Here is a 282,291-nt window from a genome sequence, read left to right as displayed (position 1 = left end):
ACCAAACTGCGGGAGGCAGTGGAAGACAGGAGTGCCTGGCGTGCTATGGTCCATGGGGTCACGAAGAGTCGGACATGACTAAACGACTAAACAACAACAACAACAATGTAGGGTCATGTCAGTTTTGACACAGTTGACTCTAAGAGGCTCAAACCACCTCCTTTCTTTCCCTCCCAAAAGGCATGTTTTAAGGTGGCTACTTAGAAGGAAATCTGTTAAATTGCCTCTGTCCCTGATAGGCAAGCCTCTGTTCTGGACTCCATTATCTGCTTCTCTGAAATTTAGTATCATGTAAGCAGTGCTTTTTTTCCCTTTTAAAAAAAGTTTAGGGGTACTCTCATTTTCCTACTCACATTGAAATACTGCCCCTCAATGAGGCAAAACTTAGATTCACAAAATGTTTAGTGGAATGCATACCCCTGCGTCGTCCCCCCCCCCCGAAAAAAGCATTGCATGTAAGAATGGTGAGGCAGTGGGAGAGGGACAAATTCATCAGTCAAAACAGAAAGTCCAGTTAAGTAATTTACTATAGTACTGCTGTACCAGGCATAAAAGCAGGTAGCTTTTATGTAGTGCCCCATTTACCTTATTGTCCAGCCCCATCCATCTTACCTTTCCTCCCCACTACCCTGCTACTCACCCTGACCTAATAGTCTTTTCTTTTTTGCTACTGGAGCTGAGGGTTTTGCAAATCTGCCTATCCTCTTTCTTGTGAACCCCTTCTGGTCTGTGGGAATATGCTCATCACTGGTCCCATTTCTTACCACACTCGTCCATTCCTTCAGTTATCCCTTCAGTTCTTGGAGACCCATAAGTACTCAGGAAAGATTTTCTAAAAGAGGAAGCTTTTTTCTTTTTCCTAAAGCCAAAACATAATAGCTTCACTACAAGTTCCACGATGCTCATCTCCATGCATCATTTGTAGACAAAGAGAGGCCCTGAGTAGACAGAAGCTCCTTGCAAATGACTGTCGTCTTTCCTTTCACTCAGGCAATGCCCTTTTCTTGGGGAATGAGAATTGGAGGTCAGGGAATGGCAGAAGTGGAAGCTGCCCTCAATGCAGGGCCCAGTTTGAAGCCTACTCAAGGGAGGCCATGCCTAGATCTGGGATCTCTCTTGAATTGTTGAGCAGTCAACTCTTAAATATTTGTCCCATCTCTAGTTCAAGCATTGACATAATGCTGGGGATTTCACTTGATGAAGTAAACCAAAATTCTACAGAGGATGGCAATCACTGTACCAGCCGAGCTTATTGACCTTGAAAGCCTTAGCATTCACTCTTTGTGTCAAATATAGTGATCAGTACCCTTGTACTGGTGCTAGAAACTGACCAAGTCCTAGTGTGGGTTTAAAAAATAATTATTATTCAAAAAAATTGATGTATCTTTTCTCTTTTTGTTCTGCTTCTGGCTATTTCAGTGCTGTTGCAACCTTGCAATGATTGCGTTGCGTTACGAAGTCTCCGTGTGTTTTCATTTGCTAATCCATCTGAAGAATGCTAGGGGGGCTCTTCTAAATTAGAAATGACTTCTCTCTATATTTTTATTTTTAGAAAGTAAGCTTTTTTTGTTAGAGCTTGTGGTTATATTTAATTAAGAGCACGATCTTTTTAGGAAAAACAGCATTCTTGTTGAAATAGAATGTTATTGCCTATGTTGTGTGTATATGCTAGTAGCTCTCGAGGCAGTGATTCTGTACATGGAAGATTAATATTACCATATTTAATCAATGTCATTCCATCACTGCAGCCTAGGTCAATCAGTTTTCAGCTGTCTGAAAGGGACAGCAGAACTCAATGGGCACAATCCAGGATAAAACAAGTTCAAATCCATTAATTCAGTGGGCTGAAGTGCATCTGACTCTGTTTTGGATTATCGGCAGTGATAAAAAATATACACCCAAAGTTCAGCTCTAAATCTATAAAAAAATTAATTTACTAAATTAATATGTACTGATGATTATGATGATCTTCACTGATTTTATTTAGAGTGATTGTTTCTGATAAAATCTCTCTTTATGTGTTTGGAAATGTATTGGGATGAAGAGATATGAATTTCCGTATAAGTTTTTAAGGTTACAGTTGAAATGTTGAATGAAAAAAAAGCCATAGGAGATCAAACAAGACTATTGCCCTGGGCAGTAAATTTGAGGCAGCTGTATAGAGTATGTCTAGAGCTTATGTGCCGTGTTGGATGTTTTCCTGTTGAAAGAGGAGATTTGTGAAAATTGCCTCCCACTTCTGTACAAGGAAACCTCGACAGGAGCAAATAGCCTTCCATGAGGAGAAGGGCACAGTTGGATGCAATTCCTTAGACTGTTTTAGAAGCAATGCTGTAGGGCAAAAACATTTGTGTTATGGTCACTTCTCATGTTATATGATGACTAATGTGGCTTTGCTGTTCACCATGCACTTATCATTGCTTGTTTGACTGAAGTCACAGGCAATTCGTTCACTAACGTATATAAACAATGTTACAGGTAGGTAGCCGTGTTGGTCTGATGTAGTCAAAAGAAAATAAAAAATAAAAATAAAATCCCTTCCAGTAGCACCTTAGAGACCAACTAAGTTTGTCATAGGTATGAACTTTCGTGTGCATGCACAGTGTATCTGAAGAAGTGTGCATGCACACAAAAGCTCATACCTATGACAAACCTAGTTGGTCTCTAAGGTGCTACTGGAAGGAATTTTATTTTTATTTTTTATATAAACAATGTTATATGCAATCGCATGTTGTCACATTTACCCTTTATATTTCTGGATGTATGGGGCTTACAACAGCAAAAGCAATACAAAAGTTAACATTTTCAGTAAAGTGAAGATGAACCTGTGGCCTTCACTTGACATAGTCATTTAATTGCAGTACGTTCTCCCTGTTTGTTGTGGATGTAAGGTGAAGCCTGTTTTGTCTTTTAAGGAAGATACCATAACTGAGAACAAAATTGCATTTCTTGGCATTTGTTCCAGACTTAGATGACATACATTTTCCTTCTGCTGTAAAGTTTCCATTTGTAAGGTGTAATCAGAGATACTTTGAACTAGATGAAGGATGGTTGTCATGTTTGCCCTGTGGCCATAGCATGTGTGTCTCGATACTATGTTTTAGCATACCAGTCCCTCTGAGTTTAAATAGTAGACAAAGAATGACTCGGGAAACACACCAGGATTCCACTCCCCACCCTCTTACGCACTTGTAAGAACAAAGTCTCTTATTATTTGTTAAATTTAGCTGATTGGGAAATATACTCTCTGTGGCTAAGCCTTTAGATGGAGTTAGGGAATTCCATAAAAGCTATTTGGCTCAGTTCGTAATCCTGGAAACCAACAATAAGGATACACACCTCTGTTGCCTACAGACTGACAAGGTCATTGGAGGAGGCTGTTCTATGATTATTGCAGAGATGGGAAATGTGGGCCCCTCTGATTCCTTGCCAAAGCTCAGGAATGATTTGAGCTATAGCCTAGTAATATTTGCAGGGCCACTGGCTCACCATCCTTGTTCTACTAAAACAAGAGGGAGCACTTCCAAGATGGGAAAGCACTGAATATGCATCAAAGCCTTTGCACCTGAAGAAAAATCACAAGCAGGCTTATTATCAAATTGAAGTCCTATTTGTGTATAGGGCTGCAGTCCGGTTACTGGTAATTAAAAGTAAGCAACAGCTTCTAGATAGCATTTTGAGACCACTAGTGGAGTGTGTAATTTACTAAATATTGCTGAGGAAGTTTTTCCATGTAAGTCACCTTTAAGCCTAGTCTTGAAGGTCAGGATGGAGCGTATCAGCTCAAAGTCACGCAGCTCAGAATGTGGTTAAATGTTGTGAGGAGAGGCAGTGCATGTTTTCAGGTAGGACATTTGTCTTCCTGAAATGAAGGGGGTTAAAACTTATTTTAAGTCCAGGTACTGTAATACGATTGAAGTGATTTGTGGAAGGCTGCCATAGTGTGAAAAATGTAAAACTCTTTTATTCTGCTTTTAAATTTTGATACAGTCTTTCTATTTTGAGGATAATATGCTGCATTGGCAGCGGGCTATTAAAGTAACTGAACTATGACTTAATACCCATAATCACGGGCTTATGCAGCGCCTGCCATATGTAACCGATATCATGAAAATAATCAATTTTTAAGTTTTTCCTATATTACATAAACATGTAATGATTTTTTTATGAAAATGAAAACCAATATTGAGTCTACATGCTCTGCTGTGCCAAGTTACTTATACTTATTATGAGTAATGTAATTATTCAGAGTTGAAAATCTGTCTCTTGTCAGTATTTTGTACCGTATGATACCATAAATCCAGTGCTCTAAATGCCTTGTTCATTCTCTTAAGGTGAGGGGGAGCACTTAACAGGGTTTATTTTTCATTGTGGTAGTTTTCTTTTGTTTTATATCCTCATGGATCTCTTGACTTATACCAAGTATCTTCCTATAATGCTAAATCATGGTGAGCATTTCCAGCTTGGAAGCTGCATAAATAATGAAAACAAGGAGAGAGAAAATATGTATCCAGATTTTCTTCTTGCACTAACACAGAGGTTTTGTCAACCCAGCACCCCAGACCCTCCAAGTGTCCCTATTTTCCAGGGACAGCCCCAGATTTACAGTAGCCATCCCAGTTTCTAATTTGATCCCAGAATGTCCCATTTTTCCTTAGGAAACTTTTCCTTAGGTTGTACCTATTTTCATCGTAGAAATGTTGATGGGTATGGAGTTATCTGGCCCCTGAGCCATCTGAAGACAGCCCTGAAGTTTTTAAAATGATGATGGTGATGATTGAATAGGATGTCCCTATTTTCATCAGAGAAATGTTGGAGGGTATGGTAGCCATGAGCACCATCACACCCATGAAGGTTTCCCAGGCTCTGAGCTTTCATTTTTTTAAAAAAAACAAGTCCTAGCCCTTATAAAGTTATGGGGCAAAGAGTGCAGGTCCCTTCTAGGAGATTTATGTGAAATGAGAGTGAATTAATTTTGGTTGATGTAATTCTTTATACAGTGGTACCTTGGTTTACGAACTTAATCCATTCTGGAAATCCGTTCTTTCACCAAAACTGTTCTTAAACTGAGGTATGCCTTCCCCAATGAGTCCTCCTGCCGCCAGTGCCCTTCCACCGTTCGGATTCTGTTCTTAGACCGAGGTAAGGTTTTCAAACCAAGACACTATTTCCAGTTTTGCGGAGTTTGTAAACCAAATTGTTCTTAAACCGGACTGTTCTTAAACCGAGGTACCACTGTAATTGAAACATCTTCAGACGGAGCATTGATAACAATATAGGGTTTCTAATGAACAAGTCACATCAAGTACATTTATTATTTCTTGGTTAAATCTAGTGTTACATTTTGCGTTAGCCACATGACTTCCAATGGGAGTCTAGTGTGCTGCCTTGTTGACTTAGCATATTCCAGCTGATGTGTGAATATTTTCTCTCAGCACAAACATACCCCATACGTTACACTTGTTGAACTTTAAATGTTCTGCTTCCTATCAGTTCAATCCTATCTAGGGCAGGTCGTGATACCCTCCAAATGTTATTGGACCACATTTCCTGACAACTGGCCTTGTTGGATTTGCTTCAGAATTTCATCCAGTTATCATTTCTTGGCATGATTTGTATAACATGAATGTTTTATCTGAAGAGTGTGTGTGTGTGTGTGTGTGTGAGAGAGAGAGAGAGAGAGAGAGAGAGAGAGAGAGAGAGAGAGATCCAAACACTTCAGTCAGCCTTCAACTTTAAAACTTTTGAAACATTTCCTCTTTTTGAATAGATGTAACTGGGGTGGGGGTGGGGATATGCATTTGGATTTGGCATGAGTCAATCCATCCTGCCTCTGCTTCTGAATTTTTAGAAAAGGAATAACACTCCAGGGAAGATAGAGTTTAAATCTGTAAGATGTGCTAGAAGTTGTAGCAATAGTGCTACGTGAGAGAGTACAGAAACACATCCTGATTTTGCAGCTAGAAGGATTATTTTATGAACAGGTGATGGATTAATTATGCACTTAGGACACAGTATTTGTTTTCTTTTTTACATAGTTAATTTGATATTCATATCTATCCAGCCAAAAACATTTCCTGAATATATACAAAATGAAATGATTGAATATTAAATTTGATATGTGATCATGTGATACATGGACAAGGGACAAATATGAATAAATAAAAACATAGGGGGCGGGGCAGATGTTACAACTGAATATGAATTTTGTCTCTGGGTTGGGGTTAGCTATTGCTATGCTATAACTATTTCTTTTAGCTTAATAATTCTTTCTTTATGGATCTGAAGTTTTGGACCCTTTTAGGCCTGATTAAAGAATTACTATTGTTGTTGTTTTGTTTTTTCCTACCTGTCCCTGAGCAGGTTATTTCCGGTTAAATTACATTAGTAAAATGCTCTCAGGTGTCAAAGGCCTAGGATAAAGAGATGCATCTTTAACATCCGATGGCAACTACATAATGAAGGTACCGAATATGTCTCTGGAGATGCAATTCCACAACTTCATACTATACAAAATGACTACATCATATAGGATCGGAGGAAGGAATATTTCCTCACGGGGGACTCTTTTAGTTTCCTGTTGTTGTTGTTGTTGTTGTTGTTGTTGTTGTTGTTGTTGTTTTAAGCCTAGTCACCATTGTTAGCAATGGAGTTCTACATATGACCAACCAGCAAATTTTGAGCCTTTGGGATATTTATTTAATGGGTGGGAGAAACCCTAAAATGCTTCACAGTATGACTTGTTCACTATTGTTTATCTAGACCAAGTTCTTGCTTTGCTGGGTGACCAGATTGCTTTGGCATTTTGTGTGACAGAGAAAAAAGAAAGAGCCCTCTATGCAGCACTGATCTTAAAAAATAAACTTTTCATGTTTGCAAATATCAGACGACACAAAGGCACCCTGTGTTTCAGACTGACGTACACTGGGGTTGCTCAATTATGGAGCATCAAATTAAAAATGAACTATATACACTCGGTACGGGACCCCTGGGGCAAGTGGATGCCCTACTTGGCAGCATTCCTTAGGGCAGGGGTGTCAAACTCAAATTCATCGGGGGCCGCATCAGCAGTTTGGTCACCCTCAAAGGGCCGGTTGTATCTGTAGGACTATGTGTCCACTCTTTATTATCATAAATTATTGTCACTGCATTCAATTATTACTGTTTTTTGTAATAATGTAAGCAATAACTAGCTCTGAAAGCAGAAACATAGTCAGAATAATGGCAAGTAGATATTCAAATGTACAATTATTGTACAATTTATTGAAAAATGATTTTTGGTAACTGCACTGGGTGGTGGAGGCTCGCTAGGGTTTCATGCAGGACCTTTGCAGAGCTACTAGTACCTGGAGATGCTGGGGTCCTTCTGCATGCAGGACAAATGTTCTGCCAGTGAGCCACCACCCTTCACCAAAGGGACTGGCTGAGGTTGACTCACTGGAGCTGCTCTCCTGGTTCCAGGGTTTAAGGGCCAGAAGTATAAAGCAGCATCCTATGTTTCTGAGGAGAGGGAGAGGGAGAGGGAGAGGAGGGGAGGGAGGAAGGAAGGAAGGAAGGAAGGAAGGAAGGAAGGAAGGAAGAAGGGAGTGGGAGGGAGAGAGGAAGGAAGGAAGGAAGGAAGGAAAGAGGGGAGAGAAAGAAGAGTAGGAAATAAGGAAGAGAATAAAGAAGGAAAGAAAAAGAAAGAGGGAGAGAAGACAGAAAGGGAGAAAGAAGGAAGGAAGTAGAGGGAAAGAAAGAATAAGAATGAGGGAGAGGAAGAAAGTTGGGAAGGACGGAAGGAAGAAAGGAAGGAAGGAAGGAAGAAAGGGAGAAAGAAAGAAAAGAGGGAGCAGGAGGGAGAGAGGAAGAAAAGAGGTGAGAGAAAGAAGAGTAGGAAAGAAGGAATAAAGAAGGAAAGAAAAAGAAAGAGGGAGAGAAGACAGAGATAAAGAAGGAAGGAAGGAGAGGGAAAGAAAAAATAAGAATGAGAGAGAGGAAGAAAGAAAGGGAAGGGGGGGGTCGCCGCCTTGATTCAGCGCCAGAAAAGAGCGCGAAGGGACCCAGGGGCAAAAAGCATTTCTCCGGCCCCAGCTGTTTGTCGGCGCTTTGTTGGCGCGGCGCTTCAGCAGCAAGGTCCCACTGCTGGGTCCCGATGGCTGGGGCGCTCGGCGGGCCACATGACGAGGTCTGGCGGGCCGGATTTGGCCCCCGGGCCTTGTGTTTGACACCCGTGCCTTAGGGGCCTATTTAAATCAGGCTAGGTTACACTACATAAAACTAACTCTGAGTCCCCTAGGTGTGCACACAGGGGTTTGAAGCTGGAAACTTAGGGAACGTAGCTACACTAGTGTTAGACGGGTTATCCCATATCCCTTCAACTTAAATCGGCATTTGTTCCAATTGCTCAATTTCAGCTCTCTAATGAAACTGAAACTCACATTTTCCTGTTTCCTTTTAAAAGAAGGGGGCCATGACCTGAATTGAAAATTCCTGTCTGTCTTCCCTTCCCTGACCCCTGACCTTTTTTTAAAAAAAATGTTCTGCTCTTCAGCTGTGCTTGTCATACATAATTTCTGGCCACTTTTGTGTCAATATTCTGCAGCACAATCCTATGCACGATTATCTACACTGAGTTCAGTGGGGGGTATTCCCACTATAGGACTACTGTACAATCTCAAACTTGTTAAAAAAAAAAAATTCTTCAGATACCTGAAGAAGTGTGCATGCACATGAAAGCTCATACCAAAATAAAAACTTAGTTGGTCTTTAAGGTGCTACTGAAGGAATTTTTTTATTTTACTTCGACCCAGACCAACACGGCTACCTACCTGTAACTTGTTAAAAAATAGTCATTCAAGGCAGGGTTTTAGAGCAGTTGTGCACAGATATGGCCCTCACCATCATAGCTGGCAAGTTATCCCTTTTTTTAAGGGATTTTCCCTTATGCTGAATAGGCTTCCTCGTGAGAAAAGGGAAAACTTGGCAGCTATGCTCACCATGCATCATGGCTGGCTACCACATTTTGAACTTGGGGGTTGGGGGGGGGGAATCTGTGACAATGGAGATATTGTTGGACTACAACTCCCATTAGCCCAAGGCAACATGGCCAATGACCAGGAGTGATGTGAGTTGTCCTCCCCCACCATTTAGAAGTCTATAGCAGGCATCCCCAAACTGCGGCCCTCTAGATGTTTTGGCCTACAACTCCCATGATCCCTAGCTAACAGGACCAGTGGTCAGGGATGATGGGAATTGTAGTCCAAAACATCTGGAGGGCCGAAGTTTGGGGATGCCTGGTCTACAGGTTCCTCATCCCTGAAACAAATGTGGAAATATACATCATAATATAAAGACAACCCCCATCTAAAGTCAACTAAATGTACCACTGTTCTTTTAACTATTACATGCTGAAGAGAGTTCTTGGTAGAGCCACAGTTGCAGTTGGCCATGACTCAGAGGTATAACAACTAGAGAAGGTTTCTCAGGGAAATGCCCTATTGGTTCCATCCTGTAGCAGCAAAATTGAATGCCAGAATAAGCCAAGTAGTTTTGAGGTTTTCGTTCCCTAGGGGGAAAACCTATTTTGCCATCACTTAAGGATTTCCTGGATAAAGTCATCTCACAAACCACTCATGGCGGTGGAGTACAAATACGTGATAATACGCTTGGAAACTCCCCAAGAAAAATATCTTGGGTCTTTGCTTGGGAGTACCCCCAGAAATGCCTGCAGACTATGTTAGAGCAGAAGTAGAATTTATGCTTCTTGAAATAAGAATTGTTGTGGAATTTGTGAGGTACAATCTTAAGCTGAAACATTATGAATAAAATAAATTGCCTACAACATATTTTGCAGCAGGGGAGAACTCAACGCAAATAAATTTGTGACTGTTTGGCATATACACACACATTTTAAATCATTTCTAAATTTGAAAACCTAATAAAGAAAAGCTATACAAATATTGTATGCAGATGTATCTGTTGGTGAACCAGTTCTCAAATTCTCCTGGGTTGTATAACTTCATTTTAAAATTGTTCACATTTTGAGATGTTATTTACACAACTTAACTTCTCTTTCTCCCTTTCATTTCCTGGGCCCTAAGACTGAAATCATGTCATCACAGTGACACAATCCTCATGATTTTGAATATCCATGTGGTGTGCATGGTAGGAAAACTTTGCTTTACTGTATTTTCATTATACAGCGAATTGCAGAAATCCAGAGATTACCAGCATCAAGTTGTGGATTGTTTGATAATTTTAAACAAAAGCTTTTAGATGAATTTCATCTGAACTAGTGCATTTTCAAAATTCTCTGGTTTTCACATTCTGTGAATATTAAGAGGGCCCCAAAGAACCATATGCAGATGGAAGATATATTGTCATGTTTCGCATAGACTATCCAAGAGCATCCACGAACATTTTTGCAGTATTAGATGGCATCTACAACATTTGTCATGCTTCATCTTGAAGGGGGGGGGGGGTTAGAAAAAAATCTTTCACAAACTCTTGCTCAGGCAGAATAACTTTGGATCAAGTTTTTATTTTCTCACACAATGTTTCAACATAAGACGGCCTTTTAGGCAGCGGAGAATACTACCACATGTTGAAGGGAACTTTTGAATCTGAATTTACATGCTATCATAAGCTTTATAGCTGGCAGGTCTTTTTGTCTTTTAATGCCTTCTGACAGTCACATACAACTAGTTTGTGTTAATCAACCAAAACAAGACTGGCTTTGATGTGATTTTCTTTTTTCTTTTTTTTAAAGAAAGATCCCTTAAAACTTGTTAAAAGGGGAAAAAATAGTCTGGGTAAATGACCATGTTTTAGCTTCTCCAGTTAGTCTAATTTCCTAAAAAAAACTCATAGCTGACAGGATATGATGGAAGAAGTGGTTATCAGAATCTACGGTCAGAAGTGAGTCGGCAGTTTCCTGCTGAGTAAGCAATGTCTATGCGAGAGAACAAATGTGTTATGTCGTTCCTTATGAACTTCAATTGCAAAGAAAATGACAATGTATTCCCAAGTTGTGCAGCTAAAAATACGTGAATTATAGCATAAAGAATTACACGTTGCTCAGCAGTGTTGTCAAGCCATATTGGAAGTTTTCAACTGTCAACAGGGTAATTGGATGAAGATTATGGATCAGAATGCCCGATGCCCAGATGATTTGATCTTGTTGCCAAATCGGTTGGCATGTCGTCTAAGGACCATGGTATGTTCTACTGTGCAATTAAATTTCCCTGCTTTTTTCTCCTTCTGAAAATGATATAACCACAAGCATTGATTTGTACATACATCATTTCAAACAATGCCGCCAGTATTCTTCTGATGTCCACAAAGTGTATTAAAAAAGCTACGGGTGAGAAGACAGACACCAAGAGGCTAAGTGATTCTGGCACATTGTGCTTGAACACCTGTTCAATAACTAGGAATGAGACAGCTTCAGATTTCCATGCCTTTGTCACTTCAAATTAGACTCATGACCTCATTTTAATTAGTGCATGCTTACATTTATTAATATGATTGCTGGAGGTCTGGGAGCAGATATGAATAGTCTCATTAACATTCAGTAGCAGGGGTCTAGCAACAAAAGAAAACAAGAAAATAGTCCTCCTCATTGGATGGTCAGTGTTAAATTTAAGTTTTTCACAAGTGCACCACTAGTCAAGTCTAGTAGGTTTGCTAAAGGTAAAGGGACCCCTGACCATTAGGTCCAGTCGTGACCGACTCTGGGGTTGCGCGCTCATCTCGCATTATTGGCCGAGGGAGCCGGCGTATAGCTTCCAGGTCATGTGGCCAGCATGACAAAGCCGCTTCTGGCAAACCAGAGCAGCACATGGAAACACCGTTTACCTTCCCACTGTAGCGGTTCCTATTTATCTACTTGCATTTTGACATGCTTTTGAACTGCTAGGTTGGCAGGAGCTGGGACCAAGCAACAGGAGCTCACCCCGTCACAGGGATTCGAACCGCCGACCTTCTGATCAGCAAGCCCTAGGCTCAGTGGTTTAACCACAGCGCCACCTGGGTCCCTTAGTAGGTTTGCTAGAGGGTTACAATTTACCCATGAAATAAGACTATGTGCTACAAAAAGTTCCCTAGGTGATAAGTGAACGTATCTATTGAGCTGGGTTGGATCTACACTGACCTGTGTAACATTATTAGAACAGGGCAGACTTGTAAAATAAAGAGTTTCTTATCTCTGCCAAAATGCTATTTCCCTACTGCTAGTTGCTGGTTTCTCTGTAGCAGTCTCTGGTGTCACATGTTAATAATGCATTATGAACATTAAATATAGAACGTAATGTGGTTATCAAAACCATTTCTTAACCCCTCCTTAATGAGTGTAGATCTGCCCCTGGAGTCAATTAACACAGTGCACTAGTAGAATGTAAAACAAATATTTCCTTGCCTTGCCCCTCATGCCTCCTGTGCTGATTCCGAATTTGTTCTGGAGGGTCAGAAGAACCCCAGAACAGTGCACTGTACTTCCAAGATCTAACTTTTATTGCCCTTAGAAAAGCCCTTCATGATCTTTGTTTCTAAACAAAAATTTAAAAAATCCTTACAGTAGCACCTTAGAGACCAACTAAGTTTGCCATAGGTATGAGCTTTCGTGTGCATGCACACTTCTTCAGATCTGAATCTTCATGTATCTGAAGAAGTGTGCATGCACACGAAAGCTCATACCTATGACAAACTTAGTTGGTCTCTAAGGTGCTACTGGAAGGATTTTTTTTATTTTTGTTTTGACTACGTCAGACCAACACGGCTACCTATCTGTAACTTTGTTTCTAAACAATGCCTTCAGCCAATTTGGAGGAAAAGTATACAGGGATTCCTTTTGTCCAGCAGGCATGCGTTTGTAGTACTAAGGAGGTGGGATATACAGTGCTTTATATTTTGCACTGCCCCATATATAGAGATCTTACAGCTCATATTTGAGAGCAAGAGCTGGCTGGTTCCTGACTTATGTTGTCTGTGATGTGTTGGCAGACCACAATAGATTCATTACAAACAAAGTCACCCCCTTTGCAGTAGCAGCTTAAAAATTCACCACGGTTTTCTAAAGAAGTCTCCTGTGCACAGCAAGGAGAACAATCCACAATAGTATTTTGATGTTGTTAGCTTTGGTTTGTATTGATAATTAGTAGTGCTATGTCTTGTCCCTGCTTCTCTGGTGTTGGTCCTAGCAGGAGTTTAGATTTGCTACCGATTTGTGATTGTAGGTACTTGAATCATAGAATCATAGAGTTGGAAGGGACCCTGAGCCTTATCTAGTCCAATCAATGCAGGAATACGCAGCTGTCCCTTACGGGGATCAAACCTGCAACCTTGGCGTTATCAGCACCTTGCACTATTCCCGTTTTGTAACGATAATTGTTCCACAGGTATAAAAAATCCCTGGCTCACAGAAAGGTGGAGTATTCACATTATATAAATAATGACAAAGTATATAAAAATTGATGCTTTTGAATTATGGTGCTGGAGGAGACTCTTGAGAGTCCCATGGACTGCAAGAAGATCAAACCTATCCATTCTGAAGGAAATCAGCTCTGAGTGCTCACTGGAAGGACAGATCGTGAAGCTGAGGCTCCAATACTTTGGCCACCTAATGAGAAGAGAAGACTCCCTGGAAAAGACCCTGATGTTGGGAAAGATTGAGGGCACAAGGAGAAGGGGACGACAGAGGACGAGATGGTTGGACAGTGTTCTCGAAGCTACGAACATGAGTTTGACCAAACTGCAGGAGGCAGTGGAAGACAGGAGTGCCTGGTGTGCTCTGGTCCATGGGGTCACAAAGAGTCGGACACGACTAAACGACTAAACAACAACATATAAAAATCAAATATGGCCAGGCACAAATGCAGCTTATGAATACATTTCCTTTAAAAAGTTAAGCTATTTTAACATGGCCCCTTCATGGATCAATGCCTTGTCGTGGCGAAGGGGCTTGAATAACTCAGAGAAGCTATGAGCTATGCCATGCAGGGCCACCCAAGATGGACAGGTCATAGTGGAGAGTTTTGACTAAACGTGATCCACCTGGAGAAGGAACTGGCAAGCCACTCCAGTATCCCTGCCAAGAAAACTCCATGGACAAAGACAACAGGCATATAAAAGTTATGACGCTGGAAGATGAGCCCCTCAGGTCGGAAGGCGTCCAACATGCTACTGAGGAAGAGCGGAGGACAAGTACAAGTAGATTCAGAGCTGATGAAGCGGCTGGGCCAAAGCCGAAAGGACGCTCAGTTGCGGATATGCCTGGAAGCGAAAGGAAAGTCCGATGCTGTAAAGAAAAATATTGCATAGGAACCTGGAATGTAAGAACCATGAGTGGAGGTAAGCTGGATGTGGTCAAAAATGAGATGACAAGAATAAATATCGACATCCTGGGCATCAGTGAACTAAAATGGAAGGGAATGGGCGAATTCAGTTCGGGTGACTATCATATCTACTACTGTGGGCAAGAATCCTGTAGCAGAAATGGAGTGGCCCTCATAGTCAACAAAAGAGTGGCAAAAGCTGTAATGGGATGCAATCTCAAAAATGACAGAATGATCTCGATACGAATCCAAGGCAGACCTTTTAACATCACAGTAATCCAAGTTTATGCACCAACTACCGGTGCTGAAGAAAGTGAAATTGACCAATTCTATGAAGACCTACAACAACTTCTAGAAATGACACCAAAGAAGGATGTTCTTCTCATTACAGGGGATTGGAATGCTAAAGTAGGGAATCAAGAGATAAAAGGAACAACTGGCAAGTTTGGCCTTGGAGTTCAAAATGAAGCAGGGCAAAGGCTAATAGAGTTCTGTCAAGAGAACAAGCTGGTCATCACAAACACTCTCTTCCAACAACACAAGAGACGACTCTACACATGGATATCACCAAATGGGCAGCATCGAAATCAGATTGATTATATTCTCTGCAGCCAAAGATGGAGAAGCTCTATACAGTCAGCAAAAACAAGACCTGGAGCTGACTGTAACTCAGATCATCAGCTTCTTATAGCAAAATTCCAGCTTAAACTGAAGAAAGTAGGAAAAACCACTGGGCCAGTAAGATACAATCTGAATCAAATCCCTTATGAATACACAGTGGAAGTGAGGAACAGGTTTAAGGATTTAGATTTGGTGGACAGAGTGCCTGAAGAACTATGGATGGAGGCTCGTAACATTATACAGGAGGCAGCAACGAAAACCATCCCAAGGAAAAGGAAATGCAAGAAAGCAAAATGGCTATCCAACGAGGCCTTACAAATAGTGGAGGAGAGGAGGCAAGCAAAATGCAAGGGAGATAGGGAAAGATACAGGAAACTGAATGCAGATTTCCAAAAAACAGCAAGGAGAGACAAGAGGGTCTTCTTAAATGAGCAATGCAAAGAAATAGAGGAAAACAATAGAATGGGGAAAACCAGAGATCTGTTCAAGAAAATTGGAGATATGAAAGGAACATTTCGTACAAAGATTACCATAATCAAGGACAAAAGTGGTAAGGACCTAACAGAAGCAGAAGACATCAAGAAGAGGTGGCAAGAATACACAGAGGAATTATACCAGAAAGATATGGAGGTCTCATACACCCCAGGTAGTGTGGTTGCTGACCTTGAGCCAGACATCTTGGAGAGTGAAGTCAAATGGGCCTTAGAAAGCATTGCTAATAACAAGGCCAGTGGAAGTGATGATATTCCAGCTGAACTATTTAAAATTTTAAAAGATGATGCTGTTAAGGTGCTACACCCAATATGCCAGCAAGTTTGGAAAACTCAGCAATGGCCAGAGGATTGGAGAAGATCAGTCTCCATCCCAATTCCAAAGAAGGGCAGTGCCAAAGAATGCTCCAACTACCGCACAATTGCGCTCATTTCACACGCTAGCAAGGTTATGCTTAAAATTCTACAAGGCAGGCTTAGGCAGTATGTGGACCGAGAACTCCCAGAAGTGCAAGCTGGATTTCGAAAGGGCAGAGGAACCAGAGACCAAATAGCAAACATGCGCTGGATTATGGAGAAAGCTAGAGAGTTCCAGAAAAACGTCTACTTCTGCTTCATTGACTATGCAAAAGCCTTTGACTGTGTCGACCACAGCAAACTATGGCAAGTTCTTAAAGAAATGGGAGTGCCTGATCACCTCATCTGTCTCCTGAGAAATCTCTATGTGGGACAAGAAGCTACAGTTAGAACTGGATATGGAACAACTGATTGGTTCAAAATTGGGAAAGGAGTACGACAAGGTTGTATATTGTCTCCCTGCTTATTTAACTTATATGCAGAATTCATCATGCGAAAGGCTGGACTAGATGAATCCCAAGCCGGAATTAAGATTGCCGGAGGAAATATCAACAACCTCAGATATGCAGATGACACAACCTTGATGGCAGAAAGCGAGGAGGAATTAAAGAACCTTTTAATGAGGGTGAAAGAGGAGAGCGCAAAATATGGTCTGAAGCTCAACATCAAAAAAACCAAGATCATGGTCACTGGTCCCATCACCTCCTGGCTAATAGAAGGGGAAGAAATGGAGGCAGTGAGAGATTTTACTTTCTTGGGCTCCTTGATCACTGCAGATGGTGACAGCAGTCACGAAATTAAAAGACGCCTGCTTCTTGGGAGAAAAGCAATGACAAACCTAGACAGCATCTTAAAAAGCAGAGACATCACTTTGCCGACAAAGGTCCGTATAGTTAAAGCTATGGTTTTCCCAGTAGTGATGTATGGAAGTGAGAGCTGGACCATAAAGAAGGCTGATCGCCGAAGAATTGATGCTTTTGAATTATGGTGCTGGAGGAGACTCTTGAGAGTCCCATGGACTGCAAGAAGGTCAAACCTATCCATTCTTAAGGAAATCAGCCCTGAGTGCTCCCTGGAAGGACAGATCGTGAAGCTGAGGCTCCAATACTTTGGCCACCTCATGAGAAGAGAAGAATCCTTGGAAAAGACCCTGATGTTGGGAAAGATTGAGGGCACTAGGAGAAGGGGACGACAGAGGACAAGATGGTTGGACAGTGTTCTCGAAGCTACGAACATGAGTTTGACCAAACTGCGGGAGGCAGTGCAAGACAGGAGTGCCTGGCGTGCTATGGTCCATGGGGTCACGAAGAGTCGGACACGACTAAACGACTAAACAACAACAATTTTAACATGGGGAGGTGAAATCTTTTGAGGAGTTTTAACCGTGAATCCAAATTTTTGTGCATTTTCAAAAATAAAAATGCCTCTCTGCCAAAGCAAACAATTAAAAGATATCTGTACTCCAATGCCAACCACCGTCAAGACCACAGCAGGGACTCAGCCTACACACCAGAACAAAGAAAGGAACTGCACAGAGATTAGTCTGACCTACAAAAGCTACCCATGGCACCTAAGCTGCCCAAGGAGGTCATGTGAATGAAGTCTGATTACCCCTTGCTCTCTCCAAGAGTATCCAGGCCAGGCACCTGTTTCTTTGCTTCCAGAAACAAAGGGGCTCAGGGTTCTGCTCCTTGATGCAGACTCACTTCACCTAGCCTTTGCCAGAGCTTTTCTTCATCTCATCTGCACTCGCTTTGCCTTGCCATTTGACCCACGCTGATTGGATGGGAGCCCGATCTGATGGCCTCCTGACTTCAATCTTGTCAAGTCTGCTTTTCAAAAAATAAATAAAAATAAATTGCTTCGGTATAAAAGAAATAATTAGAAAGGTGGAATATGATTGAGTGACACCTATATATGTACACATCATGGTCTGGCTCTCTTACAGTGCGGCGGAAATGTGGTGATGTGTAATGGGATCTGGTTGCGGGGATTTCAAAGCCGCTGCTACTTTTCACTTGGAAATTAAGCCCTAAAAATCAATAATAGAGCTTCAATATTGGGTTGTATATAGTATTTTCATTGTGGTTTTACTAGACCTGTAAAATGCCCACTGTGGAACAGTATCACAAGGAACTAATTCATGGTGCTGGTTTAAAATCCAATGCGTGCTTAAGAATTTGCGTAGAGGGAGACTTCAGAGTAGTGACAGACCCATAGAGGTTTTCGTGTTTAAAAGAGCTCTCTTTCTTCAAATGAAAGACAAGGTAACTAGAAACTAAACTATAATAAGGTGGGTATTGTAGGATTTGAAGCTTCAAATTACCTTTTTGAGGCTGTGTGAACTGCGAAGGGAAACAGGGCTAAGGGTCCTAACTCCCCCACCCCACGCTTTCAGACAGCTGATGCAGCTGACTTGCTGGAAAGTAACAGACTTGTGGAAAAGCAGGATTTAGTAATAACAAAAGAGCTCAGCAGATGCATTAGGAGGATTAGATACGGTGGGCCAGCAAAGTATTGCTTTGGTTTGAGCTTTCTTGTAAACTGTAATGTGGAGTTCCCATGAACCCATGGAAAGAACATAAGACAGAACGTAAGATCAGAAGGGAGTACATAAGATGGGAAGGAAGGTCCATCTAATTCTTTGCTGGTTTCTGTCCCCTGTGGCCAGTCAGCAAACGCCTTTAGTTTCACACATATAGCATGCTAGGGACCATGTAGGGGGAGAGATGAGATTCAGGATTTCAAGGTGAAGCCACCTAATTTTCACTTTCTGAGAGAATGCATGAACTGAAACACAGCCCCTCTTCAGAATTCATGCCTCTGCGAATTTTGCAATGCAGTTCTCCAACCAAGAAATGGCTGCTATGTTTGGCTTCCACCTCTCATAAATATTGGTAGGTTTTCGTTTTCCATGGATGAAGGACATTTCAGCCAGGGAAAGGCTAGTGTTTTCCTCCTGCACATCTCCCTCATTCACACACACACACACACAACAACCACACTCAACTTTCCAATGGTCATTTTAATCCACCCTCATCCTCCATGGGAATGGAAAAGTAGGAATGAAATAAGAATAGTGAAAGAGGTGGTGAGAATCACCTCCCTGTTTTCTGTTGCTGGAGAGTTCTACTAGATCAAAAGCATTTCTCTGATCAGGACAATTTTAGAAGCAACCCCTTCTTTCTCTCCATTTTGTTCTGTAGACTATGCTGACTGAGGTGACAGTGCATTGATGACATGAATTCCTGCTTGACCCTTCCCTCCCACCAGCACACCCCCCTACTGTTATTCTTTCCTTGTACAGAAAAAAGTTGACTGAAGTATTATTTTTATTATTGTATGGCTGATTGTGCAAATATTTCTTTAATGTTGTGGCAATTTATGTTAGGGGGCAGCATACAAATGCCATAAATAAATAAACAACATAGCAGTTAGCTCAATCCTATAAGGCACATTTTATCCTGCGTCACCTTGGCTAAAAATGCCTCTTTTGCCTGGCAAGTAAATCAGATTTTGCCATTTCTTGCCTCTGCTGACAAAATTGTGTCACAGCAAGCATTTGCTGTCATCAAAATAGTATGCACGTCTACCTTTCCTTTCTTGTGTCCAATTCTCAAAAATAATTACATGTGCTGGACATATTGTCCACATTCTAATGTTTGAAACCAAAGTTTACTCGAGGAAAGTTTAATACAGCATCTTTTTTTTTCTGTGGTAGGTACAACTATTTTGAGCCTATAATCTAGAAAACTCTTATCTATAATTCGCATTTTACAATAGCACGTTCCCTGTTTGCTCAAATAGATGCTCTGTCTGTTTGCCCTGTGCCAGCTGCTCTTCAAACAAAAGGAGGTGGTTGCCAAATGACTTAGCATGCAGTTAAAATAGCCTCCAAAAGTGATTACTGTATATCTAGCATCTGGTCCAAAGACAGAAGGCATCTGCTGTCAAAGATTAGGGCTGATTTTGTAGTGGTTTCTATAATGAGCTAAATAACCTTGCCTCAGATTCTACTGATGTGAAAGCAAAAATCCATTGTAGATGGCTTGAAATAGGAAATCTTTGTAGTCACAATGCCTGTTAGTGCCATGGGGGGGTACAGATGCCTTTATTTGATGCCCTTGGTAAATATATCCTTTCGCAGGGTGAATGAAACACAGTGCACAGTGAGAATGAAAGTTTGGCCTTTTCCAGATATAGCTAAGAGAAAGCCATCAGCTGTATGAAGTCTGACAAAACTCTTCAGGAATGTTCCTAGTTTGCACATCTGTAGAAACTTCAATGATTAAAAACTATAATTGTACAGAAATGCCAAATTCAGATTTACATTCTCTCTCCTTTAGAGGTGTTGGCTCAATCCACTGCAGAGTACTGTGGGTATTTAACTAATTAACCGGAAGATCACAAAATTAGAAGATAGGATTTCACACACAAAAAAAAGTTCTAGTCTGCTAGGAGGCCTATAATTTCCTGCATAGCTGGAATATGGCAGTTGGAAGCAGTGTCTGGATGGAAATTGCTTTAATTTCTGGGAGAATCATGGCAACCCATGTTGGAAGTCTAGATTTTGCCGAATTTCCTTAAAAATAGCTCAAAGACATCTTTTTTTTGAGATTTTGCAAAAACAGCTCAACATTTGTGTCCAGATTTTCACCTTTTGAAATATGGCAACTTTATATTGATACACAGGGACCCAGGTGGTGCTGTGGTTAAACCACTGAGCCTAGGGCTTGCTGATCAGAAGGTCGGCGGTTCGAATCCCCGCGATGGGGTAAGCTCCCGTTGCTCGGTCCCAGCTCCTGCCCACCTAGCAGTTCGAAAGCATGTCAGAGTGCAAGTAGATAAATAGGTACTGCTACAGCGGGAAGGTAAACGGCGTTTCCATGTGCTGCTCTGGTTTGCCAGAAGCGGCTTTGTCATGCTGGCCACATGACCTGGAAGCTATACGCCAGCTCCCTCGGCCAATAATGCGAGATGAGCGCGCAACCCCAGAGTCGGTCACGACTGGACCTAATGGTCAGGGGTCCCTTTACCTTACTATATTGATACACAGAAAGACAAAATAAACTACTTGGCTCCTTGTATTCCTCTTCTCAGTAATAAACATACCCATCCTATGAGAACACAGCAAACTTCAAAATCTGCTTTAAATTAATTGCAACAAGCTCATGAGACAGTCCCATCATTTTGCAAGTACTGTTCTAAAAATGAGTAAGAAAATAAATATATTTTTCCAGTAACAAGCCAAATTCTATTCTATGAAATCTTGCTGTTTTGACGGTAGAAACGCAATGCTCTTAATCAGAGGTAAGGCCTAATAAATAACTTGTAATAAAGAAAACTGTTTGAAAACTGTAGTATCATCTTAAACCACTTAGAAGAAAAAATGCATTTTAGAGAAAACAATAGAAACGATGCTTTATCTTCTCAAAAAGAACACCTTATGCCTTCACAATGGTTGGCAGAAAAAAGAATTGGATGTTTCCACTGATTGAAAAACCTGTCACCCAGTATATTAGCACAATGTGCCGTCACCAACACCATGTTTATTTTGTAGCATTTGGAGGTGAGGCACATGTATGGATAAACTGGGATTGCTTTTCCAGATGCAATAATTGACCAGCATTTGCTTGTTTTGTTATATCCTGCCTTTCCTTCAACATAGAGCCCAAGTCTCTGTGTACATGAGGTTCCCAGGCAAACATGCATCCAGACACTGACCAGACGCAGACTTAGTAAGCTTTATCAAGGTGATGGTATCATGTGCCTTTGCAGGCATTCCTCCTTCAGACAAATGTTTCATGCTGTGGAAATGGGGGCTACTCAACATTACTGTGAAGTGCCCTACAGAGATCTATGTACATAGATATTTTCCTTCTAAAATTCCCCTCCTCTGAACTTCCCCAAATTTTGGATTTATAATTACTTCTTGTTTCTGAAACAACACATTAGGAAAATGATACATTAGGAATCTCTCATTGTTGCCCTTTAAAAAAATCTCTAAACTTTATCCAAAATGCGATCTATTTTCAGCAGCTTCCATTCCTTTGTCTCTTCCCCCCTCTGCATTCCCGATGTACAGAGCTGCAAGGATTAAACACCGCAAAACAGAAGCAATCACAATGTGATCTTATTGGGCATGTCACCGATTGCAGCACAATCCCTTTATGTATGACCCTTTACCAAAATACATATTTGCACATCAGTAAAAGATAGCAAAAGTTATCTAGAAGTATGAATGCATCGTGGTTGCCTTTCAGGAGCATTTTAGTAAGGTGAATAAGAACACCTGTAATGCAGGGAGAAGCACAAAGGAACCGATGGATCCGAAATATGTAGGAAATTGTACATGGTCTAAATGCACAATGGCTGCCTGAACTATACACACCTCGGCTTCTGCCCTCCCGTAGGATGGAAACTGATTTGCAGGAAAGCACATCAAACAATAGCATTCCTCAAGCAGTTACCTGTGGATTGTGGCGAACATCATGTATCCTCTACTTCAAACTCTAGTGGTGGGAACATGCTGGAGCAACACAGCCAGGGCCGGATTTAGGTTTGATGAGGCCCTAAGCTACTGAAGGTAATGGGGCCCTTTATATGTCCAGCTGCCCTTTGTCACTAACAAGTTGTCGCTGTTTTTTGTGTTGGAATATATGCTATATGGTAATTTATGGACTTATACAACACAAACTCTTGTGGCTGTATGTCAACACAAAACCCTGTGGCTGTATGTAGGGTTTATTTGTTTTTTATCTTATATTTTGGAAATGTACATTCAGTTGTTGTTTTTTCATTTAATTTTTTTTTGGGGGGGGGGGCCAAGAGAGTGGGGCTTGTTTAGCTTATACATAAATCTGGCACTGAACACAGTTGTGTACACAGCCTCAGTTTCTCTCTCACACACACTTTCCCTCAAGATAGCTAACTTTCTCACACTGTAGAAGCAAAAGATCCCCATGTTAAAACAAAACTGTCGGGGATTCTGATGAACAACAGCAATATCTTGCCTGGGCCACTTCTACTTTTGTTAAGAGAGGTCCGAGAAATTACTTTATGCTGCTGTTTGTTTTTAAAGGCTTTGATAGGCAGTATCAGACACCTGCAAAATTGAAACCACAGATGCTCGTTTTATGAGTGCAGAGAGAAAATGCAATATTAATAATCTTATATTAATCTAGCACCTTGGTTTGGAAATGATATTGAAACCAGATTTAAGGAATTACTCTAGGGAATGACCCAAAATTAGTTTCCTAACCAAATGGCCTTCTGATTCATATGGGATAGGGAATGCATGTCCGTTTGGGTGGTCCCTACCACTTCTGCTGTACTGAGTTGTGCAGGGTTCACCAGGGTTGTGTGCAGAGAAAGTGTATACCCGTGTCTCCCCACTTATGCAGGGGTTACATTCAAGGCCCCTGCACGCGCAAGTGAAAATTGCATTAAGTGGGAAGCACCCTCTAAAAAGTCTATTTTGTCTTACTCTCCAGCTCTTGCTCCCACCTTCTCTCCACACAACTGTCTCTTTAACTAAAGTTGAAGCATTGGGGCTGGTTGCAGGATGCGCAGGAAAGCGACTGCTGCTGCTGTGCTGCCCCATGCATCAGCTGCTGGGCAGGGAGGCTGAGCAGCCTAAACAAAACCCCCACTGCACTGCTGGTTTCTTTGGGGTTTCCTCCCCCTCACTGAAGTCCTTTTCAGGCTCCAGGGAGAGTTTTCTCACCATTTGCAGGTTTTAATCTATTTATTTATTTCCCAGGCCACACGTGTATGTGTTTGTGAAGCGTTAATACCTTCATCATATATATTTTTTCCATTTCTGAAGAAGTGTCTGTCTCCTGTTGCAATTTGTTTTATGCGAATCATCCTGTACAAGTCTTCTTCTATCAAGTTCAACAATGTATAATTGAATAATTTTTCATTTAGCCTTGGCAGAAAAATAATTGAAACACTTGATCATTATTTTCTACCAGAAACCATTTAAATTGTTGGTTTTGCATTTCTGCTTCTATGTTTGCACCCATCTATGAATTAGTTAGCAACAAGCCAAGCATAGTCTTTGACCATAAGAAATGAAATTTCAGTATGGAAGACTGAAGCTGTCCTAAAAAATAAATTGTGCTCTAATAACTTTAAACCACAAACCTGCTTGAGTGCTTATAGAAAATTACAGAATTCCAATACTTTTGAGCTGCTCTGTGTTTTACAGGTAACTGTAAAAAGTTAAAACAAAAGTCCAATTTGCACTTTGAAAAGCTGCTTGCATGACCATAAAGTTCTGTTTCAATCAAGGCTGAGGTAGTAATGCGTTCAAACCAGGCTGGATTGTGGTATTTATGAGTCTAACCTAAATACAGAAGACAAGTCAAGAAACTAAGCCAGAGGAGAAGCAGATGGAGGTAAAAAGTGAACACAAGTACTTTGGTATTTTGTAACTTGTTTAGACATGCAGATGCAGCGTTTGATTAATGCACATCAAGTGGTGATTTGCATTTGTGAAGTGAACCATCACAAATACAATGTGCACATTGCCTATGAGTTACAAGTTATTTTTATTAATAAATAAATAAATAAATAAATAAATGATTGATCATACAAAAGGCAAAACGCAGAGTAGACATACAGAGGCACAGTCAGTTACAAATTCATCTATTTCATCAGTGAAAGTTTTCTCTATACTTTAAACTACAAAATTGAGACTTTTCTTTTGCTTCCTTACTTTGATTTCCTTGGCTTATTCACATGCTCACAACATCATGAACTCAGCTCTGCCAGCCTCTTGCCTTACCTCCCCTACCAAATATCTGATTGCCATATCCCCTCTCTACACAGTTGTTTTATATTTTTTTGTGGAATTTTAATTACACCAGTCAGTTTCACGAGTTCCAACCAAGCCCAGCACCAGCTTTTGGGGGACTCTTGGGCATTGGGTATTAGTGGGCCACCTGCCCCCATCCTTCTTCCTCAAACCACACTCCTTGTCCACCCTTGGCCCCACCTTTTCCTCTCTGCTTCTTCACATTCTCAGATATTTCTACCCTTTCTTCTCCACCCCTCTTTCCACTTTCTTTCATTTTATGGTATTGCTTTTCCCCCTCCCTATCGCCTTCCCCGCCTTTTTTACTCACTTTCTTCTGTCTTGCATCATCTTCTGTGCTGCTTTCATTCACCTCGCTGTGATGCTTGCCCCCTCCCAATGTCACCTTGCATGAAATACTAGGCAACTAGCAACTAAAACAAGAAACGAGGACAACTAGGCTCACTGCAGATGAATGCCACATAGTTGGCACCATCAAAGCTGATGAAGTGGGTGCACATAACTCCATTCCATCCCCTCAAACCCATTTTGGGTAAGGAGACTCTACAAGCAGTTCTGATATTGCTGGTTATTGTCTTTCGCTGGATTGGAGCATTTTTTTTGGGGGGGGAAGTATTTTTCTCCCTTTATGCAACTATTTAATTGCCAACAGTGAAATAATTGGCATGATAATTCAATGTGATAAATGGGCATATTGTTCAGCCCTAAGATTGGACAAGATTAATGATCGGGGCTGCTATAATTAATGTATTGTTAACTATTAGTACTTGCACTTCAATAATTCCACTATTCAGTTCCTGATAAAAATTTGGTTTTTAACACATCCTATTGCTAAATATAATGCAAATGTTCTGCTGCAGAAAGGCACTGCAGTTGAGAAATATATTTGTGTTGTTTTTAATCAATGTTGTTCTTAATGAAGGAAAAAGCAGCATTAAAAAAGAAAAAGAAAAAGAAAATAGAAGTTACTTCTTTTGTTAAATCTATTTGTTTGTGCCCTGTACTAGTTGTAACAATGAAGCAGGACTTCAGAAATCAACAGATTCTTGAAAGAAAGAAGCATTTTAGTATATAATTCTGCTACACATTTTGTTGTTTTACAAGTTACTGTTAATTTCCACTTGCTTCCAAAAACTTGAACTGCTTGAGTAAAAGTAACAGGAAGACACAGGCAGCTGTATTATTCTGTTCATTGTGCTATGAAATGCCTGTCAAGACCTTTGCCAGACTGTGGCTTCCCTATGCGCCCTAACTTTTTCCCAAGCACGTTCAAGTCTTCATGGGAAAACAGCAGTTTAAGTTGTTCGTCGAGATCAGCGGTCTCCTGTCACTCAGGCATCAGCAGCTTGGAACTGATCTGTCTAAGGATGTTGGTCGAGTGAGCTGAAATATTTGGGCCAGTTTTATTGTATATCATGGTGGGTTGTTTTTACTACAAATTATAAATATTAACAAGAACCAGTTTGAGTATGGTTGGGACTAGCTATTTTCCCACCTATTAGGGCTAGTGGGATGTGGGAGAGATGGATCTATTTCCAGTCTGTTTATAAAGTTATGTATGGAATAGAGAAAGTGGATAGTTCTTCTCCCTCTCTCATAATACTAGAATTCATAGATTTCCCATGAAGCTGAATGTTGGAAGATTCAGGACAGATAAATAATATTCAGGACAGATGAATAAGTACTTCTTCATGCAGCCCATAATTTAACTATGGAACTTGCTCCCACAGGAGGCAGTGATAGCCATAATCACATGGATGGATTGCCATGATGGCTATGCTCTGATTCCACAGTTAAAGGCAACATTATTTCTGAATACCAGTTGCTGGAAGCCACAGGAGTGGAGAGCACTCTTGAGCTCAAATCCTGCTTGCTGGTCTCCCACGGGCATCAGTTTGGCCACTGTGAGAACAGGATGCTGGACTCAATGGGCCATTGGCCTGATCCAGCAGGCTCTTCTTATGTTCTTAAGCATAAGCACAGGTAGGCAAATAGTATTAAAATGTCGATCCTCTTAGCTTATTTTCTTGTATATTCTGGATTCATTGCCTCCTTATGCCCACTGAGAGCAGCGGATTAACTATGGGTCTGTTTGTAGTGGATTTTGAAAGTTGCAGAAGTGATTGATGATCTAGATGCCTTTGGAAAGCTAAGAGGTAGAGAAGAAAGGGATGCCAAAAGCAGCAAATGAAGCTTAAGGGTCTAAATATATGTAGTATTAATAACATGATTAGCATTGGGTGTTCTCCTCTCTTAAAAAAAAAGTTAATTGCTGGGGCGAGGGGGGGGGCATACCACAGAGATTGTGGCTGGGATTATGATAATAAATTGCTGCGCTTTTAATAACATCGGATCACTAGGCTTTGCATTTAATTTTTAAAAACACATGACGTGATTCCTAATAATGTAATTACCTTCCTGTGTAGTGACTTGGGCCCTTAGAGTTGCAGGTGATGGGGATCAAACAGAATTCAAGGGTACGGATTTTTTCATAAAGTTAACCAGACAATTTTCAAGGCTTCTGCAAGACCTACCTTCCAAAAGCTTATCCTTCATCTGAGAATCATAGGGCTGTTTACAATATAAACAAAAAGCGAAATACCATAATAACAAAAAACCAAAAAAAACCACAATACCCACCCACCCCAGTTTAAAAGGCCATAGATTGTTTAATTCGCCAAAGGAGAAGAGGAATGGTTTTGTCTGGCACCCAAAGATATGTAATGAAGGTGCCAGGTGAGCCTCCATGGGGAGAGCATTCCACAATTGGGGAGCCCCTCTAAAAAAGGCCAGTTCTCGTGTTCTCACCCCCCCGAACCTCTCATGGAGGGGTCTCAGGAAGGGCCTCAGATGATGATTGCAGGGTCCGTGTTGGTCCATATGGAGAGATACAGTCCTTGAGATACAGTATTGTGGTCCTGAGCTGTTTAAGGCTTTATAGGTTAAAAACAGCACTTTGAGTTGTGCCTGGAAACTAATTGGCAGCCAGTACAGTCAGGCCAGAATTTACATTATATGTTCAAACTGTCCTGCCCTGGTGAACAACCTAGCCCCTGAATTCTGCACCAGTGGAAGTTTCCAGATTGTCTTCAGAGGCAGCTCTATGTATAACATGTTGCAGTAATTTAACCTAGAGGCTATCCCTGTCCAGACAGTGGTGCAGCTGGGCCACCAGCCCAAGACGATGGAAGGCACTCTGTGCTACTAAGGTCACTTGAGCCTCAAACCAACAGCAATGTATCCAGACGTTACTCCAAGGTGTGTACCTACTCCTTCAGAGGGCGTGCAACCCAATAAAAAACAGGCAACTTCCCTCCACCTGGTCTAGGGAACCGCCCATTAGCAGTGCTTCAGTCTTAACTGGGTTGAGCTCCAGTTTATTGGCTCTCATCCAGTCCATTACCAAGGCAAGTCAATGGTCCAGCACATCCATTGCCACACCTGCAGGTGCAAAGGAGATCTAGAGGTGTGTGTCGCAAGCATATTACTGACAACATATTAAGAAATTCTAATGAGGCAGTCATATGAAGTCTAGAAAATGGAGCATCATTTGCTGCCTTTTTTTTGGATTAAAAACAACTTGGAGAATATGACATACCTCTAGACCGTGGGTACATGATAATTGCTGTTACAGGGATGTTGGGAATAATACAAATACTACTTTGTCAGTTGTCACTATAACTATGGAATTATCACTTTAAAAAAAGTTTCCTTCTGACCATACTCCTCTCCATCCCCCACAATGTTTGTACATGCATGTCTGCTAATTAAGGATAACACTTCATGCATGCTTTGATGGTGTTTCCTGCTTGGCAGGGGGTTGGACTGGATGGCCCTTGTGGTCTCTTCCAACTCTATGATTCTATGATTTAAGAAGTGGGCTTCAGCCCATTTTTGCTGCAAGAAACTACCCTGCTTGTATGATTCCACCCTCCCCCCACTGTATTAATTCTGAATGAACTAAGTCTTTCGTACACCTGTTGGGCATACAGTCTCTCCATCTGTTCTGCACCTTCCACTGGCTTCCTCATATCATCTGAGACATTGTGGAAGATGGTGTCCAGAGTATATAATAAGACCTTCTACCATATAACGTAACTTTCAGAGGCATTTTGCCAGTTGATAGTTATTTGTATGTATGTTTAATTACAAACTGCTTTAGCAAATCATATAATATCTGCAAGCATGTACTAGTTAAATGTTCCTCATGGGCAAGCTTTCCCTCATGCGCTGTTTCCCCTCATTTTCAGAACTGCAAGGCGCAATAAGCTGTGCTCTGCAAGAAATTTAATTTGTTCTTTATGCACGAGATTGATAGGTCAAATCTTTTCATGGATTAAAATAGCATTTATAATCTACTTTGGATCACAGTCCTGGCCCTTTCCTTTCCTTTTTGTATATTGGCAGCTTTTGACAATATAATAAATCATGCAGAAGGGACATTAATTTTGAAGAGACACTGCTGGGTTACTGTGAGCTCTGTTTTGGCACAACTGATGTATTCTGATGCTCACAACAATTTCATTCCACTTGATTTCTTTTTCTTTACATATAGCTTTTCCGGGCTCTTTATTCAGATTGTATTATACTCTGTGCTTTTGTTAAAACTAGGCTGGCCACATAAGATGGCAAGTCATCCTTGCCATGATGTTTCATCCCTAAGCATCATTTTGTTCTTGCAGGAGTCTCCTGGGAACTTGTATTGGGACACTGAGTAGGCACCAAACGATACTCTCATCCACGTCAATGGAATTTTAGTGAAGTGTAGCTGCTTCCAAGGTCACTGTGGAACAGACTGTTTTCTTCTGGTCTCTATGTAGGATGATTCTCCTGCTTTCTCTCCCTCCTGTCACTATATATAGCATTCTTTCCTTGGAGGCAGCTTTAAAGTGGTGGTGCCTCTTTAATGGTTTGTTTTCACCTCAGCAAAGGGCATCTCCCACGTGACACTGATAGGTCTCCCCAGCCATCAAAATGTCTCCTTGTGGCAGGCTCCCTCTAAGCCTTTCAAGCATTGTATGTCTTGCTTCTGTGGCTTCTTGGCTTGTCGTATGTGTCAGTCCGAAAAATCAAAATACAGTTCTACCCATACCAGAAATGTGGTTCAGGTCCTAAATAGCCTAAAAAGAGAAAGTACTCAAATTTAGGGAAGGCCCTCAGTGGTAGGATCAGGGCAGGCCCACTCATGAGACAGCAGATCCTGATATCAATATTTGTTCCCTTTCTTTCCTGGTGGAGGGTTGGGTGTGCCATTTTGGGGTCTTCCTCAGGTGCCATAATTTGTTGGGCTGGCCCTGGGTAGGATATCTGCTTTGCACGCAAAGGGCACCTGGCATCTCCAGGTAGGACTGGGAATACCTGCCTGTCTGAAACCCGAGAAACCAGCTTCCAGGCAGTGTAGCATCCTTACTCACTATGAGGCAGTTTCCTATGCTTATTTTATTCAGCTCCAGGATATTTCTTTCCTAAGCAGGTAGGAGGGCATAACCTCCCCCAATACCTTTCCTTACCACCTTCCAGTGTGCAAAGCAGTTTCGTCATTCCAACAACCAATGAAGTGACTTCTAGATTTTCTTGTTCACACATGGGACCATGATCCAGAGACGTATTTTAGGCTGCTCGAGAGTTGTTACTACAAGTGAATGCAGAAGTGGGTGGGGTCTGTCATTTTCCCTCACCTTTGCCTCTTTACTCCATTTCATTTCTTTGATCCAAAGGTTTGAACACCTACAACACCTCAGGAGACTGGTGCTTCAGGCCAAATTACTAGTTGTAGTTTGTAGTTTCAGCATATTCTTTACATAAGTGATCAAATGAAGAAAACAACCTGTGTGAACTAACCTGAGAAACGCCACTACTCTGTGCTGTGCATTGTCAGGAAGAATGATTTGGCACTCTTTGTTTCTGATGGCTCCAACATGGTGAAGAGAATACCTACACCTGTCAATCTTCTCTCTGCCACACAGCCATTACAAAAGCATAGAGAGAAATCATATTTTCCTTCATAACTGGGAAAACTATGTGCATTTTCTTTTGTAAGAAATCACAGGGCTAAGGATTGTTGCTGCATGGTTATCTCATGCCAATGCTGTGGCTGTGCTTAGAAAAGTCAGGAAATGCATTGCATGCATAAATCCATAAGGGCTTCTTGTCACATTAGAGTGCAGATTAGCTTTTCAATTTTGCAAGGCTGCAATAAACAATAATGGCAAAGACTTAAAACTTTGCTGACTTACCTGGAAGGCTGATACACACACACACACACAGAGAGAGAGAGAGAGAGAGAGAGAGAGAGAGAGAGAGAGAGAGAGAGAGAGAGAGAGAAGGGGGGCCTTCTAAATCTGCATAGCTCCTCCACTAAAGTCAGCAGCCTCATGCTGATGTACATTGTAAAGAATCTAGGTCAGGGTATTTGGGTTTTCTGTGGTGGTAATCAACAATGTGACATTCCTAATTAAACATATGCATTCATTCCTTAGGTGATTAATCTCAGATTCAAAACAAAGAAAGAAATCTGAGACTTTCCCTTTCCTTGAATTATAAAGCTGCCTTTCTTTTCTTACTGCTTTCCTTCCCACTTAATGCTTTTGTTTAAATCTCCATTCATTGTTCTGCGTTGAGGTAAGTATCTGGAATTTAATAGAGTTGCAGGAAGGAAAAGTGCTCTGTTTATTTTTAAGAGAGAAAAAAAGGAAGGAAATCAGAATATACATTTTCAATAATAGAAAATGTGCTATGTAGAAGTTAAATTCACACACGGCTCTGTATCCACTTGTTTAGATGTCGCAGAAAATGAAGCATGTATACCATTCCTTTCCACTAACAATCTTTCCTCCCCCCGCCCCCCGCCTTTTAGTCAGATTTTAGTAGGCTCATATGTGGTATGTTGTATAAGCTACAAATTTCTTGGCTTTGTCAGATTATATAAGCACTTAAAAATTGTGCATATATGAATTCATAATACAATGAGTGTGTATGTGTGTGTGAGAGAGGGGGAATTGGGGAAAGGGTGGGCAAATAATTCACCTAAATTCCATTTAAAAAAAATCACAATCAATTAAATATACATAGGCTTGAGCAAAGAGAAAAAGGAATAAATTCTACAGACCTATGTCACGAATGGAAGAATATTTTGTTATAAACCAGGGGTGTATTCACACGTGCCCAATGACATTGTGGATGTGTGTTTACTAAGATCGCAACCACCACTTCCTTCTTTACTCACCAGAGGTAGGTGTGGGAAGGAAAAGGCTAATCAAAGAGGAGTTTTCAAATGCTCATCCAGTAACCACACAAGGCGACTCAAGTCTAACTATACAGTTTCATGTCTCATTTTGGAAGAGAAAGCAAAATCATTTTTAGGTGTAAATTTTGAAGTCATGTGTTAAATAAATATGAGGTTCTAGAGATAGAGGACAGCAGTTAGGACTGGTAGGACAAACTTTTTCCCCCGTGGTCCATTGGGCCATGACAAATTAGGGCTATGGTTCAATAAGTTTGGAAGTAGGAGACAAGTGGAGAGAGAGAAAGTCACAGAGATAGTTTTAAAAGATGATGAACTAGGAAATAGGGGAGGGTATTTAATGTAGCTTTGAACTAAGTCTGTGGGGAGAAACGTATTGCATTCAGTCATTGCTATGCCGATGTATGCTGCACTGATACATTGACACAAAACAGCAAACCCTAAAATGGGCCAAGTGGAATTTAGAAGGCCCTCAAGCAGAAATGCTTGGGTGAAATACTGAGAAAGTTTTCAAGCCAAAAGCTGACATCTATTCCAGGGCAAATGGAAGACAACATCCACTCCACCCAGTAGTGGTTTCTAAAGCCAGCCAATGTATTCTTTTAGAAGAAGATGGACCATCTCTGTGTCTACGGAAGCATGTGGTGGGTGGAACTCTTGCCTTATAATTGTGGGATACAGAAACAGAAAACCAGGTTTCTTATGCTGAAGGATTTTTGAAGCATACTTGGTCTTCAGGGATCCTTGATCCAAGTAATTGCAACTTAGTCCTACTTTAGGCAATTACTCTAGAAACGTTCACATATGCAAGCATGCTGAGATTCAAACTTTTTAATGTTTAAATGATAGTATATTTCTGTACGTGCCAACTATTGTTACTAAAGCCTTATGAGGATTCAGATTCAGGTGACTAACATTGAGTCTGGATTGCATACAAAGACAGTGGAAGGCCTGGAATAAGTAGAAAGTAGTACAAAGTGGTGCTGTGGGTTAAACCACAGAGCCTAGGGCTTGCCGATCAGAAGGTCGGTGGTTCGAATCCCCACGACGGGGTGAGCTCCCGTTGCTTGGTCCCAGCTCCTGCCAACCTAGCAGTTCGAAAGCACGTCAAAGTGCAAGTAGATAAATAGGTACCGCTACATGCTGGCCACATGACCCGGAAGCTGTACACCGGCTCCCTCGGCCAATAACGCGAGATGAGCGCCACAAACCCAGAGTCAGTCATGACTGGACCTAATGGTTAGGGGTCCCTTTATTTTTACAGTACAAACTGCAAGTCATCTTGGGTGACGCTGATTGACTGAATTGGCCTTGGCTGCCCTGGTTAGTAACCTGTACCAGGAGAGGGATTGATGAGTGTGACCCTGCTATACACTTACAGCAGTTTTTGAAACTTGGCCATTGTATCCTCCAGAATTGACTGATCAGGATGGGTACTGGAGGCAATGAATTACAGTGGTTCCATTCATACCAGCAAACGATTGAGCTGCCACATTATGCAATGGCTGGAGCTTCCAGGGCAGCCTCAAAGGCAGCCTCACCTATAGCACAGTGCCCTAATCCAATCTGGAGGTGACCAAAACACTGGTTGAGCAGTGGTCAGTTTGGTGAAATATATTTGGATAGCTCAAGATGATATGTTTGCATCATTCCAACACAGCTAGTTTAGCTAGGTTGGAAATCCCTTTCAAACCTAAACGAAGACTCAGGGCCAATGCTTCAAACAAAATCCCATTTCATGCCCTTTCACAAACTAAAACTCCACCCCACTCAGAATGCCAGAATATTAACTTCGCAAATAATCAATTCCTATTCCTTATAGTCCATCTTCCCTTCTGATGGAAAATATGATTGCAGTGCTTGAAAAGTTGTAATTGCCTTTTCCTTTTCTGGAAATAATCAGAAGCCTCAAGTATGACATATATCTTGACTAGGATTCCTTAGGATTTGAGGTCTGTCCCATGGAAACCAAGAAAAAAAATTGCAGCTCAAATATCCTTTGGGAACAAACCATGAACCATTTGAACAACATATAATTACACATCATAGCTTGTTCTATCACCAGTCTTTTATTCTTCTTTTTTCATGGCAAAAGTTAAACAGGACACTCTGCTGAAAGTATAGGAAACACAGACTAAATTTCAGCTCTAGATTATGTTTCTGAAGGTCATTAATCTACCTAATTTCAAAGAAGGTTCCTTATGATTCAGTTGTTGTTGGGGATAGGAGCAGTATTTGGAACTCCAAATCAAGACCTGCAGTTGTGTCTCCTAAAGGAAGACACGTGTCTGGAGAGAATATTGCAATCAGGGCCAGCTCTACGGCCAGGCTGGGTGGGGGGGCGCCACGCAGCTGCGCCCGGCCGCCGGCCGCTCTGCCGCACAGCGGTGCCATCGGCAGCAGCACTGCGCGCTAAGCCCGCCCGCCACGCAGCAGCGCCCTCGGTGGCCGCGCTGCGTGCTGAGCCCGCCCGCCCGCCCATCGCGCTGTAAAACGGGGTGGCGGGGGTGGCGGAGGGATCCGTGGCACCACGACGCCAGGGCGCCAAAGGTGCTTAAGACGGCCCTGATTGCAATGACCATGGGACCTGCTAATAGTCCACTTTAAAGGATTAATCAGTGGTACTAACCTTCATTCTTCTTCAAATTCACTCCAAAATAACCTATTGCTGATTAAGGCTTTGGAATAGTTAACTATACATGTATACACTTGGATTTCTAAATTTCCTGAGGTATAATATTTTCCTTTACTGGTGAAGATCTGCTTTCTGCTTTCCTCTACTGTTCAAGCAAAATGTGTAGTGGAAGGAAGAGGTGGGTGTGTACGCTTAGCTTTATTAAGGCCAGTTATGCTATCAAACTAACACTTACTTGTTTCTGCTTCCAATTTTCTCAGGATAGCTTACCCAACTTTCCATGGGTATTGTCTGTTCTCAAAGCCTGAGGCATATGGTGCTGACAGTAAAATGTTTGCATACAAGCATAAACCTGTTCAGGTCACGAAGTCCAATCTACTCTGATTAAAAGGAAGTAATTTTATTTAATCCTTCACTTTTTGTGCATGAAATAAGGAGGTGTTAAAAAAATGGGATTAGAAATGAAACTTTTATGTAGGAATAGATATGACTGCCTGGAGTGTTCCCTGTTTCTTGAACTGAGTTCCCACCGGCAGTGCTTTCATTTTTATTGGCAAGCTCAAGTATAGTCCTTTATACTTAAGATTACCAGCAATTCAGGCATAGATCTCCACAAAAATAATTCTAGTGGGGGTTGTTGACTTGCCTATTTGCAGTCTTTCTAAAATTGAACCCCACACGCCATTACACGGTGCTGAAGAAAAGTCATGAGAAACAGTGGCGATTTACTGTATTTTATGGGATTGTACTTTTCAGAACTAACTTATTACAAATCAGGAGTGCCAACATTTCCCCGTGACCATGGGTGCCTGGCACCAAAATTTGTGAGTGCCCGGCCCCTTCATGGGGAATTTTGTGGGTGCTCGGACACCCAGGGCCCCAGGGTGTTGGCATATTGCTTTATTTGCCCATTTAATAATAACAGAGTAGGGCACCACTGAACAGAAATACTGTTTTATGGATTCTAGAGATCGGCTTTGCTTCTGATCACAAGACAAACAATAAAATTTGATGTGCATGATGCGCACAGCAACTGGTAGGAAAGTTTTCTTGTCTTGGTGTTGCTTTATCCTGCTAATTGCTTGACTCACAAGACAATACTGTCTTTCACATAGCATTGGTATGTTGGATATTAGATGTTGTCTTTGCATGCTGTCACATAATTTTTTTATGATGGTTTTAATTGTGCAACTGTATTATGCACATCACATGTGCCGTTCAGATCACTTACACTGAGATTAAGTCTACGGGATAAGCAGTGCCATAGATGAATAACCATTGTATCCTTGTCCAACTAACTCAGTGGTTCTCATAGGGTGTGGTGCGCCACACTGGTGTGGCAGGAGAGGATGGGAAATGTGGTGGGAAGATTCAAGAACAATATTATATTTTGGGAATGAGTCATGTTCTTATGTAGCTGCATGGTTCATGTTCTGTGTTCATTTGGACTTGTTTCGGCAAGGCCACATACTCAAAATGGATCTGGATACCCAAACTCCACCTTGTGGAATCATAGAATTGTAGAGTTGGAGGGGACCCTGGGGTCCAACCTCCTGCATCTTCCCCATACGGGGATTGAACCTGCAGCCTTGGCATTACCAGAAAGGTTTGTTCCTGCCTCCAGAAAGTAATGAGAAGTGGGGAAATGAGGAGGCTCCCATTACGCAAAGAAGGCTTTGTACACTGGTGTTCAATTGGATGTTGCACATGCCCATCATCTCCGGTAACTAATGCAGAGGGTGTGTGTAATGATGATGATGATGATGATGATGATGGCCTCCAAACTTGATGGGAAGGCACTAGACCATTTCACAGTTCAGATGACATCATCGGGGACACAACTGGGCCTAGATTGCATCTGATTCAGGTTGGATTGTCTTCAGAATAATTAAATCAGGGCATCTGCTGGATACCTGAAATCAATTAATTTTTCCAAGTACCCATTGTCGACAGGATGTGTCTGGTCTGCCTGTCACCATTAATGAGTGCAGAAACAATGCCGCCCACCCTTTTTGATCAAACAAGCAGACCATTTGTGTGTGTGTGTGTGTGTGTGTGTGTGTGTGTGTGTTATAATACAGCTAAAAATACTAGTTGTAGATGGCCTGAAATCAGACTCTTTTCTGCTCCAGTTCATAGAGAGAAAGACTGAGATTTTTTCTTCTTCTTCTATAAATAAATGAGTCTATGGGCTAATTTGTTAAGGTTTCCCACATTCTTGTTTGATGGTGGGATGTGGCAGAAATAAAATCTCTGAATGTGACATTATCTGAGATACATTCCAGCCCATTTGGGAGAACTTGTTTATTGTATGTGATAGATGTTATAAAGAAATTTATCTCAGTGGACCTTCTAACTAAGGACTTCTGACAGAGTGAAGTATGTGGTTTCAGGACCGGACCCATCATTTAATTAACAACAATGAGGAACAAACACTGAGAAGACTGTGGTGTGTGCATGCATGAAGTTAAACAACAAAGGTTTATCTGGTGTCTGCCTTCTTTTTTTTTCAAGGCACTATCTAATCTTTCTGTTAGCATTTCCGTTCTGTCTGTGGCTTCTTTTGGCATGGTATTCCATCACTGCCTCGTTGTTCTGATTAGGAAGCTTTTCTCTATCTAATCTAAACTGACTCTTCTTTAATGCAGAGTAATGTGTTTGTGCAGATAGTGCATTCCCTGGTCAAGCTTCAACTTCCTCTTCTATTGTTTCCTTCATCATACATATACATATATATATTGCTGGCATTGATTATTTATTTAGTTTTAGTTTTTTCTTCTTCCAGAAGCTTAGCCTTGGGGCTCCTTCTGCACCGTGAAAGCCAAATATTAATATCTTCGAGGAAGAGGAAATGATAGCTAAGTATAGCATCCATGAAAATGTACTAAAGATAGTGTTTGGGTGAAGTGCATCATAATGCGTTGATATTGAGATTTGATATCTTCCCACTTGAGAAAAGAACAGAGGCAGTAAGAGAGAAACTTTTGCACAGAGAGGCTTCGCTGGTCCTTTTAGGTCACCACATGTCAGAACATGTCTCTGTCACTGGTGCATCTCCTGAGTCATGGGCTAATGCTGCAGCAGAAAGAGAGGCTGACCTCTGAGCACTCTCAACTTTCCCCCCCAAGATGTTCCCATCATCATACCTCCTCCAGCTGTTCTCTCATTGCCAGCATTTCACCCACTATTTTGTTTCCTTTGAGTGTCCCATTGTTGTTCTCTCCTACAGAGCAGATGGACAACTGAAGCCTGCAGATAGTGACTTGCCTGGGGCAAGGCTTGAATCAATCTTTCACTAATCTAAATCACCAAAATATCCACACAGGGCAGGGGGGAGGGGTAGATGGAAGAAAAGAGGGGCCAGCAGGGGCCAGCAAACTTTTTCAGCAGGGGGCATAGCTGTCAAGTTCTCCCTTTTTAAAAGGGAAATTCCCTTATGCTGAATAAGATTCCTCATGAGAAAAGGAAAACTTGACAGCTATGGCAGGGGGCCGGTCCACTATCCCTCGGACCTTGTGGGGGGCCGGACTATATTTTGGAGGAGGGAAAAGAACAAATTCTTATGCCTCAGAGACGCATTTTAAATAAAAGGACACATTCTACTCATGTAAAAACACAAAAACACGCTGATCCCCAGACCGTCCACGGGCCGGATTTAGAAGGCGATTGGGCCGGATCCGGTCCCCGGGCCTTAGTTTGCCTACCCATGCACTACAGCAAACACATGGAAGGCACTTTAAATGGTTGAATGCTACATCTGGTGAAATATTAATCTGCTGACATATTCATGTACAGTAGCTTCCTACATGGATTGGGCAATTTCTCTACATACCATGGTGGACTTCAGTTTTTGCATAAATTCGCCCAAGCTTTGCAATGAGGTGCTTCAGGGTGTAGTACAATTTGCTGAAACCCGCACATTGTAGCTGCACTTCATACGTCAGACTTCTGGCTGGCTCTAAGTTTAAAAAGCAAGGTTTAAAAATGGGGGGGGAGACCAAAACAGCAGAGGAAGCATTGGCACGGGGGAAGGTGGTGCAGGATATGGTCTTAACACTTACAAGCATGTTTAATTACACATAATCCAATAGAAAATTAGTTTTGAAGTTGTTTTTATAAGAGCATTCTTTTTTTCTTTCTTTTTTTGTAGTGGATGCTTTATCTCATGATATGTCATCTCCCCTACTAACTGAAAACTATTTATTGAAAGAGGCACATTTGTTTAATGTCTGTAGGTAATCAATAGTAGTTTTACTCATCAAGGAGACCCATTGAAATCAATGCTTACTTGATTTCAGTGGGTCTACTCTAATGTTTAATGTAATGCAGTAATATCCATCACCCTAAGGCACACTTCCAAAGTTTTACCCATTTTGTAGTGGCTTCCAAGCAAATTGCATTTTATTAACTCATTTGGCATTTCTTGAGTTAACTGAAAATAGTTTTAAGTTACCTATTCTTCTCTGTCTTCTCCCTTCCAGGAATGCAATTTACAGTTATGTATATAAGGAAACCTGTTAGACTTAAATCAGCCCGGCTGGTGTTTAAGCTGTCTAGAGAGACAAGTAAGCAAGCAGCCCACACCCTGCAAAGTGGGAGTGATTGGTAGGCTGGACAGAGCACAGCTTCCTGAATCAAACTGACTACAAAACCGTTCAGCTGGTCCTAAGAGAAACAACACAGACCAGGAACACACACACAAGAACCCCTATCAAGTTTTTACAACAGAACTTCTGGAAAATAGAATCATCTGGCACAAAAGAATAATGGAGGAAGAGGTAAGATACTTGAGCTTAGTGTATAATCTTTGTTTTCAAAGTAGAGGAGGGAAATATCAGATTGTCTAGTTCTTTTCTTACAGCTGTGATTTTTTTTTAAAAAAAATACTAGAATGGCTTGTGTGTGTGTGTTATAAATATCTCCAGACAGTTTATAGTGGTTGTGCTCAGCACCAGCTGTGTGGGCAATCAGTTGTTCTGGCTTATCTGGCACCCCATGCGCTTCTAATTATGCTGCACTTTCTTTTCCAAAGAGACAACAAACTTTCTTATCTTAGATATGGCATCTGAAGGGGGGGGGGGAGGATAACATGTGAAATTGCCAGACAAAGACAATGATTTGGACATTGCATCTTTCGGTTTGGAATTCCAAGGGAATTTTCCTTGAATCTGGAGAAAAGTAAAAAATCCCAGTCTTGGAGAACAAGCATCGGTATCCTTTTTCTGCTGCACAGCATTTCCTACTACTTGCATGCAGAAAAAACAAGTAGCAACTATTTCTAAATATTTTGGGGCTATGTAGACTGACTGAAGTGTCGGGAGAGTTGTGAGCGAAAGGGATTCTTTAACTGTTTTCTTTCTAGAGCACCAAGTGGCATACAAAAAAAACTATTCCAAAACAGGTGCAGGGCTTTTAATAGTGTGATACGTTTTCTTTCTCTCTAAGATTTAATTATAAGCCTTGAAGAACCACATTAACTGTATTGTAGGCTTTGATTCCATGAAGTGCTGAGAAAAGAAAATACAGTGTTAATATTCCTGAAAAGTAGTATCTGTTAAGCAGTTGGTAGTATTAGCATTGTCACAACGTTCCCTTTCTTACCACTAAGGATTTTTCTGTCTATGAATGCCTATATAATAACTAGGCAACAGAACTGGAAGCTTCATGATACCTGTGGAGTTTAAAATAAAAATTCAGAATAAAGGACAAGAGCAATTTAAATGTAATTATTAATCTAAGTCATATTCATAAATATCTATCTATCTAGCATTAATAAACTCCTGCAATTCAGAATGAATGAATTAATGCTGTATTTTCTTTTAAGAGTTTCTGCAGAGGAGCGGTGTGACTTAGTTGTCTTTGGAAATGAAATGAAATTGTGACTGGCTATGCGTCCCCCCAATTGATGTGCATTCATAGGCATTGAACAAATAAAATAAATGGATCTTTTGTCTAGGGCAGTATATGAAAGTAATATTGGGATTACACGCAAAGCTGATGGATTGCTGACCACCAAATATAATAACTATGCGCAGTAATGTGTTTCTGATTTCAACCTCTTTGTTTGTACAATGCCATTTATTACAATGGAATTTGTCTGCAGTAAAAAATCTGGAACCTGAGAACTAGAAGTTTCCTAACTGTAAATGTACTTCATGCGTTTCTGCAGGGGTCCCCAGACTTACCGGCGTTTGGGCCGGTTCCCACCGCGCCGATCGCGCGGCGGGCCAGAGGACGGGGGAGCGCGCGCCTGTGCGCATGCGCACGGGCGCTTACTGGCGCAGCAGCACGCTTCCAGGGTGGAAAAAGCGCCAAAAATCCGTTGTGCACATGCGTATGGGCCTCCCCCGACCCGGAAGTGCACCAGAAATGACCTCTTCCGGGTCGGGAGAGGCCCATACGCATGCGCACAAAGGATTTTCGGCGCTTTTTTCCGACCCAGAAGAGCCTGCGCGCCATAAGAGCGGGCGGCGGGCGTCATCGCGGGCCGGATTGGCAGGCCAATTGGGCCGCATCCGGCCCCCGGGCCGTAGTCTGGGGACCCCTGCGTTTCTGGGTTGGTTTTTATTGTGCTCCAAAATGATTAATGTAAAATGTTTTATTTATGTAAGACATTTCTATACAATCCTTCATCAATGATTCCATGGCAGTGCACAACAGTGCAAGTAGGTTTCCAATGAAATTGACACAAAATACAATAAAATAATCCAAATCCATATTAAACAATCCAATTCCTATTAGTTGCTAAAGAGAAATGTTGATAAATCATGCTTTGTTACACTAACTGGAAGCCACCATTGACATATTCACCTGGAATCGAGGATCTTCAACATCTTGAGGATCTTGGCTTCACAGGAAACATTTTAAAAAATCCACGGAGAACAATTTTTTAATTACTGAAAATATGATTGAGTGGGAAATGATACCTTTGAGAGCATGACCTCACAGCATACCATAATCACTTGTGGTTGTATCCAATGATGTCTTTGCCTTAGTGGAAATCAGTTCTGTTTGTGGAAGGTGATACCCTCAAAACTTCTACTGAGGTTTGGGGAGCCTCTAGATTCTAGAACATGGCAGAGAAGGCTACAGTAGCTAGGGTGGAGTGGCAAAAATCGGGTGTGCTGCGCTGACAGTGTTAGGTATACCCCTTTGGCTCAGTACAACAATGGTAGAAAACCTGTGGCTCTCTAGATGTTATTGGACTACATCTCCAAGCATCCCTGTCCACAGTATTGTGTGTAGTTGCAATGGAGTCTGCTGGTGGCTTTGCAAGTATTGCATATATTTAACAGAATTTGTATACTGCTTAATTGTAAAAAACCAACAACCCCTCTAATCAAATGTTGATTGAGGGTTGTGATGATTCTGAATGAGGTCTCCAGCCTTTTTCTGCACACCTCCTGAAGAAATAAGGATGGAAATGGGGGTTTCTTAACTTCCGAGACCTGGATGCTCAGTTATGATGGCAGTGGCCACAAGCTGGGTTTTTTTATGAATCATCTTATACTCAGAATGTATCCTGTCCTGAAAGAAAACCCAGACTTAGTTTTAGTTTGATGCAATGGGCCTTGAGTGGAGCTGCTTCTGAAAATTGTCTGGAAGCTTCAGCTGAATTAGCACACAGCTGGGGTGGCAATGATGGAAGCTGCCTGTTCAGGCCATATAACACCAGTGCTTTCTCAGCTTCACCAATTACTAGTTTTCTTCTAGGCTCAGGTGAGTGTGCTTGCTCTCACATTTTTAAATCCTGAAACAGTTCGGGACCAGAATATCCTAGGAATGGCATTGCTCCATAGGTACCTGTGTGGAACTTCAGTTACCCTACAAGGACACTCCTTTGGGTACCACTAGCTCTTATGGAATGCAAGTAAGTAGCCAGGAAAGAGCCTCTTCTGTTGTGGCATCCAGGAACCTTGCATAGCTTCTGTAGAAATATGTCTTGGCTCTTCTTGCTGTCTGAATTTAGGCAAGCAGAAAAAAAATCATTTTATTTAGACAGACTTTTTCAGGACTCTCATTATGTATCTGTTGCTATTCATTTTAACAGCTTTTGTCAAAACCGGTTGTTTTATTGTTATAGTTCATTTTTAAGATGTGCTTTATTGTGTGCGGTATCCTTTAAAATTGATTTCTTGTACATATTTTAATGAAAGTGGGATATTAATGAAATTATAGTAGGAATAATGCTTTGCTATTTATGTACAGAGCCATATCTAGAAGTACGTTTGGTCAGTCGTGCAATGTCTGACAAATGTTTAGCCACTAGGTGTCTTAAGTGGGCTAGAAATTAAGATGATTGGGGGGAAAAAGTAATTATTTCAGTGGGTTGGTGTTTTTTTAATTCTTTTGAACTATAGTAATATTCTCCAGTTTCTACATCTATATAGGACAGAAACTTTGCACTCTTTTGTGAGTTGTTCAAAATGGCAAGATCCGATAAACACTCTCCTTTCTCATTTTTTGCAATAATGTGCGAAAGATGGAGTTTTTCCACCTCTGGAGTTTGGGCATCTCCCTTCATGGAATGTCTGCCTTGCTCTCCTGCATCTTACATTGCACTGGTGAAATAATGAAGTGTGAATTACTTGTTGCTTCCTCTTTTGCAAGTTCCTGCCGTGTCCCTTTAACTGTTAGCTGCAGTTCTCTGGGTTTAAGACTATAGAGTCTTAGTAAAACGCCTATACAGTATCTGACCAGGGGTATGAGAATGGCTGCTTAACTAGTCCAGAGGTGGGCAGAGGTTGTGGCCCAGTGAGGCAACCCCTCACATCCCCAGGGGGAGAAGATGACTTTGCCATGGCAGCTGGCCATTGGGGCACTTCCCTGACGGGTTGCCCTCCTGAAGTTTGAATATGCCCTATCAGGGGCAAGCTGATGGGCAGAGCCTGGGTGGCGAAGTCATAGATGATTTTAAAATAATTTGTATACTGCTTATAAGCCAAAATATGTGCATCTAAGGCATGCAATATCCATGCCATATTGATAAATGAAGGTGATAATTGTGATTTTGATCAGAAATAATGTGGGCCCATACAGAGAGCCATATTTTATGTTGTGCTTTAGGGAAACCTGATACTGTAATGTACCTTAATACCAGCATTTTCCTGACCACTTTGCCTAAACCAGTAGCTTTAGGAAAAAAATAATATAACAGCCTGATCTGTCTCAGAAGGAATTAAGGTCACGAGATTATTATTATATTCATTCTGAGGAAGGCAACTAGCCATAATACAGAGTATTATGGGAATGCAGTTTCTTAAACTGTGCTAACCCTATAGCTTTCCTCCATAAGCCTTGGGTAATATATATTTTAAAGTAAGATTCATCTAAGTACTAAAACATTAATATTTTTTAATAGTTCTGATAGAAAGGCAGCTTTCAACTTGCAATATAATCTGTGGAGCAGAATTGCAATCTAGTTTTATAAATTGATTTCTGATCACGAGGCATTGGGTTCTCTGATTTCTGACTCAATCTTTGTGAAATATGAAATGCAGCACTATTGTTGAAAGCTACCCTAGCAAAAAGAATATGAAGCATTCTGGTGCCATGTCCCAACAGACCTCCTGAGTTCATGTAGGCACTTGAGGCACCGTCTTTATAGTTGTCTAAACATGAGGCAAGGCTGAAGGGAGAGAAAATCTCTTTGATATGACAGACTGAGCTTTAACATATGACTGGTTGAGATTTTTGTTTATGTGCCAGGCCGTGAACCTCTATTCTTTGTAGCTATTGCTGTTTATGGGAAAGCTGCAGTACTGCAGTTAGTTAATTTTATACTCTGAATAGGATGAGTATTGCAGGGGGCACTTTTTAGATGGAAATACAGTTGTACCTCGGATCCCGAATGTCCTGGAGCTCGGACATTTTGCATTGCAAAATTTGGAGAAATGCAGGTTTCAAAGGATGAGTGTGTTTCACTTCTCAAATTGTTTTAGGAAGTGTGAATTAGGTTAATTCACCTTTAATGATGAACTGAACCAAATGTCCTCCCCATTCCTAATCTAGGGTTGTATTCAACCTAAAAGCTGGTATTTGTAGACAAACATATTGCTGCCCTATCCATCAAACCTATCCATTCTTAAGGAAATCAGCCCTGAGTGCTCCCTGGAAGGACAGATCGTGAAGCTGAGGCTCCAATACTTTGGCCACCTCATGAGAAGAGAAGAATCCTTGGAAAAGACCCTGATGTTGGGAAAGATTGAGGGCACTAGGAGAAGGGGACGTCAGAGGACAAGGTGGTTGGACAGTGTTCTCGAAGCTACGAACATGAGTTTGACCAAACTGCGGGAGGCAGTGCAAGACAGGAGTGCCTGGCGTGCTATGGTCCATGGGGTCACGAAGAGTCGGACACGACTAAACGACTAAACAACAACAAACATATTGCTGCCCTACTTAATAGCATTTTTCAAACACTGGGGCATGATTTATAATGTGGTTGCAAGATATAGAGATCAGTACTCGTTTCTTCCCTATCTACCACTTTATGCTTTTTTTTTTTAGGTAGCAGGTAGCAGCTTTAAAATTACTTCCTCGGTGTATAATGTCATAGTTCGATTTTCTGTTAGGACACAATTTATGCATCAGATAATTGTAATTTTTTCACTTGCTATTGAATAATGCCACATAGCAGTTTGAAATGCTCTGTCTCTTGCCAGAGTTATGCAGCTGCGCTTAAAACTCTGCTGGCCAACTCAGTACTGTATATAATATGTTTTGTTTCTGAAACGCTGCCATATTACCTCCATTAGCACAGTGGTTGGTTTGCAAACATCTGTTTGCTCTTATTTTGCCTATGCTTCTTCAGATCTGTTTCTACATGACGTAAATCAGTGGCATTTGACTGGGATGTGTGATTTGTTTGCTAAATAAAATGTTAAGAAATCGAGCGAAATAGCTACCCTGGAGCAATGACATGAATAGACACATACAGGGGGAAAGATGCTGATTGTGTGTGATGTCTTTCATGAGTTAAGATAGTCACGTGATTATCCATTTAGAAATAATTATTGGCCTCAGAAAACCCAGACCTAACCAGAGAAAGGATAAACAAAATCAAGGAAGTGGAATATATATACATATATGTGTATGCATGCTTAGATGCAAAAGATTTTTGTTCATGGAATATCTTTTCACTGTCAGAAGCTGCACTGCATAGTCATTGCCAGCTCTGCAGGATGGCTGGAAGTAAACCCAGTTGTGTTGGAGGTGATGTAGTGTTGCCAGACCAACTCCCAGAAGACAGCAGACAGAATTTCGGGAGGAGCTTGCTGCAAACATTGGCCAAGAGACAGAAGAAAGGATATTTTTGTGACCCAACGGACATCTGTTTAAGTAAAACACCTGGGATTCTATAGGGAGTTTTGATACCTTAGTTGCACATCTTTGCTGGGAGCAGTCTATTAAGATCTTGGTAAGAGATTCTAGCTGTCCAGGGGATGATGCCAAAACTGTGGATGTGTAGATGAGATACTATACAGGCCCAGTCAATGGACCTCAGTTTTGTTGATTTTTTTTAAAAAAAATTCCCCATGCATAAACTATGTACACTGCAAAGTTCTAAAGGCACGCAACTTGTGTTATATATCAACGTTCTTACTGTTCCAGTAACTAATGAAGGATGATAAACATAATTGTGTGCAGTTTCCTCTTACATAACTGTCCACTTTTGCTGTTATGGAGGTCATTTATGTATGTTCAATTCTGCATGGAGTTCAATTTTTTTCCTGGCACTTTGCATACATATATATATACATATATATATATTATACACACACACATACACACACACACACACACACACACACACACACACACACACAATATCTTAGCTGTTTGACCTTAATATAATATTAAATGTCTCCCTCATATCTATCTATCTAATTGCAAAGGCTAAAAGAAAGTGAGTTATATAAGCTTGTGGTCACTTTAATTGAAAAGGAAATCAAAAATTATGTGCTATGGGACATAACCATCATGAATGATAATGGGCATCAACATGTGTCCTGCATTTCGAATAAATAGAGTCATATCTGCTGATAATTTTCCTGAGATTGGCTAGGGTGATTTGCCATCTGGTCATTATTTCCAGAAACTTTTCTTTTAAGTCTGAATACAAGAGGACTATGTTATTACGTTTCAATATCTATTCCCATTATACAAATATCAAAGGTTTGCCAGTATTTTAACCATATAGTTTTGCTTACTCTGTCTTGCCTTCTGTGTCTTGGAGGCCATATAGACTTTTATCTTTACTTCAAAAACAAACAACTTTCCCCCAGATTCTGTCAATTCCCTTATTTAAAAGTAGACTTTTTCAATTAAGGGTCACATGCTTGGATCTTAAAATCAATTTCCTTACGTTTCCTGCCCTCTTTTCCCACTGTGTAAACCCTTGAAACTGCCCCCCAAGACTCTGCAGAACATAGGGGGCTGCTGCTGAACAAAGAGTAATGGGGCATGGTGGGGTGCTGCTGGCCTAAAGAGAGAATGTCCCCAGAATTTATGTGGCTTATTTAGCAGCTCTCCACATCCCATCCCACATGGTTCAACATAGCCCCTCCCAGACTTGGAGAGATCACAGGTAACTAACTGGTGGTAGAGAAACTTTCCTTCTGTAAACTTCCTTAGGTTATCTTAGTTTTCATTTTCAACCCAAAGTAGCATTTATCCTCCTGCATGCATGCTTAATCAAAACTGAGAAAATTGAGCTCTACTTAACAATATCTATGCGCTGTGGTTAAACCACTGAGCCTAGGGCTTGCTGATCAGAAGGTCGGCGGTTCGAATCCCTGTGACGGGGTGAGCTCCCGTTGCTTGGTCCCAGCTCTTGCCAACCTAGCAGTTCGAAAGCACGTCAAAATGCAAGTAGATAAATAGGAACCGCTACAGCGGGAAGGTAAACGGCGTTTCCATGTGCTGCTCTGGTTTGCCAGAAGCGGCTTTGTCATGCTGGCCACATGACCTGGAAGCTATACGCCGGCTCCCTCGGCCAATAATGCGAGATGAGCGCGCAACCCCAGAGTCGGTCACGACTGGACCTAATGGTCAGGGGTCCCTTTACCTTTAACAATATCTATATACTGATATTGATTAGCTTTCCATTTAAATTTTCCCAGTATTGCTCACTGTCTTTACTTTCCAGAAGCAACTGAAGAGAGAGTGTTGAAAGATCTGTTGCAGTGAATTTGGGGGATGGCAAGATGTGGGAGGGATCTTCATTGTATGAATTAAGAACAAGTGTTTGAATTGTCCTTTATTTCAGCCCATAAATTATGGCACGATTCACATACCGTAGTAGTCACTCTAGTTTGATGGCAACACAGATAAAGTGTGGTGTACTGGTTAAGAGCGGTAGACTCATAATCTGGGGAACCCGGTTCGTGTCTCCGCTCCTCCACATGCAGCTGCTGGGTGACCTTGGACTAGTCACACTTCTCTGAAGTCTCTCAGCCCCACCCACCTCACAGGGTGTCTGTTGTGGGGGAGGAGGGGAAAGGAGATTGTTGGTCGCTTTGAGACTCCTTCAGGTAGTGATAAAGCGGGGTATCAAATCCAAACTATTCCTCCTCCTCCTCCTCCTCCTCCTCCTCCTCCTCCTCCTCCTCCTCCTCCTCCTCCTCCTCCTCCTCCTCTTCTTCTTCTTCTTCTTCTTCTTCTTCTTCTTCTTCTTCTTCTTCTTCTTCTTCTTCTTCTTCTAGAATAAATTCCTGGATTTTTTCCAAAGTGGATTATGTAATCATCAATCTATATATATATTTACTTCTAGCTTTAAACTATAAAACAGGAGAGTATTAGTTCAGATTTACGGATGACTTGCTTCTTGCATCAAATAAAATAATGCATTTAGAGAGATAATAGAAATGTTCAATGGAAATGATATTAGCAATAATTGCACATCTATTGAAAAATAATAATGATAAACAGTACCGGTACTACCCATTACATGGCATGCTGATCCGAAATCCTGGCAAGGCTGAGATGGGAGTTTGTAAGTATTTCTGTGACTCATCTCAACAGGAGAATTAAAACATAATTTAGGAAGTCGGCTGCATAACTGTAGCCCAAGGTCAGTCTGGAGTAAGTAGTGGGTCAAGGTCAAAACTGAGGAGTAAGCCTGAAAAAAACTGGAAATGGGAAGCAGCAGGCAGACAAGGAAGTTGGAAGACTGAGAAGGAAGCAGGTGGCAAGAGGAGCCATGGGTGGGTGGGAAGGTTAACAAAAAAGAGACTTTTCAAGATCCAGGATATGCTTTAGTTCAGGCAAAAAGCCAGCTATAACCTGGAAGTGCTTATAACCAGGCTAGTCGTTAAGAACCTATCAGGTGGTTGGAGGTGGGGCAAGGAGCCATGTTTGTGGCCTAGAAAGAATTCCCCCTTTTCTCTCTTGACTTTATACTTCATTCACTCTTGATATAAAGTGTGCTTATAACAGAGACCAGGAAGCACCTGATTCAAACCCTCATGCTGATGAACTAGTCAAATATAATTTGTTTGAAAGGTATGAGTATGAAAATACATCCATGAAGAGTTTGTGCAATGCAAGACACAGCCGTGCAAAAACACATATCCACCATAAAATATAACTTTAAACAAGGATGGGGGTGGAGAAGAGAAGTATTGTCTTCTGGCTATGTCTGGAATGTTGCGAGATGATGGCTGCGTGACAAAAAAACAATGAATAAAATTTGTTTTGGGGCTTAGGATACAGCACTGACTTGATACCATCAACAAATCTATACTTGACATGTCCCCTGTGGTCCTGCCACAGCACTGTCATTAATTACTGTGGTTTGTGTGGATCAATGTCCATCCTTTGCAGGGTATCCATTATATGTACTTGCTTTAGGCACCCGTGTTGTGGTCCTGTATGATTCAGGATAAAAATGATGGGGGGGGGGGAATGAAAAAATAGCAGCACAGAACCATGAAAAAAGGAAATGAGATTGATTTGATTTTTTTATACTTTCCATTACCTCACATTTGTGAGTCAGTATTTCTGAGGTCAGTCAGTAACTTTAGAAGTTGAGTTAGAGCAAACTTTGTGAATAGGTTTTCTCTTTCTTTGTTAAGTTGCAAAGTTCTATTGTATGTGAACTTTCCTTTTGTCCTTCAGAAACAAACCCACACAAGATCAAAACTGAGAAGTTGATTTGTTACGTCAGGTGCTTTCAGACTTTTTTTTGCCTTCATGGGACTTATTCCACATTGATTTGTCTGCCAACGAGCTCCTGTCAGTTCATGTGGAAAGTTGGCCAGCCCAGCTTGTCCTGAAAATGTACTGTAGGATATACTTGACACTTCCCCAAAGTTGCTGAATGGCGGTGAAGTGCAAACTATTTGTCAGGGAAACTGCAGTTACTGATTTTCTTTTGGGGTTACTCTTATAAGTTTATCTGGACTTCTCAGAGCACAGCCATCCCCAGAAGACCTCCTGTGGCATTCTTCAGGATGGGCTTGACCTTCCAGAGAGGTTTTTCAGGTGGCTGAAGTGGGGAGAAGGGGTGGGAAACTTCCCTTCTGCAAACATCCCTAACATAACCTATCTTAGGATCCAAGCCTCTGTATTTAGTAGTGGGCATCCTTGCACACAGTGGCTGACACTGACACGACAATCCTGTAAAAGGTCTTGTATAGGCACATGTTTGGGCTGGCAGTTTCATGTATTTGTAATGTAAACAAGCTTTTTCAGTTGGCATGAAACGAGCATTGACATCAATCGTACATGTCCTAGTCAATTTTCTCTTCTGGCCGGGAAGAGAAATGCCAGAAGGAGTTCTTCCTATTGCACCCAGCCACGTCAGGTGCACTAAGCAGGTAAGCCGGTTGCTGAAGAGTAGGCATATGCCTAGGAATTCTAGGATTGTTAAAGTAACTATTGGGACAAGAAGGAGATGACCTGGGTGTGCTCAAATATTAAGCTGATAAGAGCAGATTAATTAACATAGATGTTTTCACCTTCAGACTATGAGCTCAGTTGGTTAGAGCATGGTGCTGATAACACCAAGGTTGCAGGTTCAATCCCCTTATGGGACAGCCGCATATTCCTGCATTGCAGGGGGTCGGACTAGATGATCCTCTGGATCCCTTCCAACTCTATAATTCTATGATTCTATCATTTTAGCCATCTAGATGTCTGAGGAAGATCCTGGTTGACTACAAGGGCGTATAACAGAACTCTCTGGCTCCGCTAGTACAAAAGTCAACATTCTATTGACAGGATTCTTTGCTAAAATATCTTGGTACTGCTCTGTTACTGCTTTTCATTCATAGTGCTATTGCTACAGAGTGATAACCAACGTGCGTCATGTTTTCCACATTTGAAGTTTGAATAATATGGTACGTCAGATGTTGCTATGTTGTAACTGCTGGCAAATACCCACTTTTTAATGCCAAGCAGCTCTTTAGATCTCTGTTGACTTGATGTAGCTTCTTTCATGACTTTCTACAATATCAAGCTCATTCCTATAAAAAATGAAAGTTTAATTAAAGCTCTGCATCTAAAATTATTTTGTAAAGATTAAATCAGACCACAATTCGTAAATGACAGTAATTACAGAGAGCTGCAGTTCCATATGTCTGTTCAAAGCCATATTTTAACAAGTTGCCTGGAGACTTTTTTTTTAGTACTTGGGCAAGCTAAAGACCCAAATAAGGTATGTTTGGAAGAAGACATTTTACCAAGTATGATTTAGTAATATTCCTATATCAGAACCATATCTATATTTAAGACAGATATAAAATAAAGCTGGTGAATTCAAAACAGCCCTACAAAAATCTTGTCCATCAACCATGGGTGGCAGATAAATCTATCTTTTATTTTATCACAATCCTGTTAGTTTTTGTAAATATCTTGGCTGGAGTATATGTTTCTGTGGAATAGCAAATTAAATGCTGTGTGTTTATACTGTTCTTAGATTTTTGTAAGCTTCCTTGAAACTCCCTTGGGTCTGAAAGTGCAAGGTGTTGGGTATTGTAACAAAGTAAAATGAATAATGTCAGCCCTTTCCCACACAACTGGAAATTATGTACAGAGAATAGATGCAATTGCAGTGAGAGTATATCCAGTGTCAGCCTACACACATGTATGACTTGATGCCCCCTGCTTTACTCTGCAAATATAGAGCCTATGAGCAACATGCACAGATTTTGTAGAAAACAGAACCAATGAATGCATCGGGGTTAGGGGGGCAGGGACAGTTGGTTCTGGTCCTGCTTCTTTGTACATAATTTTCAAACTCATAAGAAGAAAAGACACGAATTTATGAGCCTCCCTCTGCCTCGAGCAATCGGAGGGGAAGAGCGTGAATGAGAAAGCAGATAAAAGGTAAAGGAAAAGGGGCCCCTGACCATCAGGTAGAGTCGTGTCCGACTCTGGGGTTGCGGTGCTCATCTCGCTCTATAGGCCGAGGGAGCCGGCATTTGTCCGCAGACAGCTTCCGGGTCATGTGGCCAGCATGACAAAGCTGCTTCTGGTGAACCAGAGCAGCGCACGGAAACGCCGTTTATCTTCCCGCCGGAGAGGTCCCTATTTATCTACTTGCACTTTGATGTGCTTTCGAACTGCTAGGTGGGCATTGTATGAGCAGATACAATATGAATATGGGTTATACGGCGGAAATATATGAAGTTGTATTATTCATCAGGGTCCTGAACGCACATGCAACTTTGATGTAATGAAAGAGTGAACGAAAGTTCATCATTAAACAATCTGCTTTTGACTTTTGGCCAGGATTCAAAGAGTACCCCAGTGACGGCTTGTCTCTCTCTCTCTTTGTATGTGTGATGTCATTCTGTTTAAGGATGCCAAAAGTAGTGGGGAAAGGGCCTGGAATACTTTAGGGATGATATGTATGGGAGTTTTCCTCCCCTATATACAAACGTTCTGAATTTTCACTCTAAATGTTTTGATAGCATTAAAAGCTTGTGTCCCTCCTGTTACTCATCACAGTTTGCTAAGCAGCATGTTCATGCCAGGTTTGCAATGGAATATGGTAAAGTTATATCATTTTAGGCTGTACGTTTTTGGATGCTTTCCAGGAGATCAGTTTTCTTGCATGGGCTGAATACTTGGGGGGGGAATCAGAACTTGGGCTAGTTTCAAAGGTTGAGATAACTGGTAAATGATAACAAAATGTTAGCTTCATTAGGTGTTTCATGCAAGAGCTTTCCCCATCCATTTCATTTAGATGAAAATGTTTTGGGGTGAAACAAAACGACCTAGCATATGACATGTAACAGGTAATTGATGCAATTTGATACACTCTTACCTGGGAGTAAGCTACTTTTAAAAATGGACTTCCTTTTGAGTAGACATCTATGATTGCAATGAAAATGAGCGGAATCTTTCTACACACATCCCAAACACTTGTATTAAACTCTTTCAGATGTCCCAGAAAGTACCACAAAAGTGTGAGTGTGCTAGTACACAGATTTCATAAATTTCCATGGGACTCTTTGCATACATTTCTAGCATGCTGTGCTTTTTAGAGTTTTAATGAGGATGTCTCCGCCATAGGCCCTATTCAGAGGAAAGAAGGAAAGACCCACCCACTGACAACCACTAGGAATTTCTACTGTGCAAGTTTCACCGAAACAAATCCAAACAGAATGCAAGGGCCCAGAAGGGAGAGATATACCGTAGCATGGCCTTCACATTACCAGCCAGCCCTGCGGTTTGGATAGTCATTTATGCATTGTCCAAAAGGAGGAAATGCGTCACCAGAAAAAGTGGATGTAGAATTTACCTACACAAATCTAAATCTGTAGACGATGATGATGATTCAATTTATTACCTGCTCATCACCAGCAGGCCCTGAGGTGGGTGACAAAAATGTAAAACAACAACAACAACAATTAAAGCAGGATACAGTCCTGTATACAGTATTCCAGTATACAGGAATAGGGTGGGCCTTGAAAATAAACGCAAATTTATAATGAATTATTCTAATATAAGTAGAAATACGGTTCATCTTACCATAACAGGGAAGACTGGTGGTCAGCAGTGAGTGCTGCCCATTGCAACTGGTAGGGCAGAAGACAGGAAGACCAGCTGTAGTGGAAGGCAACGCCAATGATAGGCAGACCCGCTCCTTGACTGGGTGGGGACTGGCTGAGAACAGACTAAGGTTGGTTAGCCAGTATCTTGTTTATGAATACAAATGGGTCACCCCCACTGCTGGTGCTAACTGTTGATGGACCATTGCAAGGCACTTGCTCTTTCTTATTCTCCTTTTTAAAAATCTTTAATCTGGACTTGGCCCAGAGAGCCCTTCAAATAGAAGGTTCTCCTCTATAACATGATGCATTGGCCACCCTACCCGCAGTAATAAAATAGGGCCTTTATGTTATGTTACCAGTAGTTGCCCTCCTGGGTCAGTGGGATTCATGGGTCTTTCAGCCATTCTGGATTAAAGTGGAGCTATGTTCTTATGTCTAAATGTAGAAACACAGGCTGCAGTGAGCTGCATGTTTTGTGTGTGAGAGCAAGTGTGTGAAATGTTGATTAATCAGGAAATAGAAGTTGTCAGCTCTTAGTTCTCTAATGGCATGAATGTTTGTCCTAAGCCTCAGCTGAAAGTGTTCTCTCTTCGTGTTATTGTTTTCATTTGGTTCCCTAGAGAAATAGTAAGATCCTGTTCATAAACTGGCTGGATGTTTAGTGAAGGGTAGGAAATAATTTAACCCATTTTTACTGGTTTCTCATGGGTGCTTGGTGTACACATGAAGGTCACTGTGTTTGTGGGTAATGAAAGATTAATTGTGTTGTGAAATATTAAAGAACTTTGCAAGAGAGCTTATTTCCAGTTTCTTTCCTGGATCAGAGTCCATAAGTAGACTAGAAAACTTCATGGTAGATGGAACTAGGGATGGAGAAGAAACTCAATTCACAGTTTCTGAAACAATATGTAAACTGAAATACAGTCTAGTATTCCTAAGGTTGGCTGAATATGTCAATTATGGTTTTTCCTCAGTTTCTCCTTTTTCCCAATCTTAAATACAGCTCTCTGCATTTTCACATCAGTTTGTTATTTTACTAAGAAGTCCTCATGAAAATTAAACAATGCAAGAATCAAAACACAGCCATCCTTCAAAAATTTCACTTTTTCAAATGTTGCAATGCACTTCTCCAACCAAGTATTAGGTGCAAAACATGTGTAAACTAGGGTAAAAATGTGCCTAATTTGAATATATTAGCAAAAGTAACGTTAAAATGTGTTATATTGGAGAAAATTGCTTTGCAAAAGTGTGTATATCAGGATAAATTAGCTGTAAAATGATGATGAATTATCACTAGGACACCCCCCGCCGCCCACCATTTAGTCTGGTGTGGAAAAATAGTCCTATATCAGTAGATTAGGATCCGAGTGGTCTGTGTATACATAAATGTGCCACCAAGTGTGAGTAGGGTGGGGATGCAGGTGGATTTTTCGTATTGCTTCGGTTGTCAATTTGCTAAACTATTACGCTTTGCTGAAGTTCTCACTTCACTCTTTTCTAATATGGTTGCAATGAAAATGAACAGAATCTTTCTACACACATCCCAAACACTTGTATTAAACTCTTTCAGATGCCCCAGAAAGTACCACAAAAGTGTGTGTGTGCGCGCTAGTACACAGATCCTGATCTGGTCTGACTATTGTAACTTAACAAATATATATATTGTTGTTGTTATTAATTATTAAAAATGAGCTGGTGATTGCCCAGGCCGGTATGCATCTTGCCTCAGGGTTTCTGTCTGAGTGACAAGGTGATCACCAACACCATGCAGTTAAAGCAGTTTATGCAAGTGGATTTTTATTTTACGGGCTATGTAATGTGGAAACTTGAAATCTGAATGGAATGTAACTTAAAGCCATGAACTGCGTCAGAAGTTAACCAAAAATCGATAAAGCTTGAAAGATCTTCCACCGCTGCAACATACTTTTTATTGATAATTTTCCTCTCTCCCATCTCACCTCAGCCATTTATATTCAAGTTGCCTTGGGTTATGGCTGAGGAGAGATGGGAGGGAGAGAGGAAAATTATCAATAAAAAGTATGTTGCAGTGGTGGAAGATCTTTCAAGCTTTATCAATTCTTGGTTAACTTCTGATGCCCTATTCATACACAAAGATGCCCTAAAGACAGGTAAGCAAAAGACAATGGAGAGGCTTTCCCATTTTCTTCCTCCTTGGAGAGAAACATTTGAGGTCAATTTGGGAGAGTCCAAATGGTTTCATGATTGCTCCTGTTCTATTTCAGACATGTGGTTTATATACTTATGTGTATGTGTTTGCCTTGTAAATTTATGAACATTTTAATTTATATATTTGAGACCTTAAATTCTTATACCAATGGGAAGGTTTGGTGCTCAGTTTTCCTGTAGCAAGTTTCTTCACCATCCCTGGTGGTGACACCCATCTGTTTAACACATTGTGTTAAAATATTTTCTTCAGTATTCATTCACTTTTTCAGTTTAGTAGGTCATTTGTGCAATGCCTTTTGCAGAGCCGTTCAAAAAGAACATCCAAACAGAGGCATTGGTGGTATTCATTAATGGAGATCAATTCCTTCCATTATCATAATAGAGCAAACTTTTATCATGTAAACATAGAAGCTGGTGGTGCTGGAAAAGGCCTTGCGATTTTACTGAGTGCAAAGCTGAGAGTCAGTTGAGGTATTTCAGGGAAACATTTCTGAAGCAGATCTAATATGAATATAATTTTCTGAATGGCACCCATACAAAAAATGTATTTGCAGCTAGTACATGTGAAATTACAGCATGACTAAAAAAGGTTCAAAGGGGCTTATTACTAGGTAAGTGTCCATAGGGCGTGTTGTAAAGGTAAGGGGACCCCTGACCATTAGGTCCAGTTGTGACCGACTCTGGGGTTGCAGCGCTCATCTCGCGTTATTGGCCGAGGGAGCCGGCGTATAGCTTCTAGGTCATGTGGCCAGCATGACAAAGCCGCTTCTGGCGAACCAGAGCAGCACACGGAAACGCCGTTTACCTTCCCGTTGTAGCGGTACCTATTTATCTACTTGCACTTTGATGTGCTTTCGAACTGCTAGGTTGGCAGGAGCTGGGACCGAGCAACGGGAGCTCATCCCCAGGGACAGAGCAAGCAGGGGGCGGGGCAGGCCACGCCCTCACCCCACAATCAAAGCCTCCAAAGCCACTCTCCTCGCTCCAGCTACAAACTCCAGGTAAAAAGCCTGCTCAGCGTGGCGGGTGCACCGCGCTGAGCGGGCTTTTTACCTGGAGTTTTGTAGCTGGAGGCGTATGGCTTTGGAGGCGTGGGGGGCGATACGTAACATGAAACATGCGTCGTTACGTAACATGCATGCGTCGTTACATAGCGACGCATGCGTCATTACGTAGCAACGTGCCGCCCGCCCCGGAGCAAGGCAATTTGCTACCCCGGGTGTTGCGGCGCCTCACAATGCCCCTGCTCACCCCGTTGTGGGGATTCGAACCATCGACCTTCTGATCTGCAAGCCCTAGGCTTTGTGGTTTAACCCACAGCGCGACCCGCGTCCCTCCGCCACCCGCGTCCCTTGGGCGTGTTGTAGTGAGGTTATAATGGAGGGAGAAAGTATCAGGTAATTCCACCTTGAGCAGTTTGGAGGGTGACAGAATATAAATGTAGCAAATGATAAATATGCAATATCTGCCTTTTTGAAATGTGTAGAAATTTAGTGGTTCATCATCTATGTCTTGAAAGTGCATATGCGACAATTCTAGTTAGCCCAGTGTTTGAGGGAAAGGGCTTTGAAAGATGTTGAAGCATCAGTCCTTGTTTGGGCACTTGGCAGTCTCTTGCCAGCACCCCTGGACATAAGACAGGCATCTTTTCCATATCCTATCTAAAGATTCCAGGAACTGGCACTTTGTTCGAATATAATATTCCAATTTGGAGGGAAGTTGGGGAGAAATTATTACTAAAACGTGCAGGTGTGGGACATCACTTAAGATTTTAGTTAATGAGTGATTAACCAGCCTGCAATCAGACACCCTCAAAAATGTGTATGTGTGTGCAGTATATAAATTTTTCTCCACTCTCCCAAGACTCCATCAATTTTGGCAGGAGTAACAAATAGGAACAAATTCAAATAGCTATTGCACTGGTGCGTATGGAATGGTTTAGATCTCTTTGTCAAGCTCGGGAGCCTCTTAGGGCTGCAAAATAGCCTCTCCAATTATCAGATTGATTATTTGATGCTTCGGGAAGGAGCGATAAGCTTCTCAGCTGATTTGCGCAGATCACCTGAGGAGGAGGGATGTGTTTCCTGTACTTTTGGTCACACCCATCATTAGAATGAGGCTTCCAGAGGGTTGGTCAAAAGTGAATGCAGTCCTTGGGCCGTAAAAAAAATGGTAGCCACCCCGATCTGCAGTTTTATTGTCTGTAGTTATAGGTCATTTTGGCTGCTTTCTAAAGAGAACAAATTTTACAGCTTCAGCTGTGCCTGAAAATAACAGTGGCAGCTGAATATATTCCTTGGAAATCCTCCTTTTATGCAACTAAATTCTTATTTTTCTCCGTGGGATTTGTCTTATCAGCCTCAGCCTCTCACTTAATGCTTTCCCCTTGAACTTTGAAAAATGATAGCGGAATGCAATTTGTTCAGAGATGAACGTGGGGCTGTTTTCCCAACAACTTGCTATTTACACAGACTATCCTAATCAAATGCCAGCACCGGTTAACATGCTAGGAAATATTGGTGGCTTATTCTTAAAGCCAAGTTGGGAGAGACTGCCATCTGTTGTCAGCTATTAACAGATAATGTCACTTCAGTAAATCCCCGTCATAATGTAATTGGTTCCTGATGATGCAGAAGTGCTGAAACACGTATGGAAAAATAAATGTCAAAAGTGAAGCCTGTTCGTTTCTTGGAGCAGAAAATGCTGATCTTGTGATCATCTTCCAAAGGACATTTCCTTTTAAAGGCAACCCAAGCCTTTGAAGGTAGAAAAAATATATAGCTGTCTTTACAATGGTGAAGCAGGATTTTCAATGGCTTTATTGTGTGTGTGTGTGTTTGTGTGTGATTGTGAAATGCTCTGGAAACACTAATGTTCAAAGGGTATGTAAGCTCAATTAAAAAGAAAGTCCATAGAATATCTCTTCCACCAGGTATGTTAATTCTCAAATGATATTTATTCATACTTAGAGACAGCCTGGTATTTCTTCTTGAAATGAAACATGGTATATAAATCATTTTTATCATCTTCATTTATCCCATATCTGTCCCAAGCAAAATACACCTGAGATGCAGCCGTGTGGCTGATAATTTTGAAGACCAAATGCAGACCCTAGTACATTCTGAATTTTTATGTTCCTCTGGCAGAGGAATAACTCCTTCATTCTTTTCAGATTAATCTGTCGGCAGTACAGAAAAGGTGAACTGTAAGATATAAAAGCTTAGTAATGTTCACTCTTCTTATGCACACTGCAAGTTGAAAAAGAATGCCTACCTATTTTCCTTTGGCTTTAAAGGACGATTTCAGGGCGTTGAGCGCCATCTCCACCCCCCTGACAGGGAAACTATAAAAGGCTTAAGGAATGCAAAACACAAATTCTATCTATAACAAGAGAGAGAAATGAAGTGAGCTTCATAAAACCCATACACAGCTAATTAACTCTGCAATGCACACAAATGATTACAGATGTTCCAAAAATGTAACCTTTCCCCAGTCTGTATTTGGGAATCAGACTGTCGGGATTTTAGCTTTCCTCTCCGAGAATTGTCCAGAATGAAAAAGAATATGAAAAAGAAATTGCGGTCACAAATATATATGTTATATATAAGTTCACATTATTAATCAACCATCTGAGCCTAGCTGAAGCTGCAAGAATAAAATAATTATACCTCAGGGATGTTAAGAACCATGCAGGTTTTTTGTGTGTGTTAAATACTGTCATTTCTTCCATTTTTCCCATGAAGCCTGTCTAGCAATAATTTAATTCTAGAGCACTATAATTTAATATTGTGTTATCATTTGCCAAACAGACTTTAAATAAGGGTCTGAAAGAACTAAAGCCAACCTTTATTTCCCCAACTGCCAACTCCGGGTTTTGGGGGGGACTTTGAGCAAATGTCCCTAAGTGACAGGAGGTTCGTTTCAGTTGCCTTTTTCTGTTTTCTGCACCTTTGCACCTGGGAAACTACCCACTGAGTGGAATATTCTTTGTATGCAAGTTTTCAGACTTTTAAAACAACTCCTGGTTACAGCCAAGGTGGTTAAACTGCTGCAAGAGGGCCCATTTCCCTACCAATGTCGTTCCTGTTTATGTATCCATTGGGGCTTCCCGTACATGTTGGCCAGCAGTCCTTGTGAACACAAGGCAGGACTGCTGGTGTTCTAGATGTTTTCACTGCATGGTACAGAGGTGTGAGCTTGTCAAAACAGCTGTTCAGACTAACGGCAATCTGTTTCTTCTGCCCAATTTTAAAGGGCACACTGTGGGATTCAAGGCCTATAAGCTTATAAATGTTCTCCCTAAATTTGGGCTAGGGGATAGGTGCCCTTTATTTAAAAAGCATGCTTGAAAGCCACATCCCCTGCTTACTGTTTTACTCTTTAACAGCCTAGCACATTGCATCTGCCAAGAAAGATGAAGGATGTTTAATGTTGCATAGTAGTATTTAAAAGTGCAAGCACACGATGGCAAAAACGGGAGTTTAACATTGCTGATGTAAATTTCAGGGAGGCACAGTTATTTTATTATCCTGATTCACCCACCCACCTACCCCAAAAAAACCTGGAAGGGACCAGACCATGTTTGAGGTAGGTCTATCTGTGTTGCTGAATACAGGTATTCCTAAGAGTTAGACCTCCAGGCAGTTCCTCAGAGGACGAAGCCACATGCATGGATCCCTCCAACCCTGGCAAGCAATGCATTGGTGTAGTAATTTCTTCCTGGTGAGATGTTCTCTAAGGAACTACAGTAAAGCTTTCAAGAACCACTGTTGTTCCTGCGGCTGTGAGTACTGGTGTTTGTACAACCTAACAGTTCTTGTGTGGGGACATTAACTACTAAACATCAACATATAGGTATTGCTTGCTATGTTGTTGTTGTTGTTTAGTTGTTTAGTCGTGTCCGACTCTTCGTGACCCCATGGACCATAGCACGCCAAGCACTCCTGTCTTCCACTGCCTCCCGCGGTTTGGTCAGAGTCATGTTCATAGCACTGTCCAACCATCTCGTTCTCTGTTGTCCCCTTCTCCTTGTGCCCTCCATCTTTCCCCAACATCAGGGTCTTTTCCAGGGAGTCTTCTCTTCTCATGAGGTGGCCAAAGTATTGGAGCCTCAGCTTCCGGATCTGTCCTTCCAGTGAGCACTCAGGGCTGATTTCCTTTAGAATGGATAGGTTTAATCTTCTTGCAGTCCATGGGACTCTCAAGAGTCTCCTCCAGCACCATAATTCAAAAGCATCAATTCTTCGGCGATCAGCCTTCTTTATGTTCTAGCTTTCACTTCCATACATCACTTCTTGGATCAATGCCTTGTCATGGCGAAGGGGCTTGAATAACTCAGAGAAGCTATGAGCTATGCCGTGCAGGGCCACCCAAGATGGACAGGTCATAGTGGAGAGTTTTGACTAAACGTGATCCACCTGGAGAAGAAACTGGCAAGCCACTCCAGTATCCCTGCCAAGAAAACTCCATGGACAAAGACAACAGGCATTGCTTGCTATAGGTCCCGTAATAACAGTATAACATCTTGGATCTAACAGGATCCAAGCCACTCCAGAGTCTTCCATAATTCCTGGCATTGAATTGCAGGAAGTACCAGGAGTGAAGGTAACACAGTAGGAAATGGGTCTCAGAGACTTCAATGGCTTGCAAAGAAGCATCCTGCATTGTACTACGGGTTTTGGGATTTTTTATTTTTATTTTAACTGTGATTCATTCACTTAACGACCATATTAAAGTTCAACCTTTTAGGTCCTGAACAAATCTAACACTCTAATATGCATATGGCATAGTTCACTGAACCCTTCATTATACATTATACTGTTGCACATAAAGTGATATTAGCATTGGTTGATTTACTCTACATTTTTTTCCAAGTGTGAATCCGACTGCAGGATTTTGATTGGAATATCTTTAATGATGTTTCCATATGTGGATTCTTTTTCTTCCCTTTTTATATAAAAAATAGGCTTTCGTATTTTGATGGGTGAAGTTCAATTTAATAGTAGATTTGAGGTTTTCTTTCTATGATGAAAAACATTTTAAACAGATTTGGAGACCATTAAGCTATAATAGAATTGGTGCCTCAAGGTAGAAGAATTATAAGAATGCAGAATTAATTCGTTTTAAAACTGAAATTCTTTTTGGAACATGCTAATTGTGATCTAATCCCTGGCATAATGTCTATTAATTTTATTAGGAATTAGCACACATGCATGAAGGAGTAAATGTCACAATATTTTCTTTCTTCCAAAAGCTCATAGGGAGCATTTGGCATGAGAACATAGTCCACATTTATGATAGCTAGAATAATATGAGTGACCACAATTGCTGCAAAGGAGCATTATACTTTATTACTTCAATAATCCTACTGAAAAATGAAGTTGTTTATTGTACTCCATTGAACAATTAATATGGGTCAGTTGAAATTTCAAAAAACTTGGCATCAACATCTGAGCTCTGTGGAGTTAAACAGTATTTTACTATCACGGAGAATCTGAATCTGACCTCTACACTTTCTGTAGTTGGTTGGTTAGATTAGCCATATTTATTAGTTTTAACTTCATTGTGTGGATTGGCAGCACATCTGTTAATTTAATAATTTACTCCATATGATAATCTGGATTGCTATGATTATTCAGTTGCTCCAACATGCCATGTTTAAATTTAGGAAGGAGTAAGTTAAGAATTTGGCTTATATTCACAGTTGTAGCTTGTTTACTCATGTTCCTAGAGCATTTTAAATGAAATTAACTGGTGGCTGTTTTTCTTTATTTATTATGGTTATAGCTTGCTTTTTTCAGCCATGATTGGCTTCTAAAGCAGCTTCCAATGAAAACAACTGAAAAATAGGTACAATATATTACATGGAGGAATTTAGGGTTGGTTTTTTTTCCTGATCCCTGCAGTGGAGAACTTATAACAGGGTGCTGGTCAGGACTGGTACACCTCCAATCAATAAGTGATGCTCTTCAGTAGAACACTGAAGCTTACTGGAGTAGCTAAAGCCATGAGCCCATTACTGCTCGCTCTGTCTCCAGCACACAGCTGTTGCTGATGTATGAAGCTGAGGACACATGGCGTTAGCCACAATTCCATTGGTGTCCTGTAGCTTCTTGAGAAGTACTCCTGTTTGATGTGGTTTCCCTCAAACTACCTTCCACACAACTTGAAAATGGAAGCTGTGGTTAAGTGGAAGTGTGTACATTTCAGAATGCCTTTGCATATTGCACAGATGAAAGTCTCAGTGAATCGGGAGTTGGAGAAACAAATCAGGCATTGGGCATTGGGAGAAGACACCCCCACCAGGTCTGCCTGGGAATGTAAAAACATCGCTTGAAGCACAGCAGGGGGGAAGTTCTTCAAAAAGTTGGATCTTTGCTGGAAGCCTTGGCTGTATGTTAACTTGTTGATCCTTCTACTTTGTTCCTCCCCAAAAAATACTGCACTATTTTATCCTTTCCCCCCTACAAAAGTGAGTGTGGTATTGGAGCCGTGATTTGTACTTCTCTTGACTTTTTATCTTCAAGGAAGAGATAGCATTCTACCAGGTTTACATGTTTTCTTATACCATGGGGGGGGGGAGGGAACTGGCGTGGTGTTTGTTTGGGATCCCCACTAGTAAATATAGACAGTGACCATTGAGCTCAGTATCCTGTTCTCACAAAAGCCGAACAGGTGATCTGAAAGGAATCTTTTGTAAGTGAGACTTTGATATGTGTCCTGAACTGTGTCCTAAATACAGTGGTACATCGGGTTACAGATGCTTCAGGTTACAGACTCCGCTAACTCAGAAATAGTACCTCGGGTTAAGAACTTTGCTTCAGGATGAGAACAGAAATCGTGCGACGGCTGCGTGGTGGCTGCGGGAGGCCCCATTAGCTAAAGTGGTACCTCAGGTTAAGAACAGTTTCAGGTTAAGAACGGACCTCCAGAACGAATTAAGTTCTTAACCAGAGGTACCACTGTACTGTAAGTGTATCATTTCTTTTAGCTATTTTACTGATCAGGTGGATTGATGCACAAGAAACATGTTTATAAATAAGATGTGGAGCAGGCCATTAATACAGCAAAGTTTTAAGTAAATTTCATTTTGCTCAGGAATGAGGAGTGAGTGGGAAGTTGCTCCTAATCAGAAAGCTTAGGTCAGGGTGGGAGGAAGATGTAATTCCTTGCTGCTGTCTGAGTTATGAGCTTTCTGCAGTACTTTTTTGTGTGCCTTCCTGCAATCTGTTGTATATTCCATTATATCAGGTCTTTGACCATTTTCTGTGATTTATGCCCCAGGCGGCATAAAACTTCCTTTGCTTTGCCAAGCCTTCCAAAAACGTTTTTCATAAGGGTGTGTGTGTATCGAATTTTATCCAGCTTTTTTTTTTTTAAGTCAAGCATTCTGTTTGATGCCTCCAAGTTTGAGGCCTAGCTTTCAAATTAGCTGAGCACTTTTGACCTGTTGGAAAAACATCTCTCAAATGTATCCTTTTAATGACGATTACAGTATTTGCCAAACCTTTGCAAGACATTCTGCAGGTATCCTCCCTTTTGAGGTGCCTCTTGAAGACTCTTTTAATGCCAACAGACCTAGGCAGTTATTTAAATTTCTTGAGTATCCTGTCATTTTAATGATGATTGTTTTATGGAAGGCTGGGCTGTGTCTGTGTGAAATTTATGGCTATATTCATTATCACTGTTACTTAATGCAAGTGTATACCAAATGGTGTTTAAATGTTTCCTACTTATTACACATTTCTAGAATGGTTCAACCCTAGGAACGCCTTTATTTGCTGAATTCGCTTTTTTTATTCCTTGTACTATGTAATGGCCCGGCACCATGTAATGAATGTGCACAGAGAATAAGTGCAATGTGATATTTATTGCAAATGGGAAGTAGAACTTAGGCTTGGACCTGTGAGAGCAATCCTAAATTGACCTTAAAGACACATCTCCTCATGAAAGATGACTTGAGACCTGCCTGGTAACTTTTTGTCAGAGCAAGAGAACTGAAAAAAGTTGTTTTAAAGTAATGAGGTAGTGTTTGCTTGTTTGTTTTAAGTGCAAATGCATTCTTAAGGGAAATAATTTGCAAACCCAAAAGTGTGTGCCGTTCATTTGCATTCACAGCGCTTTAGCCCCACCCCTCACTTCCATGCTATGATACAGTATTTGTATACCAGGGACAAAATAGGTGTTAATTTTGAGGATATAGCTGTGCAGCAGAACAGTTTTTCAGAACTGTTTGATCTATTTGTCAAAATCGAAGCATGACGTAGATTCAAGAGTTCTCAGTTTTTATTTCTAAGGTACTTTGCTAAACATTTGGTTTTTCACCGCTCATTTTATAGATGCAAATTCATTCACTGTTGCAGAAGTGTATCCAATATTTTATTTTGAATCGCAAAATGGCATTTGTTATTCCAGGTTTCACCAACGTGCAACTTCTTCCTTGGGTATTATTATCTCCCAGCATGTTTTATCGGTAGGTTTCTTAGCAACTAGCTTTCTTCTGCCTTTTCTGTGGCTCAGGGGACATTTCTAATCTCTGGGAAAGTAAATCCCATTGCTGTCCTCCATTACATTTTCAAGGTGTAGAAAATTACAATGTAGTTTTATTTTGTAGCATCAGAGGCAACCTACTTGTATTTAAAAGTGTTGATTTTTCTCTCAAACATATTACATGACCTAATAAGTTTTGATATTTTAGGTTCAGAATTTCTGTATGCATAGTGTATGACATGATTTGTTTTACTGAAGCTTAACTATATTCAATTGTTGTTTATTCTTTCTGTAAGCTTTTCCAGGAAGGAATGACAAAATATAAATAAAACTATATATATATGTGGAGAGAGGGGGGGAGGGTGCAGATTTTAAAAGTGCAGATTTTTAAAAAAAAACCACACCAGCAACATATTGAATATAAGCTCATGCTGTAAAGAATCTACATTTATATTATTATGTTTTATGTGTTGTTCGAGATACTAATGTTCCAGACTGGGACTGCTGAACGCAGAGAGAGTCTTTAAAAAACCATTTCCCTATACCTACTGAAATTCATCCCTTATGTGCTATTTGAAAACTGGGGGTGGCTTTTAAGTGGGACAGGAAGAAAGGGTTAAATCCCCTCCTCTGTTCCATGGTGAAATGCATTTTGTACATTTAAGTACATATTAGTAATTCACCTTTATTGTTGTTTACAAATAAATGAGCCAAAACAATCAGAGTTTGGGTATACGTATATCTTTGGTAACAAGAATGCCTTAATAGCAACTATGCCAGTTAGCTGAAATAGTGTCGCTCTAATTGAGTCCAAGCTGCTTTGTAATATCTAGGTTGTATTTGTTAGAAGAAACAAGCATACACTAAATAGATTCATACAAGCAAACAAAATTGTCCCAAACCCCAGCCATGGCTACAATCTAGCAGCTCCATTGTCATTGATTTCAGTGAGAAGTCAGTGTGTATAACAATACACGGACCTCAGCTATTGTACACTCACAGAAAAGATATTTTCCATTTCTGTCTGCATCTACTTCGGTTAAGCTTTAGAGGCTGTTAGGTGACCTTCAATTTACCTTGCCTAGCACAGTCCCAAAGGACCACCTGCATTGATGTGCCCTTCAGGCTTATTATCTATATCACAAGTAACAGGCATCTTCCTCCCTGCCACCCCCTGCCATTGTTAACATCATTATTACAAGTTTCATGTGTAATAATATGAGCTCTCTAAGGCAACCAGTACTAGCTTTTGCATATGACTGGTATGTTTCCAGCATACATTGTACTTAATGTGCAGTTCAGTGTGGCTTACTCCCTGTTGCAAGGGGAATAAGCTGCAATTGTAATAATAATAATAATAATAATAATACTGGCGTTGAGTTTTTTCTGGCTCAGAGGGGAAAGAGGCAGCATATGGGGAGCCATCATCTCCCATGCAGTACATCACAGATGTGGCGTTACCTGACTACTCAGACTTGGAGGGCATCCTCACAACATAGGAGTCATTGACTGAATAAATCAGGCAACACTTTAATAAAGCAGACATGGAAGGGGGGGGCTGATATGTTCAGACAAGCCAGCCTTCAGAAGGCCTCAGCATGCCATTGAAACAACAACTGTCCATGGGTGGTTTCCAGCCAGCACCTGCCACAGTAGGTTTAACCCAAGAAATTTTGCAGCCTAAAGGTAAAGGTAAAGGGACCCCTGACTGTTAGGTCCAGTCGCGGACGACTCTGGGTTGCGGCGCTCATCTCGCTTTACTGGCCAAGGGAGCCAGCGTGCAGCTTCTAGGTCATGTGGCCAGCATGACTAAGCTGCTTCTGGCGAACCAAAGCAGCGCACGGAGACTCCGTTTACCTTCCCGCTGTAACGGTACCTATTTATCTACTTGCACTTTGACATGCTTTCGAACTGTTATATTGGCAGGAGCTGGGACCGAACAATGGGAGCTCACCCCATCACACAGATTCGAACCGCCGACCTTCTGATTGGCAAGCCCTAGGCTCTGTGGTTTAACCCACAGTGCCACCCGCTGCCTATTTGGAACCCAACTGCATTGGCAGTTGACTCTTGGCTCAATGTTGGCAATGGGACCTTAAGGCATAAGGCTAGCTCAGGTGGGGAATGGCATGCACTGTTGTCTTCCAACACCCCATTGCTGTTCTGTGTCTCCCTGACAGACCATGATTTGCCTTGCCTGTAATCCTGAATATCAGATGTGACTCTGCTGTGCTCAAGGGAAGTTCTGACCTGCTGAGTTCCACAAACATAAGACTGACACTGATGGATAGCCTGCTACCCACTGGACTGGTGCTAAGTAAGAAGGCCTGCAAGAGGAAGCTTGAGCCCTATTGGGGCAGCCTTCCCAGGATAGACCCAGCTTTGTCCTCCCACAGAGGTTAATGATGCTACAACTTCAAAGCATGTGCACCCAAAATTCCATTAGGAGGAAATAATTTTAAACTGAACAGCAAAGTCCCTTAAGGAGTGATAACTTATTTCGATCCATATTCATAGAGAATATTGTGCTAAATGTGCATTTCCCCATTACCTGTCCGTAAATGATTTGTTTGGGTTACAGAGTAAGTATCATTTTGTGCATTGTGAAATCTCCAGATCTGTCCAGCAAGCGCGGGGGGGGGGGTGTCCAGTTTCATATGGTGAGTAAATGACTAATCACGGGGAAATGGAAATTGATTGGGAGGCAGGTGGCTCAGTGAAATGCATATAATCAGCAACACAATAAGCTATGTGCCCACTGCCCAGTTGGCACCTTGCCCAAGGTTGACTTAATTTTACACATCGTAAAATTGGTCTCAGGAGCCCTTCTTTGTTGGGCTGGTTTTTGATGCATGAAAGTACACTTCATGGCAGCACGATCTCATTACCTTCACAATGGGAGAATGCGGAGACAGGCATAATTGCTTACTTTGAAGGGGTCTCAGACGTATTCCACAAGCAGGGCAGGAATAGAACGAGAAGAAATGTCTTTTGGAAACAACCAAAATATAATGCAATATTTTAATGTCCTTTGATTGGGATTTTCTCTTGCTTGACTTGCACACGTTCTTTCTTTTCCTGGACAACCACTTACTCCAGAATGTTGCACATTAATCAAACATAATAGCCACATATATTTTTCAGAATATCCCATTTATATTCTGTTGCATTGAACCATCTCACACTAAGCATTATTAAACTAATTTTCCACACTTAACTGGTTTTTGCCCTCTCCCCCTTCCGCCTCTAACAAAAGCCCCATCTCACCATGGTCATGATGTAAGCTGATTTGCTAAATGACTGCAGAACTTCAAAAGCAGTTTGATGTAGCATGGAGGGGATGAGGAGGGAGATAAAGCTTCGCTGGATGTATTCCAACCCTTTTGCACGTCATAAGCATTCGTTGAATCATTAGTTAGTATGTGATAGGACATGAGTCAACAGAAATCATGAATTGTGTTTAATTTTGCAATTTTATACAAACCTTGGAGTAAGGTCCTCTGGACAGAACAATGCTTCTAGGATGGCACTGCTTTCAAAATTGGAGCTATTAATCGTGTCTCCAAAGCGTTTTAAACAAATACGTTATATGTAGATCAGTTCTCCGGTGACATTTAGGGTTAATTTAAATTTTGAGTGGAGAAAGGAAGTTGTGGGAAAGTATAAGTAAATGATTTCTGAAATACAGGAGTCTGAAGAAATGCAGTAGCAAATTTACCTTTACACTAAACATAGGTTAAGGGTTTTATTAATATTTTGTAAGGAATGAGGCAAGGGGCATAATTGATGTTTCCAATCAGAATCTCTGTATACACCCTGAGATTGTACTTTACTGTTTTGCTGATGAAGTTTTGCTGATTTGTGTCACATTCAGACCTTTGTCTCCTGTGCAGGGGGTGAGTACATGTCACAGAGAGGGAACTGCTCTGGTAATGAAAAATGTTTTACAGTGGTACCTCCGGTTACGAACTTAATTCGTTCTGGAGGTCCGTGCTTAAGCCGAAACCACTCGTAACATGAGGTGCGCTTTCGCTAATGGTGCCTCCCGCGGCCGCGGCGCTACTTCCGCTTGCATCCTGGGTCAAAGTTCACAACCCGGAGCATCTACCTCGTAACCTGCAGCGTTCGCAAGGAGGACGGTACATAACACAAGGTTCCACTGTATTACAGAAACACTGGTAGATTGGCACAGTCAGGTTATGTAAATGAATCCTCCAAACTAGCAACACCAAGCTCTATGAATTCGATGCTGGTAGTAATGGGTGGTGTTAGTGTTTCACATAAGAGTCTGATTTGGCATTAGATTTAAAGTCACTCTTTTTCTTTTGCTAATGCCATGAAAGCTTTGTGTTAATGTTGTTATTTGTATCTTCTTCTTTGGCGATCACTCGTAGCTGAGTAAGATTGTTTTCCATAAACACGGTTTTAAAAGTGGTTCGGTAAGTGACTGTGGAGGCCAATTCTGGAGCTACACGTCCTTCCACAGTGGGGACATAGGTTTCTGGGCAGGAGTTGATCATGGTCAGGGTTTGCCAAGGGTGCCTTCCTCTTAGCACGTTTCTCCCTTTCATCCTGAGTTTGTGCTTCTTCAAAGCTCATGACACCTTTGGTAAAGGCTGTTCTCCAATTGGAGCGCTCGCAGGCCAGTGTTTCCCAGTTGTCGGTGTTGATACTACATTTTTAAAGATTTGCCTTGAGAGAGTCTTTAAACCTCTTTTGTTGACCACCAGCATTATGCTTTCCATTTTTAAGTTTGGAATAGATGATAATCAGGCATCCGAACACCATAACCAGTCCAATGAAATTGATGTTGAAGAATCATTGCTTTGACACTGGTGATCTTTGGTTCTTCCAGTACACTGGCATTAGTTCCCCTGTCTTCCCAAGTGATGTCATTTGTATATCCTAGGCAGGAATCACCTAACAAACCCCATCAGTGGTAGCCATGTGCAAAGTGTTAGGAGATCCCAGAGATCCCTTTAAACCACTCTGGAAACTAGCTCTGTGAGGGGAATGGGGCCTCTTGATAACTCTCAATGAACTACAGTTCATAGTATTCTTTGGGGTGGGGGAGCCATGACTGTTAAGATGGCATCATATTGCTCTAAATCTATAGTGCAGATGTGACCTTAGGTAGTATATTACAGAAACATAGACAATGGCCACAAATAGCACAACTTAGATTAAGTAGAGGTTTTAAAATCTGGGAATTCCTATTACAATATTTGGTTCACTCGAATTCGAGATTTACTCACCTTAAAGATATTGGGTGATATCCAAGTGAGTCATATGTTTATTACTTTCAGTGGATCTACTCTGTAATTAATGTTGGATATTACTCGTTGATTGATTTTTCAGCTGCTTTGAATGTATTTTAACCCAAATGTGCTTTTCACAAGTACTTTACTGAAAATAGAAAGGGGAAAAAGGAATGTCTTATTTCCAGTGAACGCTGAATGCGTTCTGAGGAAGAACATGGAGATTTCATCCCCAAAATAACTGAAGAAACATGTATACCCTACCTCATAGGAAAGTTGTGGGGTGGGTGGGTGGGGGGACTGAGGCTTGTCTATATTTCAGATATCCTTGAGGAAAGTACATGATAAATATATAATAAATATGTTATTTATGGGTGAAAAGAGAGGTAAAGGAAAAGTCCCTTGTGATAACGGTCTTAAAATATGTTTCTGCCTCAGTGTTGAGCCATCGACTATAAGTGAATCAGTAGTTGAAATAAATTAAGTGATTGGAATCTCAGGGTAAGTGATTATGCTAGGGGGGAAACATATTTAAATATTGCTGTAGTTGTCTCTGAGGAAACACTGGAAGAAGATAAGAATTATAGCTTGCTGAGCTTGATTTTTGAAACTCCTAGATCACTGTGGGGGTCCCCCTGGCCTAGCAAAATGTTCCAAAAGAAAATAAACAACAGTTCTCCATTGGTAGTAATGAATGAGGGGTGTTTGGCGCTGCACATATGTAAACAACAAAATTGACCACATTGTTAGCTATTGACCCATGAACTTGCATTGATTCCTGTGCAGGGGGTGAGTACTGGCAAATGAATCAAAGAGGAGTTGGCAACTGCTTTGTAAACGTCGTCTAGATTTTAGAGAAGTAGAAAGTCAAAGAATCTGAGAAATATGCAGAACTTTTAAAACTCAAATAAACATTTAACTGATTATAAAAATGTAAATCCACACGAGGCCACCTTAAAACAAATACATGTTGTAGCATATTTCCACCCAAATTGTTTCCCCTTTTCTAAAGGCAGAGTTTCATCTTGAGTGTAGAAAAAACAGTATAAGCAGCAGTCCTATACAGTGGTACCTCAGGTTACAAACACCTTGGATTACAAACACTTTGGGTTACAGACTCCGCTAACCCGGAAGTAGTACCTCAGGTTAAGAACTTTACCTCAGAATGAGAGCAGAAATCGTGCACTGGTTGGTGCGGCGGCAGCGGGAAGCCCCTTTAGCTAAAGTAGTACCTCAGGTTAAGAACGGCCCTCCGGAACGGATTACCGGTAAGTTTGTAACCAGAGGTACCACTGTAGTTGTATGTAGCATTGTTGCGGAACAGTTGTGGTGGAAAAATTATGTCTGCAGCTCAGATTGGGGCAGGATTTAATATGAACACATTTGGGCCAACAGGATCATTATGCAAAGGAGCTTGTTTTAGGAGAGTTCATTTTAACTAGAAAAAAGGGTTGTTTAAAAGCAAAATGCTAGTAATTTATCCAAATTCAATGCTTTTACTGAAATTAATTCAGTTGTTTCATCTGTGTCAAATCATAACAAAGATAATTACATTTTAAAAAAGTTAAGAATGGCTAGAGCCACTGAGCCCATCTTGGATGGCTTTTTTCTCTTAAAAATATTGCAAAAGTGAAGAAAAAAGTAAAACAATTGCTGATAGAACATTTCTAACATCTGTTATGCTTCTGTGAGGCACTGAACACAAACCTAAAATATAACCATTCATCCCCTATAATGAAGACTCACAGAAAATGCAACTCAGAGCCAAACATTCAAAACTGCATGGATTTAATTGTATAAGTTTAGCTGCTTTGCTGTTTGCTTTTGTTCCAAGTACAATGAGTGGCTCAACTGAAGCCACTTATTGGGTTCTTCTGTAAAGTTTTTTTTTATTTCACTGCTTAAATTATGACCTATACAACCTTTAAAACTTTTCACTGCCTTGACCCAATGTGGCTTAGCTATCATAGAATCATAGAGTTGGAAGAGACCACAAGGGCCATCCAGTCCAACCCCCTGCCAAGCAGGAAACACCATCAAAGCATTCCTGACAGATGGCTGTCAAGCTTCCGTTTAAAGACCTCCAAAGAAGGAGACTCCACCACACTCCTTGGCAGCACGTTCCACTGTCAAACAACTCTTACGGTCAGGAAGTTCTTCCTAATGTTTAGGTGGAATCTTCTTTCTTGTAGCTTGAATCCATTGCTCCGTGTCCGCTTCTCTGGAGCATCAGAAAACAAACTTTCACCCTCTTCTATATGACATCCTTTTATATATTTGAACATGGCTATCATATCACCCCTTAACCTTCTCTTCTCCAGGCTCCCTAAGCCGTTCCTCCTAAGGCATTGTTTCCAGGCCTTTGACCACTTTGGTTGCCCTTCTCTGGACACATTCCAGCTTGTCAGTATCCTTCTTGAACTGTGGTGCCCAGAACTGGACACAGTATTCCAGGTGAGGTCTGACCAGAGCGGAATACAGTGGTATTATACACTACTCTGTATATTGGGGTAGTTGATATGGTTCCCTCCAAAAGTTGTGGACTACACATCTCAGCATCACTAACCATTGGCCATATTGACAGGGGCTGATAGGAGTAGTAATCCAGAAGGCACCATTTTTGCCGTCTCAGCCCCATATGAACCCCAGTGTTCACCTTGGAATTTCTGCATTGAGAGAAGTGAAATCAACAGCGTCTACGAGTAGGGCTCTCAACAATTCAGCTCCCAGGCCAGGAACTGGCTAGGGAAAGATGCAAAGATAAAGAAAGCTCAGAAGAACATCTGGCATCATTCTGGTGTGTGTGTCTGTGAGGTACTGGTTTAACTACATACATTTTGTGGCTTGAAACCACACCAGGGGATAAAATGGAATTACAGTAGTACCTCTAGTTACGAACTTAATTCATTCTGGAGGTCCGTTCTTAACCTGAAACTGTTTTTAACTAGAGGTGTGCTTTCACTAATGGGGCCTCTTGCTGCCGCTGCGCTGCCAGCACACAATTTCCATTCTCATCCTGGGGCAAAGTTCTCAATTCAAGGTAACTCTTCCAGGTTATTGGAGTTTGTAACCTGAAGCATTTGTAACCTGAGGCGTTTGTAACTCGAGGTACCACTGTAATGTTTTGTGGGCTTCCATGAGGACCGCGGTGTGCAAGGAATGAAGGTTATCCCATCCATTCCCAGCTGTGATCCCAAAGGAAATCATCTCCAAACTATAATTATGTATAGCAAAAAGCCCCCTTGATACCTTATTTCCTCAGCTAGCCAATGCTTGAGAGAAATGATGATACCTTGGCAGTTCTTGGCAAATCACAAAGGGTTTGGGTACAGAAGCCAGGTGTTCGAGAGGAGAGGACAACAAACCTACATTGAGCAAAATAGTTTATTTGATCATCTGTGTGGGTTATCCAAATTTCTTCAACAAACCATGGTTAAAACCAACTATGGATTAGCATTACATACAAAACACTGCTGTTTATGTGTATGTATGTGGGAAAGCTAGAGAAAGATCTATTCCTTACCCTTGTGGTTCAGCATAAGATAGCATCACTTGAACAGCGCCCCCCTTCAATACAAACATAAAATTCCAATGCAAAATTTTTAAACCTGTCTGTCTTGAATGGTGTGTGAATGTCGATTACTTGTAGATAAATAAAACTTCATGTGTGTACATCCACACACACCTGCATACATGTCTGCCTCTCTGTCTTCCCAAATCGCTATTTTATTTTGAGTTGCAGTCCTTGAAACTAAATAGTTGTGGGACTGGCTGTAACACTGCATGTCAAGATCTTGCCATTGTGGAGCAATATCCAAGTTGTAGTCCCTGATGAGGTCTCTTGTTCTAAAAAATTATGTCAGCTGCAGAATGTTGTGCCAGGTGCTGGGAAAGCATGTCTGAAAAGTTTCAGGAAAAGGAAAGCCCCAAATTTGTATAACATTTCTTGGAAGAATTTCAGTGGAGTTAACTTTTAGAAAAATGTCAATATCAGATGGGGGGAAAGACTGGCATTTTCCACAACTTTATTTTTCATTATGTTCGCAATCTCACATTGCGGGGGAAATGATTATTCCAGGTAATTTGGAACATCTCCCTGATGACAATGGGAGAAGCTGTTAGGGATTTTCCACAATTAGATTTGAGGCCACTTTCACACATGGCCTTTCTCCATGGTTTTCTGTGGCTGCTTTGAGTATGGCAACAATCCCAGGATTTACACCGTATGGTTGTTGGTTTGCTATTCAGTCTTACCAAAACTGGTACTCATATTTGGTACTGTTTTAGGGTAAACTTTAGTGGAATATACAACAGCAAGCGAAAGCATCATCATGTGATTTGACATTCGGAATTCAATCGTTATGGGTTCTGATATGCATTCAGTCAGTGGCATAGCATGGGGGGGGCACAGGGGAGGTTACTCTGCATGCAAAATTGTTAGGGGCACATAATTTCAACACCCAGTGCTGCCTTAATATAGCTTCCCTTACTGGGCTCTGTTGAGAACAGCTTCTCCATGTGAACCTTAAAGTGTCCTCTCCAAACAATGGAAGACTCTTATTTTCTTATATCTGTGGCTGCGATCTCCTGAGTGACATGGCCCTGGCAACCCATGCTACACCACTGCATTCAGCTGACCTGTATGTACTTCCCATACCAAGGTGTAGATCAGAACTTGGCTATTCACTTACTTTCCTGCCTACGAAATGGGTTGTATCCAATTCCAAACACATGCGGAACACATGCGACTGAGACAGAATGGGAATAGACTAAGGCTGCAATTCTGCACTCACTTGTTTGGGAGTAAGCTCCGCTGAACATAATGGAACACACTTCTGAGGAGGCATGTGTTATAGGCAAGCTTCACTGGGATTCTTTTGTGGTACATTTTAATGTTTGCCTAACTGGTTGTTGTTGTTTTACTTTGTAACCCACTTGGAAGCCCACTTTGGCAAAGAGCTGTATATTAATCGATTCATTTAATAATTAATATAGGACTGCACTGTGATTCACCTACGGTATCTGTACAGGAAATAATTCAAGCTAGAAATTCTGGAGACCTTCTGTGCTCAAAGAATGTGCTTTAGCGTGGAGCCCTCCCCAATCGCTAGTGGTGAAATGGACTGGAACAGATCCAGTGCATCTGTTCTAGTCAGTGTTCCTTTTAAGCAGAGCATTGCTGAAGCAGAGCATTGCTGAATCAGTTCTCCCTCTCCCAGATGGATAAAGGATCATGTGGGTAAATGGGATATGCACTCATTCTTTTAATTTCTTGGAAAAAACCATGGAAATCCAGCTGTGGCCGGGGGGGGGGGGAGTACTTGGCTGAACAGCTCATCCTAGACTTCCATAGACACAAGATTCTGCAGGTTCCAGCTCCTATTTTCTTTTTCTTTTAACCCTATGCGCCCTTTTGTCAGAAGTGGGAGGCCAAACTACCTAGCACCTTTTGAAAGTGGTCAAACAAACTGAACTTATATGGAGCAGTTTAGGTTTGGGTGTTTCATAAAGCACTGACTTCCTGCAAAACTGGAGGCCTGCATCATACATAGGGCATATATCCAGTAAGTTGTTGGTGATGTGGTCAACTGCAGCAGCTCTGCTGAACAATTTTACTATATGGAATCAACGTGCTTTATAATGTAAGATTCCTACATATATATAATAGCGCAATCCTGTGTCTACTTAGAAGTAAGTCCTGTGGAATTAGTTGAGGCTTACTCCCAGGTAAGTGGGGTTAGGACTGCAGCCTAATTTATTATTTTAAGTACAGTAATTGCTGCATTACTTTGTACTTTGGCAATTGCATTAAGATCATTTGGTTGCAGATTGTTTTGAAACAGTTCCATTAGCCATTTGAAACTTTACAACAGGCTCCCTAACTCAAACTAAAAATAGAGTTGAAATGTAAAGAAATTGAAGGAAGTCTTCTCAATTGAAAAATCATTTGTCTGCTTTTCTACTGGAAAATATACTAGAAGGCCTCATTAGGCAGTTCTCTAGTGCCACACTCTGAGACCAAAAGCTACAGTACTTTAATGCCTATCTTCATTGGGCTTTATAATATTCTGGATTATAAGGGCTTCCACATGAGCACCCTCCCACATCTCTGTAGTCTACATCTAAGCAAGATGAAGAAAAAAATTTGGAGAAAAATTGCACTTCATTTTAAGTTTGTTTATTAGGAGTACTGTAGTCTTTACCTTAGTTTTCAAATGACATACTGTATACTTAAAACTGTTAATACGGGTGTGACACAACAAAAGGTTTTGTGTAGAACATGGGGTCCTAAAAGATTGCGTTTCTTTGTTTTTTAAACAACATGTTTCTAGTTCTCATGGTTATAGAGCATGTGCTAAAAATATAGGAGCAGAGTCTGAAAATGGTATAAAATCCTCTGGCCCTCTAGATGTTGTTGAACTCCGGTTCCCATCAACCCTGGCCTATTTGGTCAATAGTCAGGGATGATACATACAGTCATACCTCGGGTTACGTTTGCGTCGGGTTACATACTTTCGGGTTGCGTACTCTGCAAACTAGGAAGTGTTTTTTGCTGCACATGTTTGCGCATGCACAGAAGCACGCTTTCGCGCTTTTTCGGGATACATACTTTTCGGGTTACGAACCGCACCCCGGAACAAATCAGGTACGTAACACAAGGTACCACTGTACATACATACATACATACATACATACATACATTCCAACCATGCTCCAGGCGGCTTACAAGATGAAAAAAAATCACATAAATACAACATAACAAAAGTAGTCCTAAACAATAAATAAAACATTTAAAAACACACAACCAAGCTGAACAATTTCATTATAATTCACAACAATTTCTAAAATAAAGATTCAAAGAAACAACAACATCAACAATTCCCTCCTCCCACCATCAACACCCCAGCCCAAGAGTCTGTTCTTCAGTCTCAACTTTGTAGCTGGAGTCAGTTTCTGGCCAGATGGAAAAGTCCTGCAAGGCAGGGAGCAGGTCTTCCAGGACTCACATCCAAGATGGGAGTTGAAGTGCAACAACATCACAGATTTACCCTTGTAAGGAAATTTGTGGAAGATTTCTATTGGAACCTGAAAGAGAGGCATACTTAGGGGTGACGTAGCTCCCTGTCATTTGGAATATTATCTATTTCCCCATCCTTTCCTTTGATATACCATTTTCCCTTGGTATATCATTTCCCTTTGATTTTTCTCAAGAACCATTGTGATAAAGAAGGGACTTACTTGCAGACTGGAATAGGAAGGAGGGCAACTCCGCCGCTAGCTCAGGATTGGTCTTGAGCTGTCTCAACATCCTCATATAGCAAATGCACCAGCCGGAAAATGCTCATGACTCATAATAATCTCCATTGCTATCCATATGCTAGAAAGTGATTTTGCAGCACTATCAACGGTATGCAGAACTTTGAAAATGTCATGTTCTAAAATAATTTTTAAGAATGCACTTTTCTCATCCCAGCATCTTTCTCTTGTGTCTCCATGACTACTTTGCTAAGGGTGTACATCTTAGTCATCTGTCTAGCAAGTATGATAAAGTTACCAGGAAAGACAATATTCATGTGCTGTCAGGTATTCAGGGCCAACGTGACGGCATGAGAACAGACTTGGCAGCAATCTGCAAATGTGAAAGATAATGTTCAGGGTTTTGTTTTGTTTTTTAATTCTCCTTCCCTCCCCTTTCCCCCACTCTTGGGGCACAAATCTGACCTCATCACTCAAGGAGAGTGACCTCTGTCAATATGTTTGAAATGCTTAGAACAAAGTTCCAAGCGGAGTGGAAGTTTTAGCCCAGGTTTTAAACAAACAAGGCTTTAATAATGGCACCACTGTTTTTCCAATGAACACGTTCAATACTCTTTTTGTTTAAGTGGAGTGCATCTTGAAGAACCTTTTAAGGCGAGATTTGTGAGAGCCCAATTCCTGCATCTTTTCCAGGAATGTCAGCAAGAAGAATTGTATATGTTTTTGTCAGATACCTAAAGGAATTGATGAATTTTCACTGCTGCAAGAGAGAGTATCAGATTTTTGTTCCCATCCACACTTTTGTTTGTCCCGGGATTTCTAGCATTTTGTATTGATCTACCGCACCATGAGTCCGAAATGTGGCTTTTGTTTTTGTCCCACCACTTCCCTGGGAAAATCTGCTGTTTACTGCTGAATCAGAACAAACGTCAATCCATGGACAATCCAAAGAACAAATTGTCTCTCTTCTGAAGCGGTCCTAAAATACCTCCTGAGGGGTTTTTTGCATGCTTTCCTGGGAGCTGTGTTGGGGGCTGTCCACTCCTACCTTATTTCCTTCTTTACCCAGCAGGATATTTTTTCCAGTTGTCTCTCCTGCTTCGAGCAGTGCAGTTCCAGTTTTCTTGGCATGCTTAATTTATTTATTTTACTTTTGCCTGTTTAGCATTCATATAAAAATTGTGATAAGATAATATACTATACGTGCAATACATGTGCATTGGAAGGGTCTCAGCTCCTTTTGTATGTGTTAGATTATTGCCTGTTTCTCTTGTTTTCTTATTTTCTGGCTTTCTTATTCTCTGACTACAGCATGGGTGGGTGCAGCTGAAGGTGGACAGAACACAACATGTGGACTATTGGTTATAATGAACGGAAAAACATGGGGGTTCAGGGGTCTTTCCCCAAGTAAACTCTGAGGCAAAAATCACAAGAGGGAACACCCAGACCCAAAGCAAGTTGAAAATGGGGCAAAGAGGTACAGACTTAAGGGAAAGTTTGGCTGGGCCATTACTCAGAAGAATGAGTATTTATGTGTTGTGGCCAGGTGGGAAGACTTCAGATTATGTTTCCTAACCATCAAAGACTGATGTTACCTGGCTGAATGGATTTTTATCTCCTATTTATTAATTTATTAATATTCTATTTCTATTTATTAATATTTATATACCACCTTTTCTCCAAGGAGCTCAAGGTGATGTACATACCTTCCCACACTCTGCTCCTGTGAGGTAGGTTAGACTGAGAGCCAGTAACTGACTCGAAGGCACCGATTGGGTTTCATGGCTGAAATGCAACCAGGAGATTTGAGCCCTGGTCCAGCACTCTAACCAGGACTCTAGACTTGATCTCTTTATACTGTATCTGTGAGTGGGGTTGTCGTAATGTTTCTATCTCCATCATAGTGACATTGAGAGTGGTATTCTAGCTTGCTTGTTTCCTCCTGGCCACACCGTGGGTAGACAGTAAATGCTGAAGCGGATGAGCCTGCAGTTGCTTCCACTGTTAAGAGTCGATTTATTCATAACAGTAAATCTAAGTTCTTTCCATAGGAAGCTGCCTTATACCAAATTAGACCACCAGTGCACCTAGCTCAGTGTCACCTACACCGAACACTGGCTTCACGGTGTTTCAGACAGCGTCTCTCTACCTGGAGATGCAGGCATTGAACATGGGACCTTTTGCACGCAAAATGGATGTGAGCTGTGGCCGCCCACCCACAGAGCTCCCTGGAAGCTTTTAGAAGTCTGTGGATTTTACCTTTTCTGTAAGTCTACCCTGAATAGCTATTTGGAGGTTTTATGAGTGGAGCTTGTAACAATTACGCAAGTTTACTAGTCAATTATTTCACAAGTAAAGGATAGTCTGGAGTTGTGATAGCAGCCGTATAATGTTAAGGTTAAAAATTATGAGCAGCCCTTTTAATAAAAGGGGGCATTTTGCAAGTCTAGACTCGGTGTTACCCTAAACAGTGATAAAGAGACACTTTTAATATGCATTTCCAGCAAGGACAGGGCCCAACCTCTGCTGACTTCAGTGGGAAATAGCATGTGACTGGCATGTCAGCTAAAATACAGTTCTCTGTCAGGTATATTCTGTAACGAGCACACGCAACTTCTGTGGGACCAAAGGCTTCCTCGTTCACTTCTGAGTTCATGGCAAAAAGAGATGTGCAATCAGAACTGTTCTCCAAATTGTAAATACTGGTACATCTTTATTCACGCAAATTGCTTCTGTACACACAAGGAAGAACTTGGTGCTGAGGTTCAGATCATTTCCACTGAAACCACACCAATGTGGGTGAGGACAGCCAGCTTTACCCTAACTCTGTGGCTTTATCTCCCACAATCCCCCCTTTTACCTGTTGGCCCTGATTCACATACGCAAATTACAGCACTGGACCCAACCATTTCCCTCCCTCTCATTACTACAATGAAGAGGATAAAACTGACAGCTCTTAAGTTTAATGGAGCTGGATTGAGCCATGAGTATTTCTGAGGAGACAGAAATTAATTGCTGCTAGCAGTAAAATATGCAGAGTTGGTTCACGGTGTGGTTTCTTTTGTAGAGATAAACAAAACAGACAGACACATTGCTGTTCTGTTATATTTTTTTATTCCATGTTCAAAGCTTCTTGTCAGTAATACTGTGCCATTTCTGAAAAATATGGATATAAATCTGATATTCTTAAAAGGGCGGGGGGGAGCACTGGATTATTGCACACATGATGAAAGTTGCCATGTGTAGCCTATAATTTCAGTTGCCAGTACCAACAAGTTCCTGAGAGAATTGTACGACCAAGCCTTTGAAATACCCTGGTATCTTAATTTTCCAAGAAATCTGAGGCACCTAGTAGAATTTTTTTAAACTCTCTTGGTGACTGTATAAGCATTTAATAGAACCTACTAATGAAAAAATGTGTTCGTGCAGGTGTTGAGTGTACTGCTGTGAAATTACTGCACCCTGGGGGTTGTTTACTGTGCTCACAACATATTCTGTAATAGCTGGAGGCATTTATACTGATGTCAAACACACTGGAAACACCTATTCATTCCTGTTTTGACTACAATGTTTAACAAATGGCTCGACCTTTTAACTGTAAAAATGAAAACTTGATTAACATAAAGGATATTGTCTGTCCCGTGATTTTCCAAATATAAATTATATGTAGCCTAGCCAGGACAGGTATAAACTGATCCGGTCCAAGAGATTTGGTGAAAAAACTTGACTTGCTATAATATCTAATAGTAATATAAATGTATATCCATCAAGCAGTTTCAACTCAGGAGTGAATAATTGTATTATTATTATTATTAATTGCATTATTCAAAATCCGGTACAGTTTGGGAGGACTGGAATTGTTTTGACTTGAAGATGCAGGTGCTGTTTATGATAAAACTAGGGAACGAGCTCATTTCTAGAAGTCTTCATAGAATTGGTCAATTTCAGTTTCTTCAGTTGGTGCATAAACTTGGATTACTGTGATGTTAAAAGGTCTGCCTTGGATTCGTATCGAGATCATTCTATCATTTTTGAGATTGCATCCCAGTACAGCTTTTGCCACTCTTTTGTTGACTATGAGGACAAGGAGAAGGGGACGGCAGAGGACGAGATGGATGGACAGTGTTCTTGAAGCTACAAACATGAGTTTGACCAAACTGTTTGTAGGAGGCAGTGGAAGACAGGAGTGCCTGGCGTGCTATGGTCCATGGGGTCACGAAGAGTCGGACACGACTAAACGACTAAACAACAACAGGGAACGAGCTGGCACAATCCATAGAATTTTGAACACTTAAACAGTGTTGATTCATTTTATTAATTCCTTAAACGTTCATTCCAGCCTCCTTCCAATGAGTTAAAGGTAATATACACAATACACAATACTTTATTCTCACAACAACCTTTGAGGTAGGCTAGACTGATAGTGATTGGCCCAAGTTCACCCATCCATCAAGCTTCATGGCTTGAATGGAGTTTTGAACCAGAGTCTCTCTGCTCTAAATTCAACACTCTTAACTGGCTACACCAATAAGATTGCAATGAAACTTAGATCTGAAATATGCATAACTGTGCACAGGGGTCATGCTTTTGAAGGCAGGCTTACGGCCCAGAGTTTCATACTGGTCATTGACCGTCATAAAACGACTTGACTATAGCCCAGAGCATGATAAGCTTTCCTAAATTCCTTTTTGCATGCCCAGCACATTTTAAGTTGGCACAATGCTGTTAGCAGTACGTGGTCCTTATTCTCTCCTCCCCCATCCTCAACCATATGTTTCTTAAGAAGTCAACATTGCATTTCTTTAGGGGAGTCACTGTGAATGATTCAACATAATGGCTTGGCTCCAAAGAACTGCTTTAGGAGTGTCCAAAGCCTTAGTTGTACTCTGTGGAATTCACTTTTTTTCTGTTTGAGTGGCTGACAAACTGAGCAGAAACTGCTTAAGAAACTCCCATCAGTTTCAAAAGAGGTTGGTCCTGCAGCATGGAGAGTCGTCGTTGAGTTAGACAGGCAAAAAGAAGAAGAGCCACACCCTTATTCACAGAGAAGAGACTGCAGAGTACTGTATAGGGATTGTGTCATTGAAGGGCATTTCTTATAAAGAGCCGCTTACTTGGGAGATCTCTAGTGAGCACTATAAAATGAGTGGTAAGCAGCAATATTGAACATATGGATAAAAAGGTAAAGGTAAAGGTACCCCTGACCCTGACCATTAGGTCCAGTCGCGGACAACTCTGGGGTTGCGTCAGTCATCTCACTCTATAGGCCCAAGATGAATGGGGTATGGGGAGGAATGAAGCAGATTCAAGCACACCCTTAGGAAATTTTTTTTAAAAATGCATTTTTATGCCACTATCATATCATTTGTGAATCGTCAATGTTGTATACAATGCAATTAATGAATGATTGATTGGGCTACTGTGTAGGGAATCTCTGACTTTCATTAACTAATGTCAATGTTTCTACCCAGACAGTTGCTCAGTTATTGTATTATGGTAATTTTTATTACATGTAATAACCCCAAAACTCATTTCTTCATTACACACACACACACACACCACTTGGTTGTGGGTTTCATCACAGAAGATGACAAACTATAACAAGTTTATACAGGCAGCTAAGGTAAAAAAATGTATATGCTGTAGTTTTACGTCCCGGGGAGCTTTCTAAAGATATTCAGAAGGAACAAGCTAGAAGCAAGCAAAGGACAAGTTTGTAAGCTCCGAGCGTAGCAGATGTTCGCTTCGCTTTTCCTTGCCACAGAGTTCATGTGGACATTGAGATATCCTTGCAAGCAGGCTTGCCTGCTGATAATGCAGTGCGTTTGGCAGCTGTGCCTTCTATGCTTTCATAATATTTTGGCCCAGGGGCATCTTTAATGCTATTTTGCAATTGCTATGCAATATTTCAAAGGCCAAAATATTAGCCTTGGAGAAACAATTTCTTTTTTCCTTAAAATATTGGCAAAGTGTAATTGAAATATGTTTATGAAGGATTGCTGGCAGGCTGAGCATTTGCAGCTTGCCTTGAGGTTTTGATTTGATTACAGAATGTAATTAGCATCTCACCTTTGCCCCAAGCAAAACCAGGTTTTTATCTGCTACGGTGTATGGAAGGCAAAATTGGAGTTATACAAGATGCAGGTTTCTCCAAGAAGCTATAATTTATGGGTTTTTTCCTGACTGGAGTTTCATACGACAACTCCAGATGGGAGTTGATCAGCCATAGGATGGAGCTCTTCCTTTTGCATAACCTCTGCATGTTAAAGTTCTCAACCTTCTCTTTATTACTATTACCAGTTACTCTAGAAGCACTGAAATTATTTTATTTCATTGAACTCTTAGCTATCTCAGCATTTCACTCCTACAGACTTATTGGACTCCAGATGTAGTCAGGAGGAGGAAGCATGTGAAGATGTGGCATGTGGCATGTGGCATGTGAAGATGTAACACTTAAGCAGTAAAGGGCTGAACTCTTTTTGTTGTTGTTGGAAAAACAGCCTTGTTGCTGTAACCTTTGTGAGCATCAAACGATTTTGTTGAAGGGAGAGAATGTTTACCTTGACTTGCTGCTGTTTCCCAGTGACAGCTGGACCTTCCATGCATGAGATGTGACAAAGGATTGCAACAACCATCTCAAAGTTGCAGTGCTTTAAGGAAAATCACTTTTAAAACTGATTTATTCAAACCATATGGAAACTTTTTATGGACATGCTTGACATTTTTTCAGAAGTGACACATTGATTTCTTCTGAGAGGGAAATTTATCTGATGGAAACGGATACAGAAAATGTATGGAGGAGAGGGGAAATGATTGTGAAGTTAGCATTTCAACAAGGACTAAAAACTAGATGGGGAGAAAAAAAGGGGGAGATGAAGCATATTAATGAACATTTTAATTTTCTATTGGCCGCCATATGCCCCATTATGTTTTTTCCCCTCACTGTGATTTTGGGAAGGAGCCACATAGTGCATGCAATATGAGTCCTTTCACAGATTTATTAAAGCCTACCACATGGAAATTTATGCCATGGTTTATCACAACGTTGCCATTCAACTTGGTTTGTACATGTGTGTTGAACAGGTGAATTGCTCTTGTAAATTGGCTTAAGATGCATCAAAAGGCAGTATTTCATATGCTTTGACAGGCTAGGTATGGATTGTGTCTAAAGTCATATGTACATCACTTTTCAAAACAGCACTGGAAATGCACAGAATGCAGAGTTGAAGCAGTTGTGTCTCTAGCCATCCTGGAGAGGCATATGAATAGCGAGTCATTTTCTTGTCATATAAATTCAACCACCAATATCTGATGAAGACTCTTAAGGGATTGGTATAAACCTTCATACCATACTGACATTAATTCAGAACCTAGACCTAAAAATCTTTGTTTCCATAAAGAGTAATTATGATGCAATGAATTTAATGGAAAACAAGGCGGCCCAATAGTAATAAAAACTATATTCAATGGTACCTGCAGAATGCACCCCAAAATCCAGTGATTTTAATGTGTACTAATTCTCAACACTCGTGAAAGGGAAGAAATAAAACACGCACAACCACAAATGAGACCATAACCGGTATACTTCCCCAAACACAAATCACATACCATATAGACAGAAACCAGAGTGTGATCCAGTCTGTCCTGCATACTAAAATGTGTGTGCAGATCTCCACACAAAGGAGATCCAGTGAATGGGTGTGGGATCCAGCAGGATCCAGTGAATGGGAGTGCGTCAAGTAAAGAAGTGATAGGGATCTGAATCAAACCCCCCCCCCAGAGTACTCAAACATCATAATCCTAGATGAGGAGGGTGCCATCAATGTGCATGGTGTTTTACAGAATAATAGGAAGAGGGGCACACTTTCCTAGGAAGCTCACCATCTCAAATTTGAAAGTAGCACAAAAAGTGGGATGATGGAAGTGAGGGTAAAAAGGAAGAATATGTCCTATATTCAATCATACACATTTAAATTCTGTATGATTTAGTTGAGATTCCTGCATTGCAGGGGGTTGGACTAGATAACTCTTGGGATTACTTTCAACACTACAATTCTGTGATTTTCAGTGATAGGTGAAGACTAAGGAGTGAAATCAAAGACATCACAGAAAAGCTGACTTTTCAGGAAGGATTTGAAGGAAGTAGCGTCATGAATGTGTCCAGGGAGGCAATGGCAGTGGGTTAAGAGAAATGGAATTCCTAAATGGGGCATAATCTACAATGGGACAGGTAACCCTTGGCCCTTCTGATATTCTTAGACTACAGTTCCCATCGTTTCTGACCATTGGCCATGCTGGCTGGGAGTTGTAGTCCTCAAAGGACTACAAGACTCACAATTGATTTCCAGAACTTTGTTCTAATGCCAGAGCTCAGCCCTGTGGATGTTAAGTAGATGATGAAATGCACTTGCTTTCTTGGGTTGCATGCACACCATACATTTAAAGCACATCCGCCCCCACTCCCCAAATCCTGGGAACTGTAGTTTACCCTCAGAGAGTAACAATTCCCAGCACCCTTAGCAAAGCTAAGGGAAGAGGGGTGTTTTAATTGTATGGATTGTACCCAGACCTAGTCTTACCAGAGAAAGGAGAGCAGTTTCCCAGCTCCTCTTTGCATCTTTTCAAGAAAATGCTGATTTACAGGCATGTGATGGAATCCTAACCCACTATAGAATGCATGCTCTAACTAGGCTGATGTCACCAAGTTGGAGAAGAATTTGTTTCAGTGTTTGCTCTGAGTTGGACTAAGTAGGTTGTTACTTGATTTTAAAGCCATGCTGCGGTCTTGGAATCCAAATCTCCCCTCTTATGCATTTGCTGATTCTTATTTTTCTCTACACTTGCAGGCAACAATTAGAAAAGAAAGTGTTCTGCATCACACGCAGAATTGCCTTTCTTTTATGACTAAGTAACCCCTTGAATTTTTGGCACTGAAGGATTACAGTAGGGCTCGAGACCCTGTGCCTTTCCCTTTTATATATAAATAAAATACAGTTTATAAATTTCAGTGTATCTGTTTGCCAATTATTTGTATTACAAATTTTCAATACAATAAGCTCTCATTTGCCCTTGGGCTCTTATATTATCAAAGTACTTTGGATGATGATCTTTCAGTTGAGATTTATATTGCTTATGGAAAATTGGATTTATTATTGCTAATAAAGGTTTATTAGCATAACCTACTAAGAGCAGTATCATTTCCTATCTGAATAATGACTCCACTGTTATTTTATCATTTCCATAGCACTTTAATGTGCAATGTGCTTTGCATTCATCATTGTCCTTGGAAATGAACCAATAAAGCACATGCATACATACAAGCAGATTGCAAATGATGAGCTCAGTCTTGAAGACATATACTGTACAGTGGTACCTCGGTTTACAAACACAATTGGTTCCGGAAGTCTGTACTTAACATGAAGCGTACTTAACCTGAAGCGAACGTTCCCATTGAAAGTAATGGAAAGTGGATTAATCCATTCCAGACAGGTCCGCGGAGTACTTAAACTGAAAATACTCAAACCGAGGCGTACTTAAACCGAGGTATGACTGTAGTTGGAGGTAAACTCCACTGTTCAGTGGAACATGTTTCTATGTAAGCTTCCTGTTTATTATACATCCCCCCCACATTCTTATGTATATTTAGGGATGTGGGTGGTGCTGTGGTCTAAACCAATTGCCACCAGGTTACACCACTGCTGTAGGTGGCGCTGTGGCCTAAAACACTGAGCCTCTTGGGCTTGCCAGTCAGAAGGTCAGTGGTACGAATCCCCGTGAAGGGGTGAGCTCCCATTGCTCTGCCCCAGCTCCTGCCAACCTAGCAATTTGAAACTACTGTATGCCAATGCAAGTAGATAAATAGGTACTGCTGCAGCGGGAACGTAAATGGCGTCTCTGTGCACTCTGGTTTCTGTCACGGTGTTCCATTGCGCCAGAAGCCACATGCTGGCCACATGACCGGCCTGAAAGCGAGATGAGGGGCTGCACCCCATAGTCAAGTTTGACTGGACTTAACCGTCCAGGGGTCCTTTACATATATATATATATATATATATATATATATATATATATACACATACACATACATACATACAGTGGGACCTCGACTTACGAATTTAATCCTTTCCGAATGCACACTCATAGGTCGAAAACTTTGTAAGTCGAGTTTTTGTATTTTTTATTTATTTATAGTTTGCTGAGTTATTTGGAATTATTTGTGCTTTTCTGGACTCAAGTATGATTTTAAACCAGAAGGAGAAGAAGGAAATAGTATTCCTGGCACACTATCTGCAGCCCTGTTTGTTTTCCCAGTCTCATTCCCTTGCCTCCTCTCCCCCAACTGCCTGGGACTTCTCTCTTTCGAGCATCCATATACAGGGTATTGAATATGTGCAAATAAAATACATTATGTATTAGTTTACTCATTTAAATGTTCGCCTCAGTCTTTTCTCAGGCTCTGAACAGCTCGTGTTGTTGTTTAGAAAATAAATATAGAATAAGGTCAGCAACATAGAAATATAGAGATACGAATAATTCTGGTCCAAGATATGGAGAGGCGGCGGCGGGTGGGCAAACACTGAATGTGCTTTCCTGTGCATGTTTAATATTTATCTTTGCACAGAAAGGCTGTCCCTTCCTGGCCCATGAAGACTGGGAGGGGGAAAGGCAGCCATGAGAGTGTTCAGGGCATTATAATTCAAATGTGGCATCTTAAATAGTGTTGGGAGAGCTACAGGAAACCAGCGCTGACTCTAGAGCTTCATAGTAATGAGCTTTTCAGCATCCTCATTGTTGTATTTTATTTTTAAAGATACTGTACTGTGCAAATTAAAATCTCAAGTTGCTGGCTAGAGGCTTCCATAGTCTGAAAGCTTTTGGAAATCCTTATATAAATCAGCAGTGAATCAAGGAAATGGACAAAGTACTTTTCAGATTGGTATCTTTTAAAGACTGAAGAAGTGACGCCTTCTTTTGTGATGCATTGGGGAAAGGGAGCATTTCCTATGGGTGATGGATGTCATCTAGAATAAGATCAGTGCTTTTTTTTAAGGGAAAAAAGGTGCTGATACTTACCATGAAGTTGTTACAGTAAATGCCACACTTTTAACATTTGGAAAGAAAAGGTGCCAGTTCTGCATACCCTTGAGTATCCCCAGGAAAAAGCACTTTGTATTACCCATGTAGCAGAAGTTGCCCCCAGTTCCAGTCAACACACAGAGGCAGTTTAAGGTCCAAGATAGTTTATTGTTGCAGAATATTAGGTTCAATAATACAGCTCCAGAGGTTGATTTATACATACAGTTTGTAGGCTTTGCAGATACAGATACAGATACAGATACAGATATATGCAAGTACAAAATATTTGTGTTGCTCCAGCAATTCAAGATGTAACACAGACTCCAATTGACAGATTCACCAACTGATTAATGAACTGATATGCCTTAATTATTTATATGGATAGCACTGGGCCGTTGCCGTAGCACCTGGCTTGGCTAAGCTTGCACCTGGTGGCTTATCTCACGCGGGGTGATTTGCGATCATGAAGAAAATTTACCCCTTCCTCCATGTCCAGTTCCTCGAACATAAATTGCACTGGAATACTAGAAAACCATAGGAAAGTTGGCCAAGAGAAGGGCTTGGAGAGCCAAAAGAGGAGGTTCTTCCACGCAGAGATTTCAGGGATTGGATATTTGAGAGCAGGAATTGATGGATGTTGGCAATGTTAGGATCGTCCTACTCTCGTGTAGGACCCTGGCAGAGACACATTCCCGACTGGCATGTTCTCTCCCTCCTGGTTGATCGTTCGGGAGCTTCAAAAGCTTTCTTCTGCCTGAACTTCAAAAGCTTTCTTCTGCAACAGACATCAGCACACTCAGGGATCTGCAGAGTGTTCGTAGTTCGCGTAACAGACCTCAGCAACTCAGCATTTTGGCTAATCTACTTTATTTACATATAAACACACAGAACACTGCAACATGGCTCCCTCTCTCTCTCTAGCATTAGACAGCAAAGAGGGAGAACAAAGGACAATAATCCCATTTCACGGAACACAGTAACACAAACATCCTGTCTCCGTCACTTCCCACTCTGTGGAATGAAAACATACACCATCATGTGCTAGACAACAATCCCATGACTGCTGACACAGGGAATGAATCTCCAACAGGCAACAGCCACTCTGGAATCAGTTGTCATGATAAATCAGTGTGGTTTGGGACACAACTAGAACCTTGTTATACAAGTGAATCACTCAGTGATTTTGCTCAAGAAACTACATGGAAAGCTAAGAGTTTTTTCAGTGGTGTTGTTAGGTAATTTTAGATTCTGGACTTCATGGTTTTATTGAGGCAGCAAAGTGGTGGGGAGGGGGATATGATTTATTTATTTATTTGATTTATTAGTCCCTAGAAAACTTTCAAACAAAATTACAATACTGGCTTCCCTTTTCCCCGAAAAATATTTATTAAACATTCAACATTAACTTACACAACTATACACAATAATACAATATATACAAACTATATACACATACTTTACAGAAATAGAAAAGGGAAAGTAAAGAAAAAAAGTAAAGGATAAGATGAACTTCCGATTGTTCTCATTCTATTGTACTGTATTGTATTGTATTGAGAATACAATACTAGCTTTAGAAGACAGAAGTAATCAGTATACTAACAAAATAATGCTCTCAAATATTGTAAATATACAAATATTGCAAATGTACAGCAGAAGATCAGATTCTACCAAATGCCTGGGAGGACAGATGGCAATGTGTGTTACTTCACTTATTTCAAAATATGGAAAGTCAGCCCATTTTGCATTTGGGGGGAACCCTCCTGCTTATTCTGCTGAGTGGGGACCCAGACATCTCTCCCAAAGGTCTGCACTGATGGCGTCAGTGGAGCTCTTTGAGTTATTTTGGAATTCAGAGGTATATCAGAAAGCAATTCTGCCTCTCTAGCAGCAAATACCATTCCATTTAATTGAATTGCAGAGAGTTAGTTCTTTTCATTGCACGATTGCAATCTCACCTGTTAATCTGGAGGTTACAAATGGATGCTGTAGTTTCACTTACTCTGGTGACAATGTTGTTGCTTGACCCAGACCTCCGTGGGAGAGATTGCAGCAGGGCATTATTTAACCAGTTAGTGGGCTAAAGAATTGAACACAGAGTTAACCCCATCATGAGTCATGCCACCAAAAACCGGAGCATCTCACCAGCTGTTGCTGCTCCAGCTTCTGTCTCTGATAGCCATCTGGCTGGACACTTCAGACCAGACTAGCAACCTACCGTATCATATTGCTGGAGCCTCTTCAGAGTTGTAGGTTCAGGTGTTTGAGAGATTCACTTGTCCTGCAGAAGCACGGTAATACATAAGAGGATCCCTCTCTTTATTTTTTCATTGAGAGGGGGAAACACTAAGTAAGATTTTAAAATCAGCAAAGTTTTGTTTGAAGCAATTGAGTGTTTCTCCTATATAGCCTTTGGCAGATAATATTTGGTATTATTCTGTTTATTTTACGCATTTCCCCCTCCCTGGAATGCACACTATTTAACTTAAATAATCAGGAAGATTGATAGCTGTAAAATTGCTAGCATTATGTTGGTTGTTGCTTCCGCCTAGGCTCTGTAATTACCGAAAATTTATTTCAAGCAGCAGAACAACAAAACAAGCCACTGTTCTGGGCTAAACGAATCAGTTGCACTGGCAGCCCTCAAAGAGTTTGGTATTCTTTAATGTTGAGTTTTGTTGGAATCCTTTCCAGTGCAAATGACCTACTCTGCTCTACTTACCAAGGGAGGGCATTTGGCAAACACTTACAACTGCTATTAAAAATTTAGGGTTTATTACCAGGGTGTTTTAGCTTTGTTCTTTCTTGTGAATCCAAGAAACACAGAAAGGAGCCGGTGCTATGCAAATCAGGTGTTAAAGACATACAGGGTATGGATCAAAGGAGGCTTAATTGGGAACAAGCGAATAAGAAAAATATATATCCGTAGTCACCTTATGTTTTCCAGCTTCCCTGCCCCCCCCCAAACAAATCTGTCACTCTTCCCCCCCTGCCAGTTTACTGACATGAACCAGTACATATTACAGCATGCTTCATACTTCCAAAGCCTGACTCTTAGAGTTAACTGGCTGACTCTAGAAAGGAGAATTTAATTTCCCTTTGGAAAATACAGGACAAACATGTTGATAACCAACTAATTTTGATTGTTGACTTGCTGGGGTACTCTATTTCTTTGTTTATCCATGAACAAAGACTGATGCCATATGTATTTGCTACCATTAGTGCAACAAAACGTTGCCAAGATGATTTAAAATTTTACATGTTGGTACCCCAGTCCATAAGGCAAGCATAGCACATAGTGACTGGCTGCTCTTTGTTAAAGCCACTGTATGAATGAAGCAGGTTCATTCCTCTATGGGAAATGCCAGATTCAGTTCCTTTCTATCAGTTTCTGTCAGCTATTAAGTAGCTGGCTTGTCTACCATTTGCTCATGCCTGCTAGCACATCCCCCAAGTTTCCACCCTCTTTTGTTTTATTTAGATTCCAGTTTGTGTGCAGTTTATACAGATTTCAGTTTTGCTCCTGGCTTATATGACCCTGGAAAATAACAATTATTGTTGCTGATGCTGTTATTATTCAATTATAAAAGTTTTTACCTATGAGTGAAATTCAAGCCTCACCTTGAATTTAATTGCTTGAACCAGTGTGTTGTACCCAGAATGGAATCTAGGTGACACAGCCCCAGGAATATTTGCATGCATACAAAGTGCATGGCAGTGCATAATTTCTTCTAGCATTAAAGTGTACTCCATTTGCCCCTGGATCTTTTTGGCTCTTTGTGTCACTTATTCCCACTGGGCTAAAAACTGCAACACTCTCTCTGACCATTTGCAGTGGTGGCACTGCAGATATCAGGCTAGCAGTTATTTCTATGTGCTGCATGGGGGTATTAGGGGAGGAGTAATAGGGGGACACATGTTGTATTCTTTCTGGGGTAGTTTGTCCACCTTTGGTCCCCACCCTGCTGGCTAAACTAGGTGAGGGTAGCTGATGAGTCTCAAACCCTCAATGAGTTAGGACTTCCCCTGCATGCGAAGGCAAGTTCTGGCGGATTGAGTGGATGAGACCAACAGTGGCTTCAGTGGTCAATAAGGCAGTTTCTGCATGTGCTATAGAGGGAAATGAGGGGCAGACGGGGCTCATCAACCCTGGAAAGGTAGCCCATTTACGAGAAGGAAAACTCTGATCCCAAACCTCTGCTGCCTTGTGGGAAAAGGCTAAGAAGTAAACACTACATAAATCTGGAGTTGGAGACCCTTAAGTTGGTTGGGTGTTGCCTTGTATGCCTCCTTCCCATGGGTGTACCCAGCATGGGGCAAGGGGGTGCAGCTGCCTCCCCCCAGAAGACCAAACTGTGGGCCCGACTAGGGAAGCAAATACCCTGCGCAGGCGCCTCGCTTGTTGACACGGGAGGGGAGAGGGGGAGGAAATGCTGCTGGTGCACGCTACTGGTGCCCGCCCTGCCTACATTTGCACCAATTCCCGCCCACTAAAGCCTTCGCGCCTCCCAATGGAAAGCCCTGCCGGGCGGCAAGCTCTCCTGCCTAAGAGTTCTGCTGGGCTGGCAAGCGAAGGAGACGTGGCTCCCTGCATTGGTTGCAGCCGCTGCCGCGCTCTGCCTCCCGGTAGGCTGCACTGCGAGCGTCGGCGCCGCGGGCTGGGAATCGCCCCCTTCCCCCCTCTGCACCCCCTACCCCCCCTGAGTTAGGAGTTGCTACTGAGACTCCTCCTGGACCGGGAGAGGAAGTGCAACGACAGGAGCCAGTTCAGCCTCGGCGGGCAGAAGCCTGCAAAGGAGGAGTGGGGGGCGGCGGCCAAAGGCGGTGGTCGTGGCTGCTGCAAGGAAGCTGCGTGGGGGCGTTTGCGCCGGATTGCCGGCGGCAGGAGTAGCCCAGCAGCACTGACCCTTCCTCGCCGCCCCCCACCCCCGGCAATAGGAAAGGAGCTGCCTTGGGGGGCGGCACAGCTCCCCCTGCGTGCATTGTCCTCTCCGAGAGAGGGGCGTTGAGGGTGGGGGAGCCGCCGCCACCGTAGGGTCGCAGCTGGGGGGGCTCGCTCACTCGTCTGCACTGCGCCACCCCACCTTTCCCATCTTTTGCTCCCTTGCGATGGGGAGGCGGCGGTGGCAGCTTCTTCTACTTCTTTGAGGGTCTCAGCTTGGCGGGGGGGTCCCCAGTATCCTCCCAGGCCACGGGGGGATGGCCCCCCAGGACTAGCAGACTCTGAGCTCCTTCCCCATCCCAGATATATAGGGTGGGAACTGGCAAGGCTTCGGGGGGACCTGGAGGAGGGAAAGCGGGGCCCAAAGGGGTTTTTCAGGGGGGTGGCTAGCCGTAAATGGATGGGAGCGGTGTTTTCAGAGCAGGGCTGTCTTAAGCATACCTGGCGCCCTGGCACCATGGTGTGATGGATCCCTCTGGTGCCCCCACCCCGCCCCGTTTCCCGGCATGGCGGGCGCAGCTCACTGCGCGGCTGCCGCCTGGAGGGCTGGAGCCCTGCGCAACCCACCCTGGCCCTAGGGCCGGCCCTGGGCCAGGGGGTGCTGCCCGCCCCCTGTTGCAATGCCCCTGCACGTGGCGGAGGCGGCCCTAGGCCCGCACGCCTCCGGAAAGCAGCCTGAAGCCGATGAACAGCTGAGAGGCGCGCCTGGGGCGGCCTCCGCCGCACCTCTCAGCGGGCACAGCGGCGCCCCTGGTGGCCTGGCGCCCCGCGCCACCGGACCCAGGCCTAGAGACGGCCCTGCTTCAGAGCAGGGGAATTTCATGTGAGAGAGTTTAGGGGGTTCATTTAGCGGCTGCAGCCGCCGCCGCAGAGTCATCGGGCCCGCTGGCCCTGTAACCCCGCCCACATTCCCACTTTGTGGCCCCTCCCCTCCTGTGCCTTGGCCCCGCCCCTGAATGACCATGGCTTGCCCCCCCCCCTAGTTTTGATCCTGGGTACGCCCCTGCTCCTTCCAGCAACTCCTGCAGCCAAGCTGGTGCCAAACAAGTACTTTCTGTTTGAAAGCCCCCATGTGTTGCAGGGTGTACCCCAGTCCCAGAGCTCCAGGGTAAGTAGTTACCTATTACTGATATGCCACAGTGCCTGCAGAAGTGCCATCTGGACTGCTTATAAGATAAGTAGTTTGCAGCAAAGAGGGCAACCTAATCATAAATTCTACCTGAGAATTGTGTTCTCGCCTGTAGCATGGTTGGGGCTTTCACTCTGCTAGGTGGAAAGAGTGAAAATATAAAAGGTGTGTAAGGCAGTCTTATATAGGTCCATTTTCTGAGTACTCTATTTCTGTGTTCCCTACTGAACAGCATGCAAATGTGCTGTGGTGCATGGGATGTTTACTGGGCAGAAATGGAAAACTTAATGTGCCCTATCCTGAGAACTTTTCAGCCATCTTAAAGCTAGTTGTTATTTTCATATATGAATCACTTCCCATTGAGGCATACCAGTTGCAAATATAAACACTATTTGAAAAACAATTGCAAACATAAAAACAGTTTAAACTAACAACAGCACATAATTCAAAGCAATTCAATTTCTAGTCTGATAGCAATTTGGATATATATATTTTTAGAAGGCTTGCTGAAACCATATCAGTGAAACATACCAGAATCCAAAGAGCCACAAGTTCAATCAGGTTTTAGATTTTCCCCTTATGCCCTCACGCTACTTGGGAAACAGAACTTTCAGAAGCCATTGCAATATGTATTTATTTCACATTATAGACCTCTTGATCATAATAAAACCTAACATTCTAATATGATATAGGAGTCAGTTGTTCAAAAGAGGGGAAAGCCAAATATTTCACTAGACTAATTCTAGTTCCTTGTGTGAGACTAAGCAGTTCTTTGCATCTCAGCTGATGGGTCATAATAGGATCGCAACCGACATGCAGCTTTACAATACAGATTTCCCCCATTTGGCTTACATGGAATATAGTGCTGTATAGTATGGGTTATTTTTTTTTTTAGGGGGCTGTCATTTCGATAAGAAGCTCTAAGTATGCCACTCTACCTGAGTTCAAACCCCTTTCTCCTCATCACAGTTGATGCCTGTTCTCTTCTCTCTCCCTCTTGGTCCAATCTGCACTTCTTCTCAAAGGGACATGACAAGACATGCGGGAATCATTGTGCTGTTCCCCTTTTTTGTTGTCCTCTCTTACTCTTTACTTTCTCAGAGCAGAGCAGCCACATCAATGAGGAGGAGGAGGGAGAGGGAGGAGAACATAGTCCTCATCAAATACCTGTCAATGATGGTTCTTCTCTTGTAAGCTGTGTTAGTAAAAGCCCCTCTATGTGCCACCATAGATCTACCTATGACTGGGCTATGGTTCTGTGGAGTATTTAATGGCAGAAGCCCACTTTCTTTAATAAGAGCACATTGGTGTTAGTGGTTACTGGAGGAGGCAGCGGCAGCACAAGCAGCGGTGGCAGGGGCACCCGAAGGAGGTGGACAGTACCAACAATCACATTCTTCAGCAAGCTCCTCCCATGGGCTGGAGCATATAACTACGTTTGCCATGGCAGTGATGCTGCTGAAAACAGGAGCATGGAAATTCATAACACAGTGGTTACTGTCTGCTTTCCATTAAGAAATATATTTCATGCCTGCTTTAGTACAAAGTTGATGCTTGAAGCATTATAGTACAGGAGACCTATAGCTCGTTTGAGATTATTAAACAGCCTTGTAATGAACTTATTCATTTGTATGTGAGCATTTCCATGTTTACAGCTTTTTGTAAAATTAATGGCGAAACTTTTACAAATTCAGAAAAAGCCACGTGCTTCTTGCTGGTACCCATAAAACAAAATGTGCCTTGCAGAAGCCTCTTGTTTTTCTGAGCTGAACTAAGCTTTGTTTGGAGGTTGATGACATCACCTCATCTCCTAGTAACATCTCTTTAGCTATCGCCTCCCACACTGGTTTGAGAGAGAGAGAGAGAGAGAGAGAGAGAAAGGAAGGAAGGAAGGAAGGAAGGAAGAGTGCATTCCTATCACTCTGGCCCTCTAGCTTTTCAGCGTCCATCTGCTTGCTTCATTTTCATGCTTAAAACAGCTTTATGGATCGTTTTGTTTTCGTTTTGGCTTGGGACGAACAATAATGTTGGCACATAGTTATGAAGTCACAACCTATATTATGAAGGGAGGGAACCTCATCCATCAAACATCACCTTTTGGTACAGGGTCACAGGCGAACAAAGTGGCTTGTGTCAGGTTGAAACAGCACTCGTAAATGTTAGTGTGTTTGAAGCTGGTGGTTTCAAGTCTATTTATTTTGCTTGAAAAGCTCAAATGGCAGTGCAGGACCAAGAAGGGGGGGGGGTCCTTCATAAATTATTACTTGAAGGCTAACCACCATCCTTTATGAGGTGGAATGGTGCCATCTGCTTTTTCAGATCTTAGATTTATCTTTCTTCCCATTACGGAAAGGAAATGCTCCTGTGTAAATAAACTTGTGTACATTCTTGGATATATTTATCTTTTCCTCGTCAGCTCATTTGGCCTGTACAATTTACCAAAATCTGAAGATATTGTGTCCACTGAATTTTGAATTAAAATGCTTCACTTTACCTCAGACCCTTACTGGGGGGGGGGGGGGAAATATACGTCTTGCACATATATTACTTTTGAAATACAAATGTATACTTTTACAAAACTTTCAGCTCCTGTTGCGGTGATGGAAAGGGAGGCACAGACAGAATTGCAGCCAGCTAGTTTAGGCTCATTATCAACTTTAGAAAGCCGCTAATCAGGAATTAATGTCTAATTTTGTGTGTGTGTGTGTGTGTGTGGAATAATGAAGCCCATTAGCAGAAGTTCAAGAAGTTTCGCGGGGCGTGTCTTTGAAACAGTAGCTGAGAGGTTGATGAATTGGGTTTCTATGCCTTGTCATGAAGCATTATTGGTATGGAATGTGGATCTGGGTGCCCAAATGTGTGTAGGCGACTTTGTTTGCATCCCCGCTCTGAGGATTAACATACTGTGATGCTTGAATGCCTGCAGAATCTCTCCCTTCCCCCTTTCACTCTCCACACTCTCCCCCCCCCCAACCCCACCTCATTCTGCTGAAGTCGTTTGGTCTGTGCTGCTTTTTCCTGTGAGAGGATTAGGGAATAGGAGAATGGCTTTGTGAGAAGAGAGGGAGAGAGAGAGAGGAGAGCTGAGAAGAAACTAAACTAGAAGACTAGCCTTTCAGAGTTCTTTCCATTGAGTCGAATTGCATGTGATACAGCAGCTGGGGGCTGTTGGTTTTCTTTTCAGCTCCCTACTGTAAGAGAAGCTGGTAAGATTATTTTTCCCCTTGTTCTCCTGTTCTGTGATGCTCTTGTAATTGCCTTATAGAGGGGACTCCTTCAGGATAAAGGGAAGTTGGTTAATGATACTGAGGACACGCTGCATTGTCTTTCCTCCCCGCCCCCACCCCCAGTAAAGCTTCCTAATATTTGAAGAGGGGCTATTTACAGTACAAAGGGGGCAGTTTTGGTAGGAAAAGTTGTTTTTCTCCTTTTTGCCAAAGTACTCTTAATATAAAACTGGGGGGGGGGGAGCAGGGATGGAGGGAAAATATTTATCAAGTCGTACCAAACTGTTTGGATATATTTAAAGTTTCCAGAAGTATTTTGAGTGAGGGGGAACCGTTATCCGTTTGCAGCATTCTTGATGTTATCAGCTTTGTCACTTTCCTGGACTAATTCCAGATCTCCTGGGGTGTGTGTGTGTGAAACATATATTAGAATCCTATTTTTCACAGGCTCCACAAAGACAACAGGGACTGCTTGTCTTAGCAACAAAAGCCAAGCAAGCAACTCCTCCTGGAAGGTGAAAAGGAAGGAATACCTTCTGAAGAGGTAGGGAGAAGCAAAGTGAAATTAATCTAAGAACAAGGAATGAACGCAGTAATGTTTGGCTGCGTTTGAATGAAGCAGCACTGCTCAGTATATACCTCAAATGCTATTTGAGTCAACTATGATTTTTCTAATTTCTTTACAGAACATATGCCACAGTGGCAATTTGTATGTTGTTTGAGTCTCTTGCTTCATTTCATATATGTGTGGGAACTGTTAAGTTTTAAATTCCTTGAGAGATCAGAGATATATAAACTTGGCTTGAGAGCAATTTCAAAGAAAAGTTGAAAAAGTCTTATGCCTGTCATGGATAGCATAGATGTAATTACAAACAAAACTTTTCTTTTTGGTCAAGTAAGAAATAACAAATCAAGAAAGTAAGGAATGATTGACAATAATTGAAGTGATGATTGAAATGTTTTTTCTAGCATCCTTCCTTCCTTCCTTCCTTCCTTCCTTCCTTCCTTCCTTCCTTCCTTCCTTCCTAGTGATTAAATTCTTACTCTTTTATTCAGCATTCCTATCTGAAGTAACACTTTATATTTTTTTACTGTGGATAAAGACATGCTCTTTCTTTTCTTCTGCATCCCACCTTCCCAAAATACTCCAAAGAAGCGACTGTGTTATATTATTTACATTATTATCTTCAGCTTTCCCTGACTTAGATCTCATTCAAACCATCAACTGTTAGGGCAAAAGTCTGCAGGCCATAGTCATGCATAAGTGGTATAGGAAGCAGGTCATTACTATGGGTGCTTTGTAGCTTGGAAAGAGGGTGCTAATTTTAGGAAATGGGGTTGTCATGGAGCGCTAAAGAGTGGTGGCGGGTGGGGAGTGTATCTGCATGAACATTAGTGTTGCTGAGTCATGTGATTTCATTATCTCAAAGACAAGACCCACTGTAAAAGATTTTTACATTTAGCCCTTCTTCCACCTCCTCCCTCCCTTCTTTACTCTCACACAGACACTGGTTGCTAGGGTAATAGGTTTTTTTTAAAAAAAGAGATTCTTTCGCATAATACCACAGTGATGTTAGTGGTTACTTACTGAGTTGCTTCATGCAAAGCCTGAGTAGTCTCAACAGGGGTATCATTGTGCTTAATGTTCATTTAGATGTGTCACTAGTTCAAATTAGTTTTCTGAAATATAGATATCACTAATATACATCCAGTTTTGCCAACTCTTTAACCACCAGCTTCTTTTTTTAGAAACACACCCACCAAATGGCCATGTCTGGTTTTATATAGTTTACAGTGTACTATAACTGTGTGTATTCTGCGTTTCAATTCCACACTTTTCAAAGTAAAAATTTATTCATTAACATGTATATGCAGCATGACACACAACTACACACCTGTTGAGAGCAGCTATGGAAATCAGCTGCTTTTTCCATATTACTTAGTTCATAATGCCAGCCTGCACATCCTGGTTTACTAAAGTGCTCTTTTGTGCCCCAATTGGTTGTTGGCCGATGGTATTAATTTATTTTCATTGAGGCATAAAACTCTCAAATCTGATTTGTGAAGGAAAATGGCAGATCTTTGAATCCCAATTAGCAACAATCTCTACTGTGGTGTTGGTTTAGCCTAACAATTTCCATTATTCTTTATTCGACCGTCAGTCAGGAAATAGCCTAACAATTTAAGGGAAATACAGTGGAACCTCGGTTTATGAACACCTCGGTTTATGAATTTTCGGTTTATGAACACCGCGGACCCATCTGGAACGGATTAATTCATTTTCCATTACTTTCAATTGGAAAGTTCGCTTCAGTTTATGAACGCTTCAGTTTATGAACAGACTTCCGGAACCAATTACACCCATGCTTCAGTTTATGAACGCTTCAGTTTAAGTAGTCCGTGAACCCATCTGGAACGGATTAATCCACTTTCCATTACTTTCAATGGGAAAGTTCGCTTCAGTTTATGAACGCTTCAGTTTATGAACACCGCGGACCCATCTGGAACGGATTAATTCATTTTCCATTACTTTCAATGGGAAAGTTTGCTTCAGTTTATGAACGCTTCAGTTTATGAACAGACTTCCGGAACCAATTGTGTTCATAAACCGAGGTACCACTGTACAAAGCACATGCTTTGCAATCAATGGGGAATTTGCTATCACCCTTGGAGGGAGTTAGGATTTAACAGTCTATAAGAAGATTTGAATACAAGTGTTTGCTCTGTAGTCCTCTTCAGATAAATAACTAGGGAACACTATACAGAACCTATCAAATGGCAACATTCTTACACAACAAAACTTCGGGTTTCTCTTCTCTGTCCTCCAGCCTTCCATGCCCCATATCTCCTCTGTGGGGGTCTCTAGATTTTATGGGACTGGAAGAGAGGTGGAGATGCCACACAGCACAAACAGACACCTGCTCATGCAATACTGGATCTCACCCTTATGTTCTCCGTTTTTTGCTCTGTAGAGTTGCATCGAAGTTGATCGTTGAACCCTCTAGAGCAGCTGGGGGTGGTACTATGGGCTACAAGGAAGATGAGAGAAAGGGAAGACCCTTTGATGTTGTCCAATAATAATTAGCCCATTGGAGCATCACTGTCAGGACCCGGAGTCAGGGGCAGGTTAGCAGCAAAACTTAAGTGACGTTAACTCTTTATTCAAAGGAACCGAAACAGTGCAGACCTAGTGATCCCAGCAACGCTTCTCAGTAGGTCTTGCCCCAATGAGATAGTTGTGAGGACTGAAGGTCCCTGTCTTCCCACCTCTCCTGGTTCCTTCGCCAGCTGCCTAAGGCTCCTTCGCCTGGCCCTCTTCATTTCTCTGCATGTTCTGGGAGACTAGGGGGAGAGGGGCTTGTCACAACAGGAAGGATAGCGTCCCTGGCTTCTTCAGCAGCCTACCTCTACTCTGTCTCTTGACCACCCTCTGCTGCTGCTTCTGATTTTGGACTGCTGTCTGCCACAGTCTCTTCCTGCTCACTGAACCCTGTTATCTCTTCATGGGCGTAGGCAGGGGGGGCAGGAGGGGGCAATTGCCCCCCCTAGAAGCAGGGCCACTGGCCAGCCTGCCCCACTGCCCGCCCGGTGCCGTCTCCCTTCTCCCTGGCTGGCTGTGGGGCGGGCGGCGGGAAAGCACCAGAGCCGCGCAAAGCGTTTGGCTGGCTTTCCCTCCCTCCGCCCCACAGCCAGCAAGGGAGAAGGGAGACGTCCCTTCTAGCCGGCTGGCTGTGGGGCGGGCGGAGGGAAAGCCAGGCAACCGCTTTGCGCGGCTCTGGGGCTTTCCCTCCACCTGCCCCAGCGATTGCAGAGGGGGAGGAGGGGATCGGAGCAGCCCGATTTCGGGCTGATCCTGGCTCCCCCTCATCCCTTCCTATCGCGGAGGGGGAGGAGGGAGTCGGAGCAGCCCGATTTCGGGCTGATCCTGGCTCCCCCTCGTCCCTTCCGATCGTGGAGGGGGAGGAGGGAGTCGGAGCAGCCCGATTTCGGGCTGATCCTGGCTCCCCCTCGCCCCTTCCGATCGTGGAGGGGGAGGAGGGAGTCGGAGCAGCCCGATTTCGGGCTGATCCTGGCTCCCCCTCGCCCCTTCCTATCGCGGAGGGGGAGGAGGGAGTCGGAGCAGCCCGATTTCGGGCTGATCCTGGCTCCCCCTCGTCCCTTCCGATCGTGGAGGGGGAGGAGGGAGTCGGAGCAGCCCGATTTCGGGCTGATCCTGGCTCCCCCTCGTCCCTTCCAATCGCGGAGGGGGAGGAGGGAGTCGGAGCAGCCCGATTTCGGGCTGATCCTGGCTCCCCCTCGTCCCTTCCGATCGTGGAGGGGGAGGAGGGAGTCGGAGCAGCCCGATTTCGGGCTGCTCCGATGTGGCCCCGCCCCTTGCTCCCCGCCCCTTGCCCCCCCTGATTTTCATCCTGGCTACGCCCCTGTATCTCTTCCAGTTCTGACACCTCCCTCTTCCAGTCTGCTCCTTCTCCCTTTGACCACTCACCACCATCTCACCACGAATCCCCCTGCTTCTGAGCCTTCTTCCTTTGGGGGTTCCCCAGCTGGTGCCTCCCATCATTCCTCTGCATTCAGCCAGTCCATGACAATCACATGATGTCAATACTCATAGAAGGTTGGTTGAGGATACTAGAAACTGGGAACTTTGCAGATCAGATTTTCAGATAAATGGAAGCTTTGCCAAAAGTTCCCTTTAATTCTGCACTTTTCAAATGCTGCTGCTTTTTATTATGTTTTTAAAATACATATGATTACAACCAGAAAAATATGATCTATTTAACATTTTTATTCAAAATGAAAGTTTATTGAAGGTGGGTTTACCTTTTCAGATGAATGGTGGAAAGTGAATGAGTAAGTAGTTTGCTTACAAATGTTTTGTCTTTTGAGTGGTGTAAAATGGGGAAACTTGAACAGTAATGTATCCTATCAGACATAACCCAGTAGTATAGGTAGGAAACACTGAGATTGAGTTCAGTTTAAAATAGGATGAGTGCAACTCACATATGCATAAACACTATTTTTGTGTATGCAGCCTGAATTACAACGCTGACAGACCTTAAACAAGCACTAACAAGAACCACAATAATATATCTATTATAGGGATTAATATAAAGTATGTACAAATTCAGGTGAATATAAAGATAGGAGGGTAGCATTGGAATCACCTTTGCCAAATTAACCCCCTATTTAAACAGAGCTGTCATTTGGTCTTGCAAACACTAGGTCTTGTGAAACCCTGTGCACAGGGCACTTCAAAGACTTGACAGCTGATCATCAGAGCTTTATGGGGAAAAACTGGTGATCTGACATCATTGTGAAGTCAAGCGATTGGAGGGTAGGCAGCTTTGTCCACCTTTCAGACTTGGTCCACTGGGGGAGGATAGGTAAGTCCACACCTGTACACAAATATGTGAGCATCTTGGATTGTTCTTTACTACCATGTGCAGAAGTTGAATAATAGTCCTAAAAGCATGTTTAAAAAGTGAATTGTAGGCACTGCCCTATCATTAAGCAGAGTGAGGCACCAGCCTCAGGCGACCAATGCCTGGGAGTAGCAGCAAGGGTCTGGAGTACAAAGCTACGGGTGCCTTGTCCCCTGCCCTGTGTCTCCTGAGCCCCCTGGGAATGGGGGACATATTGACCTGGCTTCCGCTGTGATGGAGCCCACACTGAAGTAATCATCTCCTTGTGTAGAATGTGGGGTGCCATCTTGTTCTTCACCCCAGGCAGCCAAATGTCATCAGCTGACCTTGACTATAAGGGTAGTTTTTAAGGGGGCTCACTCACCACTGTCCTTAAATTAGACTGGTTAGGTTTTTAGTCAACTGCTACTTTCTTGCACAGCTGGGAAGAGTGATTTCCTTTCATCTCTAATTGACTGTGAAAGAGGAAGCTTTTTCTTTTTGTTGCATTCCCTCTCTTTGCTTCCTCATCTCTTTGATCTAATGCATATCTCTTTGTGAAGTAATGCACAAGACTTTAAACAGTTGAGGTGTCTTCCTGCCCTCTGCTAACTTACTGGTCCTTATGGCTGCTGTTTGTGGATAGAGCCCTTCTATTTCTGCTTCTGTGACCCAAGCGGATAGAAACACCCAAGAACTAATTTATACTAATTTATTGTTTATAGTTTCTAGGAAGATGGTTTATAGCTCAGTTTGTTTGTTTTTTGCTCCATTGTGATGAGTGATCAGGATGCCTTTGGTTGAAAGTGAACTTAAGGATGCAGAGTAGTACCTTATGGAATCGTTTCACAAGTCTGTGTTATCTCAGAAGCCACTTTTCACTCTTGTGACCTGCTGCGATCCCTGCACTAGGCAAGCCCATTCATGCTCTCAGTCCTGCAGAGGGAAGTGCCAGAGGCTAGCAGTGATTGTTCTCTGCAACCTTTCCCCAGGTATACAAGTCAATGGCACTTTGGGAGAGATAAAATATGCTTTTCTTCCAGTCTGATTAAAGCAGAGGGAGATATGTCTTTGCATACAGGATATTTTCTGCTTCTCTCGATTATGTTGAGGCTCCGAAGCACTGGCAGTAAGTTGCAAGTTAAAAGTATATTCAACTCTTATTACTATTTTATAGCAGATGCAGTTGAATTTTGACATTTTTCTCACGCTGCTTGTTAAAGGCTGATTCCTTTTAGAATGCTAGGAAGGCAGTTGGTATTGGCAGCCAAACACAAGAAACACCCTGTAATGCCTACAAAAACACAGCCTCTGAGACAGCCAATGGCAAGCCTCCATTTCTATCATTCTTGTCTAGGCATTCTCAGAAATCTGCTCAGTATTGCTGTGACCTCAGTAAGTGGAACAATTTGTGATTTACAATGGATTAAGTGAGATCAGAGTTAATGCCTGTTGTGTTCTCTGATTTCATATCCCATTTAGAAGGCAATTTATCTGCTCCTGTATTGGAGATGGGAGACTGAACACACATCAAATAGCTACTACTAAGTAGCTTTCGTGACCTACATGCCCAGTGTATAGGGTTGGGCTTTTCAGGCAGCATTAGTTAGTGAAACCTTTTCCAGAAAAATGGGTGGAAATGTACTATTGATTCACACCAGTCTCAGCAGACGAAAGCCAGTAGTGGATACATTTTGAAAATCTGAATGTTCACATTACCCCAGATAGAAACAAGAGGGTATAAATTGTTTTTGGTAAATTGTAAACATGTTTCTAATAAATTGTGCATTGTGGGTTGGTAGAAAGGTTTTCCATTAGAAATATACCACAGGGAACCTGCTTTAGGCCAGTTCAGTTTGCAATATATTCAGTAAAGTTTGCAAAATGCCTTCTTTCCTGTTTCTTTATTTCAGGGAATCATATGCACGTCAAACCTAATTAATTCCTTTACTTCAAAACAATGCAGTCTCTGTTGCATTCTAGCAATCAATGGATATCCACAATATCCCCTATTTTATTTTTTCAAATCTTGCTTTGATTAATCCTAGTGACATTTGTAAGATTAAGAATGGTATTTCAAGCTGAAGATATTTGCTTATAGTCAAGAATCAGTGAGTAAGACCAAGTGCATCTTCCATTCATAAGACCTTCCTACAAATAGATATTATTAAGAGATGATTGGGGAAAATAATTGTATTACAGGTAGAAAATAGTTATAGGAATCCACCTCCTGCTATGTGTTCTGAAGTATTTAATAATCGTTATTGCACCAATGAACTTGGGACCAATGCGCATTGCCAATTTTGATATGGTACATTTGGTATGATATTTGTTGTGATTATAATGTTTGAAAATCACGCAGGATTTTGTACTACTTCCTTTACCCTTTGTGCTTCATTTATGCATTCATCCACATTGCTATGTATTTTTGCAACAAACGTGACATCACACTACAGAGACTAAATGCTATATTGCTGTTTCATCACTAAATTTGTAAAGTCCCAACAAAATCCGTAGAACTAAAATACGGAAAGTTTATACTGAAGATGCTGTCATTGGGATAATGCTGACAAATATATTAAGTTGAGATAAGGCAATTGAAACTTCTGGCCCTCAGCTGTGTGCTGTTTGCCTTAGTATCTTGAGTCCACTGAATCATGGCTATGAACTAAACTGATTATAAATGTGTGTCTGCTTGTGCAAATTTACGCATCCTTTCCACAACATGCTTCTCTCCACCCTCAAGCCTATCTCATTATTTTTTTTAAAAAAAGCAAATACATCTATTTTCACATGGACACTTCTTATTCTAAATGCAGCCATTGTTTGTTATGTCTAGCCAGTAATTAGACCTCAGATGGTGAGGCAATTTCAGAACATGGTTTACCAATTTACATGCTAATCCAGCAGACTGTGGTGGAGCCATGATTAGTGCAGACTCCATCAACATGTTAATTAGCCCTGGTCCCAGCATGGAGCAGTGGTGGCTATCTTTGTAGGTCTGAGAATGTTTGCTTTTTTTAGGACAAATGCATGTTCCCAAAAGCCTGTACACACACACACACCATAATTGCTGTTTAAAGGAAGAAACCCAGTTCCCGAGAGAGGCCAGAAATGCCTAGAAGAATGAACCAGCAGCCTATTCAATGGAGGTTCCCATTCTATCGCTTGTATTAGAGAGTGGCCAAGTGAAAAAAAATCAAATACTAGTAAGGCAACTGAACTGATTTAAGATTATCTTAAAGTATGTCATATGTTGATGGGAAAGTGTAACAACTTTTTGACACAATATGGACTGCTGACAAAAAGAAGGGGGACTGCTAAATTTATATAGATATTTAGATACACACACACACACACAGAGAGAGAGAGAGAGAGAGAGAGAGAGAGAGAGAGAATGTATATAACTGTAACTGTTATATCAGTTAATTTGGATACCTTTGGCTAGACTAATGGCATCTGGGTTTTTTAAATAGAGGTAACTGGTTTAAATACTCATTCTAAATGTCTAGTCCAGGGGGGCTGCAGAATTACGAGTACTTGTGAATTATAACTAATCATATAGGAAAAGTTAAGCAGGAAATAAGAATTATCGTTTGCATATGTGGGGTAAATAACTTAAACATTTTACTCTGTAAAAGCTTCAGACATCCTGAAGAACATAGCAGAACAGGTACACTAAACAAGGACAAGTATAATAGCATAGGTAGGTATCATATTGTGGTACAAGGAATCCTATAATGTGTTTTCCACCTGCATATGCTCTGTGCTAAGCCACAAATACTTGGTGGTTTTGAATGATTTGAAATATTTTCCTTTAGCATCTAGTAGACCATATAAATTTACATCTGCAACAGAAGTGTTAATCTGGTGCCTAGACTACATACATAAGAGTTTCCTTGCCAAATCTTTTTTAAAAAGGGTTCACCTAGTCCAACTGTTGTCAGCCACAAGTCCCTGGGAAGCTAAAAAGCAAGGCATGATGGAGACGACTATGTTTTATAGTGTGGTCTAAACCACTGAGCCTCTTGGGCTTGCCAATCAGAAGGTTGGCGGTTCAAATCCCCGCAACGGGGTGAGCTCCTGTTGCTCCGTCCCAGCTCCTGCCAACCTAGCAGTTCAAAAGCACATTGGTGCAAGTAGATAAATCAGTACCACTGCAGCGGGAAGGTAAACGGTGTTTCTGTTGCACCAGAAGCGGTTTAGTCATGCTGGCCACATGACCCATAAAGCTGTCTATGGACAAACACGAGCTCTCTCGGCTTGAAAGTGAGATAAGTGCCGCAACCCCATAGTTGCCTTTGACTGGACTTAACCATCCAGGGGTTCTTTACCTTTTTTACCTTTTATAGTGTAGGACTTATCTAGTTCATGACTGGGGATCTTCCAGCCTGCAGGTTTCATAAGGCCCACCACACCTCTTTATTTATCCTGTGAAGCCATTTCAGCCAAGCCACACCCTCCTGCCCTACACTTAAAGTTATATATGTTACCGGGTGTGGTCAGGTAAAAAGCAGGACTTGGACGAAAGGGACTTTGCAGGCAAAGCCCCTTGTGCAGCACTTCCAAGTGCTGATTTATCAGCTGGTTGTTGTCACTCGGGAAGCACTGTAGACAAGGCTTCCCCAACACTAGGTAATAATCAGCAAATTGTTGGTGCTTCGGAAGTATGGCCATTCTCTCCACACTACTAATACTAATAGAAATGCCTATCATTAGTCTACCTTGGATGTTGTCACCATCTGATCAACTTGGTTCCTTTTTTTCCTGTCCCTTCTCTATGACTTTCTTCTTGGGACTCGGTAATAAAAACTGACCATAGTATATGAAATGCAGACGCACCATAGATGCAATAATTAAAGGCATTGTGAAATTTTGTGTTGTATTTCCAGTCCATTTTCTAGCTTGAAAATGTGTCCGTCAACTCTTCCCAGTAAGCCTCTGTAAAGTTAATCACAGTATGTGCCCGGGGTACTGACCCATAAAATGGAGATTGCTGTAAGTCCAAACTCCAAAAATGGCAGAATCAAGGGACAAATTTAATTTTTTTCACTTGCTGCCTCAAGCTGTTCCTCCAATAAACGAAAACATGCCAGAATTCTTCAGAGGAATGCAGAATAACCATTTATTTTCCACTGTTCTGTACATTTTTGCAATAGCAATTTTATAGTACCACAAATATTGACCTAGGCTAGAACATTAAGACACCAAAATAAACAGGCTTCAGAATATGTTTTATACTAACATTTTTTATGGGCACGCTTTGCAAAATAAAGGGGAGATTTTGTTTGTCTGGCATGTCCTCTGCTTTAGCTAAGATATTTGTGGCTTTGGTCAGTCCCCCTGAGTATACGACCGAGATCCAAGGACTCAGGGGAAATCTGTTGGAGCAACCACATTCTTCCTGGGTTCAGAGACTTGTAAATGTTTGTGAAAGTCTAAGGAGCCTGTACCAAAAATATAACACACAACTTTTTATCCTAACAAATTAGGATAAAATTGATATGACATGCCAGATAGAGGGTCTAGCTTGGGACTGGAAGGAAGTAAAGGTCACTTTACACTTAATGGGGTATCACTTGGATCTATTCCTTTTCATGTGCTAATGTCATTTGGGCACTGCAAATGCTTTTTCAACATGTGATTTTTGTTACCATGGTTAAGAACCATGAAACTGCGTGCCCCTCTAGGATATTCTCAATGCGATTGGATCTGTGTTAGGCATCTGATCCTTATGTGTACATTGCCATTCATGCTGTGCTCACCAGGACATCTGTTGCCATTTGTGATGTTATTCCTCCCTTTCTTTTATTTGAAAAATGAATAGCACCTTGTTTAAGTTTCATGAATTGTCAGCTAGTCCCAAAGAGTAGGGGATCCTTTTTTCTCATCCCTCCAGTACATCCAAGAAGACCCTTTGCTGTAGGGATATGGTTATATTTGTTACAAAGTCCCCTCCCTGCTCTTTGCCATCTTTGACTACAAAGATCAGCTTTCATGTGCTCCCCTATTTAGTACCCTTTAACCCCTGCTCTGTGCATAATTCTCAGCGCTTCAGAAGGATGGATTCCATTATTATTATTATTATTATTATTATTATTATTATTATTATTATTATTAATTCCACCCCTTCATTTTCAATGACTATAAAAGATGCTGTGTGTCCCACCACTGTTCTCTCCCCCACCCCTATGCAAGGGTTTGTGCATTCAGACACCAGTACTTTTCACTTTAAAAGGGATGCGAGTGGTGCTGTGGGTTAAACCACTGAGCCTAGGGCTTGCCGATCAGAAGGTCGGCGGTTCAAATCCATTGTTTGGTCCCAGCTCCTGCCCACCTAGCAGTTCAAAAGCACGCAGTGCAAGTAGATAAATAGGTACCACTCCATCGGGAAGGTAAACGGTGTTTCCGTGTGCTGCTCTGGTTCAGCAGAAGCAGCTTAGTCATGCTGGCCACATGACCCGGAAGCTGTACGCCGGCTCCCTCGGCCTATAGAGCGAGATGAGTGCCACAACCCCAGAGTCGTCCGCGACTGGACCTAATGGTCAGGGGTCCCTTTACCTTTACCTTTTATTTTTTACTTTATAGCAGTTCCAGCACAATACACTGTTCCACCTCAGATGGGGACCTCGCCTCTTCGTCACTACCTCATGACCTCAACCACATTTCTCATCTTCCCCTACCCATTCAGTGCTGACAAGACAGTTGCACGAACCCTCCATGCTTCATTCAAAGGGGCCCTTCCTCAGAGTGAGGCATTGTGGGAGAGTTCATCAGGTGCCTGAACCACTGCCTTCCTGCAGCGGCATCAAACTCTTTTCAGCCTATTTTAGTAATTGCTAAAATTTTGGATCTTGATACAGTCATTGGATGCCATTGTGGCAAAATGATGGTGACAGCACATGTGCTTCAAGGGTGACCTTCCACGCACTGCCTTGTACTGAGGAAGGGCCCCTCTGAGTGAGAAATAGAGCATAGCAGGTGCAGTAGCAGTCAGCTGTCCTGTCAGTTACACCTCATGCGTAGCCTTGTGGGCAGTGGGTGCAGAGTTGGGGCACATACAATGTGTGTCCCCTCCTAATCTGCTCCCTGAACCATTGGGTTCAGAGGGGATTATGTTAGGGCTTCCTTTGCCTCATGGAAAAATGATAAAAGTAGCACAACATCAAAGCAGGAATGTGAATGGTGAGAGATTCAGAAGGCAGACAAAAAGACCAGCATCTGTAAAGGGATCTTGAACCCATGTCCTGCTTGTCATCTTCCCTTAGGCACGAGATTGGACACTGGGGGACCAGAGGCTGGACTGTTCCGATCCAGCAGGTTCTTCTCATCATTCATCATCCAAGAATGAAGAAAAATTTGTACATCCTTAATTTATTAGTTGTTTCTGGATATTAAATCAAATACAACACACACACACACACACACACACACACACACACACCACATTTTACATAATGGGGGGGGGAGCTGAAATAAAAATGAATAAATCAATATTCTGTTGAGCTATGCAAAAAATAGATAAAGCCATTGTATGATGCTTCTTTTTCAATAGCAGTTTACTTGATGATTTAATGGTGTTCATTTACTACCCAGGACAAAAGTCATTAAGTTTCTAGAAATGTCTCTCTGACTTCTGGGTGATGCTACTGTTGCCTTTCCCTCATTACTGTTTTTCTTCATTCTTGCAGAATGCCTGCTGTGCTCCTTACAACTAAAAATTGCCTGTGGTGATAAATGGGATCATGAATTTTTGCACCTGACACCCTGCAAAGCTATAAATTACTTACAGGCTGGCTTCATTGAAGTCTCCATATTCCTCTTTCTAAGAGTAGCAGACTGAGGGCTCAGTGGTAAAGGGGGAAAAAATCACTAAACTTGTTAATGTGAAAAACAATTAATTGTTCTAAGGTTGGTGAGCATTTGGCAGTCATATCTTCACTATTATGAGGTTTATTTGGGTCTTAGTTTTCATCTGTATTCTTACGTGTCATCAGGGTGATGAAAATTTGGGCTCCACTCTGGTTTATTTAAAAGCAACAAAACATGCATAAGAATAAATCAGAAAAAGATGCAACTTCCTGTGTTAACACTTTTTTCTGGCTAATTGAAATGCTTTGTGCTTAAACTCCCAGCCCAAGAGTGCTTAATAATGCTGAGGGATAGCTTCATATATTTAACATACTTGCTATTACTATTGGGTTCTATACTAGGCAGCTTAATTTAATATTGCTGTGTTAATATTTATCAAATATTAAAAGGTTTAGGTACCTTGGGATGTGACAGATCACAGTGGAGGCTTATGGTGTCTTTGTACAGTGGTACCTCGGTTTGCAAACGCAAACCGTTCCACGGAGGTGTTCGCTCGCCGAGGTATTCGCTCACCAAAGGCACGCTTCTGTGCGTGCGTGAAGCACCGATAGAGCGCTTCTGCACACGTGTGCACTGCGCAGGTCACTTCTGCGCATCTGACACTGCGCAGATCGCATCTGCGCATCCGACGCTGCGGAACCCGGATGTAAACACTTCCAGGTCCGCAGCGTTCATAAACGGAGGTTTTTGTAAACGGAGGTAGTCGGAAACTGAGGTTCCACTGTAATCTGTTTAACAAATATTCTATAAGAAGCAAGAATACTCTTTTTAAAAAAATAAATAAGAAAAATGCATATTGTCCAACCACCAATACTACAGTACTTCCGCTAGAAACTATAGGGTTAAAGTACAGATACCATCATGCCTGGCAGAAAATTCCATCTGCTATGCCATCCTGGTCCTCGAGTTCTCTTCCCTTTGGGAACATGGTATAAATCAGTGGTGGAAATTGTGCATCTTCAAGCACTCAACCCACCCCACCCCACTTTGACAGTTTCAATCCTTAAAATGCAACACTTGAAAAGGCACAGTTCATTTTCAGGGTGAGCATAAGCCGCTTTCCCATACATACATGTTTTCCAACAGAAAATACTACTCACAAAAGAATATGGATATAGGACAGGTTTTCTTCTTTATGGCAAATGACCTTTCTTGTGCCCTTAGGGCTACATAGCACTGGTTTTCAGTATAAAGCAATGTGGGATTTCTGAAGTATGTTGCGGGAATTCCACTGGGATTTCTGCAGAAGCAAACCCTACCCCCTCCCCTTCAGTACTTAAGACATCAAGCAGTTCTAAGACATCAAGGACTGTATTCTTTCCTGGAATATATTTGTGGAAGTCCCAGTGGCTTCAATGAAAATAGTACATGCATACCACAAAGGGAAATTGGCTTGGAATATCAACTAAGGCTGCAACCTTATATGTGCTTATCTGGGAGTAAGTCCCATTGAACTCAGAGAGGCTTACTTCTGAATAGACATATTCATAGTGTAGGTCTAACTGCACGTATTAGGAAGCAAGCCCCAATTGAACTCGGCTTAGTTCTGTGTATGTACACATAAGAGTTCTCTCTATGTGGACCTTTGCTCTGCTCCAGCAGAACTCCTTGTTTTCTAATGGGATGGGCTATCTGAATAAATTCATTTATTTAAAGCAATGTACTTTATGCCACAATTCAGTTTGATAACTCAAAGGGCAGATTACAGCAACAGTAAAACAACAACTAAGTTACAAAATAAATAAATGTATTTAAAACAGCAGAGACAGTAAAACTTACTCTTCACAGCTGAAGGGAGCTGTTCACAATGTTTGTTGACTGGCCTGTCTCTTGAGAACCACAACCATGTTTCAGTGCTCAGCAACACTGGAACTGGTAAATATGAAAAGCACTTGATTTAAAAAATAAAAAGGAAATAGGGATAGTGAACACCTTATCTGAAGCATAGGAAGATCTGAAGGCTGCATGTTTTATGTCTGAGAAGTGAAGGCAGGGTAAGGCAGAATTTATGCTATAACATCTGCACCTCACCCTGTTTTGCAAGAACATATGTCAAATAGAGGAAAACAATAGAATGGGGAAAACCAGAGATCTGTTCAAGAAAATTGGAGATATGAAAGGAACATTTCGTACAAAGATTGCCATAATCAAGGACAAAAGTAGTATGGACCTAACAGAAGCAGAAGACATCAAGAAGAGGTGGCAAGAATACACAGAGGAATTATACCAGAAAGATATGGAGGTCTCGTACACCCCAGGTAGTGTGGTTGCTGACCTTGAGCCAGACATCTTGGAGAGTGAAGTCAAATGGGCCTTAGAAAGCACTGCTAATAACAAGGCCAGTGGAAGTGATGATATTCCAGCTGAACTATTTAAAATTTTAAAAGATGATGCTGTTAAGGTGCTACACCCAATATGCCAGCAAATTTGGAAAACTCAGCAATGGCCAGAGGATTGGAGAAGATCAGTCTACATCCCAATTCCAAAGAAGGGCAGTGCCAAAGAATGCTCCAACTACCGCACAATTGCGCTCATTTCACACGCTAGCAAGGTTATGCTTAAAATTCTACAAGGCAGGCTTAGGCAGTATGTGGACCGAGAACTCCCAGAAGTGCAAGCTGGATTTCGAAGGGGCAGAGGAACCAGAGACCAAATAGCAAACATGCGCTGGATTATGGAGAAAGCTAGAGAGTTCCAGAAAAACGTCTACTTCTGCTTCATTGACTATGCAAAAGCCTTTGACTGTGTCGACCACAGCAAACTATGGCAAGTTCTTAAAGAAATGGGAGTGCCTGATCACCTCATCTGTCTCCTGAGAAATCTCTATGTGGGACAAGAAGCTACAGTTAGAACTGGATATGGAACAACTGATTGGTTCAAAATTGGGAAAGGAGTACGACAAGGTTGTATATTGTCTCCCTGCTTATTTAACTTATATGCAGAATTCATCATGTGAAAGGCTGGACTAGATGAATCCCAAGCCGGAATTAAGATTGCCGGAAGAAATATCAACAACCTCAGATATGCAGATGACACAACCTTGATGGCAGAAAGTGAGGAGGAATTAAAGAACCTTTTAATGAGGGTAAAAGAGGAGAGCGCAATATATGGTCTGAAGCTCAACATCAAAAAACCTAAGATCATGGCCACTGGTCCCATCACCTCCTGGCAAATAGATGGGTAAGAAATGGAGGCAGTGAGAGATTTTACTTTCTTGGGCTCCTTGATCACTGCAGATGGTGACAGCAGTCACGAAATTAAAAGACGCCTGCTTCTTGGGAGAAAATCAATGACAAACCTAGACAGCATCTTAAAAAGCCGAGACATCACCTTGCCGACAAAGGTCCGTATAGTTAAAGCTATGGTTTTCCCAGTAGTGATGTATGGAAGTGAGAGCTGGACCATAAAGAAGGCTGATCGCCGAAGAATTGATGCTTTTGAATTATGGTGCTGGAGGAGACTCTTGAGAGTCCCATGGACTGCTAGAAAATCAAACCTATCAATTCTTAAGGAAATCAGCCCTGAGGGCTCCCTGGAAGGACAGGTCGTGAAGCTGAGGCTCCAATACTTTGGCCACCTCATGAGAAGAGAAGAATCCTTGGAAAAGACCCTGATGTTGGGAAAGATTGAGGGCACTAGGAGAAGGGGACGACAGAGGACAAGATGGTTGGACAGTGTTCTCGAAGCTACGAACATGAGTTTGACCAAACTGCGGGAGGCAGTGGAAGACAGGAGTGCCTGGCGTGCTATGGTCCATGGGGTCACGAAGAGTCGGACACGACTAAACGACTAAACGACGACGATGTCTGCCTCCCAAATTAAAAATGAATAGAGTGGGTGAAAAGATTATTGAGGTGGTAGACAACATTCTGGAAATGGTTCCCTTGAGACTTCCACCCCTTGCTCCTCCCACACACATTTTTTCCCCAAAATGCTGCAGTCAATTGAAATTGGAATGGCAGGGAATGAATGATTGGCTTCCTGCTAAGCTCATCAAATTAAGAGCCAGCCACATGAATGCACATTCCTGTTCTTCCTTGGGGTAGATTCCCCCCTTAGCTGTGATTAAGGAAGTTTGTAGCACAAACCTTATCCATGGTTAAGGCTAACAGGGGTTTCCACATAACACATGGTTTGAAACCCACTTCAAAACTATTGAGGGAGAAGTACCACATTCCCATGTTGAGTAATTTGTTCAGATTGTTGTTGTTGCTATTTATTATATTTGTTAGTTGCTTTATCAAGCCGAAGGCTATCCAAAGCAACTTACAACCAAACAACATTGGAACTGGTTGGAATGGGAATTGTTCCACTTGTTCATTGGTGGGGTCAGTGGTGAGTTCTTAGTGTGTTCAGCTTCATCCATTTGTATATATAATGCTCACATTCTCGGATGCTGGCTGATTCCATAAGAACTGTTTTGTGAATCCGCTATTTGAGGATTCAGCAGAGCAATAAATAGAGCTTCAGAACAGTTTTGTCAGGAATGAGCCAGCTCCAAGCGAAGGTTTGCAGCAAATTGCAGAAAGCAGCCTCTCTCTGTTCCTGATCTTAGTCAGACAGAGGAGAGCCAGCGGCTGCATAGTTTGGCTTTTCCTGATCTTGAAGTACAAACTGATAAGATAGTAGCGGAGCACAGGCTAGAACACAGTCAAAGCTTGCCGGAAGCACAAATAGGTGGGAAAGAGTTAAGAGACAGCCTCTCCGTGAATGGGGAAGAGGTGGGAGCTGACCTCCTCAGTCCGAGGCATCGATGAATGGGAGGGCTTCAAGACCAGAAGCATAACTTAACAACGTAAGTTTCATAAGCTCAATTGCTTCTGGTCACGCCAGAAGCAGGCTTCAGGAGTCGTCATGATTAATGGAACTGGAGGCGGTGTTAGAGCCTGCCGGAACTATATCTTTGTTCCCGAACTTAATCTGTTCTGGGTGTCCAACTCCCGAAACAGTTCAGGAACCAAGGCACAGCTTCCAATTGGCTGCAGGACCTTCCAAAGAACGTTCAAAAACCGGAACAACCACTTCCGGTTTTCGATTGTTCGGGAGCCAGAATGTTCGGCTCCCAAGGCATTCGGGAGCCAAGGTTCCACTGTACTGGCCGTAGTTGCAAAAAGTGTCCGTTAGTTTCCCAGCCTAAAAGAGTTCATGCATAAAAGTGTTCATGGAATTTCAAAGGAATCGATTGCTATCTAAAAATATTAAAAACCACTTCTTGGGGGAAATAAAATGCAGGAAGTATTTTTATATTTATCTAAATCAAGGATATTACTTGTGTGGTCCAACCAGTGTACACACAACTCCTGTGAGAGTAATGGATTCCACCATTGATTTATATGCCAGGTGCAGTTCTCCTTGTGCATTCCCCTTGTATATGTGGATGTAGGTCCCTAGAGGTGACATCATGGTAGAGGCTCCCTGGCACCGATCACACACACAGCTAGCTCTGCAGCAGAGCAATTGATCTTAGACGGAATCTCTTCACTTCCTCAATGCTGTGTGAATATGTGATCAACCATTTCTGAGGCAAGAAGTTTTAGCTGATTATTTCAAGCCAATAAGCATTAGGAAGTCTTTCTACTGTGCCTTCCAATTGTGCTGCCGGCCTTCTAAAGCACTGTGTTTACAAAAAATCACAGCCCAGCGTAAAGCTGCTAGAGTTATCTGCTGATTTATTGTAGCAGATGTGTTGGCACATTCTAGTTTGTGATAAGCAAGATCGGTGGGAAGAAAGGAACTAGTGATTCTTCTCCAGAAGAGAATTGAGTAAAAAAATATATATGCTGAATTTTTATGGCTAAAAATTATTCAAGAACTATGGAGGGACTCTTGAGTTTGATCCAAATGTATTGATCCAATAATGAGAGGATGCTTATTATCCACACCTGGATCCAGGAGCAGATACTGTAGGAGCAGTGAAAGATTGTAATCAGCCTATCAATTCTCAAGTTGTCCAGGAAACAGGATGGTGTATTTTAAATAGAGCACAATATAGAATATTTTTGAGAGTGTGTACATCATCTGGCTATTCATTATTCATTAGAATTTCTCCTCCTCCTAAAAAACCATAAGTGGGTCACCAATCAGGTACCTAAATCTTCTTAGTAGAACTTTTCCATGTAATTTTATGTTTTGAACTATTAATATTGTAATATTTATAATGGTTAAATTTGAATACAACCACATTTGTAATAGTGTGCTGATTCACAAGGTTAATCTCATGCAAGAAGAAAAAATAAAATGCTGGTGAAGTTCTCTAAAACCATGCTCGGAAATAAACTTTGTCGGCCGGCTTGTAATCACTCCTTTCTAAGGAGAGACAACAACTCCAACTCTTCTCAGTGTTGCAGCAAAATCCAAGGCAGAGAATAATCCCCAGCTTTACCACCCCAACCAACCCCCAAGACCTCATCATTCCTAAAAGCCGCCTTAGCCAGCCCCCCATCAGTCAGATGCACCACCCTTCTTGCCAGGCAGTAGAAGTAGTGGGAGCAAAGCAGTCCCAAGGCATTTTGCTACCTGAGACAAAGGACAAGCATGAGATGGTGACTTCCCCGTTCTACGTAGAGAAACCAACTGGACTGGAAGCTGAATCTTAAACACAGGGACAGTGTCTTTAATGTAATCCATAGTGAAGCAGTCTACCTTAGGGACTTCAAGGCAGGTGTCTCCCACCAGCAGAGGGGAACAATTGTGTGAACCTTCCTGCACTCTGACAGCCACTGCCTGGGGCAGCTCCTTCAAGGGCAGCTGTTGGTGGGAGCAGTAGAGGTGGCCATGTGGGGAACGGAGGAGGCTTCCTGTTTTCTCCCTTTCTATTGCTCTGAGCTTCTGTATAGCAGGCATGCCAAAGCATCAAGTATGGATAAATGTCTCCTATGTCCCCTTCAGCTGTGGTGTCCCAGCACATAGCTCATCGGGAGAATTGTGAGGGAGTCCCTCATTTTCTCCTTTACTGCTTCTATCATCTCCAGCATTTGTTAACTGTAGGGAAAGCAGGAAAAGGTTTTGAGGAAATGAGAGACGGGCTGAAAAGCTGTTGGAGGCTTGTAAATAAGAGCAAAGAAGTGGAGTGGGTATTTTCCCAAGCCCTCAGATTGACTTGGAAAAATTATCCAAGTTTTTCCAACTCGATAATCATTTTTCAAGTTAATTCAAAGAGAGTGTTGGAAAAGCTGCCCGTCTGGGGTGTGCACATGTCTGTGCGTTGGTCCCCCAACTGCTGCGGGCCCCCAACTGCAGCCCTCCAGATGTTTTGGCCTACAACTCCCATGATCCCTAGCTAACAGGACCATTGGTCAGGGATGATGGGAATTGTAGTCCAAAACATCTGGAAGGCCAAAGTTTGGGGATGCCTGCCCTAGAGAATAGGAGCTTGGGGATGCCTGGTCAAAATTGTCAATTGTGATTTCAAGTGCTATATGCGACTCTAACTCTCTTAGACAAAATGGTTCAGGGGTTCACACCAGATTCAAGTATGACCTGACTCCGACCCCTGAAAGAAGCGACTTACCTGATCCCATTTGGAAGGTACGAATAGATGAATACTACTGTGAATATAATTCATATATAGATACATAACATTTTATTTTTTTTAAAAAATCATTTGATATTTAGCATACAGAAAAATAAAATATATTTCAATATAAACAAAAGAGAAAACAAAATATAATTGCACCAAATAAAATTTATGTTAAAATTGCCTTTCTAAGTCATCTGTGCCTTGGAATAGCAAATCTGGTGTGTGTTTGTTTTAATCTTATTTCTGAATTGCATTTCTGCAAAGCCAGTTAATAGCTTCAATTTTGAAAGACCTTCTGGTCGAGAGCTGTCATAAGAACAGATGATATTTATTAATGGCCACCAGAGGCTGCTCAGACACCACCATACTCAGCTCCCTGAGGATTAAAATCTGTGTGGTAAAAGAATAAAGATAGGATGTTCTGCCACTTTTTTGAATTATTTCTCCTATAAAACAGCAGTGCAGTCCTTGGTGGTCTTCTCTTTGCGGTCATTAATTATCTTGTATAAAGAGGCATAAAGGAACAACGGCAGACTCAAACTATCCTATTCACCTTGTTTGCAGTCTCATATTTTTCTTACATTCTTGTAAATGATCTTTGAAAACTGACCTCCTTCCGGATATAAAACCTCTTTTATAAAGTACATTTTATAAATTCCCCCCTTCAATTATTCTTATAGCCATTTTTTGTTTTATGGCATTTGTGGCTACTTTTACAAGTTTTTCCTCCAGAGTAGTCTTGCTTCTTGTCTCTGCACAGCTTTGCTTCACATTGACTTGGAAGAAATTGGATGCTAACACTAGAAACATAAGCAGCAGAATGATAGCCAATCTATGTGTTGTGAAACGGAAAATCTTTTGTAAGCTATAGACTGCATTCCTCATTCTGCACTCTTGTCGCCTAGGACTACCATTGACAATTTCAGTAGCAACCTCAAAACACTCTGTGAGCCACAGGAAGAAACTGATAGGAGGAAGGATGACAAACCTTCTCTCTCCAGGAGAGTGTTTTTAAAAAGAAATCAGTACAGAGGGGTTAATTGTTGGTAAATAACACTCACTTTAAATTAAAAAATATTTGAACACATGGCCATTTTTAACATGGTTCACTGTACCACAAAAAAATTTTAAACTGTAATTTTGATGCAAGAAATATACTGACTATTTTGGGTTTTTAATAAAGTGGTTGCATGTTTACTACTCATTTCTTAAGCATATGATCCTCTTGGGCTGCTGGTTAATGCTTTTTTAAAAGTAATTTGTTTAACATAATACCTGTCCCATTTTAGGAAATGCTGTGCAATTATTTTATACAAATTTGGAAAATGATCCTTTGAATATTGAAAGATGACGTATTCATGGCATCAGGCTCATATACTTCAGTGGGTTAATTTATGTGAGTAGTCAGTCTCCAATTGCTAGAATGGCATAGTTTCGATTCTTAGTTAAATTAATTTCACTGTTTAGAAAGTGTTTCTTTGTTTGGCGAATGCAGTCTTCTACATTTCTGCATGACAAAAGGAAGCGATGCAAAATAATTATTTAAGGGGATCAATGCCAGTTAATATTCATAACAGAATAAATGTATGAAATGAATGCTACAGGTATTAATTACTCAATATAGACTGACAGAGATTAAGCAAAATGTTTCATATTTTTATTCATATTTTTAACAAACCTAAATAAAATACACATTTTTATTGACACAGAGAGCAATCCAGAGCTCATTGGGAGGGTGAATGAAAAATATTGAGTATCTCCATCTCTGCCAATGGAGTGGGAGGTCCATTGGTGGAGAAGGAGGTCCACTGTTGGAGACCTCCTGAGTGCAGTGGTGGAAAGCTCCACCATCATAACTCCTAACGTATCTGAGAAGAAAAGGGGCAAATAAGAGCAGATTGAGAGAGGCCTTCCATTCCGCAGACAAACCACATGGGAGAGAAACTATGGCGGTCGTGGATTTGGCGTAGTTATTTTCTCCCCGCTTAAATGATGAGAGGGATTTATTTATTTTTAAGAAATAAAAATAGAAGGGGGAAGCAAGATGCTGCCCAGACAATCTGTTCTGGTCAGTACAAGCCCAGCAGGATTTAGAAAGTGGTTATTCACCAGAGGACCAAGCCAAAATTTGAACAACTGCATCTAAACCCACATATGAAACCCCATTTTCTACTCAAATTCCCCTTCTGTTTAAAATCAATGGGACTGAATAGCATGTAGCTTCAATGGCTCCTAACGATGGCAAGGAGAACAATTGCCACATATTGTTAGTGTAAAAGCAACTTACTTAAGCATGACTTTCTGACGGTATGAAAGCATATGCCCATGAATAATACCATATTAATCTGTCATGATTTAGTGTGACATTTTTTCTTTCCTCACAGTTTGCACGTCTGACAGTAGATTTCCTAAATATCACCTTCGGGTCCAGTGATTTAAAATGCAAACCAGGTGAATCAGTTGTTGGTTGGATGAGCAACGTAGAACAGCCATAATGGTTCGTATAAAAAGAGAAGAAGAAAGGTTCAAGCTATTAAAAGTGACATGGTCCATTGCCATTCTAACATGGAGCACTTTGTTGAGAATAGGCCTTGTAAACATCTTTCTATGATTCATTAAACCCTTTGGAAAAAGAAGGAGCTTTTTCAGTGCAGCCAGTGATTCACTCATTCTTCAATTTAATTATAAACTGTCTTGATAATGAGTTTGCTAGCTTCCCTACTTTTTTTCTATGTACAAAAGAAGCCACAGAATTCTCCCTTGACTTAATGGATAAGCAATGTTAAAAAGTGACATTCAGAAAAAAGACCTAAAAAGTTCTGGAAATTCTTTCAGGGGTGGGGAGAAGAAGAGAGTAGAGCCTTTTAGAGCCAGTAGTTAAAGAATTAATTTATAATGAAAATGGATATGCACATAGGCTTTGTACATCTGCTTAGTATATGGTGTAATATAGAACATAGTAACTATAGCAACCTCTGTACCAAGGGAAATGAATGTGCTTGAAAAACAGCAACTTCTTAATGAAATGTGCATCAAAATGCCACAATAGTTTTAAAAGTAGTGCTTATAATTTGAGGTGGATAACAGCACAACAGGAAATGATATGACATTATTAAGAATCCTTGTTGTTGTTTAGTCGTTTAGTCGTGTCCGACTCTTCGTGACCCCATGGACCAGAGCACGCCAGGCACTCCTGTCTTGCACTGCCTCCCGCAGTTTGGTCAAACTCAAATTCGTAGCTTCGAGAACACTATCCAACCATCCCATCCTCTGTCGTCCCCTTCTCCTAGTGCCCTCAATCTTTCCCAACATCAGGGTCTTTTCCAGGGAGTCTTCTCTTCTCATGAGGTGGCCAAAGTATTGGAGCCTCAGCTTTATGATCTGTCCTTCCAGTGAGCACTCAGGGCTGATTTCCTTCAGAATGGATAGGTTTGATCTTCTTGCAGTCCATGGGACTCTCAAGAGTCTCCTCCAGCACCATAATTCAAAAGCATAAATTCTTCGGCGATCAGCCTTCTTGATGGTCCAGCTCTCACTTCCATACATCACTACTGGGAAAACCATAGCTTTAACTATACGGACCTTTGTCGGCAAGGTGATGTCTCTGCTTTTTAAGATGCTGTCTAGGTTTGTCATTGCTTTTCTCCCAAGAAGCAGACGTCTTTTAATTTCATGACTGCTGTCACGAATCCTCAGCAACTATTAAATGATTTAATGTTTTCTTCACATTGCCTTAGTAAGGTTTACAACAGCCCTGGAAATGTATTTATTCGTTTTCTTTAACAAAATGTGCCACTTGATTGTAAAGAAAACCTCAAAGTGGTTTACAAATGGTAAAGGGCACCAGGTTACTTATCTAATATTGCAAATAGGAGATACTGACTAGTGATTTCATACCTCACATATGTTTCAACTGTACATTCATTTTTGCACGCAAATATTTGTATTTCTCTGTTTATATAAAGCTTGACTTTATATAACGTTTAACTGGAGGATTGTCAGTGGTCTAGTTCACACAGCATGGTAAGCCAAACTTTGCCTATAGACTGTGATTAAGGAGCTTAAGTATGATCCCAGGTTCGGATGACCCAGGCTTAACTGCCATGCTACACTGAACTAAAAGGACTGGATGTTGTCTCTCCAGGAAATTCCATGTTCATTTACCAAGCCATGCTTTGGCTTAGCAGTATGTACAAACACCATATGGGCAATGCCCAGCTAGAAGGACTGATTCTCTGACTCCATTTAAGGTGTTTATGTTGCTAGATTGAAATAAGGAAACAAGCTCCATCAAATCCTAAACTCTAAAGCAGGCATCCCCAAACTTCGGCCCTCCAGATGTTTTGGACTACAATTTCCATCTTCCCTGACCACAGGTTCTGTTAGCTAGGGATCATGGGAGTTGTAGGCCAAAACATCTGGAGGGCCGAAGTTTGGGGGATGCCTGCTCTAAAGCATAGCAACTGATTCTGGCTCGGATCTCCAAACATCATTTATCTCTACTTGATTTTTTTACTGGCTGTGCCATAAACCCTTGTGCGCCTGCAGTGGCATTTTGGCCTCTTTATTCCTCCTGACCTACCTTCATTTGTAAATGTAGTGGAGAGAAATACCATAGCAATCTTCTCGTCAGCTAAGCCCAAGGCATTTATATGTAGGTGGATGCCTATTTAAATCAATGAGCTGTGTGTCCAGGTAAGGCTATAATTGCTTAACTGTATGTTGTTGCAGTATGACAACTTACTTTTCTAAGACCTGCTTCCTCCTCCCCATTACCACCCACTTCTTTTTTGTTCTGTGGTGTCCTGCTTATAATAATGTTGGGTAGTATACTGTACAGGTGAAATACCGGTAATTTGCACTCTATTCACACTGGACGGTTATAATGCTTTGCATTGTTATAGCACTATTTCTTATCCTTGTGCATTAGGGATGATCACGTACTTCAATGCATTGCAGTAACTGTCCCATTCACTGGATCCGTTGATAAGTCCTTGGGGGGGGGGAGGCAGATTGTTTAAATGTGCATGTTTACACATTCACAGAAAGGCACACAAGATTGTGTATGCCACGTCTTGAGAGTGCCCTCATAATGCACACAGAGGTCAGTCAATAAAGAGTTTTGTTGATACAAGGAATGCAAGATCAGGCTTGCTAAAGATGTCTATTCTTGGGAACAGAAAGTTTCTTAAGCAGTGTGGGAAGAGCAGCTGTAAAAGGAAAAAAGAACAGAGATGGTAAAATTTTGAGCAAGTTTCTTAGTTACTTAGGTGATGATGATGATGATAAGAATGTTGATGATGATGATAATGATATGACGGAGCCTGGTGAAGGAAATTAAAATACTTTGTCCTCAGGTTATTAAAGTAGGTTGATTTGCAATATTATGTGGTTGTGAAATCAAAATCTATGTTGCTGCTGGTGTTGAATTTCTTCTCTCTGCCTCCCCACCCCCGGCGTTCCCCAAAGCTGGGCATAAAAACAAGAATTGTTTTTACATAATAGAGAATGTGAGTTTGATGTTGGTGGTTTGACCAAGTAGACAAGAAAAATTGGATGACTGGATGGCTACCGTACTATCCAAAGTTTACATGTCCCTTCTATCACATGTCTTACTTGTCCACTGTGCTGGGACATGGATCCAACTGCCACAATGGGTGACCAAACTATGGGATGTCTAGATGGGTGAAGGGCTTAGGAAAAGAGTAAACTGCCTGGAACAAAGCCATTTTCCCACAGTTTGGAAGTTGCACCTATAGCCGGGATTGTCTGTGCCACTATTTCCTAGTATTTCAAAACAAATGAAGCAGAGAAGGATGTTGAATGTTTTTGTTGCAAAAGGCACTGCCAGTTTATTAGTCTGAGAACACAATAAAACAAAAAAAATACTACACTTCCTCCTTTTCCAGGATTGCTTGAAGTTATAGGGGGATGCAATGGCATTTCTTGATTTTGTTGTTATTCTGCCAGATGAGGAAGCCTATTTGTGAACATGTTCTTACTATTAAGTCTTACTATGAAAACCTTTTTATTTGTTTATTTGTTTGATTTGTTAGGACTTCAGGTGAACGGGAAAGCAAAAGAGACCCTCATGACCATTTTCGATTCTTTGAGGAATAGTATATTTCCAGTGTATTTTCTGTGCTTCCCCACCTCTTTTTCCATTTCTGTTTATCCTAATTATTTTAAGAATGGTCTGTTTTTATTCTTTACTTTTGCTTAAGACCCACGCATCTATTAGCAAAGACCTAGGGTGACATGAAATGGCTTTTCTCACCCTTTGGAAACCATGAGATTAGGCAATATGGTTTGAACTCTATCATGTTGTGTGTGTTTTTATTGGTTTGCTTAAATTTAATGCACTCCATTTCATTACGCTGTGGGAATATAATATCAGAAACTTCCTGTGCCTAATTTAATCCACATGAATTTTAACCAGACTCTGGAATCTAATGGATTGGATATCTGTCCAGAGAAACACAGGCAATGAAAGGAAATGTAGCCAACACTTCCATGTGTTAAAAACCTTTTAATAAAAATGCCAAAAATATTTTTTTGCTGGTACTAGCACAGATTTATTTTTAAAGAAAATAGATGCATTAATGTAAGCAGGAAAAGAACTTTTCTCAGTAATGTTAGGTAAACAAATTGGAATAGCATTATGTAAATTAATATTGATCATCCTAGGACCACTCCCACAAATTGAACCATACTTCATATATTTTCAGACAAATGATTTCACGACTGTATTCTTATGTTGTTATTCCAAGAAACCATTGGTTCAAGTGTGAATGAGCTCAAGTGCTATATTTCTTGTGCTCTTATGTATTTGCAACCTTGGGATGTTAGGACAGAGGTAGTGCCTCTGGCGAAGGACGTGTCACGCTCCTTCTAGGGTAGTTTGTCCACCTTTGGTGTCCACCCTGCACTCAGCTCCCACATGTGGCTCCTAGAATCTGTCAGCATGTGACAGTGACCACACCCCAGGAACAGCTTTGACTGCCTGGCTAAATCAGATGGGTAGCTGATGGGTCTCAAACCCTCAATGAATTAGGGACTTATCCTGCATGCAACACTGTCTCTGACCATTTGCAGTGGTGGCACTGCAGATATCAGGCTAGCAGTTATTTCTATGTGCTGCATGGGGGTGTTAGGGGAGGAGTAATAGGGGGACACATGTTGTATTCTTTCTGGGGTAGTTGGTCCACCTTTGGTCCTCACCCTGCTGGCTAAACTAGGTGAAAGTAGCTGATGGGTATCAAACCTTCAGTGCTTTAGGACTTCCCCTGCATGCGAAAGCAGGTTCTGGCGGATTGAGTGGATGAGACCAACACTGGCTTCAGTGGTCAATAAGGCAGTTTCTGCATGCGCTGTAGAGGGAAATGAGGGGCAGATGGGGCTCATCAACCTAGAAAGGTGGCCCATCTAAGAGAAGGGAAACTGATCCCAAACCTCTGCTGCCTTGTGGGATATATTTGGGAGTGGGGGGGAGAGGCTAAGGAGTAAACCCTACTACACAGATCCAGAGTGGATTCCGTAAGATGGTTGGGTGGCTCCTTCCAGCAATTCCTGAAGTCCAGCTGGTGCCAAACGTATTGCTCTGCTTTCCTTTGGACCACGTCAGCGAGGTTGAAAGGGGGGTTGTCAAGATTCCATAGGCTCCCAATTTTAGGAACAGCTGATTTTGCTTAAGTTAAGTTAAGAAAAACTGTCCCCAACTCCCACCCTAGCTGAAGAGAGCCAGCAGGGCATTGGAAGCAGTGAGTGTCACTTAACTTCCCCTAACCCATTTAGTAACATTCTGTTACTTTATGGGTTACATTTGTCCAAGTTTTATTTTAAACTCCTTACAAAATCCATGCTCTCACCATGCTTTCAAATTATAGTTCAAATATTAATTATCTTCTCTTTTGGAACAAGTTACATATTCTGCTCATACTATTGCTGCTTGAGAAATGAGAGTGCAATCCAGTGCATATCTACTCGGAAGTCAAATGAGTGCATTTAGTGGGTAAGTAGAAATAGGACTGCAGCAAGAATATTCTCGTCTTCTTCAGGGTGCTATTTCCAAAATAATACATGAAGAGAATAAAGTCAGTTTATAATGTATTTCATTCAGTCTGGTTTCAATGGTAGAAATGTAAATGGCAAAGTTTGTTTTTGTTTTTTTAAGTCACTAGATGTAAATTGAATGGTCAGTGGAAATATTTCTGTTTCCCCTCCTTCCTCCCCACCACTCACAGTTTTTACACTTTGGAAAGGTTTAATTGTCAGGTTGTCTCCCATTTCTGCTTTTAAAACACACAATTTCTTTTAAAAATATGAGATGGAACAAATGTAAGTCAGGTGTAAAAAATTCTCGCTCCCCACTCTCACATCCTGAGTTCCAGTCGTTATACATCTGGTAAAGCTCAGGAGAGGGAGGCAAGATTCTCCTCTGATCCTTAAGTGCTAATTTATGGCAGTTGTGCTTTTTGCTTTAGTGGCTGCCCTGAGAATTGGAAATTCTCATCTCCATTTCCTTAGCCCTATGACAACAACCGTGTTATTTTGGAAAGCAATTCAACGATACCTTGATAAATCATAAGTTAAGCCCCTGCTGCAATCTACTGAATTCAAGGTCCTGTTTGATAAGGCCCAGATCCAGCAGCTCCTTGGCAGGCAAAATCTGCTGTGCACAATGCCTCTTGTGCACAAGGGCATCCTCATTCATTTTAATGAAGGGACAGCTCTGCTTGTTGAGTAGAGAGGTACTCTTGTCACTAAAGCCTGCACACAAAGGAGTACATATCAAAGCACATGTAGTACTTGGTATACTAGGAAATCATCTCCACTTAGAGGTTTTGTTACAACCAAGTGGTATACAAATTTTGTTAAATACAAACAACCAGCTGAATACTTTTTCTATTATCCCAGGCCTTCACAGCCTGGCCCTCTCAGTTTTAATTGTGTTTCAGTTTATTTCAATTAATTTTGCATTGCTTTATATTGTGTTTTTAATTAACATTGTATTGCTTTGTGCACTGGCTAGCTGAATATAGTGAATGGATGAATGAATAAATAAATAAATAGCATAATTTCTTCCAATTCCAAGGGAGAATTTACACAATTATTTCCAGTGAAATCACCACAGAGGTATATTTCTCCTCCATCATTCTGCAGTTAAGTCCCACTTGTGAAAGTAAACTTAAATTCTGAGCTGCAAGGAAAAAAACAACAAATCCCTCTTCTAAGAATTGTCAGACATGAATTTGACCATAAGAGGGCACTATGAAAGCTTAAGTTTTGGAGAACGACAATAAAATGTCACCCATCCAATACGATACTGGGAATTTTGCATAGATTGATCCTTTAGTTGGCAGGCTCAATAGAAAAAGAGGGCAGAGGAAGGGTACAGCCAGTCTGCTGGGTAAAAGAAAGAAAATCATGTGTGAGGAAACTGAAACAATGTCAGAAACACTCGCTGCACCAAATACTTTGGAACACCTTGTTCCATGAAGCATGGATGCTCCCTCTCTGGCTGCCTTTGCCAGGTGGCAAAGACCTTCTGGCAAACTTTTGTGTGCTAAGCAGCTGCTGTAAAAGTAATGTTTTATCTGTGGTGTCCACCTGTGTCAGGCATTTCTAATGTATTTTAATTTTCTTTTATAACATTGTCACATTTAAATTGTTCTAAGGCCACCCTGAGTAATGCATAAGCACCAGGCAGGAAAAACAGAAATACCTGTATAATTAAGCAAACACTGAGCAGTGGCAGCCACAGCAGCCACAGGTTTTGCCACATTCTCATCTAATTTTATAATTAGCTCCAGCTGCCAGGGACTGGCTGGATGCAGAGGAGTGGTAGGAAGTTGAAGAGGTAACGGGGTTTAGTGAGCAGGAAGAGCTGTGGCAGAGGGCAGTCCAGACTCGGAGACAGGAGAGGAGGGGGTAGCAGGAGACTGAGATGAGGCAGGCTGCATGTGTGTCATCTGTCAAAACCTTAGTAAACAGTAAAGTTTCATCATATATTCTCACCCATCCAGAAATCTGGATAATATATAGGAATACTAATAAATTGTCTGGTTTTCTCCATATTTTTGCATGCTTAGGCACCTTGAAGAAGAGAGAGAGAGAGAAAGGGAATAGATTTATTGGGCTCTGGTATTTCAGTGTTGATAGTATACTTCTAACACATTTTTGTTCAGCTGCAAGAGATTTCTGACTTGTGAGGCATTTTCTGGGTAGTGATTTACTACTCAGCTAGATAAGTACAGTCATTGCTGTAGCAAATCCATGATTATGAGCCTTTATTCAGTCTTCGGTTTTGCTTGATTGTACCCAGAGATCAAAAGACAGATTTCCATTTAGAGTGGAACCGTAACAGCCACTTTCTTAGCTGATCTTAAAAGCTGAGAAGTGTAAAAAGGGAGATGAGGGTTTTAGTACTTTTGTTTGAATGTGTACATTAATGCGCACTCTTCTTTTTTTTGAAAAAGAGCAGTGTAAACAACCCAACGGCCATATACTAGACTCAGCTTCAAAGCAAGGGTCAGAGAGACTAAACAAAATGAGCAGACAGACCCCATTTCAAGAAGGGCATAAAATCCCCTAGTAATTTTCTCTATATTGTTTAATGTGTGAATGTATTGCTACAGATGTGGGGATAAATTATGGGCATTACTTTCATTTCTTTCTTTTTAAAACGCCTTTTTTAAAAATGGTACTCAGAGCTATTGCCATTTAGTATGAATCCTGGGTATGAGAAAGTATATAATCTGCTGGTGAAAACTTTGCAGTTGTAAAACATGCACGTTCTTTTGTATAGTACTTTGCATCACTATCTGGGAGGGGTGTAGCTAGCTATGCAAATGCAATGCACATTCTTATTAACATTGTTCGAGCTTGTCAAGCAATTCCGCCTTTCATAGCCACAGTATGTAGGAGAGAGAGATTGTCACTTGAGTTTCAGCTTAACATTTTATTTTTAATCAAATGTTTCATTGGCGTATCCCAGGAGCCTTTCAGGTTAAGAGTGGACACGGAGAAGTTAGATAAGAATGAAAATAATCTCTCATACCACATATTGACTTCCCCCTTTGTAGCCTGAGACACTGTTTCCAGCTGCTTTTCAGCCTCTTAAATCCTTGAAAGCTTTCCTAATCCTCGTGTAGGCAGCCCCTTTATGTGTGATTCCTCCCTCCCCCTTCTCCTGATTGGTGAGGCTATTTCATGGCCTAATTCAGCCAACTACGACATATCTGAGCTGTGATTTGAAATAGGAGCTCGGCGGACAGTTGGCTCGCTTCTCCTGACTTGCAATAGGCTAGCAGGGAGGGGACACAGCCAGGTGGAGAAACTTGACATTGTCTTGACGAGCGCTCTCTCTCCAGAGGGGGACATACGGAAGGAGCAGGGAGGCGGAAAGTTGCCGGCTTGTTGGGAACTGCGCATGGGATTTCGTTTCCTCCTGAAACTCTTCTGTTTCTGGCTGGATGGATAATGGGATTCTAAACATGAGGCAGGTAAGACACGCGGCAAAAGCTGCTCTGGAGGCAGGAAGGGAAAGGAGAAACCCAGAGCGGTGGGTTAGGTTGACTGGGTGGTGTTGATCATTCGCATTTAATTACTTGATTCTGTAGAGCTGTGGGTCATTTTGAGTTGGAAGCTGATTTTGCAAGTTTTCCCTTCTGGATTCAACCCCCCCCCCCCGGCAAAAAAGCTGGTAGTTGGTGACGTCACTGGCAAGGCGATCGGTTTTGAAAAGGGGTGGGGAGGGCAAAGGATCCCTTCCCGGGATTTGCCTTGTCAGCTCCCGTTTGCGCAGCTTTAAATGGGTGGCATCGCATCTCTTGCGCTCCTGCCTTTTGTTCGTGGCAATCCACAGTCGCATAAGTTGCTGCGCTCTTGCAAGCATGCCATCAAATGCTCTGGAAAGGCAGCTGGCTGAGCATATATAGCATTTCTACCCAAACGTTATTATTTTAATATTTCAACACCTTTTGCTCGTTACTCTTGCAGCTGTTTTATTTATTAAACGAAGGAAAATGCTATCTATTCACATTCCAGTTTAGCACATGTAAGGGCTTACAAAAGAGTCTGTTGTTGTAATTTGTGAAGTTTTCAGTACTGACAGATAAATGGTTGATGATTTTTGAATGCCGTGTGTGTGTGTGCGCGCGCGCGCCATGGCAATTTTTTGTTTTGTTTTTTACAGTTTTCATTTTGGGCGGGGGGGGGGACCTGTTCTTTGAGGATTCCTTTTTGACAATTACATATTTAATTAACAACTGACTGGGACGCTGCCAATACCTGGGAGGTATTTTTTGTTTGTGGGTTGCCGGTGGAGAGGGGAGCCGGAGAGAAAGACCAGAAGCTGTAATCCTAAACCCCACTTACCTGGGAGTAAGTCCCATTGCATTCAACAGGAGTTGCTTAGACGCTGTTAGGATTGCACTGTGAATCTGATTAACTCTGTAATCACGAAGAGTAAAGAAAAGAGACAGTTTGCACCTGTATGGACAATAAAACTCCTCATATTCTTTCCATTTTCAGAAAACAAGATTTGAGGAGTATTTTAATGGTGATCAGAGTAATTTCACAAACAACAGTGGGGGGAAATTCAGGGAATATTGCTTCCCTGGGATGCCTACTTGTGGAGCTGGCTCGCCTTGTAGGAAAGCAATTTCTTTACTTGTGCTCAATCAGATCATTTTCCACGCAAGTGTCTGGAGCATCCCGGGATTCATTATAACCACCAGAGGGAGCTTGGCTAAGAGAAGTTTTCAAGAAAGAAGCTTAAAGATACTTTTAAAAAGATTTCATATGTACTCTTTCGAAAGTAGTCAGGACTTCATTGTACATAAATGTTGAGTAAGGTACGTCTGGTTAAAATGAAGTTCCAGGTGACCTTTAAAAATCAAATGACAAATGTGCAGTATGGCTTTGGGGGAGAGGGAGGCAAAAAAAAAAATGTAATAAGGAAGGGAAGAGGTTTTTTAAAAATGGTTGCTGGAGATAAGGGGATGCACCTAAGTGGTATTGATGAGCACAAAAGAAACAAGCGAGACATTTTTTGCCTCATTAGACTTGTCCATCTCAACATACACTTAACTCCCCTGCTCAGGGTTGGTTTTTGTTTGTTTGTTTTGGCCTGGTGATAATTTAGCTATTCTGAACAGCTATTGTATCTTTCCTGTGTACACTTGACATTGCTCGTATTTGTCAATTGTGCAAAAAGAGACACTTGCGACCCTCTTAATGGGCTTCTTCATTAATGTCATAGTCACAGATGCACCTGTCACTTCTATGCCTATCACTTAGAGCCGTATCTCCCATTACAAGACCCAAGAGTGGTCTCAGAATGGCAAAGGGATATGAAGTGTTTCATCTGATTGTGTAATTCACGCTTCTGGCATGCGCCATGAGAATCTTGATGTGTATTTGCAGTGCACATGTCTGAGCAGGAGTCAGTTGCATGTATTAAGGATTCTGATTATACATTTTTGCAGCACCACAGTGTGCTCCTGTATCTTAAGATTGCAATACAGGAAACAGACCCTATTCTGAATCAGCAGTGCGGATATTCCACTTAAATTAGTTCCTTATTAAAGCTATCAAGAGAGGGCTCCTGAGAATTATGTTTTTACTTGCTTTGTACTTGGAAGTAAATGTGCGTTCGCGCGCACACACACACACACACACAAAATGTTCTATGGGACTTGTTGCAATCCTATGTTGGGAGTCCAGAGTACAGTTTCTAGGGATCTCATTCAGAACATGGATTACTTCTGCGTAAATGTGTGCAACGCAGTCCTAAGCATGTTTACTCAGAAGTAAGATTGTGGTGGTACTCAAAGTATGGTTAACTGAACTTTGGTATGTACCAGCCTTAGAAGTGAACTGTGATGGTCACATTTGTATGCCCTATTTCTTCTTTTAGTAGCCTTTACTTTAGTGAAATATCTGTTTATCTTCGTGTAATGAACAAAATTCCATCAAACTAGCAGATCAATCAGCTAGCATTCTTCAGCAGATGGAACAGTTCATGCACATCCAGACAGAGACTGACTTCCCCCCCCCCCCTAATGTTTATTGGAAGTTTACAAACTGAAGAACTACGGTAACAGCCGATTCAAAAACTGAGAGTTAAATGCAATGAGATGAATGTGACCAAAAGCCAGAGGTGTGAGCAAACTGAAAACCAATTCTGAATTTAAATTAAAAGTGTAGTAATAAATAAAATGACACTTGGACAAAAACAGGCTATCTGTTATCTTCCAGCCAGTTTCTTATAACAATGATGCTACAGTCTGGATTTATTAACTTTCAGGCACAGTGATGTGTCTTACTATGAAATGGAGGCCCTATATTGCCCTGATAAATGATCTTGACCAATGCAAAATATAAATTCTCAAGAATGACAGAAAGGCATAGATCTGTGTCTGGGTGCTGTCTGGAAGAGCAAGAATTAGCTACAGAAATGTTATATGCTGCCAGCCATACTGATAAGATTCAGCCTTCACTGAAGCAGAAGCAAGCCAGGAGGTTCTATAGAGAACTAACTATATAGCCTTGATTAAACAACTGCCTGGGACATTATTGGAAAAGCAAGCCACAAATCATTAAATATATTAAAAATATTGATTGATGTGTTACGAGTATGCTGTGCAATGAAAGGTTGCAAGAACCAACATTTATTGCAGGAATAATTGTAAACGTAGGAGGAATGATATCTCTGTGGGCAGTGATGGAAAACTTAACTACCTATGTGGCATTTGAAAAACCACTTTTGCTCCTTTGAAGATGTGTCAGGCTTCCACAGGGTCATCTAATCTCTAAACTGCTTTTTGTCATACAAGAAAATGGCAGGGGGATGTTTTCTGCAGTTGAAGCAGCACGTATAGCATGCTCCGTTAACTCTGTGCCTCTTTCAGGATTATATTCTGTTTTAATATTCCCCGTCGTTTTTGAGGAAAAGCAGGTTACAGATTTAAAAGCACAAACTTTGGGTTAAGAATTCGCAAGGTTTAGTAAGGATGCTAGCAGGAGCGGTTTACTTGAAAACTGGAGAGGGCAGTGTGGTATCTTCTAAAGACTCCCTAACTCTTTACCTTATACACTAGGTATTTCATTGCAAGTTGGGAGTTGCTTGCTTTCACAAATCCCCACCACCTTCTACAAACTCCTTCAGCACCGGAGTTGCATTTCAGCAGTATTTTGTGATGGCCTCTGGCAGAAAGTGGGAAGAAGCCACCCAGCACTCTGATTCCAAGTAGACAGAAGAAAATTTGGTTTGTTAGCAAGTGATTTATTTAGGACTAGAATATTCTGAGAACTGAACAGAGAGGGGAGGTGGGGGATTAGGAAGATATTCATCTAAAATTTAGCACTTAGCTTAACAGCACCATTCTATGGATATCTAGCAGAAGTCGTATGAAGTGTACTGGGACTTAGGTTGCGTTCTTAGGCACACCTGTCTAACTACACACATCCCTACAGTTGTCTGCCCCCTTTTGTGTATATTCTTTTAATATTCTCCAGTTTCCCTACTGAACTGTTTCCATTCCGTAGCTTAATTATTGCTAGAAGAAGAAGAAAATCTCCTTTAAAGCGTTGACCTCAGCTTTTAGTGAGAGTTTCCCCATCCTTTTGTACTGCTTCTCCGACTGAAAGAAAAATGTACTTCGTGTCTGAGAATGTTGCTGTTGTATTTGATGGATAATAAGGGAGGAAAAAGTAGATGGAGTCCATAGGCTGTGTATCAGTTAATTAGTGGCTGGACATTACCCAGTAGGAAGTCTGGGAAAGTTTTTTGTGTATGTGTGTGTTGTCTGCTTTCTTTGATCACTTGTGTGGTAAATAGACATGCAGAGTAACTATGGCAACATGTGCTGTAGGTTTGTGGGAACAGGGGAGACTCAATCACTCAACAAAGGATAGTTTGTTAGAATAGTTGGTTATGATTACAAAAAGGTGGTAACAATCAGGCTATTTAAAAACATGCGTTCTGGGAGGAAAATGCACATTTATGTTACCAATTTAAAAGCAAAATATGTTTCTGTAACTACAAAGGGTTTGCTATGGTGCAAAAGGAAAGCAGAAAGAAATATGGGACTTGATTTTAAAAAAATAATTTTTTTTGACCCTTTCATAAAATTAAATGGGGTAACATTTGTGGAGGCTTTAAGTATTGCACTGCAGTCAAAGAGGTTATGATAATGGCATAGGCAAGGAAGGATTAGCTTGGAAGAACAGATTTTTGCAAACCCACAAGCATTTCTGTACACGTTTTCTTAAACTTGTGAAAATAATGTACCTACTGTATTCTTGTTACCTGCCTGTAGAGGTCAGACTTGAAATTGAATTGCTTCCTCCAAATCCTTTTAAGGCAAAACCATGGGAAGGAATGAAAGGGAACGCCACTTTCTGTATTAGTCTTACACAGAAATGCTCGATAGTATGGTTGGTTTATCAGTATAGTTTTAATTCTGTAATTATATTGCAAAATGGATTGTTGCAAAATGAGTTGGTGCATATATCTTCTTGCGTCCTGACTAAATGTACAGATTTTATATGCTTTTATATTATCTAGTTGTATAGCTCCAGATGATCCCCAATAGGCTTTCAGTTGTTCTGTCAGCAGAAAGCTTTTGTAACAGTAAGATGCTGTACATGCAAGGGGGGATTTTTGGATTCAGGTTAAATCATCATTCCAGAGATTGTAATCAAAATACAAATGAATGTGTTGGTTAAAAACTATTTACTATTTGAAGTGCTGCCTTATACATATACTTACTCAAGGCACTATTAATTCCCATTTAACCCCATGGCCCAATTTGGATTTAACACTAAACCATCTTTTACTATAGTACAACCTGAATGAGCCTGGCCAAGCTCATCCTGCATACAGGAAAGAAGATGGAAACACCTACAGTTAAAATTAACTAATTTGTTGTTACATTTGAGAAGGACAGAGTTTAAACAATGGTTTAATGAAGCGAGCCACGATCAAACCATGGTTTCTGATCCTGGCTCTTTCAAATAAACCATAGTTTTAAACCATAGTTTAAAGTAACTAAAGTTCCCTATTCAAACACAACATCAAACTATGGTTAGTTTAAGCCAGAAAACAGTTGTGTCTAGTCTCCTCCGCTGTGCACTGGTGGGAAGGGAGTAAAGACTTGAGCTCAAAGTCTCAAGTTCACCCACATGGTTAACTATGGCTTAGTATTACATCCAAACTTGGTTTTTGAGTATAGAATAGTCTATGATAATTGCTTCAGTTGGTCAATCCCTGTCCTTTGAACACTAGCCATCATGTTACAAGAAAATTCAAATAGCAACATCAATTTAAAATCCTCAGTAAAATCAGAATATATCTGAAAGTATCTGTCTGGCCCAGAGGGACTGTAGAAAAGGATGTACTGTATATGGTTTATCCTATTCTATGGGATTCATATTCATTGCAGTATGCACACTAAGAGGTTTCTGGCAACTTAAAGACTAAAAATTTATTATGGCAGGAGCAAGGGTCGGATACCTTTTCCACTTTGAGGACCACATTGCCTCATGGGCAACCTTCCAGGTTCCGGTGGGGCCAGAGGCAAAAAATACCAAGCAACAAATGTGCCTCTCACTTTGTCCATTAGGCCACATCAAAGTAGTTTCTCCACTTATTTCCATCATCCATCCTGGCAGGCCAGAGGCATCATCACAGTTCAGACACATTCCGGCAGGAGAAGAGTACTTGAGGAGGTTGGTGAGGAGTGAAGCTTGGGCACCGTCCCTGGGGCCGGAATAGAGAGAGCTGGAGGACTATTCCCTGGGACTGAGGTTCCCCACCATGGCATAAGTGTCCATGAACACAAGCCCATTTGATCAGATAAAGTGGGCTTGAATCTATAAAACCTTATTGATCTCATCTTAAATCATTTCCAGGCTACTTACTCTCTGAACTGTACTAAAACAAACAACAACATTAAATCAGCATTATAAAACTCATTGTACACCAGGGAGAAGAGTTAGGTCTTTCCAAGACTCCTGAAACAACTGATGAATGATGGTTTATTAATGATGAAGGGGAGGGCATTCCAGTGCGCAGGGGCGATGGGAGAAACTCCCTGTTTTTGAGTCACTGCCCTATAGGGTTCGGTGCTACAAGATGATCATCTGTGTGATCTTACAGGTCTATGCAGGCATAGGCAGCTTGATCCTTTAGGTAGCCTACTCCCAAGTTGTTCTGGGCTTTATGTGTTACTTAGAAGACCTTTTGCATGGCCCTGTAGGCAGCCGGCATCCAGTGCATTTCCCTCAGCGCATCCAGGTGCGCCACTTAGCCGTCTGGCCACCGTATTCTGTACCAGCTGCAACTGCTGGACTAGAGCGTCCAGTTGTGACTTTGTGAATCACAGTGGCCAAGCTGTTATGTCATAATGAATTTGTTAGAGTGAGGTCCAATTACGCCTGCTTGCTTGCACAAAAGGATTTCCGCTAGCATGGTGGGGACTTCCGGTTTCTCACCTCCAGTCCAACCCCCTGGAACAGATGTTGAGTATATGCAGCTTGGGGGAGGAAAAGACAGAAAAGCCCCGTTATGTTGGATCTCAACTTTAGTTTCTAAGGTGCCACAAGACTCTTGGTTGTTTTTGCTGCACGAGACTAACAAGGCTATCCTTTCTGGAGTTCACTATGGCATGATGCGCTGTTAAGGTAAATACTTTTAAAGCCAAAGCCCTGCTGTCTTCTTGTGCCCATGAATTCCTTTGCAGTTTTTGAGCTTGATTATTTTACTGCTTGTGTTGTTTCAGTCATTCGATTATTGCTTGCTATTTAAATAGAATTTTAATATGTCGTATTATTTTATTGGAAGGTGCCTGGAAATAAAAAAATTAATACAAATCACTGCCCAAAGAACATAGTATATGTTTAAACACTGTTGGCATATTCATTTTAAAGCATCAACATTCTCAACTTTTTAAAGCATCAGTATTAGTCAGTACAGTATAGAGCCAGTGCTTTGTGATGGAGAGCAAGGGTCCTGTTAGATGCAACATTGGAGAATCCATGATCCAGGCTCTTGCTGTTTTAAAAAGTTGCTGTGGGTGGCTCTAGATCAGGCATCCCCAAACTTTGGCCCTCCAGATGTTTTGGACTACAATTCCCATCTTCCCTGACCACTGCTCCTGTTAGCTAGGGATCATGGGAGTTATAGGCCAAAATATCTGGAGGGCCGCAGTCTGGGGGTGCCTGCTCTAGATTGAGACCACAGTGGGAGCTATGAGTTTTGAGGGGCTTTACTCAGTGCTTGATTTGCTGGTATGCTCACCTGGCAGTTCAGTTGTGGAGAAAGGTTTGTAGTGCTGCTGAAAAACAAGTTACAGTATAAGTTCTCTTTTTTAACTATACTTGACTTCTGCCTTGGAACATCTTACAATATTACATTGAAAGTGTGAGGAGGTGACTTGTAGGCACAGAGCGATATGGACTATCCATCCGTGGACAATTTATTTTTGCTATTCCCATGTATTACTTTAATCGGTCAGTCTGTGGGCTTTTGTTATTCTGCAATCCATCTTTTCTTCTGACCTGCCTACACAAAAAAGGGAGAGATTTTTGTTTCCTGCTGTGGCTCCTTTCAAACCTGATTTCATCATAACGGGGGAACAAACCTGAGTGGTTTCTTTCCTGTTGACAGCTGAATCCTTATATGTTAGTGAGTTACACTGAGTTTCAGTGGGGTTCAGAGGAAGATAACAAAGATGGTGAAGATCAGGTCCTATGATAAAAGTCCGGATATGAGACTATTGAAAGGCAAATTTGTTTCCAGCTGCACCAGAGTGTAGAACCCAAGCAACAGGTTTGTAGTATAAGAATGGGGATTTCAATTAACTACTGTATTAGGAAGAATTTCATAATGGTTATGTGTTATCTTACAATGTAACAGACTGGCTTCGAAGGTGGTAGTCCCTCTTTCCTTAGGCAGACAGCATGCCTTGGTTCTCAAGTCTGAGAAGGTTCCATTGGAGGGTCGCTGTGAGAGTAAGTAATATTACTACAGATGGAGCCCCAATTTGACTCAGCATTAAGTAGCTTGTTGTGTAATACTTGCAACTAAATCACAGAATTGTAGAGTTGGAAGTGACATATAACAAATATTATCTGTTTAAAAATTTCTGTTGGTCTGCCCTAAAATATTTATAGTCCTCCTTCTGGCTCCATAAAGGAGCCCACCAACAGATGTAATAAGAATAGAGAGTAAAACTGTAAATCAGAGCCATCATACATCCCTCCTGTAAAGGGAAGCTTCTAGCTGAAGTTGAATTTGACAGTATCTTCAAGCTATACAGTGTCTACATAATAGCAGCTGACTATGAAAGGCATAAGGATGACAATCTTAGTTAGACTCACTATGACAAAGTTTGAGAATCAGCATTAAAAAACCCAGGCAGTTGGTCAGGAATTACATATGCAACATGAGAAGACACAGACAGACAGACACACAGAGAGAGAGTGTGCTAGGACAGGAAAATAATTCTAGCTTTATACACGGTTTTGTGTGTGTGAAGGAGAACTGAATCACACTGCTAGAATGTAGGCAAGATTTGGCTGGTTACTACGCAAATGTGCTTACAAGACAGTACGTTCTCGCATGACAGTCATTGAAAACTTGCGAAATAAAGAGCAGCATCTTCCATTTATGTCTCACCTTGTTGAACCTCAAGAAGCCCTTGTGCACAAATGGTAGGTCAAAACTGCTATCCCAGGGCTTTTGTCCTGAGATGACAATCTCTCATTCAAAAAAATTCCAGGGTGCTGTAGCTGTGCTCACTTGCTAACTGACCTAGGTCATTCAAAGGCCAGTCAATTTCTCTATGGAATGTGAACTCCACTTACTAGAGAATGCTGCCCTCCTATTGTTGACACAGTCACTTATCCTAGGTGAAAGAGAGGTGAACCAAGAATGCCTGATCTTGCCATGGGCTGTTGATTCTCCATGAGCTTCACTTCAACCTTTGCTTTCTTGCCTCAAACAGTTAAACAAATGGTAGGCTCTGGGGTGATTATCCCAAGATACTGTATGTGCATTCTGGTTCACCTCCCTCTTGGGTCCTGATTTCAATTCACAATGGCCAAACTAGTCTGGTTTGGTTAGACCTATTAATCAGTCCACCCCTTTCTTTTAAAAGCAACGGTATAATTGGGGGGGGGGGTAATGTCAGAGACAGTGGTAAATGATGTAACTTTAATGAATATCAGACCTATGAAACCCATTCACTGCATTAATTTCACTTGGAGATTTATGGTTTTAAAAAATCCAGGGTTTTTAATGTAAGGTTTTGTATTGTGATGAAAGAAGCCAAACAAAGCAATTCAGCTAAGGATTTCTTCTACAGTTAAAAATGCTAAAAAGTGGGCTGTGGTTGTGTTTGGTTTGATTAAAACAGCATCGTGGTAAGATATTAAAGGAGAGTGACAATATTATACACCGATAACAGAGGACATTAATGCCCGCAGCCACAATCTACATAGTGAATTCTAACGGGGGTGGGGGTGGCTTCTTACGTTAGATAGGTCAATGTGATTTGACCTAGTTTTGCTTTGCTACTTAGAAATTATGTCAGTATTACTTATGTCACTCCCTTGGATGAGCAATTTAACATCCTTTTTGCATTGCAGTATTCTCCCAATACTCTATATGTTTACTTATCCTGTCGTATGATCCTTCAGGCAAAATATTGCAATCTGGATATAGAACGAGAAAAAGCCGCTAGGCTTTGTTTTGAAACATGTCCTTGCTTTTGGTGAAAAGAACCATTTAGTTGTCTTAAAATATATATATAGAAAATCACATTTGAAATTCTAAAATCCTCTCCTACATCCCTCCATATAATCCTTATAAAGATTAAATAATGAACAAGGCCATGGGTGCAATTAGGATGTGAACTGATCCTGCTATTGATACAATGTCTTTGATGCTATATTATTATTTTTGACATTTATGCTGAGTGTGAGAATAGTTATCTCTTGAGTTTTCCTTCAAACTCCTCAATGCACTGAAACAGTCTTAAATGCTAACAAATTTTATTTAAAGCATAAGCTTTCATGAACTGGAGCTCCCATCGTTAGTTGCAATATACTTAGGTTTAACACATTTATGGCACAATTATTATATTACTAAATGCAATTTAAAAAAGCAATGACAAACCTAGACAACATCTTAAAAAGCAGAGACATCACCTTGACGTCAAAGGTCCGTATAGTTAAAGCTATGGTTTTCCCAGTGGTGATGTATGGAAGCGAGAGCTGTACCATAAAGAAGGCTGATCGCCGAAGAATTGATGCTTTTGAATTATGGTGCTGGAGGAGACTCTTAAGAGTCCCATGGACTGCAAGAAGATCAAACCTATCCATTCTGAAGGAAATCAGCTCTGAGTGCTCACTGGGAGGACAGATCCTGAAGCTGAGGCTCCAATACGTTGGCCACCTCATGAGAAGAGAAGACTCCCTGGAAAAGACCCTGATGTTGGGAAAGTTGAGGGCACAAGAAGAAGGGGATGACAGAGGACAAGTTGGTTGGACAGTGTTCTCAAAGCTACAAACATGAGTTTGACCAAGTTGCGGGATGCAGTGGAAGACAGAAGTGCCTGGCGTGCTCTGGTCCATGGGGTCACGAAGAGTCGGACACGACTAAACAACAACAAATACAATAAATAACATTTTGACTGTTAAATGGAGACAAAGGGGAATGAATGTTTACATGTCCTGTTTTTGTTACTATTGAAGCTAAACTAGGTCTTTCTGTCTTTTCGTACATTGGCTTTGATAGTTAAATAGCAGGGCAAGGTTACAGTACAATCCCATGCTTACTCTGAAGTAAATTACAATGTAGTCAATATTATTTTTCCTGCATTGCAGGGGTTTGACTAGATGATCCTCAGGGTCACTTCCAACTCTACAATTCTATGATTCTGGCTGATTTATTCCCATTTGAGGTGGCCATGTTTCATCTCCATTGTCAGAAGCCATATGCCTCTGGATACCAGTACTTATTGCTGGCAATAACAAATGGGGAGAAAGAGGATGAACTAGACGGGCCTTGGGCCTGATCCAGGAGGGCTCCTCTCATGGTCTCTTATGGCAACCTTAGGTGACTGACCTAGGATCTAAATTAGCACGCCATGCAACAACACCCTGATGCTTCTATGTGGCACCCAGGTGGTCATTTCCACTCAACCAAATTTAGCAAAATGAACATGTGAGGTGGAAGGAGGATGACGCCCACTAGCTGTGCCCCACTCCCAACACATCTTCTGATCACACTAGTGATGGCAGTGTATTTGCATCAGCTACAGGGAAACAAGCAGAGGGCATTCTCAGTAGTGGCACTCGCCCTGTGAAACACCCTCCCATCAGATTTCAAGGAGATAAACTACTAGCTGACTTTTAGAAGACACCTGAAGGCAGCCCTGTTCAGGGAAGCTTTTAATGGTTGATGTTATCCAGTCATATAAATAATATATAATAAAGAATAATGATTTTAAATAATAATTTTATTATTATATTGTATGGAAAACAAAACCTTGTTGAGAAAAAAAGAAAACAAAATGGTCATATCTACTAAATCAGTTCATAAAGAGAATAAAATTGAGTGCACTGCAAATTATTCATACAAGGTCAAATTTTAGGATGGAGTCTAGACTACCTTAAAAGTTACATCTCCCTTAAATAGTAATTTAGGGGATGTGCAACCTTAATTGCATTAAATTATTATTTAAAACACAAAATGTTTCTCACTAGTTTAAAGGGCAACAAGTAAAGTTAACATTTGTTGTGGTTGTGGTGTATGTGTCTGTGCATATTTTTGGTGGGTTTTAAAGAAACCATGCTATGTCAACACACGTTAGAAATTTAATCAATCAATCTTTCAACAGTTTTGTGTTTGGTGTTTTTATGGGGGGTCATGAGGTTGGTAATTGCCTCAAACTAACATGGACAATTGCTTAACTAATATTTGTGTTGACATTGGGTAAGTAGTTCTAAGACTTTTTCTTGCCAAGTCCTTGAGAATTAATCAAAAGAAAGTTGTTCAAGTTTATGTTGGCTGGTTTATAATGGCAAACTCCCTTTGCTGGTGATGTGCCAGCTTGCATGTCAATAACTAATTGCAGTTTTGAAGTCTGACACTCATCGGCCACACATTTTCTCTGCTTGTCAACTCTTGTAAATAGACTACAGGCAAGTAAAAAAAATCACATTAAGTTAAAGTAGTTAGTGAATCTTGAAGGTTTATTTAAAAATATGGGCACTGGGTGGTATGAGCTGAGTTTGAATTAATCATTCATCTTTGTAAAGAGCAGGGTCTACCATCATCCTGAAGGTCATTACAAGCAACTGGGACAAATGACATTATGCTTCCTCTGTACTGTGCTATTGTAAGCTGTCAGTGCACCACAATTACTATCAGAGACTGAAAAATGTGTTCAGCACACAATACCTATTCTGGTTTTTGAGAGTTTACCAGGCATTGCATTCACACTTTCAGGTATATCTTCAAATTTTGAGGACTAGAAGCATTATTTTTTAAAGGTAAAATAAAGCTGTGATGCTCAGGATGCTGAATTCTGGACCCATCTTCTTCATTCAGTATCCCACATCACATTCCTGACAACAGAAAAGCTTTATGATACTGATGCAAGTTTGAGAGAATTCCTGCAACTGTTGAGAGCCAGTGTGGCATAGTGGTTAAGAACAGTAGACTCATAATCTGGGGAACTGGGTTCGTGTCTCCGCTCCTCCACATGCAGCTGCTGGGTGACCTTGGGCTAGTCACACTTCTCTGAGGTTTCTCAGCCCCACTCACCTCACAGAGTGTCTGTTGTGGGGGAGGAGGGGAAAGGAGATTGTTAGCCGCTTTGAGACTCCTTAGGCTAGTGATAAAGCGGGATATCAAATCCAAACTACTACTACTTCTTCTTCTTCTTCTTCTTCTTCTTCTTCTTCTTCTTCTTCTTCTTCTTCTTCTTCTTCTTCTTCTTTCGCTTTCCCAAACCAATTCTTGTTGTAATAAGCATCCATAAGAATCTTTCAGCAATTTTCTAGTAATATAGCTGACTTTCCCCCCCCCCCTTTCCAGGAACAGACCTGAGAGAAGGTATGGGGTTGCAAATATGCATGTTCCAGCACTCCATGAAAGTTTTTAAGAGGTCTGGGGAAAGGTGAGATTTTCCCATTAGGCCCAGCACAGTTAATGATTGACACAAAAGAAAACCTACTGAGTGAGTGACAATTTGACATTACACGTCTTGGTCCAATAAAAGTGGGCTAAGCAACATCTTAAAGCCAAAAATAACTGTTACAGATCTGGGGTAACAGAGGTTGAGGGTACAAGGGCACCCATAGCTGCTAGAGTTATTGAATGTTATAAATGAGTAAAGGGAGTAGAATTTTGCTGATATTTGAAGTACCGTACTGAAGGGAAGATGCCAAGCGGTAGATTTAACATACAGGCTGAACTAGATTCCATGTTCAGATCATGGATAGCGATGCTGTTAAGAGCACAAGGAGAACTAAGTACCTTTGTGTAAAGGTAAAGGACCCTTGGACGGTTAAGTCCAGTCAAAGGCCAAGGGAGCTGGCGTTTGTCCACAGGCAGCTTTCCGGGTAATGTAGCCAGCATGACCAAACTGCTTCTGGTGCAACAGAACACTCTGATGAGTGCCAGAACACATGGAAATGCTGTTTACCTTCCTGCCACAGCAGTACCTATTTATCTACTTGCACTGGCGTGCTTTCGATCTGCTAGGTTGGCAGGAGCTGGGATAGAGCAACGGGAGCTCACCTCGTTGCATGGATTTGAATGGCCAACCTTCTGATTGGCAATGCTCAGTGGTTTAGACCACAGTGTCACCCACTTCCCCTATAGAGCCATTAAAGAACAATTGACCATGCAGGTGCTGCCCCCCCCAGCTGTGTGTTTGTTAGCAGAAGACAATAGCAGAATTGAGAAGGGAAGGATACAGGAGGCATGATGTTGCACAGGGAAAATGTGCCTGTTTTTGAAAGAAGGCTGGATAAGGGGTTGGGAATGAGCAGACAGCTGGGCCAAGTTGCTTAGAGCAAGGGTTCTTGGGAAGAAGGGTAGAGCTAGAACTCCAGGCAGAGGCCATGCCATCTTAATAGGCTGGAAGAGACGTACAGTCAGGGATGCCAACTCTTGGGGGCCTAGCCCTTTGTGAGTGGGGGGAGTATTTTGGGGGGTCCAAAAAGCGCAGAGCACAGTGCAGCTCTAGTGACCAGCATGGTTGTCTACTTTCAGCCTGGTGGACCATTGCTGAAGCTAAGCAGGTCCAAGGTCTGGTCAGTGCCTGGACTGGAGGTCACCTGAGATTCACAGCACCTTTTGCTCTATTAAAGAAAGGCAGCATATAAATGTGATCAGTAAGATAAACAATCCTATTCATATCCTTGCACCCAGGCTGGGAGAATACTGTGCTAGATGTTTGCTAGCATGAAAAGTCCATGCTGATATAATGCTGGCTTCTGACTAAACATGAAAGCAATACAGCTGTCATGTCACACCTGAAAGCAAGTATCAGAAAAATCTTGTAAAAGAAATTTAAATTGGTTTCAGTGGGAATCCCAACACTTGAAAGAATTTTGTTAATGACTAGAGAAAGTGACAGCTAAAAATTTTCTTTCTTACAGCATAATGAAAAACCCATAGGATTAGATCACTGGGAATTATCAAAACTTTGATATAAACCCATGCTAATAAAGAGCATGTTTTTCCTGACAGCGACAGCAGACTTCAGTTAACCTTAATATTAGGAACAGAATGGCTATGGGGAGAGGCGAATCACAAAATTGAATTGCAGAGTGAAGGCCTCAGTACAGTTTGATGCTGCGAAAGCTGCAGAGTTAAAAAGTATTAAGAGGTTTTGCTTGTTATCCAGTACTGATGTATAATTTAAATTTGCTTGCAACGGCGACTTTTGTTATATTTGTTTCATGGTAAATCTGGATTGGAGATCAGCTGGCTTCTGAGTGTGCAGCATTTGGAACAGACAGCTGAGAATTGGTCACCTGTCTAGCTTTTGCTCATGTTTGCATTTTTACTGAAGCTGTCTAAACCGTGCAACTATCAGTAAAGGCTGAGAACTGCCCCTACTGTATTATTTTTAACAAACTAAATAGAGCGCCACTGTGGTCTTACGGATGCCAACTACTGCTTTTCTGCTGTGTTGCTAAGGGCACCCAGCAGCACAACTTTATCAACCTGGTGTTGCTGTTAGGTGAACCACTTTGCACAGCAGAACTTTCACTGTAGATGCAAGCAATATCACCTTCCTCCTTCCCTCTGTCAGTCAAGATACAGCAGCAGATCTGCAAGCAGATCTGTCGGAGCTAGCAGCCTAGAGTAGCAGCAAGGAATATACATACACAGCTTAAGACCGAGGGCAAGGGTGCTTGGCTTTTTATACAATACGGTTTTCAGAAAGCTATGCCATAAGGGATAAACTATACAGTGGTACCTCAGGTTACAAACGCTTCAGGTTACAAATGCTTCAGGTTAAAAACTCCGCTAACCCAGAAATAGTACCTCGGGTTAAGAACTTTGCTTCAGGATGAGAACGGAAATCGTGCTCTGGCGGGGCGGCGGCAGCAGGAGCCCCCATTAGTTAAAGTGGTGTCTCAGGTTAAGAACAGTTTCAGGTTAAGAACGGACCTCCAGAACGAATTAAGTTCTTAACCAGAGGTACCACTGTACGTATATGGTGCAAAATGTGGATCTTAAAAAATATATATTAGAAATAGCTACTTGTGGGCCTTATCAGGACTATGGTGTTCTTGGGAGGTAAGGGAAAAGATACCATTGGGTAAAAGAAGAGATGTGTACATGTGACATTAATGTGGTTAAACCATCCAATGTAGCTTGTCCCTAAAAGGGTAAAGAAAGAGGGACGCAGCTTGGACTTAGTACTTGCAGGACTAAGGAGGACATTTAGCATGGCTTTATAGGTTTCTGAAGCAGTATAGAATCTTTCCATTTACAGCTTTCCTGTGTAGTATGTAAAGTAGGCACTTGTGGCAAAATTTTTTTTTTTTTTTTTGGTTTCAAACTTTTACGAAGGGTCTCTCTTAGAGTGCTGGTGCTGAAGACAATTCTATAGTAGCACGTCTATCAGCACAACAGGTGTCTGAACTTGTAGCACTATACAGTATGTTAAGAATATGTTGTGCATTTTCTCTTTAAGGTTGCTCTCAGGCCCCATTCAGCATTTTAAGTTGAGGTTAACTCCATTTCCATAGGTCTCAGAATCTGGAATTGTACAATTTTAACCTACCAGTACATTCCAGATAATAGAATAGGCACAAGTCAGATGTCATGAAAAGAGCCTTTTCATTTTAATTTCTTTCTTATACATTTTTGAACATCACCTTATGATCTGAAAATAAAATTGGGGAGGGGGCGCTTATACAGCACAACCATCAGAGTGACAATAGGCAATTGTCAGAGGAAGGCATTGTTTAAATAGTTTTCTGTGGGAAGAAGGGTATTAGAGCATTTCTGTCTAGGTGACAGAAGAAGGCAATAAGGGATGTCCACAGTAGTATAGATGCAAGATTCAGTTCACTCAGTGAGCGGGATGGGGACTACAGCAAACTTTGGGGAAAATGCTTCATCTTCATGTCTTCAGCCAATGCAGTCTTTGGGTAGAGATGCAGCTCTTATGCCACGGAAGCATAGATTTTGGCTGGTCCACAGTCACTGGCATATGTGTGGGAGGTGAATAGATTCCCACAGGTTTTCTCCGCACATGCCTTCACAGTCCCTAACATTACAGTGGAACCTCGGTTTACAAACAGTCCTGTTTACGAACGCCTCCGTTTACGAACACTGCGGACCCAGAAGTGTTTACATCCGGGTATCTGCGGCGTCGGATGCGCAGGCGTGATCTGTGCAGTGCACGCATGTGCAGAAGCACTCTATCAGCGCTTCGCGCACGCACGGAAGCGTGTCTTCGGGGGGCGAATGCCTCCATTTACGAACGCCTCTGTGGAACAGATCGCGTTCGTAAACCGAGGTTCCACTGTATTTAAATTTATTGTCAGATTTGTCTTTCAGGTGATATGGTTGAGCAAGGTGTAGGAAGAGTTGTCTGGGAGGGCTGGCATGGTAGTAGATTAATCCTGTCCTTCAGTCAGGATATAACACACTCAGATGTCATTTGAACATCTAAGGGTGCTGCAATTTACCGTACAGTGGTACCTCAGTTTATGAACACAATTGGTTACGGAAGTCTGTTCATAAACTGAAGCGAACTTTCCCATTGAAAGTAATGGAAAGTGAATTAATCCGTTCCAGATGGGTCCGCAGCGTTCGTAAACCGAAAATTCATAAACCGAGGTGTTCATAAACCGAGGTTCCACTGTATGTTCAATAATTTCCCTTTCTTATGCTACAGTGTTTCAAAATGTCAGGTGGTAGTTATCTGTAACAATCAGGTTATGTTTTGTTTAAGATTGAGAGAGTGTGTGTGTGTGTGTCTACACACTCTAAGGGAAGACTAATAAAATTTGTGGTAGCATGGGAAGGAAAGAAGAACAATTTTAATGCTTTGAAGTCTATCACTTAGAGCAAATCTTATTATCACAACATATTATGATTTATTCAGCTGAGAATAACAGAGATAAAAGAGAGTAGAAAACAAGGTCATAGTTCCAGGAAGGAAGTTGAGGATTACTGAGCATTGAAATGGCGTGGCATTGTAATAAGAGATGCAAACAGTAGACATTTGGCAAACTCAGATGCTGCAATGCATAACTTAAACAATGAGATAATGCCTAAACGATAGACTGTCCTGTGTGGCCACTCAAAACACCCCATTTAGACAAATCTGTTTTAGCACCATTGCAAAAGCACCTATTGATTTATGCTCTTGAAGACTAACTTGTGAATACTATAAAGTTCTTTCTGACTATACCTGAAGCTTCAAACCTCATTAGAGAAAGTCCTCAAAAAGTCCTGCAAATAAAATTTGGTTTTGGACTTAGCGTGGAAACTGAAATCTTAAGCATGCTTTCATGAGAATGGGTCTCATGAAAATTGCAACACAGAAAAATTAGACAAGATCTTGCAGCTCATTGAGCAGTCCAAATGGTGGTATCAGTTGCATGACCACCTCAGCTTAACATGGCATCATAGATAAAATTAAAGCCACTGCCTGAAGTAGTCATATTGTGGGATCTGTTAAGCAAGGTCATTTTAGCTGAACATAATTATTCTGCTTCAGAACAATTTGGCAAATGCTACAGACTTTCTTAACATAGTTGAATCAGTGCAAAAATGTAAATGTAGAATAAGCCAAAACAACTTGTTTCTCAATGAGCTATTTCTGCTATATCACTTTCTGTGGATACTATTAAATGCTAGTTTGTGCATTTATTGAATGTATCTTTAGGCTGCCTTTTGGGGACACTTTGGAAGATTTAATGGTTTTCAGTGAAGAAGCGCCTGGTCTTGTGTTGCTAAATTATTTTTGAGGGAAAGCTTGTCTTTGTGCTTTTAGGACTGCATTATTGCAGCTTATTTCATCTGTGCATCTAAACATATAGATAGAAAGATGTTTCCCACAAACTAAAGAAGGCTTTAGTGTGATGCAGAGCAGGCAGAGCGTAAGAAGGGGGCTTTAGGGTCCGGTAACCCAGGAGGTCTAAAGTTCATGGAGCTATTGCTGGAATTGTCCGCAGATTAATTTGTGATGCTGCCAGTCAGGATAGTGCTTAATACTCTCCCATCCCCAGAATTACTTATGCATGCTGATTTATCAGGTCACAAGCAGTGGAACAAAAGAAGAGGAGAAATATGGGGAGCCTGTGCACAGATAGATGGCATCTGAGCAGTTCTTTTATCAAAAAAAAAATCTCAAAAGAAAACAAGGGTTGATGAAAATCAATTGATCGAGAAAGCTGAGGCTGAATCATGCTCTTCTACAGGCAGCCACATAGGAACAATTTCTGTATTCCAAATGAGTCACACATCACTATACGGCTGCCAAAGGAAGTGCAGGCCAATGAAATGAAATGCCAGTTTGTGATCCTGAAACATGTTGTGTTGAGATGTATGTACACACACACACACACACACACACACACACACACACATGCCCCTCTGTGTTTGTGATTTTATGAAATGGTTATTTTTAATTCTACTTTCGTGAATGCAAACTTTATAGTTCTTAAGTTCAGCAGTAATGCACTGGTAGGTGGATAGCGTTCGGAGAGAAAAAGCTAGACTTGTTATTATTGTAGTAAAATACAGGTAAATTCAGTTGTGCAGGCTGTTTCAGTTTACTTTGTTTATATAACCAACAAACATAGAAAGACTTCTTCCATCCTGTTTTAAAGTATGCTAAAGTGCCTATAGTTCATCTTTAAGTCAACTTTATCAAATCATGATTGCCTCAAGCGTCAAGTCCCGTTAAGCACTTAACTTTTTTGCAGTGGCTATGCAGCTGTCTAATTTAAGTTAGCGCTTAGTGACTCTATTGTTTGCTTGCCAAACTTTCTTACGTAACTCACCCATGCTAATGAGAAGAGAAAATGTCCTCTTCGTGATCATGGCATGATCACCATATTTACTGCCCATCCTTAAAAAGCATTTCTTCAGCATTTTGTATAAAATGGATGATACAGCTGCTCCGTAATAGCATTATGCCCTTAAGCTTTAAGCACTCACAACATCTTCTGATAACATTTTGCTGACAGAACAGTTTGGTAGATTTACTTCATACTATCTGCAAGCATGAGCAGGCCTATGCTGGAATGTAGAGAAGAGACCTCTTCTGCTTGTTCTTACGAAGTCTTTCCACAAGGGTGAAAAGTGAGTGATGACAGGTGGGGTAACGTCTTGCGCTCTTGGAAAAAGTTGCAGAGGGCACTGCCAACCCCCAACCTATCCACTTCAATTCACTATCCAGTTCCATATTTCTTCCATTAGAAGCCACCTTTGCTAGTCAGAAGAGCTTGGCTGCTCTCAGAGCAAATGTGGAGCTGCTGCTTTTAAAAGAAAGCTGCAATAGCTCTGAGGAATTAGTTTTTTGGTACTGCAGTGTGTGATGGCTCTTGCATCTTTCTGCTCTCCCAGAGCACAGGCTGAAATGGAAATGCACTTGTCTTCAGCACCTCTTTTGGAGCTGTGTTACAGGGCCAGTTCAAGACATTTTGCTACCCGAAGCAAATGTCAGCCTCCCAATTTAAGGTGCTTAGTACCCAAGCCCTGTCAAGTTATGTTAACACCTGAGACAGAGAAGTTCTACAGGTGTCTCTGTCTCTTCCAGACACAACAACAACTATTATTGTTATTATTAACCATTTGTTGTTTTTTCATGGCATTCAAAATGCCTGCTTCAGTTTGCCTAATGAACTTTCTTCATTGGTCAGAATGCAGTCATACCTCGGTTTAAGTACGCTTCGGTTTGAGTACTTTCAGTTTAAGTACTCCACGGACCTGTCTGGAATGGATTAATCCACTTTTCATTACTTTCAGTGGGAAAGTTCGCTTCAGGTTAAGTATGCTTTAGTTTAAGTACTCCGTGGACCATCTGGAACAGATTAATCCACTTTCCATTACTTTCAATGGGAAACTTTGCTTCAGGCTAATACAGGTACCACTGTATTGAATGTGCAGAGGAGGATTCACATCAGTGTCTTACTTAGAAGAGGAACAAGGGAACTGAGCCACAGGAATTACTCAGGAATCCTTATCCTATGCAAACAGCAGCTAATATCACAAGAGCTAAAGTGGCATCCTGTCGCTTTAAGACTTTTCCACATTGCACACAACTGATAAGATTTTCCCCAAGCCATTCAGGTGTCCATAAAGGGCACTGAGCAACTCTGCCTTTCACTTTCGGGCAGCCAGAAATCTTATAGATTGAATCCCACTGGGCTTCATGGAATCATGACACAAGAGGGCCAGCCACCTTGTTTTTCAGTCAGCAATCCACAAACAAATTATTTATTGGAGTTATTAATCACTGGAGTAAGTTGAACTGGGGCTTCCATTAGGTGCAAGCATTTTCTAAATCATTGTCTTGGGCATACTGTCACAGCTGCATCTCCTGAACATGTGCATAAAGATGCAGAGGTATTACAAAATGGGGCATGTTATGTGTCAGAGGGCACAAGTTGTGCCCTCAACTTGTAATTTTCTGCAAGGCACATCGAGTGCTTTCTGTAGCTTGGAGGTGAAGAGCATACTTCGCAACCTAGTTTTTCCCCTTACCCACCTCTTGCATTAATGAAACACATATTGATCTTTTTTATGCATTTGCAAACTGAAGCACTTAATACATTTATTCTGATCACAAAGTGTGCAAGGAAAAAGTAAGCTGAGTAGACCCTTATTCCTAAAAAAAAAAAAAAGTAAAATGAAGCGAGGTGACATTAGAAGTGCATGGGTAACAAAATCTGCAATTATATTGTAGATGGGAGTTGTAAACTTCAAAAGGTTCCTAGTCACAAATTTTGTGAGAATATGAAATGCAAATGATATTTACATCAGTGTGCTTGCCTATTGGCACTTATGTTCCTCAGAAGGAATAAGCAAGCCAGTTGTGTGGAGAACAGTTTACCACTTGAGTTTAATTCCTAGAAGAGAACTTTCTTTCCAGCCAGCTGCAGTTTGATAAGCATTACTTGCCCTGTCTTTAGAGTGGAGACTCCCCACCCCAGCTGGCATTGCAATGAGAAGTTGAGGGGACATTCTGTTGTTGTTCTGATGGGATTTATTTGATATGATTTGTACTTTTTCCAAGGTTTGTTATCTGCTCAGCCGTCGTGAAAGAAGTTTCTGTTCTTGCTGAAGTCATATGGTACTTCCAGAATGTTTACAGAGATAGCAATGACCATGCCCTTAGTTGCTGGTTACTTTATGCAATCTGCAGGTGATAGCAGTCTTGGGACACTGCTCTGGACCAGAGTGCCTTTCCTTAGAACAGGGATAGCGAACTTGTGACCCTCCAACTCCCATCAGTCCCCACCTGCATAGCCAGCGCATTGCCAGAGGTAATGGGACTTGTAGTACGGCAACTCCAGGAGTGCCACAAGTTCCTCATCCTTGGTTTAGATTATTATGCCCTTGTTTACCTGGATTTGCTTTACATGCCAAAAAAATTTTTAGTGTATGATTTCTTACTTGTACATACAGTTAATGCCATTCCCATGTAAAGTGAAGTATTTTCTACAGAAAGCAAATATCACTGAAACAATAAGTCGAATAATTAACATTTAGTCCACTTTTACTGGGGGTAAGGGGGATGCAATTCATTGGAAAGTCTTCTCTAATTCTGACCAAATTGGTTTATTTCACAAAAGTTATTTTCCATGACAAGCTATTATTCAGTTAAAGAAGTTACAAGATTTTGATATTTATGATTTACCTGCCATCAGTACCCGTAAATAGCACTTGTGAATCGTTGCTTATGGTAATACAATCATCCTGCTGTACTGCTCTGTGTTGCTTCTGGTACCCCCTCTTCTGTTTGTGGCTTGCTTACCACCTTGCAGGCATGGTCTTTGCAAGCATCCCTGGAAAGGAGAGCTCAGAAGTTCTCAGGTAGTCTTCCTGAATCTCCTGAATTGTATCTGATCCTTCCTCTATTCGCGAAGCTGAAGTGTTGGCTTCGTTCTTGGCAAGCCCCTTCAGGTTGTTAAGTGGCAACAGGGGTGGAAGCAAAACAGGGCCACTGAGAAACAAGAAGGCCAATGAAATAGGCTCGTGAATCCTAAGGTATGCAGAAGCACAAAACATTTCCAAAATACATGCCCTGCAAGTTTTAAACCGGTTTCTTTTTAAAAAAGGAAAATGAATGGGAAATTGGGTTGGGGCCGTACATGCCGTGATTTGTTTTGTTTTGTTTTTTTAAATCTCCTTAACTATGTGGAGATGTTTCAGGAAGAAGAAACGGAAAGTGCACCTTTTCCCTTCTCCAGAATTCCTCACCCAATCTATAAAGTGAAAGGGTGTGTGTTCCCTTTCCCCTCTCCCCCTCCCCATCTCCTTACCCCTCCACCACTAATGTTCCTTTTGTGGGCTGAAGGATGCACTGCACCATTTTTGTTGCAGGTTCCACATCATAGCTGCCAAGTACCCTGTTTTGCCCGGGAAACCCCTGTATTTTCTTACCGTATCCCGCTGGTCTCCCGAATGGATTTATCTCCCGTAAATCCCCCGGAAAGCAGCTCCTTTGTCCGCATGTCCGGAAGTGTGTAGAAGCGACTTCTGGCACTGCGGACATTTTGGAAATGGGCAGAGCGGCGCCGGAAGTCGCTTCTACGCACATCCGGACATCTGTAGACACAACTTCTGGCGCCGCAACCATTTTGGAAATGGGCAGAGCGGCACCAGAAGTTGCTTCCACGCATGTCCGGAAGTCGCGTAGAAGTGACTTCCGGTGCCGTGCCGCTGCTGGTCCCGGATTTTTCAATCCGGAACTTGGCAGCTATGTTCCACATGCCCTCTCCTATTGCAAAGTTGTGGCTCTCTAACCAGTGTTCCTGGTACAAATGAGTGGCTTTAGTTTTCCCATAGGCTTTCACTAGAAAGAAAGCTATATCTTGTTGTTGTTGTTTTAATAAGTGAGGCATTTTATTGCCCAGACACCATATACATTTAATGAATAATCATATTCAGTGCTGTACGGTAGTGATGTGCACTTTTTTTCTTTTCTTTTATACTTTGAGTCATTCTAAGCTTGAGTGTCTTCTCTGGCTTTTTTTTTTTTGAACTCACAATGTTTACTCCAAATAGTTTTCTTTCCCTCCCTTGGACATTAACCTCTTACTTGAAACATGGTTTCACACAATATAACATATGGTGAGGAAAGGATCTGCTTTCTATGATGTCACATCTGAAAAGGGAACTTGTACATCTGCCCAGCCATTTGGAGCCCATGCGTTTCTCTTTGAGGAGGATGGAGGTCTGCAAGTGCAGGGGAAGGGCGATGTGGAAAATGGAAATTCTGGCACTTTTTTGCTGTATAGTGTAATGGGAAAACGAGAGAGAGAGAGAGAGAGAGAGAGAGAGAGAGAGAGAGAGAGAGAGAGAGAGAGAGAGAGAGAGATGCAGTTGGAACCAAACTGAAGGTTTTGCCCTGGAAAGGGCTGTTCCAGCAAGTGGAGCTAACCACCCAGGCAGAGCTGAAACCCCCTTTTAAGTCTCAGTCTGGGGTTGCCTGAAGCATCATTTTGAATCTGCTCATATGACACCCCAGCCTGAACAACTGCATGGAGCTATCCAGGTTCCTGCATTGAACTAAGCTTTGCCTTGCCTGGCTCTTCTTGGGTAGAACTCACACACTTGTGTTGAAACCCCAACTGAATGAAACTACCACCTGGGACACCACAGCAGTCCTTCTGACAAATATCATCTCTGTCTTGTAGCCCACACCCAGACCATCAGTGATTTCAGAGATCCCTTCAGACATCGGGACAACACAGTGGTGTTGATTTTTAAGACAGTCTTCTTGGTCTGATCTACCATTCTTCACAACATCACACTAGCTGTCTCTGTTAATATTTCATATTCTTTCAAATCCCAAGGACTGTGAACAAAAACAAAGGAATTGCAATTTCCAGAAGGTATAGTGTTAGTTGACTGCAACACAAACCAGAGAGAGGCTTGTGGCACCTTAGAAGTGAACTGAGTAATTGTGGCATAAACTTTTTGTGGATTAGAGCCCTCCATCTTGTATCTGATAGTGGTGTCTAGCCAATGAAAGTTTATGTCACAATAAATCTATTAGCCTTTTTATATACTGTACCACAATACACAGTGGCAAATGTCTGTTTAGATTGTGAGCCTGAGGGAAGGGAGCATCTTCATACTGGGTTTTTTTTAAGCTGCTCAGAGAGCCATTTTGGCTAAAGAGTAGGGCATAAATTTCTTAAATAAATAAAATAGTTTAACAGTCTTTTGCCGGTTATGCCAAAGCTTCTCATGGGATGTCAATTAACAGGCTATGTACTCCAGTTCCATTTTCCTTCTACTTATAGTACAAGATATTTATTGAACCTGATCATGACCACTGGGTTCTCATTGCATATACTTGGGGGAGGCCCAAAGCCTGTCTTTGGAAAATGCTAGATCCTTGGCAACAAACTTTCTTTGTGGTGAGTAACATACAGCCCTCAGCCTAATTTCATGTGGGTTGCAGGAGAGGAAGGAACCTGGAGTCTGGGAAGAGGAGCGATAGGGAAGAGGCATCAAAACAGGTGCAACACGGGGGTAGGTCCTAAGTCCAGACCTCTCGTAACAGCAGATTGACCCTTTCGCAGGCGCATGATGGTCAGGAAGGGAGGGTGAGACAGAGTTGCTGTGTCTACTTTTTGGCTGTGTTCCTACCCACCACTGGCACGTGGACCCTAACAGATATTTTCCAAGGGAATGTGACACTTAGTGGGTTAAAAATAAATAAATGTTTCCCACCCCTGTTTTAATAGTTAATGTTTTGAACTCATCAAGTGTTGAAGGGCCAACAATGTTGTCACCATCAACTCATTCTCAGTGTCAAGTCCTGAGCCCATCTCTCCCAGTCTAAATATCAACCAAGCCTTTGGCAAAGACCCTCTAGTAGGATTATGCTGCTATTCACATGTGAGAAGAACCCTTTGGCTATGACTCAACATCATGGGATAAAATGTATGATATATGTAACAGGGAGGAGGTGCCTGCCAATTTTAGGGGCCAAATGAAATCCTACAAAGGTAGCTATGTATCCTTGCTGTAGTTTTGCGTGTGTTGGTGCTACCCAATGTAGGCATATTTTTTTTACTTGTTCTTATTTTCTCTGCTTTTATATTGTGCTGTTTTTATAGTTGCCATTTTGTATGTGTGTTGCTGCTATTAGCGGCTTTGGGTACATTTTCATAGAAAGGTGAATATAAATTAAATGAATAATTGAAATGACATAGAATGCCTCAATTCCAAATGTGCTTTGTTTGCTCAAGTTCACCGAAATATCTTCTTCTGTGTACAATGTCAAGCTAAATTAGAATCCTAGTATCTATCTTTTAATGCATGGTCAACTGTAAATGAGTCAGGAATATGAATCACCTTGTTTCTTAGAGTCCTTCAGAGGCACAATGCTTTTCCTAATATCCTGTTTGCAGATGAGGAGCCTGTTACCCTGTTCAATGGTAATGCTCTGATTGCTTCCCTACCTTTCAAGCAGTCAAACTAGAATCCAGGCCTTAATAGCAAAGTACAAAAGAGTTACGCTGTTTTGGTTTTGTTCCTAAGTAGTAAGGAAAACCCAGTTACTGAACAAATAGCTGCAGTCATCAGACAGAAATGTAGAAAAACAAAGCTTATACAATAGTTAAAAGGAAACTGTGTGTAGTTCTTTTCTTTTTTTAAAAGAAGATGAGTGGCTTCATTTAATATTTTGTAAGGAAATCGGGATTTTTATTGGCTAACTTTCAAAGATCATTGTCTCCTAAACAAAGAAAATCTAGTGTTTTCTGGCACGATCTCTAATGTATCTTTCTGCATCAGATATAATGCACAGGTTTCTTCAGTAAAATTAATAAGTATGTGTAATTCTATAGAAAATCTGGGATTTGGATCATTTTGGGAACTTTAATACAGTCTTATTTACAACAGAGTAAATTTTTACGGGCTTCTTTTCCCCATATTGCTTTCATTTGAATTCATTTTGTGCCGTTTTGCACACTATGCAAGGCAAAATCTGGATTTTCTATTAGTTTTATATTTGACGTATGGCTGTAGCCAATCAATGCTTGGATCTGCTGGCAAGTGTATCTGTATTTAAATAAATGCTCACAAACAAATGTTGGCCACTCTTACACTTTAAACATTTTAGGTTCACACCAAAAAAGTAGCAGGTGAAATCAGCTTTTAGGCAAAAAACCCCTGACCCTTTTCCAACTGTATACTGTAGAAGCACTTGTACTTTATTTATAATAATTTATTAGATTTCCATAAGGTCCCAGGGTGGGTTACAACTATAAAGTATGTGGTTATAGAATATGACTGTAACTAAAGCAAAAAGGTGTGAATACAATTAAAAGCAGTTCCAGATGTTTTTTTAAGGCAGTTAAAAATAGTTCCAGTACAGATGCAGACTGAAATAAAGATCTCCACTTAAAGGTTTGCAGAAAGAGAATGGTCTTCAGTAAGAGCCAGACAGACAACAGACACTACTGCTTCATATGGAAAGGGTAGGTGCCACCACACTGAAGGCCCAATTTCTATATTGTGCAGAACAGACCTCCTCATAAGATGGTATCTGTAGGAGGCCATCTCTTGTGAAGTGTAGTAAACCACTGAGCAGTGCTTTTTTCCTGGGGGTATGCAGGGGTACGCATACCCCTAAACGTTTTGTGAATCTTGGTGCTTTTGTCCATTTACTGTATTTATTTCCCCCGATTTGAACTATAAAATGGTGATTTTCTTGAGTCGAAATGAGAGTATCCCTAAACATTTTTTAAGAAAAAAAAGCACTGTCACTGAGTATATAAAGGGTGAGGTGATCATCTAGGTCTCCTGGTCTCGAGCTGTATAGGGCTTTGTACACCAGTATCAACCACCTGAACTTGGCTCAGTAGCTAATTACGACTCTTTCAGCAGCAGGGGCACTGGCTCCTAGGGGCTGAACCCCTTTTGGTCCCTCCTGTATTTCTGGGGTTGGGGCTGGGACCTCCGGATATCCCAGAAGTGTGGAGCTGAATCACAGAGCCAAGCATGGCATGCCTCCAGTGGTCTATTCCTGCTGGTGCTGCTGCTGCAGAGGGGAAGGAGGGTCGAAGCAGCCTCCCACTGGTAGCAGCACCAAGAGGAGGCACTGGACATTGAGGTGCACTCCTCCCGGCATCCTGAGACATCGGGACGTAGAGACATCATGTGTGTGCCATTGCCCTCCCAATCGCCATCGAAAGATGTTGCCTCTGTTCAGTAGTGGTAAAAGGTAAAGATAAAGGACCCCTGGACGGTTAAGTCCAGTCAAAGGTGACTATGGGGTTGCGGCGCTCATCTTGCTTTCAGGCCAAGGGAGCCGGCGTTTGTCCGCAGACAGCTTTCCGGGTCATGTGACCAACATGACTAAACCGCTTCTGGCGCAAAAGAACATCATGACGGAAGCCAGAGTGCATGGAAACGCTGTTTACCTTCTCGCCGCAGCGGTAACTGTTTATCTACTTGCACTGGCGTGCTTTTGAACTGCTAGGTTGGCAGGAGCTGGGACAGAGCAATGGGAGCTCCCCCCATCACAGGGATTCGTAGGACTGACCTTCTGATCAGCAAGCCCAAGAGGCTCAGTGGTTTAGGCCACAGCGCCACCCATGTCCCTACAGTAGTGGTGTAGTGTGGTGGCAATTGTCTGTCCAGTGAGCATTCAAGCTTCTCCATGTTGCCAACGTAGAGCATTTGGGGAGGTAGACTAAAGACTTGTTGATCATCTTACTTGCTTTGGAAACCCTTTCCTCCAAACAGATCCTCTGTACCAAAAAGAGAATGAGTTTCCCAAAGTGCTTAGCAGTTAAAATTTGACCATACATGTTTGGGTTGGAGTCGAGAGAAGCTCATGGCAGGGGAAATCAAAAGCCCTGCTGTGTTCTCTGCTCTATTGCAGATGGTTTCTAAAGCTGATACCCCTTGCCATGCATATACGACTGCAGAAGAGAGCTGCTTCCTTGTCATGTGAGCCCACATCTTTGGGAAGTGCGCCTGAAACAGGCAACAACAAGATGAGGAGGGTGATAATGCTGTATTTCCCCCATCCTGTTAGCACTCTGTTAGAAAAGGATCTCTGTATATAGACATCCATTAAATTGCCCCATGATTGTTTAATTCACACATTCCTGGTAGTGGCACTATGAGAAATTGCCCCTCACACTGCAGTCCTTATATGTGCATGCAATGTGAATGAAAACAGTGGACTAAGTCTCAATTCTTACTATTACCCAGGCAGTTTAGGTTACTGCTGATTGTCCCTTATTTGTTTTTTATTTTCATTACTTCATTTAACTGGTTATTTTTAAATTGTGCATCTATGCTGAGATCTAGTCTGGAGAACTATAGCCGTCTCAATGTCACACTATTCCGGCCTTTCTCATAAGAGAGGAAATAATGAAGGAAATTCAATTACTCCGTAACACAAATGAAATGCAAGCTTGTTGCTGGAATGAAGAGCAAATGGAACATTGCTTTGGATCCATTCTTCCAAGCATTTAATGCATTTTTAATTTTGTGACAACAATTTAAAAAGGAGACATCGCAACATGAAAAGTGGAACACAAGGAAGCAATTCATTCCTGCTGCTTCCACTTTCACATGAATCTTTTAACACATTCATTGAAAGCCGTCTGGTTTGCATTATAATGCTCAGGAAGATACAGTATGCAAGAAAATATATAGGGACATTTTCATGTAGTTCTTAGACTGTCCAGGCTATGTCATATATTGTTGTTGGTATCCATCTGTCTCGAGAGACAATGGAGTGTGCCTCTGGGGGTGAAGTTAAACCACTGCATTAGCAGCACTGAAGAGATCTCCCTGGGGCACAAGCCTGGGCAGTGTGTATGACAAAAAGATGATAAAAAAAAACCCTCTTGGCCCCCAAAGGAAAGCAGAGCTTGACTACAGGAATTGCCGGAAGGAGGTGTAAAAGACGCCATCCAACTGTCTTAAGGATTCCACTCTGGATTTTTGTAGGGTTTTCTCCTTAGCCTTTTCTTCTCCCAGAGATGTCCCACAAGGCAGTGGAGGTATAGGATCAGAGTTTTCCTTCTCTTGGATGGGCTACCTTTCCAGATGGATGAGCCCCACCTGCCCATCACAGTAACCACATTTTTGACTGTTGGGCCCGCTATTGGTCTTGCTCATATGCAGGGTTCTGAGACTGATCAGCTTCCCTCACCTGGTTTAGTTGGCCAGTAGAAGCTGTTCTCGGGCTGTGGCCGCTGTTGCATGCCGACAGCTTCTCGGAACCACAGGTAAGAGCTGTGTGCATGGTTGGGGGCCAAAGGTGGACAAACTATGCCAGAAGGAGCATGACGTGCTCCCTACCAGATGTACTGCCCCTCCCCTAACACCCCATACACCCCATTGTCATATATTAGAGGTAAGGAATCTGTGGTCCTTCATATTTTGTTGGATTCTAACTCCCCTCAGATAACATGGCCAATGATCAAGGATGATTATTGTAGTTCAGCAATATTTGAAGGGTCATGGGTTAGCCATTCCTTTTTGCAAATGAAGGGACACTGTTTCACTGGTATGTGTGTGTGTTCACAGCAAAGTTCAAAGGCCCACTCCTGGATATACAGTATTCAAAATTAAATGCAACAAACGGGGTAATGTAATTTTAAGAATATTCTGCTTTACTATAGTGCTTCTAAAAGAGAGTCAGATGTAGTCTTCCATCTTTCCTAAATGGCACCACTGTGAAAAGAAGTCATTTTTTAATATTTACAGTTTATTACTGTGGTGCCATTTGGCTGATGAACTTGCGCAATGAACATTTCAGATATACACTAGCAGAAATATAATAGTCAAATACTGGACCGTGTGATATTTGTCCAGTAGGCCTCAATCTTCCATGAGAAAGTAATCGAGTTTTGAACTCTTGGTGGCGTGACAGGTTTTGCTGGTTCAGGTCAGTCTCCCCTTACAGGCATGGGAACTGAAATCCATTATTCAGCCCTGGATTAATTACACAGCAGGCTGAGCTTCCACTTGTTCAAATAATGTGGCAGCAAAGCCCAATGCCCTTATTACAAGCCATCATTGTTGGGGTGGGTTACATGGACGTACTGTGAGAGAATCTGATCCTCGCTGCTTTCTCACTCCAAACTGCTGAATGCTGAAAGAGAAAGGATAAAGTTTGCTTTAGTGTCAGTGACAAAAGGCAACCCAATTGCGGAGGCATTTTCTAGTCCTTAAACTCTGGCGGAGGTGATTAGGTGGAGCTGGCTTTCCTGGAATTGTAGGGTAGATTTTCCTGTTGTGCTTTCAGTATCAGCTGTCTCACAAAGTACACTGTTGCCGCACTAAAGGTCCAGGATTCATGTAGCTAGCAGAGGCTTCCACAGGCCTCTTTGGCTTTTTACAATCTACTGAGGGGGGGATCTGCACGATCATTTCACAGCAATGTTTCAGCAAAAACAGGTAGGGCCTAAATCTGCTGGTGGGTATGCTGGTTGGTATATTTCTTTGAAGAGGTTTTAAATGTAGACCTGTCATAGGCGATACTGTTCAACTTTATGGTTAGCAAACTTGTCCGTAAACATTACTTGTGTTTATTTCTGGCGCCTTGGCATGCTTTGCAGCGCTGCCCTAATGTTTTATTTCATGTATATGTCTTCAAACATGTGATATATGTTCAATAGTTTATACAGATGCTTGCTCATGCCAGGAGGCATTTGAGTTAAAAAAAATTGTTAAACAGAATCTCCCCATTGCCATGCAGATTTTGTAATATCTGAGTTCTGAGTAATTTGGTTTCTAATCTATGATGCCAGCATTAGATATGTCTCAGCAACCAGGCAGCAGGTGATGAGAAAGAGAATTGTGCCATTCAAAGTAGACATGGCTGGGCTAGATGGATCAATGGTTTAGAAAGAAAAGGGCTAGTTGTAAAATTTATGGATTCTTTTTAATGCTTTGTTGTTTTCCGTTTATGTTATTGTTTTTGTAATTGATGAACCATGCCTATATAATATATAATTTTTATTAAATAAATGTCTGTCTGTCTGTCTTAATCACAGCTGCAGTCTGGACACAAGGTCGTTTTTTTAGGGGAGAGCAATTGCCCCAGACCTCACACATGGTCATAATGTAAACACTGACAAACAGCACTATGTTTTGGTGTTCAACATCGTTGATCTTTTTTCTTCTAAGTCAATCATGCTGGCCAATGCATTTAGTAAGACCAGGAGTGATTTTGGTGCTGTATGTTTGCTTGAGCTTTTTGACTTCAGTTGTGGTGGGGGTCCCGGTATTAGTGATCTAATTGACCTAGAAATTTATTTAATCAGTGTATCTGTGCTACTAACTTCTTATTAAGTCATAGAAGGATAACCATAGAATTGTATAGTTGTACAGGACCATGAGGGTATATCTATCTAGTCCAACCCCCTGCAATACAGGAATATTTTTGCCCAATGTGGGGCTCAAGCCCCCCAACCCTGATATGAAGAGTCTCATGCTGTACTGACTGAGCTATACCAGCACTGCTCTTCCGATAAATGGTGCAGCATTAAGTGCACTAGGGTAGGAATGAAATCATGAAAACCTTCTGCTACTTGATGCCAGGAGGCAATATTTAATTACAGGTCCTCTCCTAGCAAGAGAGACTTCTCTGTGTTGCTGTTAGTGGCCCTCTGCTATGTTGATGGACCCAGCTGGTTTATCTGGTGGACAGGAGAACCAGCAGATGTACTGAAGTAAGCACCAAGTCACTTGAAGCCGCCGTTTATCATTTCCCACAATGTTTCCATTGTCCCATGGCATTGTGGGAAATAATTTAATTGTAGACATTCTAAGCCGGGGGGGGGGGGGGGCTGCCAGGGCCTTGGCAGCTGCCTGATGATGTTACCTACTGATGATGAGGTTGCTCCTATTGGTCATTCCTGTCTTTCAGTTATTTTCTGAATTCCATACACGTTTTGTCTTTAACCAAAGTGGGTAAAGGGATTAGATAAAAATTGGTTCTTGGAATGTGTGTCGTAAGACACGGGTCCTTAACCTTGGTTGTATTTGTAGATTGCTGGTTCTGCTGGTTTTTTGCACATCAGACATCCTAGTCTGAACTGGAGTTTTAAAATCACCAGCTCAGAATAATGTGTAATGCGATTTTCTGTAATGGAGTGTCAACCGAAATTTGCCTGACTTCCTGTAAGAACTTCTTTCTATCACAAAAATGCACCTTTTAAGAGGGGGAAAAGCCCATGAATGTGATGCTCTGTCCTTTGCCCTCAGTATTTGTCTGTAAAGCAAATGGATAGTGGCAGTTTCTCAGCTGAAACCTAAAGTGTGGTCCTTCCTTAGGGAAGAGCCAGGTGATGATTGCTTTCTATTGTTGTGTACCTTTGTAGGCTTTGGTGGCAGTGTTTGGTGATCTCTTATCACACCAAACTTCAAACAAATTACAAAAAATGCTATGAGGGGACATCATGCTATGGACTCCTTTTAGACAACTGAGAACAATGTTTACCCAACTACATACCGTGTTGGTGGTGGAATCCAATTGGTGACCTGGCACTTATGGAAACAAGGTTTTTCATCCAACAGATGGACAGAAGAGAGGCCATTTTTGTCCATTCCCACTGCAACCTCCGATACCAACTTCCACTGGGTATACATGGGACTTGAATCAACAAAAACTGTTACCCTTCTTCTTCCATTACCAGGGGTGGCTGCAAAATCACTGTGTTAACGGTGATCTAATCCATTTTGGTCTATCCTATTATATAGTGGATGCTGGGGGGGGGGGAACCAAGCAAACTCTTATTTGTGATTGGGTTGGCGAGTTCTTAAAGTTCCACAGATTTTTTGGCAAATAAGTGTGAAACCAAATGGTACATTGTTCTCAGTCTCTGTGGGACAAATGTTTTTCTCCCCTCGCCACAAAGCAAGTATGAATAAGAATTAGAGGTTGACTTGAACTTCACCTCCATTTGTTGAACTTTTCTGTGCTATTATGGTTTGGGCTGAGGTTATACATCGCCTTCCTGTCGTCGTAACTGCAGCCCCTGGTTTAATTGTGGGGAAATGGCAGAAGGTTCAAAGAGATTTGGTTCCCAAGCTTGCTAATGAGCATAAGGCTCCATTCACCCTTAATGAACCAAGATTTCTATGTGAATTTGGGGGGCAGGCGGGGAGGTGAAAGGGAGGGGAGGCAGAGAGTTAACACAACGGAACAACGACTTTACAGTGTGCATGGTATGTGCAGCTGGGCCATCAGAAGCTCTCCTCGGTTATGAGCAACAAAGCTTAAATAGATTGTACTGTGAAGAGGTACATTTCGGTGAGTGTGAAGCATAGCTTTTGCTTCTGCTTCATTGACCTGTCTGCTTATAACAGTGATAGGGCCTTGACAAGAGCTGAGGGAAGGAGCGCCACATAGAGCGACTCTTTCAAAATCATTCCATGCAACATGATTAGTCAAAGAGGAAACAAAATGAAGTTTCGGTCATTTTTAGGGTTGATTTCTTTGGGCAGGGAAGGAGGGGGGAGCTGCTGGCTGTTCTTGAATCCCACACTGAAAACAAGTCATCATCGAATTGTGTGCTGCATTTCCAGCTAAGCTCCAAGGCTATTAAAACGAATATTTGTACAGTAGAACAGCTTTTGACCCTCGTGGCTTAAAACAACAGAAATGCCTGACACCTTCACATATTATAATAAAAACAAAAAGAGAGAACAGGATGTTTGAATTCCATCTATTCTCAATTCAGCAAATTACTGTGTCACCCCCACCAAATTTTTGACAAGTAGCACAGAAGCACCACTTCCTGTTCTAAATTTCTTTCTTTCTTTCTTGTTGAACATTCTGATTGTTGTGGCTATCAAAGCAATCTATGCACACCTCACTGCATATGACTTTGAGGTATTTTACACTGTATTTGCTCTTATAATTTGTATATATTTATGTATTTGCTGTTCATTTAATCACAGATAACCTTTCATATAGTTAGACACATACAATACACACACACACACACACACACATACTGCAGATGTCCAAGTGCTCTATTGCAAATGTAAACAAAACCTGGAATCCTCAAAATGAGATTGTGTTAATGTTGAGAAACAGCAAGGAAATTTGGGTGTTAAATCAGATGTTCTCTGCTACCACTGTTGATCTTAAAAGTTAACACGCATTAAGACATGGTAACTCATTATATAGTGTAACTGTGAAAAGCTTTTGCAACAGCACTGTGATGGATATGTGTATTTTAAAACACTGTTACTGGTTTGTTTGTTTTTAAGTAACACTAATATGAAAGCATTCCTAACATCTGCTCTTGCTCTTTGTCTCTTCTGGAGAGAGAGAGAGAGAGAGAGAGAGAGAGAGAGAGAGAGAGAGAGAGAGAGAGAGAGAGAGAGAGAGAGAGAGAGAGAATGGGTAGTTAAAAAAAAAACACTTGAGGATGAGGGAAACACAAAAGGGAAATAGAATTTTAAGTACCTTGATTACTGGTGCATAGGCAGATTCCAAACGTTGTGTAGCGTTCCAGTCTGGAGAGGTGGACAGGAAAGTGGTGAAAGTTGGCAACCCCCCATGGCTGACCCCTCTGCTCTGTCTCGCCTAATCGAATTTTATGTTGTGCTTTCAGATAGCTGATCAGCTTCCCTGGATTTTGCTGATGACACAGGAGAGCTTTGCCTGAAGATGGAAACACTGGAGTCGGAACTGACCTGCCCTATCTGTCTGGAGCTGTTTGAGGATCCGCTGCTGCTGCCTTGCGCTCACAGCCTCTGCTTCAATTGTGCACATCGCATCTTGGTCTCCCACTGTGCCACCAACGAATCAGTGGAATCTATCACCGCCTTCCAGTGCCCTACTTGTCGTTATGTCATCACCCTTAATCAACGTGGTCTAGACGGGCTCAAGCGCAACGTCACGCTGCAGAACATCATCGACAGGTTTCAGAAAGCTTCGGTGAGCGGGCCCAATTCTCCAAGTGAAACTCGCCGAGAGCGAGCTTTCGATAGCAACAGCATGTCCTCCAGTGAAAAAGTTCTCTGCCAGTTCTGTGACCAGGATCCTGCTCAGGAAGCAGTAAAGACATGTGTAACGTGTGAGGTTTCCTACTGTGAGGAGTGCTTAAAAGCAACTCACCCAAACAAAAAGCCATTTACTGGCCACCGTTTGATTGAACCTATTCCCGACTCTCATATCAGAGGATTAATGTGTCTGGAGCACGAGGATGAGAAAGTTAACATGTATTGTGTGACTGATGACCAGTTAATCTGTGCCTTGTGTAAACTGGTTGGGAGGCATCGTGATCACCAGGTGGCAGCTCTCAGTGAACGCTATGACAAATTAAAGGTTAGTTTTATCTTAATGCTTTATTTGTTTGCACTAACGAGTGTGGCGTCCTGAAATGATATATTCTCACCTCGTTTGTTGTGTCACTGATATATGCAAGTGTGTCATTTACAATTCATATAGTACACTCATGTGCAGACACCTGCAGGCGCTGGTCACTGTGCAAAATATATATATTTTTGAATTAGATGCAGATTTTTGAATGTGAAATAGATCGGTTTTGCATTAGGAAACTGCTAAGCCTATGCAGAAAAATCAGTATATTTATGCACATATCTCAACTTCTTTCAGTGACAATTTTACTGCATGGATTGTGTACAGGGATATGATGGGGTGTGTTTGGCATACCCTGGATCTCCGGATCTCCAGGAGCTCCATTTGTTGCATGGGAGAACAAGATTTTGCAGAACTTTGTGCACACTTCTAAGCCTCAGGATCACAACCATGAGCTCAAGATTGTTAAAATAACTGTTAGATCTTTACACATTCCTGTGTATGTGTACTTGGAAGCAAGTCCCACTGTGTACAGTGTGGCTTATTCTGTAGCAAGTTTATTTAGAATTTTCAGCCTAAATGAAGAATTATTGTGTTTAATCCTGTTGTTTTTCTCTGTTTGCTTCTCTGTTACACACACAAAATAACATTTTTATATGTATTGTCTTCAAAGAAGGCACATATTCATCTAATCAGACAAAATGACTTACAAATTTGTGCTATTGGCTTTCAGTCACACATGCACAACACATAAAAGCGATTTTTGAAAAAAGCATTTTTATGGACTCTATACATCTATACTGCAAATTGCATCTTATATCGCCTGACCAGGCTGCCTGATATTCTTTGGGCTCTCTTCTAAAATGTTGTTAGTATTCTGTTTCTCCAGATTTAACATGGGGCTGATTTAAGAAATCCAGATAGCAGCTATGGAGAGAGGTGTGTCATATTTGTGTAAGCCATGTTCTTTTAGCTGCCACAAAGGATGCAGAGCAGCAGACTAGAGGAAGGAGATGGAAGAAGCGAAAGCCCCCTCACAGATTCCTTTAGAGAAATTGCTTATAGAAAATTACAGCAGACAGCTCATGAGTTGAAAGCAAAGGAGAGAGTAGCCTACTATATTTTGGAACCCTGTTTATGTCTAACAGAGGTTTTCTGGCGAACAACTGGGTTCATTGAAAAATACTACTTCAAAAATATTGCTTCATTTTTGTTAATATAACAATTTTACCAAGAAGTCATCTGCTGTATCATGTTAAAAATGTGAGGTTGTAAAAATTTCCTTGGGAGAGGGAAAGCTGTTTTAATACATATTCGCAAAATGTGCATACGCACTTATTTAATCTCCGCTTGCTTTGAACTGCAGAGTTATGGTTTGTTTTCTTTTAGAAGATGCCTTCCACACTTAACCTTTAGAGTAAAGATGGGAATCCTGTAGCCCTCAAGGTGATGTTGGGCTCCAACACCCATCAACCCCAGCCCATAATGGCTGATGGTCTCAAGGGTGATTATAGAGTTGTACACGAGCAACATTTAGAGGCCCAAAGGTTCCCTTACCCACTTTAGAGAATAGCAGGACTTGTTTCCGTTTACGGTGTAGTCCTATGGCTTGTTCTGTGCAAACTCAATGGGAAAAACTGCATAGTTCTCACTACTTTGATCTTTCATTGCCTGCGTTTGAAGCTTCTCGATTCTGCTACTTTTATGGCTGGGGGAGGTCTTGGTACATTGTGTATTGATCTTGGTTGGGTTTCATTGTTTTTTGCTAGCAACTCTAGTCTTTTTTTATGGACAGAGAGAGAGCTTAAATGCATTTGAGTAAATATAGTCAAGTTGAAGAGAAGGTAATATTGTAAGTAGGACCGCCATTCCAATTCAAAGCTGCGCAGCCTTCCCATAACCTCTTAAATGATCCCATTGATTTCATGCGCAGAATTCCATGGCCTTTCCACCAGGTGTTCTGGACCTACTGGATCAGACAGACATATCATACCAGCACATATCTCTCTGTACACATTTCATTTTTAACATTTCGCTTTTAAAATAAATAAGTAACAGCACATGTTTAACAATAGCATCTTAAATATTTACTGGTGTAATTCAGAATATGTCTGCTATTTGTTTCAGCATGCACCTGTGACCGTTGCTTTCTGGATTATACATTCATAGTTCCATTCTAACCATGGTTAGCGTTAAAATACCACCTAAAATAATATTGAAAGTACAATGATGTGACGTGATCTTAAAGCCACCTTAGCAACATCATGAGTATGAATACTCATTGCTTCTCTTATAATAATTACCTTTTATGTCATGGAGTCGTGTAGCATGTTGAAGACTTATTAGATGTATTATGGCACAACCTTTTGTGGATTTTATTATTGTTGTTAGGGAGGGTGTGGTGTTGAAACCTTCATCTCCTGCTGTGGGCCTCATATAGATAGGGGAATCATACTTTCATTGGAACAGTAGTTTCCATAAGCATGAGTAGAAATCCCCCCCCCAGCCCCCATGCAAATAGCAGACATAGAGAGCTCAATTCAGTGCAGGATCACAGGAGGTGGCAAATAGAGCCCAAAACCACAGCTAGTATTCTGATTCCCATCAGGGGCCCCATTCCCGCGATGTATTTTAAAAAGCCATGCAAACAATTTTTAATTTTGTGAATAACGTTTCATTTAAGCTTATCTTAACATGGCTACCCCTCTAGAAATTGCAATCTGTGTGTCGTTTAGAGATGGCTGCCTATGTACAAGTTAGCAAATGTTGTGTTTTTTTATGCATCGTTGAGGTGACATTAAAGTTGAAAGTACCATTAAATTTTAAGCCAATTTAGAAGTCATTTTCAACAAAAAAAATTAATATTTTGACTGCAAGGAAAAAACAGCATGTGAAATTTTCTGATTGCAATCTTGAATTTAGTTATCACAGTAAACCCTATCGCGTACATGGCAAACTACTTCTGAGTAAAAAAAATGCTTGGGATTGTGTTGTGTAGTGTGGAGTAAGTTTCTGAAAATGTAATCAATTCCCTTTAAACCACCCCACACATTTAAATAGTGCATTTGTCTTCAGAAATTGCCAAAAACTGTGTCTCCCACATCCTAACCACATAGCAACTGGTGCCTCTTGATGAGCAGCTTTGGGTGTCAAGCTATGCTAATTACTTGCATTCTCTCCCAGCAGTGTTGCTAATTATTTAAACAATATTTCATACTTCATTAACCACTGGACAAAAGATGCCATTACAATCTAGCTCCTTTTGTGGCAAAAATGAAACTGTTTAATTAAGAGTTCTTGTGCACTTGTCTAACTGAAGCATGCATGCCACGCTGAGTTTAACGGTGAATGTAATAGTCATTGTGAAAATCTGGAAATGAGTACCAAAAGGATAATGCGTTTTCACCTTTAATGGTTAGGTTTACAATACTGGAAATCCTGAACCAACTTCAGCTCTTGCCAACTCTATGCTTTAAAGAGAAAAATGGCCTTGGAAGTCATAGTGATCTGCAAAGAAAATGCTACTTTTTATAGGTGTAGTGCTGGAACTCGTGAAAGTAATCTCTCCATGTGCCATATACATTCCATATATTAATTGCGAACATTGCTTAGCAGTACCCTCTATTAAATAAGTAAGATTTTAATTATGCCAGATATGTCTAACAGATGTCCTGAGATTCTGGGAATATATACATAGCACGTCATGTGCCTTATTTTATCCTTGAGATAATTAAATTAATGTGTTATTCAAAGCCAGTTATCCAAATAATAGTTATCCAAATAATTATTTGGCTATCCAAATAAATGTTAATTCATGTAGTAAAATAATTTCTTCTCAGATTTATTCATTCTTTAGGAAGAAGAGGCATGGGACAGAAATAAGGCTGGTGTGCAGCAAAATGTCTTGTATGCTTCAATTGCATGTTTTATTTAATCCTCACTTAATCATAACAACTCTTGTGGCCACCTTCCAAGGAGATGCTAGTTAGAGTTGAATCATGAGTAGAATAAAAAAATCCTTCCAGTAGCACCTTAGAGACCAACTAAGTTTGTGATTGGTATGAGCTTTTGTGTGCATGCACACTTCTTCAGATACGCACATGAAAGCTCATACCAATAACAAACTTAGTTGGTCTCTAAGGTGCTACTGGAAGGATTTTTTTTTTATATTTTTTCGACTATGGCAGACCAACATGGCTACCTAACTGTAATATGAGTAGAATGTGTGCTTTTATTTAAAATGCATCTCTTAGTTATTTGTGGGGTATAGGAATTCATTCATTTTTTCCCCTTCAAAATATATTCCGGTCCCCCACAAGGTCTGAGGGACAGTGGACCGGCCCCCTGCTGAAAAAGTTTGCTGCTTCCTGCTTAAAAACCTTCAGAGAAAGACAGGCAACCATCTCTCGTGGGAGTCTGTTCCATTGTTGAACAGCTCTTACTGTCAGAACATTCTTTCTGATACTGGAATCTTCTTTCTTGTAACTTGAATCCGTCGGATCGAGTCCTACCCTCTGGAGCAGGAGAAAACCAGCTTTGCACCATGTGACAGCCATCTTCTAATATCTAAAGGGCTATCGTATCTCTTCTCATACACAACTCCCTCAACTGTTCCTCATAAGGCTTGGTTTCCAGACCCTTGACCATCTTAATTACTTTCCTCTGCACACATTCTAGCTTGTCAATATCCTTCTTAAATTGTGGTGCGCAGAACTGGACACAGTACTCCAGATGTGCTCTGACCAAGACAGAATAGAGTAGAACTACCGGTATTACTTTGCTTGATCGGGGCTCTGTACTTCTGTTGGTGCAGCCTAGAATAACATAAACTTTTTTTGCTGCTGCGTCACTCTATGGGCTCATGTTAAGCTTGAAGTCAATAAAACCCCTAGATCCTTTTCACACATATACATCTGGCAATCAAAGGGCCCCATCTTGTATATTAGAATGCCTGCCAAAGTGTAGAACCTAACATTTGTCCCTATTTAAATTCATTTTATTTTATTTTTTATTTTAGTTTGGGCCCTGTTCTCTAATATGTCAAGGTCATCTGGAGTCATCTGCAAATTTAATGAGCATCCCCTCAATTCCTTCATCACATAAAGAGAATATAAAAATAAATTGACAACCACATGTCTTAGGTACCCTTACTTGGGAATACATCTCCTTGAACTTAGTGGTATTTACTTCTCAGTGGGCATAGGGTGACAGTCTATGAATATCTAAATTATGAGCATTTAAATTATAACTTTATTCTATAGAGGTTCCATTCAAATCCATGTACTGGTTTGCAGCTGTTAGTTATTACTTTAATAGGCTTTGCAGTAATAGGGAATATCCCTCTAGCACAATTTCTTAAAAAGTTTTTATGAGGATCTGAAGATATGATGACATGAATTTATTATTTTAGATTCACAGTCTTAGCTTAAACATTGAGCGAGTTAAGATGGCCAGCAGATAAATCCCAAGGGAATTTCCCCCTATAGCCCTTTTTGTGTGTGTCTTATAGTAGTTGACACTTGTTCCACTTTTTGAAATAGGTGACTTAAGAAAGCAAATAAAAATAAAAATCATCGGAATGTGGACTGGGCTTGTGTAGCATAACTGAATATTGAAAAAATTGCTCATATTGCAATTTAGATTCCATAGTTTGGTAGAACTAAACCAATTTTTTATTTATTTATTAAGGCACATAGGGACCTAAACCGCTTAGCTTATGTTTATGCATTTTATCTCGCGGTGCAACTTTATCGGTAATCCTTCCCCATCTCACCCCTGCTGCCACCCTGACACTCAACCAATCACATCCTAAAAGAGATAAAAAAGGAGAGGAAGGACAAGTACAAAAGGACGGCGTTTCAATCATACTATAGCAATAGAGAATGAATAATTGAAGATGCCTGAAGAGATGAGAAATTCATGAAATGAAGAAAATAGAGGCCCTCGTATACTGTGCATGAATTTTTATCCTTAAAATTTCTTAACTTCCTTCGTGTGTGTGTGTGTGTGTGTGTGTTTACAGTGCAGTGGCTAAGAGTGAGCTGTGAGCCACAAAGTCTATCGGATTCATATATAGCCTCTGTTGTCAGTTCATTAGGTAGCACTAGGCAGGCAACTGTTCTCTCTTCCTCATTCACCACAGAAGTCCCCACAGTAAATGATTCAGTTTGGTAGCATGACTTGTTGTCATGTTGAATGATTTAGAATAATTTGATTTACTCAGGAGTTAAGTCCCTGTGGCATCAGGGACACAACAAAGCCTAGAGAATCTAGGGCAGGCACCCCCAAACTCTGGCCCTCCAGATGTTTTGGACTACAATTCCCATCTTCCCCAACCACTGGTCCTGTTAGCTAGGGATCATGGGAGTTGTAGGCCAAGACATCTGTAGGGCCGCAGTTTGGGGGTGCCTGATCTAGGGCCTAACACAAGGTTGCTGTTCCATACAGTCCAACATTTCTCCAACGAAAAGAGGGATGTCCCATTCCATAATGATAGTTTTACTATTTATACCCCACACATCTTACTGGGTTGCCCCAGCCACTCAGGGCATCTTCCAACATACATAAAAACATAATAAAACATTAAACATTTTTTAAAAATTCGCTGTACAGGATTGCCCTCAGACGGCTCAGGGGTCGGATAACTTGAGGGGATCCTGAGCTTGAGGGCATCCTGAGAAAGTTTGCAGACGACACCAAATTGGGAGGGGTGGCTAATACCCCAGAGGACAGGATCACACTTCAAAATGACCTTAACAGATTAGACAATTGGGACAAAGCAAACAAGATGAATTTTAACAAGGAGAAATGTAAAGTACTACACTTGGGCAAAAAAAATGAAAGGCACAAATACAGGATGGGTGACACCTGGCTTGAGAGCAGTACATGTGAAAAGGACCTAGGAGTCTTGGTAGACCACAAACTTGACATGAGTCGGCAGTGTGATGCAGCAGCTAAAAAAGCCAATGCAATTCTGGGAGTATAGCATCTAGATCTAGGGAAGTAATAGTACCACTGTATTCTGCTCTGGTCAGACCTCACCTGGAGTACTGTGTCCAGTTCTGGGCACCACAGTTCAAGAAGGATACTGACAAGCTGGAACGTGTCCAGAAGAGGGCAACCAAAATGGTCAAAGGCTTGGAAACAATGCCTTATGAGGAACGGCTTAGGGAGCTGGGTATGTTTAGCCTGGAGAAGAGAAGGTTAAGGGGTGATATGATAGCCATGTTCAAATATATAAAAGGATGTAATATAGAGGAGGGAGAAAGGTTGTTTTCTGCTGCTCCAGAGAAGCGGACACAGAGCAATGGATTCAAACTTCAAGAAAGAAGATTCCACCTAAACATTAGGAAGAACTTCCTGACAGTAAGAGCTGTTCGGCAGTGGAATTTGCTACCAAGGAGTGTGGTGGAGTCTCCTTCTCTGGAGGTCTTTAAGCAGAGGTTTGACAGCCATATGTCAAGAATGCTTTGATGGTGTTTCCTGCTTGGCAGGGGGTTGGACTGGATGGCCCTTGTGGTCTCTTCCAACTCTATGATTCTATTCTATGATTCTATGAACTCCATATCCTCCAACATTTGTCCAATGAAAATAGGGGCATCGTAAGGAAAAGTGGGACATTTCAGGATCAAATTGGAATCTGGGACAGCTTCTTTAAATCAGGGATGTCCCTAGAAAATAGGGACACTTGGTCTGTTGTTCTCCCCTCCCTGATAAGAAATGCTTGGCATGCAGAAAGCCCTAAGTTCAAAACCATAGAAGGAGCAGGTGCCAGGTGATGGGAAATGCCTTAGAGAGCTATTGCAGGGCTAAATGGACAAATAAGATAGCTGTCCTGGTACTGTATAAGTTTGCAATAAAGCAAGGTAAGCTGATAAATAAAGCATGATATTCCTCAAAACACACCTAAATAAACTCTGAGTTTATGACCTTTTATTTCTGTAGAATACAGTACTCATAGAACTGTTGGGAGGTACCCTGAGCGTCATCTAGTCCAATGCAGGAATCACAACTAAAGCATCCCTGAAAAAAATAGGCTTTCATTTATGGTAAATATTGATCTCTGCTTCAGCCCTTTGGGTTTTTGGCCCTAGGGGAAGAGGAGGCAACTGCCATAGTAATGTGAAATATTTGTACCGGGAAAGATTAGGTGGACCATTGGTCTGATTCAGCATGAATATTATTATTATTATTATTATTATTATTATTATTATTATTTGTTTAATGTGTAATTAGCACATTTTACTTCTTCATACATTCTTTTTTTTCAAGGATTAACTTTCAAAGGCTTCTTCTTTTCTTCATTTCTCATGGTTGAAAAATGCTGATATGAAAACATTGCTCTAAAGCTATGAGACAAATGTTCATAAATCCATTTAGCCATGACTACTTTGAAATTTTGACTTGTAAGAATCACAGTCAAGAAAAAATGGATTGCACACCCAACAGCAAATCCCCTATAATTCATTTTTTAACAGTACTTTAATATAACAGAAGGGTCTTTAAAGTTAAAAAGAAAAGGAGATTCAGTAGGAGGAACTGTGACTAATATTCTCTTCTGATGATTTATCTGTTCAATTATTTTTGAGCTTCACAGTGACTTCAGTCCCGACTGCCATTGTCTTCTGGCTTTTCATTGTCTTTTAATGCATCACTTACCAAAACCAAGTGTGTGAAAACTTGAATAGCAAGGTTATTGGGTTATTCTTTATGTATTCATTAACATGAGCCCTCTATGTTTAATCATCCTAAATTTCAAAGCTCAATTAGATTTTCAATTGTAATGTGGTGTATTAAGAAACAATATTGGTCCATTCTGACAGTAATTTATAGTCAAACAGTATTAATTTTGATTTCCATTTCAATGGTAGCTAATTGTTCTAATAAGGATTCCATTTATCCTGTTTTATTCCATGATAACACACATAATGGACACGGGTGGCGCTGTGGGTTAAACCACTGAGCCTAGGGCTTGCTGATCAGAAGGTCGGCCGTTCGAATCCCCGCAACGGGGTGAGCTCCTGTTGCTCGGTCCCAGCTCCTGCCCACCTAGCAGTTCGAAAGCACGTCAGAGTGCAAGTAGATAAATAGGTACTGCTACAGCGGGAAGGTAAACGGCATTTCCGTGGGCTGCTCTGGTTCACCAGAAGCGGCTTTGTCATACTGGCCACATGACCTGGAAGCTGTACGGCGGCTCCCTCAGCCAATAATGCAAGATGAGCGCCGCAACCCCAGAGTCGGTAACGACTCAACCTAATGATCAGGGGTCCATTTACCTTTTAGCATACATAATATGTGGACTCCTGGTTTGTAAAACACATTCCTGATTTTAAGTCAAACCCCAAAATGCCAATTATGGTATCATTAAAAGGACTTCTACTATGGGATGTATCATTAGAAGGCTCAGGTCTGAGAGATTGCTGGGTCCCAAGCTCTGCGTGCTTTGGCTAAATAGAAAAGGGGGGGGGGGCACTTTTGGTCTGATACAGCAAGAATCTTATTGTTGGCCTTATAATGCTAAAACTCCTTATTCATTATTAGAGTTCCACTTCAATCAGACTACAGTGGTACCTCGGTTTAAGAACAGCCCTCTTTACGAACTATTCAGTTTACGAACTCTGCAAAACCGGAAGTAGTGTCCCAGTTTGCGAACTTTAAATCAGTCTAAGAACAGAATCCAAATGGAGGAAGGGCACGAGCAGCGGGAGGCCTCATTAGGGAAAGCGCGCCTCGGTTTAAGGACAGTTTCAGTTTAAGAACGGACTTCCGGAACGGATTAAGTTCGTAAACCAAGGTACCACTGTACATAAATTGTCAGGAGACTTTTGGTGGCAGTCAGCGGTTGTGGAGTTCACCCTAACTGGCTGCTTTCTTCTAAAGAGTAACATGTTGCGTCACTGCTTTGCCATATGCACTGGCTTCCAGTCCATTTCTGAACCCAGATCAAAGGACAAGTAGCAAACTTTAAAGTCATAAACAAATGTGGCACAGGATCCCTGAGGGATTGCCTTCTCTTGAACATACTCAGTCATGTAGCTCTCCAGAATTTCTGACGGAATTAGCTCCCTTTAAGTATCGTGAATGCAGATTCATAACTCCCATGTTGCATCCTGTTATTAATAGTGCAATATATGTGAGAAGTTAGTTCTTCATCGGAGGACTTCTAGGATTACACTTGGCTTGGTAGGATGTTTATCTTTTAGGATGCCAGTGCAGTTAATGTTTTAAAGTGATTGATGGTTGATTGTGCTTCAGCGTAAGCTCTGGCTCATCCTACTGCAAACAAACAGTCGTTTTTTGAATGGATTAAAATACCACACTGTTCCATCCATGTCACCTCTGAGGCACGCCCCAGCATATCAGAGTTGAAGGAGGAATATGTCAGAAAACTGCAGGAAATGTTTTCCAGAAGCTAAGGAGGAAAAAAGATAAGATTGCACAAATGACTGCTTATTCAACACAATCCTGTTTACTGGTAAAATAAATTGGTGCTCTGCTAGCACGTGCCATGGTTTCCCCTTAGAAAAGTGTAGCAGTCCCTGTGAACAACACTTCCCTGCTCCTGGAAAACTGTTTTGAGACATTTGGTGAAACACAGGGTATAAATTTCTGAAATGAATACACGCTTTCCCAGCCCAGCCAACAGCTTACCACGTCCCAGCAGTGGCACTTTAAAATTAAGCCCAGAGGGACATTAGTTCCAGACTGTTGGTGACAGGTAGCCACCATTTTGAGCCCCTCAAAATGTAATGCCTAATGTGACATCAACATCACATTGGACATTACATTTTGAAATAGTGACCACCTGTCGTCAATGATTGACTTATTTATTTTTAAGCAGTTCACCTAAAATGGGCAATTGAAGAGGTATGTACATATACATGTATTGGTTTCTCTCTGCCACATTTTTGGGGGATATTGTAACTGGATAATTCCAGACACTTTGAAGTTACACAATACCCCGATTTTAAACATATTTGTTTGTGGCAGCCGGATTATCTGCCTTCAGCAGAACTCAGTTTGAGGTAAGTGTGGTAAGGAAAATAGCCCCCGTCCACCCCGGAAGAATTAGAAGTAAATTCTTCTCTTGCACCATAAAACTGCTGTTTTAAAACTATAAACATATGCAGTTCTATTTGTTGCTGGTTTCTAACCCATTCTGCATTTCAATTTTATACTTAATTGTAGAATATAAAGTGGACATTTTGTTTTATCAGTTGCCAAATCATAGATAGAAAAAGGTCCCAGTGCATATTATTTATTTAAGCACCAGACCTATTAATGAGATCTAATTTATCTTTTTTTTCCCTGATACTTCTGCCATGGGTTATGAGGCCTTGTGAGTTGCCTGACCTTAGACATAAAAGTTCCCACAGTTAGAAAAACCACCACTTTTATGCTGATAGTGATCCCCTTTAAGAAAACAAAAACAAAAAAACCCATGTACACAAAAACCTTGCCACCCAGCTTGTGAATTAGCCTTTTTTTCTGAAGTAAGATTGGTTGGTGTTGTATTCTAATAGGGTCAGTAGCTTAACCAAACTTTTGTCACTTCAAAATGAGATTCAGAAATAGTCCACAATGTGAAACTAATTCCTCGTTTCATTTAAATGGAATGAAAACTGGTGGCCATTTTTAAAATACCTTAAATTACTCAAATTATTAAGGCTTCCAAAAGGAACATACAGTATTGTTAATGTTAAAGCTAAGCCAATTTATCCATTTTTAGCTTTGTTAAACCTCAAATGCTTTTGCTTATTATAGCACAGAACTGATTGAGAATAGATTCCTATTTGGGTAGGGCCACACATTCCTAGCTAATCCTGGTGCACTTTAGTTTGCTGAACAATCAGCCCTACAAGTCTTCAAATGCAAGCAAATAAACAAAAAGCCTTGCCATCAGTGCTGTCAAGGGTACAATGTGCCTAATGCCACAGCGGTTAAATTCACTGGGAACTTGAAAACCTAATAGATCAAGGCCATTGTGAACAAATTAGCAAATTACACTGCTTTGATTGTCTCCTGCACTACATTGTCTTTCAAAAAGAAGCCAAGCCAAGCTTCTGCATATTTGGTAGTGCTTACAAACTGGATTGCATTAGAGGCTAAGGCTCAAGTGTAGGATTGATTCTTCTCCAAACCTTGTGTATTTATAGTTGTAATGAAAATGTCAAGAAGGATAAGAAACAAGAGGCAGGCCCATTTTGCATACAGATTAATTCTTAGGTACTTAATCAGAGCACCAATTTATGGCGTAGCGCAAGGAGGAGGCTTTCTTGTTGAATATTGCTGTTCACATAGTGGACTATTAATCTGCTGTCATGTGTTTTCCTTGGGGGAATGAGGTTCCTTCCTGAGGAGGTCTGCAAGGTCATGTAAATACCAAGAGTTGGGAAGCTCTCAACTTGACTGCCAATCTCTTTGAAGAAGCGGAGAGGAGAAAACTTTAAGGAAACCCAGTTGCGGCGCAGAACTGTGTTCCCTGTTTTATTATGTGCAGTACTGTCAATATGTAATGTCTTGAGAATTTAAATTTACTTCATTTTACTGCCAAACTCTTATGTCTAAAGAACTGCCTAAGTGCCAAATATCTTCATGCTTCAAACGTGAGCCAAAAGCACCATTTTCAGTGTACTATTAGTGTCCCAGATGTGAGTAGCCCGGGGCGTCATCTGCATTTGGGCATTACTTCACTGCAAACATGCTCCTTATACCTTTGATATTGGTTCAATTGGTACACACTGTTGCCACACTTTTGCTCCACCCCAGCTTCATGTATGGTGTTTTCCATCCATACCAGTCGGCGTTTTTCTGTGTAAGATCAAACTCCATATTTGCTTTAATTCCTGCCTTAGATATTCCCCCTCCCTCCATTTGTGGACTGACCACACATGGGCAACCTGCACACTAGATCATTTTTCACAGCTGGTGCTGCCTATTCTGCCACCCACCATTTTTAAAAAATAAATAAATAAATGTGTAGTTGCTGGACTATTAGTTCCACACACAATCAATGACATTCCTCCCTGTGTGTTTGTTTGTTTTTTAAATGCAAGATGTGTGGGCTTGCAAATCTATATGTTACATCTGTGTGCAAATCTGAGGGTGTCCAACGGAAAATATATATAACCAGTGCTCTGCTTCCACTGAGGAGCACATCAGAAATAGTTAGGAACATTGCCAGAATAAAAAAGGAAGTCAGGGATGAAGTAGTAGGTGTGGAAATGGACATAGCGACTGAACCACCCACCTGAAAACTCTGGAACAAACAGTATGCAAATCCCACCGGAATAATGTAGAGCCGATTTTTTCCCCAAATCGAAGCACGTTATCTGTGTTTCAGGTAGACCCCAACTTTAAAGGGGGGGCGTGTTAGGTATTGTTTGAGGGTGGAATCATGCAAAATAAACAGATTTACTGAGAATGCAAACAGATGCTAACACATAGTAAAACGCTGGCATGGATGAGCCCAAAGTCACTACAAAGCCAATCGTTCTTCCTGAGGTGTTGTCCACAGCACTTGCTGGTCTCTCTTCAGTTTCAGATTTCCCAAAACATACTTGAGCATCACCCGGAAACAATTACTAGCTTTGTTGTTTTGAATAAGCATTTAGTAGTTGGAGATAGTTGTTTATTTTGTAAGAGACTAGGTAAACTAGAATCTAGAGGTGTGTGTGTGTGTGTGTGTATAAATGTTGACTGATGTTGTGACTTAGTACATGGGGGGAAAGCTCCCTGGGTGTTCTCTTTTTTACTGTAGGAACTCGATATTTCTGCACCTTGTACCCTTTCTGCAAGAAATCAATAGAGTTATTTAAATTCCTTTCTCTTTCAAAATTTTCCATGAAATGGCAGAAAGGAAATGGGATGGAAGTATTAAAAATCGATATCTGCACATAAGTGGTTAAGCAGCTAAAATTGGTATACTGTATTTTAAATAAGTGAATACAGTTAAATATAATAAATAGTAAATATTACAAAGTAGATGGCATAGTTTCCCTTATATCTTAATCATCTTGAAATTATATACACTGGGGTTTTCTCTTTCTCTCTTGTTTTCATATTCCATAGCCCACAAACTTGCTTCAAAGTTACTGATATCATCCCGTTAAATGGGAAATGTTGACCAAATGCAGTTACTGTAATGTATTTCTTCTGATTTCACTAAGTATCCAGTTTTAGAACCCAGTTTGTACATTTGTATCAAAACTGGGCCCGAAACAGTGTCCCTAAGTGAATATTTGACATTTAGACTTAATGACAACTTCACTAAAACAAGCCAAAGATGTTACCTGCTATTCTTTCAAGCTAAGAAATTATTGCCAAAGGTCCAGATGGTGCACTTATTATCACCAGCTGCTGCGAGTGGTAGAGTTTGGCTTAATTATAACAGGACAAGGAAGTAACCAAAACCTTCTGGAAAAAGAACTCTATATTATTATTATCTGATCTGTCAAGCATTATGTGAAATAGTTAGCCACAATGAAACCTGTCCGCGAAACACACAGAGATGTCTCTGTGGTGTGTCTGTATGATACCTGTCCAGTTTAACCTAGGCAACCTGCCAGTCTGATGCTGCGGTGTGTGTTGCCAGGGATGTGGGGGGTGAGGTATCTCTGTGCAAGTGTGCAGATGTGCTCAGAGCAGCCCTCCCTGCTGTTCCATTCAGTTCAGTTAGCAGAGCTTAACAAGGTCAGGATGTGAATGATGTCAGGCTGTGTTACATCTTTTATATCTTGAAGATACACTCAAGGCCAACACCTTAAGTTGCTTCCATGAATTCCCCGTGATAGCAGCACCGAGAGTCCCAAAACAGAAAGCCTGTGTCTCAAGTAAATTTTACCTCCCCAACATGCAGCCTCTCCTCCTAAGCAGGGCGTAATATGCAAGAATATACTTTTAATTTTGTACTTCCCTCGTCTACAAAAATCAAGCTTGTGGAAGCAACCCAAGATCAGTTTGAAGATCCTTCTCTCTTTCATCCATTTTATTGATGTTACAAAGCAAAGATCCATCCCTGTGTTTTTCTTCTTACTCCCTCTTCCCATCAGATAGAAATGAGCAAAGCATATTCACACTTAGGCTAATAACAAAAATAATATATTTCCCCTTTTTTCTGACGGTGACGTAGGAGGAGATTCTTTCCTTTTACGCCAATCCAAAGCTCTTTCCATGGGCTAATGATGTTTTCATGTGAAGCCAGAGAGAACTCAGGACTCTTGCTGGTCTCTGGTTGTTTCATCACTGTCCTTGGAATACAGCATAAAAATGGATGGTTTTTAAACTTGCTTTTGTCTTTATCCTTGTTGCCCTAGGGAAATACTGCTTAATCCTACCCAGGGATGCACTCATGCCATTAGTTCACCGAAGGATGCTTCGTTTCGATATATAAGTTGCTACAACTAATTTTGGGATCTACTGTATATAAAGTATAAGGACTAGATGGAGAATATTGGCTGAATTTAATTTCTAATGCAACATACCTCTTCTAAAGCCTTTAATAAAAATAGTTTAAATCAGAAGCCTGAAGATGACAAAGTACTCTGCCTTGCCACAGGATCATCTCGCACATAATGCTTTACCAACCTGGTAAATAAATGAAATAAACAAAAGCAATGGGATTGAGCGTAGCTAGCTGAAAACCAACAGGTTAGAGAAGGGTTATTTCTTTTCTCGCATGAAGTTCTGTAGCTCTGAAGTGCCTCTGACTTCAAAGCAAAAAGAGATAATGGAGGTAGCCGTGATGATTTACAGAGATTCTTCTTCCCTAAGGGCTCATCTCTGTTCCTTACAGGATGTTTAGATACTTTCCCCAACAACCCACTGTTTATATACAGAGAACTCACTTCGGTTGGAACTTTTAGAGATTTGGTGGGGTGGTGGTGGTGAAATCAAACACTGACTCTCTTTCAGAAACAATTTCCCACAAGTAGAGTCTTAACATTTCCATTAACCCAATACCTGTTGCCCAGTATCAATTCACTCGACAGTGCAAGCCTATGTAGCAGCTTGTCCTCACCAGAATTTACTGTGCATTTGCAGCTGTTTGCATTCTCATTGGTCTTGATGGTTCCCCTGTAAATTCAGGTTTACCCAATGTAGGAATAATTCAATAAGTTGGGAATATTTTTTATTTTTTATTATTAATATATTATTATTAATAATAAATAATAATATATTGGGACACGGGTGGCACTGTGGGTTAAACCACTGAGCCTAGGGCTTGCTGATCAGAAGGTTGGCCCCAGCTCCTGCCAACCTAGAAGTTCGAAAGCACGTCAAAGTGCCAGTAGATAAATAGGTACCGCTCCAAGCGAGAAGGTAAACGGCACTTCCGTGTGCTGCTCTGGTTCACCAGAAGTGGCTGTGTCATGCTGGCCACATGACCTGGAAGCTGTACACCAGCTCCCTCGGCCAATAATGCGAGATGAGCGTGCAACCCCAGAGTCGGTCATGACTGGACCTAATGGTCGGGGTCCCTTTACCCTTTATTATTAATATATAATTATTATTATTATCCCTCAGATTTGCACAAAAATGCACAAACGGTGTGCTTTTACACACTTCCTGGGTTGCGATTTTTTAATTTTTTTAACAAGGTGCACAGGTAACTTACTTTTCAGTATAACAGAGTTAACAAATTAGAAGGCAGGGACAGACACAAAATGGGCAGCCTATTGGTATAAATGGGAAAGACAGAAGTCTTCATTTACAAATTCAAATGTGTGCAGGTATAGACTATTCTGGTCGAATTTAAATGGGGGGGGGGTAAAATTAACAGCTAAATAATCCTCAAATGTGGACAAGCCCCTTGTCTACTCAGAAGTAGGCCCTTTAGGGTTCAGTAAGGCATACACCCAGGTAAGTGGCTATAGAATTGCAGCCTTTCCGTATCTTTCAAGATAGGGTGGGTCCAAAAAATTCCAGATAGATGTCCTATTCTGAGCAAGATTGGAAGAAATACTAGCAATAGCATATGGCCTCAAGCTAAACTTTTGTTTTCAGCATAAATCTATTGTATCAGCAGTCTGAGGCCTCTTGAATTCAGCCTGCCAGAAGGGGAAGCGAAAACAGAGAAAGGAGGAGGGTGAGTTTATAGGTCAGTCATGGATTTTGTGTAATTCATTTGTTTCTTTTTCTTTTGTAGCTTTATGAACTCAAATCTGGCTGAGATTTGGGAGGAAAACATGAATTTATCATAGGGATTTTTTTCTCCAAATGACATGTTTGTGCTGGCAATTCTACAGGAAGCATAAAAGCAAATCATTCAGCCGAACTGCTTAGCACAAAAAGCTCTGCTCATGCCAGTGATGTTGGGCTTCCATGTTTAGCACCTAAGGATTTTCTAGCATAATTTAAGGCTGGGAAGTGTCCTCATTCTTCAGCACCATAAAACATTAATGAATAAAGGTCTGCCTTTCTTTCACAAAACACCTATGTTTGGTGGTTGTTATTTTTAACACAATAGCTCTTCTTTGACAGCATGTCCTCTTTCTCTGTCCTTTATCCAAGAATTCTGAGACGTGTGTATGTATAATGAGACATCATTAGAATGGTTAACGTGAATGGGGAAATTGTCCTTCAGTTCAGTACCTACAGTCCAAGCGAGTTTCTACCATGGCAGAAATAGCTGGGAGAGAGCAAGAAAGAGGAAAATTCAAATCATCATTTTCTAGGAAGGTATGTTAGGCCATTCAGGACAATGAGGTGGTAGAGTCCTGGTGGTAGAAGGTGGCATTTTTAAATTCTCGCTTGTGTAAAAATATACCTGCAAGTAGAAAATTAGCACATTTGGGGGAAATGATCAGCTCAAGGTTGTGTTACGAGTTCCAACTCTACAATTCTACGATTTCTACTTTCGGGGAGTTTTTATGTAAGGGGGTATTAAAAAGGTATTAAAAAGTAGGGATGCACAACCATCCACCCACTGACCTCAAAAGGTTTAGTTAGCACTGTATGCTAGGAATACATATCATTTTGGGGCTAGGAATGGGGAAAACAAAATGGTACATTTTTCTATCACCTTATTCTGCTGAGTGTGCAGATGGCTGTCCCATCTTTATACACCAAATATGTCATTTTCAGACCCTCCAAGCATCCATATTTTCCAGGGACAGCTCTGGATTTTCAGAAGCCATCCCCATTATGATTTGATCCTGGAATGTCCTGTTTTTCCTTAGAACTTACCTATTTTCATGGGAGAAATGTTGGAAGATACACAATTTTGTTATATTTGTAATGGGGAGATTCAGCACGACCCAACATTGCTCTGTTCCTTGGAATAGCGGTAGTTTTACAGGTTGATCACAGATGCCTAGTTTGTTTGCCAACAACAGTTCCTTAACTTTTCTCTTTGATATTGAGATTTGGCAAGGAGTACCAATTAAATTCTATATATAAGAGCTCAGGATGAGGCGAGATCTTCCGTTCTGATTTGTGAGAAGCATATATATAAGTGTGTGTGTGTGTGTGTGTGTGTGTGTGTGTGTGTGTGTGTGTAGGGGACCCAGGTGGCGCTGTGGGTTAAACCACAGAGTCTAGTGGGTTAAACCACAGAGTCTAGGGCTTGCTGATCAGAAGGTCGGAGGTTCAAATCCCTGCAACGGGGTGATAACGTCATGTGTGCATGGATTCAAAAATGAGCAGTGGGAGCGCACTGGAACAGTAAGCGGTAATGTGAACACGACTTCTGTTTAATGCTATTTTAAAGGACACTTCTATTTTATAATTCCCAATTCATTTTTCTGTCTTTGGGGGCTTTTTGATTGTGGGAGGGGGGAAGAGACAAAAAACTACCATGTGCTCCTAGTTTAAAATATTATGCAGAGATAACTGTTATATATGCTTCTGGTTCAGTTAACGTAAGGTTGCATGTCAAATGCCTAAATGTAAAAAAATAATTAAAAAATAAGATGGTGATGCTGCTCTACAGGATGTGAAAGTATTTCAGACTTTGGAGATATTTCTACCAATGTATTGCATGTGTGACTCTCAGGTTTCCACAGGTTTCTTACTCCCATCAGGGTGCTAGGCTGCACCCTCCTTGCATTGTGTCTATGTATTATTCTTTGTGTTGCTGCTACCAAAATTAGCGGGTGTTTGGAGTCTAGAGCAGGCCCTCTACCTAATGTGTTGCTTAGTGCATCAAATATTGGTGGAATGAAGGAAAATATTTTTAGATGTGCATGTTTTAATGGCATAAAAACCACAAAAATTAAGAAATTCTGCTGTTGGTTGTTAGGAACTATTAGGTAGAAAATGCATAGAGTGGAATGGAAAACATTTCAGATCTCGCTGCCATGAATGTTTACTGAATCTTTGCTATTGAACTCAGATGGCTCAGGAATAAGCCTTTGCAGTATAATGTACTATGAGGTACCGGAGGTGGGGCGAGGGCTGCCATTATGGTAAACAATGCTGCAATTGTTATACTATTTCCCATCATGAAAAGTGGAGGAGCTAAAATGTCATCCTCCCCACCCTCCGGGCTAGCTTTGAATGCCTAGAATGGATATAAAAAACCCTTTCATTTATTTTATTTTTTTATTTGGCAACCTGCAAGCTGTCGCAGCATATGTATTTGCTGGCAAAGGCAAGTTTTGCTCGGTGTAGTGAGGTAAAACATGAGCCTTTCATGTCTGCAGACTTGGCAGAGGATGAACAACTGGAGCTTGTCTGCTTGTTTCAGATCAGCGGCTGGTGTATAATAGGTGACTTCACAAAAGCACCTTTGCAGTTTGGCAGCCTGGTGTGTCCTGCGTTTAAATGGGTGAACTGCTCATTGGCTTGTGGAAAGCTTTCTTGCTGGTCTGTTTCAGTCCAGGGGTATTTTTACATGTCTCAAAATGCAGCTTAAGATTGCCTCACTCCTGGCATTGTGATGAATGGTGCTGGACTGGTGGTCTTAAGTAATATACATGCAGTTGAGTGGAGGGCAAGTGTGTAAAACCTGACTTTCCCAAAGCAAATATGGCTACTAGGGTGATGACTTTTTTACAACCTCATTTCCCTGTATCATAATTTGAGCTTTCATTAAAGATTAGATAAAATCTTACTTTCAAAGAGATTTGATTAAAAAAAAACCTCATGCACAAAATGATTTTAAAAAATGTATTTATCAGTTTTTTTACCATTTTTGAAGTCACTGTAAGTAGATATAAAATTGAACCCAAGCTTTAGAGTCACATATATACAACATTCTATAGGGTCATCAAACACACAAGGAAGCTTTTTTTTAGTTGCAGTAACAGTATAGATTCCGCTAGAGGACGATGTTTTGCTACCTCTCCTGTAGGTTCTTTTCCCAGCATGTCTGGCAGGGTCTGCTGGCTGAGTTTTGAGGTCCCAAAAAGGGGCTTTTACCTTGCACCTTTACCTTTAACTTAATGCCCAGGGACCCAGGTGGCGCTGTGGGTTAAACCACAGAGTCTAGGGCTTGCTGATCAGATGGTCGGCGGTTCAAATCCCTGCAGTGGGGTGAGCTCCCGTTGCTCGGTCCCAGCTCCTGCCCACCTAGCAGTTCAAAAGCACATCAAAGTGCAAGTAGATAAATAGGGACTGCTCTGGCGGGAAGGTAAATGGTGTTTCCGTACACTGCTCTGGTTCGCCAGAAGCAGCTTTGTCATGCTGGCCACATGACCCGGAAGCTGTCTGCGGACAAACGCTGGCTCTCTCGGCCTATAGAGCGAGATGAGCGCCACAACCCCAGAGTCGACACGACTGGACCTGATGGTCAGGGGCCCCTTTACCTTTAACCTCATGCCTTGATTTTTGCAATGTAATCTACATGGGCTTGCCCTGGTCTGGAGGCACCAGTTGGTGCAAAAGTTGTTTATTGATATGAACAGACTATTGACAGCGCTCAAACTTTGCACTGTTTGCCCATACATTACTGGGCCAGCTCCAAAGTTTTGCATTAATTTACAAGGCTATTAACAACTTGGGTCTAGGATGCCTCAGGGACTAATATCCCTGCTTGATCACTGATGTCTTTGGGGAGTCACTGTTCAGTATTATTTGCTCAATTTTGTTGGTATATATAGTCAGCATTAGCACATTCTTATCAATTATTGGAAGACACTGTACAGTACTGTAGAAGCCTTATGGGATCTTATTTAAAGAAACATCAAGGCACTCTACTATACCTTCCTGATGAATGCTCAGGCGATGCAATAAATGAATTAACATTCAAGAAAAAACATTATTATATGGATAAAAATAAAGAAAGAATAGTATTCTGTTTTAATGTCTTTGGATTTGTCAGTCTGTAGATTGGGTGAATCTTGTTATTAATATAAAGGAATGTGATCTTCTTTGCCAGAAACACAATGGATTTCTGCTTTTCCCATCAGGAAATATTGCAGGCTAAATCTTGATAATAGATCACATGCAAAATAGCCATTAACATTAAAGTGTTAAGACTCAGGGAACACATTACATCAATAGCAGTTCATCCTCTAAACTTACTTTCAAGCTTTCTGGGCTTGGTATACTGCTAATATGAGATTTCTGGGAATATATACATAATGTTTTCCAAAGAAATAATTAGCCAATCATTGCAGACATGAGAAGTTTTTAGACAGATTTGAGTGGCAAAGTGAGTTAGGAATCTTGCTTTTAATGAGTAAATGTTTGCAGCTTGGTAAATATAATCAGTTACATATATTTACCTTATCCTTTTGTTTTGAATTAATTTCTTCCATGTCTGTTATCATTTTGGTATCTCAGCCTCACATTGTAGAGTACTCCTCCATGTTCAGATGAGATAGCAGTTAACAGGGTGATCCTGTGTATTTCTATTCTAAAATAAGTACAGTTTGCCATAGACCTCCTATTATCAGCTCCTCTTGTCCCTTGGTCATTTTTCTTGCTTTACTGAATCACAACCAATGGCTTAAATGTATCTTACAACCTCATACTTGTTTTTCATGGCAAGACTTAACCCTGAAATATAATGAAAAGCTGAAATATAATAAAAAGCTATACACACATATATATGGTGGGCCAACTTCAAGTAGGCTTGAGCCCTGAGATCTTTTGTGCTTTAGACTTGCCTGTATCTCTGAAGGCTGATGTTAAGACTTGATGAAATAAAGAGATAAAACAGTACAAAAGCTCAAATAAGCCCATTTAGTTCTTCTCTTATACAAACATTGTCCATGGCATGTGTGTCAAGAGCTGGAAGTACATACAATTCAAAATGTTCCTGTTAGATTGACTGAAGCATAAAGAGGTCACTTCACTTGCAAAGGGACCGGGGGATTCTGTGGTTTAATTTTGCCAAGCAGCTACGCTGAATGACCTTTATATTTTACATAGAAGTTAGTTACTCATTATAGAAGTTAAGTGCTGAGATAATTAGCAATATATGCAGACAGAAAAAAATGTGTTCGAAAGGCACATATGTACTAGTTCACATGCCATATCCGTTTAACTTTGTAGTGGTATAATTATTATTCTCTGTAGGGTACAACTAATTTAACATCAAGAAGAGGTGGCAAGAATACACAGAGGAATTATACCAGAAAGATATGGAGGTCTCGTACACCCCAGGTAGTGTGGTTGCTGACCTTGAGCCAGACATCTTGGAGAGTGAAGTCAAATGGGCCTTAGAAAGCACTGCTAATAACAAGGCCAGTGGAAGTGATGATATTCCAGCTGAACTATTTAAAATTTTAAAAGATGATGCTGTTAAGGTGCTACACCCAATATGCCAGCAAATTTGGAAAACTCAGCAATGGCCAGAGGATTGGAGAAGATCAGTCTACATCCCAATTCCAAAGAAGGGCAGTGCCAAAGAATGCTGCAACTACCGCACAATTGCGCTCATTTCACACGCTAGCAAGGTTATGCTTAAAATTCTACAAGGCAGGCTTAGGCAGTATGTGGACCGAGAACTCCCAGAAGTGCAAGCTGGATTTCGAAAGGGCAGAGGAACCAGAGACCAAATAGCAAACATGCGCTGGATTATGGAGAAAGCTAGAGAGTTCCAGAAAAACGTCTACTTCTGCTTCATTGACTATGCAAAAGCCTTTGACTGTGTCGACCACAGCAAACTATGGCAAGTTCTTAAAGAAATGGGAGTGCCTGATCACCTCATCTGTCTCCTGAGAAATCTCTATGTGGGACAAGAAGCTACAGTTAGAACTGGATATGGAACAACTGATTGGTTCAAAATTGGGAAAGGAGTACGACAAGGTTGTATATTGTCTCCCTGCTTATTTAACTTATATGCAGAATTCATCATGCGAAAGGCTGGACTAGATGAATCCCAAGCCGGAATTAAGATTGCCGGAAGAAATATCAACAACCTCAGATATGCAGATGACACAACCTTGATGGCAGAAAGTGAGGAGGAATTAAAGAACCTTTTAATGAGGGTGAAAGAGGAGAGCGCAAAATATGGTCTGAAGCTCAACATCAAAAAAACCAAGATCATGGCCACTGGTCCCATCACCTCCTGGCAAATAGAAGGGGAAGAAATGGAGGCAGTGAGAGATTTTACTTTCTTGGGCTCCTTGATCACTGCAGATGGTGACAGCAGTCACGAAATTAAAAGACGCCTGCTTCTTGGGAGAAAAGCAATGACAAACCTAGACAGCATCTTAAAAAGCAGAGCCATCACCTTGCCGACAAAGGTCCGTATAGTTAAAGCTATGGTTTTCCCAGTAGTGATGTATGGAAGTGAGAGCTGGACCATAAAGAAGGCTGATCGCCGAAGAATTGATGCTTTTGAATTATGGTGCTGGAGGAGACTCTTGAGAGTCCCATGGACTGCTAGAAGATCAAACCTATCAATTCTTAAGGAAATCAGCCCTGAGTGCTCCCTGGAAGGACAGATCGTGAAGCTGAGGCTCCAATACTTTGGCCACCTCATGAGAAGAGAAGAATCCTTGGAAAAGACCCTGATGTTGGGAAAGATTGAGGGCACTAGGAGAAGGGGACGACAGAGGACAAGATGGTTGGACAGTGTTCTCGAAGCTACGAACATGAGTTTGACCAAACTACGGGAGGCAGTGCAAGACAGGAGTGCCTGGCGTGCTATGGTCCATGGGGTCACGAAGAGTCGGACACGACTAAACGACTAAACAACAACAACAACAACAACAACTCATTATAGAAGTTAAGTGCTGAGATAATTAGCAATATATGCAGACAGAAAAAAATGTGTTCGAAAGGCACATATGTACTAGTTCACATGCCATATCCGTTTAACTTTGTAGTGGTATAATTATTATTCTCTGTAGGGTACAACTAATTTAACACATAATTATGTAAAATAAATTAAATGCTTTGTATCCAGGCTTTGCAGTCAAAACTTTTCCTTGCCTCAAGCTCAGCTGGTTGTAATCTGTGGAACTGAGATTGCTAGAACCCTGCTTCTGCTGAAGTGGTTCAATGTAAGATTGGCTATTTGTTTTACTAAGGGGAGAATTTATCCCTCTTGCCTTTTGTTTTCATTCTGCAGTACAATTGGATCAAGACTATAGACAACCATGTGACTTTGGGTTAATAATCTTAACAAATAGTCACCACATCCATGTGGAGAACTGTCTATCTGCAGGGGGTCTGTAAAGCTGAATTTATTGCTACCCTCATAATACCATTCTGTAGGTATGGTAAGATCTACAGATGAACAGCTCCTGGGGTGGATGCAGTGGCTTCTGGGAAGCAAAGTGTTATCTGAAATGACACTCTCCCACCTTAAGGAGCAGAGTTAAATACGATTGGCCAGCCCAGTCCATCACTAAGCCACCTCATCTCCTGCTCAGTGTTCTTCATCCTACCCTTGAGAGTAGAGAGATTTGAGTATTTTTGCATATAAAGGCTAGTTTGCATATGCTAATAATTAGACTGTGTATAATTTCAGTGCATCTGTTTGCATTTACTGTAGTGGTTTAGCCTGAAGTGTTGGGAGATGAGAAGAAGCAGTTGCTACTTATCTCTGAGAAGCTACAATTACAGCAAGTTTATGTCAAAATGTGGCCACTTAGCTATGCTGCTTGTGGTGGGTTGCTTCCTCTCATTCTCCTAGTCTTAGATATTGTATTTGCAATGCTGGCTTGTGAAACTTACATCATAGTCTCAAAGTGTCGTTTGCTGCAGCATTGCAGAAGTTCAGAACACATGTCGACCAAGATGTGATTCACTTCTGAGGTGGAAATGTCATAGAATCACCTCGCTTTGGAGAAAATACATACAGTGGAACCTCAGTTTATGAACACCTCGGTTTAAGAATTTTTGGTTTATGAACGCCGCGGACCCATCTGGAACGGATTAATTCACTTTCCATTACTTTCAATGGGAAAGTTCGCTTCAGTTTATGAACGCTTCAGTTTATCCGGAACCAATTGTGTTCATAAACTGAGGTACCACTAAACAATAGTTGGATGTTTTGAAAATGAGCTACAGTGAACCTCAGGCTCCTGTCCTTTGTCATGAGTATGAGTAGGAGTTTGCTCCATTTTCATTTTAGATGAACCGCAAGTTTAGCATAGGATGAGCCCTAAATTGTGGTTCATCTTTAACTATGCTTAATGGAAACAAGTTGGGTTCACAAATCACAGCTTGAAGTTGGCATGTTTCCTCTAACCATAGTAAAGAATAACCACAGTTTGTTAGGTTCTGATGACCCAGCAAACTGTGACTAATGTAAAACACAAGCAAATTTCTAAATTCCTATTTGCAACTGTGCCTGAAAAAGGAAGGAGCAACCCAAGAATTGCTATATCTCATTTCCTAATGCTAAACTATTGTTTAGGCATGACATCTGAACCAACCCATTGATTTGAATCCAGATTAGAATAAAATGGCTTAGGCAACATGGATATGAGAGCCTAGCCACAACAAGATCCGTAACACATTGTGCATTTAATGTAATTTGACAGGACAAGGTTTGGTCTATATTTTGTTAAGTACAATATATGTAGCCTTTGTTATCCTGGAAAGTATATGCTAATAGACATAATTAGGTTCAATTTGAAATCAGTGGGTCTTACTTTTATTAATGTATTTACAACAGGAATATAATTTCAGAGACAGGTTCATGCTGATACTCTGAAATATTAGTTAGGTTCATGCTAACATTCTGAAAGAAACACAAGTCCTTTTTGCAAATCATTTTCTATAATCTATCTTGCCTAACTACAAGACACTTTAAACATTACATAGAATGAAGCGCAACACTGAGGTGGTAAATTATGCAGTGAAAACCCTTTTCACTTCAGGCTGCTGAAGGGAGATCATATTTTTGAATGCTCCTCCATTTGTACAAGAAAGCTCCCTTTGTTTGCTCAGACAGATTTTGCACAGCACTCCCTCTGATGTGATAGCTTTCTACTGCAGAGTATGTTTACACTGAAACAACCCCCCACTTCACTCTTCTGCCTCATTCTGTGTAATGTATAGATTAGCTCAAATTAAAACAAAGGGCAAATCTATTCTAATGGGAGGATTAGACTGGCAGCGCCATTGCTGCATCTGAAACCTTTCCGGCTCATGCTGGCCAGGGCAAAAGATGCAAGGGGCAGGTGTATTTTTTGCCACCTACTGTTTGCAACAGCTCCATTCCCACCATGGCTGGTCCTAGGCCCTCCACTGTGGTGAAGTGTCCCTTGAAGTGCCCCCTGCACTGTCTTTTGGGCTGGCAGAGAAGGGTCTACATGCTGTCCTAACCACCCAGTCATCAACATGGGGTGGGGATGGGGAGGAGCTAATTGGGCAACAGGCATAAATGCCGAAATTGGATGTGTAGAGTCTTATCAAACCTGGAACCAGTGTCAAGGCCACATGGCATTAGTGTCTCTCGTAATCTTTCCACATTTCCTTTGTGACTACTACCTGTAAAACATTAATTAAAGGTATACTTTAATTCTTTCTTTATGCCCTATAAACTTTTCTTCAACTATTTAATGCCTTCACTTTTTTTTTAATGGGGCAAACTACCATTTGTTATTCTTGCTTCATAGCTTTAGTGTTGACACTGTTTCCTCAACTTAAGAATGCTGATGATAGGTAGCTGGATATTGCAGATCATACATGGCAGCTGTCAATACTTCTGGTGCTTTCTAAGAGTCATCTAACCATAATAAATCAAATTTGTACATTTTCTAAAAATGGAACCTAATAATATTGAAGTTGCATGGTCTCATTCCAGAAGGGTAATGTGGCATGTCGCATGCTCAATCCATTTATGTTATCTTAGCATCAGTTTTAGAGTTTGCTTCTTTCTTTCTTTCAAAGTTCACAAGTATTATGTTGTTTAGACACTTTAAAAATACTATTTAGATGCTAATATAAATAATAGCACAGCACTGATTTAATAATGAGACCATGCAACTCCAATGAGTAGGTCATATCTTAAAGACAATACCGGGACCTACATGTTCCAGTCATTCAGTCTTAAAAATAGTACTCTGTGCCAAGCTATTAAAATTCCAAATCTGATTTTAGTCTTATGCAACTGAACCAGATGTTGCATACACAACTGTCCACTGTTAGACATCTAACATTTGAACTATTTGTCCACAGTGCACATCTGCTGCACTTGATTAGACAATCCTATAAGCTTGTTTCATGCTGTCGGCTTCTTGCAGGCTGCTGATGGCCAAACATTTAGTTACATCCAAGAGAACCCGAACAAGTGGTATATAGACACAAATATAAGAAGCATTTGGCATTGTTAATGTGTTTTTTTAAAAAAAATGCACTGGTTATAAATCAGACCATATCATCAGAATAGTGATGGAGTCCTTAAATTGCAAGGGCAACAAGAACTGGGTAATATTCTTGGTGTAGCACTTGCTTTTCTATAGAACTGATCTAAATAAAAATAAAAATCTGAAATAAAGTATTCCTTCAGCCTCAGAGGCTTTCAATCAAATGTTTGTATGATTTTGGATAAAACTTGTTTGTTTGTCTTTTGGGGAGAGACTCCCCAAATACAAATACCCACCCCTTTTTAACCAGCCTTTTTGTATCACCTCCCTAGTCACATGCACCAATATATAGTCTCCAGCACCTTTGCATGCAAACTGTATTTTATAACAAAGGGAAGTACTGTGTTCTCAGTGTTATAGGGATGGGGAACTGTGGTCCTCCAGATGTTTGTTTATTTTCTTTCTTTTATATCCCATTTTTCTTCCATCATGGAACCTAAGAAAATGCAGGTGTGGTTCCAGGTGGTCAGCCACCTGTGGAGCAGGTTCTTGGTCATGCCAACAGGTGCTGATGGATATCCCTATCTTGAGATTCTTGAGATTCCCTATCCCTAATATAGAGAACTACTACATTTCTTCCAAGCCATTTGAACATTTTTATTCATTGCACAATGCAGTTTATTTGCCTGATTGCTATCTGGTTTTGCTTGAAGGAATCTAACCAATTAATACACAACTTATTCCTAAATCTAACCAATTATTGGTAAAAAAAAAAATCATGTACACTGAGGTAGGCAGATAAATCGGGATCTGATGGTAGATCTCTGGGCACTTTGAATTGGAACCACGTGGATTTCTGAGTCCCAATTGTTTATCTGTGGCAAGAGCAAAAAATGATCCCCAGACTATATCACTGAAATGGAGAAAGCAGGGCTTGTGGGGGAAGGTAACCAAGACTGGCTTTTGTGTGAGAGGAATGCATGACCCATTCAGTTCTGATATTGAAAGCTAATTCCTGGGTTTAGAATTATTCAATTCTTTTGCACTATGCTCCAGTTTGCAGATTGTGTTGCTCTAGTACAAAGCAAAACAGATCTCACAGGTCTGAAGTCCCTGTTCCGTTTCCCAATGAACATGAGGTCTTTATGTTGTAAATATGTGCTGAAAGCTCCATAGTGTGGTCACTGGAACCTGTAGCACTGGATCAGAACCCAGTACTACCACTGCTCATTTTGTATTTGTACTGAGGTTATAATACATGAAAAGTCACCTGAATAGATTTTTTTTAATGTACTAATTGTTTTTTAAAATAGCTTCTGGCTGGTTTGTACTAGGACTCCTTTTCCTTCTCTGCAAAACCACAGTACATTCCAGTATATGTGTATGTAGATATATATTTCTTTTACAAACACAATTAAATACAAAAAAAACACCAGAAAGGGAAATGATAAATATTGGAGCACATGCACAGCTGTCTTGCAGAATTCACTGGAGTATATACTACTTAGGCTTTCTTGGCTGCTCTTCATGCTTGTCACAATATTATATTATTTCATTTGTGTACGGCCCAAGGGGAATGAGGGAAGTTGGTGTATTTTAATCGCAAGTATGTAATATTATGTATAGAGTGACTTAAGAGCGCGTTTTCTCCCATTTTTGTCATAAAATAAATGAAGTCGGGTAGACAAATGGTTTTATATACCAGCTTTCCAAAGGCACTGCAGAAATGCAGTGGCTCTGAAAACAATCTTTTACCTGCTTCTACAAAAACCCCTTTCCATTAGTGATGTGTGAAGTTAAGAGGTTCGGATACAAATGCAGGTTGCTTGATTAAACTCCGACTTCTGTGAAGTTTCCATTGCAAACTGCCTTGTAATGCCCCAGTTTCTAATTCTAACTATAATGAGAGGTGCGCTCACACCATAGCTGCCAAGTTTTCGCTTTTCTCGCGAGGAAGCCTATTCAGCATAAGGGAAAATCCCTGTAAAAAAGGGATAACTTGGCAGCTATGGCTCACACACGCACACACACACACACGCACACACACACACACACACACACACAATTAAGGTATTCCTGATCACTTGGTATGAAGGAACCAGATGATAATTGTGCCTTAGTGCTGTTTGAAAATCTTCTGAAGTACCTATGTTTGCAGACCGCCACACACTTAAGAATTCATGGTTTTATCACTGTACAGCTGGACTTCTAAGACACTTTGCAGGTGAAACTTCCCTCAGGACTAATGTTGAGGGCTGAAGCTTGTAGAAAGTGCCATAGGTCATTTGCTGGGAGGTATTTTTCCTCCAACGCCACCTCAATCATGAACATATTGCACATGTATTGAGTGAATTACACTCACTGCCTTTTTAGCTATCAGAAGCAATCTTAAGTTTATAGTGGTAGCATGTGAGGGCGTGAAAGGCTTGTGTGGCCATTCACGCAGAGGAAAGAGAGAACCAATATTTGTGTATGTAAAATTTGTAATATGTAATATGTAAAATTATGCATAAGTAAATATATATATATATTTACAAATTATTACAATACTGTATGTCTCACCATTGTGCGGAAGGCTGTAAACAAGTACTTCCTCAGTTTGCTAACTGCTGGTGGGCAATGTCAAGGCTCTTCATCTCCCTTCTGATAGTTATTCATCTTTAAACCAAACTGGACACCCTTCTACGCCCCAGACTTATTCAAATAGAGAATTATCACCTGCAAAACAGGACACACATGGACATGTGGGGCCCAGGTACTTTCATCTCCCCCGCTACAAATAAAGTTAGGTAACACTTCTCTTTGTTAGAACCCCAATTCAGGAAATAGATAATTCTTGTACATATTCTCAAATGCAAAGATTGCATTAGCCTTTGGACAAAGTTGACATTTCTTCAGAATTATTCTGCTTGTCCTTAATTTCCTGGTAGTGACAAAATAAAATCCCCCTATAAATAGATGGCTATTCATATATATTTATACATCTTTGTTTATATGAAGCATTATATGAAAACACTAAAGAATGAATCACTGGAGGTTATGCAGGATTATTGAGGGTCTTTACTACCCGGGGGCGGGAGAGAGATAGAGGGGTCTTAACTACCTTCCATGCCTCCCCACAAAATCTTCCATTAATAAGATTGCAACTGTGCCCTTTCCTCATCATGCTGAAAGATCTCCTTAACAACAGAATGAGTATACATGCACTAAAGCTGAAACCACAAAGTGAGGTTTAGATTGTGTTTGCTGAAGGGAAGTAAGTGCATCTTGGACCTCCTTGGCCAACACATAGAACATTCTGTGAATGTTAAAACATAGGAAGTCCCATCTAGTCTAGCATTCTGTCCTCACAAAGACCAGCCAGGTGCTTGTAAGGTATGCTTAAACTGAACAAGAGTTCAATATCCCTCTGTCCCACACCTGTTTACCAGCAACTTGTATTCATAGTCGTGTGGCCTCTAATACTGGAAGCAATAGCCATTGTATACCTTCCAACATTTATTCGATGAAAATAGGGACGTCCCATTCCATAAAGATAATTTTATTATTTATACCCCACACATCTTATTGGGTTGCTCCAGCACTCTGGGCAGCTTCCAACATATATAAAAACATAATAAACATTTTTTAAAAAAACACTTCCCTATACAGGATTGCCCTCAGACAGCTCAGGGGTTGGATAACTCCATACCCTCCAATATTCCTCCGATGAAAATAGTTTACTAAGGAAAAGCGGGACATTCCAGGATAAATTCAGAAACCAGGATGGCTTCTCTAAATCAGGGACGTCCCTGGAAAATGGGGACACTTGGAGGGTCTGCCACTGATGCCCTGATCCTGTGTGAATTTGCTTCATTCTCTTTTTAAGCCCTCTAAGTTAGTGGCCATCTCCCCACCTCTTCTAAGAAAGAAATTCCCACACCCCTGACTCTCCCAAGGCATGATGGCAGCTTCCCTAGGGTATCCTGACCTGCTTGATTTCTGAAACTTCAGAATGACAGGTCTTGTTCAGGCAACAAATGGGGGCTTTCCTCCTCTTCCTCCTCAGAAGGATTCTGTGTGGAATCCAAGGACATGTTCCTTTCTCCATTCACTGTTTCGGTGGCAATGAGGGAGGCTCAGAGAATCTTAGCTGCTGAATCTTAGGTTTCACTTCTTCCTTTCTGCCCAGAAAGGAATTAATAACCTCACTTTACTAAAAGGAAAATTATCCTCAGTGAAATTTCCTGTCCTCTTTGTATATAGTTAAGTCTTTATTCCCCAATCTACAAAAAAGAGGTGCTTTCGAGAGTGTGACAAGTCATACTATAAGGCTACAGCATCGCAGATTGTGCAGTCTCACTGTATATATCATAATCATTCAAATAAGGCTTCTGGAGTTGGACAGCAATTAATTTGTAGTGAAATAGGGGCTTTTTTTTCTTAGCATATGTGTGTTATCAGGCTTTGAGTGGAACTTCAACTCTCTATTGTCTGTCTAAGCTTAGGAAGATTATAAGGTTGTATCCAGAATTAGTCAAGTTTAGAACAGACCCATTTGTTTAAATCAGTAGGAATGAATATGTCAATACCAATGGGGTCAGATATAGGTTGCCTAAATGTGACACGCATGTCAGAGACCTCCATCCCAATGGAGTGTTTTTGTTCAGGGCACTTGCCAGATACATGAATTGCAATGTTCAGGCAGACAAAATTTTCAGTGCTCTGATGGTTCCTAGTTTCTGCTGATGCTTTTAAGAGTAGTAAGGAAAAGTACTGTGTTAAAATCTGTTTTGCCTTCCAGCATCTTCCTCAAATACCTGTGCCAGTTTAATTGCCCCTGGAATGCCACACAATGGCTTAAACTTTAAAGACGGTGTGATTAAATTTTAGGTACTGCATAGGCAATTCGTTCATCACCAAAAAGACATTAATTATATGTTGCATAAATAGTGTATACAGCTAATTTATAGCAATGATTATACTTGAAACTTTTCTCTGTGTGTCTACTGATTTGTATCATCTTTCACACTTTTCTTCTAGATGGACAACATATTTGTCTTCTCTGAGTTATGTGGGTATTAACCTGTGTTAGAATCTGACTGTGTAGGGTAGGATAATGAATGTATATTACTTGTTACGGATGAATTAACTGATGGGGGAATTGTATATGTGATTAAAGAGGCAGAGGACCAATGAAACAGGCAAAAAGCCTGAGGACAGTTCAGAATTGCTGTCTGGTTTTTCTCTGTTGAGGTCAAGGATCAGAGAAATAACTGTTTGGGGTAGGGGAAAGACATTAAGCAGAAACATTAAGTCTTTTTTTGATGAAGATAATGTAACTTTAAAGAACTTATATAGCATGCTGGAAACGTCCAGGAAAAGAATTCTGTGTTCTGCTCACGGCTTAATCTCTTCATCTCCTCTGTTACTCTTGAATTTCACATGTAAGTTTTAATAAGAGAAATCAGGAGAATAGAATATGTATTAATTTAAACAGAAAACATTAAATGATAAAAGCATTGAGACTAAAGGCTCTTTTGTATTACATTTTAAATAATAAAAAAACTAGTCCTGGCCAATTAATCCACCCCATGGTTTCCTTTTGTGTTTTTCCTTTGAACTGCCAAGGCATCTTCTATTATTAACCATATCAATATCAACAGTGTTATAGTCCCTCAGCATCTCTAATATTCAGCTTTAGGCATTTGAGGCTTGGCCTAAATTGACCTACTGCAAAAGATGCAAATATAGCTGTTCTGTAAAAGAATGACTACAAAGAAAGCCAAAATCCTTCAGAATTATACACCTCCAGGCCCAATTTTCACCAAGTCAAAGGGCTTGATTAAAATATAGTAAATCATACGTAGTTTTAAAAACATTTGTTCATCTAGTCACTCTAGTCCTTGGTACCCACCCTTCTTATGTCTGAAGCAGGGCCTAATCTAGGTTCTCTGTCCTTTAAACCTCACATATAAAATTAGAAGATGCTGCAACAGAACATTTTAATCTTAAGGGTTTAAACAAATAATCTATAAATGATGCCCAAAACTTTATATACATATTGTGGAAGGTATCGTTCAAAAATCTAGTGTGGGGTACCCAATGTGACGCCCTCCATATGTGTCTGGATGACAATGAACTCCAGCTAGCAGGGTTTCACAAACTTGGATCTCCAGCTGTTTTTGGACTACAGTTCCCATCATCCCTGACCACTGGTCAGACTAGCTAGGGATGATGGGATTTGTAGTGCAAAAACAGCTGGAGACCCAAGTCTGGGAAACCCTGATCTATGGTTAGAGATTACGAGTATTGTAATCTAACAGCATGTGGAGGGCGTACAATTTTGGCTGTTCTTCATCTAGGTGTTTCACATGAGTATTATGAAGGAGACTTTGATAGTTAAGATGTGAACATTATTTCAACTGAAGAAAGGAATGGAAGTAATCTACAGTTGCTGATTTCCATTCTCATCACTCTTAAAATCCTTTTCCTGAAATCTAGCTTGCTATTAACTGTTCCAGAGGTTTAGTATTATATACTATACGCTATAGCCTCCGAGTGGCAGCTGTGAAACAGTGAATGGGATTGTAAGCATCCACATGGGTCTGCCAGACTGAGCGATGAGGTATTAAATAAATAAAATAGTAGATAAGAAATATAGGGAGGGTACCTTCTGCATCAAAGAATCCCAGTCTCTTCCAGAACTAAAATAAATGCTTTTCTCTCTCCCCAAGGAAATGGTTTCTTCCAAGTAATTCCATAGGAGTGAGGCAGAGAGCGATGGGATAGACAAGGAATAAGCAAAATTTCAAAATCTATATGCGAAGAATTCTGAAAATCATACTTTAAGAGGAAAGTAACAACAGAACAGGGATCCAGGTGGCGCTGTGGTTAAACCACTGAGCCTAGGGCTTGCTGATCAGAAGGTCGGCGGTTCGAATCCCTGTGACGGGGTGAGCTCCCGTTGCTTGGTCCCAGCTCCTGCCAACCTAGCAGTTCGAAAGCATGTCTAAATGCAAGTAGATAAATAGGAACCGCTATAGCGGGAAGGTAAACAGCATTTCCATGTGCTGCTCTGGTTTGCCAGAAGCGGCTTTGTCATGCTGGCCACATGACCTGGAAGCTGTACGGCGGCTCCCTCGGCCAATAATGCGAGATGAGCGCACAACCCCAGAGTCGGTCACGACTGGACCTAATGGTCAGGGGTCCCTTTACCTTTACCTAACAACAGAATTAACCATGACTAGGCCGTAAATGCTGCTCCATTGCTGATATGGCGCAGTGGACTTGTTTGACACATCAGTGCACAAATAGTTGAATGAAAACTATTCTTTATTTATTTATTTTATATTTGTTTCATAACATATACTGTTTGATTGTAAAAAAAAAAAGCTCAAAGTTTGCCCAACCTTACAACACTTCATGACTGCATCTTGCTTTCTTCCACACACACTGCTTCTTTAGATGGTGGGTTAGAGTCACATCAGTGCAAAGCCGTCCCTGAGTTGCAAGTCCTATTTGATATAAGAGTCAAAGAAAATCCAAAACTTCTATCCCTCAAAAGGGAAACAGAAAAAAGTACTAGCAGTGCAAGACGCAGAGAGTATACCTAAAATGGAGCAAGAAACGAAAGAATTCTATTCTACAAAAAAGGAGTAAATGCTAGCCAAAGGACTAGAGGAACAAAAAAGGAATTTAAAATAATTTTCTAGTAATATAGGCACTTGGGAGAAAGGAATTCCATTAGTAAAAGAAACAGATTAAATTACCGGTAATACAGCACTGAACTGAAAGGACACTGAACTCCTTTCAGTAGGGAAAAACGTTGGGCGTGATGAGTATCATCATTTTTTCTTATTAGGAATTTTAAAAGCCCTCCTCTTATAATTTCATTTAACAGGGGAATGCTGCAAAAAGGTGGTCTAGCTGCCATATTAATCCAAATTAAATCTTTTGAAAATTAGTACCACATTATTCATGGTTTTAATTCCACAGATAGTTTAATTGCTAATTTTTATTGTTTTTAGCTAATTGTGTTTTATTTATTTTACTTTAATTGTGCTTAATTTTCATGAGCCGCCCAAAGTCTTAGTTTGGGAGGGAAAGGCAAGATATAAAGAACAGCAACAACTATTGTCCTGGGTTGGATATTTATGTTTTCTAGTACAGTATCATGTTCTAAGGCAGGGACCCCAAACTAAGGCCCGGGGGCCGGATGCGGCCCAATCGCCTTCTAAATCCGGCCCGTGGACAGTCCAGAAACCAGCATGTTTTTACATGCGTAGAATGTGTCCTTTTATTTAAAATACACCTCTGGGTTATTTGTGGGGCCTGCCTGGTGTTTTTACATGAGTAGAATGTGTCCTTTTATTTAAAATGCATCTCTGGGTTATTTGTGGGGCATTTGTTCATTTCCCCCCCCAAAAAAATATAGTCCGGCCCTCCACAAGGTCTAAGGGACAGTGGACCGGCCCCCTGCTGAAAAAGTTTGCTGACCCCTGGGGGAAGGGGAAATCTGAATCCAACACCCAAGCAATCCAACACAGCCATTTATTTGCATGTCTGAAAGGAATTGGACTAAGAACACCGAATGAAAGTCAGTGTTGTGTAATGGGAATGTCAGACCAGGGAATTGCCAGTAAACTAATCAATATCTCTCAGCCTAACCTACCTCGCCCATATTGTGAGGATAAAAAGGGTAGAGGGCTATGATGCATGGGGGGCGGCACTTAAATAAATATTGGGGGGAGGGTAAGCCCTGCCTTGCATAATCAATCACATGACACAGTGCACACACACCATTTGAATGGCAATGCCCTTCAATTTTGGGAAGGCCCAGCTCCTTCAAATATTTTATTGGGAGGGGGGGCAAAGACCCCTCAGCCCTTAGGAGTCGGCTCCAATGCTATGATGTATGAGAATGTAGTTCCTTGAAGAATAGGAGAACTTAAATGTAGAAGCGTAAGAAACCATTTCATGAGATACAACAGGATGCATACCACAAATTGCTAACAGCAGAATTGATATATCAAGATAAATGGTACCTCCAGTATGATAACATTGAGCAAACATCTGAATTTAATATAATAAGTGAAATGAATTCTCAATAAAGGATTCTAAAAAAAAGTGTAAATCAAACATGATTTTTGTGGTGGGTTGTGTTGTTTTTTTTAATTGTGTGGTTTTGGCATATAATCGAGTTAGTACTTTATATTATCCTCAGTCCTTGGCAGATAAGCAGATATTATGCTTTCCCAGAGAGAAACACAATAAACGCATTACATTTTTAGCAGATTTTCCAGTGAACTGCTATAAAAATAAGTTTTCAAAGGTCTCGACCTCAAGGGCATTTATAAATTAAACAGGGATGTGGGAAGCTGCCATATTATACCAGGCTAGAATATTTGTCCACCTGGCTCAATATTCTCTGCTCTGATTCCAGGCGGCTCTTTCATCGCCTACCACTACCTAGTGCTAGGGTCCTTTACAATGGCAAGCAGTGACGTACCCATTCATGTGCCCAGGTGAAAGCTAATAAGGATAATTGTTTATGTCTATGAATGATTCAGACATGTAGCCCTTTTCAGGGAACATGTGGAGGGAGACAATTGGGACTGTGCAGACTATTTCTGCTCCTGACCTATATATGCAATTACTGTGGGAGTCTGGAAAGACCCTACATACCATCATAGGCCCTGGCTGTCACAAGGTTTGGATCCCATGGGAAGAGCCTGTATCCTGAATATGCCTAAAGGTAAAGGGACCCCTGACCGTTAGGTCCAGTCGTGGATGACTCTGGGGTTACGTACTCATCTCACTCTATAGGCTGAGGGAGACGGCGTTTGTCCTCAGACAACTTCTGGGTCATGTGACCAGCATGACTAAGCCGCTTCTGGCAAACCAGAGCAGTGTACAGAAATGCCATTTACCTTCCCACCGGAGCGGTACCTATTTATCTACTTGCACTTTCGAACTGCTAGGTGGGCAGGAGCCGGGACCAAGCAACTGGAGCTCACCCCGTCGCGGGGATTCGAACTGCCAACCTTCTGATCAGCAAGCCTTAGGCTCTGTGGTTTAGACCACAGCGCCACCCGTGTACCTTGAATATGCCTAAGCTATAGTCAAATTGAAATGCGTAAGTTGGAAGTGGCTACAGCAAGCAGAATCCCACTCTCCACTACATATATTTATTATCCACAGATTTTTACCATCTGTGTACAGGCCAATGTATCTGACTAATTTGAAGTCAATGGAAGTGTTCCTTCTGCCTGTAACCAAGTTTTATCATGTCTAGTGCTCAGTATTTTACACATTATTGGCTAAAACTGAATCTACTTATCTGCTAAATCCAACAGTGCAACAAAGCCCAAATTTAGACTGATTTACTGCGATCTTGGATGCTTTTCCATGTATGTACTATATGTATTAACAGTTAAGAATGGTGCATGATAATAAATCGCTGTTCTTTTTCATCTTTTTTTAAAAAAAAACAGCAAAACTTGGAAAGTAATCTCACCAACCTTATCAAGAGAAATACTGAACTGGAAACACTTTTGGCGAAATTAATTCAAACCTGCCAACATGTGGAGGTGAGTATTTGCTTGTGTGTGTGTGTTTTATAGTTTCATATGTTATTTATGTACACAGAATTGGACCTAGTAGAATTTTGGTATCCTAGTTACAGAGCCATCAGGAAAATGCAACATTTCCTGTAACATTTTAATTTTAAAAGCCCACGCAACCATGTTTACACCGGGGGGGGGGGGGCTTTCACACTTTTCACATGACAAACACAAGTTTGCTACTAAGTGCACCCACCCATACGTTCAAGAAAAGGAACGTGGCAGATTGTACATCCCTAAAATAATATTTATTTATTATTAAAGGCATCTTATATGGGCAAAAGTAATTAAAGGCAACAAACAGCATGAAAGGCAACATTGCAGGCTTTGGCCCTGCAATACCAAACCATCGGGGAATCATAGAAATGTAGAGTTGGAAGGGACCACGAGGATCATCTAGTCTAGGGTTGCCCAAACTTGGGCTAGTGTTGGACTATAAGTCTCATCATCCCTAGCTAGCAGGACTAGTGGTCAGAGATGATGGGAATTGTAGTTCAAAAACAGGTACCCAAGTTTGGGGAACACTGATCCAGTCCAACTAGAGTTCATGCAGAATGGTGAGTCAGTCCCAGGGGCTTCACCAGATTCTGGCATGAGCTGAGTATCCTAGAAGCACAAAGGTTCTACAACAGATGAATTGATGTGGACAGGGCTCCCCAGGAATAGGAAAATGAATTCCATATTTACCATGTGTTGTGTCACATTCCAGTTCTGTATTGTGGCAGTATTTCATCAAGAGTCACATATCTTCTGATTATGTGTAGACCCCTTGAGTACCTTGATGGTTCATTTGGTGTCAGAGAACCAGGAATACCTTGAGAAAGGTCAGATTACTATAAGAAATATGTGCATTCTTGGAGAAAGTTTATTTAATCTGGAGGGTCCAGAATGTGCTATTCTGGAACAAATAATGGGCACAAACCTGAAGTACTACCGGTAGATAGATGGCCTTGACCTGCAGAATGTTGCAGCAGTGTGTCAGGGAGAGAAGGAAATACCAAGTCCTTATTGAACAATTTAACTGTAATAACTCATGTTTCTCAGTTCAGCCCCAGAATGACAAGTACAGTGATCAATGATTTGGTTGTTCTTGATCAGATCCAAGCCATTCCCCTGGCGATAAAAGCTTAGTAAGCATTCAGTGTAGTAAACATTCACCAACAACTTCACCGCTTTTCAAATCACTGAGCTGGTTGCCATATTTGGGAAACGCAACTATTTGCCATCTGTGTTCCTTCTCTCTTATTATTACAATTCCTATATGAAACAGAAATCCTGCTATTAATACAGCCGTACCTTGGTTTTCGAACAGCTTAGTTCTCGAATGTTTTGGCTCCTGAACATTTGGCAGCCAATCAGAAGCTGTGTTTTGGTTTCCGACCATTTTGGAAGTTGAACGGACTTCTGTTTGACTTCCAAGGTACAACTGTACTTCTTATGTGTATACACTATAGGTGACATCTAGTGATGTCTGCCTACTCGCACAATGAAAAATTGCCTCTGGTGTGTGATTTCTGCTCACATCCCGGGGCAAAGTTTGCATCTGGGAGCAACTACAGAAACAAGCAAATTTTAAAATAGAAGTAGTGTTGTTCCAGGACTGGCAATTTTATTACAGTATTAGACTGGTATTGTTCACTAACCGACATGTAAATTTAGTTGTTCCAAACTAAATAAATATATATTGTAGGAAGCCATTGTTCAGTTGATATCAGTACTTTGCAGCATGTGTCAGCAAAGGGCATAACCTCATATGTGCCTACTATGAAGGACAACAGTGTTTGTTGTATGTAACCAACCATTTAAGAAGTCCAGGGCTGCAAAGTGGGGAGTTCAGGCTTTTGCATGTTTATTGCAGCCTAGTAGCAGCTGAAAATGCTCATCTCTGGAGAACACAGAGAGCTGCATTTCTGAAATAGCAGATCTTGTGGAATCATTGATGCTCACATTTCTGAAGGCCACAGCTTTCAGTGACATCATCCTTCGTATTAAATTAATATTTAAAAAAATCTAACCAATCCTGATGCACATATAGAATTGATCTCTGGTGCACATGTTAATCCTGGTGCTCGTATAGAATTCATCTCTGAGTGAACTTCTTTGATTTAAGTGTTACTGATATCTGTGGGACTTAAAAGCACTTGCCTGAGGGCTGGATTGTAGCCATTTTCTTTTTCTAATTTCTGGTGAGGCTATTGTTTTTTTAAAAACAATATTTTTCCCATTGGCTTAATTTTTATCTTTTATGATCTGAATATAAATAATCTTCCTTTTAATTTTATCCTAGACCCAGCAATTCTTCCATTATAAAGATACAGCTGCCATACTGTAAGCAGATGTGTTGCTTCCCTTTGATCTTAATTTTACAGATTCCTCTCCATTGCCAAGGCACAACAGCTGCATCTCTCATATATCACTTCATCCTATTCTCCGTAAATTCACAATAGGAAGCTAAATTCACCTTATTTGCGTGCTACTATGATGACAGAAACCTCTGGCCATTTATACAAATGATATTTAAGCCATTTTTTTTTTAAAAAAAAGCACACCAGTTCTTTGCAGGTGAAATGAAAAGGCTACAGTTTTTATTTTAAAATAGCTCCTTTTGCCATTTGGCTCAACACCAAAACAACAGTAAAAAGGTAAAGGGACCCCTGACCATTAGGTCCAGTTATGACCGACTCTGGGGTTGCGGCGCTCATCTCGCGTTATTGGCTGAGGGAGCCGGCGTACAGCTTCCAGGTCATGTGGCCAGCATGACAAAGCCGCTTCTGGCGAACTGAGCAACGGGAGCTCACCCCGTCACGGGGATTGGAACCACCGACCTTCTGATCGGCAAGCCCTAGGCTCTGTGGTTTAACCCACAGCACCACCCACGTCCCTATGTAGTGGCCACATTTGGGCATTCATCCCTGGCTTCACAAGCCATGAAGAACCTGATTTGCACTAAGCCAGAGTTCCCAGTTTTATCCAAACCAGTTAAGTCAGAACTTGGTTTTATTGTCCTGGTTTGTTACTCAACATGAAGTATGACAATAGGGAGAGGGGCAAAGGAGGTGTGTGTGGCCATGATGCTCCTCTGTAGCTTCATAAAACATGGCTTATAAACCATGATTTACAAGCCATGAGACCATTAAGTATGATGCATGCCAAACTGAAAGTAACTCATAGAACGACTTGGAATACTATATATTTCAAAAAGACACTTCCACGTATGAAATATATGAAAACCATAAATAGAACATGTGCAGCGCTTGGCTAAGTGTCTCATACCCCAGCCCTACTGCCCCATGGTAATCTGTGGCAGCTCCAAAATGCACATACACTGAGTGAATATTCAACATATGCAACTATAACATGATGATTTGCATGGACAGCCTGGTATCAAATCCTCCCGTGTGTTTGTCGTGCACATTAAGCTGTGCATTTCTTTGCTGACACCCCCACCCATCATCATTTACCTCTGCTAATGGGTGGGAAGAAACACCAGAGGGGTAAATTCAAAATGTGACCGCTATTTTCGCATGTAGTCCTGCCCCAAATTTCCTCCTTGGTTTTTAATCTGTTAACCAGCTATTTGCTCCTCAAGGATGGCAACACCAATCAGGGTGAATTCATTATTACATGGGGGTTCCTGAGGTGACTCACATCTCAGATATTCCCCATATAATTTGTCAAAGGAATGGTAGAAAACTGAGTGCTGCTAACAGCCTGCCTCCTTCTCATTGCAGAGCCTCATTTGTGATGGTGGGGGGGGGATGTTTTTAAACGTTTTAGGGTTTTATGAAAAGCATGTATTATTTAGCCAATAGAATGGAGTTGTTTCAGTCTGTTGCACAGCAACGTAATCAGAACACAGCTGTGGAAAAATCTGGAACTATTAGTGGAGAGGAGTGGAAGGGAATATATTTTCCTGTAGATGATTTAAATGCTTCCAATTCAGCCAGTGTTTTCTAACACTGAATTAAAACACACACACACACACACACACACACACACACACAACATGAATGCTCTTACAGAATTTTGTCATTTCCTCCTACCACCCTTGATTATACAGAACAGAAAAGACATTTCATGTATTTCTTCAACTCAGCTGTGCCAGTTCTAATGGAAATATATATTTAAATTGCTTCAGCCTGGACTCAGTATATAAGGTGTAGGTCAAAAACGGTTGTTTATTTTATGTCCAAATTCTGTAAACCCACAAAAACAAAGGAGGGCCAGTTATGTTCATAAAGCTGTCCTTCACTATGACAGCATCCCCAAGATAGTCAAATCTTCAGATCAGGATAATATTACCAGAGCCAGGCATGTTAGTGGCATTTAGAGGTACCTGGGGTTTCTCTTTCTTGTCTGTCAGCCAAATTAAAAATCCCAAAAGAGCAGTGGAATGTGAGAGACTGAAATAGAGATGGAAAAGGTTTAGAAAAATAGTATTTCATTACAAATAATGAAAATGCCAATACTTAAAAAGGCTCCAGCTTCTTCAACAAAGAGTTCTTTTAAGTTTCACGGCTAAGTATGTCTCCCTTCTGTTTTCCATGAAATGGGCTTAGAAAACTTCTTGTTTGTGGTTTAACAAAAATTAGAACTATGCTGGCTGGGTTCTACCCAATAGACTCCATTAAACAATAAGAAGGCTTTGTTCGCTGCAATAAAAATAATGCACACTGTGTTTTCATTATGTGGCCCAGTGCCAGAGCTTTTACTTTTTCATTCACAAACTGAAATTTGGGAATAATTTAATAGAATCTGAAGCAAGTTTAGAAGCAGAAAAGAAAGCAGCCAGCAGGAAGGATTTGATGGTAATCCTGTTAATAGGTCATGTTGATCAGAACATAGACTAATAATCCCTTTTTATTATCTGATCATTGGCATGTATTATTTGAAATCCAGAATGTTGCTTAGGAGGTTGTTTTGGCGTACACTGTACCAAAGCATGCATGATGGATCTTTGTATAGTGTGACAAGGTCATCAACCGTGTTTAAGTTCGCCTTAAAACTAAAACCAGAAATGCCAGAGTCTTGCTCTTTCAAGCATTTAGAGTTTGAGAAACAACACGTACTTAAAAGTGCAATACAAGTCTCTTAAGAGAAAAGCAAAGGTTGGGAGAAGATTGAATTTAAGTTCATAGAAAGTAATTGAATGAAGATAAGAAATTGTCAGAATTTCCACAGTAACATAAGCCCAGATGCTCAGAATGCATAACCATTTCAGCTTATAGTTGCCCCAAGGAATCCTTGAACCAGTTTAATCATGGGTAATGGGAAAGTAAACAACCAGATAGCCACAAATTGAAGTGAACTAGCATGATCCTTATGGCCCAGCCACAACTAAGGTAACAGAGTCCCCTTCTGAAGAGCTAGACTAGGTTCCTCGCTCTGAGCCTGATGCTGGTGTTTAGAGAACTAGTGACTCCCAAGATGGCATGCAGGAGCTCACCAAACCTGGTGCCGTAAGGTCAGGATCCATAGAACCAGAACCAGGGCCCATACAGGCACTTCCCCCTGAGGAAACCAAGCATCTTCCGCAGTAACCTACCAGTCCCAGTAGCTATGAAATCTTTAGGCTTGAGGACTGGCCCTTTCAGAGATGCTAGTTTTTGAAAAAGGAGCTGAGCTTAGGAGAGGTGTACTGGAGGTGAGAGCTCAAAAGGCCTTCGTTCATTTCCGTTTCTAGTTGATGCAAGTGGCTAACTAGGAGCTTTCCATGGTTCGGTGGCAACCAAGCTGCCTTCCTGGCTCATCACATGTGTCGACAGGGCCAAAAAATAATGCTCACATGCAACCATCCAAAGAAAGGACTGGAACCACTGCAATGTGGTGCTGGCTATTCCAACATGAGCAGCCACAGCAGCAGAATACTGTGGCCAATGGTATCAAAAGCCATGGAGAGATCAAGCAGAATTAACAGGACACACTCCCCCATCTCTCTTCCAACAGAGGTTGTAATACAGGGTGACCAGGGCAGTTTCTGTGCAAAAAAATCAGATCTAAGCCCAGGTTGGAATGGATTTTGAAAATCAATTTCATCCACGCAAGCCTGGATCGGGCCATGAAAAGGTTCAGGAACCTTTTCCAAAAAGAGTATCTAGCACCCAGCCAGTAATTTCTTAGATTTTCTGAATCCAGGGAAGGTTTCTTAAGGAGTGGTGCTGTTTCCTTGAACCCAACAGAGCCCACCCCCATTTCACAAGGAGACATTATTTACCTTCCTGACCCAGCCAGGTATTTGAGTTGAAAAGCATAGGTACATAGAATGTTCAGTCAAATTAACAAATCTATTTTGTATATGAAGAGCACTAATATTGCCTGTGCAATTTTAGCATAATCATATAGGGCATCAAAACAGGGCTGATTATTTTTTTTGTCATTTTTCCCCCCTTGATGCATTTCTATTGTAATATGTAAAGTCTAGGATCCTTCTCATACTAACCATATCGTTAAATAAGAATGAAAACATCTGCATACAGATATGTCTTTAACTCCTTCATTTCCCTTATGTATTTAATATGAACAATTAGCAAACATTTGTCTTGCTTTTCCTTTAGCCCTGAGCATAATTGAGGTTGTTGTTTTTTAAAATCTTTGGCAAAGATAAGCAGAAGAGAACGGCTTGAATGAAATGGAGTTCATACCAATATGGTGATAATTAGTGATCTCTTTACACAGTGCCTAAGCCCTTATGAGGGAGTTCAAAATGTTTATCTACCAAGCTAATGAGAGAAAGAGATAGCGTGTGGTGTTTTGCCAATTATTGTGATGTGATTAATTATGTGGCATGTATTTCATTTGGTTTTAGTACAAGCAAGCCATTATGTGATTCTCATAAGAGATGTTTTATTACAAGTGTAGATACTGTATATAAGTTTGTAAATTCACCTGGAACCAGAAATAGGCATTTACACACACACACACAAATAGACATATTGTATATCAGGAGAACCTCTGTGCAGTTCAGCAATTCATTTCTTTCTTATAGGTCAAGCAGCTGTGGGGAGGACAGGCAGTTGGGGGCCAAGAAAATAGCTGTTTAAACTCTCTTGTCCCTAGTCTTCTATTGAACCTCATGCAAAAGAGCCACAGGAGAGTTCCAATCCAGAATGCCATTATGCATAAGATTCCCATTTTCCATTAAGAATTTAAGAGATCACACACAACAGCAGTTTGACAGCTTTACAGGCAAACCATGGTTTAGTGTGAAGCCTGTCCCAACAGCTTGTCTATGGTTTTACTGCCAGCAAAACACGGCCTGAAGTCAGGTTTGTTGTTGATTTCCAAAACTTAGTTGTCAAGGGAATGTACTTAAAGCTAGCTACAACCTGAGTGAGAAATTCAACAGTTGATGGTGGTAGGACTTGCTGTAGCACACACCTACCAAATGCTCCCTCAACAGGGGCATCCGGGTTGATTTTAGGAAGATACGTCTCAGCCACTGGTACCTATTTACACAGTTGCTTGTGATCTGCAAAACATTTGTAGTAGATGACCCTTGGAGTCCCTTCCAACCCTTTGATTCTAAGATCCGCTAAGGAGTCTATGTCCACCATAATACTTTCAATTTATGCCCACATAATACTTTCCCTAGTTAAACTGAGATGTTTATAAGAAGCAGCAAAATACATTCCACATAGAACAAGAATGAATGGTTTCTTTTGCCTTCATCCAGCTCCAGCTCCTTAGTAATACTCTGGGAATCATGCATTTCTTTATGCTTTTAGGCATCGTTTTTGCCCCGGTTTCCCCTGCACAAAGGAGTCACTCAAAGCACCTTACAAATAAAAAGGAAACAGAAAAGCAGCAGTAACCCAATAACTGAAACACAAACAAAACTAACAAGCCAGTCTTAGCAAACAGAGTTTAGATTTACAGAATAGTATCTATTCTCCTTTGTTTGTTTGTTCAAATTCATTATCTTCATTCAGAAAAAGGTTGGAGAAATTTGCCTAAAACTACACAATTCACTTAACAGCACATCAATGCCATCCTTATCTAGTATTTATGCTGGAGCAACCTTTGAGGTTATGTTTTGCAGTGGGTTAATGTTGCGAACAGTTAATATAAGACCTGCCTGAGATTGCCAGAGTCCTGAAAAAGGAACACTTTGGTTGCACATTTTGCAGCCAATTAGTAGACCATAGACCTCTACCTTTCCAGCCAAAGTGGCTCTTGAGATTTATCTGTGTAAATGTCAGAACTGGATCACATTTCCCATTACCTTTCCAAAATACTAAGGAATCACTGTGCAAAATACACACACAGAGAGACACACACACTTACCTGTCAGTAGCTGAGCTGCTGTGCTATCGCATGAAAATGTTTACAAGCAGCCTTACTTCTCAGTGGGAAGTAGTCAGCTTGTCAGAATAGTTGACAAAGCGCAGGTTTTTTAAGATAGTGAAAAGTTAGTGTGGCGTGGCGGAAAAAAACATTAGAGAGATTCTGCTGGCTAGATGGGGCAACTGCAGATTAGGAGAGTTAGGCAGCATTCAAACAACACATTAGTCCATTATCCCAATGTTTCCTTACCTGATAATTTTTACGTGTGCTTTCACACAATGTAAAACCCACTTCTGGAAAACTAGCAACAGTTTTAACACTCATTTCCATATTATTTACTTCCAGGAAGAAGAAGAAATGTTTTCAGCCCTGTTATCTGGGAAAACTGGGGGAGTTTTGTGCCATTATTTCCCCATGGTTTTCCTGGATCACACCATTTGATGAAATTTGGGGCAGTGTTCCAACACGCAGTCCTTTCCTTCTGTTTTCTTGAGAGAACATAAGGACACATGTGCATAAAGGGTGATGTCAGGAGCTGGAGTCAAGTGTAGGTTGGCAGTCAAAGAAAAACATGGTGTCAGTGAAGTTGAACTGTTCGAGAAACCAAACCAGCACAGGCCCAGTGATCCTACAAACTTCTCCCAGTAGGTCTTGCTCCAACAAGGCAGTTGTGAGGACTGAAGGTCCCCACCATCTCACCACTTCGTAAAGCTCCTATTCTCTAGGGCAGGCATCCCCAAACTTTGGCCCTCCAGATGTTTTGGACTACAATTCCCATCATCCCTGACCACTGGTCCTGTTAGCTAGGGATCATGGGAGTTGTAGGCCAAAACATCTGGAGGGCCGCAGTTTGGGAATGCCTGATATAGGGTCTTTCCTAAGCAGTCTCTAATTGCGCCTGTACACAACGCCCCCTCTGCTCTGTCCTCTTCATTTCATGTTCTAGGAGACCAGGAGGAGGGGAGTTAGTTGCAGCAAGAGGGGAGACTCCCGGCTTCTTCGGCTTCCAACATCTCCCCCTCCCAGTCTGCTGCTCCTCCTCCCTCTGACCATGCATCGTCATCCCACCACCAGTCCCCTGACTCTGAGCCTTCTTCCCCTGGGTGTGCCCTTTGGGGTTCCCCAGCTGGTGGCTTCCACCACTCCTCTGCACCCAGCCAGTCCATGACAGGTGGTGACATGTTTGATGATGTCCGCTGTTGTGTCTCACCACACTAGCTAGCTAGAATCTTCCACATGGAAGCCATATGCAGGAAATAATCTGCGACTCGTTATCAGTTAACCTACAGGCGCTTCTTCCCATGGTGATTTGTGAGGTCATGGTGAGACATTATTAAGTCCCTGCTATCATGCGAGTCGCATCCACAAGTGGCATGTGTCAAGATTAATGCAACTAGTGGCACAGTTTCGTGCAGAGAGCATTCTCGATATTCCATTCTATGTCCCTAAGCCACCAGTTCCTACTGTCAAAACTCACATGCGTGTCTTTGTAGGTCGCTACTAAGTAAATAATGTTATAATTCTTATTGTTGCTAATTTCAATGAGAACGAGTTGTTAAAATTGTTGCTTTGTGAAAATTAAAGTGTCTAAAACGTGACAAAAGTTGAGTGAAAATGGAACTTGGTTTTGCATCATAGACTGATCCATTTTTTAATTTTTTAATTTTAAAAAAAATAGGTGAATGCGTCCCGACAAGAAACTAAGCTGATGGAGGAATGTGACCTGCTTATTGAAATAATCCAACAAAGGCGTCAGATTATTGGAACCAAAATCAAGGAAGGGAAGGTAAGAACTTTTAACTTGGAAGTTCTCAAATAAGTTAACATTCTTGATCAATGTTTTATGCTTTGTGTCTTCTCTGACTTCTTGTTTTAGTATTCTGCAAAATATACACAAGCCCTTGAAAACTCCTTGGCAGCTACTGCATTTCGTAGAAAGAAGTGCCCATGCTGTCACAACGCATTAAGCAAACGTTCAGTCATCATTTAAAATCTATTGGATGTCTATAGTGTTGATAGTATGTCGTGCTATTTTTATTTTGCAGTCATGCTGTCTTACTGCATGCACAGTTTCCCACCCCCCCACTCCAAGATGGCGGGAAATAGGTTTTTAGTTTACCAAAACTGCTAATACTGTAATGCTTTAGCAAATATATTTTGTGTGAGAACTAAAATATGAAGGCCTCGTTGAAATTGCTAACCTGAGATATCATAATCTTCAGGGGGGGAAACATTCTGTAGATAATGTAATTATTTATTAAATGTATCAGTATGTATACAAAATAGCTTTGCTAACATAAATCTTAAAATCAAAACAAAAGGGAAATCATGGGGGAAGACTAGGAGAATCTGAGAACAGTAGTGGAAAATTACAGGTTATATGTTACAGAATGGAGGAGGCAATGAAATATTTTGACGCATTGCAAAGTAGAAGGACTTCAAGTTAAATGCCATTCCTTAATCACTGTAGTACAGCTATTTCTGATGTCAGCCCATTGTGTGAAGTAAGTATCAGTTATTCACCCAAGCTTTAAATTGGTTACCTAGCTAACTGTGAAATCAGTTTGACCATGATTCCTGTTGCTTTTAAGTGCTAGCCATTCAATCTTTAACTGCTAAAGTAGCTTGAAGAAGTCAAACATAAACTCTCCCTGTGTGGGAAAAGACTCTGACAAGAAATAAAGTCAGGGGCAGGTTAAATGGTTCACTTAGCTGTCAAGATATTCCAATTAACTTAAAATAAAAAGCCCTGTAGGCAAGAGCTGACTCAAATATGCTTGAAGACCACCATTCCCCAAGTTGTTGTTTGACAGGCCCTGAACTTCTTTATGCTATTAGCAAAATACAGCTCCCTCCAGGATCTCATGTGACAACCTTCTGTATAATCGCCTTGGTTACATGATTGCAGTGAAAACCCACATTTTTGCACCAAAGTTCATGGCAAACTTTCCATTGAGTCAGACAGGCCTGCTCAGACCCAGGGTTTGTGTTGAAGGGAAGGAAAAGGCTTATTAGTATTATTATTGACAGAAGTGATTCTTTTTCATTGCTTTATGCCATTGGGCTATGAAAGAAGTGCTTTAACAAGCCTGAGACACTGCTTTCTCAAACAAGGCTTGCGCTTATTCCCAAAGTCTCTTTTTCTGCTGACAGCAGAAGCACAGTTATTTTCCAAGGAAGGGTAGTGTGTCAGTACATTTTTCCAGCAAATTAAGCAGGTGTTTCACCAGCTGGATTAGCAGTTTGACCATATGGTTAAGCAACCCAGCAGATTTGCCATACTCTGCCTCTCGATTTTAGCCCTTCATGTGGTCCCACTGCAAGCTTAAAATGTAACGCAAGACATTTCTCTGGTAATGTGCTGAGAAGTAAAAAATGATAATAATGTTTGCCCACAATGCTAAAAGAAAAAAGCTTGGTGCTCTTCCAATCTAAAAATGTAGGCTGGCATTCCTTTATTCGCTTGTGTTCTTTTGATGATGATGAGAGATTGGGGTTGGCCAAGGATGTGGTTGTTCATTTGTGATTGGCTATGATGGTCTTTGTTTTTGTGTGTGCGTGGGGTGGGTGGGTATTTTTGGGTCAGGTTAGCCATACTGATTTGTATGCTGGCGGTAAATTTTTGTCATTATCTTGTTGGGCTGTGTGTGTGAGACAAAGGGGAACCATACCGGGGTGAAGGCATCCTCTTCTATTTGTTCCCGTGTGAGTTTCAGCTTGTTGGTTAGTTTTTCTAGTAAGGCTGTTTCCCATACTACTTGGTACCATTGGTCCATGCTTACTCCTGACAGGTCTCTCCAATGTCTGGTTATGACATTTCTGGTTACATCGTCACCTACTCTCACCCCCATCCACCCTCCTATCCCCTATCTACCTCGTTTTCCCTCTTCCCTTTTAGTGTCTTAACAAATGAAACTGATTTGCAAAAGTGATACATGTTAAAATATGAGAGACACTGCACACACCTTTGCAATTCCAGAAATCTTTAACGAAAAATATTTACAAATTAAAATGTAGGCCGACATCTACATTGTACAGATTTTGACATACCACCCCACCAAGGCAATTGGGGGAGTTGAGGTATCCTTTGGTAAAGGGAGACAGCTTTCTGCTGTTAGCTTGTATAGTTGTAATATTTTTAGCATACAAGCTGTCCTGGGGTTATTTATGATGAAGTAAGTATAGAAGTTTATTGAATAAACGAAATGAGAATTTTTAGCATTGCCTTTGGTGAAGTTGAAACCTGCACAACTTTTCTTAGATAATTTCATGGAAGCTCAAATAGATCCCGAAATGAGTATCAAAGGTCCACATGGTTCAGCAAAGAACAGGAGGAAATGAGATATAGGCTTTATCAACTGTTTCCAGATATCTGCTGCTGAAGTTGCTTTTGCTTTGTGGAATTATTGCATTTCCACCCAGAACTGGGTCTGTTTATATTTTGTACCTGGTAAAATGCAGTTATTTTCCCCAAAATGCTAATAGCAATGTAGAATTTATCTGTGTGACTGTCACACGTACCTTACTCCCTAGCAGTTAAGTGACTGCATTGCTTATCCTGTTTCTGGTATTAGAGTATTTTAAAAACAATCACCACATTCATGTTTGCATATTCAAGCCAATTAGGCTAATACTTAATGAGTTATCTCCTCACAATACTTTAAAATGTTGATCCACCAAAATACAGATTTAAGGAACAAATGTAGTCTCTGGTGCTGGCCAGAATATAAGTATAAAAACAGTTACTATTTAAAAATGTTAGGGTGTTTAAAAAAATAATCTACAGAACACTAGTGTTGTTGGCAAGAATAATCATTTTAAAAGCTTTTTTGTTACTTCATCACCTATAAGAGGGAGAGACAGGAACCAACCAACATTGACTTCCGGGTGTTTCCTGTGACACAATCCAGGGTGAATTCTTTAAGGCACCTATTCTAACACTAACACACACACACACACACACACACACACACACACACACACAGGATCAAGCTGAACCATAGACACATGACACATCTTAGGAAACTTGTTTAGGATTCAATGTAAACGGCATTCCACATTTTTCTAAAATGAAATAGAATTAAAGTGGTTTGGACTTAAAGCTTACTTTCAACGAAATACTCTGATGGTGGACTGCAGACATAAATCTCATGTTTGTTGTGGCCTTAAAGTCAGAATACAAAACTCTTATCTTAGTTAATTGTCTGCCAGCAGAGTCATGATATGCAATGTTTATTGCTTAATAAGTGCAACCCTGCAAGTATTTTTTGTGTTATCTTTACTATAAAATTCCAAACTTGCTGCCAGTCTACTTAATTATCAATTTCCTGTTTTTTAAACATGTAATCAGAGCTTAATGTGTTTCTTAGGTACAGAGTTATTAGATTTCCTTCCTCTTCCCTTTCCATTTGGAATATCCAGCAATGTTGATGTTAATGACACACTGCTGAGGGGGGGGGGGCTTCCTGTGATCTGGGGGCATTGCAGGACAGTATCTTCTATCAGCTGTAGATAGGCAAGCTTTAAATTCACAACTTCAGATAGTTTCCACTTACATTTCAGTAAGTGCCTGCCTGCCCCCGCTGTAGAAGTTGCGTGCAGTATACACATTTTCCAGCATATAACAAACATCACAGTGTTTTCTACTTAACTAAATTCAACCCAAGACAAAGCTGAAGAAATAGAAGCAGCTGAGGCTTAACATTTATTTTATTGTCAGTTCCCATGAATTACTCCTTTCAGTCACTGTTTTTTCCTGTAAACAAGCTCGGGAATTTATAGCAATATGTAGCACACCTTGTAAGCTGCTTTGAAGACATCGTTTTGGAGGAACTGGCCATCACAATAGGCTTTTGTTATCTGAGAAGCAGAGACCGATGGGAAGTGACGTTTCCTTCCATTGGAAAAAATCTGCCAGCTGTGCTTACTTTGGATCTCCCCAGTGAGGAGAATAAAGCTTTTACTTGGAACAATATAGGCTCAGAGAGAGCAGGTGTAAATGGTACTTTTGCTTTTCAGTTAAGCCACTCGCATTAGCACCCAATTTATGCCGTGGCCTTGAAGAATGGTAAAATTGTAGAAAAGCACAGTTTTTGAGTTCATGCACCTGACTTTTTTCCTTATATTCTTCTCTCCCCTTTTGTAGGTGGTGAGACTGAGGAAACTCGCCCAGCAGATAGCTAATTGCAAGCAGTGTATTGAGCGCTCCACTTCTCTGATCTCGCAAGCTGAGCAATCTCTGAAGGAGAATGATCACGCACGCTTCTTGCAGTCTGCTAAAAACATAACTGAAAGGTAATGCCACAAGCACACAGGGAACACTCCAGTCAGGTGGTTCTGAAGATCTTATAAAGTACAATGTGGATAATCCTCCACTTTGTTTGTCCCCGGTGGCCAGTACAGTCGTACCTTGGAAGTCAAATGGAATTCGTTCCGGAAGTCCATGCAACTTCCAAAAACGTTCGGAAACTAAAGTGTGGCTTCTGATGGGCTGCAGGAAGCTCCTGCAGCCGATCGGAAGCCCTGTCAGACGTTCGGCTTCAAAAAAAGAAACATTTGCAAACCGGAACAATCACTTGCAGGTTTGCAGCATTTGGGAGCCAAAACGACTGAGTTCCAAGGTGTTTGGGATCCAAGGTACGACTGTATTCAAAAACAAAATGCCAAACATTGTTGAGAAAACTTCTTCTGGAAATATATAGGAAACTGCAAGGCTATAGATGCTTCCACATATTTAATAGAAATTATTATCAAAATGGTACCATTTAAGGAAATCGGGGGGGGGGGGGTATTTACAGATGTAATTACTGATGTTAAAAATATTGCCCTCCAAGTGTTGCTGAACTACAACTCCCATCATCCCTGACTGTTAGCTATAGCTTATTCTCAACCCTGTCATAGAAGAGGGTTTGACAAATCATTAAAATGTTATACCACCAGTTTGGAGAAGTTATATCTAATAAGCAGAAAACAAAATACTACTTACATTTCACATCCTGTTTTAAGTGGGCAAAAGCTTCATTTCAAACTCCAGGTTCTTTTAAGGATCCCAAATTTCCTGCAGCTATTTGAATTGGGTTTCTTTCTTTCACATCATGGTAACTACATTTCTGCTTTAAAATATAGAAAATAGTAAGATGCTGTTGTGTAGAAAAGAACACAGGTACAGAAAAGAACAGATCAGCCCCTGAAAATGCATTGCTGAAAATGTGCACAGCAAAAACCTTGTATTACTTCCTGTGTTTTCATTTGGGACAGCCAATTGCTCCAATGGAAGCTTTCTTCCCAATATGGAGGATATATTTTTGCCAGCATTAAACTCCCTTTTCATGCCTCTTTTGATCCCAGTAATGGGGTCCCACTCCCCTGGCCGCAAGTTACATTAAAAAACAAAACAAAACTCTGCATGTTAAATGCAAATACACAATTAATGTCAAATCTAGATTGATCCACAGGCTTAGGTCCCAGAAGCTGTGTGCTATGCAAGGACCAATTTTTAATTCTTTTTTTAATAAGGATGGTAGGTTAACCTCAGGAGCATTTGTAACCAAGTTGTGCTTTCATATACAGTGGTACCTCTACTTACAAATTTAATGCGTTCCGAATGCACATTTGTAAGTCGGAAAAAAATTGTAAGTCGAATCCCATAGGAATGCAATGGGAGAAAAAAATCGTAAGTAGAAGCAACCCTATCTAAAAATTCGTAAGTAGAAAAAATCCTATCTAAACTGCATCCAAGATGGCAGACGGAGCTCCATTCGTAAGTAGAGTTATTCGTAAGTAGAGTTACCACTGTACATGGGGGTCAAGACATTCAAAATGGTTTCTGCTTGGAAAGTATTGCAAGCACCATAGAAATCTTAGTAGTTGCACCCAATGGAACCGTGTACAGACAATATTTAATAAAAAATGAAACTTCTGCTTCAAAGCCATTTTGGCATGTAAGTGGTATATAAATGAATTCATCATAATTATAAGGAAGGCAGTAACTACATGCACTCCCATTCCTCAGGATGATTGTGTAGGAGCTACCAGCATGATGTCTGCTTTATTTAGACAGCATGTTTGCATTACATATCTTTTTAGAGCTGGGGAAATAACTGTACATCCTTTGGAATAAGGGGCTATTTTTCAGCATTCATCTGAACCAGAAGAAGTTACGCAATTCATGAAAATGCATAATTCATACTAAATTTTAGATGTAATAAAATGAGACTGAAGTCATTACCATGAGTTTTGAACCTGAGTTTTCAGTACTAGGCGGAGAATTAAATCTTCCATTTTGGGAAATCAGACTACTGGAGCAATCAAAACGTTTTGATTTAGTATATATTATGAGTGCAACTGATTGAAAGTGTGTAGCTGCTTCCAAACAGGCAAGATTCGCTTATTCCCCACTGTACAAGAAGGAAGCTTATTCTCTATGCCTGAGTGAATGTGAATTTTCTATTGAATCTTCTCAAAACACAATAATCCACTTACTGTTCTGGTATGCATTGTCATGTCTTTGAGATCCCCGACTGAAAACTTCATTGCTTTGTAAGCTTTTGTACAGTGCTGAGACTTGTCCAAAACTAAATACAAGCTCCAAAACAAACAAACCTATACAGCTTCCCACCCCCATTAATGAAATATTACGGCTATAGCTTCACCCAGCAAATTGCAGAGTTAAAATGGTGTAGCTGCTATAAGCTGGAGAAGTGCTCTCTTTATAAAAAAGAAAATGTGTGAACACCTGGAATAGCATGCTAGTTAGTGGAGCTGTGTTAAGAAAAAAGTGCAAAAGAACGCCTGCCAATATCATTTTCTACAAGAAATAAATACTGCACGCTTCTGCGGGATTCCTTGAATGGTATGAAATAAAACCCTCATTCTGATGTTTCTTTCCTGTGCTTAACCCCAGCACATTTAATGCTTAAGCTGAATCACAGTCAAATTTTTCAGCAGAATAAAGAAGCCCCATTCAGTTTACTGTGTTGCAAAAAGATATTGTGATGACCAAAAAAGGGAGCCATTGTTCACCTCATTCACCCATCTTAACTTGAGATGCTTTTTAAAAAACAAACAAAAGCAACATAACATAAGTATGACATTACTTTGAGTAGTTTTGATGCTTGGCAATATGACTCCCGCAGTGAATCTTAGAGCAACTACAGGCTTGTTTGGGCTGAAAGAATATTTCTTCCCTGTGTCTTCTTTCTAAAATAAGATAAGCTGGGGCTCAAGACTGCCTAAATTTGCCTCTTTGCATTACTAGTAGGTAGCAGCCCCCCCCCCTGATCACATTGGCTAATAGGGACTGTAGAGTACTGCTTTGCCTACAGGAGGTCTCAGGTCAAGTCTCTGGCATTTCCAGAACCTGAAGAGCTACTGCCAACCAGAGTAGGAAATACTGCACTAGATAGACAATTTGTCTGACCTAGTATAATATGGACTTTTTCTGTGTTCCAATGGCCATAGGAATGTTCATTGCTATTAGGTGAAGTAGAAACGGCATTCAGCACATGCCCCAAGCACACTTCCCTCCCCTCCCCACTTGTGTTAAGTATGTCATGTACCCTTGACAACAAAATAATTTCCCAGCCTGAACCTAGGCTCTAAATAAGACCTGTTTCTTCCACTGCAGAGTCGCCATGGCAACGGCATCTTCCCAGGTTCTAATTCCTGAAATTAATCTCAATGACACTTTTGACACCTTTGCGCTAGATTTTACCAGAGAGAAGAAACTACTGGAATGCCTTGATTATCTTACAGGTAAGATACTAGAATGTATAGTGTATGTCTGTGCATGTGTATGCATAGATAGATAGATAAATCTATATCTGTCTGTCTATTTGATTAACCCACCCAATGCCCAAGCCAAAAATCCATCTACATCTCTAATCAATAGAGTTGTGGCCATTTCTAACCCAGATCATTGTTTATTAATTGTGTCTTACATTTAGCTTCTGCCTGGAGGCGGGGGGTGGCACTGCAACTGGGCCCACAACGTACTTTATATTCCTGCGTATAAGACTACTTTTTAACCTAGGAACATCTTCTCAAAAGTCGGGGGTCGTCTTATACGCCAGGTCGTATTTCTTATACAGCAAGTGTATCCCAAACTATATATTTTAACTGGAAAAGTTGGGGGTCATCTTATATGCCCAGTCATCTTATACGCCGGAATATACGGTACCTAACCTATCTAGCCATTTATTTATTTTGCTGTGAGTCCCTCTCCCACCTTTTCCCCCCAGAAAAAAAGCACTGCGCATAGCTGACAACCTTTTGAACATCATGCGAGACTGTAGAGAAGAAGTGAATGTGACAAATGTGATGAATGATTGGAATGAAGGGGGGAAGTTATGTGACGAATGTTAACAGTTGGTTTTAATTTTCCACAGCTCCAAATCCCCCAACCATTAGAGAAGAGCTTTGTACAGCTTCTTATGACACAATCACAGTCCACTGGACGTCAGATGATGAATTCAGTGTGGTCTCCTATGAGTTGCAGTATACCATTTTCACTGGGCAAGCTAATGTAGTTAGTAAGTACGAATCATTTTATATCTCGTGTTTGATTTTGATTTCCAACAAATCCAACAGCAAGTCAAATAGAAAACAGAAAGACCCTATAGCCTTTCCTCAATTTATGTCAACACTTCCATCTTCTGCCAGTAATCTGTACAGGACAGTGGCAATACTCCCATCAGTGTGTTAACAGTACATCAACTATACATACAGCAATAAAAATAAATCTGATGGGTCAAATCCAAAGCTTTCTTTCCATTTTGGGGTGGCTTTTGATCTAGCACCATCATCTGCTAACATAAGGAAATGGGAGGTGATTTACTCTGCAGTGTTCTAGACCAGTGTTCCCCAACCTTTTTATTGCCACGGACCAGTCAATGTTTGATAATTTTACTGCGGCCCGCTGAGGGGGGGATGTCGATTGTTTCGTGGCCCGCTGAGGGGGGGGTCGTTGATTGTTTATATTTTATTTAGATTGTTTTGATTTAATAATTTTAATTTAATTGTCTTTAATGTTCCTTGGGTGGCCCGGTACCAATTGATCCATAGACCGGTACCGGTCCATGGCCCGGGGGTTGAGGACCACTGTTCTGGACGATCCCTCAACCCTCTGAAATAGTTTTAGGGGGACGCTGGTGGTTGCAGGAAGAATGGGGAATCAAAGAAAGCTGCTTTTCCTTCTCTTACATTAATGGATGCCTCTGTGGATCAAAACCCATTCTTTAGGTGAACAACAGCATTAGATTTTACCTAGAGAGGTTTTTTTTTAATAAAAATAAAAATCAATCTCATTTTCATAATGGACCTGTTTATTTTATCACAGATCAAGTTTAACTTGCTATCCCTTACTCATCAATGTCATGCATCAGTCAAATATCATTATGTCAGTGATAAAGCTATACAGTTTCTATTAGTTTATGTTATTTAAATTATTGCTTATTCTGAAGTGTTTAGTGATGACAGAGCATTAATTAATGCTGAAGGTGGAAAGGTTTGGGTTATTGAGTTTGTGTATATATTTTACAAGTCATGTATTTTTTCCTCTGAATGAGTTTCCTTCTCCAAATATAAAATGCAAAAAAAAATTGTTCTTGTTAATAAGTATGGTGTGGTGCTTTTTATTTTATTGTGACCGTCTGTTGGTGTATTTCGCTATTTATTTGTGTTTATGTGGCATGCTTTTATTTTTGTATGCAACCTTGGACATTTTTAAGTTTTAAAAAATGCAGCTGGTCCATTTTATAAATAAAGCAGTTCCTAGAGATTCTTTGTTGAAATATAGGATTGTGCAGTCATGCTATCTATGCTAGTTTGGACTGAACATCAGGAGTGGAGTCAACTTCTGCATGCATTCTGATCTGGGTTCTAACATTGGTGACCATTTGCTATTTTGAACTATCGTTTCTCCAGATTTGAAGTAAACTCTCTATTTACTGATGGAAAGGGATTGGCTGAACCAGTCAACAGGTGTTTTAGTTTCATGGTTCAAAACTTAAGACACCTCAGTAAATATAGTGGTGTGATTTGAATTGTGAATTCTAAAATATTGAAAGCATATGTCTAAAAGGTTTCATGAATTTTCCAGATAGCGCTTAATTTACATCAACGACGTCTAAATGTTTAATGGAGTTACGCAGGAAGAAAATATATATGGAAATCTTCCTTAGGCACTTGAAGTCTGCAGATAGCCTGGCTGCAAATAATATTGAGAGTTCTGCAAAAGAATTAGAGCAAAATAGATGAAGTGAAGAAGACACGGAAAGGGCTAGATGTTTCTTTGGTTAATCACTGACAAGAAGAGAGAATGAAGTGATAATAAGCTGCACTTCATTCTGTCTGACCCATATCAATGCATGGTATTACGCTGACAGAAGGCAAACTGGAGGATGGCAGTAAAGACATTAGGTCAGCTGAAAAGCACTAGGGTGGGACTTTAGAACAAAGCTTCTGCATTGTGAGAAAGCCAGTGAAGGATGTTAGTCTCAACTCTATGAAATGGAGCTTAATAGTGACTCAGTATCTTGTCTTAAAGGGGTGGAGAGGCCAAGTATTAATTGTATGTCATGGTTTGAATAACCCAGCAGTTATACCAAAATGTGGGGTTATTAAATGCTGTTTATTGCCTGTGTGGCATATACTAGTCAGAGTGTCAGACGAGGACCTGGGAGATTCAGAGATTCCCATGTGCAAGGTTCTTAGATGGTGGTGTGGTGATTGGTGAGTTTTCCAGTTTCCCTCTTCTGAGCAGGAATCATATTTATGTATCTCTAGAACAGGCATCTCCAAACTTCGGCCCTCCAGATGTTTTGGACTACAATTCCCATCTTCCCCGACCACTGGTCCTGTTAGGGACCATGGGAGTTGTAGGCCAAAACATCTCGAGGGCTGCAGTTTGGGGATGCCTGCTCTAGAATGTATTTACTTTCCTGACTGGCTTCTTTTTCTAGCTGTTTTCAAACTTCTGCTCTAGCCTGGGAGAACAAAACTGACCTATAGAGAGGAAAAACTTTTTCCTGTGTTGATACTTGTTACACCAATATTATCACTGTAACTGAAACAAGTTAAAATTTCGTTCTTACATTTTTGCAACATTGTGGTCTTGTAGTATGCATACCAGGTGTTTATTATTGTTTCTCTTTTTTGAAAGTGACTAAAATTTGCTGGTAATCACAGATAATCTGTAGCCAGGGAAGTGCATGGCTCATACTTGAGAGGGTCATCATCTTTGGTGTCTGCCAGTGAATTACTGAAGAGGAAGCAGATAGCATAGCAGACCATGTGCAACTGCCATGCATTCATTCCCTAGTGACACCATAAATGTATCATTCTTGATATATGGCCGCACATTCAACTTAGCTTGCTCACTGCTCCGGAATTTGCTCTGTAGAACTGAATAGTATTTAGATGTGAGGTGTATTCAGTTGTGTGTGATTATTTTTTAAAGGGGTCGCTTCAGAGGCTTAATTTCTTTAGGGGTGGGGTGTAATGCAGAGATTGATTCAGATAAACAAGGGGTGAAATTTGTTGTCAAAATGGGATTATATCTAGATAGGCTTTTAGCGTGCCTCTTGCCATAATTTAAGAAAGGAAGAGCTTCACTGTTTGTTGAGAGCATGGATTCTACTGGGATGGGAATATTTCTGTCATTATGAACCCATCATATGATAAGGTGCCATAGGTTCTGAATTTCCTGGACATAGCCAGCTCATCAATGTTTGTGTCTGGATTTTCACATTTTTAAATATGGCGAATCATATGAAGATTTATCTTTGGTACTGTGGATTGTATCCAGTTCTAACCCTACTCAGAATAGATCTATTGACATTAATGGTCATGGGTATCCTAGGTTGATTAGACAGAATTGTATGGCTGTTGCTTCCCACTCCCACAATAAAGGCTCCCCTTTGTTAGCTGCAGCATGCCAAAGAACTTAATACATTCATGGTGCTCCATTTCCTATAGCTGATAATGGAAAGTATTTGGAGCAGTTATTGGGTCAATTATGTGGGGTTCCCCCCCCCTCCTCCTAAATGAACATTCCATACAATGATGCATGTGGAAAAGATTGTGCCAGACCAGAAAAATCGGCATGGGCTTTGAAAGAAAGATTCCTTTAAGAGCTTTCCTGAAAATCTCATATTGATTTTCCATTGACATTTAGTTTATAGTATTTCCCCTGTGAGAAACATTCACAAATCATTGACTGGTTGGTGTGTGTTCAAAAACTCATGAACTCCTTGCCCAAACTGACATTAAAAAAAAAAGTAAAAGACATTTCAATTAAGTTCCTTTTGAAATAGCTTTGAGAACAATTACGTATATTCCGGCGTATAATATGACTGGGCGTATAAGATGACCCCAACTTTTCCAGTTAAAATATATAGTTTGGGATACACTTGCCATATAAGAAATACGACCTGGCATATAAGACAATCCCCGACTTTTGAGAAGATGTTCCTGGGTTAAATAGTAGTCCTATATGCAGGAATATACAGTACTTGTCTTCTGAATGCTTTGGAATCAAAGTTACGTAAGTAATACTTCATTTAGCAACTGGCTGTGCATAATGTACTAAAAGTTTGTGTGCTAAAAGTTGTCAGCTGTGCACATACAAAAAGCAGAGCAGAAGAGAGGACTGCACTGAGCCTATGCTATCATCACGTTTTTCGAAACTGGGTCTATGAGGGTTTTTATTTAAAGAATGAACTTTATAAAGAAAGAAATCCTCTGCCATGTAGCCACTACACTGGTAAATTAAGAAACAGCCAACTTTTGGAAATCCTGAAATAAGACTTTGTTGAAGACACCCATTATAATATCTTATGGATGCTGCAGTTTGATTTCCAATCCATGCATGTGTAGACAATTATCCTAAATCCTTTTTATGTTCATTTCTTTTCTTTTAATTAAAAAAATTGGTGGCTAGCTGCAGAAATGGTTATGTAGGCAAGGGAGGACATTGGTGTCTGAATGCAGAAATTCTTTTGCAAGTTGGCTGGGGATTTAAGAATAATAATAGAATGGGCCTTTGGATGTGCATTCAAATTTACTTCCCATTCATAGGTAGTGGGTTTAAAAAACAAAAACCAGGAACTTACCTGTGCATTAAGGTCAGCCTCTGGCACCCTGCTTTTTATCATCAAAGACCTTATTTTTAATAAATGCATTAAAATACCCCCTTGACAATTTTCAAAAAGTATCTGCGTTCAGCAGATTTATTTTTCCCTAACCTAGTGTGAGACCTGAGGGGAAGCTTCATATGTCTGTCTCCTTCTCTTGATACACTTTTTCCACTTCTATAAATGAGATTTGTATTTTAAGTGCCAGAAATGATCAGGAGATTATATAGTCTTCCTGTGACTTTTGCACTGCGGGTGTAGTTCATTGTCTTGCTGAAACGTTCCATTGTCCAGCAATAGGGGGATTTGCAGTGAGAATATTTTTTCCCCATCTGCTTTTTGAACTTCAATAGCAACAAATCCTGGAGAAGATGTTTTATGAATGATTTACCTCCAGATTGTAAAATGAAAAAAGAAAGAAATCCTTCTTCTCTTCCTGCCTCCAGTATCTCACAAATCCTGCGTGATAAACTTGTTACAGTCAACGCACTATTCCAGTCTCTAATTTGCATTCCATTCATTTTCTAAAATGTGGCTTCAAAAATGCATTATTGTACCACATGTGGGAACTTGCTCTCCTTGTTTTAAAGCCTTGCTTTTTGAAATCAGAAACCTGAATTGATGGGCAACAGTAGTAATTCACAGCTGTTACTTCTGCTCATATGCCTATGGCTCATAAAACTGGAAGGAGTCTAAACTTCTGTCTAGTTCAATGTCACTGCAGTAGCACAAGCCTGAACTGTATCCTACAGATGCTCATCTAGGGAAAGAGAATGGAAATACAATTCTAGCCCTGTTCAACCTATGCCACTGGGTAAGGAAATTTCTGTGGTAATAATTTTCACTTTTAATTTAACTAAACAGAATTGAGGACACTTCCAGTGGCATCACAATGGGGGGCAGGGGGTGCCCTGGGTGCCAAGAAGGCACCCCGCGAGGGCTCGCAGCGGCGCAAGCAGCCACCATGCCATCACGCCGCATATGGAGGATCCTCCATTTGCGGCTGTAGCCGCGAGCAGAGGATCCCGGTGCCAGCAGCAAACTGCTTTGTACAGCGCATATGCAGCATCGCATGCATTCGCTGTACGTAACAACAATGCACATGCGCTGTACATAGTGGTTTGCCTCCAGCGCCGCTCAAGAGCCGTATGGATGGAGGTGGGATCTCTCCGTCACCGCTATGTACTGTGCATGTGCGGCATCACTACATACGGTGCATGTGCTGTACATAGCGACACTGCACATGCGCTGTACATAGCAGTTTGCCGCCCCAGGTGTCACGAGGCCTTTGTTCACCCCTGAACACATCCCTGCCCTCCAAAACAGTCTCAGAAATGTATTGAGCTAAGCCACAAAATATGTATAGAAACTGGACCAGGACATCCTCAAGTGCCATCCATATTGATTCAGGAACTATAATCAATCAATCACTATTTATTATGGTCAATGACCGCACACACATATAAAACATAAAAAGGAAAAACATTCAGAGATGCAATCTAAAATATATAATAGAATTATAGACTAATAAAATTTACCATCCTTAAACCATGATATAGGAATGATTGAATAAAAATAGCACTACATCAGAGGATTAACTATAACAAATAATGACTCTGATTCTTCTCTGGCTCTTTCATAAAATAATATGGGTGCTATTAATTAGGGTGGACCGAATCTTAATGGCTTTAGTGCAGAATTTAGCTACCTTGGCTGTTACATTTGAGTTAGAGTCCAAGAGAAGCCATTTCATATAGAAACTATCCAATCGTCCTGGGAGATCAGCCAATGTCATATAAATAAGATCATTTCGTAGGTCGCCATAGAAATGGCATCGCAAAAGCACGTGCTCAATGGTCTCTACCTCACCGGACTCACACGGGCAAAGTCTCTCGCCCAGTGGAACCAGACTAAATTTCCCTTGCAAAATGGCAGATGGCATACAGCGATTTCGGGCCAGGGTAAACGCTCTTCTATGCGAAGGTATCTCAAGATGAGCTAAATATCTAGCTGGGAGGGACAAATGCCTCTGTTCCTCCTGGATCAGAAAATGAGGAACATTGCTCAAATCATTCTGTCTCTCGCTATCTATCACAGGAACTATAACTGTTTCCAGAGAACCCTTCTGCACCGAGCTACTTTTTTTGTGTAAGTCTTTTTTTAAAAAAAATAAAAAAAACCAACAACTTCATTTTCTAATGTATATAAAGCAGAGAGAACAATTATAACAACAAGATGGCAATTAAAGGATGAAAAGCTAAACTATAACATAAAAACATAGACTGAGTAGTTGTACATGAGTTAAAATTACATGAGTTAAAATAACAGAGTCCAAGTAAAGACTACTAACTTTATCTGATGAAAAGGTTGTTTGGGCAAGGGGACAGGATTGGCAAACAAGAGACAATTAACCATGGCCCTCTCAGTTATGAAAGCTACACTACACTCCCATTTAAAATGCCAGTTTAAATATGTGTGGATCATTTACAGCTGGCAACTCTGAACAGGTATTTGCGGTTTAAAATCCTTTAAGAAATAAAGCTTGAATCTGTCCTCGGTGAGTGGACAATTCAGTTGGCCACGTTCTTGCTATTTAGAGAAGCAAAGAGCTTATTTACTTTTGGATTCTTCAGTGACATTTTTCAGGCTCACCTCATTGTTCAGGTGCATTCCAGAAATTCCTCCATGGATTGGACTAATGGTTTTGATTTGAAATTACAGGTCTGTGTAATTCGGCCGACAGCTGGATGATTGTTCCTAATATCAAGCAAAACCACTACACGGTGCATGGCCTGCAGAGTGGCACCAAGTACATATTTGTTGTTAAGGCCATTAATCAGGCTGGCAGCCGAAACAGTGAGCCAGGAAAGCTGAAGACAAACAGTGAGTAATGTTTCATCCACCCCTCCGTGCACTTTGTTTCCCCCTCATCTCAGTTCCACTCAGCCTGACACTTCAGAAAGATACAGAAGACCTCATATTTTTAGCACTTTCTTCAATTGTGGGCCATTTGTTTCATTTGACAGGCATGGCTGCTAATGTCCTTCAGCCTCTGCATTCATTTAAGGAAGCTAATTTAGGCTGCCCTCCTATAAAGCCCAAATTTACTCAGTAGAACTTACTTTTGAGTAGACATGCACATCACTGTCCATCACACTTCACTGTGTGGAGGAATGAAGAGGGTTTCAGATGTCAACCAAAGTCTTCAAGTAGTCCTATCCAGAACGAGTCAACCCTGGAGGCATGAAAAATAATGGTTACTTCTTTGTGAATAGCAGACAGTTTCAAACACTCCACTTTAGTGTCCCAAGAAGCAAAGCAAAGATGTGCAGATGCAACACAGATGCAATTCATGATTATGAATGCGCAGCCACCAAGGGCAAAGAAAATCCTGTTTCTTCTGCAGCACTGGCCCTAAGCATAGTCCTTGGTTTTACACTCAAAAAGGAGCAATAGCAGTCATTTATTTAAACACAAGGACATCACTCACAGATCACCAGCAGCTAAATCTAATCTTGTGCAATAAACAGTCTTCAGGGTGCAGCACTCATTCAGTCTTTTCTCTTGCTACAAATCAAGGCCAGCCATTTAAACTGGATCCCAAGTCTGCCCACAGGAAGCTGAAAGTATCTCATGACAACTTGACAGTGGAGCGTGATGAAACCTCTTCTAAAAAGAGCCACACACCTGAGCGCTTTACCAGCCAAGGGAGCTACGGGGTAGCGGGCAATGTATTTATTGACAGTGGACGGCATTACTGGGAGGTGGTTATCAGCGGGAGCACATGGTAAGTACAACGCATGTTTTCCTTCATTTTTGTAATTAATAGAAGCTCAAGATTGACTGCATTTTCTTAAGCGAAGAAATAACTATGGTAGGAAAATAATAATAAACATTAAACCATTATTTAATCTCCCTGCCTGCCCCCAAAATCGTTGGTGGTTATCAGAAAACGTAATAAGTAATATTCAGCACCTAAAAGACTATACTTGACCAAAGGTAACTGCAAAACCATCTCTGTCCATAGACTCCCAGCTTATTCTGGCATGGCCTGCAAAGACAAGGGTGGATCAGGCTTCTACCTCAAACAGATTCTGGACTGGAACAGCAGTGGAGATTGCTCTACAGCTTATTATCTGGAAGGTCCTGGCCCCATTCCAGAAGCACATGGATTTAAATGTTCCTGATTGCGCTGCACCCACATCATACACCTGGACGCCCATGACACTCCAAGCATGTAGTTGCCAATGCAACTGCATACATCTCCCTATAGTTGCAACAAATGCTTTGCATCTCATTTCCTGGCCAGGAATCATGGGATTTGTGGTCCAGTGGGAGATCTGGGTGCAAAGATATGTTGTTTGCCTCCTATCAGCCAACTTCTTTAAGATAGCAGAGACCCTCCACCACCTAGTATCTCCCCACTCCCTTCCCTGAGATAAGTCTTCATTGCAATCCTTGGGGTAGGAGGGCTAGTGCCCTGAAGAATTTGTGAGCCAAGCAGCATGCTGTCTGGCCATCGCTGGTTTCTAAGGAGGATCACAAAATATTACCAGGAAAACAAATATCCTATGCAATTGCATTGTTACAGCAAATAATTTTGGGGGCAGTAAGATGTGCATGACCTGTCTTTCAGATTGTAAGGAAGAACATTAATTAAATACGTGTTGATGTTTTGGTTAGCCTTCAGCTCATGAGAGTACGAAAGGCACAAACAGAAAGAGGCATGCATGTTACTGCAGAGCACAGTAGGTTAAAGTGCATAAGACTGCATGAAATGGAGAGTGCATTTTCTCAAAGCTCATTTGTTTTGCAGGTATGCCATTGGCATTTCTTATAAGTCGGCACCAAAACACGAATGGATCGGGAAGAATTCTGCCTCTTGGGTTCTTTGCCGCTGTAATAATACATGGGTGGTGAGGCATAACAGCAAAGAAATTCAGATAGAGCCTGCACCCCACCTTCGCCGTGTTGGGATTTTGTTGGACTATGACAATGGTTCCTTGGCCTTTTATGATGCTTTGAACTCCCTGCATCTTTACACATTTGACATTACATTTGCACAGCCTGTGTGCCCAACGTTCACTGTCTGGAATAAGTGTTTGACAATAATAACGGGGCTTCCCATCCCAGACCACTTAGATTCCACTGAGCATATGCCATGATTGTTGCCCAACAGAGATGGATGATGAATGTCCAGTATCCCTCATGTATACTTCCCACCGAATTATGACTGGAAAAAATATATTAGCAGAAATGCATTTCATACAAAAGCGACCCTAAATGCTTCAAGCCAGGACTGAGAATAATGGGATGACCTCTTCAGTCTTTACTGTTTGTTTTGTATTGAAGACAAGAGAAGGCTTTAATAATTTCTCAGAATGCTTTTGTATTTAGTCTCTTTCAGGAAAATTTATAAATTATTTATATATTAAAAGAAAGAAAGAAAAGGAACCCTAATTTGGATATTTGCATTTGGGCACCTCATAAGAATGACTTGGTTTTGCACATTAAGGGCTCTATCACAAAGATTTTATTAGCCATTCCCCGTATTTTGATTTTATAAAAGAGAGAACAAGTTGGAATTATTTGAGAGGAAGGATGCACTACGAATGGCTTCCGTTTTCCCCCCCTACGGTACTTTCGTAGGTGCCACTTTTATGACATGAAACACCTCTTCACTTGGAGCACATTAACTTCTACATCAAGAAATGTCAGCATTCTAAATCAACCAGCAGTCAAAGTTATGGATCGCGATTTCCTTTCCTACTGATGTTTCACCTTTGTCACTTTTTAAGGATATGTGTACATTTGATTCTTTTTTGTCTCAGATAACCAGGACAGTCGAGAGAGGTCTGGCTGCATTTTAAGTATGTATATATATATATAAGTACCACTTGAAGGTCAAGTTCTGGTGGTACTGATGTGGATTCACATCATTTGAAAGGTACCGGGAGCACCCACATATACAGTGCTGCAGATGGGCTATGTACACCTGATTAAAAACTTAAATGTGAGCATTTTGTTTTATTATGTTATATAGTGTATCAATAAAAATAGCAGAGGTATCTGTTTGTAAACAGTGCCAGGAAAGAAAGAGGCTGCACTTGGGTGTATCATTGCGTTGGATGCTTGAAGGGGCCTAGGGCTCTGTCTACTCCTGCTATACATTGAGCAGCAATGTCACAGGAGTCACATTGCCAGGGCTTATTTGAATGTAGTGGAAATGAAATCACATATTTTTTCTGACCCTGTGCTTTTTCTCCTCCTGCTTTTCCACCTGTACTAAAACACACACACACACAATTCAGTGTGTAACTTCCCTTTCTTCAGTACCCCATCCATCTGCTCCACTGTCGTGGGTCTTCAGTTAAATGGATATGGGGGCATAAAAGCCTTGTCCATTTCAATAGCCGTATAGATGTTTGTGTAAAAACATGTACATGCACGTCAGCACAGGTAAGCATGGTAATTTAAAAAAAAATAGCAAGGCATGTATAAAAATCGACAAAGCTTTTCTCGTGCGGGGAAGATGAAAGATATGCTTTCTCTATAACACATCCATCCACAGGTGGGATGACACAAACACAAGAAGACTGAGTGTGATTTTAAATGGAAGTTCCTGACTGGGCATCAACTGATTTAAACACCTCACATGAGAACATTTAAAAGTCAATTTCTGTTTCTTATACAGGCACCCCTAACATTACTCCAAAATGATTTATGTGGCACATGTGAAATCAATTCGAGGAGTGTTTCGTTTTTAAAAATAGTCTGGGTAACAGGGCAGAGAATAAAAGGTTTGAAGCAAGACCTCATTTAAAGCGATAGGCAAATAAAAATAAGATATGATGTTCATCATTTCCCTAATCTAATGTTCTTGGTAAAATGCTGTAATGCTTGGAATTCTCTGCAGATCTTTGTAGAAATGTGAAGAACATTAGTCTGTGCGCTAATCTCTGTGTTGGGGGGAGTGTCAGAAAGTGCATATTACTTCACTTCACTGCATCTACAGACATTAAACTAATTAAGACTGCTATCCTATGCCCATCTGGTAGCGAGTCCCAGTGAACTCAAGAGGACTTATTGTATAAGAACATGGGTATATGCTGTAAAAATAGTTTGCATTGGTATCTTTTACAATGAAGCCATAATTAAGTTTTAACTTTAGGATTTTTTTTTTTAAAGAAACATGGCCCACTTTTAATGGCAATTGTACATTGTACAGTGAGATTCATATTGCAGCACTACATTTAAACAATTACATTCGTTTAACGAAACTTTGTATGAAATTAGTGTGTCATGTAGCAATGTCTATTGCACAGATCAGCTAGCTACAAATTTAGGCTCGTGTGTGTGTGTGTGTGTGTGTGTGTGTGTGTGTGTGTGTTAAGTTCAAATGTAGGTGGAAGAGAAACTCTTAATGGCATCATTTGAACTGCTATGGGAAGAATTCATCAAACCAGCTGTTTCTATGCATTCAAAAATCCAAATAAATATCCAGGGCTTGCACAAACAGCTCCTTAAAAGACATTTCATCTTGAATATCTGGTCTGAAGAGTTCAGTGTTTTACTAAGGGCTTTCCCCATGCAGCCAGACTTGTTGGACTGAGGTGAAGGGGCCATGCATGCAGACTTGGTTGGGATGAGGCTGATCATGCTCTCTCAAGGTTGCAATCCTTAAAAAAAAAAAACCATTTACTGGGTTGTAAGCCACTGAACACAGTAGGATTTGCTTCTAAGCAACATGCATATTGCTGTTGCACTGAACAGCATCTGTTTTAAATTGATTCCCAAGGTTCTACGGCACTTTGTGAACTCTATGCAAAAAAGCCAAAGGAAAGAGAATGCCAGATGTAAATAAAACTGGGAACTTGAATAGGGTGTGTTAGGCCTGAGCTTAGCTTACGAGCCCCCCCCCCTTTTCTTTTCTTTTGCTTCCTGAAACTGTAAAAAGCCTGCCTCACTGAAAATAATGCAGAGGTTCCACATTCCTATTTAACAATATATTGTAGAGAGTGGAACAATAGTTCCTTCCCCCAAAGAATGTCTCTTCTGTTTTAGTAAACCCGACAGTTTCCCCCCGCCCCCAACACCATTATTGCAACTGGAAAACAGGATCTAACTTCCCGAACTAAATTATTAAACTTTGAAGGGAACAGAGAAGGCTAGAGATTATATTCCTTCATGCAGACTGAGCAACTGCTGCTAACTCCACTGCCGTTAGCCTAGGAAAAACCAAGGCTGTCTACTGCTGTTGTATATGCTATTCCCTTGTCACTTGGGAGGCTGAATGTGCTGTTCTTTGGACGTTGTCCATCGCTAACTAATACCCCATACGGACATTATCATGTTTGTGAGCAAGATACAGTAAATGGTGTGCGTCTTCTATGCAGGTATGTTTAAGGTGACCAAGTTCCTGACTGTTTTTTCCACAAGGAGGGTAGCTGTGGTAGAGATGTGACCACTCATTCCCTCCCCCCTTTAATCCCCCAAGAAGGGATAATTTTATTATGCTGCGGGAATGTCTTTCAGCTCTCTACTCCTGTCATGTGCATGACAGTGGTATTAATAAAAATGTCTTTGTGAGAGAGCACTTTATGAGAGGGCAAAAAGGGGTGAAATGCTGTGAGAGACAGCTCACAATTAGATGGCAGGTGGAAGCTTGCATCTCCTCAATAGCTGGGTGTCTTGCCTGCCCGCCCTCCCTCCCTCCCTCCCCTGGTCATAAGCAAGCCTGCACAGATGAATCCATCTGTTGCTTTCTTGCCTGAGCCTACCCTGCATTCCTAAAATCAATGCTTGGGGATGTGTTTGAAATCCTAAACTGCACAAAACCAGTGGGGTAGGAATGCCTGTTCCCCCGAGGGCTTGAGTTCCGTCTCGCTCAAGCCGGGATTCCAGCCGCCCTTGCTTCAAAGCAATTATTCTTGATTTACATTGGTGTAAGTAGGGAAGGGGCCCAGACTGCTCATCTTGACATTCCAAAAACTAAAAATCCACGTAAACATAAGCCCCACTCTGCAATATGAACACCAGCATTCCCCTCCAAATAGCATCTGCTTATCAATTGTTCATTTTGCTTTTTAAAAACAAGAACAAAAAAAACAACCACCAGAGCTAATGCATGGCTAAGCAAGCTTGCTGTGTGGGCTGCAAGCAGTTCCCCTAAATGCCAAAGATTTGGGAATGCTCAGTGGTTAGCTATGAGGGAATGACACGCATCGGTCTCTGAACCACTCTCCTCTTTACGGATTGTTGTTGTCTCATCCGACAAGAGGTAAATTTTGCTCTCCAGTCACGCATCCTGGTAGAACAGAGTGAGAAGGGGATTCTCCATTCAAGTTGATTTCCCACCACCGAATTGCAGCTCTGTTCCTCTTCCCCCATACATGAATATAGGTAAAGAAAAGGACGGAAGCTGGGGAGATTTGTCCATGGAAAAGTGCATCTGGCCCTCCTGTGCCAATGTTCTGAGATACAGCCCTATGAGAAAAGCTAACCAACAAACTGAAACTAACATGGGGACAAGAAAGAGAGGATGCCTTCACCCTGGGTATGGCTTCACATAAACAGCCCAACAAGACAGCAACATGAACACTCCAACAGCATACAAATTGATATGGCTAATCTGACCCAACAACCCCCCATACCCCCCCCTCACACACAAACAAAATTCACTGCAATCAACTAAATACAACTAACCATGCTCCGGGCTCTCCAACCCATGGCACAGCAAACAAAGCAAAACAGATAAATATAAAGAACAGATTCCTGCAACGCTGACACGAAAACTCTGCACATACACTAAGCAAAAGAATGAGAAATCATTACACCCTTCTTTCTCCCTCCCCCCATCTCACAATGTCTATGACATCAATGCTTCACACCAAATGTAACTGACCAGTAGAAAGGACTATGAATTGAAGACAGAGATGCATGTACTCTTGTTACCTATGAAAATCCATTAATAAGAACCACCTTTAAAAAAAAGCCTTATGAAAATACAGCATTTTAGTGCAAATTACTCCTAAGATTTACTCCAAATTTGATTAACATGCCCCCCCTTTTTACAAAGAAATTTCTCCTAACATAAATAATTTGTTTACCGGTATGTTATCTTAACTGACATATGCATTTTATGTTACCCCCACTTTCCTAAAAGTGACTGAGGAGTTCTCTGCCGAAAGCCGCCCACATTGCATTTATGGGAATATCCGTGACTGGGCGAAAGCACAATAAAAGTTTGTTTTTGTGTATATTTCTTGATTCTTCCATTTCAGAAAGGAATTTCCCAAAGCAATTGAGAGTCTTTTGAGATCGATGACACTATGTATGATCTGCAAGAACTTAGCAACAGGGTGGGCAGAGTGCGAATGAATGGAACATTCTCATTGCTACAGACACCAAGACACCACCCCTATTGTGGCACAAACTGAACCTCAATGTAAATCGTACAAATGCATTTTTAAAACATTGTAAAAACTAATCCTGGTAGGCAGAGCTTTTTATTATTATTAAGGGGGAGAAATACTGTTCATTTTTATTTAAATGAACAATGCAAGATGGCACTTGTCAGCTAAAGTAACAGAATTCATTTGATACAGGGATTTGGAAATAATTCTGTAGATTCTTGCACAGGGTGTCTCCTTTTATGTGTGTTCTCATGCATTAATGAATTCTATAATCACCGAACCAAATTGCCTTTTTTGTGGGGAGGGAGGGGATTTGAATGGGATCCTGAGGTCCCAACTGCTTGTATCCATTAGAGATCACATGGCATTTTTAAAGAACAGCAGAGAAGCAGCCCCACTGTTCTGGCTCAATGACTGATTTCATAATTGTACCCCAAAGGTCTGCAGACAGGTCCCTATATGCTTTATAGAAAGCCCTGGGCTGAAGAGGTCATCTTCTCACCAGGCCTCTTTCACTTCCCTTGGCAAGATCTGCAAGAACTTAGCAACAGGGTGGGCTGAGTGCGAATGAATGGAACATTCTAGGCCCTGCTCGAAAGCACTCAGTGTGAACTGCCTTTGCCAAATCTTGCCAAATTGAATAGTTCCACTTTGTGGGAAAGCCTCACCACCTCACGGAGATCTGGACTTCTTCCAATCCCTATATTCAGATGGAGGGCAGCAGACACTTTGCTATGAGAGGAGACCTTCCAAGCGTCCCTATTTTCCAGGGACAGTCCTGGGTTCACAGAAGCCGCCATCGTTTCTGATTTGATCCTGGAATGTCCAGCTTTTCCTTAGGATGTCCCTATTTTTATCACAGAAATTTTAGTGTGTGTGGAGTTATGCTACCCCCAAGCCAAGGAAGTAAGTAACTATACACCCTTTAGAAGACATCTGAAGGCAACCCTTATTGGGAAGTTTTTAATAGTTTGATGTTTTATTATGTTTTTATATGTGTTGGAAGATGCCCAGAGTGGCTGGGGCAACCCTGCCAGATGTATGGGGTATTATTATTAATTTATTTTTATTCAAGACGTTCCTAGTTTCATCAAAGGAATGTTGGAGGGTATGTGAGAAGCAATGAGGTGTAGTAGCCCCAGAGACTCAAATCTCTGTTCAGCCATGAAGTTCACTGGTTAACCCTTGGACCAATCACTAACTCTCAGCCTGACCTACCTCACGGGGTTGTTATGAAGTGAAACTCTTCCTCATAACCAAAACAGAATCATTCGGGTTAGTCTGTGGCCAGGAAAATGTGCTCTATATGATCAGAGTCACTTACTCCATATGTTCCAGCAAGGCAAATTGTGGCTCTGAAATAGATTATGAGGCTAGCCCTGGGGTCAAATCAAACCCTACCCTCTGTGTTGTCTTGAACCCTCCTGACACCATCCTTGGCAAACGTCAGAAATAGCTTTTGGGAGGGGCTCACATAACTATCCTAGCGTGTCTTTTGAGAATGCAGCCAGCATTCACCTAGTCAACCTTTCTGAATTAACCAATCACCATTGATTAATGCAAGTGTCTCCCACAGATTAAATCTGCTGGGGGGAAATTCAAATAGCTGCACCATTATATCAACCTGACAGTAAGTGCCTGATGTGTTTTGTACAAAGATGATTACTAGACCAAAGCCAGACACAGCTTTGGGCAGGGCTGGGAAGTTTCTTATTTCCCCATCATTATATGCTAGTCAGTGTCAATGTAATAGTGGGCCTGGTTTCATATTGCTTGAGGTAGTAGCTATAAAGTGGTGCTCTGACCTCCTTTGGGCAGTCTCTCCTCATGATCTCAATTGTTAGGAGACAGTGGAGCTGCGCACTGTTGCCTCACACACACTTGTGTCCCATGCCAACTCTCCCTGCCCATGTTTTACACAGAGGAAAAGCCCACAGAATCCCCATAGGCTGCTCCTGTAAGCCAGAATTCTGCACGTTCTGCTCATGAAGGAGGCCTGGGGGCATCTGGTAGGTGTCTCCACCATCTCAGGCATCCCTCCTCCAACACAGGAGCAGCAGTGGAAGAGTTGGCGCAATACACAACTGAAGAGTCGACTTCAGAAAACTTAGGGAAACTGGGTGAGATCCCATGGACAGAAATACTAAAAGTTCATGATAGTTGGGAGTTTGTTAAAAGGGAGATATTAAAAGCACTTCAGGCAATACCAATGAGACGGAAACATGGAAGGTGCCTAAAGAAGCCAGGGTAGCTATCTAAAGAACTTTTCACTGAGTTAAGATTTAAAAGGGATATGTACAAAAAAATGGGAAAAGGGGGAAATCACTAGAGAGGAATTCAAACATAGCCAGCACATGTAGAGACAAAGTCAGAAAAGCTAAAGCACAGAATGAACCCGGGCTTGCTAGAGAGGTTAAAAGCAACAAAAAGGGCTTTTATGGGTATGTCCGTAGCAAAAGGAAGAACAAGGAAACAGTGGGGTCACTTAGAGGAGAAGATGGTGAAATGCAAACAGGGGACAGAGAAAGGGCAGAACTCCTCAATGCCTTCTTTGCCTCAGTCTTCTCCAAAAAAGAAAACAATGCCCGACCTGAAGAATATGGAACAGATGATTCAGCAGGGGAAACACAGCCCAGAATAAGTGAGGAGGTAGTACAAGAATACTTGGCTAGTTTAGATGTACAGTGGTACCTCTACTTACGAATTTAATGCGTTCCGAACACACATTTGTAAGTCAAAAAAATTTGTAAGTCGAATCCCATAGGAATGCATTGGGAGAAAAAATTCGTAAGTCGAAGCAACCCTATCTAAAAATTTGTAAGTAGAAAAAATCCTATTTAAACCACATCCAAGATGGCGGACTGAGCTCCATTTGTAAGTAGAAAAATTCATAAGTAGAGTTATTTGTAAGTAGAGGTACCACTGTATTCAAGTCTCCAGGGCCAAATGAACTACTGTACATCCAAGAGTATTAAAAGAACTGGCAGAGGTGATTTCAGAACCACTGGCAATAATCTTTGAAAATTCCTGGAGAACAGGCGAAGTTCCAGCAGGCTGGAGGAGGGCAAATGTTGTCCCTGTTTTCAAAAAGGGGGAAAGAGAGGACCCAAACAATTACCACCCAGTCAGCCTGACATCAATACCAGGAAAGATTCTAGAGCAGAACATTAAGCAAACGGTCTGTGAGCACCTAGAAAGAAATGTTGTGATCACTAAAAATCAGCATGGGTTTCTGAAAAATAAGTCATGTCAGACTAATCTGATCTCATTTTTTGACAAAATTACAAGCCTGGTAGATGAAGGGAACGCTGTGGGTGTAGCCTATCTTGATTTCAGCAAGGCCTTTGACAAGGTGCCCCATGATATTCTTGTAAAGAAGTGTGGTGGAGTCTCCTTCTTTGGAGGTCTTTAAGCAGAGGCTTGACAGCCATATGTCAAGAATGCTTTGATGGTGTTTCCTGCTTGGCAGGGGGTTGGACTGGATAGCCCTTGTGGTCTCTTCCAACTCTATGATTCTAAGCTGGTAAAATGCGGGCTAGACAATGCTACCATTCAGTGGATTTGTAACTGGCTGACTGACCGAACCCAATGGCTCCTCCTCATCCTGGAGAGTAGTGACTAGTGGGGTGCCACAGGATTCTGTCTTGGGCCCAGTCTTATTCAACATCTTTATCAATGACTTGGATGATGGGCTTGAGGGCATCCTGAGCAAGTTTGCAGATGACACCAAATTGGGAGGGGTGGTTAATACACCAGAGGACAGGATCACACTTCAAAATGACCTCAACAGATTAGACAACTGGGCCAAAGCAAACAAGATGAATTTTAACAAGGAGAAATGCAAAGTACTACACTTGGGCAAAAAAAATGAAAGGCGCAAATACAGGATGGGAGACACCTGGCTTGAAAGCAGTACATGTGAAAAGGATCTAGGAGTCTTGGTAGACCACAAACTTGACATGAGTCAATAGTGTGATGCAGCAGCTAAAAAAGCCAATGCAATTCTGGGCTGCATCAATAGGAGTATAGCATCTAGATCAAGGGAAGTAATAGTACCACTGTATTCTGCTCTGGTCAGACCTCACCTGGAGTACTGTGTCCAGTTCTGGGCACCACAGTTCAAGAAGGATACTGACAAGCTGGAACGTGTCCAGAAGAGGGCAACCAAAATGGTCAAAGGCCTGGAAACGATGCCTTATGAGGAACGGCTTAGGGAGCTGCGTATGTTTAGCCTGGAGAAGAGAAGGTTAAGGGGCAATATGATAGCCATGTTCAAATATATTAAAGGATGTAATATAGAGGAGGGAGAAAGGTTGTTTTCTGCTGCTCCAGAGAAGCGAACATGGAGCAATGGATTCAAACTACAAGAAAAAATATTCCACCTAAACATTAGGAAGAACTTCCTGACAGTAAGAGCTGTTCGGCAGTGGAATTTGCTACCAAGGAGTGTGGTGGAGTCTCCTTCTTTGGAGGTCTTTAAGCAGAGGCTTGACAGGCATATGCCAAGAATGCTTTGATGGTGTTTCCTGCTTGGCAGGGGGTTGGACTGGATGGCCCTTGTGGTCTCTTCCAACTCTATGATTCTATGAAGAGACAGTAAGACATGGGTGTAGCCAAGAGGGGAGACAGGGGAGCAGCTCCCCCCCCCCGCGCGCCAGATAAAGTAAAACAATAGAAATACTTAACTGACAAATCACATCAGTTCTGTCCCTCCTAACAAAAATCCTGGCTACGCCCATGCAGTAAGAGTGTGCATGACCTTATGATTTGCTTCCACACAACTGATTTCCAGAGCTTAGAAAGTTCATTTTTAAAAAGGGGCCAGTTCTCCTTCAAGTTCAATGCGTCCGAAAAGGAACAAATTCTGGTTCACATTCATCCCTTTACAAAGGCAACTAGTTCAGCTCACATCCAGTTCAGCATTGAGAATGTTACAAACTGCTATGCTGGCATATAATATATACTTAAAGGGGAGCTCACTCCATTGCGCAGATTCGAACTGCCAACCTTCTGATCAGCAAGCTGAAGAGGTTCAGTGGTTTAGACCACAGTGCCACCCACTCCTCTGTCCCAGCTCCTGCCAAACTAGCAGTTCGAAAGCACACCAGTGCAAGTAGATAAATAGGTACTGCTGCGGCAGGAAGGTAAACGGTGTTTCCGTGCGCTCTGGCACTCCTAACGGAGTCCCGTTGTGCCAGAAGCAGTTTAGTCATGCTGGCCACATGACCCGGAAAGCTGTTTTTGAACGAACACCGACACCCTCAGCCTGAAGAGAGATGAGCGCCACAACCCCATAGTCACCTTTGACTGGACTTAGCCGTCCAGGGCTCCTTTACCTTACTTAAAGGGGGCTAAGAAAACATTTTAAGGAACACAGTGGAATATGGATTGTGAATTGTGTGGTGTAAGAAACCCTACCTTAGACTGCGAAACTGATAGACATGAGTGAAGCTCTTCAGGTTTTCTAAGGAATGACTTAGAAAATCTAGAAGGTAGATTTATCTTTAAAGTATGTCATTATGATGAAACAAGATATATGCAGTTAAAGCATAGTGTAAACCAAAACCACCTGAGAGCTGGAGACAGACTAAATAAAATTCAGTCCAAGTTCATTTATTTTCAACAAAATGATTGACAAGAATTTTCTGATAAGAAAAATAAAGAAATAAACTCTAACCTACCATGTGGGGCAAAAATGAGTTTGATATCTTTAAAAAGAAGGAGAAGAAACAGCTTTGCTGAGGTTGTGCTGTTGGGGAGTTGTAATAAACAGGATGTATTCATCGATTTGCCTTGCCTTTCCTCCACTATATTAAAAGACACAATGGTGTCTGTTCTTTACATTACATATATGTTGGGAAGTAACACCATTGCCCTACAAATGTGTTTTTAACAAGTTCAGAATGAGCGTCACCAGCATGTGTGAGGAACCATGCTGTGTTAATTTGATGTTGTCCACATTTGTATCCTACATGGCCCCCGCTGAGTTCAGGGTGACACACACAAATGTGGCTAACCTCACAATATCCTCCTAACAACCTTGTGAGGTAGGCTAGACTCAAAGAGCAAATGGCCCAAGGCCAGCCGGTGAACTTCATGAATGATCAGGGATGTGAACCCAGGTCTTAATAGCCAAGTCTGAGCATGCACAGGTTACTACACTATAAGTGTCAGCTGATTCCTAATCAATTGGGTATTAGCTGTGTGTACATGTAGATAGATATCTCTGGTGGGTAGAGATATCTAGCATTCAGTAGAAACTGGCAGGGTGAAGCCAGAGGGGGCAGCATTCCTTACTTGGCTTCCCAAGAGCAGAGATCACTACCAGTAACTGAGATGGGAAGGGGACAGGTTGGCATGCTACAGGTGCAGCAGCAGAACCAATCTGCCGCTCCTGCTGCTGCTCCTGTGCTACTACTGACTGCTACTCTTAGGATCAACACAGCCACCTGCATTTTTTTTTATTCTCCTTTGGAGGATGCCATCACAGTGAACTCCCGAATGTACTGCTTCCGAATGTACTGCTCTTTCACTGGGACTAAGGGATCCTAGAACCGACCAGAGATGCCTGTGGATTCATTCACATGCCAAGCAAATGAATCCTGCATGTGTCAGCTCCCAGGGAAGATGGATTATGCAGGATTTCTCCTCACCTCTCTAAATCAATTGTGTTAAGGAATTATCTCTGAGTCATGAATTCTCAACTTGAAAAATAAGGGAAACGTTTAATAACAGCTTTGCAACACATTCCTGGACACTTGCATCACAGATGCACTCTGTACAATGTCCGTGAGGCTGCTCAGCAAGCCCATGCCGGAGGGAGAGCAAGCAGCTAGTCACCTATTATTGCTTTTCCAATGAAGTGCATATAATTTAGCCGAGCCAAGTATAATAACAGGATTTATGAAGCTCAGACATTTTTCCTGGCAGCAGCACACCTACAATACATGGTTAATCATTCTTCAAACTGGCATTCCTTATCATCATGTCGGTCATGGCGAACTCCTGTGGTATTTATAGTTCTCTTATGAGGTTGCCTTGTTTTCTTTCCTCAGTCAGTCAAGTCTCTAAAGGTTGCAGGATTCAGGCCATGACCCAAAAAGCGTTTGGTTCCCTTCGTTCTGAGAACCTATGAGGTTTAGAGTCCACCAGCATCTCATTCTGTCAACTCAAAACTTCATTTAAAAGTCTGAGAACACAGCCATTGGGTGGAGGCGGAGAGGTGAAATCCATTAATTTTTTGGAATGTTTAATCATAAAAAATATGACTTACTCTAGTTCAACTCTCTATTCCTTCTGCTGCACTGAGGAAATGCTTCAATATGACCAAATCTAGTAATAATATTTTGAAAACGAACTGTTGCTGACTTTGTGATGGTAGGAACTTCTACCAAGTCCATCTGGTTCAATATTGTCTGTGATGAATGGCAGAGATCTTGCCCAGTCCTGCCTGGATTTAATCAAAGTAGATGCTCTCACACTCTCAACCAAACAGCTCCAATTGTGTGACTCAGGCCTCATCAGTTTCATATAATGTTGTTCTAGGAGAATCAAATTCTCATTATTCTAAATGATCTCTCATTATGAGCATGCAAACCTGCAATTAAGCCAGGCCTCTGGCCCAATCTAGGGCTCATTGCTGTGCCAGCCTGGAGCTGGTACCACAACTGATCCAGATTGAGCCGAATCATCCTCTCCCCACAACCTTCCACTGTGCCTGACATGAACAGCTCTACTAGAGATCTGGTAGTGGTTCTGCCAGTCCACAAAGCCCTGCCTCCATGTCATAGTTTTGTTACTGAGCAACAGCATGCACAATTGGTGGAGTGGGAGCGGCCAGCCAACCAACCAGAAGAGTCTCTGAAATGTACTTGCCTGGAGGCAGAGTCAACCTCTAAAATCAGGTCGAGTCCTAGAGTTGGGCAAACAGCATTCCACGTGGTCCGATGGTCCAGGGGTCAGGTAATCCAATGATCATGGGTTCAGGGGTCAAGATGAGCAAGTAGCAGCAAGGTAGGCCAGGAACTACAAACATTGTTACCAGCATCTGACTGCTGCTGGAAGCTGTGCTTAAGAAGGCTGAAGCCAGCTGGTTCTCATCAGCTCCTTCTCCTCTGTGTCCTTGAAGGCTGATCAGCTGCAGGTGGAGTCACTCTGCCTTCTTCTGCTTCAGGCTGCTGTTCAGCAGGCGAAGCTGGCTCCTGGCTCATGGTGCCCCAAGGTCTTGGATCAGCACTTATTTTGTGGGGAAAGCCCACACACTTGGTCCCCACCCATGTGGCTGGATTACTCACACATAAGCCAGCTATGTGGGATCCCAGCTTCCTACCGTTCCCATGCAGTTGAGAGAAGGCATATGAGTTTAAACAAAACTGGTGCAAAACAGGAGAGTATAATTGGCAATCCCACTTAATACTGTACTATTTCATTGAGAAGATTCTGCGCTCATAGGATTACATCTGATGCTGTTAAAGTATCAGAAAAAATAAAATCATTTGTCTTATTTTGGTTTTGGAGCAGCCATTTTAAAAAAAAATGAAGAAACATCATAGGAGGTTTCATAGGGATTTTCATCCATAGCCCAACTTTCTTTTCTCTTGCCTGCAAGAGACACTACTAAAGAAGTGAGGAATTTCAAAGGGAAAGGTTCGTAGTGATGGCCTGTCTAGAGGCTTAGTTTATAGTCTCCTATTCCAAGAATCCTCTAAACATGTTGCAAGAGCCACAGAGATGCTGCAGTGCTCTCTCCTTACAGAATAACATGTAGCAGCTTTTATGCAAGTGATGTCATCATGTTGTGCAATTGCACATGATTGGCTGCATCTGTTGGAACTGCAAAAATGCACATTGTGATGTGTATGTCGGATATTATCTGTCTCTTAGCAAATGGGGTTTTTTTTAACTCAAGCTTGTTCTGTCATGCAGAATTATGAGGTCTCTCCACATGCATTAAACAAAAGGAAAGACTTTTATTTTACTTTGCTAAAAACAGCCTCACATATTTGAAGGCTTATATCAGTGACTTAGAGCCTCTCTCTCTCTCTCTCTCTCTCTCTCTCTCTCTCTCTCTCTCTCTCTCTCTCTCTCTCTCTCTGCAGTGTTGGTGAAATTAAAAAACAAATATTTTATATGAAAAGTAATGGGAGGGAACACATATAAACACTGAATCATCTTCTGCTCTTAGTGTTTATCTTAAGATGTAATTTAGTTTAATAGGGGGGGATTCAAAGGAGAGCTCTTTCAAAAAGCCACAGCTCTTGCTCATACTTCCAGATGTACACTGACACTCAGCTTTCAAAAGCATTTAGGATATTAAATGTCCTTAATCATTTTAACGGTAGTTACATTTAAGCTTCGGGATCCTTGTCTTTTTCTAGACGCCAGCTTGATAGCCCGTTAAAAGCTCAGGGAGGCTTTCTAAATTTTCCAGCGAACTCCTGGCAGGCTGTGTAAAAAGCTCTTTTGAAAACCCAAACCCAGTTATGGGTGCTTCAGGACTTTGAAAAGTTGGAAGAAAAAAACTCTTGCTCTAGAAAGCTCCATGCAGGCAAGTCTTTAGCATATGCGCCGCCAGGGTGTAAAGATCCGCCCAGCGCCCCCAAATTTAGTTGTGAATGCCGTTGTTGAGTCTGACAAGTGCCACCATTTTGAATGACAAGCGCCACTGCTGGCATGGCGCATCTTTGGTAAATGAGCACACAAAGTCGAAAGTCCTTTAGTGAAACAGTAGGTATACATTTCAGTAATACCTAGGTACAGTGGTACCTTGGTTTACAAACAAAATTGGTTCTGGAAGTCCGTACTTAACCTGAAGCGTACCTAACCTGAAGCGAACTTTCCCATTGAAAGTAATGGAAAGTGGATTAATCTGTTCCCGACGGGTCCGCGGAGTACTCAACCTGAAGCGTACTTAACCCGAGGTATGAGTGTAATTGGTTCCGGAAGTCCGTACTTAACCTGAAGTGTACTTAACCTGAAGCGAACTTTCCCATTGAAAGTAATGGAAAGTGGATTAATCCGTTCCAGGCGTGTCCGCGGAGTACTTAAACTGAAAATACTCAAACCGAGGCGTATTTAAACCAAGGTATATATGTGTTTTGTTTTTCTATCTTGTTCAAAATTATTTATTATTTCACAACAGATAGATAGTTAAGAGCTTAGGCGGCTTCAGTGGCGGGCACCTGGTGCCCCCCCCCCAAGAATTCAGCACCCGGGTGCCTTGCACCCCCGGGTAAAGACGGCCCTGGCTCCATGGAATATACTCCCAATGTGTATAGGGAGCTTATGTGGAGTTGACTACCTCGTTCACTTCTATTATGCCTATGAGATGGCCTGCAGCAGCTGCCTCAAACGACAAAATTCTAGGGGTGCCAGCCACTGCAGAAGCGAAAATACCAGAAGCCGCACCCTGCCAAAGCCTCATTTCTCCTGTGCACCACCCCCCCCACTTCTCCCCTACCCATACCTGGAGAAGTGGCTCCAGTGGCAGTGGCCTGGTTCCAGTGATATCTCACAGACCTTTTGCGAGATCTCGTCGGAACCCAGAAGCTGCCACTGCACAACCCTCGTAAGTGAGGCTTCGGCAGGGGGAAGCTGGCGGACGGCACATTCCCAATTTGCCTCAGGCAGCAAAAGAAGATGGGCCACAGCTGTCCTCTCCATCAAGATGAATAGGCAGCTCTTGTGAACGAGGGTATATGGTGTGTTCATCACATCAGGGATCTTCCCAATTGCTGGTATAGAAAAGACAGTGCGTTTTTCAGATTAATTTAGAATATTGCAATAGGTAGTTATAAAGGAAGTTTGCATGAATCATTCATTTAAAGTTATTTCAGTCATTACCTCACTCTTCTGTCAAACAGCATCTTACAGAAGGCTATTTGGATATTTCTTCTCCAGGGCCAGAGCTGCTGAACTTCAAAAGCAGAACTGGGTCAGGTGCTTCCTCTGCCAAAAAGAAAAAGAAAAACGAGAAAAGTTTTGCATAAATTATTCTCCTGATCAGGTAATCCACAAACAAACAATGGAGGCTCTTATGTGTCTGGTTTAAAATTTTAATCTTGGCCATAAAAAATCGTACCCCAATGGTTCTTGAAAGCTCTCTTTGTGAAAGAGAAATTTAATAACCTTGTTGCACGTAGACCAGGTGTTCCCCACTAACAAGCTCTGGTGATAGAGTGATGTTTCATTTTGACAGTGACGTCTCTGAGGTATTCGATTGCACTCAAAACATCGTCCAGATGTGATATCTCCCAGGATTACAGAATATCTGGTCAAACCATATAATTTTATTACACTACGGGGTTAAACATACTGAATGGCAGTGCCAGGGAACGTTTGGAAACACGGTAAGCTTGATGTTCAATGTGGGAAAATTTCAAGGTGTTTAATGGCTTCATAAAATGGCACGCTTTTGTCTCAGCCTATAAGATCAGCAGTAAATTCTTGCATTACTGCTGCTGTAAAATGTGGTAACGGAAACCCCAAGTTGTATTATACGATACCCCTGAGGTAAAAGTAAGGGATAGTTTTCCCTTAGAGTGGCCATAGGAAAAGCCATTAATTACTGGAACATTGGAAAGATCTAACCAAGGGTTAGCCCTTTTAAGCCCCACTGATTTCAGTGCAGGCCTACAGCTAACTTTTTCATGCAACGACAAACAAAAATGCAGAACTTGGACAGCTTTGTGTCCAAAAACAGCAAGGGAGATCAGGAAGAATCTGTTATGTGTAAGGTCACAGGATGAAGCAGCAGTCTCCCAGCACCACTTTTTGGACTGACCAGAAAGGATTGGAGCCACCTCAAATGGTGCCTCCCATTCCAATCCTAGATACCAATTTTTGAAGGTGAATGAAGCAGAATTCACCATTGCCTTTTGCAGGTTGACAATCTGTTCATTCTTCTGTTGAAAACAAAAACAAAACTCCAGTTCTTTGATACTGGAAAATGTCCTGCCAAGAGCCTCCAAGTTGTTGTCTAGTCTTGATAAATTTGTACAGCTTTCAATCTGGTGCTCGCTGGCTGGCAACGCTCAAACTTTAATGAAATTCATATTGCAAAAATCCCACACAACACTCACGACTATCATATATACAGGTTTATTTTTAGTAAACATAATGAAATTGTATACTGTATATCCAAATGAATGACCGGCCACAGTTGTTTCCTGATGTAACTGTTGCAGGCAGAACCACTGCCAGGCTATTATTCTTTTTGTTTGCTTCTTGTACTATTACTACAGCACTTTTTATTACCAGTAGCAATAGGTCTCCTCCTTATGGACTAGCACAGAATAAGCATGCTGAAATGGTAACGTGCTCCACTTGCAGAACTATTATGGCCCCAAGATGACGTATAGGGAAATCAGAGCACAGAGTGAGTCGAAAGAGTGATGCGATCCCCAATGTAGTCCATTAGAGTTGTCACTATGGGATCTTTAAGGTTCAAATAATAACAATAATAATAATAATAATAATAATAATAATAATAATTTATTTATACCCCGCCCATCTGGCTTGGTTTCCCCAGCCACTCTGGGCGGCTTCCAACAGAAAAATAAAACACAGTAATCTATTAAACATTAAAAAGCCTCCCTGAACAGGGCTGCCTTCAGATGTCTTCTAAAAATCTGGTAGTTGTTTTCCTCTTTGACATCTGTTGGGAGGGCCTTCCACAGGGCAGGCGCCACCACCGAGAAGGCCCTCTGCCTAGTTCCCTGCAACTTGGCTTCTCGCAACGAGGGAACCGTCAGAAGGCCCTCGGTGCTGGACCTCAGTGTCCGGGCAGAATGATGGAGGTGGAGACGCTCCTTCAGGTATACTGGACCGAGGCCATTTAGGGATTTAAAGGTCAGCACCAACACTTTGAATTGTGCTCAGAAACGTACTGGGAGCCAATGTAGATATTTCAAGACCAGTGTTATGTGGTCTCGGGACCACTCCCAGTCACCAGTCTAGCTGCCGTATTCTGGATTAGTTGTAGTTTCCGAGTCACCTTCAAAGGTAGCCCCACGTAGAGCGCATTGCAGTAGTCCAAGCGGGAGATAACTAGAGCACGCACCACTCTGGCTAGACAGTCTGCAGGCAGGTAGGGTCTCAGCCTGCGTACCAGATGGAGCTGATAGACAGCTGCCCTGGACACAGAATTGACCTGCGCCTCCATGGACAGCTGTGAGTCCAAAATGACTCCCAGGCTGTGCACCTGGTCCTTCAGGGGCACAGTTACCCCATTCAGAACCAGGGAATCCTCCACACCTGCCCGCCTACTGTCCCCCATGAACAGTACTTCTGTCTTGTCAGGATTCAACCTCAATCTGTTAGCCGTCATCCATCCTCCAACCGCCTCCAGGCACTCACACAGGAACTTCACTGCCTTCACTGGTTCTGATTTGAAAGAGAGGTAGAGCTGGGTATCACCCGCATACTGATGAACACCCAGCCCAAACCCCCTGATGATCTCTCCCAGCGGCTGCATGTAGATGTTAAAAAGCATGGGGGGGGGAGGACAGAACCCCGAGGCACCCCACAAGTGAGAGCCCAGGGGTCTGAACACTCATCCCCCACCACCACTTTCTGAACACGGCCCAGGAGGAAGGAGAGGAACCACTGTATAACAGTGCGCCCAGCTCCCAACCCCTCTAGACGGTCCAGAAGGATGTTATGGTTGATGGTGTCAAAAGCCGCTGAGAGATCCAGCAGGACTAGGAAACAGCTCTCACCTTTGTCCCTAGCCCGCCGGAGATCATCAACCAGTGCGACCAGGGCAGTTTCAGTCCCATGAATCCCAACTGGAAGGGATCCAAATGGTCCGCTTCTTCCAGGCGTGCCTGGAGTTGTTCAGCAACCAACTCGCTGAATCACCTTGCCCAAGAATGGAAGATTTGAGACTGGGCGATAGTTGGCCATATTAGCCGCATCTAAAGATGGTTTTTTAATAAGCGGTTTAATGACCGCCTCTTTCAGCGCATCTGGGAATACTCCCTCATAGAGGGAAGCATTTACCACCCCATGGAGCCCATCGCCCAGCCCTTCCCGGCTCGCTTTTATTAGCCAGGATGGGCAAGGGTCAAGGAGACAGGTGGTTGGTTTCACTCGTCCAAGGAGCCTGTCCACATCCTCGGAGGTAACAGATTGGATTCACTGAATAGCCTTCGGCAAGTCAGTCCCAATCACCGCAAGTTTTGCAACGTGTACCATAAAAAAGTTAATGGCCAGCTTCAGGTATCCTGCCAGCATCCCACTATAAAAACTACCTCCACCCAAAAGCATATTCATTTGCCTTAACAGAGTCGAAAGGTGAGCCAGGAATTGAAATGAGTTGAAAGAAAATCAACATCTGCTGGCAAGATCTGGAGCTCTCGGCTTACCTCTCTTTCATGTCATGATAAGTGAACCTACAATCAAAAGAAGGGATGGGCAGCAATCCCAGGACAATAACCTCAGGATCTTGGTTGTGTAAACAAGCCATTGCTGAGTGCTTGCGAGGAAGAATGCCAGACCAACCAAAGCACTGATTTACAGCCAGGTTCCATTTGTCACTTCATGTATCTAACCATTAAAACATGCTGATTTCAGTCTTGATATTACTTACAAAGGCACACATGCTATTTCTAATATGTAGTCAATGAAATCTGCTCCCCACCCCCCACCCTCTGCTCCATCATTATCATTGTGGCATGTGCACTGCAATGTGCTGGGCTATTCTGGGCTTTCCATATGTCTCTTTCCAGCTGTCTAGCAGCCTGTCCCTCTCCAGGACCCTGGAACGCAAATGGAGTTTAGCTATTACCTGAAGAGTTTGATTGATTGACAGGGCTGCCACAGGGTTCATAGAACCCGAGAGTGTGGGGTGTAGCAATCTGTCTGCATTGAAAAATGGAGCTTGTGTAAGCACTGGATGCCATGACAGGACCACTTCACCAAGAACTTAGACCTTGTCTACATACATAGATGAATCGCCTAGTGTAGAGATCCTGGGAATTCAGGATTCCAGTAGGGTAATGTCTTTTTCAAAAAGTCACCATGATTTATCCACATGTGTTGATTAGAACCATGACTTAACTCATTTGCCAGCATGCCATGTTTGACATGGCTTCTGGGGCCATGTAAACAATTTCTTTAAATAAGTCACAAGAGGAGTTTAGCAGAGAAGTCGTAGAAATGCTGTTAGTGGGAGAAGTGAAAACGAGAGGCGTTTCGTTCATCCATTATTTAAAAATAAATAAATAAATAACTTTTAAAAAAAAATCTCATATATTGTGCGCGCGCACACACACACACACTTAAATACCACTCTTTTATCACATTCTCCACTAAAACCTGGTGGATGTGTGTTCATTTTGTTCAATTTAACGTCTGCTTTTGACACCTTAAGCCATATGATATTCATTTGCCATTTATCATCGTAATGGTTAATCTTGTGGCTTGGTGTATATATTAGATTTAAGTTTTTATCTCCATAATCATTTCTCTTTGCCACGTGTAGATCAAGGATTTCACATTCTTTGCTTCAAATAATGGCAAACCTCAAGGCTCAGTACCAGTTCCTATATATCTTTGATTATATTCACGTCCCTCCTGAAGTGTTGATTGGGTCATATGGCTTTCATTTTCCTTTGTGCTCTGATGATATTCAGATCGGTGGTTTCTTTAACCTTTCCTACTGAGGTCAGTAACTGTATCTTTGAGTGTCTAACAGCTGTCTCCTGCTGGACGTTTTATAATTTTTTGACATTAAACACAGACAATTTGGAGGTTTGGTTAATTGGGGCTGACAGTTTCCATCGCATGTTTGGGTCAGATTTCACAGAGTAGCTCAATGACTCTGCTAGGAATCAGAGTTATATTCTTGCCACCAACTTGTTGTTTTTATCTAATACTTACATTTTTTTCACCTCCTCCAAACACATAATAATGTCACCGCCAATTATTTAATATCTCAAAAATTCACTGCATTCACTTAATTAGGAAAGCACTGTGTTATCATCAGCTATGACCAACTGGCATTGTATTTATTTATTTATTTATTTATTTATTTATTTATTTATTTATTGCGAGAGCAATCCAAAGCGTGGTTAAGCAGTGGCAGGATGTGGCAGAGCAGTGTAGCCACTGCTGCATCTACCGCCCTATCGCACATGTCAGGGGGTGGGATAGCAATAGCAATGGAGCTGGCACAGATTGGGTCTTCATGCTGTCAAGTAACAGCATGGAGTGAAGTTTGCTCAGGATCCAGCAAATCAAGGGCCAGTTCCTGCCCTGCTGTTTCAGGGCTTTCCTGAATGGAGCTGATGGGATTTGTAGTCCAAAACATGTGGAATGCAAAAGGCTGGATATGGAAAATGAGGTAAATGGCCAATATAAATCTCACAAGTCAAATTACAGTAACTGGATGACAACTACAGTTTTCTGATTTATATTTGTGTAATTTTCACTGAGCCAACTTGTTTGGTGCAGGGTTGAATGGAGAAGCTTACCATTCAAGCATTTTCAACCATTAGCTGGGATGTGTTTTGCTGGAACTCTGTATCTTCAAATACGGTATCTAAATGCCTAAAAGGAACCATTAACTATAGATCCTGTGAAATACGTGTGTTTGTTTTTTGTGTTTAGAGCCTATGATTCTTTTACATTTATCGCTCTCTTATATATTTATCTCTTTCTTTCTATAGTAAAAGCATTCTTAACCGATGAGATTCAGCTTGCTTTGGTAGATATGCATCATTGGTCTCTAGTTTCCTCTCTTTTGGACAAAAGTCCTGACATTACTTACAGTGAGGAAACTTTACCAAACCTTTGCAATTCTTCCAAACTTAGGAAAAAGTTTGGTTTAGATTTCCTTCCTCAGGAAAATGAGTATTATGTAACCAATAAATAATGGATCGTCGTAAATGTGTTTTCTTTGTCCATTAGAGTCACATTGTTTTTGCATGTCGGGTTAGGGTTCCTACTGGGTCGTGATGACAGGAGAGAACTGTTGTTAAGACAAAAGACAAAATAATGCATTGGGCTTTTGGAGAGTTAGCTCTGCTCTTCAGTGGATCTTCAGAGCAGTTCAGTTGCAACTTAATTTTTGACAGCGCATCAGCTGGGCTGTCAGAATTTTAAACATTCCTTCCAGGGAACATTTTCTTTGATTCCAAAGTTTGGCAGCAATAAAAATGGGATCTTAACTTAGAAGCAGCAAAGCAAAGGGAAAGGATGGGTTGATTAAATGAGAAAATGTGAGAAAGCAAATTTGAGGATTTCATCATTGCCATGTAGAGCTCTCCAAAATCTCTCCCGGGGTTTCTTTAGAAAAGCTCGAACTGAGTATGTTGTAGACCTTTGCATTGGAGAATGGTTCTAAGATGGCTGCCAGACTGAGACTTATGTAAAGAGAAACCTAGAAATACCTTCCAACATTCCTTTAGATGAAAGTAGGGACATTTCTCACTCCCTTCAGGAGAAGCCCCTGTTCATCCTCCTCTCCAAGCTTGGCAGCGGCGCTGGCAGGGAAAATCGAGACATTCCAGGACATGTCTCATTCTGAGACTGAGACTGAGACTGAGACACTTGGAGGGTATGTACAGGTTACATCCGTTCTTCTGTGTGGGAAAGTTACAGCAGTCACACAGTACAAACAGTAAACAATTATCCTGTCTCATATGCAGCTGGGCAGTGGACAGAATTGAATGCTAACATGTACAACCTGTTATTGTTTCATCTTACTGGTGTAGCATGTGTTGTGTCATAAGGAGAGTCACTTAAATATTTATTTTCTACCTCTTAGATTTAGAAGATTGGAAAGAAACCTTTGTGCTTCTTTCCACAGTGTCTTTGTTCTGCATAGGAACCATTTTCGGTCAACCTGCCCAGAAGATAAGGGAACTGAAGAAAGGCCTCAAAAACAGGGTGATGGAAGGAAACTGTTTCACACACGGTATCAACTGGCCCAGTCCCCAACCTCCATGAATTCATCCTAAGATTGGAATTAGCCCATGTGCAGAGGCTCCTTTCCAACCTCAGGATCAAACCACCAAAACAGGGAAGTGGGGGCAAGCAGACATAATCAGTGGGTTGAACACTTCTTCTTCCACTCACCCACCCATTATATTGGTAAAATATAGCAAAAGGGGGGGATTGAAAGGGAAATGGAAAGAGAATGGAAAACTGGAAAATATCTCACAAATGCTGCCTGATGAAAGGTCATGGGTTATTATCCAGTGTTGGTGCTGACCTTTAAAGCCCTAAACGGCCTTGGTCCAGTATACCTGAAGGAGCGTCTCCACCCCCATCGTTCTGCCCGGACACTGAGGTCCAGCACCAAGGGCCTTCTGGTGGTTCCCTCACTGCAAGAAGCAAAGCTACAGGGAACCAGGCAGAGGGCCTTCTCGGTAGTGGCGCCCGCCCTGTGGAATACCCTCCAATCAGATGTCAAAGAGAAAAACAGCTACCAGATTTTTAGAAGACATCTGAAGGCAGCCCTGTTTAGGGAGGCTTTTAATGTTTAATAGATTATTGTAATGTATTTTTCTGTTGGAAGTCGCGCAGAGTGGCTGGGGAAACCCAGCCAGATGGGCGGGGTATAAATAATAAATTATTATTAATAATTATTATTATTATGCTTGTGCAATAGGACTTTCTCCATTCTCCTCCCCATGCAGCCTCAGAGGAGGACCCATAACTGATTTAGGGGGTACACAGGGGGCAAGCGAAAGGAAAGTCCCTTTGCTTGAGCCAGTTCAAAGGGCCGCAACAGATGAAAGGTGGGTCAGATGGCTAACCACCATTGCATCCAGACATGTGCTGGTTGTAAGATCTTTGAGTTTGCTAGGTTTTTAGAATCAAAAACAAAGACGTTGGAAGCATTTTCCATAGCTACCTAGTTCCAACTGGAAAATCCATAGTAAACAAAAATGATCTAACAGGGGAACAAGATGACCAACCCACTTTTGGACTGGAGCCAGTCCATATCAGACACAATGAAAGAAGCTAACAACATTTTGAGGTATCTGTTTGCAAAGCAAACAATACTTTACATAAGGGCTCTTAAGTGTGTGGAGTGGCTAATTATACCGAGTAAAACATAAAGGGATGTTTCACATCAGCATCAGGGTCATTAATCCTCCAGGAATTAGAAAATTCCCCATCAGCACTTAAAATATTCTTAATACTAAATTAGCAACACTTAGCTAACATGATGGCAGCAGACAGGAGATTTATGCGGACAGTAAGATCTTCAGAGGAAATCAAACACATCCGCATAATAAACAAACAAAGAAAGAAAGAACTATGATGCTTAGAAATATTGTGCTGGTCAGGTTACACTGACCAGAATTTTAAGGATCTTGCCAAAGTACTGTAAGTCATTATTACAATAATGTTAGGATTTAACTGATTTGAGGAAGAGGAATACAATGAAAGAAGAAATATTTATACCTTCAGTTTGAAGGTAAGAAGACCAGGCATTTCGGTATATGGGTGTTCCATAGGCTTGAGAGATGTCAATCCTTTTTAAAGGCCCTCTCATTCTAGTTTCCACAGTGGAGATTCCATATTCCAAGCCACATATCTAGAAATTATCCCTTGCATTTGTAGTTTTGATCTTGCATTCCAAGTGTCACATAGGTGAAAGATTTCTCCTCCTTTATTTCGAGGCAGGTGGTTGGAAAATTGGACCAGGAGTAGATTCCAAGGTTCTCGACTCATCCCAAGGTTCAAAGCAGAATCAATAGCTAGAGGGCAGATCGGAATAAACACAACTGAGATTGCATCTTGGCTCTGCATTTGGCATCATTCCAAAAGAAAGTAGGCATGATCAAGCTGTGGTACCTAATAACAAAGAAATGCTGAGCATATAATGTCATGGACATCAGTTTGGCATGGGGGCTGGTGTGAGAAATGTGGGAACTCTCGATCCCAATTTCCCACTCGGTTGTGAAATCCCCTTGGCCAACCCATGATCTTTCATGTTCCCCTCTTCAAAAGATAGTTGTTAGAACAAAATACTGCACAAAGCTCTCTTGAATCCTACTCATCACATCCACGAATGGATACCTGTGAAGAGAGCTGCTGCAAGTGTGAAAAGGGGGCATGAAAATCTTCTTTGCCATTTCTTCATATCATGTGCTTCCCTTAGTAAGCTGCAGTCATATTTTTCTTGCTCCAGGGATGCCAAATGGCATGTTACGCCATGATTTGATGCAATCTGGGGTGGAGGAGAAGACTTACCCACAGCATGTAAAAGAGAGCAAGATGAGAGAATGCAATTCAAAATTACCACAATTATTTTCATGCTGGAGGGGAAATGAGTTCAAACTTGGGGTTTCTTTTTCTCCTAGGGGAGCTGTAGAAAGATTTGTGCGAAACCTTTGCAAAATGTGCCAGCATGAGAGAAGGGGGAAAGCATCCATACCACAGAAAGCAAAATGTATTTGAAAATCATCAGTAATTATTGATACTAATGTGACTCAGAAAAGCAGGCTCAGTTCACTGGAATATCTCCGTTAGCTTTAGGTTGAATTCACACAAACAAAAGAAGCAGTGTTGAGTACCTCTTTGGAGGACTCTCAGGAGCAAGTGTCTTCTGTACTGTTTACATCTCTCTCACACACACACACACGGCTGTTTTTTAACTGCAAAAGGGATCACATTGTTCAAAATCATGAGCAGCTATCCCAACTTATTTCAAGCCTGGTTGACACAAGCAACATGAATTGCATCTACATTTGGCCAGAGGCATTCAGCTGGCTGCAGCAGCTTCTATGACAAATGCTACATACAAGTAGAAAGCACTTTCCTAGCTATCTTCTGGGCCATTGATGCCATCAGTCTGCCTGGAAATTGCTCATAACTGCCGCGATGCTGCAATTTCCTGTCTGGAGATGAAAAGGGATCTCTGTTCTGCTGGAAGCTGCGTGAGAGTGTGGGCAGCGATACTAAAGACCAACCTTCTCATCTGGTGCTCCCCAAATATTTTGGTCAGCACCTCCCATGTTCCTTGATCACTATCCATGCTGCCTGGGGCTGATGGGAGCTGGAATCCATGAGATTTGAATCCATGACAGCTTGGAGAAGGCTGGTGTGGAGGGAAAGCATTTGCTATATCATGCTGTATTTTGGAAGACTTCAATGAGATTCCTCATTCAACCATCATTTCCAATCTCTTGTATAATACTGTGAACGTTCTTTTGGGCATTCTTACATTTCCCCAGTGGTGATGTCTCTTTTCATATACAGTCATACCTTGGTTTTCAAACAGCTTCGTTGGCTCCCAAACACCGCAAACCCAGAAGTGAGCGTTTCCGTTTGCGAACTATTTTTGGAAGCTGTATGTCTGATGCGGCTTCCACGGCTTCCAATTAGCTGCAGGAGCAATCAGAAGCCATGGTTTGGTTTCCAAACATTTTGGAAGTCGAACAGACTTCCAGAACGGATTCCATTTGACTTCCAAGGTACGACTGTACTGCAAAGCTTCCTTGCCACATAAGTCAGAGTTCTCCTTCCATACATAGCATTGTGTCAGAGCATTTAACCAATTTCCATAAGGGCTTTAAAAAAGAAAAATGGGTCATCACTGAATAGAAGATTTTAAAAATATTTTGGAACAGGAATGAGCATTTATGCATTACATATATTACTTAACCCAAGTGTTTAAGATGGAAGGAATGATATTGAGAGGGTTTGGCATCTTGGAGAGGAAGGGAAGTACACTTAACTAAATCAATTGTATAAGAAAAAGACATATGTAAAACACTTGCAACATTTTTTATATATTCTGCATCTTTTCCACTACCATTACTGTATTTGATGATGAATTAATAACAATATGTAATTCATTCAAAACTGTTTCTAATGCTGTATTTTAAATTATTGTGGCCCACCCTGGGACCTTATGGTGAATCAAAATAAAATAATAACAACAACAGTGCAAAAATTACAACATTTTGACCCTCTCTGTATCATAAAAAACTAATTCTCTAGCTATGTACAAGTTACTAACAAAAGAAGACCCTACTCAGAATGATCTTTGTGAATTCATGGACCCACAGGGGATAAGAGCATGTATTCAACAAGCTGGATGCATAAGTTCATTGAACATGAAAAAAGCAAACAAAAAGGGAGTCTGATCCAGCTTGCATTTTGAATATAATGCTGTCGAAAATCAGAATCTATCAGTTTGTAAGTTGAAACTAACATGTTAAGTATATTAGGAGCCCTTCCTTTCACCCAACCAGCTTTAGTATTTTTGTAATTCAATCAGATACTGATAAAGATACCCATAGTCCCTTCACCTGTGGAGCCTCCATGGCCATGCAATTTGTGCTATTTCTGAAGGAACCGAAAATGTTCCATTATTATCAAGATGCTCTGAATCTTTCTCACCAGAAGGCAATTACACTAGGAGGGAGTTACGGGATCATGTGCAAGGCTGCTCCAGTAAGAAAGACCAGCACATCATAGGGGATCTGCATCAACAACCTATAGGACCTGTGCTTGGCATATTTATTTTCCTGGTTAATGTGTCCTGAGCATGTTAGCAAAGCCATGAGTAGCAACCGGCTGAAGGACTCAATTTCATCAAGAAGATAGTCTATAATTAGACCGTGTCAACTAGATTATTCAGCACTTTCCCCCTTTTCTTGATGGCATCCAGAACATCCTTGATTAGAGGCTCCCTTAATTATGAATATGGGTTGCCCACTCTGCTCTTATTAGGCAACATGTCAGCTTCACTGTATTAGCTGCTCTGAGAGAGGGAGACGGAAAGAGAAGTTGAACAAATTTGCATCCAGGAAGGTCACAGGAATTCCTGCAAGGGCAAAGCAACTAGTTAGAATGCTTCTGGTATGTTTTTTTCCAAAGTGCTTCATGGCGACACGTACGTACTTTGTCTTTCCCTCCAGAGATAGATTATATTTAACATTTCTACAGTGCACCTTATACCTCTGGCAAAATAACTCTATAAGACAGACTCCTTTTCTATTATTTACACCTTTATTCGTGGCTCCCATAAAATGCCACTTGCTCGACTAGAAATCTTGGAGCTTTTAATGGTTTCTACCACTCTGCTTCTTTGTTCTTGATTGGTTAGGACATATCTGCACAACTTGTGTGACCTTCCAACTATGTATTAGGGCTCACCAAGTGTTGGACATTTTAGTTTCTGGAGTCCCAGGCAGCCACAGACCCAGCAGGCTCTGGGCACTGTCTGCTTGCTGTTCCATATTGTCAGGGGGACTCCCTACAGGAAGCCTCCCCCCATCATCCTGACTAGCACTTTGCCCAGCGACAGCACTAGCAGCGGGTCAGGGGAAAGCGGAATTGAGGAGGGAAGGCTCAGCGAGGCATCAGAGCCCTGGCAACGCTCTGGAGAACAGACGGTGGAAGAAGGGCTCAGCGATGTATCGGAGCCCCTGCACCACTCTGACCATCAAGGGGAGGAGGGATGGCTCGGGGAGGCGTCGGAGCCCAGGCACCGTCCCAGCCAGCGAGGGGAAGAAGGGACAGGGCTCCTTCCGGTGCCCGAATTGAGGCATGCGCCCAAACGCAGGGTGAAGGGGCGGCGTTTTGGGGTGCCCCGGTTATTATGCTGGCCCCGAAGCCGACAGGCGCCATTGCCAGGTTCTGAGAGTGACTAGGCGGTCATGTTTTCTGCTATCTCTGCATTGTAAAAAGCTTGCACAATAAAGCCTTGAAAGAAACAACAGAATGGAGCATCTGTTGGGAGTCTGTTGGGAGTCTGTTACTCGGGAGTAGCCGCAACAACTCCCTGACACATATGATCAAATTTAGGGTTCTCCTCATCACTACCATTAGCACACATATTCAGTAGAACTCTCTGCCTGCAACAAATCTACCCTCTTTCGTGTGATTTCTGCAGTCAGGGACACATCGCTTGCCTTTGCCATTGTAAAAGCGTTCATTTCCAGCAGTCTGCCTCTGATTTTGCAATAATGTACTCCTCAGACAATTTTTTTTTAAATTAAGTCAGCAAGATCTCCATGTTTGGTTCAGCCTTTGCAGATCGCAACAAACCTGAAACAATTCTTCATTTTGTGTTTTTGTATGAGAAACATACTTCTCAAAGGCCTCTACCCCCCCTGCCCCGAGTTCCTCAAACTTGTTTACCGCATATTTGTCATATTTAGACTTTTTAATGAAAATGTATTAAAGGAACCAATTGTTTGGAGCCCTGCAAGATTCAATATATATTTTAAAAAACTTCCCTTACTCATATCTGCCTCCTCACAGCTCCATTTGTTTCCACGAACAGGTCAAACTGCTATTTAAATCTTTTCCATTTGTCTGCTTCATGGTTGGAAAAATTTAACATGCTTGGGACTTTAAGCTGCTCCATCTCTCATCTTAACTCTTTCAGATTTCCTAGCCGCTCTGTGGACCTGGATCTCACTTCTAATAACATGTGCTATTCCTTGTATTATTAAGCAACCCTGGGAACTATGGTACGTGAACATCACTTTATTCTGCTTGGGTACAAGAGTTTGTGCTCTCCACTTCCTCTCCTCTCTTGCAGTACATGTGTCTTACCCTCACAGTTCCCACATCTGCTGTCAAGGAAACCTGAGAGAGGAGCATCTGCTGGTGGAGAGATCGGGCTCTTTTCAGATAATTTCTGGTGCACATGGAATACTGGTCTCAGGAATGCTATGTGTCTTGCAAAGCCATGCACCACCAGCTACAAGCTGTGGGAGATTCTCTGTCCAAGGACAAACTGTGACTCAGTGTGCATCTTGCTGTAGCTTTACCATTTTTCCTTAGGGGGGAAGCTCATGACCCTTTAACCCATTATTCGGATATGAACAGTCCTGCCAACAGTTCAGATTCTGATAGCCTATAAGCAAATGACAAACCTAGACAGCATCTTAAAAAGCAGAGACATCACCTTGCCTACAAAGGTCCGTATAGTTAAAGCTATGGTTTCCCCAGTAGTGATGTATGGAAGTGAGAGCTGGACCATAAAGAAGGCTGATCGCTGAAGGATTGATGCTTTTGAATTATGGTGCTGGAGGAGACTCTTGAGAGTCCCATGGATTGCAAGAAGATCAAACCTATCCATTCTGAAGGAAATCAGCCCTGAGTGCTCACTGGAAGGACAGGCCCTGAAGCTGATGACTCCCTGGAAAAGACCCTCATGTTGGGAAAGATGGAGGGCACACTAGGAGAAGGGGACCACAGAGGACAAGATGGTTGGACAGTGTTCTCAAAGCTACCAGCATGAGTTTGACCAAACTGCAGGAGGCAGTGGAAGACAGGAGTGCCTGGCGTGCTATGGTCCATGGGGGTCACGAAGAGTCGGACACGACTAAACGACTAAACAACAACAACATAAGCAAACTGCCTTTCCTGCCTTTCCCAGGCACTGTCTTTCCCAGTCCTGTTTACTGTTTCTTTGCAGTTAGATGTTGTGACAGTTTCTAATTTGAACCTAATTCTGCTCTGATGTGGCAGGCAGCCCAAATGAGTTGTTGTTTTTTTATGAGCATGCCACTACTGGTGGTTAGCCTGGTGCAATATGTTTTCAATTTTTTTTCGTTGAAATTAAAACATTTGAGCAGTTTGTGGTCAGTGAATGCAGCCAGTTACCCTTGCTGTGGAGAACCACAGAAATACTGAAGGAATGAGTCATGTTCAGAAATAGTGCTGGCATCTTTTTTTAAAAAAATGGGGGGGGGTAGTAGAGGTCCACATCTTTCTCTCGGACAAGCAGTTTTCTCTGTCTTCTTCCTTCTTGTCACTTCTAGGTTTAGAAACATTCAGTTTTAAATTCAGGTGAAAATTGTAGTTTGCCTGGTTGGTTTCGTGGAACATTCACATAACTTTCACATAACACCACCAGAAAATAGTATTTGTGTCTATATAGGGCATAGAGGTCCAACAACTCTCTTGGAATGTTCTGAAAAGAGTTCCTTCATTCTGTTTCACCTGGTCTTATTTAACGAAACCATGTCTCTGAATTGCAATGTTCTGCTGTGGTTGCTGTGCAAGAAGAAGAAGCAGCCTCTGCCAACTCTGGGATTGCACAGTTGCAAAGACCATCTTACTTTGCTTGTTACATCTTATATAGCTCCAATATCTTTAGTGCCAACTAGTGACATTTACTGTAACTGCACTGACTTCACAAGTATCCGGTTCCATATAGTACAGGATGCCAACCACTGGAAAACAACTTGCGCTGTGCCAGAACCTGTCCTCCAGTTTCTTGAAAGCCCCCACAGACACAGAACAGGCTCCTGGTTCTTTGCCTCATTCGCACGCCACGTTATAATTTTGGTGGGATAGAGCATACCGTATGATTCCAAGTTGGCCAAGCGTGGCATCTGTTTTTCTTTCCATTAAATATCTGAATAGGGAACCATCACACAGCATATGGTTAAACGATGGAACTTCCTTCCACAAGAGGCAGCGATAGCCACCAACTTGGAGGCTTTTAAAAGAGGATGGAGCTACATGTATAATAAGGCTATCAACGGCTACAAGCCATAACGGCTATGTTCTACATATGCCTCCAATTACCTGTTGCTGGGAATCCCAAGTGGGGAGAGCCTTTTGGCTTGATCCAGCGGAACACACTGCAATTACACCAGCTTTTCTTGATCTGAAAAAATCCCCATAGGAGGAATCATTTATGATAACTTTCACTGGATTTTAATTGGCACATGGGATGATAGGAAGGCTGGTTAACAAGTTTCCGTGCACTTGCTGATTTGGATGTTTTGTTTTGTTTTTTTAAAAAAATCCTTTAAAAAAGAAAGAAAGAAATACTTTGCTTTTTTTTAAAAAAATAGCAATGCCTTTAAAGGAGACCTCAGCTAGGGATGCAACCACCAGAGAGATGATCCACAAAATGTAGGACATTCACAAAACCCCTTGAACACAAGCTTAGCCCAGGAGAACTTCAACGAATTTTCCTCTCCACTTTGATGATTTTGAATGCAAATTCTGTCATTCATTGAGGAAGAATAGTGAAAAGTAGCAGCAGCAGTGATATTTCTGATACAGCGGTAGGAACAACTGTATGAGGGGGTTATTGCCCTCATGTTCCGTTTCTAGTTTTCTTATAGGCATCTTTTGGGCCATTGTTGGCCATTCTAGGTAAGCCTTTCATATGATCTAGCACAGTAGTTTTCAACCAGTGAGCCGTGGCACCCTGGGGTGCCTTGAATGATGATCAGGTGTGCCGTGGGCAACACTAGCCCCTGTCCCTCTTCCCTCCCTCCTCTGATGCCCTCTTGTGTCTCTGCCTCCCAAAGGCTTGCACAGCTGTTCTTTGCAGCAGCCCTGGCACCTCTCTTTGAGGTGGGGTGGGGCAGCTCAGAAACCAGGGGCGGCGGCAGCAGCTGCCCAGCAGAGTCCCAAGGAGAGAGGAGAGAAGAGGAGGCTGAGGGAACACGCCACAAATAGGCTTTTTGAAAAAGGGTGAGAGGCTGCCATAACTGGGCTCCTGAGCCCCACAGGGGTGCCACAGAAAGAAGGTAGTTGGTCAAGGGAGCCGTGGACTCAAAAAGGTTGAAAACCTCTAATCTAGCAGGTCTCAACTCCTAAGGGTAAAACAGCCTGTAGGTCTTGCTTTCTACTATCCAGTCTCAGTCCTCCCCCTACTTGGTTATCCTACTTCCTTTTGATTATCCTAGTTTCTTAGCCACTAACTGCTCCAGATACTTCCCTTCCTAACCCACCCCAATTCCAAAGATCCCAGCTCATGTACTATTTATTTATTACATTCAAAATAGCATGGCTTCAACAAGACAATGACAAAAATCCACCAACAGCATACAAATCAATATGGCTAACCTGATCCAAAACACACACACACCCCACTCACACACGAAACAAAGACCACCACAGCCAACCACAAAGGAACAACCATATCCTAGGCCAACCCCCACATCTCTCACCACCAAAGGAACACAAGCGAACAGCAGAGAACCTACACGAGCGACGCTGACAAAATAACCCACATATATTAAGCAAAATAGAAACATCGTCACCCAACCCCAACCCCACCCACCCTCCCCCCATCTACCTCTCTTCCCCTTTTCTTCCCAATGTCTCAACAAATGAAACTGATTTGTAAAAATGTTATGAGAGACATTGCACATATCTTTGTAAACCAAGAAAACCTTTGATAATAATAAAAAGAATAAGTGATTTAGTAGTGGTACCTTGGTTTACAAACACAATTGGTTCCGGAAGTCTGTACTTAACCTGAAGCGTACTTTCCCATTGAAAGTAATGGAAAGTGGATTAATCTGTTCCAGATGGGTCCGCGGAGTACTCAACCTGAAGCATACTTAACCCGAGGTATGAGTGTAATTGGTTCCGGAAGTCCATACTTAACCTGAAGCGTACTTAACCTGAAGCGAACTTTCCCATTGAAAGTAATGGAAAGTGGATTAATCCGTTCCAGACAGGTCCGCGGAGTACTTAAACTGAAAATACTCAAACCGAGGCATACTTAAAACGAGGTATGACTGCAATTGCTTAAATTCATATATTGCAGTTACCTTGCCTCTGCGATGCTTGGGTCCTCTTTAATCACATTTGTAAAATCATTAATAGCTACATTCCATATAGATTTATTAAAGTAATGTATTCCATGCTTCATAAGTGCATCAGTTCTTTTGGGATTATAGAGAATGCACTAGATTGAAATAAAATACATGCGATTGTTACAACAACAACAAAAGTAGCATGGCTTGTCCAACAGACAGGTGCTAGATTGTCTTTACATGTATGATGAATATGCAAGCCCAACTTCCACAACTCCCAATCTCTTTTCCAATGCTCTGTTTCAGCCCTTCCTGCAGCAGATCCTTTTCCAGCCCTCTGAGCCCTGTGACAACTCTTGGGTAAAGCACAAAAGGAAATAACATCCATCTCTATTGATTCAATTGAATACTATCTCTCTCTAATAGTGCCATTCACTGCACTTGGGGTTGGGGGATATTCCTGATTGCTATTTTAAAAAGAACAGCTTCTTTTGAAAATCAGATTTCCAGTGAGTCTGGCTAGCATCTGGTTATTAAATTGAATTCAACGTAGATCAATTTAATTCAGCAGCAGTCTAATCAAAGGGCATTTTGAGATTCTACTTGCTGAGGTTTTATTTGTTCCCGATTCCATGATCAAAATTTCCTGAAAAACCAAACACTGAAATGCCAAGTTCACATTAGTAATAGTGACTCATTAGTTCATTAGTAGCTGTTGTGGCTAAACCACAGCAGGAAACATTTGGGTTAAGTAGCTTCAAAAAAGGCAAAAGAATCACTGCCTTACCAAAGGAACTTGCACTTCCACTCTGCAAATGCTGTTTCACGTATTCTGCATTTTCCTTTTTATGCAGTGTTGTGTTTTGATAACTTAGGCTGCAATTCTAACCCCGCTGACCCAGGAGTAAAGCCAATGAAATTCAATAGGACCTTCTCAGTAGACATGGTTAGGATTGTGTTGCTAGTTTCTTCATTGGCAAAGATCACAAAGCACAGTCCTATAGGTAAGTGAAGTTACCTACAAGATTCTCACAGACCTATGGAACAGCTTTAACCCTTTCTAAATGTCTGACTCTGTGAGCCAAAGCCTGGGAGGGGAGAGAGAGAGAGAGAGAGAAGTATTTATGCAAATTTGTTGTTATTTCAAGTTACACTGGTTTATTGACAATTTTTTGTAGACTGAAAAAGTGACCTTGAGCATAAGGTTTCATTTAAAAGATGTATTTGGCTCTGAGCTGTACAAATTCCTGTGGATAAATTAAGATGAGTAGATGATGACGTCCATGCCTGGGAATTCCAGCTGCCAAAATAAATAAAGTAATATATTGTCCATATCTGCCTTTGGTCATTTTCTCCAGGATACATTTGTGTATGCTGCAGTTTTACCCTCTCTTTATTTGCACCAGAAGTGTAGTTGTCTGCTTTAAAGCAGTCTCTCCTAAACTCCTTCCACAATATTTGGATTCATGTGTTTATTCTAGGATTCCTGACAGTGGGATTCAGTCCCAGTAGCTACTGTCCAAAAGCAATGGAAGGGGTGGCACAACATTGTAATATTTCTTTGTGTGGATGTGCTCCAGCAGACTAAGTTTACTCACATGCTCCTTTGATATTGGGTGTGAACAGAGATAAACAATGCAGACCGGTTCATGAACAAGCCTGAATGCTCCACCTCAGGCATCAAATTTAAGACCCAAGTTTAGGATAATACTTCATGACAGACGGGTGCCGGATAATGTGGCTGATTTTATGGGTGTGTTAATAGGTTTTTGTATGTGTATTTAAATACAAAAAGTTGTGTGTTTATCTGAACCCTGAAATTCATAGTATGGGGAGGCACTTCTGGAACAAACCTGTATGTTTATCTGTTAACATTCTATGAGGGCTTAACACTGGGTAGTTTCACAACAGAGCCACAAAACTTAGTTTAGAATTCCAGGTTTTGCAGAAAACTTTTGAGCAGCATTCTTTACCAAAGTCTCAGGTAGACTTTTCCCACCTAGTATGGCTATCAGAGCAATACCCACTCAGACCCTTCTTGGATTCCCCTTCAAGGAATCAAAGCTGGGTCAGAGGCGTTTTAGGGTAGTGTGACTCGTGTGCAGCTCTGTGCTGCAGCGGGTGCCAAAACAATGCTGTAGAATGGAGCTTGAGAGGCAGGGCCCCTGAATTTTAGTGTCACACAAGGCACTGCTGAAATTTCAGAGCCTAAAGTCTGCTGCTGACTGGATTACTCTGCCTAGTTGGATGCAAATCTTTAAAATTGCTAACTTGCAAAAAACAAAACAAACACCAAAACAAACCCAAACCTTAATGAATTGCTGACTTTACAACCATTTGACCACAATTGTCCAGTCAACAGAATGGGCAAATCACAGTGATTGAATTCCTCCAAACAGGTGGATCATGCAAGGTGCACTAATGGTTCCAAGATGCTGTAGCCATCTAGCCAACTGCTCCAGGAAGCCTGTGTTCAATGCATGTTCCCAACGCTTCTTGTGGAGATGCTCTGCCTCTGACCTCATTGCCAGAGCAAGTGGCCAAATGTACTTGGTAGAGCAATCTAGTTGGGCAGGGCAGGGGAGGTAATCTTTTTGCTGTAAGGCAGCGGGGAGGCGGACGCTAAGGTTGGCCTTTGCACAGCGTTTCTCTGCCTTGCATAGCTGGGCTTTGGTCATGGTCAATGTCTCTGCTGTCAACCGAGTAAACTGCTTCGACTGAGTATACATGCCTTTGAAAACATTCCACGAAGCTCTCTTCTATTTGGATAAGGTTTGCAGCTCGTTCCTACTGGGTGCTTTAAAAGCAATGCTTTGCAATAGCAAAAAGTCTGCGGAAATTAAATTTTGAAAGCAGAAGAGAGAAGATATGGTTGGCAACCTTTCCCCGCTATTTCACTGTCAATCGGGCATTGAATAAATATACTAGGTAAGTGGAAACTGTGCTCAACCAGTATTGTCCAGCTGTTTAAATATTGTTACATGTAGCATAGCTTTGCTAAGTGTGTGAGAGAGAGAGAATGAGAGAGAGAGAGAATGAGAGGATGGCGGGGCAACAGGGAAATTGTTGCCATAGCTAACTTTTCCTTTGTGACAACATATAATAAACTTGTAGACAACGAATTTCCTTTCACACTTCCTTTCTGGTTCCACTTCTAAGGGACACATGTAATCGGAATCTAAGGAAATGGGGACCATAATTTTTTCCAGTCATTTTTTAACCTCTGAAACCTGACGCAGTATTTCCTGTGCTGATTGGCTCTGAGAAGACACCTCTGTTAAAGTGCCCCCATGATGTAAACTTGTAAAGGCTCAGAGTTTAACAGGGAGGAAAAGGACAAGCAGAAGCTAGCCAGTGCAAATAAACCAACGGCATTTGGTACCAAAAGCATAAATGTAAGAGAAATTATACTGAGCTACAGTGTCCTTGTCACAAGCTAAGAAGGCATTTGAATGCTAATCACTAGAAGCGGGGTCTTTTGCACTTCACAATAAACACTTGCGACCATGAAGTTTGTCTTATACTAAGTGGCTGGCAGTCCAGCTCAGAGGAAGTGGGTAATCGTATAAGGACAAAGCATCCACTATGCATACAGAAACTTCCAAGTTTAATCCCTGGCATCTCCAGGTAGGTCTGGGGGAAACCAGTGATGTAATCCCAAAGCTCCTGCCAACCTAGCAGTTTGAAAGCACGTCAAAAGTGCAAGTAGATACATGGGTTCCGCTACAGCGGGAAGGTAAACAGCATTTCCGTGCGCTGCTCTGGTTCGCCAGAAGCGGCTTTGTCATGCTGGCCACATGACCTGGAAGCTGTACGCCGGCTCCCTCGGCCAATAATGCGAGATGAGCGCCGCAACCCCAGAGTCGGTCACGACTGGACCTAATGGTCAGGGGTCCCTTTACCTTTACCTTCAATCCCAAAGAGCTTCTGGTGGTCAATGAACACAATATAGAGCTAGAGGGGTATAAGGTAGCTTCTTGTATTTGTAAGTTGCATGGATCGTAGAATTGTAAAGTTAGAAGGTGCCAAGTGAGTCATCTAGTCCAACCCATGCAATGCAGGAATCTTTTGCCCAATATGGGTCTCAAACCCACAACCCTAAGATTAAGAGTCTCATGTTCCACCAAGTGAGTTATCAGATGGGCTATGCAAGAATTAATGTTGGGTTGGGATAGTTCAATGCCTCTTTTTACTTGGATTTGGGGCAGGAGACATTTCTAGTTTTAGCAAATTGTGTGTGTTTGTGTGTACATAAACACACACATACTTATAGAATGTAGGCTTTGTTTACTATTACATTGGTCATAGTGAGAGAATGGTAGGTGGTCAGGTGATAATGCAAATGATCTAAAAGGTTTTGCTAGATGAAGGGGGAAAAGGTCTCAATAAGAAGGATGATGGGACAATGACCAAAAATAGGGTCAAAGTAAGACGTCAAGATCAGTCACATAATATCACGCAACGATATACAATATTTTACATGGCAATAACTAGGGAAGTGAAGGTGCAGACAAAAGGAGAAAACAGATTGCATGATTATTTTGGAGCTGACAGGATGACCCCAATGTTTTGGTAAGCTGGATTTTCCCACTAGTTAAGTGTTGAAATTAATTGCATTTCCTACAGCATTTCTTTCTATGCCCATGCACAGAAGCATTAGAACATTCAAAGACTATAGACACCCATTTTAAATAAATTTTCACGAGTTGCCATAGCTAATAAGGGAGTAGATAATGTGTTTATTCTTGAAATGTCTCATTGCTCTTATTAAAAGCATAGGTGCTATACTCTTTCCACCAAGTAAATGACAACATTTCCCTTTGATCATGCTCTATAGTTCTAATTCAATGAATTTCAAAAAGGAACAAAAACAGTCTTCTAATGGAAATTGAATCATACCCATAGAAAGGAGTAGGCTGGGATTTGCGGCTGTCCAAATACTATATATTTGCTCTAACTAAAGGGAGTTTATATAGGTCTGCATAGAAAACCTCTTGAGTGAGAGCAAATATAGACCTCTTATAAGCTTAATGGTTAATCTGTACAAGAGATTTAAGTTAAAGGCTGCTGTTTGAAGTCTAGTTACTTCAAAAACATCATCATTGATTCTCATGTTCTCTACAAACAATAGGCATCTTTAGGTTATTCTTATAATGGGACGTTTGCTCTTCTAGCACTGACTAGCATTCTGCATTAATATTCTCCTGCACTCTTATAATAACTAGGTACTATTATACATTTATTGGTGATAATTGCATCCATAAACATTTCAATGATTACCATTTTGATATGTTGGCATTTCTTCTATTGCCTGTTGACTTTTTATTTAAGGAACTTTGGCTTCAGTTGATTCTTAGTATGATTGATGCCTCTAATTATACTTTTACATTTTATGAAATATCAAAATATCTGAAAGCAGGCAGCTGACATTATCAACTTATTAATTGCAGGCAGATGGTGATAACCATAAATAATACAACTTGCATTCTGATTAAGGCCTGCTGGTGTTGGCTACATGCCATGACCTACACCTTGCATACAGCTTATTTTGGGTCACATCTTCCAAAAAAAGCATTTCTAAAGTTAATTTTTGAATTGCTTCTCTTAATGATTTGTTTTTAAACTGTTGTGTTATTTATGCTAAATAACTGTGTTGTTTATGCAAATAACTACTGTGCAGTAATTTTCCAATTATTCACTTACCTTCATTTTTATTTCTTTTTCTCTCGTCTTTTCATAATTGCCCAGATTTGAACTCAATTAACCAATTAATTGACACAGTGCCAAGTTCAATAAGACTTGTCAGCTTCTTTCCAGATGTAATTTGCTGAGTCGTTTCTATATAAAGGAACGGTATGAAAAAGGAGCCCTCAACACCTCAAATGAAATACTATCCTTGTGGCCAACTACTCCTTATCAATATGCTTTCCATTAAGTTTAATCCATGGTTATGTGTCTGAAGCAGAACCTAAGCCTGACTTAGAAATATCTGTATTAGAAATGCTCTGCTATACCAGCTGGTTCTTGTGGTTCTTTAGTTTAAAAATATGCATCTGGTTCTCCAAAGTCTCTGCTTCTTTTAAGTCAGAGACAAATGTTTAAATGGAGACATGCTTTTGCAGATGGAGCGATCAGCTTTAAAAAGAAATAATCAGAAAGGGTCTCTCTTTCAGGAAAACCCAACCATTTAAATGCGGATATTTGTTGTACCAGAGTTCACCAGCTAAAGTGTGAATCAGCCCACACATTCATAAACATGAATGCAAGGTGTCTCATTTAACAGACAGAATAACAGCACAATCCCATGCATGCCTAATCAGAAGTAAGTCCCAATACTGAGGTCAGCAATTCCAGAAGAAGAGAGCTTGTTCTTCCCACTCCACTAAAAATCTGTTCGGTGGACTAAGAAGAGTGCAATTACCGGTAACTGTGTCTTCCTTTACATTGCGATACAGTCCCCTGAACCCACGCAACAGCTCTTTGATAGGCTGGAAGTGGTAAGGTAAAAGGTAAAGGACCCCTGGACGGTTAAGTCCAGTCAAAAGTGACTATGGGGTGCGGCACTCATCTCGCTTCAGGCCATGGGATGTCCGTTTGTCCACAGACAGCTTTCTGGGTCATGCGGCCAGCATGACTAAACTGCTTCTGGCGCAATGGAACACTGTGACGGAAACCAGAGTGCGCGGAAATGCCGTACACCTTCCCACCACAGTGGTACCTATTTATCTACTTGCACTGGCATGCTTTCGAACTGCTAGGTTGGCAGAAGCCTGGACAGAACAATGGGAGCTCACTCCGTCACAGGAATTTGAACCGCCGACCTTCTGATCAGCAAGCCCAAGAGGCTCAGTGGTTTAGACCACAGTGCCACCCGCTCCCTGCGCTGAAAGTGGTATAATTTACATTGCACCCCAGCAACAAAAACTGCACCATGTGGGGAGCGTGGGGTGCAGTTTGGGGCCCTGAGCAACAGGGTGCATACAATATGCAGGATTTCAGTCTAACAGATTAATTTAGGTTACCTTTAAATTAATGTAACAAGTTAGCCATGATTTAAGCCCCTCTGAAATACATGGGACAAGCACAACCTGCTTAGTTCATACCAACCCACTATATCATTCATTCATTCATTTTATCTGTATGCCACAAGTAAATCACTTTGAGCATGACCTCTAACAGTGGAAGAGGGATGCATTTCAAACAAACACTGCCAAAACATGGTGAAAATTTCATAATAACATAGCAAAACAGAAAATATAGTAACATACATAAAACCCTATTTCAGTACTGTAAATATAAAAAGATTACTTAAACAATGTGTAACATCCAGTAGGAAAATAACAAGGGAGCTTTACAGTTTCATCTGAGTCCTACAGACCTTCCCATGATGTTGCTCAAGACTCTTAAGCTTATTCTGTTAGTAACATCTGACTTTTTACTTGCAGAGCAAAATGATCTTAGATTATATAAAAGCATACCATAAACATCATTGCCCTCCATGAAATAGCACAAAAGATTTGTCATTCAGTTTTGTGGGACAGTTCACAGATCAGGCTTTCTTCCTGATATTAACCTCACCAAAATCAGACAAGTGGGGTTTTAGTCCAGCAGCAGAAACCCTGGAAGTAAAAAAGTCTGGCAGCCAGATTCTCCTGGAGTGATAGAACTGATTTATCTCTGTCTTTATAGGCCTTAACAAGGCTGCTTCAAGAAACCATATTCTTGATGTTATTTTGTCTCTGAGAAACTCTAACCATCTGCAGGTTTTTTATAACTTAGAGCATTAGCTGGCTGCTCCTCAGACAGCCATAACTTTACAGATGGTGGTGTGTTTGACAGCAAAAAGATACCTATTGAAAATCCCCAAATATCAATATCAAAGCATTAAAGGCTAGTATGAGAACATTTTCCCATCCTTTCCCCTCGCGGCTGTGTTCTAACATTTGGTTAAATTCGTTTTGTTTTTCCACTGTTTCCCATCTACAAGACGTGGGCGCCGTCTTTCAACTTCCCCGCAAATTCTTACATGGTCAGCATTGCAAAAACTGTTAAGAGGGACAAGCTGGCCTGCTTGTTTTTCTTCTCTCTGTGGTCCATGGAATGCTCTCGACAGCCATTGCATAAGATTTCACTAAAAGAGGGCGGCTCAGTGTAGTGGATGTTTGCGGAGACAGCAGAAGGGACATCCTTCCTGTTACATGATAGTAATCTGTGTGTCATCCTGAACAGGAGAAGGCATCCCAATTCTACAGTGTAGTCAAGTTTGTCAAGAAAGCCTGCAGGAAAGCTAAGACTGTGCTAGCTGGAAAATGGGTGAAGCCCCTCTCTCTAAGGTCAGAGTTGGGCAGAAGAACAAAGGCCCGTAGCAGAGTTTCAGGGTTGCAGTTTGCCTGATGTAAAAGCAAGAGGGGAAATAGCTGTGTTTTGCAAGCAGTTTGGAAGCTTGAGAAAGGGCAGGAGCAACGTAGAATGACTGTCTGAATCTAAGAGAGCAGCCGTGGGACAGATGGGACCCTCGTGGAATATAATGCTGTGAGCCCAGCCCCTCCATCTTAGGCTCAGGTTGTGAATAGGTGTAAATAAACCACATATCGTGCTTTATACGACACCACAATGATTTCCAAAGGAAACACAAACCCTGAGTAGTGCCTGGAGCCCTGGAATATCACACTGCTATGGAGATTGGCATGCAGCACTATTATAAAATTAAAATCCACAATGCTGCCCATACCAAAGTACGCAGACATGCCTTGAGGCTTTTATACTAATTTGCATCCTTCTGCTCCAATAAATACCATCCTCTCCATTTTTACATGTTACGCAAAAGAGTTGGACCAAATTATATATATATATGTTGCTCAGCATACTGGGGGCGGTATTTTTTTTAAAAAAAAAAATAAAACCAAACAAATATAGGCCAGCTATTCCTCCTGCCCAACAAGGGCAAACAGAGAGATAAACATATATCAAAATGCAGGCCCTTTTCCCATGTGCATGTCTTTGAAATTTTACTTTGATGTCATCTGTGACAAATATATGATACATGATGCATTCCTCTTGAGTGAGATGTAGCCATTTTTACTGCTTGGAAAAGCAAAGGAGTATGACTTTGCTATCTTTTGTTCGACCTGCGCTGTATAGATTGCACACATCAATTCCAGTCCACTGTAGACAAGACAACCTTCACATGCTCCCCAGAAAGTGTATATCACCCACAACTGCCTTTCTTTTTTCATAATAGCCCATCTATCAGGGAAAGTCTCTGTTACTGAGCTGCATTGGGTTTTATACTGAGTTATATATGGATTACCTATCATGGAAGTGCTGAGGATTCAGATGCTCACATTGGGGGGGGATTACCATCTGAACCATGCTGACTTGTTGATCTTTCCAAACTTTGAGGCAAAGTAGGGCACATATTGTAGGCAGCAGGTTCTAAGGAAGTTCTAGATGAACACAAGTAAAGGAACCGAGACAGCCGCCCTTTAGAGGACAATGCTATGACTGTTTTTGTTCCAGCTGGTTGATGTGTAGCAGAACCATAGTTTATAAATCAAGCAAGGCTCTATGATATTCTTTATTCCGTTTTCATTACTGGAATTAAACCTAGAAGTGGGTAAGATATAATAAGGCCGCATAATGTTAGCAGAGAAAGGGGGATTAAGATAGAGGATAGAACCGGGATTTAATCTCAGCTACACTGGTGAGTTATTGACTATATGGACTCAGCTACACTGGTGAGTTATAACGTTTAAAATGTGTTACACAAATGTGACACCAGAGGGCGCTGTTGAGCAGCAATCCGTTGCCAATGGAAAATTGAATTGAGAGCTATATTTTATAGCGTATTTTAAATAGTGTTTTTCAGGTCAGTGTAGATCCAGCCCTAGACTCATGGGTCTACAATATTTACTGAAAGTTTCCTTGGATCACAGAAATGTGACAGTTCGTGATAATTTTCTGAAATTCTTAGAATTCCAAGAGGTAATTTTATAGCTGAGTCATATACAACCTTGTTGCACAAACGTAACATCATGTTTATAGGTACTTAAATGTGGACTTAAGTTCTATTTAAATCCTCTGTGCCAAAACACAGTTTATTATGTCTTTCTTTCTGAACAGCTTGCTTGGTTTTATGAGCAGGTTTTTTTTTAATGTCCTTGCTGACCTCAGTATTGTGAACAATTAAATATATTCTGTAAGCCCTTGGATGTTACTGTCTTAAAAAGATAAACGGCCAACCAGTTCTAACCACTACATATTTTGGGGCCTTTTCATTTCACCTTGGAAAACATAGCAATATATATAATCTGTGGATCAGCAGTTCTAAAAGAACTTAATCCACACAGGAATGCAGCATTAAACATGTCCTTCAAATCTCTCTGATGACTAAACACATCATTTGGAATGACATGACAAAAACACAGGAAACATGATGGGGGGGCGAAGGGGGGGAAATAGCTTGAGCTAACATCAAACGTGGCACATGCACTGGGCATTTTCAGAGGGATTTCCTGTATACTTAAAAGCTGCAATGATTTGGCATGCCTTGGATCTGCAGCTTCTGACCCACCAAACACTTAACGAAAGCAAAGGGTTGAGCCCATTAAGTGAAAGGCCAGGTGTTTGCAAAGACAGAAACTCTCAGAAGAAGCTAATAAAAATCTGGCTTTGCCCCGTGAAAAGAAAGCCTGAACATTAGCAAGAAATGTAAATCAGAAATTGGAGCAAAACACATGGAAATTTAATTATTCCAATGGCAGCCTAGTCCCAGGGGGAGATATTAGCTGCAGTGGCACAAGCAACGGTTTTTGCTGTTGTTGCTCAATTTCAATCTGCTTCCAGCTGGCTCTGCTCTTTTCTCTGCGAAGCACTGATTCGTGTTAGGCTTGTAGCCAGAAGCTTAGTGGTCTATCATGGGGCAATGTGAAACAACAGTTTAGGGGGAAATTATCTGCTACAAGTAGTCTAATAGGTTCACATGACAGCTAAGATCCATGTTTGCATGTTTTTATTATTGCACATACTTTAAATGAAATATAATCACAGTTTAATTCAAGTACCAGTAAAACATTAGGTTCAAACTATGTCCCTGAAAATTTCTGATACTTGGAAAGCTGTAGTTACAGGTAGGTAGCCATGTTGGTCTGATGCAGTCAAAACAAAATATGCACACGAAATGCATGCACACGAAAGCTCATACCTATGACAAACTTAGCTGGTCTCTAAGGTGCTACTGGAAGGAATTTTTTTATTTTGTTTTGGAAAGCTGTGTTTGAAATAATACGTAGCAGTCATCCAAAAGCTTAATAGGTAAATTGTTCACATAGTGTTTCTGCATAGACGTCCTGATATGGTTGTATCTGCAGGAGTCCCTCATCTGCAGAGTGCAGATCAGTTGGATATATAAAGGGTCAGATGATCTTTTAGGTATCCTCATCCCAAACTTCCTAGTGCTTTATCCCAAAACCAGCACCTTGAACTCAGCTTAGTAGCTAATTGGCAGCTTTCTTTCTATCTCTCTCATAGTTTCTTCCCATTTTATTGTGTCCAGTACTTCCATGTCTTTAGGTTCTACCTAGATTTCCAGAAGAGATTCTACAAGTTTTATTTAGTTATTTGTTGAATTTATATCCTGCCCTTCCTCCCCAAGGAGTATCTAGGTTTGTGCCTAACATGTGCTTGATAAAGGTTATGTTTGGGCTAAGACACCTGCAAAACTGAAGACACTTTGTGTCAGCCATGACCCTATCTTTTTTCGAAGCATTTCTATTTTACAATCAAGTAACTGATCGTTGTTTTTTACTTCAGCCCCGAGTACAGCACCTTTAATGTGTCACCATCCCTTTTTCTAAGTATCACAAAGTACTTACAAAGCTCCTTTCAGTTTTTGCCAGACTGTCTGTTTTTGATTCAGCAAAATGTATGTGCACTCCCATGAAAATCTACAGTTCATAATTTAAAAACAAAACCAAAAAAAACAAGCAGGGAGATTGTTGTTGTTCAGAAGAATGAGTGTGTATCAGGAATGAGAGAGCTCCAAAAATATATAGCCGAAATACACCGGGCAATTAATGTTACAGCATACATAAATTGTTCCCCTTCCCTTTTTTCTTCTTTTTGAGGGATAAAATAGCAGGCTTCTAAAAGTTCCCATGAGAAATGAGAACAGGATACTGACCCCACAGGCTCTTGTCCTCACACTTGGCCAAGTAGATGCCAATGGGAAGTCTGAAAGCAGGACTTGAGCACAAGAACATTCTCCACTTGTTCCATACCCTCAAAATGAAAATAGGGACATTTCTCGACCCCACTCCCTTTTTTTTTGCCCCCACCTAAGGATGGCTTTCATAATTCCAGGACTGTCCTGGAAAAGAGGGACACTTGGAGGGCATTATATTCAGAAGGTGATAGCCATTGATATGCCTTGTTGTTTAGTCGTTTAGTCATGTCCGACTTCGTGACCCCATGGACCAGAGCACGCCAGGCACTCCTGTCTTCCACTGCCTCCCACAGTTTGGTCAGACTCATGTTGGTGGCTTCGAGAACACTGTCCAGCCTTCTCATCCTCTGTCGTCCCCTTCTCCTAGTGCCCTCAATCTTTCCCAACATCAGGGTCTTTTCCAAGGATTCTTCTCTTCTCATGAGGTGGCCAAAGTATTGGAGCCTCAGCTTCAGGATCTGTCCTTCCAGTGAGCACTCAGGGCAGATTTCCTTCAGAATGGATAGGTTTGATCTTCTTGCAGTCCATGGGACTCTCAGGAGTCTCCTCCAGCACCATAATTCAAAAGCATCAATTCTTCGGTGAATTCTTCTATGGTCCAGCTCTCACTTCCATATATCAGTACTTTAAAAGAAAATGAAACAAATTTATGGAGGGGTTGATAGGCCTACCCTCCATGAATTTGTTTCATTTTCTTTTAAAGCAGTTGGTGGCCATCACCGCTTTGGTACTTCCAAGATAGAAGGGAGATCCTACAAACTAGGACAGGCATCCCAAAACTGCGGCCCTCCAGATGTTTTGGCCTACAACTCCCATGATCCCTAGCTAACAGGACCAGTGGTCGGGGAAGATGGGAATTGTAGTCCAAAACACATGGAGGGCTGAAGTTTGGGAATGCCTGAACTAGGAGATGCCCATAAGGAACAATATGTAGGGGGAGGGCTACAGAGAGCATCTGCTTTGCATGCGAAAGGTCCCAGGCTCAACCCCCAGCATCTCCAAGAAGGAATGTTCCCCTGTCTGAAACCTTGGAGAGCTGCTGCCAAGTCAGTGCAGACTGCGCTGAGCTCGATGGAGCAATGGTCCGACTCTGTCTGAGGCAGCTTCCAACATTCCTAAGCGAGCTTCTGTCTGTGGAGCCAGGATAGATGAAGATGGCCTCCTAGGGTGGACACTTCTCTCAACAGGCTGCAGCTGACAAAAATGGAAAGGAACTTTGAGGTACTGAGAGGAAAAGAGACTGTCATGCTATAAAGGTGTGCCATACTTGGTATCGATGTAAAGAAGGGATCAGTCACTTTATTGTAAAATAGCTCTGCTTTAAAAGAGAGGGTGGGTTGCACCCACAAAGCAGTGTCTTCCCCATCCAGAGCAAGGGCTGGACTGAGGCCAGAGTGTTTTCACATGTGAGACTTGCAATGCTTTGTAGCCTGGAACAATGGATGTTGCTAATGAGGAATTGATAGTGGAATACAGCCATTTTTAAATTGAATGCATATTCTCTGGCCAAGGTAGACTCCACATTCTATTTACAGACATGAGAAATGCAAAAACGGGTTTCAACTTGATGTATTTTTCCACTCACTTTCTCAGTAGGGCAATCTTACCCTACCCCAGAAGCAAGCCTCTTTAAAACCCATTCATGAAATTGCTGATTGTGTGGAATGGTGTCGTGTGGAGGATGGGCGAGTCTTCCTCTTGTAGCACAATCCTGCACATGTTAACTCAGAAGCAAGTCTCACCGTGTTCAGGGAAGCTCACGGCCAGGTGAGTGTGCACAGTGTTACACGCCACAAGGGCACTCATACGAGTGAAGCCTGCTTCTCATTTTAATTCAGGACAAAAGACGTGTGCTTCATCTATCAGAAATTTGGGAGACACTGCACCATAGAAAAATTCTGTGTTTCTGAAAGCTTTGAATGATGTCATTTTCATGTATGGTATGTTGAACTAAAAGCCAAGTTATCACAATTATTTCAGTGAATTAATCATGTCTGTATAGCTTTCATGAATAATGTTTATGTACAATACAGAATAATGTGTCCCAAACGTTTGGTAAGAGGCGCCATACGTTGAAGAATGAAATCCTGTTGTCATGTCACTGTTATTTCTGAAAGGTGCATTCGCAGTGCAGAGTCAAGTTATTTGCTTTTTCATTTCATTCCAAGTAGAGGCTACCAAACCCCCACCCCCACCCCCACACAAAAAACACAGACTTTTAGCTATCATTGATTCATAACGCATGTCTTTAATCAAGATAAATTTGGCCCTGATTTAAAGAGTGTACTAACCACTAATGTATGTGCAAATTCAGATAGCAGAGGAAGGTTGTTCCTGGCCCTTCGCTGAGGAGAATACAGCCAATCAATCACTGAAGTTTATTCAGCGATGGTGTAGTTTTGCTCAGAGACTATTTTGATTAAATTCTGTATTCTCTCAACTGTCATTCCAGTAAAGCTGAGCAAACAAACAGCACCTCCCAGCTGAAATTATACAAAAATATCTGCTCACTGTACATTTGTTATCAACGTGTAGAGAAAATGAGGCACTCATTTTGCCAAATCCCCTTTCTAACCTACAGTTTGATGGCAAATAAC

The 282,291-nt window shown here is 41.3% G+C and overlaps 1 protein-coding gene across 4 annotated transcripts; it reads left to right on the top strand.

The window, feature by feature from the left end:
- Positions 1 to 39,082: 39,082 nt before the first annotated feature.
- On the top strand, positions 39,083 to 235,727 carry MID1 (midline 1). 4 transcript variants are annotated; one of them, XM_035114514.2, is made up of 10 exons: positions 39,083 to 39,258; positions 166,180 to 166,895; positions 205,021 to 205,116; positions 215,111 to 215,218; positions 219,578 to 219,726; positions 223,058 to 223,185; positions 223,818 to 223,961; positions 231,285 to 231,446; positions 232,143 to 232,350; positions 233,380 to 235,727. In XM_035114514.2, the coding sequence occupies exons 2-10, from the start codon at positions 166,236 to 166,238 to the stop codon at positions 233,726 to 233,728; spliced, it is 2,004 nt and encodes a 667-aa protein (XP_034970405.1). In that variant the 5' UTR covers positions 39,083 to 39,258; positions 166,180 to 166,235; the 3' UTR covers positions 233,729 to 235,727. The 4 variants fall into 4 exon arrangements, with proteins under 4 accessions (XP_034970405.1, XP_034970406.1, XP_034970402.1 ...); XM_035114515.2 differs by lacking the exon at positions 39,083 to 39,258 and adding an exon at positions 97,358 to 98,022; XM_035114511.2 differs by lacking the exon at positions 39,083 to 39,258 and adding an exon at positions 129,600 to 130,340.
- Positions 235,728 to 282,291: the final 46,564 nt, after the last annotated feature.

The sequence above is a fragment of the Zootoca vivipara genome, chromosome 4 (assembly GCF_963506605.1).
Source record: "Zootoca vivipara chromosome 4, rZooViv1.1, whole genome shotgun sequence".
Taxonomy (NCBI): domain Eukaryota; kingdom Metazoa; phylum Chordata; class Lepidosauria; order Squamata; family Lacertidae; genus Zootoca; species Zootoca vivipara.
This window is presented reverse-complemented; position numbering and strand designations above follow the sequence as displayed.

What these genes read in the sequence shown, in the direction of transcription:
- MID1 (XM_035114514.2), top strand. Translation starts at nt 166,236, where the DNA reads ATGGAAACACTGGAGTCGGAACTGACCTGCCCTATCTGTCTGGAGCTG. An exon ending in AAACCTGCCAACATGTGGAG is followed by an intron (nt 205,117 to 215,110) that starts GTGAGTATTTGC and finishes TAAAAAAAATAG; the next exon opens with GTGAATGCGTCCCGACAAGA. An exon ending in GTTATCAGCGGGAGCACATG is followed by an intron (nt 232,351 to 233,379) that starts GTAAGTACAACG and finishes TTTGTTTTGCAG; the next exon opens with GTATGCCATTGGCATTTCTT.